Source organism: Meriones unguiculatus, chromosome 17, assembly GCF_030254825.1.
Source record: "Meriones unguiculatus strain TT.TT164.6M chromosome 17, Bangor_MerUng_6.1, whole genome shotgun sequence".
NCBI lineage: Eukaryota > Metazoa > Chordata > Mammalia > Rodentia > Muridae > Meriones > Meriones unguiculatus.
Window position 1 is genome coordinate 95838061 of NC_083364.1, and position 250881 is coordinate 96088941.

Genomic DNA, 250881 nt, shown 5'->3' on the forward strand with positions numbered 1-250881 from the left:
GCTAAAATTAACGTTTCGTGGGGCATGCCAGAGAGTTCTTATGTTGCCGGTGGACATTTTCCATGCTCTTGTGACAGACAAGTAGCCACGGGTGTCCCCATAGGGACGGGGGAAAGAATTGAGTTTCTTGCTTTGTTTTTCCCAGTGCATAGAAAATCGCCACGTGGGCAGCCTGCTTGGCTTCAGTGAGAATCCCACAGTCACTCAACAAATATTTATTGGTCATCTGTGGTGTGCCTGGCTTGACGCAGCGTGCTACAGGCACAAGATGGACAAGAGCATGTGCCCCTGGCCGCCTGGTCCCTGCCAACTCTCCATAATCACATAGTATCTAAGCACTGGAAGAATTCTGAGGGAAAACAGTGGCCTACCCCAAGTCAGGAAGAGCTTAAGTCCTCAGCTCTCTTCCTTCCCTGGTAGGAGCCAGGTCCTGTTAGATACGGTGAGTAGGAAAAATCAGTCTCTGGACTAGGGGCTCACGGGGGATCAGAGAAGACACGGGCGGCTGCAGCTCCCTTTCTTTACCCTGGGTGTGACTCTCATTCCGTGGAACAGTAAGGCAGAGTTGTAAGAGGACCACGGGGACGAGGAGAACAGTCCCGTCCAGAGTGGCTGCACAGAGTCCAGCTCCCAGCGCTGGAGGCTGGAATGTGAGGGAGCCCCAGGGTCAGATTTCAGGACCTCTATGACAAGGCCCTCCTACCAGAGTTCAGAGCTGCCTTCTGAGCCGCCTTCAGAGCAGCTTTCTGGGCAGGAGGTGCTCTTAATCGCTGACCACTTCCCAGCAGCTCCAGAAGGTCCTAGTTTGGGCCCCTCGCAGCCATGTTGGACACTTCACAACTGCCTGTAACTCCACCTCCTTGGAATGGGAGGCCCTCCTTCTAAGTGTGTGTGTGTGTGTGTGTGTGTGTGTGTGTGCACAGATTTAAAAAGAAAAAGGAGCTCCATCTACAGACCAGCTGAGGGGTCATAGATGAGGCAGCTAGACCAGCCCGAAGCACGGGTGAGCTTCACCGTCCGAGAAAGCGCACACATTTCCTTGTGCAGCTAGTCTTTCTCCAGACGCTCATCTGAGCCTGGGGTTCAGTGTGTGCCTGGTTACTGTCTTATGATGTGAGGGTGAAGCCTGCCCCCACGTCTTCCACCCGCTACACCAGCTCGCCTGGCCGCAGCTTCTTTACAGGCTAAAGCGTCCTACCTTCTCACCAGGTGAGCAATGCATGCTCACACATGTACACATGCATGCACACATGTACATGTGCGCACACTCGACTTCATGTACCTACACATATGTTATGTGACAGGAACTGATGTCTACTCGCACCAGATAGGGAACCGATGACAGGCCAAGGGAAGGAAACTGTCAAATCCACTTTGGTGAACCAGGGAGCTTTCTTGGGTTCCTTCCGGGAGCAGGAGCTACTCAAGGCAGCTGCATCATCAAAGCTCACCCCAGGAGGGATGACGGATCCCAGAAGATGGGACCTTGGAGAACACTGAACAACCTGCCCCAGCCTAAGAGGCCTCTCAGCTGGTCTGAGCCTCCCCAAGCAGCTCGGTTTGTTGGAGAGTGTCTCCCATTGACTCTTACTGCTTACATAGGCTTAGGGAGGGAGGGGCCTAGTGAATCTTGCCGGTTTCAGGGACTTCCTGAAGCTTCTGAGTTGTTTATTTCTGACTTTTAAGGGGCTTCCAAGGAGCTTACACCCATGGAAACTCCTTACACACACATGCACAGGTGCACATATATAAGCACACATACATAGACACAGAGAGTACATAAACACAGACTGTTTACTGATGGTCCCTACCAGCAGAAACCACAAAGGCAGAGGCAATGTGGCTTCCATCTCAATCCTTGAACATGCACATCCACACCTACTTCCATCCGGGAGTGCTAGCTGCAGAGGAGTCTGGGAAACACTCGTATATAGGGGAGGACATTCACCATGTCACGTGGTTGGAGACTCTTAAAGTCTTTGTATTAGCTGCATATCTTGTTCACTGAACATACATAAATAGCAACAGCTGCCTGCCCTCACCTATTTAGGATAGTTTGTTTTCAGAGCTGAGCTGTATAGAGATCCTAGTGTTAGTTTTCTACTGATAACACTGATGGTTATTTAAAATGATGCCAGTAAAAACAACTACAGTTTGCTAAATACTTCCTTCTCCTGGGAAGTGTCCTTTGTCATTCATTTTATCTATCTATCTATCTATCTATCTATCCATCATGTAAACAGTGCTTTGCCTGCATGTACATCTGCACACCAGCAGAGGGCACCAGATCTCACCATAGATGGTTGTGAGCCATCATGTGGTTGCTGGGAATTGAACTCAGGAACTCTGGAAGAGCAGCCAGTCCTCCTAACCTCTGAGCCCTTCACTTATTTTTAAACATGCCTATGTAAATTAGACTGCTCTCCATCCCATCCGGTGGTCCTCTTGCCTCAGGCCACCTGGGGACAGGGACCACAGGTGTATGCTTTATAAATCATTTTAAAATGAAAAGTCAAGCTGGGCATGGTGGTGGCACCCCATTACTCCCAGATTACTCAAGAGGCAGAGGCAGGCAGAATTCTTTGAGTTTGAGGCCAGCCTGGTCTACAAAGCAAGTCCAGGATAACCAAGGCTACACAGAGAAACCCTGTCTCAAAAAAACAAACAAAGAAAGAAATGAAATGAAAACTCAGCCTCCTTCAGAGATAGCTGTTAGCACCACTGTGCAGATACCGGGTTTGAGAGAAGTCAGTCTTGTACCCTCAACAAAAACAATGCCGCAAAACAGTTTTGTTTTGTTGTCCATTGTACATGCTTGGCCCAAGTCACATAAACAGGGCTGGTGGCTTCGATGCTGAGAGCCTCACCCAGGTGCCCAGGATACGGTCTGCATAAGCGGGCCAGATCCTAGGTCAAAGTCCTAGGAGACGAGGACTGCCCAGCGTGTCTGGAGCTCACTTCGTCGTGACGTGCCTGGCTTGGGTCCAGGCTCTCTGCTGCACAGTTCCTGCCTGAGTCACACTGTGAGTGACCGCCCGAGCATTTCTCAATCTGCTTTCCTTTTGCTGTAGGCTTCTTCTAAGCAAGTGTCTCTCTGGGCTGCACGTGAAAATGAGCAATGTGCCTAAAACGGGCAACCCTCAGCCTGCTTCCGCCTCCTTCACACGCTACATGAGTCACCAAACAGAAGACTAAAACCACCTGGCAAGCCAGAAGTCATGCAGTCTGGTAGCCCTGTACAGAGCACCGGTTTAATATATTTTTAAGGTTTTATTTAATTATATGGGGATGTGCACATGAGTGCAGTGCTTGAAGTGTCCAGAGGAGGGCATCAGATCCCCTGCAGCTGGAATTACAAGCTGTTGTAAGCAGCTCAATGCCTGTGCTGGGAACCAAACTCAGGTCCTCAGCAAGAGCAGCTCTTTACTGATGGGCTGCCTCCAGCTCCTCAATGGTTTGCCTTTTTTTTTGTTTTTATATTGATAATGGGAACCGTTTTTTTGTTTTTTATTTTTTTTTTCAGCAAATGCAACTGCTTCATCTGGATTATTTAATAAATTAATTGCTCTATCATAAGCTAGTTCTCATATAAATATTAGTCACTAGCATACTGTTACTCTCCACCAGTGCCTAAAGCAAGGAGACCCTCACCCTAAGTGTATTGACTGCTGCAGGCTATTTGCAGGCTTCAAAGCCTGCCCTATAGCAGGTGGGGTGGCCTACACCTATAATCCTAGCACTAGGGAGGCAGAGGCGGGCAGGTCTCTGAGTTTGAGGCCAGCCTGGTCTACAGAGTGAGTTCCAGGACATCTGGGTCTATGCAGTGAAACGTTGTCTTGAAAAACAAAGAAAACTAACAAAATCCTCCTATTATTAATGATACTCTTTTTTGAAATCATACCTACCTCTTGGACCTTTTGAAGAATGGAACTTGGCAGAAGAGATGAGTCAGCAGGTAAAGGTACTTGCTGGTTGGGACCCAGCATGAACTCCATAAGTGGAAACAGAGGATCAGGTGTTCAAGGGTTTGAAGCATGTTGAGGTACGTGAGGTCCTGTCTCAAAAAAAAGAGAAAGGAGTGAGAGGCTTCCAAGACCAGCCATGCTACATATTAAACAAAATAAGTAAAGCCTAGCGAAGATCTTTTGCCTTCCCTACAGGCCGTTCTTCCATCCATGACCCTGTATCAGATGGTCCTGGCATGGGCGCAGGAAGGCTGGGAGGCAGCATTACCCAACCAGACCGTGCTTTTATTTCTTCCACATGGCTCCAAAACATGTCTGAACACAGCATGCTATAATTTTTCTGGTGATTTCTATGAATCATGTTTTAATTATGAATAATGTTTTCAGAGACACTCCTGCAAGATTTTTACCCAAGGTTCCCTTGACAACTCTCCCATAAAACATCTCAAGAGAAGCAGCTTCCATGACCCACGCAGAAAAGCAACTTCAGAGATTCCTAAAAGACCCATCCATCACCCCCCCACACCTGTCTCTTGCTTTCCACATTCAAAGGAGACCCGAGAGTGAGAGCTGCAAGCAGACTGGCCAAATGCAGCTCATTGCTGCAAGGATTCTTCTACAGATATAAACTTCCTAACTTGATTTGGAAGCATTGTTCTTTCCTTGTGGCTGGGAGTTGTGTAAATGGTTTCTTTTGTCACCTGGGAAGGGACGGGGTGATTTTGTTTGCTTGCTTGTTTTGAGCTTCGGACAATCAGCGCTGCTCACAGCAGGCTGCCTCCTTGCCCCTTAGCTCCGTCCAAGCCGCTCAGAAATGAGAAGGCTTATGTGAGATTTCTACTTAGAGTCTGAACTTTCCGAAAGCCAGAACTGATGGATCTCCAACTTCAAGTAAGGTCCAGATGCACTGTCGGCAGCTCAATTGCAGAGTCCGTGTTTAGCCTGTAGGAGGCCCTGGGTTCTCTCTCCAGCAGGGCAGAAAACAAGCAAATGAAAGTCTGGAGAGTCCTTAAAGACCAAAGGGTAGGGTTAGTCCTGGAACTCCCGAACTTTCTGCAAGCGTATCTCTCCGGAGGTCGACTGCCCTTCATTTGTCAGAACGGGCTCCTAAAAAATAAACTCAAATGAAAGGCAGGGTAAACAGGATATAAAAAGTCAGTCAGCTGTCAGCGGGCACCAGGCGCTGCCTAACCGGGGCAGGGCGTCCTTCCGGTCAAGGCCCTTAAGTGGACAGCAATAAGCACTTGGGAAATTATTTCTATGTGGGTAACAATGGCAAGTCCCCAGCAAAACAAGAATAACAGCAGGTCCGCGCTGCACGGCGGCTTGGATTGTGTTAAAGGTGTGTGAGCCTGTTTCTTGGTTCAGGCACTGTGCCGAGCTGCCCTACTCGCTCTGGACACAGGACCTCCCGCCCTGAAGCCTGCAGGGATTTACTGAGAAGCTGGGGTTCTCAATAACCACTTCTCCACCCGCTATCCTGGTCCCTGCACCCAGGACCCGACAAATGGAAAGTCTCCAAAAATAAACGACTGAAATTGTAACTGGCTTCCACTCACTTCCGTTCCACTGTGCACGCTTGCACCTGACCTCCTGTCCCTTAAAGGACAGTGACCCGCAGCTTGGGTGAAGGGCCCTAGGGTCCCGCCTGGTTCCAGCATTTTGGGAGAGAATTCCGTACCCGAAAACGAGTCCCTGTGCACTTCTGCGGCGTGCAAGAAGCGCCACGCGGACAGTGAACACCGTTTTGCTTCTGTCCTCAAGGGGAAAAACGCTTCGGAGTTCGGGCCCCAACATCTCCATAAACTGAAAGTCGTTTGTCAGCTAATGTATGCTTCCTCCGGGCAGACTAGTCATGAATTGAGAACAAGCGTTAATCTTTTCCTTCCTTCTGTCTTTCCCCTCCTCTCTTTCAGTGTGTGTGTGTGTGTGTCCGTCTGTCTGTCCTTCTCTCTGTCCAGTTCATTTTACAGGAAAGCCTGCTCGACTCTGTGAGGTGGTTTCCAGGGTGTTCGCCCTCTCTCCCTCCCTCTCCATTTTAAAATTTTGTTCCTTAATCGGGGGCCACTCCGGAGCCTAACCCTAAACGGTAGCTCCTTCAGCTAGGGCGAGAACTCCAGAACGGGGGACACGGACGAGGGCCTCGCAGACAAACCCGCGGCTTGCGATGGCCGCCAGCCGGGTCCCCGGCCCCGGCCTCGCGCGCGCCCGCTCCGCCGAGCCGAGCCTCCGCCGTCCCGGGCCACTGTTCCCGCAAGGAAAGAACTGGGAGCAGGCCGAGGGACCCGAGCTGGGAGAGGACGTCGAAGGAGCTCAGGCAGCTCCCTTGGGGCGGAGCCCACGCCCAGGCTGCTCCGGAGAGGCCGACCCCTGGGCGCAGCAGCCGTGGCCGCGTCCCAGGTTTGCACCTGAAAAGGGCCAGACACACCCACGCATCTCGAGAAAATGCTCCCCACCAACCCGAAGGTGGGAGTCCCGGAGCTGAGCCACTTCCACGGAAATCCTGGCGCGGGGCGCGGGTCCGAACCCCACCCTCTGTCTCCAGCCACCCCGAGGACCCGGCATGACCTCGGGGTGCTCGGGAGCCTGGTGGCCTCAGCCCCCAGCCGGCCGCCCCGCATCTGCGCCCAGCTTTCGTTAGTCAGCGGCGGGTGCGGACGTCCGGCCTCGGGTCCTGAGCGCACCCCTCCTCGAACGAAGGCTGAGCGCGTCCTAGACAGGCACCTCCGTTTACCTGGCCTTGAAAAGAAAGAAAACAAGTTGAAAATTCGAACCAGAGAGGGAGAAGGCGCCGGGGCTTAGGTGGCCAAGGCCGCCCCGGCCGTCTACCCGCCTTCCCTAACTTCCTCTCCCGAACTTTGAACGAATCCGTAGATTAGAATAGGGAGGAGATTCCTCCCTGGCGGCTTGCATGAAGACACGGCACGTTAACTAAACGAAACGAGTTACTGCCTATAAAACCCCGTGTCGCCCGGCCCTGCAACTGTGGTCAGCCCTGCTTAGGCCTCGGCTGTCACTGAGGGCTGGGGTGGGGACGTCAGCCCTGGCCTCCGAAATTTCCCGTCCAGAAGGATTTCTCTCAGGTGGGTAGGCTTTGTTCTGGTTCTTTAAAGGGTTTTTTTAGGTGGAGGTTTTCTGAAGGGCTGTTTCAGCGACGTCATCAGTGAACTAATCGGTTTTCAGATTTCAAGGCGGTGTGTAATTGATGTAGCCACTGAGGAATTTCGGTACACAGCCGGCTAAGCCTCCTCCTGCTTAGGGGTTTTCAGTCGTGATCTCGGCCTCCCTGAAAGCCGAGCAGCGTCTGTGGAGGAAGGCAGGGCTTTGCCGGTAGCAGGTGGGCCGCCTGCCCCCACCAGGGGAGGGGCTGCTTCCGCTAAGCCGCTCCAAGAGCCCGGTGGGAGAAGCCCAGCGGGCGGTGGCAGGTCCGCCGGGTCGGCCCCCCTTCCCTTCCTTCCCCGGAGGAGCCTGGCTTGAATCTGGGCAGCTTCGTGGGCCTGCAGCCTGGGCCCCAGAGTGACCACGGCGGCCAGGAGGTCACTGCAGGCATGTCCCTCGGGGGAGGTCACTCCCACAGGTCCCTTTGGGGGGTGCGGTGGAAGTCCTCGGCCGCTGGGTCCTCTCAGAGACCAGGGAGGATACAAAGGCAGATTTAGGAGACCGAGGGAACGAGGGAAAGAACTTTACGCTTCATCTCCAAACAAGAGAGAAAGGAGCCCTTTCTGTCCAGCCCCGTGGTCCTCTCTCAGGAACTCTTGATAGTCCCCCTAAATGCACAGGCTGGAGCAACTGTGGCCCTCTGCAGTCACCGACCTGGGTGAGTCCAAGGAGAATTGCTCTTCTCAGAACCCTGCCCTCCCTCCCCCAGTACAGGACCCGGGGCTTAGGGAAACCCCTTCCTCCAGGAGAGGCTCACAGCAAGAAGAGCTGGTGTGTGGCTGCCCCTAGGGTCTACCTCAGCCTCTGCACACCTGACCCTGGACCCAGCGTAAGAAGATGTCCCGTTACTGTGACCAGTCAGTTGCCTAGAGAGAGCTAAAGCCAACACTTTCTGCCAAGGAGTAACTTCCAAAGAGAGAAGGGGGGGAGGAGGGAGAGAGGGAAGGAGGAAGAGAGGGAGAAAGGGAGAGAGGGAGGGAGGGAAGGAGAGAGGAAGGGAGGAAGGGAAGGAGGGAGGAAGAGAGGGAAGGAGGGAGGGAGGGAGGGAGGGAGACTTTATACAATTGGGGAGGAACATTTTACTGTCTTGGCCAGGATAAATCACTCTGAAATTTCTCTGGCCGCCTGTAATTATTTTTAAACAGTTGTTTGTTAATACTGTAATTGTCTTGGAATCACAGTGACCCCAAGGGGAGTCGGCATAACTCAGCGGTGGAAAGAAGGGCAGGAAGACTTCCTGCTGGAGACAGCCCCAGTTGTGAGGACTGCTGGGTTAGCACACTCCACTGACTGCCAGCGTCCACCGTGGCTTAGAACGCAGAGTTCCCAGTCTCCAAGGCTGCAGGATTTTCTGTTTCCTCCGCCAGCTCAGAAGCTTGAAGTTCTTACATTTCACTTACAGGCTCTCCTGCCTCACACACCTTCGTGGTACCGATCTCTGAATCTAACTTTTGGATCAGCTTTCCCGGAACCCATCCTGGGAGGAACAACTCTGCCAGAAAGTTGGTTTCTGCTGGGGATGGGCCTCAGGTAGGCCCCGGTGAGCAGCCCAGCAAAAACATCTGAAGTGGAAAATTCAAACAGATGTGGGCCGGCCTGGCCCCACCCCTTTCTTCTTGGGGCCCAAATTTTATCCAGATTAGTCTTCCTAATGGAAAATTTCTGAGGGGTGGGCTGGTGGCCCATGTCGTGACCCAGCAGATGGAGAGCGTGGGCCCCTTCCTCACGCCATTCTCTGCTCCTTCCGGCCGGGGGGCACCTGAGATCCCGGGGCTCTGCTGCCCCTCCCCCAGGGACGGGGCAGTACCGACACCCCACAGCTCAGCTCCAGCTCCAGTCTGTGGGCCCGTTCTCCAGGAGTCCAGTCAGGAGTCCAGTCCGGGAGACGAGGAGTAGCTGTATTAAAACTATGATCAGCTCCAACTCAAACTTGTCCAGGCCTGGAGAGGCGGCTCGTGAGTGAAGGACCTGAGTTTGGATCCCCAGAGCCCAGGGGAAAACTGTCGGTCTGCCGAGAGGGGACAAGCCCGGGCCAGGGCCCAGTCGCCAAGGGCCCGAGGTCCAGTAAGGAGTCCAGGTTCCGCGCAGAGCCCCTACCACAAAAATAAAGTGGCAAATGATTCAGTCCTGACTCAACTTCTGGCTTCCTTATGTTCCCCGCACATACCCATAACACACACACACACACACACACTCACTCCACCTCCCTTCCATCTCAAACGGAGTTTTTAACCTAATACTGTCCCCCGCACTGCACAGCGGATGTCTGAGGGTCCTGCCCAGGCTCCCAGGCTCTAGCTTCCTCTTCCTCACAGGCACGGACCAGCCTCTAGCGCTGAGATCCCGCCCGCAGAGGGGGCTTTTGACGGTGCGCTGGGGCCCTCGGGCCGCAGCCCTGAGCGCGCGGTGAAACGCTGTTTGGGGAAGGAAGGAGCCTGTTTGGGGCCCCCACGCCCACGTCAACCGCGTTGGTCACCTCTCAAAAGCCAAAAGTGTCCTGCAGATGTGAAAATCCAGTCGCAAGAGTTGAGGCGCGCTTTCCCCGTCAAAGCCGGGAAAGTCGCTCGGGAAGCTTCGGTTCCTGCTCCTTCCCCGGCTTCTCCCGCCTCCGCTTAGCCGAGGTTCTGCGATCTGCGCAGCCCCTTTCAGCCGGCGGGGCCGCCCGTAGCTGAGGGTCGGGAATCCTCGGGGCGGGGGGAGCGTTAAACCCTCCGGAGGAGGCCCTCTGGGGAGGCCGGCGCGGCGGCGTGGGGGCGCAGCCTCCTCCCGGCCAGGCGCCCCACCGGGCTCCCGCCGGGCTGCAGGGTTGGGCCCTGGGTGCCCGCGCCCTGGGTGCCCTGCGCATCGCCCCAGCCCTGCGCCTGCAGCCTACTGCCGGCCCCGGAAAGGCGCGTCCGGCTCCGAACCCTCCCACGCGCAGCGCGGGGTCGTCTGCGCTCCGGCCTGCGGCCACCTCGCAGCACCCGCCGCACTGCTGTCTGGTTCTGTGTCTTCCGTCCAGCAGCCGAGGGCCTGGGTTCCCGCGCCCCGGGAAGCCCACGGCGACCCACACCGCCCTGAAGGCCTTGGAACTTGGGGTTTCCAAAGGGTCCAGGAAAGGCCAGGGCACCCGCTTCGCCTCGGCGCTGGGGAGGCCCAGCTCCGCGGCACGGGCCAGGCCGGGCTGCACGGGGCGGAGCTGGCGGCCCGCGGCTCCGCTCGCACGGCCGCGAGGACGGGCAGTGGCCGGGGAGAGAACGACCCCACACCGGGCCCCCAAGGTCACACCCCACCGCCGCCGGGAGGGCCTTGGGGACCGCGGCCGCGCCAGGGGCCGCCCGAGGCCTCCCCGCGTGTGCCCGGGGTTCTGAAGGGACCGAGGGTTGGCGCGAACACCCGCCGCACCCACCCCGGCCTCCCAACAAGGAGCACCCCGCAGGGGGCTTAGCCTGGGCTGGCCCGGCGGGGGAGCGTGGACTCCGCGTCCCTCCGCTCCGACCGTCTTCAGCTCCGTCCCTGAGAGTCGCGTCTGCGGCCCGGGGACCCTGGCTCTGCTGCGGTCGCCCTGTCCCCGCCGGCGCCCCCGGAGAGGCCTGGCCCCTGTGCTCAGCTGCCCCGCGTGCCCTCCGACCCACCCAGGCGCCCACGGCCTCTCGCACCTTCCCCGAAGGCGCCAATCTCCCCTTTCACCCTGGTGTTCCGAGAAGAAAAAAAGAAGCGACCTCGGTGCTCGAGTGTGTGTGGGTGCGCGGCGGGAAAGTTGTGTTTTCGCTCAGGGGACCCTGTTCACGGTCGCGCGGCCCTGCAGCCCTAGCCGGTTGCGTGTGACACAGCTCTGGGGATTGCCTCCCCCGCGCGCCCCGGGCACTGGGCCAGCGGTCCACGCCGCGGGAGCTGTCCCGAGCCGCCCCCACCGCCCCTCCTGGGTCCCAGGCCCTGGCACTCAGCCCCCCGGAGCGGGCGGCGCGGCGCTCCCCGGGCACTCACCCCGACTCCCCTCCGGGCCCGGGAGCGCGCGGGTCTCGGGTGGGACGGTCCCGGGAGGCCGCGCGGAGGCGCGCCGGCGACCCCGGGGCCGCGGCGGGGTCGGAGGCGACGCTGCCCGCCCCCCGCGCCCCTCCCCCGCCGCCCTCCCTCCCTCCTCCCCGCCCCCCGCGGCCCCGCGCGCCCCGGCGCTCCGCCCGGAGGCGGGTCCGCCATAAACAAACGCGGCCCGGCCGCACGTGGACCGCGGAGCGGCGGCGCCAGGCCCGGCTGGAGCTCCGCACCCCGGACCCCGGCACCCCGGCCGCGCGGGGAGCGCAGGCCAGCGCCCACCAGCTCCGCCGCCGCCGCCGCCGCGCTCGGCTCGCGCCCATGGCTGCGCGGCCGCCCGTGCCGCCCTCGCCCTCCGGGGGCCCCCGCGGCAGCCGCTGCCCGCCCTCCCTCGGGGCCTGAGCGGCCGCCGCCCGCCCGCCCGGCGCGTCCCCAGCCAGGCCGCGCGCGGAGCCCGGAGGCAGCAGGCGCAGGGCCGCGCGGCAGCCCAGCCCGGCCTCGGCGGACACCGGGCTCCGCGCCCGCCCCGCCGCGCCCCGGCCGCTCGGGCTCCCGGCCGGGCCCGCACCTGCCCGGCGCCCCGTCCCGTCCCGGCTGCCGCGGCCCGAGCGGGGCTCCGCGGGCCTGCAGCGGCGCGGCGAGCTCTAATATGCCCAGAGCCGAGGCGCGATGAAGGAGAAGTCCAAAAATGCGGCCAAAACCCGGAGGGAGAAGGAAAATGGCGAGTTCTACGAGCTGGCCAAGCTGCTCCCGCTGCCGTCGGCCATCACCTCGCAGCTGGACAAAGCGTCCATCATCCGCCTCACCACCAGCTACCTGAAGATGCGCGCCGTCTTCCCGGAAGGTGAGGCTGCAGGCGGCCGTGCGGGGCGCGGGGGCCCGGCCGCGGGGAGGAGGCTCCGGGGCGCGCGGGCCGGGGCGGCCGCTGCAGCCGCGTCTCCCGGAGGCCGCGCCGGGGCTGCGGCCGGGCCCGAGCTCGGGGAGAGGGTCGCGGCCGCCACGGGCCGGGCTGGCCGGCCACCTCTAGGTCCCAGACAGAGCCGGGAGAACCGAGAGCCGCTGTCTCCTCCTCTCAGCTTCCTCGCCTCCTTTCCTTCCTTCCGACCCAGTTCCTGCTGCTCGCTCTTTCTTCCTCCTCTCTTCTCGCTCTCTTGGCCCACTATAATTTCATTTCCCCCTCTTCCCTCGTTCTCCCTACTTCTTTCTCGCCCATACTTTGTTTTGTTTGTTTGTTTCCCTCTCTCCTTTTCTGCTGGCGGAGAACTCGCTGCTCTGCCTTCCACAAGCGGCTGGTGCGCCGCGGGCCAGCGCTGCGGACCAGCGTCTGTGGGCAGCTGGCCTTCGGACTCGCGTCTCTCCTGCATCTCTTTTCCAACCCGCCTCCCTTTCCTCTGGGAAACGGCGATGTGGACAGGAGGAAAGAAGTCAAAAGTGGTGGGCGGGCCTGAGTGCAACATTTTAGGATTTAAAGTGGGTTCAGCCAGCAGTTGTCCCTGGGCCGCAGCCTTCCTTGGGTTTGCAGGAAACAGCGGCCTGCTGGGCGTCCGGACGCTCTCCGCGCCGCCGAGGGTGGCCGGTCGGCTGGTCGGGCGCCGCAGAGAATCGAGTCCCCCGGTCTGCGGCGGTCGGAGGGGCTCTGACCCTGTCAGGAAGCACAGGCGCCCAGGCCCGCTGTCTCCAGGCTTTAGGGCTGGTAGCGCAGAGCAGGCCTCTTGGAGGGCCAGCGCTAAGGAAGGAGGACAGGGGCTGGGAGGGTCGTTGCTCCGGTGGCGAGCAGGTGTCCCTGGGCCACAGGGCTCCTCGCCAGTGCTGTTCACCGCCGGGCGCTGCACCCGGAATCAGCAAGCCCCCTTGGCAGCTGCCACCCGCGAGCCTGTTTTCGCTTTGTCTGAGGCTTAGCTGAATTTTCCTCCACCACACTGGGGGAGCTCGGCTTCAGTTCTTCGCAGCCGAGGCGCCCCGGGGGAAAGCCCCGGCGGAGCGGGAGCCGTGGCCGGAGCCGCAGGCTGGGCTCTGCGCGGAGAGCTCGGCTCCGGCGCCTGCTGTGCTCGGGCGCCTGCTGTGCTCCGGCGCCTGCTGTGCGGAAGCCTCCCCGGCTCGGCCCAAGGAACCCCGGGAATTCTCCCCGTGTTCAGAAAGCTTGGTGCGGTCGCTCCCAGCAGTAAAGGGAAGTTTCGGTGCAAAGGAAAAAAAAACAGAGCTGGGTTTTATAAAGCCAGCTTTTTCTTCGTCTCCTTCCCGCCGGGAAGAGTGCTGCTAGCTGGTGCCCTTAGATCCGCTTGCTACAAAGCAAGCGGCGTGTGGATCAGGCTTCCGCCTCGCGCGGCCATACCGGGTTTTAAAAAACAGAAATTATCAAAAGAGTAAGTGACATATTGTCAATGAATTCAAACAGAGCGGAGAGTAGCTGGCGGGGGGGGGGGGGGGGCTGGGGGCAAAGACAGTGTGTGTGCACTCTGCGGCAGCCGTTTTAACCAGCCCCGGGGCTGGGGGCAGAAGAGGGCACTGGGCCGCGTCCCGGTCCCTGCAGAGTCTGTAGGTGCTGTCCCTCAGGAGCTGCCCAATTTAAGGGCCGCCTCTGCCTCACAGAAGGCAACTCTGCCGGTTCTGACTCCCTGAAGGGCCCTTTAGCTCGCGAAGGTTTGGAACTGGCGCTGAAATTGCGGGGGCAGCCCTAGGTAAGGGGCAGTGCCCTAACTCTGCCTCCCCTTTCCCCACAATCCGGTGTAGGAAGGCAGGCAGAGAAGGGCGGCCTAGGGCTTGCCCACCCACCCACTCGCCCTGAGCAGTGACACCTGTTCTCACAGCCCTCAGCTCAGGACTGGTGGAGCTGAGAGCACGTACCTCTGCAAAATAGCTTAAGCCCTCCTCCAGAGGCAGTGCTCCCTGGGGTGGATTTAATCTGTTTTGGGGGAACCGGAGTAGGCTGAGGACTGCTACACTGAAGCCACGCTCTCAGGAGGCCTGGTGGCCTGGCAGTCCTGGATGCGAGCAGGATCTTTAGATCAATTCTCCCAGACAAACCAAAAATACTCTGAGCAAGAACCCCTCTGCCAAATTCAATTTTGCTCTGAGTCGGAGTGCCCAGTGGATAGAGGGGAATCTGGAAGGCCGGCTTGGGACTTTGAGAGGCCTCAGATCAGCGTCTGATCCCCCTGCTTTAATAAAGTTCCTGGGGTGCTGCCTCCGGCCCACACACTGTTTTTCTTGCTGCTTTTTAACTGTAATTTTGTTGCCGTTATGAACCCAGGAGTTGAGAACGGCTGCCTAAGAGGAACCCTTCCTAGCTGGGAAAGTGAGGCGGAATAGGGGCAGGCCAGAGGTCCAGCTTACACTGCGGCTTCGAGGCAGGCCAGGCGACACAGGGTGCCTGTGCTCCAACAGCGCAAAGACCACGAGAAAGAGAAAGTGGAAGGGTGGGGGAGAAGCGTCTGTCTTTGCTGAGGTTTCAAGGCTGCGCTGTCTCCCCGTCCATTGAGAACTCGGCAGCTCACAGCATGGTTGTGGATGCAAGGGAGGGAAAGCACAGAGGCACCTTGCAACAAAAATGGAAAAAACCATGTCATCGCTGTGCCCAGAAACACTTGGATGGCAAGGAGTGGGGGGCATCTCATGTCTGAAGACCTTCCAGTGTCTACCTCTGTTTTCTTTCCAATACTAAATGATAGGAAAGGCAGACGGACGGTGGGGGGACCCCCGGCAAGGCTGGCTTTGGAACAAGCGCTGGAAAGACGGAAGAGAGGCCCATTTTAGCGGTGATGGGGGTACTGGTAAACAGGGCTGTGGTGTAGCAGCCTGAGCTGTGCTGGGGGATGAGGCCCAGCCTCTGGGGGCTGACCCGCAGGGGGTGGCTAGTGTCCACCTGGCAGCCCGGAGCCACACCTGCTGCAGACCCACCAATCCTCTGTAAAAGAACCCCACTTGGGCTTCCCGAGAGCGGGTGAGGGTGCCTCCTCTGGGCCCAGGACACCATCCCTGGCAGGAGAGACTGCCCAAGCCACTCTTCTCTCCTGCCTCTTTTTCCTGCGGGAAGGGGAAAAGGCAGAGGTGCCTTATCCCAGTGTACTTAAGAGAAAACAACACACACACACACACACACACACACACACACACGAGAGAGAGAGAGAGAGAGAGAGAGAGAGAGAGAGAGAGAGAGAGAGAGAGAGAGAGAGAAGAGGGTGCTCAGGGTCTGAATTCTTTGGGGTTTAAACTCAGCTGCGCAACACCCCTCAGCTCTCATCAGACACCCAGCAGGGCCCGGACTGACTTAGGTCAGGCTTCTTCAGATCAAAATGATGTGATTTCAGAGCGTGGATGAGGGTCCTCTAGCCCTGTGCTTATATGGAGTTATGGAATAGACACCTGGAGGCCCTTTGCTCTAGAAAAAGCGAGTACTTTTTTAAAAAAATACTAACATTTTAAGAATAAAGTAGGTGGCTCTCCTCCTTCTCCTCCTCCTCCTCCTCTCCCTCTTCTTCTTTTTCTTTTGACCCCTTACAAGCTTCTCCCTATCTGTACCGTTGAAGCCTGAGGAGTACTGCAGATTAAGAAGCTATGAGTGGGAACACAGCTTCACCCGTGGGCGATGGGCTCTGCCAGTCACTTTCTCCTGTGTGCCCCGAAGGGGTGTACCCACACTTAATAGGACTAAGTATTTCTTCAGCCTTGAAGGCTGCTGTCTCAGGGGACTCATGCCCTGGCGTCAGAGTGTGCACTCTAGCCCGTGGTGGGATGCCCAAAGCTTGAAGCCAACGCTTTCCTTCTTGGGGCATCCCTACCCTCTGCCCACCGCTCAGCCCATTTCTTGGCCCGCTGATTTGAAATGGGGATGGGTGAGTTTTTCCGGACCTGGGAGAGAGCAGAAGGACTCTAAGGTGGGGGCACTGGAGAGGCCCAGCTTGTAACAGTTTACTGGGATGGGATCTCTTCTCCAAAGAGCCCTGTTAGAGAGACTAGCTGTGGTCTCCTGGGGAAGCAAGCCCAGGGCCGAACCTCAAGTCCAGCCTGTACACTCCTGAGGAGGCGGCAGCCCTAGGAGCCCCGAGCCCCACCCAGGAGATGTTCAGGCCCCTTATAGACGCTGTGGAGGTGGTGGATTTAGATTGCCCCTGTGGCAGAGCTGTGTGCCCTCCGATGAAGAAAACCCTGCTGCTGGCTCCTCACTCCCCACCATTTTTACTGTCAGAATTGGCAATCTTACAGCCTCAGTGGGCAGAACTGGCTTGAAGCTGCCTTCTCCAGGAACACGCTCTCTTCCCCACTCTACAAGAGTCCTATTTGGGGGAGGGGAGGCGGGAGACTCAGAAGAGGGGACAAGGAACTATTGGGTGTAGTGACTGCCTAAGAGCAGGACTCACAGTGGTGCTCCCGACCCTGGCTCTCCCTAACTTAGTCCCAGGACTAAGGTGGTTTAGAGTTGAGAAGGTTAGAAGTCTTGGGATTGACTGAAGATCAAGATTTAGGGGACAGAGGGGGTTGGAAAGCAGATCGCCAATGTACAGAGGAAACTCCCTAACTGGGTTTTACACTCTCTCCTTTTTGGAAGGCTGGGGGCCTACAGTCCCCTCCACAGAAGGAGGGAGTGTTAACTCCAATAAACTTTCACTAGACCCCTGAGAAGGGTCTCCATGTCACCACCTTTTAGATGCAGTATTGAGAGATGAGAGAGGGGGTGGTGTGGACCGCCAGTGTTTTCTCCAGAGCCCAGGACCCTCCTCGCCTTCCTGGCCAGAAGAATAGTGCTTGCTGGTTCCGTGGTGTGGAAACTAGCGTCCTAGAGTGCAAGCCAGCAGCCAGCCTCCCCGTGAGAAACTCACTCCCCTCCCGTTCTAAATCTGTTTTGTGGCCCAGTGTGTGTGGTCTGTGGTTGTACCTGCAGTGTCCTACGAGCCTGGCTGAGACCCCATAGTTGCTCATGAGTTGTTTGTTGATCAATTAACCAAAGGCGGAGGGAGACAGGAGGGACCGTATTTAGCTTCTTGATGTCGCTGATCTGCTGGCAAGCAGTACAGAGCCAAGTTCTGACCCCGGGCTGTCGGAGCAGTCTTGGGAAATGGGGATATGGGCTTGGCGCCCTCCTCAGTGGTCTCAGCCTTCTATCTGGGGACTTCCAGCGTGTTCCGTAGAGGGCAGGTATTGGGGAGCCCAATTTCAAGACTGGGGCCCCCTTCCTAGGGAGAAGCAGGTTTAGGGTCCAGTGAGATGGACCACCACTAACTATGAACTCAGGGGTAGCCCAGCCTAGCCTTCAACTTCTCCCTCAACTTTTCAAATAAATGCACAAGCCCCTTGGTGGGTCTAGATGAGGGCCACTTTTCTCCTGTCTCAGTTTTCAGGAGTGTATGTATCCCCTTCCGTACCAAGGCTCTTCTTTTTATGACAAACCTCACTTTATTCTGTCTCTGAGTTCAGCCCAAAGCATACTTTTACGGGCTGAGTGAAAAGACCTCTCCCACTGCGGCTCCTAATGGAACAGCTGGCAGAGCCACTGCTCTGGGATGAGGTGGCTGGCGTGGGGTGGTGAGTGAAGGGATTGTCCCCCGAAGCCCGGCCACCCCCTGCCAGATCCAAAGAGGTGCCTTTTTCAAGAAGTTACAGTATAGCAATGTACGGAAACATCCAGGTACTTGAACTATACTGAAAATAGTCCTATGTGCCCAGGGCTCCGAGGCTGTGGAGACAAGGCCCTGGAGGGTCTTCTACGAAGCCCGACAGAGATCATTTCCAAATGGGAAGGGTCCCAGAAGACTCTGGGAAGCCAGAAACATTGAAGCTAAGAAGAGGAGAAGGAGGAGGATGAAGAGGAGGAGGAGGAGGGGGAGGAGGAATAGGAGGAGGAGGAGGAAGAGGAAGGCAGCTTTGCACTAGAGGGTCAAGGACTGGGCCAGAGCACTGTCCTAAGGCAGGAAGGACGGAGGGGAGAGCAGGGGCTAGCTGTCCATTTTCAGAAACTAGGTTTCCAGGATTCTTACTATATTCCTTCTTTTCGGTGAACGTTGGGAGCTTTACACCTCGGTTCTTTCCATGGCTGTTGCAGTGGGTTTAAAGGCCTGAGGCACCAGCTTACCTCCCCACAAACATCTAGCCTGAAGCAAATGGAGGGGGGGGGCTTCTGTGGGATGCTTAGAGAATCAGAACCACCCTTGCTCATAGGCGAAGGCCTCGAGGGCCCGGGATGAGTTGGGCTTCCCTGGCACTGGGGTCATGTGTCTCTCCGGTAAGACCCGGGTGGGAGTAGAGAGTACCCACCCTCTGTTCCAGATTCCAGAGGTTTCCTGGAAGCCTGTCCTGGACCTCAGGGGAGGTTTTCTATTCCCTAGGTTGGAGGCCCAGCGGCCACGCGCTGGCAGTGACACTTAGGAAACTGTTCATATGGAGGGGTTTTGCAGCCACACATTTGCTAAGCTGGCCAGGGTGCCTGCCCAGAGTGTCCTTATCAAGCGGCCCCTGACCTGTGACCCCACGCGTAAGGCACACAGTGGAGATTTGGCCTAGCCTGCAGTTCCACAAAGGACGCTGCTGGGTCCACACTCAACCAGGCAGAGCCGCCAGCCCAGCGCTCCGGGTTTGGGGCGAGGGCTCTGGTCCTCTGCCAGGGTCACAGCAGCCAGCCCTGGGTTAGGGAGACTGGCTCTCCTTCCCCAGGTGCACTCTGGGGTGGAAGGGGTTTTGAGGAATCCGGGTAGGTGGAGGAGATGGGGAGGGCTCCTGACTGTGTGACGAGCGCCCTGGAAAGCCAGAGAGGTGAGCCTGGGGCTCCGTGCTCCAGGAGAAGCGTCAAGGGTCAGCGTACTCCTGATCTTGGCTGCTGCGCGCTGGGAAGAGGGCGGCAGCGCAGGTCCTGGGGGAGTATTGCGGGTCAAGTCGATACCCTGTTCGGCCCCCGGGACGGCCGGTTTCAAAGCAGATTAGATTACTTTGTGGCATTTCGAATAAAACGGCAATTTCAGAGCCACAGGCACGTGAGCGACCCTCGGGAGCTGTGGCCTCGGCAGCCTTGGGCAGCGATGTGGGGACCCCAGTTCGGGTCACCCGCTGGCTTTGAGTTTTTGTTTTATGTCTGCGTGTGTGTGTGTGTGTGTGTGTGTGTGTGTGTGTTTCTTTCTTTTTCTTTTTTTCTTTTTTGAGACACGGTTTCTCTGTAGCCCTGGTTGTCTGAACTCACTCTTAGACCATCCTGGTCTCGAACTCAGAGACCCTCCTGCCCCTGCTTCCCGCCCCCTGTGCTAGGATTAAAGGGGTGCTACACCTTTGGCTGTGGGGTTTGGGTTTTTAGGACCCGGGTCAGGGGTGAGCGAGGACGCCGGCGGCGGGGTGCGCAGGCTGCGGGGCTGCGCGTGCCTGGAGCGCTGCGGTTAATGTTTGCCCTGTTCCCCGCCCCAGGTCTAGGAGACGCCTGGGGACAGCCGAGCCGAGCGGGGCCGCTGGACAGCGTGGCCAAAGAGCTGGGATCCCATCTGCTGCAGGTAGAGCTGGGGGAAGGGAGGGTCGCGGCCGCCGGGGTCCTGCGGGGAGGGGCCCCCGCGGCGTGGGCCGCCCTGCGCCCCGGGCCGCGCCCAGCCCCCCGCAGGCTACTGTGAGTCGGGGTCACAGAGGGACCCCCGAGGTCTGCGGCTGTCACCGGCAACCGCCCTGACGCCACCTCTGCGGCCTCCCAGGCTGCCCCGCTGTCCCGACCTCGCTGGGCCCGTGGCTGTGGCCGCGCGGCCTCGGAGGCCACTCCCGCAGCGGCGGGGCCGGGGTCAGCGCCGTCTCCCTCCCCTCCCAGAACCCCCACTCGTCGTCGTTCGTCCCCGAAGAAAGCCCGCTGGCGGCCAGTGTGCACTTCCTGCCTCTATTTGGGGTTTTCTTAAAGTAAAAAAAAAAAAAAAAAAAAAAAAAAAATCGGCGCAAACCCTGGGTGTCCGTCGCCTACGAGCTGCGCGCCCCGGGCCGGAGGAAAACGGGGGGCGGCGGGGTCGGGAGCCGCCGCCAGGCCCTGGCGAGGAGCTCGCGGAGGTGGCGGCCTCAGCCCGCGCCCGCCGGGGTCGCTGGGAGCGACCTGTCTGTGTTTCCAACCTCGGAACTGTGGCGTTCCTGCCGGGCACCGCTGACAGCCGAGGGGCGAAGGTGCGGAAAGCCACCGCCCCCAGCCGGCTTCGCGGGTAATTCCCGCGTCCGTGACCTCCACACGGTTGTCGGTGTTGTTTGTTTGTATGTTTTTAAAGCTCCTGCTGGCAACTTTCATTCTTTAATCGCAACTTTTAAACCTCCTCTCATTTCCTTAGATGCAGTGGGAGATCACTTTTCATTTCTTAAATGAATTTGGAGTCCAGCATTCAGATCAAAATGTTAGAATTGGATTTTTAGTTTTCATATCCAGACTGTCGCCGATTCCTTTAGAAAAAAACTACCTCGCTGAGTTAAAACTAGACGGATGTTTTTAAAGTGATTCTACCCGTAGCAGAAAGAAGGTAACGCCAGGCTCGGCGGCAGAGAATTTGGGTAGCAAACCATGAGACGCAGCGGCAGGTTAAAGATGGCTTCGGATCTCCACTCTTTTCATCATCCCCAACCCTTTAAAGGAGTGGGGTTTTTGTTTTTTTTAAAGAAACCCAACAGTAATCTGGTTTCAATTACATGCTGTAAAAATAGAATTTGTAGCCAGAAATTGGTTTGGGATATTTTATGGTGCACCATTGTGAGTTGTACGGGGCTCCTACCAACTTTACTGCCCCCTTTTCGGTTCCTGATCTTAAAATATGAATGAGTAAATACAGTACAGTTTCTTTTTTGAAAAAGTCTTCAGTCTTCTTGTCCTTGACGGGGCAGTTGCTACTCTCTTGTCTGAATCCCTTTTTACACTCTCACGTTATTTCTGGAAGGTTAGCCAACTCGGACAGAAATCAGATTTTCATTGGAGCCGTTTTCATTTCTCAGAAGTCGATACTTTTTTCTCCTTGACTTTGGCAAAGGTCATTTGATCTCTCAGTCTAAATGCTTGATTCTGTAGACACAGTCTGGTAGAATAATTGAACATTTTGTTTTATTTTCTAGGGAATGGCAGTAGTAGGAATTTATTACTCAAACGGTACTTAGGGGTAACCAGAAAACTGTGGCGAATAAAGTGCCGGTCCTAGCGGTGTAGGCGACTGCCAATTCTCACGTTAAGTAGCCTGTGGGGCGGTACAGACTCCCCCAAGAACCATACAACTCCGGATTCAGATTCGTTCTAAGTGCTAAAATAAGCCCAAACAATAAATCCGGGATGGCCAGGCGAGCGGGTCGGGACTTCTCAAGTGTTTTGCCGGCTCTGTGATCTGGGTGAAGCATTGTTTTAAAGGGCTCTGAAAGCACTTGGGAGCCGGGCTTGGGAGGCAGCGCTTGCTACCCGCAGTCCTGTGCAGCCCTGGGCTGTTAGTGCCTGTATGGAGACAAAGCAGGCAAAGCAAACACTCTCCCCCCACAAAGCAACAACCCAGCCCTCCTCACTTTAGTCAAATCCTCCAGCCCAGAGCTGGGTTCCCTGCTGCTGTCTAACCGCTGTCTCTCCCCTGCGCTTTCTCTTACAGACTCTGGATGGATTTGTGTTTGTGGTGGCCTCTGATGGCAAAATCATGTACATATCTGAGACCGCGTCTGTTCATTTAGGCTTGTCGCAGGTAGGTACTGCCCAAGTCCATGGATGCCAACAGTCCCAACACCTCTGCCCAACCCGTGTCAGGTCTATTTGAGGATGTATGAGCATCATTCAGAATTTTTTTTTTTTTTTTTTGAGATTAATGTCGGTATATTTCACTGTGGTCAGCCCTGTTCTGGGATTTTGTCAGATTCCTTTGTCATGTGAGGTGGCACAGAAAAGAGCTTTCCCAGGGGAGACCGTCCTGTCTGTGCTCATGGTTTGCATGTACACTGGGGAGGCTGAGAGGGTGGGGGTACTTTCAGGGGTTGGTCCCTTGGAATTCAGGGTTATTTTCCTGAGGGTTTTTTTTCCAGTTCAGTGGTTGTTTCAGTAAGCATTTTATATTCTGTGATAGAAAGTCATAAAATTCAGCTCACCACTGTTTGCAAGGTCCTGCTTTCTTTAGAGCTTTTCCAGGGTACAATTCCTTAGAAGAAGAGGTAGGCTCAGCTTGTCTGTCCCCAGAGAGTTGGCAGAGGCTACAGGCGCACGCTGGCAGGGAGAGGCTGGGGTGCCACTGCTGTCCTCGTCACTCATGGCTGCCGGTGTCACATTTTAAACCGCTGTTCATTCTCTGCTCGGTTTTCTGTGTGTATGTAGCGTGTCCTCCCCTCCACCCTCCACGGTCTCTCCTCTCCCGCACACCTGCCAACATCTTCGCCACATTCCTGTCTTTCTTGTTTTGTTTCTGTGACCCACTGAGTTTTCGGTGAGTGCTGGCTTGAAGCTACTCCCCGGAGCCTGGTGGACTCACCAGTGAGCAGCAGTGAGGGCCTGGGCCTCCAAGCCCCACCCACGCCGGACCCCAGCCTGACTGTGCATGGCAGACTCTGCTCTGGGGCCTTCTGCAGCAGCTGCGGGCGCTCAGGACCACAGCGCCGGGTCTTCCAGAAGATGGGTTTGCCGCTCTTCTTCTGCCTCTTACTCCCTTTCCACTCCCCCTTCCTCAGTGCTCCAGAGCTCAGAGGCGGTGGTGGAGGCGTCCTGTTTCGGGCTGCAAGTCAGTGTTGCTTGTCCGAGCAGCCGTGAGTCTGCACAGCCACCACCTCCCAGTGCAAGAGCAGCTTCTCCGAGAAGGCTGAGAGGAGCATTTCTCTGTGGTATAAACACGAACTTTTTGGAAGGAAGGTCACAGTTTTTATATGTTTCTCTATGTTATGAGCTGTCAGCGTAACCGAAGGTCACAGTTTTTATATGTTTCTCTATGTTATGAGCTGTCAGCGTAACCGAGGGTCACAGTTTTTATATGTTTCTCTATGTTATGAGCTGTCAGCGTAACCGAGCGTGGAAGGCGCTAGAATTCGAGGTGAATACGGAGAACAGGCTTCCAGAGATGGCGTCCGGGCACTCTGAACTGGGGGCTTTTTCCTGTAATTAAGCCAAAATGAAGCTTTCTCGTTGAAAGGCAAAATCACCAAATTTGGAAACCCATTTGTGGTGTAGTATTTTTGTTTTTCCTCCAGGCAACACATTTGAAAACATTTGTCACCAGTATGTAACCTCCTCTTGTGCCTTCCCTTCTCCTGCCCAGGTGGGTTCCTGCCTGTGTTGCTCAAGCAGAGAAGTGAATTGCACATTACAGTTGGTTGGAGGCTTCTTTTCCTTCAACCACCCCTCCTCCTTACCTCCCTCCCTTTCTTCCTCCCTCCTCCTTTTTTCCTGTCTGCCTCCTCCTCTCTTCTTCCTAAAAAAAAAAAAAGGAAAAAAAAAAAAAAGACCAGCTCTTCTGAATATAGTTTAATAAGGCTTAACTCTTGTGCCTACTTGTCTCTTAGGATTGATACACTTTTAAGACTGAAAATACTATTGGCAACATGACATTTACTAGTCCATAGGGCTGGGACAGAGCTCGGAGGTAGAGTGCTGACTGCACCAAGACCCCAGCTGGGTTCAATCCCCAAAACAGGAAAGAAGAGGGAGGGAGGGAGGGAGGGAGGCTGTGTCTGTGCTCCTTGTGGTTATTTCTCTGTGAATTTCTAGATCAGCCCCTTTAGCTGTAGGCGGACTAGTTTATTCTCTTGACCTGATCTGTGGTCAAATGACCTTGGTCAGATTATTTCTCATCATTTGTAAAATCGCCGATAGTCCAACAACTACGCCATAAACATGACAAAACATTCCACGCCCTTTTACACTGACCGGTCCGCAACCTTTCAGTCATGAAATCACGATTATTGAATATGAAACTTAGATCTGAGCTCCCTAGTGGTCAAAACAAAAAGGGGGATCAGTTATAGAGCTGTCCTTGCCTGTTTGGACAAGAGCTTCATGTGCTGGAACCATCATTTAAATACTAAGTATGGCCCTTGACCCTCCCGGGGAACAGACTGAAGAGCCTCTTGTAATTTACCAGCAGCTTCATCTGAGCTCCAGTGTAGAGCCCTTTGGAGGGTACCTGCTCAGACGGGCAGGTTATTTGGAATGTGTTGGCACAGCCTAGGCCCCGGGGGAATCCTAGCCAGCAGCCAGCTCCTCACGGTCGTTTTTCTCTTTTCATGTGGGAATAGGATGGATTGACTATGGAGACTAATTAAGAATGAGCAAAGCTTGGGCAAGGTGGCCAGTGCTTGTCCTGCTCCTGATTAACTCTGCAGAAGGAAAACTAGGCAACCTCACGAGTTGTGTCTCACATTTCCTTTTGATCAGGCCCAGAAATAAAACTTGGTAGCATCACTTTTGAAAGGGGAGAGGGACCGTGTGCTACTATGTTGCAAGAAGGCTGAGGGTGATTCCTTCTGATTCTGCGTCCCCTGAAGAAAGCACAGTTTAGGCAGAGGGAAGCCAAGCCATTGTGTACACCTGCTTTCTTCCCGGCCTAAGTGAGGCTATGAGCCCGAGTCAGCAGCTCTCATCGCTGCTGCTGCTGCTGCTGCTGCTGCTGCTGCTGCTGCTGCTGCTCCTTGACCCTGAGCCCCTTGTGTCTGGGCATCCCTGGTAAGATGTTTAAATAAACAACAACAAATCTTACCGCAAACGCACCTCCTCCTCATGACTAATGCCACGGAGGGAAAGCCAGGCAGATCTGCAGTGTTTGTTTTCTTCTTTTTTTATTGTCTTCTTTACTTAAACAGTAGAGAGAAGGATTTAATGAGATATCAAGCCAACTGCTCTGTTTTGCACCTTTAATCCCAGCACTGAGTCAGAGGCAGGCAAGTCTCTGAGTTCTAGGCCAGCCTGGTCCAGGACAGCCAGGGCTACACAGAGAAACCCTGTCTCAAAAAACCCCAAAACCTACCACTAACAACAACAGAACAGGTTTTGTACCCTTGAGGTTATCTCTGTAATTAGCAAATGTGAGGCCAAGATGACAAACATTCATGCTGTGAAATTTATTTGAAGATGGTTCTTAGACAGGATCACTGGAGATGAAAGTGTTGGAGAAGGGGTAGAGTTCCACAGTTGGTGCGTGGCATGAGGCTGGGCTTTGCTCCCCGGGACAGAAAATAACCTCAAGTAACGCTGGGAAGACCTTTTGGAGTAAGCCTGGTGCTTTCTGCCGAACCACGGCCGCCCTTTCTGGCTTCTGGCTGCCTGGTGCCCTGCTCGGTTCACAGGACCCCCAGGTTACACTCAGCAAGAGCAGGCCCCGGGGGGCACACGCCGCTCTTAACCGATGCTGTGCCAACACTCACAGGAAGGGATTGCTCCATCAGAATCATCTATTTGAGGTGGAACAATCCCATCTTCACTTAAGGGCCATTATTACATTTTAAAAATAAATGCTGGAATAAGAAATCTATTTCTCAGGGCAGAATTTTGCTTTTTGATTAGTAAACTCCTGTCAAACTCTGGTTTAAAAACAACAGAACAAATTACGGGGTGTGAGTTGTGTCCCCAGCCCAGCTCCACAAGTGGGGAAACAGAGTCTCTTTAGTTCCCAAAAGTCAAGTCAGTGTTAGTGCTCAGACATAGAACATATGGATGTGCTTAATGTATCTGCATGGATATTTGGGGAGAACTCTTTATCCATAACATTTGCTAAAGAAATCTCCCCCTTCTTCCTTCATTTTGTTAATATAATCGTCTTACTCGTATTTGATGAAGGGAAAATAGAATTGTATACACGTTTTAAGTATCCATATGTTTAAATCTAATGAAGTTATGTTATACAATTCTAGGTAACTAATACTCATGTTCAAAGACATGCAAACATATCTGAAATGGCTATTTATGGTACACATAAAGAAAAATGCAATACATGAGAAGGATGCCAGAAACTGGCCAATAAAAATAGCAGCCGTGCCACTCAGTGGCAGGAGACAGAAGCCTTTCGCTTTGGGGACAGAGGGCAGCGTCTTGTGTTTGTTTACATAACATGAACCCTGAAGCCCCAACCATCTTCATTTCAAATACGTCATCTGCTGTACTCTGTACGCCAGGCAGAAACGTGCACATTTCCCAGGGGCCAGTGACTCTGCCTTTCCACACAGAATCTGTCCCTTTAGTGTCAAATTTATCATCTCAGCTTTCTGAGCAGGATGAAACCATTCGGGAAAGCATTAAAAAGCTCTTAGCGGGAACGCTGTTGATTTTGTACTCAGCAGGGTTTTGCAGACTCTAAAACGGCGTGTTGGAGTTCTGTTTTAATAAGACGTGAGACCCAGGGAGTGTCGTGGAGACAAACACTTATCTGTCTTTTGGGGGCTGAGGTGGCATAGCTGCATTTCTCTCTGCATTTAAAAGCATGAATACATATATAAATACAGGAAACACAACATCAACCATAATTTTGAGTCAGCACGGTTATGTATTACTCCGTATTTTTTCTTTGAAGACATTTCCATTGTTTGAAGGTTATCTGGCTTCCTAGACAATCCCATTTGTTTTATGATGGACCCTAGAGCTCAAAAAGAAGAAAGAGAGAGAGAGAGAGAGAGAGAGAGAGAGAGGAAGGAAGAAAGGAAGGAAGGAAGGAAGCAAGCAAGCAAGCAAGCAAGCAAGCAAGCCAAGTTCTTCATCCTAGACCTTGGCTTGCCTGTCCTCCCACCTGTCACACAGGAGCTTTGAAACCAGCAGGAGCAGTTTAACTAAAAGGCCAGTCGTTCTGTGCCACAGAGACGAACTCCCTGAAGATGGTTCTGTGCCACAGAGACGAACTCCCTGAAGATGTCTGTCACAGAGGCCTCACTTGAGTCTGACTTTTTCCGACGGAACCTCAACCGAGGCAAAAGGCTCACCTCCTTCAAAAAAAAGCGAGTGGGGGGAGGGGGGACTGGACAGCAGGAAATCCGCTCGCCTCGGCGTGTTTGTTTTAAATAAAGCAGAGAACCTAGGGGTGGGAGTGGACATGGGGGCTGCTGGAGGGAGGGAAGGAAGGAAAAACAGAAGGAGCCAATTTTTCAGCTGTTGGCTGGGACTTTGCCATTGCCCTGCAATGAATCCCCCCCGCCAGAGGCCTTCAGAGAAAGATGATGTTCCCACCTCAAACAGCTGGCTTCAAGGTGGCTGGTTTTACAGACCTTTTAGGGATTAACAAGAATGTTGTGCAAGAAAAATGATTCCTTCTTATTTTTTTATTATCATTATTTTTATAAAATCATCTGGCCAGGAAGGTGGTTCAGGAGTGAGGGTGCTTGCCACCAAAGCTGGTGGCCTCACTCTTCAGTCAAGTTCAATTTCTAGAACCCATACAGTGGAAGGAGAGAGCCAGACCCAACAGGTTGCCCTCTGACCTCCACATGTGTATGCCTCTCCCCAATGCACGCACACACACATGACACATACGAACACACAACTGCACAGCTAGCCATTAATCCAAAAGAATGTAAACACGTTTTGGAAGTTGTGCGCTGTCTGCACACAGGCAGCTGATCGCTAGGGCTGGTTGTGGAGCCTCGGGTTTGGAATATGGGTTAGGTAGATGGCAGGAGCTGTTCTGTGCTTGGGTCCCCCATTGCCCTTTGTAGAATACTGGAAGGAAAGACTCCACACACGATGGAGAAAATAGGATGGTGGATGCTGCCTGGGGGCAAGACTTAGACTGTCATCTGTGTCAAGAGGAGAAGTAGCTCTCTGGTCTTGACAGACCGGGAGAGCTGGCTAAGCAGGGCGGGGAAGCAGGGCCTGGAAGCAGGGCCTGCCTCTCCTCTGCTTTGTGGCCTCGGCAAAAGCTGGGGCGGAGGCTAATGGGAAGCTGCGGGTGCGGGGAAGCAGCTCCCTAAGCTGCTCCTGAGGTGGCTCAGTCAGGGCCCCCCTGGACAGGTGATCCTGTGACCCACAGCAGCCAGCGCCAGCTGTGTGCTCAGGAGTGTCTGAGGTGAGGGATGGCAGCACCACGTGGCCTGTCTTGGCCTCTTGATCCACCCACTGCTGGGCAGGGCTGAGAAGTTCTGCCATCTGAGGGCACCTTGCATGTGTGCTTTGAGCTTCTCCCCACACTGGCTGGGCTTTGAGGCTCGCTGGCTCTGACAGAATCAATTCCACCACTCCTGGGCCACCTAGGAACACTAGGTGTGCTGCCTCTGTGTGCTGCTTGGTATCCCTTAACTCTTGATTGTATTTCTAAGAGCCACCAGCAGTGCCCAGGAAGCTGTGCCAGGGCCCTGTCCAGCAAGGATGCTGCCAAGGCTCTGCTGGGGAGCTCCCTGTGGGGCGTGTGTGGGAGCTGGTGATGTCTGAATGCTGAGATAGTAACCTCAGGAAGTAACTGCTGCTTCCTGTGGCCAAGGCCCCACCCCCTCATGTCACAGGTCATGGAGAGGGACCCAGCCACACCCTGGGTGGGTCCGAAGCGTAAGCACAGTCAGTTTGGACTGGGAAGGTCAGAGACACATTCCTGGCAAAACCAGGAAGCTCTGGCAATGCCTGGGGCATGGTTCAGTGCTGACACAGAAGGGGCCTTTGTCTGAGTGCCATGGCAGGCTTGCTCTGTGGTTCTCAGCTGGCCAGCCTCTGAGTGGACATGGCTCTCCTGGCGGTGGGAAGGCTCTCGGCAGCTGGTCTCCAGCTGGCCATTCCCCGTACACAGCACGCAAGTGACTGACCTGAAGGCCAGAGCCCCAGCTTGAGAATTTTGAGATGTTCCCTGTCTGGAGGGCACAGCCCAGGCCTCTGTCCATGGGCGCCACCTCCACCCTACAGCTTGTCCTCCGTCCTGTGTGTCTCTTCTGCCTGGGACCCTCTGGAAGCTCAAGCCCATTGCTCTTGGCTTTTTCAGGGGGTGGGGCGGGGGCACAGTTCAGAGCTCTTTGCATCTGGCCAAGGTGCGAGCTTCAAGAAGGGGCCAGAGTCCTGTCCCTGCCCCCGTGAGCCATAGCACCCTGACCTGTCCTTGCCCCTTGCGCCCGCGCTGGAGAGACGGACGGACGTGCGTCTGACCCTCCCCTCCCCTGCAGGTGGAGCTCACGGGGAACAGCATCTACGAGTACATTCACCCTTCGGACCACGACGAGATGACAGCGGTCCTCACGGCCCAGCCTCCACTCCGCCATCACCTGCTGCAGGGTCTGTCCTCCGGCACAGGGAGCCGGCGTGGGCCACGGCCACTCTCTTCCCCTACCCTCAGGGTTTGCTTCCCACACTCGCAGCATCGGAGCAGTGTGTGTGTCACACGCTCAGGCCTCGTGCTGCTTGCTCGCAGTGGCATGGAGCTTTGGGCACGCCGGCCGAGGGCTCTTCCCCACTTGCGGTGACAGTTATGCCTTCCCTATCATGTGCTGTAAGCTGCTCAGCCTCGGGTCACAGGCTGCTGCTTCAGAAGCCCAGGGCAGCCCGTCCTGAGGCTAGACCTGCTGCTTCTGAGGATGGAACCTGGGACTGGAGAATTCGAGATAGCAGGGGAAATTATGTCTGTGTAATTTCGGCGCAATTTAGCAATTCACTTGCATGTGACTGGAGACTTTCTTTTTTCAAACGATTCATTTATTACTTACAGAGCATTCCGCCTTCATGTGTGCCTGCACACCAGATCTCACTGCAGACGGTTGGGAGCCACCATGGGGGTGCTGGGAAGTGAACTCAGGACCTTTAGGAAGAACAGTGTTCTTAACCTCTGAGCTTTCTCTCCAGCCCAGAGGCTTTCAACCAGGATGGAGTCATTTGAAGCCTGGCTTTGCTGTCGCTGACATTACAGACATTTAAAACCATCTATGTGGTGGATACTTGGAAACTTTCTGAGTGATGAGGCCCACGACTGAATCTTAATTTAACAGAGTAGATAGATAGCTATATTCATATTGCCATGCTTAAATATTTTGGCATTCTTTACCCACGTAGCTGGTTTCTTTCATAATCTGTTTTATGCATTTGGAAGTATTCTGAGCAGGGACTTTAGGTTGTGTGCCATGGCACAGATTGGCACAGAAGCCCTGGGCATCACACATACGCCTCCTTAAGTTACAATCACGATGAGTGCTAGGAAGACACACGGCGAATTGGGGGGCCATGCCTTTCAACTCCCCCCGGCAGCCCTGTGAGAGATGCCCCATGACTAATGTAGCACCTGGGGCTACAGTTCCCTGCTTGGCCAAACTTTCCCTCTGTGAGGGCTGAAAAGGGAGGGGATAAACCATCTGCTGATGGTTCAGCAGGGAAGGGCTGAGTCGGAAGGGGGAGCCCTGCATGGATGGACTTGGGAAAGGGTGTTGGAAATCACCACCTTACCGAGCTATGGTGTCCCAGCGCCCGCCATGTAGCCGGCAAGATGTGAACATGTCTGGCCCCCCTGCCAGGGACAGGCGCTCTGTGACTGGCATTGGGTATCTGCTGCCTTGAAGGAAGTTAGATGTTTCCGGGCCTTTCCAGCAGCTCCCCTGGCTCCCAGTCCCTCTCTGGCATGCAAGAAGGAAGGTCCAGTTCTTTCAGGCTGACCCCACTGGTTTCCAAGGTTCTTGCTATGGCCATGCTTTTCTTTAAGTTTTGGAAACTGTACAAGATGGACAAGGTCTCTTGCCCTGCCCACTCAGACTTTGGTTGTTGGCAGAGCTCTTGCAGGGTCTGTCTGGCCTTGGTGAGGGGGCAACTGGCTGCTGTGTCTGCCCTGGGGGTTTGCTGGTGCAAGGTGGGAGGCCGGGGGAAAGCAGTCGGGACAATTCCTGTCTCATGGTGCCTCTGCTTTCAGAGTACGAGATAGAGAGGTCTTTCTTTCTTCGAATGAAGTGCGTCTTGGCAAAAAGAAATGCAGGCCTGACATGCAGTGGATACAAGGTACGCTGGGCTCCTGGTGGGAATGGCCGGGCCTTCACTGGGTAGCTTATATTCTGCTTCAAGTGGGAACACTCCAGGCAGGAGAGAGGGTGGGGGAGTCCACGTCACCTCTGCCAGGACAGAAGTCTTGAGCAAGGCTCAGGGTGGATCACGAGTCCAAAGACCTGGCGCTTTAGACAGAGGTTCCAGGCTGGCTGGATTTCCTCACGTGAGACCGGGATTGTGGCAGCTTAGCATGGACTTTTGTCCCTGCATCCCTGTTCCACTCTGCAAGCCACAGGCCAGCATCGATGGGCTCTCCCTGGGCTTGCTGAGCGTGCGTCCCCATTCCTGGGCAGGGTTCCAGAGCAGCCTGGAGCAGCTGCCTCACAGAGATGCTGCTCTTACCTCTGGAGTGTTCACGTGAATCCGGTCCCTATGATGGCATTTCACAGTGATCACCGAGGCCCTCCCAGGTGCCAGGCGGTGCCCTGTCTGTGCCACCTCATCCGGTTGGCCATCCTGGCCCTCTGAAGGGAGTAACGCTGGCCTTGGGGGGCAAAGGGAGAAGGGACAGCATGCCGAGCTGAGCGGCACAGCTGCGGCTTCTTAGCCCAGCCTGTGGTTGAACTTCTGTGCTAGATATGGCCACTTGCTGAGGGTAGTTCCAGTGTCTAGGTGTGTATCAGCACGTGACTAGTTGGCGATACTGCACCTCAGTGTTAGAGACAGTAGTTTCCAGGTGGGAGGGCAGGTTGGGGACCACCAGGCAAGACCCTTCACTGGCTTCCTCACCCTCTCCCAGGAGCCCCCTGTGCTGGGGCATGGTGCCATGAGCTGCGCAGCTGGGCGGTCACCCTTTGTGCTTGCCGCTTGGAAAAGGAGGGCCGTGGTTTTGGGGTGCTATGAGGTCTTTTGGAATGCCCCTCTCAGCCCAGCGTCTTCAGCTGCCTGCTTTTTCAGCCAGTGAGCCTTTCCTTTGACCTTGGCCTTAATCCCACGCATCACTTTTCTATTTTGAAGTTACTTTTTGCACAGCTGGGATTAAACCTAGAGCCTCAAACACGCCAGGCAAACACTCTAAGACCAAGCTCTCCCAGTGCTCGGGAGGCAGAAGCAGAAGGATAAGGTCAAGGTCATACTCCATTAGGTTGTGAGTTTAAGCTAGCCCAGGCTGCAGAACCTGGTACAGGTGTGTGTGGGTGGGAGGGGAGGGGGACAGAGCTAAGGGCTCAGGTGGCCACTGGCATAACAGTCACGGTTCTTGCAGGGGTGTCAGAATGGCAAACATACTGACCCATGGGCGGAAGGTGGTTCTGGTGCCTCCAAGTGCCTCACATGCCCCGGGAACTAGGCGTCTCTCCGGTTTTGTTCTCGAACTGTCACCTGGAGAGACTGCACAGGACTGGCGGTCCAAACTCAGTACCGTTATCAAAACCTGAATTGTGAACAAATTAAAAGTTAACACATTGGCCTGGAGAGGTGGCTCGGCTGAACGAGTCCTTGCCCTCCAAGGATAGACATCTGAGTTTGGACCCCCAGCACTGGCCAAAAATAATTGAAATAAATAAAAATTATAATTTCCTGGAGTGATAAGAGTGTATTGGGTGATAGAAACGTCAGGTTTATCCCGTGAAGCTGGAAAGCATTTGCAGGAGGCAGCTGGTCCCCTAGCTTTATTTGCTGTGCTCTCGAGCTTACGTCCATCTTGTGTCACTGAGCCTGAGTCTGTGGCTTCCCTCCTACTACCTGGCCAGGTGAGAAGCCATTGTTTCTGACAGTGTTTCCTAAGAGAGACACAGACCTTCCTCCCGAGCAGGGAATCGGGCTTTTATCGGCGTGCTGATTTTATAGTTCCACAATAACTGGACTGAGGAATGCTCTCGCATTTGAATAAAAACAACCAAGCCGAGCGCAGCGGTGCCACTGAGCGTGCGCCCTCCTTCCCAGGTTATCCACTGCAGCGGCTACCTGAAGATCAGGCAGTATGTGCTGGACATGGCCCTGTACGACTCCTGCTACCAGATAGTGGGGCTGGTGGCCGTGGGCCAGTCGCTGCCACCCAGCGCCGTCACGGAGATCAAGCTGCACAGTAACATGTTCATGTTCAGGGCGAGCCTGGACCTGAAGCTCATATTCCTGGACTCCAGGTGAGCGCCCCTCACCGCCACCACATGGTGCCCAGTGGTGGGAACCCACCCTCACGAGTGAGGGAAACTACAAGAAGAAAGACCTGCCACAGGTGTGGGTCAGCGAGGGGGGTAGCCGTGAAGGGAAGGAGCTCACAGCGGAATCACGATGCAAGGGCTTTTAGTTACCTAACATCCCAGTCATCTTACAAGTTTGTGATGAGAATACATGCTATGGTGTAAGAGGACCCTTCCTTCCTTCCTCCCTCCCTCCCTCCCTTCCTTCTTCCTTCCTCCCTCCCTTCCTTTCTTCTTTCCTTCCTTCCTCCACTTCTCCTCTCTCTTTCTTTTGAGACGGGTTTCATGTAGCCCAGGCTGGCCTCAAATTCACTATTTACCTGAGGATGACCTTGATCCCGCTGCCTCTTCCTCCGTTGCGCTAGGATGGCGGGCACCTACCTACCGTCACATCTTGTTCTCTGTTTGTCTTTTCTGAAAGCCCATAACTTGGGTTCTCCCTCATCTTTGCTCCACACTGGCAGGACTTGAAACAAAAGATCTTCCAGTCTGAACCTTGGGTGAAGTTCCTACCTCTGTGATGGCCACAGAAGTCAGTGGTGGGGAGGCTTGACTCCAGCTTGTGGGTACCTTGTCGGTGTCTAGGCTGGGGGAGGGAGGGTGAAGGCACAGAGACACGGCTTTTGCTTCAGGAGGCCTTGCTGGAACAGCCTCTGACCTTACCCAGAGTGCGTCAGGTCTCCAGTTAGATGTTTTTATCTATTTTATTGCCCTGGCTGTCCTGTAGACCAGGCTAGCCTCGAACTCACAGAGGTCTGCCTGCCTCTGCCTTCCCAAGCGCCGGGACTAACAGCATGCACTATCACACCTGGCCTTGGAAATTTACTATTTGATAGCTGGTAGCTATGTTTCATGGGACACCTGAAGTGTTTTGATACTGGCGTGCCACACATTCTGGAATGATCTGGTCTCCACGGATGTTGAGGCCTCAGCTGTTGGCTTCTCCCACTGCCTTTTAGGAAAAGCTCTGTCAGCCATGTTTACCCCTTGATACTTGAAGAGGAAAGTAGACAACAGGTGTGGGGCAGTGGGAAACTCAAGCCTCATATATCTGCAAGGTCGTGCTGCTGCTTGGCTTGGGGGTCCCTTGGCTGCACAGGCCAAGGTCCTTTAGGAACCCTAGGATCCAAGCAATCCTCCTGCCTCACGGAGAAGCTGTCACTACAGGCCTGTGCCACTATGCTGGGCTAATGATTGTTTTCTGTTCAATTTTTTCAATAGCAAAGACTCACCCTTAATTCTACAACTTGTGAGGCTGAGGCAGGAGAATTACTATAAGTTCCAGGCTAACCTGAGGCAGATTCAAAGCCAGCTTGGGCTACAGAGTGAGGATGTCTCAAAGCCAAAGAAAACAAACAGCTTGTAAAGAAAGGAAAAATAAAGCATTAAAATATCCATAGAATTGATCATTTTACCCACTTAGTGATTCTTACTGGGAAGAGATAAAGCCGTCTGGCCCAGGACGGGATGTGAGCTGTGAAGTTAGTCAGGATTGATTCTCCTGTTCCTCAAAGACGTTCAAAGGGCCGAGAAGTGAGAGATGCCATCACAGAAGGTACAGCGTCTCTCTAAAATCCCAAGCAAAAAGTAAATGGAATCCATTGGCTAGCACCTTCCGGGATGGCTGAATGCTGGTCAGTTCTGTGTTTCCTGCAGAGGTAGAGACTGCAGGTTGTGGGCATGAGCTGTGTCAGATCTGGGGGTGGGAGCACTTCTGGAAGCAGGCCGGATGAGGGCTGTCGGGGTCATGACTGAATAGTACAGAGGAAAGAACTGGTTTCTTCCCCCCTTCGCCTCTGTCTTAGAGTTACTATGGCTGTGACAAGTCAGGGTGACTGAAAGCAAGCTGGGGGGGAAAGGATGTATTACATTTCCACAGCACTGTGCATCACTGAAGGAAGTCAGGACAGGAACGCCAACGGGGCAGGAGCTGATGCGGAGGCCATGGAGGGTGCTGCTCATTGCCTTGTTTCACTTGGCATGCTCATCCTGCTTCCTTATAGACCCCAGCACCAGCAGCCCAGGGACAGCAGCACCCACAATGGCCAGGGCCCTCTTCTACCAACCACTAATTGAGAAAATGCCTCCAGCCGGATCTCATGGAGGCATTTTCTCCGCTGAGGCTCCCTCCTCTCTGATGTCTCTAGCTTGTGTCAAGTTGACACAAAACCAGCCAGCTTGTATTTCTCAGCCACTTCCAGAGAAACCCCCAAGAGACCCACTGAATTCTCTGAAAGAACAGAGAAAAGGCCACATCTCTAGAGGAGCGACTGGACGTCTTTCCCAGTTGCTCAGCTCACGGCACCGTGAAATGTGGAAGGTCTTTTCAGGGAAGGGTGGAGGCTTCATGGAAGCCGGGCTGCTGTCATGAAGAAGACCCTTAGTGGGGCCGGGACCCTTCACAGTCACTTGCAGTTCTGTGCTGGGCTGGAGCCAGCCCTGTGAGGACAGCAAGAGCCAGGTTAATGCTGTTCCGGCACCCAAGCCCCAGGGGCTTCAGCGGGGAGGGTGTTGTCCTGAGCTCCCCCGAGCCACAGGAGCGAGGGTGGTGGGCTTTGGGGAGCAGCTGCTGGCTGCCCACACAGCACAATCCCAGCACATTTGGGTCTTCGAGGGCTTTGTGATATCTACTTTGAAACTGCAGCTGGTACTTCAGCCAAGGCTGGGTGAGGCCAGAGATGTCTGGGCTGTGGCACGTCCCTCTGACAGGGCTACAGACGCTGGAGGTTTGAACATACCTGGGAGGTTTGGGCATCCTGCCAAGACTTTCCCTACCCTTTAATTTTTAAAGTTGGTGAATAGTTTAAGGAGAACTTGGTGCATGAGTTTCTGATTTTTCAACACATTTGAACCCTTGCTGTATTAGCTCAGTGGCCCAGAAGCCTGCAGAGATGTGTGGGCTGTCTTTACCATCCTTCCTCAGTCAGACCCTATTGGGTTTGCAGTCCTAGGGGACCTCTGGACAAGTCTGTAGAGCAATGAACGACCAGAGCAGGAGCCAGAGGCAGCCCCAGACACTCTCCTGGAGCCCTGTTCCCTCCCACTGCAGAGGAACACCATTGGAACACATGTGCCAAACGGAAGAGCCATTCCAAGGAAGTCAGAGGCCCTGAGAGATGTGTGATCCGGGCCTGAGGAGATTACAGAATGAAAGCAGGGTCACGTTTCTGTTTCTGTCTGTGGCTAGCATTTCCCAGCTGGCAAGCAGGGCCGTCAGTGCCAGCCTCCTTCATCAGCCCCAACCCCTCCACCATCTCCAGCCTGACTCCTCCCCGCTGCCAGGTGGCCCTGGGGATCCTTTCTTCTGCTCTTTCATCTGTCCTTAAATATCTGTCACTGACATGCTTAGGCCACCTACCTCTTTTAAGGACACGGTTCCCAGCTTGGCTGGCCCAGTCTACAAAGCTTGCCACACAGCACTTCCCTCATGGAAAGGCAGCCCACAGCGGTACCTACGAGGGCTTAGCTGCCGACAGCCACTTCTCTTCACTGCGCTGAGGTGGGAAATTAATACGTCTGGGGCTCGTTGAGGGTAGAGGGGTCATGTCGCAGGCACACTGGGGAGGCCGTTCACCCCTCAGGAGAAGTGATCCCCATCTTCCAGCCAGAACTTTTTCAGCCCTCGCCCTGTTTTCTGGAGGGGCCTAGGGCTAATCCTTCGCGGAGACCAGGCTTAAACAGTTACCCTGTAATCCTTGTTAGTAGGAACCACCCGACTCTCAGATCCTGAGACGACGCCCTGGGTAACAGTGCCCAGCGTAGAACAGCCATTTAAGCAGCAAAGCCAAGAAGAGGAAGCCGCGTCAGACCCCACCAACAGACAGGCGCACAAACAAACGCACTCTCAACACGAAAGAGAGCGGTACTCAGTGGCAGGAAGGGGTGTCTGGGCACACACCACCGATGGCAGTGACCTTCAACATGTGGCTCGCACGTGGCATCGTTCCAATTTAGGATGTACAAGTTCAGGGAGGCAGGAAGCCGACGGGAGGCCTGGGCCAGAACTCAAGGCCCGGTGATGTTAGGGGAAGGAAGACTGAGATGTGATGCTTTGAAGGTGAGGAGGGATGAGGGAGTGTGGGAAGGTGATCATCTTACAGTGTGATCACCTTTTAACTGCCAAAGCATGCGCACAGGAAGGTAAGATAGTAACTACTATGGGATGGGTAGATTGTTAGGCTTGAACAAACAAAGGATCGGGGGAGAAGCTCAGAAGGCAGTGTCTGTGTAAGCAGGTCCTGGAGCCACGCACAAAAGCCCCTCCTGGCTGTGCGGCCTACCACCCCAGCACTGGAGGGCAGGAATGGAGGATTGCCTGCATTAACCCACACATAGAATGAAACAGAACCCGGGGACAGTCTCCCCAGGCCCCCAGGGCTCTTCCCCACCACACAGCTTGTTTCCGTGTGTGTGTCAAAGCTCTCCCACAGACAGGCAGGGTTCGAGAACAGCTCCACCGCTGAGCCAGCTCAGACCCACTTGCAGAAACAGTTCCAGAACACTCTTGCTCACAGTTCTACATCCTGCCCCAAGCTGGAGTTCAGAGGCTTTCTTCCTGCAGAAAAGATCTTTCTAAAATCAACAGCCCCCACCCCTGGGCCTCTTTGCACTTGATTAGTTGGCAAAGCAAACACCGGTGTAAAGGAAATTGCCCAAGTGCCACTTGACTCACGGAACCGTGGTCCTTCCACAGGGTGACGGAGCTTACGGGCTACGAGCCACAGGACCTGATCGAAAAGACACTATACCATCACGTGCACGGCTGTGACACCTTTCACCTCCGCTATGCGCACCATCTGCGTGAGTACAGACCACTGGGCCAGGGGCAGCTAGCCAGGGCGGAGGCGGCAGGGACAGGCAGGAGGCAGCAGGGACAGGCAGGAGGCAGCAGGCATATGTGTGAATCAGGAGGTCCCGCGTGGCTTCCTTTGCCTCTTGCTAGCACTGGCCCCTGCTGCCTGTTCCCTGCCATGCACAGGCATGGTATCAGGGACAATGCCAGCTTCCGGTGGCCTGGATTCTAGACTGTGGCCTGGCTCACCTACAGGAGCTGGGCTCCAACCATGAATGCCAGCAGCATTGGTACAGCAGCAGCCCAGAGCCCTCACTGTGCGTGGCCAGTCCTGGGACACTCAGCGGGAGGCAGGGGGCTGGCAGGCTGGGGGCTTCCAGCTGGGGCCTGGCTTATATCCCCGGGTTCTGCGCCTGTTTTGTTCTGGATCAGCTGAGGGGTGTTAGAGGACGTTTGCTGATGTCCCTGGAGGTGGCTGGAAGATCCAGCGGCTGCTGTGAAGATATTGGCTGTGCAGTGTGACAAGGGGTTGGTGACTAGGATGTTATTTGGGCTTCTCTCCACCCCTCACGTCTTTATGGAGATCTGCCATGACCAGATCCCTTGCCCCTTGAAGAGTTAAGGACAGTGTGTGTGTGTGCATGCGTGTGCGCCTGTGTTCTGTGCACATGGCTGTGCACAGAGGTGAAAGCCAGAGGTCTCATGGGAATTTTCCTGTCTCCAGATGTTGCCAGGCGTGAGGGAACTCTGCCGGGATCATTGTCGGCAGACAGAGCAGACTCAGGCCCTGGGGTCCGTCTCCATTGGGATGGTCCAAGGCATCTTGATTTTTGTGGCTATTGTTTAGACAGGGTTTCTCTGTGTAGCCCTGGCTGTCCTGGAACTCACTCTGCAGACCAGGCTGGCCTCAGCTTGGATCTGCCAGCCTCTGCCTCCCTGCTGGGATTAAAAGCGTGTGCCTCCCAGCAAGGCATCGTATCTATAGAGAAAGTTTGTGACCAGTTTGGGATACAATAGACCTTGTCTCCAAAGGAAAGTGTAGGGACCCCACTGGCTGCTGCTCTCAGTCCTGGGGTGCTCTGGGAGCCAGGGGAAACCCCGGCCTCAGATCTAACAAGGTAAAAGGGGAAAGGGTGTCCACCATTTCTCCGGCAGTTCCTGTAGTTCCCGCTGAGAACTGCCAGCGAGGATGCTAATCCCCTGACTCATCCCACGTCTGGTCAGGGTGGGCTCTGCCTGTGCAGGGTCTGCAGGAGGAGAGCAGGTGCCAGCAGCTGGACGTGGCTGCCGGCCAGCACGGAGCACTGTCTCAGTCCTCCTCAGGCTCCTCCTCAGCTGCCTCCCACTCTCTCTTACACAGAAGTAATGCTTCTCCCGGGGGCCTGTCACCTTCCCTGTCTGAGGTCCACGTTGGCTCGCAGGGCATCCTCACAGCCATCCTCATAGCCATGCCCCCACTTCTGCCCAAGGCTGCTGGCTCTCCTCTCATGGAAGGGAGGGCCCTTCTACTCATGACGTGTAGATCCTGTGGGGACAAATTGACCTTTCCAGGGTGGCATGACAAGCCACAACTGGCCAGGCAGCCCCAAGAAGAGGCTGCGTTTCTCCACAGTTGTGAGGCTTGACGTCCAGGATGTCGGCGCTGGTTCCTGCTGAGGCCTCTCTCCTTGGCCTCTTCCCCTGTTCTCACGGGCTCTGCCCTCTGCCTGTCTGTTCCCAGGGTCCCGTTCTCTTACAAACACTCTGGTCATAATAGGGCAGGACTGACCCTGTGACCTTCTGTCACCGTATTTACCTGTATTAGGCTCTGTCTCCAGAGAGTCATGTTCTATGGTAGGAGGTTCAGCTCATGAAGTGTGGACAACACAGTCAGCCTGCAGAATAGACATTCTTTGATAGTCTGCGATCCCACTTCAGCTGTGGGTGCAGGCCCTTCTTGTAACTTGGTAGGAAAGGTGACGTAAGGATGTCACTTCCCATGACATCACAGGATGGGAAAGGAAATGAAGCAAAGGAAGCACTACAGATACACACACCCTACAGCCTTGTCCATGCTCAGCACCCTGGATCCCACAGGCCAAGGAAATCAGCTGAGAAGCCAGAACTAAGCAGAAGATAGGTGAAATGGTGGTCCTGCAGCAGGGCTGGTTGAGAGGATGGCTGTCACACAGCAGGGTCAGAAGATGACTGTTACAGTAGCAGGGTCAGAGGATGACTGTCACACAGCAGGGTCAGAGGATGGCTGTCACACAGCAGGGTCAGAGGATGGCTGTCACACAGCATTAGGAAAGATGGCTGTGACTTCTGGGTGAGGTGCCTGTTACATGGCTGATAGAAAACACTTTTCCATGTTAAACCAAGCAGCCGATGGTTCACCCTTTGTTAGGACTTTCGACGATGAGGAAACCCAGTCAGATAAGGACGTGTGTGGAGCCCATCTACTGCCACAGTTCCTCACAGGAATGGTGAAGCCTTGGTGACTGTGCTTGTCCTTCAAATGAGGAAACTGAGGCACAGGCTGGTTAGGAGTAGATCACAGTTTGAGTGGGTGTGTGCCCACAGGAGGGTTTTTAAAGTTAGGATTACACTCTCTCATTTCTGAGCTTCTTTCCATTGCACCAAGTGCATTCTCCAGTGTCACAAACCCCTGTCAATCATTTCTGTGTCAGCACAGAGCCCTCCCCAAGAACACACAGGAAGCCCTTGAAGTCGCCACAAGATTGCACCGAACCTTCCCACACACCAGTCTGTTCACGTCATCCCAGACCCCGGCCCTCCAGGCCCCCGACCGCCTGCCAGCAAGCTCTCTGAGTTGTCCCCCCTCGTCCTGGGACAGTTCCCCCAGATCAGCTCTGTCGCTGCTGCCCTTTCCCTCAAACGCGTCACACAGCACATGCTCAACCTCTAAGGTCTCGGCGGCTCGGCCACAGTGCAGCTCACTGTGGTGTGACCTCAGAGCACTGCCACACTCCCTGCCTGCCTGCCCTGCCCTCTGGACCCCGAAGCCACCGTGGGCTTTGGCTCTGTGGATGTGCCTGTCGTGGGCGCCGCACACAGACAGACACACGGCATTCGCTTCGTCCTGACCCGCCTTGAGTCAACGAGCCGAACGTTCACTCCCTCTTCCCTTTTGTGTTTAGTCTTTGTTATTACTGTTTGTGCATCTCCTCGGATCACACTGCCTCTAGGTCTAGATGCTTTTATTAATCATGGTGGAGTCTGTGTGTGTGTGTCTGTATCATCTGTGTGTGTGTTGTATGTCTGTGTGTGTAAGTCTGTGTCTGCTTGTGTGTGTGTGTCTGTTTGAGACATGGTCTCACATTGTAGTTAGTCTGGTATTTATTCTGTAGTCCACACTAGCTTCACCCCTGTGCGATCCTCTCATGTATGTAACTACCACACCTGGCTGGGTAAAATGCAGCCGGTTCACGGCACATGTCTTACTTAGGAAGCAAATATTTCAGAACAAGTCACAGACATTGCAGAGATGTTAGTGCCTCCAACAATCTTTTGACCGTCGATCTGCACAATTTCCCGGATGCATCACAATGTCTTGAAGCAGTTTTTACTGCGGCTGACACAGATCTGTGAGCAGCAGAGAGAGCCTGGGGCGTGCTGGGCAGACTGGGGTCTCAGTCCTCAGTGTGAGGACTGAGTTTGTGTGGCTTCTCGGTGTGTGTGTGTGTGTGTGTGTGTGTGCGTCCTTTCATACCAGCTAGCCCCAGAACAGCCTCAGCCTCGGCTTCTCCCCCATCTCTGCTGGGTGGTTCTCAGGTTGGCCCAGGCCAGCCTTGAGGCGCAGGAGTGTTCTAGAGCCGGGGGTGCGTGTGCTCAGCCTTCTGCTCGCCTGGCATGTCCAGACTTTCCTCCGTGTGCCCGCTTGAGAGCTGCAGGTGGTGGTTTACAGGCTCAGAGAGGCTTGGGGGCTGCCCAGCTGCCCAGTGCTTGCACCCATGTGTGGAAGGTGGGCTCAGGGGCTCAGTTTTCAGGAGCAGCGGGCTTTCTGACATGAGCAACACAGGAAATTAACAGCCTGAGGAAAACAGGTAATTGGGAAGAAAATATAAACGGCCCTCGAGTAGGGAGTGGGCTCCCTGTGAACACACACACACACACACATACACACACGCACACATGTGCGTGCGCGCGCCCTGACAGATGGCAAGTGTCAGCACCGATCTTCTGTTCAAACAGCCAAGTCCCCTGCCTGTTTAGGGTTTGGGGGTTAAAACCCCCAAATTGGGCCACTTGGGATCCTAAAGAGCTGATGGGATTTTACTATCCATTGCTGGGGACATCATGGGCGTTTTTCTCCCATGAAAGCAGTGATGGTTAGTTAAACCAGGGCTCTTAACGAGGGCAACTAGGGCAGCTGCCCTAGGGACTCTGCCAAGTTGTAGGTGACATTCCTGTGTGTGCGCGTGTGTGCGCGTGTGCACGGTGAAAGCCTACCCAAGTTCTCAAAGGTGGGGGCAGGGCCTCGGGAGACTCCCCGGATTCACGTCACCCTGTGCTTGCAGTGCTCGTGAAGGGCCAGGTCACCACCAAGTACTACCGGCTGCTGTCCAAGCTGGGCGGCTGGGTGTGGGTGCAGAGCTACGCCACCGTGGTTAACAACAGCCGCTCCTCCCGGCCGCACTGCATCGTGAGTGTCAATTATGTCCTCACGTAAGTCAGCGCCTTTGTTTCTCCTTCTCTCCCCCGCCCCTCCCCGGCCCTCCTCAGCTCCCGGACCTGGCTCCCTCCTCATTTGACTGGAATAAACTAGTCAGTTGGGGTTCCCAAACGTTAACCTGTGCCAGGGGGTGGCGACAACGGTGACAAAGGAGCCCCAGGGTGTAGCCTAGACCCTCGTGCAGATCCCGGGAGAGGGATGCTGTTCAAGGAGGGTGGGCTCATGTTTGGGGTCAGCCACACGCATCTGCCCCTCACATCACCTCCCATGTCTCTGTCTTCCCATGTTCGGCCCCAGCGACGGGGAGTATTCGGTCCTGAAAAACCCCGTGCTTGTGCTGAAAGAAAAACTGTTTTGAGCCAGAGCCTTGTCCTTGGCCAGGCGGGCCTCGACCTCATGGTCCCCCACTGGCCCCCACACTCTGGCCTTACAGGAGTGGCCTCCAAAGGCCTCTGATTTGCAAGTGTACAAGTCCAAAGGGCTAGCACGCGCCTCAGGAGGATGATTCTGCAAGAGTGTGTAGAGAGAATGCCTGTGGCCCTCAGTGCACCAGCAGGCTTAGCGGCAGCCGTGGGGTCCGGCTGAGGGAAGGCCACAGTGCCAACTTGGTTCTGCAGGCTAGACAGGAGGCCTGTGAAAGTGGGTGTGGTGAGGAGCTGCCCCCCCAGCTCACCCCCCAGCTCACCCCCAGGCTCACACCCCCCAGGATCACCCCCCCAGGATCACCCCCCCAGGATCACCCCCCCAGGCTCAACCCCCCAGGCTCATACCCCCAGGCTTACCCCCCAGGCTCACCCCCCAGGCTCACACCCCCAGGCTCACACCCCAGGCTCACCCCCCAGGCTCACACCCCAGGGTCATCCCCCCTTACACCCCAGGCTCACCCCCCAGGCTCACCCCCCCAGGCTTAACCCCCCCAGGATACCCCCCAGGCTCACCTCCCCCAGGCTCACCCCCCAGGCTCACCCCCAGGCTCACACCCCCAGGCTTAACCCCCCAGGACCCCCCCAGGCTCCCCCTCAGGTTCCCCCCCAGGCTCACCCCCCCAGGCTCACCCCCCAGGCTCACCCCCCAGGCTCAATCCCCCCGTTAGCCCCCCAGCTCACCCCCCAGGCTCACACCCCCCAGGCTCACACCCCAGGGTCACCCCCCTTACACCCCAGGCTCACCCCCCCAGGCTCCTCCCCAGGCTCACACCCCCAGGCCCACCCCCCTTAGGCTCCCCCCCAGGCTCACCACCAGTATCACCCCCCAGGATCACCTCCCAGGCTCACACCCCAGGCTCACCACCCAGGGTCACCCTCCAGGCTCACCCCCCAGCTCACCCCCAGGCTCACCCCCCAGGCTCATCCCCAGGCTCACCACCCAGGGTCACCCTCCAGGCTCACCCCCAGGCTCACCCCCCAGGCTCTAGGGCAGATCCACAGGGCCTCAGGGTCCCTGCGCTACTGCTCTTGCCTGTGCCTTGTCCACGTGTCCATGCTGTGGCGTGGTCAGGAGAGCCTCTGGGAATTGCTGACCAGGTTTGGGAAGGCATATCCGTTCCCTCCATTCTGAACCCTGGGTCAGCACCCTGGAGCCGCCGGTGGCCCGTGTCAGGACCTGGGGCCCTGGCAGCCAGCCCCGGGGTGCAGCGCAGGCTCCTCCACGCACGGCCTCGGGCTTGACTCACCTGCTCGTGCCTTCCAGAGATGTGGAATACAAGGAGCTCCAGCTGTCTGTGGACCAGGTGTCCACCTGTAAGTCTCAGGACTCCTGGAGAACCCCCGTGTCTACCTCACACGAGACCAGAAAGCCAGCAAAACCCAAAAGCGCGAAGATGAAGACAAAGCTCAGAATAAACCCATACCCCACACAGGTAACTCTCGCGAGCACTCACATGCACGGGCGGAGCGGGGTCTCCCTAAGGGCTCAGGGCGCCGGCCGTGAACTGTAAACATCTGTTCAGTGGCAAGAAAAATCCCACAAACATCTGTAGGATGATAGGTGTGCATGACCAGGTTTGGCTTTGGGCACCACCAAATGGAAACGGCCCCTCTACAGTGAGCTCTGGGGAGTGGCATATGTCCACAGCTTCCGGTGTGTGCTCAGCTTGGAGTGTAAGCTCTTTCCACTCAGGACCTCTCAGTGACACGGGGTCAGGCAGCCCAGCCTGGCGCAGGGAGCAGGTCCTGCCGTGCGGGGCGAGAAGCGGCCTCCCCGCGCGGTGGCCTCTCACTTGTCCCCCTTGCCGTGCAGCAGTTCGGCTCGTTCCAGATGGACAGACTGGAGTGTGGCCAGGTGGGGACCTGGAGAGGCAGCCCCCCCCCCAAGTGCGGGCCCCCCAGAGCAGCACCTGCACGCAGATGGCGGCGACCTCTTGTATGGGCCTCCCTACGGCCTCCCGTTCTCCTACCACTATGGACACTTCCCTTTGGACCCCCCCCGTCTTCAGCAGCAAGAAGCCAGGACTGCCCACCAAGTTCGGGCAGCCGCAAGGACCCCCGTGTGAGGTGGCACGCTTTTTCCTGAGCACGCTGCCAGCCAGCAGCGAGTGCCAGTGGCATTACGCCAACCCCCTTGTGCCCAGCAGCTCATCGCCAGCGAAAAACCTTCCCGAGCCTCTTGTGAGTGCCGGCCGGCATGGACATGTGCCAAACTATGAAGGTGGGTTCTATTTGCATGAGGGGGAGGGGAGGGGTTTAGCATCGCAGGGGTGGATGGAAAGAATCCTCGAACTTAGGGCAAATTGGCCTTTTCTGCTTCTGAGCAGGATTACCATGCCTCCTGCTGCCAGTCACGGCTTCACGGGAGCAGGACTGGGTTTCACATCTCAGGAACACAGGAGATGGCATAAAGAGGAGAGGGAAGCCGGGTGCCCAGACCCCAATTAACCCCTGGCCTTATTTATGCCCACACAGGGAGACAAAAGTGATCTCCAAACCCACTGCCATGTTGGCCAGCTCTCCAGCTGCATCGTCTTCTCACTGTACCCCAGAGTGAGTGAGAGAGACAGTAGTTCTGTCCCGGACCAGTTTCAAACCACAGGAAACAAGAGCAGAAGGTCCTGGCCTTGGGGCAGAGACAGTGAACAGGGAGCAGTTAGCATTGTTCTTCAAGCCTCGGCCTTTCTCTCTGTGAGATGGGCCCACAGCCTACTGAGCGCACTCCAGGCGCCTGGCACACATTGCTCCCACTCAGGCCTTTTAACTCGTGTTAGCTAGTGAATGGCGATGGACAGGTGAATGCCATGACAGGGCGATGACAGGGCACACCTAAGACTTCCACTTGTCACTAGCCAGTCATGGGCAGAGGAGGACAGTGAGGCCTGGGGGCTAGCTGTAAGCCAGTGCCGCCCAGACCAGTGACTCCTCAGAGCCCCAGCAAGCTAGGCAGATGGTGCAAGGACCCCTAAAGCGAGGGTAGAGCCACAGCAGGGTGCTCTGCCGGAGGAAAGCTGCCCTTGGCATTAAGCAGGTCCCGGAAGCATGCCCCGCACTCCTGTCTCTCTCCTTCTCTTATTTGCTTGCACCCTCACCTGTCTCTCCAGCTTGGCTCTGACTCCACATGTGACCACTCCACATTTCACGGCCAGGTCTGAGCAGAGGGACAATTACGGGGGAAACCGGGCCTCTGTGGACGCCAGGGGTACATGGTTTTCAAAAGCGCGATTTGGAAGAGAGCACACCAGCCCCTCATGCGCCCCGCCTCGGGCCCAGCCTTCCCCGGCAGCCTTGGGATGGCTGGGTCCCCAGCAGCCATCTGTGCAAGGCTGCCTCACAACTAGGAGAGTGTGAAGGGCCTTGTCAGCATCGGGGACAGAGGACTTCTCGGTATCTGAACACTGGCTAATGGCAGAACACAGAGTTGGACTTTCATTGCCTTCTTAAAGCGGGAGTGTTGGCAGCCATTTGCCTGTCACGTCTGATCAGGAAGGGGGTGGGGAGGCCCGAAGGTGCTAATTTGAGGCAATTTGCGACCAACTTCCTAGTCTTGGGTATTAAGAAAACAAGGGCGTCCTGGGAAAGCTCGGGGCACTTACTGAATGGGCATGGTTAATACTTTCAACTATGGACCTACTAAACAGCCCTGGGCCATCACACAGAGAGAGAGGGAGAGAGAGAGAGAGAGAGAGAGAGAGAGAGAGAGAGAGAGACAGAGAGGGAGAGAGAGGGAGAGAGGGAGAGAGACAGAGACAGAGAGAGAGGGAGAGAGAGAGAGAGAGAGAGAGAGAGACAGAGACAGAGACAGAGACAGAGAGGGAGAGAGGGAGACACGGAGGCACTGAGAAGAGGACCCTGCTTAGCGGCTACTCCCCTGCTGTCCAACAAGGGGTCCACTTGCCCCGCGTGGCTTTGGAGCAGCTTTTAATACCCATGACGCGCTGGAGCGTTTGGCTCTGTTACATCGACCTGTTGCTCACGGTGACTCCCACGGGTCCAGCGCGTTCCCAGCAGCGTCTGGGGTGCGCAGGGGTGGCTCGGATGGAGGGGGCCGGAGAGCGAGTGTGGCTGTGTGTGATGCGGCCCCCCCGGGGCGCCGTGCACGAGGGGGAAGGGCCTCGTGGCTCCGCACGGCGGAGGGCGCGTGTGCGGTCTCCCCGGGCACCCCTCTAACCTGTCGCTTGTGCCCCGCAGCGCCCAGGTTCGGCGACGACCCGGCCGCGCCCAGCTTCCCGAGCTGCGGCCACTACCGTGAAGAGCCCGCGCCGGGCCCCGCCAGGGCGCGCCAGGCGCCCCGGGACGCAGCCCGGCCGCCGCTGCCCCGGGGGCCCCCCGAGTGCTGCGCGCCCCCCGCGCCCGAGCCGCCCGCGCCCGCGCAGCTGCCGCTGGTGCTGCTCAACTACCACCGCGTGCTGGCGCGCCGCGGGCCGCTCGGGGCCCCCGCGCACCCCGACGCCGGCCCGCCGCGCCCCCGACAGCCCGGCCCCGGGGCCCCGGCGCCCGGCGCGCCCCGGCCGCGCTACCTGGGCGCCTCGGTCATTATCACCAACGGCAGGTGACCCGCTCGGCAGGGCGCCGCAGCGAAGCCATAGGCCAGGTCTTCTCTGGTTCCTTTTCTTTTTTTAAGACTCCCCCCGCCCCCCGCTCCCCAGCAAGGTCCCGCCGACGGGGGGGGCGAACTGTATATGCACGATATAAATTAATTTATACAGAGACAACTATTTTAATACAGCTCCGCAGCCGACTGTTTTACCTCCCGCCGCGCAGAGGGATGGGGAGAGGGACCGCCCATCCTCACCACGTCTGGAGGCCAGCCTGGCCCCAAGCTCCGCGGCTTCCAGGAATCCTGGTGTCCTCACCATGAGGTCAACCAAGCTGAGGCCCAACAGTGGGAACTCAAGGCATAGGATGCCACTTTAAGCCCCCCACCCCCACCCGCGCCTTGGCCCGCTGTTCCAGAGGGCGGGGACGGCGTGGAAGTCCCTTCTGCGTCCTTTTGGACTCTTCAGTAAGCTAAATGTTACCCTCGTAAAGTCCCGCGAACAGACAGCAGTTTCTGCCGCCTTTGAACCCACTCATGCACCTCCTTTTAAAATATAATCCTTTTAAAAACGTAAAAACCAACATAAAACCAACGTAAAAAGGCTAAGGAGGCGAACGCGCATGCCTACTGTGTGCGTGGGCCTGGGGTGCTTCAGAAGCATGTGGGCCAGCTCGCTTTCCCAGCCCTTAGGAACTCTTGCTGACACCCGCAAGCTGCACCTTCAAAATATGCAGAGTAGGCATTAAATGCGAAAAAAGAGAGAGAGAGAGAGAGAGAGAGAGAGAGAGAGAGAGAGAGAGAGATCTATACAGCAGGCACATTAGGAGGAAGACCTGTCCAGCGTGATGCCCGGGCCATGCCCCTCCGGCCCGCACAGCTCTGCCGTCCTACGCTCCTGTTCGGCAGGGACTACTAACGCCAAACTGCACGTGCAATACGGAAGCCTGCCGGGACCGCGCCTTGTGGAGGAAAAACATGCCGAAGGGATATAACGACCAGGGCGTGTGTGTAAGCGTTTTCTACATAGGGAGAGCTTCGTGCAGAACATGTCGTGTGACAGGTGAACGGAGACCCTTTTTATAAACGCACCAGCAGTGTTTAAAAATAAACTTCCATTACTTTTGTTTCACATTTATGATTCATTGACGGGTGTATGCATTTTTCTTTGGGGTCAATATTTAGGGCTGGGGATGAGCCTCGGTGGCCCAGCACTTGCAGGACAGGCATAAGATGCTGGTTTGAACCCACATGTGGACAGAAAAAAAAAATCACTATTCAAAAATTTTATCATGGCTCTGACCTGGACATCTGCCTTGACAAACATCTGCTTTGATTGCCACCTTTCAATTTCTATACATAGCAGAATACATGCACATACATGTTTTATGTGGGCCTGGCAGTGGTGGACCACACTTTTAATCCCAGCACTTGGGAGGCAGAGGCAGGAAGATCTCTCTGAGTTCCTCGGACAGCCAAGACTGTATACAGAGAAATCCTGTCTCAAAACACACACACGCACAAACCTAAACTCTTTACTTTGGGAACTCTCCCCACCTGTACGGAAAGTTCCACTTTTTTTTAAATTAATCCTTCTAGAATTAGTGGCATCGGGCACTCACGGTGTGAGCGTGGACGAGCCTCCCGAGTCACTCAGGGAGGGGCCCGCTTCTTCTCCACAGGAGTCCATGTGGAGGGTGCTCACACCCCTCGCCTGCGCCCAGCATGCCTCACTAGACGACCCGTGTCTGCAGGCAGCGACAAGCTAAGGTGCCATCTTTGGTGCTCACAAGTGCCACAATTAAGCCACGGTTCGTGGAAGGTCCACGTTTGATTTGTGGGTGTTAGCACCAACATTTTTTCAGTAAAGCACCATTTAGGCGCTTTTATGTCTATGTCAACCTGTACCCATGGAGGAGCAGGTCAGCAGGGAAGCTTACAGTGAGAGAGATGACCCAGGGACAGATTTCCAGATGACAATGTAAACAAGGAGTCTGTGTGTTCCTAAAAACTAAAATGCACATCAGTAAACATGTCCTTATTTGAGCAAACAGCACCAGTTGTCACAGCCTAAAACGGGAAGGTTGGTTCCTGGCAGAGCTGAATGGGCTTCCAGAGGTTACGGGTGCAGACAAAGTTGCCAAGCAGTTACCATGGCAACCCAACACTGTCATCCTCAAGATCGGTTATCAACTCTGTGAAGCTCTGACAGGGAAGAAGCGTTCTAATAATGCTGCCCCTCTTTCACAAAGGAAAAGCAATCAGAGTGGGCCCTACCTAAGGCCACCATGTTGACAAAAATGCCAGATCAAATGGGCTGGAGGCCTAAGTCCAGGACAAGCCTCAGGCGGCACCCCGTGCCCAGGGGCAGGAACTCCTTTATGCTCTGGGAAAGCCCTTCCATTCGCTCTGCAGAAACAGGAGGGGTGGGCGGGCCTGTTTCCCCATCCTGCCTCTCATCCTTCACAAGTCTAGTAGGCCAGACCTTCCTCCCCTGTACCATAAAGGTGTGTGTGCATGTGGTGTGGGTGCACGTGAGCTGTGTGTTTGTCTAACAGCCTACACATGTAAAATCTATCCATGTTTTAATCTATTAGAACCGCAGGTAGTGAGGGTAGAGTGTGGGAGTCGCTACAGATGAAGCAGGAGGAGAAAGACTTCTGGCTTGAAAAGTCTAGAGACTGGCAGCGTGTGCTCACCTACGAAGGAAGCCGGAGGCCACCCACCGTGTAAGCTCACTGACAGCGCAAGCCTCAAGCTGATCCAAACCCTGGCAGGGTATATGATGTTAAAATCTCAGGGGAAAAATATCTTTAATCAAGGTCGAGCAGTTTTCACAGAAGAGAAACCCTATAAGAACAAGGCTTGAGGTGTCCACTTTAAATCTCCCTCTCGGTTCAGTTAAAAGATTTGATTGGCTGGGCATGGTGGCACATGCTTTTAATCCCAGCGCTTGGGAGGCAAGACAGGTGGATCCCCCAGTTCGAGGCCAGCCTGGTCTATAGAGTGAGTCCAGGACAGCCAAGGCTACACAGAGACACCCTGCCTTGAAAAACAAACCAAAACCAAACTGTTTGTCCTTTGGGCCTGTGTGACCATTTCTTCTTTGTACCAGTAAGATTTCCTTTCTGGCTAAAAACTCAAAATACATAAAAACTCAGAAAACACCAGATTCCTGAATTCTTACACATGATCCTTCTGATAAAAGTATCAAACTATTAAATAAAATAGTGTGATCAAGAGGTCCTGATTACAGTGTAATGTAATGATGTAATAAATAATAAAACAAGAATGAGCCTAGGTCACAGTGAAAATCCTAGTTGTTTATTTTGGTAGACTTGCTTTATAGGCATTGGTTTAAAGTAATTCTTTTCAGAGAGGATTCTTTGAAAACCTAAAAAATAAGAAATAGCAAAGGTTTACATTTTTGTTTACTTCAAAGATGCATAGTGATGAGCCAGGAATGAGGGTGGACCACTTCCGGCTGGGAGGGAAGGAAGCAGGGCCCGGAAGTCCCCCTCTCGCACCCAGCAAGTGCCAGGTGAGCTGGGCCAGGGCACTCCCACACTGCTGGGAGGAGGGCGACCCCAGAGTCCCTCACCGGGTGTGACACTGCTCTCACCACAGGTCACGTCACTGCACACACTGGCAGTCACAGGGCACGGCCTGCAGTTCCTCACTGTCATGGCTCCCTCCTCGCTTCAGCTGAGCAAAACACCGCGCACCTTCCAGCACCCGGGGAGATGACCTGCCTGAGGCACACGCAGCGTCAGCGTCGCAGCGTCCGTAAGGCTCACGCAGCTCCTGGAGACCTCGGTGCTGAGCGTGTAAACAGCCCTGCGCACGGCAGGCACAGTGGTGGCCACGCAGCCTCCAGGGCAGAATGCTCTCCACAGCGTGGAGTCTCGAGTCTTTGGTTTGTGTGAGGCAAAGCCAGCTCATAGGGGACGCAGCTTCTGCTTTGAGGCCATCTCGTCTCTTTCAGGACAACGGGGCGTCATGTCTGTGTAGGCGAGAACACGCTGACAATCGCCATGCCGGACCAGACCATCTCCTGTCTGCTCGACGCGAGCACACTTCATTAGTTGTAACTTACAGAAAGGAAATGAAATGATAACATTTTTTTCCCGAAGTTGAACTTTCCAGAATAGGCCTTCAGCTTAAAATAAAACATAGCATGTTTTTCATTAAATAATCCCCCACAGAAATGTGAAATGGAATGGGGGCCGCCCTGAGAGACGGCCAGCCTCATGTTACAAAGTCTAGGAATGAGGTGCGCAACATCAGCCTGGAGCTCTTCGCTCCTGCTGACATCTTACAGACTCCTCTCAAGGGGCAGTCTTTTTGCAATTTTGGGGTGGTGTAGAGTTTTATTTAAACTTGCATGAATTAAAAAAATCTGAATATATATATATATATATATATATATTTTTTTTTTTTTTTTTGAGAAAAAAACTTTTCGGTCAGGATTTCTCTGTCGCCTTGGCTGTCCTGGACTCTGTAGACCAGGCTGGCCTTGAACTTACAGAGATCCACCTGCCTCTGCCTCCCTGAGTGCTGGGATTAAAGGCCTGTACCAACACAAACAGCTGAGAAAAAACTTTAATTGGAAGTCTTACAAAAAGTTTTAAGTTCTCTTACAGTTACACTCTCTCAAGCACACATCAGGTCGGGATAATTCACCGTGTTATTTTCGTCTGTGCTCGGCTGAGGACAGAGAGGGTTTTACACTGAAAACCTCAGGCTCCCGGAGCCGGCCTGACGACTTACAACCGGGATAAAGATGGCCTCGCTATGAAGACCGGGTCTTGTACACAACTCAGTGTTCGGTTCCGCCGTTTCCTTTCCCCTCGCTCGGGAATGCGAGGGAGGAACCGGCTCTTTAAGGCTGGGAGCCGTGGGTAGGAGCCACCTGCTCTGCAGAGACGGGAGGTAGGTGCGGAAGCCGGGGCACATCTGGAAACTCTAGTTCCTACAGGAGACTCTTAGCACAGCAGATTTTGAACATCTTTTAAAGCCACACACGCATGTATGTGCACAAGTGTAAACACACACACACACACACACACACACACACACACAATCAGATATGCACACAGGTCTCCAAATTGATGGCATTTAGTGTCAATACCTCCTTCTCTCATGACAACATGAGGAAATCGGGGCAGAGAATCGTGACCTAGTGCAGAGCTACACCCCCGGCCCTGCTCCAGGCTCTCGGGAATGCTCCACTTCTCACTTCTTTGGCTCCGAGAATCCCCGTCGTGTGGGCACGAGAGCGAGCTGTCTCCACGCCTGGGCAGCATCTGCCTCAGAGGAGGGTGCCGTCGCGGCCTGAGAGTCTACCGCCTGACTCGTGTGCTGGGGAGGAAGTGCCCGCTGCGCCGGCCGGGAAGAAACTGCCTTCGTCTGCGAGGTCACGCGACGGGCCGGCGAGCTCGTCTCCCGGGCCCCCAGTGCGGTGACAGCAAACACCACAGCGGAGAAACTTCCCGAAGCCCGCCTGACTAAGAAGACAACCCCAGAAACAAAACCGAAACCAGAGTCCAGACGCCACTGTGCTTCCGGGAGAACGGCTCCGGAGACGCGCCAGGCGGACCTCTAACTCAGCACTTGCTGTTTGCACGCCTCATCCGGGGCATTCGGTGTTTGCACAGTGTAGGGCCGAGGCCTTCACTCTTGGGAAACCACATCTCACGGTTAAATGCAACCCTCTGAAAACCCTTGTTTTCCCCAGTGAAAATAAATCCAAACTCCACAAAACCATAGGTATGAAAACAAAACAACAAAACCCAAACCTGGGGAGGGGGGCGGGGACCAATACCCTGATAGGATAACAAATGGCACTGGCCCACGACGCTGCATTCGCCTCCCAGGCCCCGGGCAGGAGAGGCGGCGGCCATGCAAGCCTGGGTCCCAGAAGCAGCTCCCCTCCTGCAGTGGCAGATCCGGCTGCTTGGGGACTCGCTGCTGGCTACTGCCGCTTGGGCAGGATGAGGTTTCTAAGCATGTCGAAGGAGTTGCCGTCCGGATGCACTGTCACAACCCCGCCGTCCTCCTGCAGCACCTGCAGGAACCCGGAGTCATCCAGCCCCACGATGGACACCCTCGGCCCCTCCTCGCCGCCCAGGCGGACTTGCTGGCCGCTGAAAACAAAGCACAGGAGCGCGGGGTCACTGGAGGGGAGAGAAGGCGGGGACTATTCATTACACGGACTAGGGTCCTGGGGACAGGCTGACCTCTGACCCTCTCTGTCGCTGTGAAATGTCTTAATACCCCAGCAGAGGTGGACGGGGACGCCTGTGTACCAAATCACACCCGTGTGGACCCCACTGCTTGTGGCTGAGCCCCTCACCTGGGGTGTGCAAAGAGGCGGGAAAGCGGGAGGGGCTATCGGGGAAACAAAGGGGAGGAGGGGGCAGTGGGGCCAACGCGTGTGAAAGGCATAACAAAAGTCCACCATTTTTCAAATCGACCTATACTAACTAAAATAAAGAGAGGAAAACGAGGACCAGGGACAGGCAGGGTGGCGCAGCACACGGGCCACTTGCCCCACAAGCCTGGTGACACGGGGTCATCCCTGGAAACCCCGTGAAGATGGAAGGGGAGCCCTGGCTCCACCAAGCCCTCCCACCTTAAGTTCAAAGACACTGACGCTTTGGAAGGGTCGAGGCTCGTCTCCCATGCTTGATGCAGGAGGAGGCCGGGGCTCTGGTGAGCGTGAGGGCTGGCCTGGGCCCCAGAATGCAGATTTACAGGCCGGGCGTGGCTGCGGCTGCCACTGCTGCACGAGGCCCCCACTGTGAGGTCTCGAGGGCTCTGCCTGGAGGCCTGACTGCTCTTCAGGATTCACACTAAGCTGACCTCAGATGCTCTGTCTGTTCTTCCCTTCTGTGCCCGCGGGGCCGACTTGTTCAAGCCTGCACTGGCTGGGCTTTTCTGCCGCAGAGTTAAACCGTGACTCCGACCTGTGCTCGGGCTAACGCAGGACCTCTACGGCAAAGGCAGCTGTGGACACTGACCTGTGCACCCAGTACTTATAGTAGAGCGGAAGAACGCCGTCGGGCCCGTGGGCCTGAAACCTGTCGATCAGGCTCTCCAGCACAGTTACGGCCCTGGCTATGAGACAGTCCACCTGTAAGGGCCTCAGGCCTACTCCGTGCTGCCTGTTGTATTCTGCGATGAGGTCGTTGATGCATATGGTAGGGTTACTGTTGGTCACGTTAAATCCACAGCCTGCACAAAGCCAGACAAACAATTAAAAAACCAGCTTGACATTATCAGCGTTCTCAACCTTCGGAGCACTGCGACCTTCACTGTGGTCCCTCGGGCTGTGCTGACCCCAACCAAAGATTATCATTGTTGCTACTTCACAACTATAACCTTGTCACTGTTCTGAATCATAGGGTCAATAGCTGATGGGAGAGATATCGGACACGCGACCCCAAAGGGCTCAGGCCCACGGGTTGAGAACTGCTCCAGCTAACAGAGCAGATTTTCCCAGCACTCACAGGAAGTGTGAAGGAGAGTAATGACGCCATCGCCACCAACCTGCAGGATGTCTCTCTAGGAGCTAAAACACTCTGCTGCTAACCCTGAAACCTGTCTGTCAGGACTTGCCAGCTGCCAAAAGCTCCGAGGAGGCGGCTCCCGCACACATTCTGCCTCGGCCCCAACCCCGCACATCGTCAGCTTCCTGAGGCAACCCCCGGCCTCAGCTCCAGCGGACGCTGCTCACACGGTGCATCTAGCACACTCGCTCGCTTACGGCCAGGGTGTGGGCGAAGCCCTGCCCGTCGGCAGCAGAACTGTTCTTTGGCCAGCACTGTAGACCTACAGTCACGTGCTTCTGTCTGTGGCTGATGTCTGAGAGACACGGGAGCTCGACTGGGAATTAGGGGAGATTGGGGGGTAGATGCCAGGGTCCTAGGAATTTCTGGAACAGCCGTGGCGCCCCCTTCTCCCTGGACATGCTGGGGGAAGCATCGTGAAGGGTGAAAGGGTTAACACTTTCTCAGGGCTGGGAGTGCAAGGCCAGCAGCAGACGATCTTAGACACGTCTGTGACGCGAAAAACACCCCAACAAGAGAGCAGAGCCTAGCACTTTGCAACCGGGATGGGTTTTTCCATGTCAATTAACACAATCACACAAGTCCCACAAAAAGGCTCACCAACGTTGCCCAGACAGTCCACTCTCCTTCTAGGTGATTCTACATTGTGTCTAAAGGACAGTCAAGCTCAGCACCGCAGACATTAACTTACTGCTTATTATAAAATGGTAAAATATTTGCTTCCACCATTTCAAGTTCCATGAGCGGCACAGCCATGAAAGACACCTGTGAGGAGTCACACCAATGGGGCAGTTTCCACGGCCCCAACGGGAGCTGTTGAGCCCTGAAGTGTCCGCCTCTCAGCTGGTCCTCACTGCATCCATGTCACACTCTAAAGCCGTCCCTCTCATAGCCACACTTCCAGATATTTGCATGCACAAGACAGTCAAATGTTTGTTGTTTTACTAATATTAGAAAGGCTGGAACAAGAGTGTGAAAACTTACCGATAAGGATATAAAATGTGTCCCCCATAAGTGTTGAATTAACCAGCACTCCACCAATCTTCATGAGGTCGCTGTAATAAATGTCATTGGGCCACTTCACTCGCAAGTTGATATCCTAGAAGAAAATCTGCATGTTAACTGAGCAACCGACCACAGGGCGTCGAAGATGGGACATGAAGATGAACTAACGGGACTTGGTCCTCTCCAGCGTTAGACTCCCATCCTTCTGTAGGCTGCAATACAGCATCCTTTAAACTTTATTCTATGTGTGTGGGTGTTTGGCCTGCATGTGTGTCTGTGTGCTATGTGCAGGCCTGGTGCCCTAAAGGCCAGAAGAGGGTGTCGGACGCTCTGGGCCGGGGTACGCCGAGTTGTGAATCTATGTACGAATGTGTAGCCATGTGTCCTCTGCAAATCAAACCCGAGCCCCTCCAAGAGCAGCCACTGCTCCTCATTCAGGTACGACCCCAGGCAGCACAGTATCAACACCTGCTGCAGCCTCCGACAGGACACACCGGCACACCTCAGCACACCCTTCCTCCACCATCTCTCATTATTAAAACACCTTTTGCACAACTATCCCTGTGGCTCGAGGAGCAGGATTACAGATATGAGGCCTGCCTGGGTGACAAAATGAGTTCAAGGCCAGCCTGGGCAAGTTTGAGAGACTCTTTCTCAAAATAAAGGCTGAAAAAGTGGGCTGGTGACATTAGCTCAGAGGTAGGGCACTCGCCTGGTGAGGATGGAGGCTCAGTCTCCTGTACCATCAACCAACCAACAAATGCCCCAAACAAAACAACAAAAAGAACGAAAGAAGTGACCTCTGCAGAGGTCTTGTAAATCGAGTTCACTAGCATCTCAGTATCACAATGCTGCATCAGGAGAGAGTGTGGGGAGCAGAGAACAGTACCTCAGGACTCTTTTCCCTTTAGAAGCCACTGCATGACAGACTAACTGGCCCTGAACTGGCCAGAGTCCCGGAGGCAGGTGTAACACAGGGAGAACACTATGGAGCAGCAGGGAGGCCCAGCAGGGGGATAGTGGATTTGCCTGTGGCTAGGGATGCTCCATCACAAAGGGTCTACAGCCTGCCAGGCCCTTCCAGTGCGCTGGCCTCAGTGGCTGGACAAGGGTGGGTGCTTTCCTGACTGAGGCCACCAGACCTCCTCCTCAGCCCTGGAAACAGACTGGACTTATCTGGCAGCCAGGTGGGCCCCGTGGACAGAGGACGCCCTCATGGTGGGCTGAGGCTGGAAGGAGGAAAGTAGCTGCTGGTCTCCAGGGCTGTGGGACTCATTTCCCTCGCTGAGCCCTCCCGGCACAGCCTCTCCCTGAGCTGGGCGCGTCTCTCCTATTTAGATTTCCTGGCTCAGAGCCGACACCTCTTGACAATGGCAGCGTGGGGACTCAGGCCCATGGCTTTTCAGCCGCTAGCCTGGGTGCCTAATGCTATGTGGCCTACTATCGCCACCAAAGACCTCCTCTCCCTCAGGATCCTCACTGCTCTTCAGAAGTTCCAGCACAGTGTGGGGCTCAGCATGGAGCAGCAGAGAGGGCTCAAGTGCTGCTGGGACCCCAGCGCTCACAAGGACACTTCACACTTTTCTGACTAGAGCTGGGATCCTCAAGGTTGAGTACTGCAACCAGGTGACACAGGGCAGCCTGACATCTGGAGGGTGAGGTGGGGGCGCTGCTCTCTGTGTTCTCATGCTCAGGCCACTGCAATACCAAGATGTCACCATGGCCAAGGCTAGTCTCCCAAACCCGCAAGATGGACTGCTGCTCTCTGCCCTTCTCCCAGTGCTTGTTCTCTGTCTTCTTGGGCGGGCCCACCCTCCTCCCAGCTGTGCTCTTGTGCTCACCCTCCTCCCACCCGTGATGGACTCTCCTCCCCCTGAAACAGTTAGCCAGAATAAACTCTTTCTTCTAAAGGTTGCTGTGGCCAAGTGTTTTATCTCCGAAACAGAAACGTAACCAGGAAAGAAGATGGTACCAGGAGTGGGGGCAGGGATAAGGATGCCAAGAACACCCGTCCTTGAAGAGAGGAAAGATAATGCCATGAACTCCATCAACCACAGACAAAGAACAGCTCTGGTAAGTAGAAATGAGAGCAAGGGTGTTAGGACCAATGAAATGATGATGCACATAGCAGATTTTATGTGAAAGAGGTTTATTGGATGGAGAGAAAGAGAAGGAAAGAGCAAGACATGATGGGGAAGACATGACAGGGGGAAGGGGGCGGTGCGCCGACAGAGAAAGAGGAGAGGGCAAGAGGGTAAAAGGGCAAGAGCTGAGAGAGACAAAGTGGCGGGTTGATCCTTTTAAGGAGAAACTTAACCATGCCCACCAGGTGTGGCTACCTGGTGGGCGACACATGATGACATCATAGGTTGCTAGGCAACCCAGAAGCAGGCTGCTTAAATACTAAAAAAGGGGAGGTGGAAAGAAGTTACATAGGTCCATGAAACAGCCTCATTTCAAACTGAAAACGCAGACAGCTTCCATCCAGTCCAACAGTGTAATACAGTGCTTTCATTAAGAGAGAAGAAAAGCTTGTTCCTACTAGGATGCTAAGAAGCTGGCAAACAGCCAGGAGCGGATTGTGAGACGTGCTCTGTGGAAGGAACCACTCCAACCAGCACTGTGTGTCAGGCAAGCGCTCTGCCTGAGCTCTGGCCCCGGCCACAGCTACCCACTCTAGTGGTACCACACTTGCACTCTGGTGACAGCTTTGTGAAGGGCCGATTATGCAAACACACGCTGCAAATGGAGAGGCTGAGCTGGAGGCTCCACGGGAAGGGGGCAGGCAATGAGGCCACACGTACCTCGTACCCTGGGATGGACCGTACGGCTTCCACGACGGCCAGGGACATCAAGTGCTGGACAAATGGAATCCTCTGACCCAGTTCTGACTTCGAGGGGACACAGGCCAGCAGAGTGGAAAGGGCGCACCCCACGGGGCTCAGCCAGGCATTGGGGCCCCTTCCTGGAAGGCAGAACCAGTGAGGGAACACAGCTTCCAACGCGGACACTCCCAGACAGCAGTGTCTCAGGGCCACACCCCGACAGCCATCCCGCTTGACTCTGTTTGACACTCAGGGATTAACTCAAGAAAAGAAAGGTGCTTTGGGGCTGCGAGGAGGACGCCTGTTGGTAAAGCGCTTGTCACGTGAGTGTGAGGGTCTGAGCTCGGCCTCCAGAGCTCAGGTAAAAACATGGGTGGAGGGTGTGTGGGTGTGTGCTTACAACCCTAGTGCCGCGGCGGTGGAGGAGAGCAGGTTCCTGGGGTTCTCTGGCTGGAGCAGCCTCGCTGAATCTGCAAGCTCCAAATAGAGAGACACTGTCTCAAAAAGACTAAGATGGACAGCTCCCAAGGAGCAGCCCTTAAGGTTGACCCTGGTTCCCACAGGTCCACACTCGCACTACGCCTGTGCAAATGCCTGCACGCTCATGCGCACCCCACCACCATGAAGCTGCTGCTGAAACAGTGAGCCTCTCTTCCGTGCTTGCACAACTAATGTCTTACAGTGTCCGGGCGCCGTGCCGCCTAGGTCACGTGGGTGAAAACAGCACAGGACTGGACAAGCACACGGATCCTGGAAGCTGCTTTGAAAGGAGGTCCTTCCTGCAGTTCTGGCTGTGCAGCCCGAGGCCCCCGAGGCCCAGAGCCGTCCTTCCGGAGCAGCAGTGTACAGGCCTCACGCTCCTCAGTGTGGGATTGAGCTTTGTGCGTGTTCGGCAACACGCAGGCCTGAGCTACAGGCTGAATGCTTACGTTGGCGCAATCCCTGCGGGCTTCGAGGATGGCTCAAGGATGGTATGTAACATGTTTACAAAACAAGCCTGAAAACCTGAGTTCGAATCTGCGTGTGTGTGTGTGTGTGTGTGTGTGTGTGCGTGCGCATATTTAACATAGCACATCCCTAGCTTTTATGCAGTTTATTTTTCTTCTGTGTCTTATGCTCAAAGAAGTGGCAAGCAGCGGGCTCCTATCTCTCTGCCTGGGGCAGGGGTTTGGGGGTGACCTGGCACTGCCTGGCAAGCCCACGGCCCACATTCCTGTAATGCCTCCTCCGTGCCTCCTGCAGGCACTGGCAGGGTCTCTGCCCTTGCTGGTTCCACCACGGCTCTGGGAGGGTGCTGGCTCTCCATCTACCATCAGTGAAAACCCAGACCTGCCCTTCACTCCTGAGCAGGCGCTGCCTGGGCCAGCTTCATGGGGGCCGGTGGGCGGGAGGCCTCTGGACGTGATGCTTAGCACAGACTCCAGCAGACCCTCACTGAGGACTTCCAGGAGCACAAATGTCTCAGAACTTTGTTTCCATCACAACCCACAGGATGTGTGGGGAGGTACGCTGCCAGGTGTGACAGCCATCAAATGCAAACACTTCGTAATTAACAAACTACGGACTGGGAGAAGGCTTGTGCTCTGCCAAATCAGCCCGGCCTTCTCCTTTCCCTACCCCATTTCACACACACACACACACACACACACACACACACACACACACACACTAACTTGAGTCATCTCAGGGCTCAGCACATCCCGAGCTCTCCGGCCAGGAGACTGAGGGATTTTCGGAAAGAAAACTAATGGCAATGATAACAAAAGATGACTGACCTTTGCCCTGGGTCTGCCGAACTGCAATGGCGATTAAACCCATTTCCTGCGGCATCTCAAACATCAACCTGCAAATGGTGGGAAAAACTGGTCAGTTAGAACGGACACGTAGAGAGGGGCCAACAGCTTAGGCAGAAGAGGGACGAGCGTGCGCACACACACGGTGGCCAGGAAGGGCCACTGATGTGCAGGGCTGTAAAGAAGGAGGGGCCGCTGCTTCCCTTCCCAGCGGAGGGTGAAGGGCGGCTGAGCCAGGACACAGTTCTTCCAGGGACTTTACCAGGTTGTTTCTTTCCCTACACTGCGTCTACCTTCAAGGCACAGACACAATTTCTGACATTTGTTTCTACTTACACTGAGTTTCTGCTCAAACATGCACACGTTTCTGATTACCCAGAAAACCAATATGCTGGCAGTAAAGCATTTAAGAGATTCCCCATCCCCTGAGAACTAATTATGCTTTAACTGCAGTAAATAAATCAACACCTTTTGAGAATTCTCGAGAACCCTGGATCTGTTTGCATTTCAGTTCTACTTTTAAAACAGTTTCATTGAGAAAGAATACAAACTTCTCCTGGGGAGTTAAGTAGCAAAGCATACTTCTGTGTACCTCTAGCTAGCTGATTTTAGGGTCAAGAAAGAGAGGAAGAGGAGAAAGTGCGCACGTAGAACAAAGCCCCTCACTCCAGTCTCTCCTACAGGCTGTGTTCTCCGCCTTCATTCCCAGAGTAAGACGCTCTCTTCTACCTGACATTTTCCTCTACCTTCCCACGATTGCTGGTCTGGCTCCAAGCAGATGGAATTCAGGCGAGGAAGTGTTAATGGCCAAAGCCAAGCCTTCTCCTCTGTCAGTGCAGTGGGACAGTGTCTTTCAATTTGATCAATCAATCTATCTATCTATCTATCTATCTATCTATCCACCCATCCATCAATATCCACCAATCATTATCTATCATTATCTACCTACCTATTATCTATCATCTATTTATGTATCTATGTGTGTACTTTTGTATGTATGTATCTATGAATATCTATCTATCTATCTATCTATCTATCTATCTATCTATCTATCTACCTACCTATCTAGCTATCTAGCTATCTAGCTATCTGTGGGAGAGAAGGGGTTGAGCAGGGCAGAGGGCAAGCTGGTATTCTGTACTAATAAGAAAGTATGGGTCAGTGTGAAGTGTTCCTCAACATTCTTGCAAGAAGACAGAAGCTCTTAAAGCAAGCCTGTGCCCCAAGCGCTCTCCACCCTCTCCTGCAGGCTACAGGAACCCCAAGAGAAAAAAACTGAGTAAAAGCCTCCCGCAGCCCAGCCCACGGTGTGCAGCCCTGCTTAGGGGAGGCGGCCTGCGGACTCTTTGTAAGGGCTGCTGGGCTGTGTTGTGCAGGAGTGGCTGTGCAACAGCGGGTCAACCTCGTAGCTGCTGGGGCAGGACAGGCGCAGGGGGAACCAAGCGGTGCCAACGCATGTGAAACACCTTCTCACAGTATTTCTCTTGGACACTATGAACAACCCACTGAGGTAGAGTATGCCTACCTACCCCTGAGCACCCAGCAAACAATCCTAAGAAGGATTCTTTGTCCCTTGGCACAGTTAATATTGTCTTTTAGGGATTTCTGATTCCTAGCAGTCCCAGCAACTAGGGAGAGTGAGGGGCAAAGAGGAGGCTGTGACTTCGTGCTCTGTGAGCAGACAGCAGACGCTCCCTGGATGGCGGGCGATCCAGAACACTCTTTAACATGTGGACAGTAGGCGTTCAAATGCTAGGCACAGCCAGTGCTGGGAAGGGCGGGGCCGGGGCTGCAGGAATGAGCGGTTCAGAAACCAAACCCAGACTTCCAGAACAAAAAGAAGTGATTAAGGGGACATACGTACTAAACTGCTAGCGGTTTGGCAGCACGTAACAGGCCGCATTAATGAGCAGAGTGAGTCTGTGCAGCCGAGGCCAAGAGGAGATTCAGCGACGGAGACAACGGAGGAAGGAGCTAATGCCTGTTTGAGACAACTGGAGGCCGCCAGATTTATTTGTGCCATCTGAGATAACTCTGGGGCCAGGCTGCACGGCTCCCGGTTGACAAAGAAGCATTTATGAACTTGGTCAGTGCTGCACTTCTGGAAATGAAGCAGCTTTAAGTAAAGAAAGCCACCATGGACCCATGCCATCCTCCCTCGATGTCCCGGAAGAAAGAAAAGCGTGTGTGTGTGGCGTGGGGGTTGCCTAATCTTCACCTACTGGCTGGCAACGCTATGGAGCGAGAGCCTTGCGCTGTGTGCACACTGTTGTACCACAGGGATACTGACGAAAGCCCTGTCAGTGCCGAGCCGAAGCTTCCGGAGCCCCGTGAGGATCACTGTGCAATCCAGATGATCTAACCCCACACTGAGAGCCCGGTCACATCACACAGCGCTCTGAGAGAGGCCCAGACTTCCCCGAGGGCAGCAGATAAAGTTTTGACAATCAGACAAATCCAGAAGACGGGCCGGGGGAACCAGTGAAAAAAAGTCAGTGAGCAAGAATTTAAACTGAGATCCCAACCCGCCCCTGCGGAGCTCTGGAGCACACGCACTTGCCAGTTAGAGAGGCCACAATTCGGAAAGACCTAACAGTTACAAGTCACAGTATTAGAAGCCAAAAGAACAATTGGTAGTCATTAAAATGACAGCAAGGACACACAGAACCACGGCAGACAGGCCGGCCTCCAAAGCCACTTTGAACAACAGGACTTAAAGGTAGCACACGAATTTATTCAACCTATGAAAACTCAAAGGAAAAGGAGGCAGAGTTAATGAGCACAGTAGGATGACTTTTGTCAATTCTTTTAAAAGCTCTCCCTTAATATATTAGTCAGCTTTTAACTGAAAAATTATTTAAATGAAAAACAAATGTTTTTGTGGAAAATGTGCTATTTTTATATTAAGTAAATTATTTTCAGTTAATTCAAAACTATTTTTTTCCCAAAACTATTTCTTTTTTTGTTTTTCAGTTTTTTGAAACAGGGTTTCTCTGTGTAGCCTTGGCTGTTCTGGACTCACACTGTAGCCCAGGCTGCCCTCAAACTCACAGCGATCCCCCTGCCTCTGCCTCTTAAGAGTACTGGGATTACAGGTATGTGCCACTGCGCCTGGCTAAAAACTATTTCTTAGAATTAAGATGAAAAGGTCTGCTTTGAAAGTAAAGATGAGCCAGGCATGGTGACCCACACATTTAATCCTAGCACTTGGGAGGCAGAGGCAGGGGGATTTCTGAGTTCAAGACCAGCCTGCTCTACAGAGCCAGTTCCAGGACAGCCAGGGCTACACAGAAAAACCCTGCCTCAAAAAAAAAAAAAAAAAAAAAAAAAAGATAAACGAATAAACAAACAAACATACACACAGTGAAATCCTTTCTCAAGGTCTTCATGCTGTCACAGTGTGCAAGGGTCCAGGGACACCCACACAGTGGCAGGCAGTCCCTCACACCCAAGGGCGGAGCTTTCCTGTTTCCATCTGTTTGTTTTTACATCTTCTGATTCACTAACTATGTTCTATATTCTAGAACTGAATCCTAAGGAGTACTTATTGAGGAAAAATAATTGAGTCATAACTATTTTCTTTTGTTTCCGTTTGTACTTTGTATTGAGATATAACCTACATCCAATGAAGGACAAATCTTTTTTTATTTTTTTTACTATATAAATTGGGCATTTACTCTTTAAGGCTCTCTTAAAAAGACAAAACATACAAAATTAAAAAAATCTTACTACTGGTGCAATGCGGGGCACAGAGAAAGATCACAGATGGCTGCCCATCCTGCAGGGACAAGCACATGAGAGGGAGTTGGGTGTCTGCTCGCAGTCCTGCTCCTCTTCAGCCTGCAGCATACAGCAAACAGCGCCGCCTCTAGAGTCCCTTCACTTGTCCTTTTATCCTCCTCCAGTGCGGCCCGCCTGCCTGATCAGGTTTAACTGCCGTCTTTGTTCCTTTTACATTTTGAAAGTTGCTTGCCAGAGTTGCTCTTGCCTTAGCTATTTTTATTCTGTGATAACACGCCATGACCAAAGCCACTCAGGGCCTCGGAGGCTGCGGCGGCCAGGCTGGCTGAGGGAAGGAAGCGCCAGCTCGCAGGCTGGTCTGCCCCGCCCGCTGCTCACCCTTCCTAAACTGGAGAGCAAGTGTTCAGATGCATGAGCCTTCGGGGGCCGTTCCCCCTCCCTCCCACCGCCCGTCCTGTCCAGCCGGTCTGCCCTCCATCTCGCAGGAGCAAGCTGTCTCCGTCTCCATCTCCATCAGAGAAAGCTGCCACCTGAACGTTCATCCACCGATGTTCTCTCTGTCTCCCCTTTCTCTCCCTCCCTCCCTCCCGGGCCTCCTTCATGTGGGCTGGCACACGCGGCACATTCCCAGGCTCTCCCCACTCCTGACCGCTGCCGTGTGGGTGCAGCGCCCAGGACGGGCTCGTCGCTACCATGTCCGCACCCCTGACCACGGCTGGAGCCACACCTACAGAGTGGAGTGTTCCACGCGGGATGCTGCCAGAGGGCGCGCGCTTCTGCGACTCTGAGAGGCATGGACAGATGCCCTGCCCTACGCTTGCATGCACGTCTCACTTCTGCTCGTCTCTGCCCATTGAAGGAGTTCTTACATGTTTGGGAAATTATCTGTGCTATCTATTGCAAATGATTTCCTCTAGTTAGTTATCTTCCGATATGGCTTATATACAATCTTCTACCATGAAAATGTTTTACTTTTATTTTCTCGTGTCAAATACATCAACTTCCCCTTTTTATTTTTATTTTTTGCCTTTGTCTTGTTTCATGACTAGAAAATCTTTTACTATCCCCAAGTCATAGAGGAAATCACTTGCTCCTTGTGTTTGAACATACTCATTTTTAAGCTTTAGATCCCTGGTCCATTTAGAGCTCCTTTCTATGTAGGATAAAAGGTTTGGCACAGGTCTAGTTTTATATTTTTCCAGTTCTTGCCGGTTTGACTCAGAACCCTTTGTCAGGAAATCTTTCACTGACAGACACCCTATCCTTTGCCATGGAGGTCTGAGACCCATCCTTCATCTTGTAGTACGTGTCTAATGGACCTGTCTGCTTCTGAAGGGTGTCCTTTTCTGTTGGCATCTAGCCCCGTTCCTAACCTCCCAGCATGAAGACAGTGTTGATATCACACTGTTTTAGTTATCAAGCATGTTTCAGGGTCTAGAAAGCCCAGTCCTCCTCATTGGCTTTTTTTGGGCACTATTTCTCCAGGCACAATATCCCCACATATTGAGGAGTTTTGTTTATTTGTTTGCTTTGTATAAATACACCTTCTAAACTACTTTGAGGATTGAAATGTTTGTGAAGCCGAGTTGCCTTTGTGAGCAAAGAGTTTTACACTGTTCAAAAGCATCTCTTTAGGCATTCCTATCATGCTCTTCGCTGCTGCACATACATGTCATGTATTATTTTACTGTTATTCTGTACATTAAAATCTATTGATTTCTATAGGCTAATTTTATCTTGCCACCTGACTGAATTCCTTCACTGCTTAAGTTAGAGAATTATCACTTTTCTAAGATTTCATATACAATCTATAATTCCATTGGCAGACACGGTTTTCCTTATTTTTCAACTGTCTTTTGTAAGCTTTAGGTTCTATGACCTCAACATGGCGGCTTTCCAATAGTTAGCAGCCCAGCAACACTGTGACTCCCTAAGATCTCAAGAACAGAGGAACTACTCAAGGAAGGCATAGCTCTCGCTCTGAAGAAAGAATGGGTTCTTCCGGTCATCAGAGCATCCTACGGGGCTCTGGGCAGAGTCCAGTCCTCTGCAACTGTCCCGGAAGGTCACTATCATTTTACAGCTGAGAGAGTGGAGGCTTGGGGGTCTGGGGAATCACAGAGCAAGGGCTGGCTCAGTTCACTACAGAAAACCTACAGTTCTGTTTTGGGGTCCAGGCTGGCCTTGGATTTTAGATCCTCATGCCTCAGCCTCTCAAGTCTCTTTCTTTTGTTTCAAAAGAAAGGCGTATGTACAGGAATGTTAATTCAGAACATGGCTGCTCTGGCAAGAGAGCACATCCAAAGACCTTCTAGGTCTGTGTGATCCAACTGGAATATAAACACACCTTTAATCCAGGAGACAGAGGCAAGAGATCTGAGTTCAAGGCCAGCCTGGTATAGAACAAGTGTCAGGTAAAGAAAAGCTTAGGTCCAGGTGTGGTGGTACAGGTCTTTTAAGTTAGTTTGTAAAAGAAAGCACCCATGTTTGAAAGTGGTGTCTAATTGAGAGGCAGAAACAGTGATGAATCAAAGAAGATATGCCTAACTGTCACGAGAGAAGAAAGGGAAGCTACTTAAGAGGCAACGAAGAGAGAGAAGGTGGGGGGAGAAAAGGAGGAAGTTTTATTGGAAGAGTTTTACAGGAGAGGCTGAATGAGAAAACAAGCTAGACACAGGTGAAGCCAGAACAAGCCAGAACAGCTAAGCTGGGCCAGCCCAGAGCGCAGCAAGAACAGGTAAGGGTGTGCTTGCTCAGCAGTGAGTCTGAAGCTGAAGACGTTCCAGGCCTAGGTGAGCAGTAAGGCAGTAAGCCTCTAGGACAACAACTGACCCGGGCGAATAGGAGTCACTTTACAGATGTGAAGGCAGGAACACCATTAGTCAATTCAAATGCAGCTGTGTAAGCAACAGCCTTGGGGACTTGTGAGTTTTTCTGCAAAGGTCTGCGTATTTATTCCTAAACTTGAGAAAGGATTGCTCTTAAACAACTGAAATAAAACCTTACATTTTCAAAAATTAAATCCCACCAACTTTGTGGTGAGGTATTTTTGTTTTGTTTTGTTTTTCTTTTTGTCCAATGTATCTGGGAAATTATTTTTCCTGCTTTCTATGAATTCTGGTTTTGTTTTGTTCTTTTTTTTTTTTTCTTTTTTTTCCTTTCCCTTCCTCCTCTATCCCCCGCCCCCTCTATCTTTAAAGACTGGGTGTCATGTGTAGCCCAGGATGACCTCAAACTCTCTGGGTAGCTGAGGATGACCTTGAACTTGGGACCCTCCTGAGTTTGGGACTGCAGGCATGTGCTGCTATACTTGAGTAATGTCACTGTGGGTCAAACCCAGGACTTCATGCGTGCTAGGCAACACTATCAGCGGAGCCAGCCCCAGGAAACAAATTCTTTTCTATTTTTTTTTGGTGGTGCTGGGGTTTGAATCTGTGGCCTTGGGTATAAGAGGCAAGGCCTCTCCCATGGAAGCTCTGTTCCAAGCATGCCACTTTTTCCTCACCAAATTTACATAAAATAATAAAATAATGAGTTTCCTTAGTTACAGAGCCAAGGAGCTTCTGAAGCACCTGGGTGGTCAATGCAAGTCTCATGGAATGAGTTTCTTCTCCAAAGGGAAGCCCCGCCCTCCCTCCCAGGCCCCCATCCAGCCCTTTTCCACTCAGATCCATCTCTGCCTCAGAGTAATCATCCGGAAGGATTTCTTACCCTGCCGGTTGGCCTCAGGAGCCAGAGCATCTGCTGCCGCCATTGCCCTGGGCGTCACCTTTCCTCCTTCCTCTCCGGCTCCCCCTGCCAGGGGCAAGCAGCAGAGAGAGAGCCGGGGAAGCTTAGCACCAGCTCAGCGCCTAGTGCCACAGGACAAGGGGCCTTTCTTCAATGCAGGGCTTTGCTCCATGACATGCTGGGTTGGCGGCCCCAGGAACCAAACCTGGTTCTGAATCCAGCGCTGGAACAGATACTCATTCAAATGGTTATTTTCCATCCCCTCTGGGCCAATTCCACTTTCTACCCATCTCTCCAACCCTACGAGGCTGACTTCCGCTGGGTTCCATGTTGGTGGGACGGCCCGCCCCATTCCCTCACTGAGCAGGCCTGGCCCTGAGAACAGCTCAGCTGCTGGTCCGCAGCGCTTTCCCCAGGCCAGCGCTACGGCCTCTGCACATCACACCTTGAGCGCCTCATCTGCCTAGCTGGTTCTGTGTGTCCCTCTGGGCTGCTAAGGCTTCCAGGATGGTGCCAAGCCCAGGAACTTCACAGAGATGCTCCTGCCGCCCACTCCCATTCTTAAAAATGTTTTGTGTATGCGTGCATAGGTGTGGAAGGAGGAGGCCAGCGGGGAGAGCTGGTTTCCTCCATCCATCCCACGGCTGCCAGGCACTGAACCCAGTCATCAGGCTTGGTGGCAAGCACCCTTTTTGCGCTAAGTGGCAGTGTCACCCCAGGGCTACTTTCTCCCAGATGTTAGCTTTAGGCCTCAGCAATCTTAGCAGCTCCCAAAAACTGGAAGGTACCAGCAAATCCCCCTTTGTCCCTTCAGACCCGGGTGTCACCACATCTTTCTGGGGCTGTCTCTAAAGATATCTCCAGCCTGGCTCATTCCCATCACCCAGCCTTTTTGTCTGCAAGGCTTTCTTCAGGTGAACTAGGTCCTGAGTCTGCCTGTGGCCCTGACTATTGGAGTCAGGGCCAGGAGAGGCCACACAGCTGCGGCTTCTGGAAACAGCTCCCGACTCTGCTCTTCAGCCATCTTTTCCTGCCCTTTAAACATAAAGTTGTCCATTTTTGAGACCTACTTGTCCATTTTTGAGACCTAACTGCCTTTTTATTCTGTCTGACATCTTAGAGTCAACCTTGCATCTGTGTTTGTTAATGCTTTCCTATCTAAAATCTCTCTCTCTCTCTCTCTCTCTCTCTCTCTCTCTCTCTCTCTCTCTCCCCCTAAATTTAAAAAACACAGTACCATACTGCTAAAGGTGTCAGGGAACATGCTCAAATAAGGAAGGGCTCCCAAGACGGTCCTGCCAACAAAATGCCAGTAAAATCTGAAACCTGGGTTCAGACACACTGGGAATGGTCCAAAACTTAAGACCTAAAGAGCGTCCCTCTTCCAGTAAATCAGCTTCCCTGTGAACGCCATCAAAACCTGAGCTCTAACGAGAGAGGAAATATCAGAGGAAGGGTAGAGGAAAGGCTTGGACCGGCAGAAAACTTAATTTAAAAACTATTATGAGAAGATTAATTTCCCCTCCCCCAAAGAAATATATAAACCCTCCCAAACATTCTGTTTCATTTTCCCTTTCCCGTATCCTAACTCATGAAACAATGACGTGTGTGTGTGTGTGTGTGTGTGTGTGTGTGTGTGTACAAATACAGGTACCAGCCTGTGTACCAGCCAAAGATTGGTTCCAAGTGTCTTCCTCACTCACTTATCAGCTAGGCTGGCTTGCTGGGCTCCACTCCTGAGTGCCGGGGTTCCAGACATGTGCAGCCACATCTGGCTTTTGTACCTAAGTGCTGAGATCTGAACTCAGGTTCCGCAAGGTTACACGGCCAACACTGCACACACTGAGACATCGCCAGCCCCAAGGGTACTTAAAACAAAAATAATACATACGAGATTGTCATTGATCTTCTTTCCTGAAACGCCATGCTATGTGAAATAATGAAACCAGAAGCTCAGGAGGTGACACCGGAGGGGTGATGGATGACATAAAGCCACCCAGGCTGTTTGAAGAGGGACCGGGAAGTGTCAGAGTCTCGGGGTGGGCAAGGCTCTCGAGTGAGGACCAGAGCATGCTGTGTAGTGTGCCCTCTGCAGAGCGGGCAGGACACGAGAGACAGATGTGTGGCCTTGGCCTCTCTAGCAGGAGCACGCCATGTTGCTGAGCTGGCCTCACCTCGAGCTGGAGAAGCTTCCCCAGAGTATGCCGGCCGTGGGCTCCTTGTTTATCGCCAGCAGGAGGCGGGCTGAGGGACAGGTGATCCTCACAGTGTCTGGCACGGCCCGCAAGCCTGGCGAAGACTTCCTCCCACGCCCAATCCCAGCAGAGTGTGTAACACACTGAGGTCCCTCGGCTGCTCTTGCCTCACGCTCTCTTCTCATCGACGTGACAGGAGGCTCCTGGTGGCTCCTCTCATGGAGAAGAAGGCATTCCCTCACACTCAGGCCCCGTTTCATTTCTCCAGGCCTCTGCCTGGTGTTCTCTCACACTCACAGGCCTCTGCCTGCCTTTCTGATCCAGATCGAGGTTCTGCAGAGGCCCGGCATGCCCATCTCCTTAGGAGAGAGGTGCTGGGGTTACATGTGTCAGCAGCCACGTTGAAATAGCCCCAACAGTGGAGGATTCCCGAGGAAACACTGTCTGTGAGACATGTTTTCTACAGACACTCTTACTCAGACACTGTCCTGGGGACGAGCTCTCGGGGTAACACTCTCCTGTGGGTAACTTTACTTCCCCTGCTCTTCCTCGCCTCGTGTGCTCAGGGTTGAATGCTACATTCCATCCACAGCAGCTCGCTCACCCATCTCTCTGAGGGTGGTGTGCCGCCACCCTCCCCTCAGCAGAGGCACCCCTAGAGATGACCCTGCTGGCAGCCGCCATTGTCAGAGGCTTGGTGAGGCTCCCTGAGGAAACATTCATTTTGCAGAGGGGGGGGGGGTGTGCCCACCTCGCACATGTGCCGTGCTTCCTGGACACAGGCAGAAGCACAACTAACCCTCACGGGACAGAGACCTTTCATCAAGGGAAGGCCTTATGGGCTCTGCACCAAATGACCCTCACAAAGCAGGAGACCACTGACCCACGAGTTCGGTGCACTTCCCACAAAACAGAACTGCCCAGCGCATCTCAGAAGGCCTTTTACGATGAGCATTAAAATGCAAAGAGGAAGACTAAAGCTCCGGCCTGAGGTCTGTGGGGAGAGCCAGCGGGCTGGCAGGAGGCCGTGCACAGCTTTACAGTTGGACATTGTTATAGAAAAGAGTGTGTTATTAGACGGGTCCTGAAGTTATAAAAGCTCAAAGGAACATCAAGTGAAGCTGAATAACAGCTTTGGTAAGGATGAATAACTTGTATTTCCTACCGGCTTTGGGGGCGGGGGCCCGGCCCAGTGCTCTAACTTGTAATAGTTGGATTTGGTTGTTTTTGTGGGACGCTCTGGCCGGGGTGGGGACCACAGAGCTGGACCAGGGACAGTCTAGGAGGCCAGAGGGAAGCCCCACCCACCCCAGCAGCTGAGCACCTTGAACATCCTAAGAAAGGCAACGAAAAGCTCCGTCTCGGGAGCTCCGAGGCAGGAGGCACAGCGAGAGCCCACCTGCCGAGCAGGGGTGACCCCAGGCTGCCAAGCACAGGAGGTTCTGGCAACGTGGTCCTCTGTCTCCTTACACAGCCCACTCACTGCATCCAGGCCACAGAGACCGTTAACTCAGGAAGCCAGGCACTGTCCAGGTAGCCCAGGCTGGCCTCAAACTCACTTTGTAGCCAGCCAAGGATGACCCTGAACTGCTGATCCTCCTGACTCCACCACATGCACTGGGATTAAGGTGTTTTCAGCACTTCGTGTGGCGTGGCGACGGGAACGGAACCTGGGGTCACTCTGCATGCCAGGCAAGCCCTCCACCAGCTGAGCCCTAGCCCCTTGGCTGCCTCATGCCTTTGCCCACCTACACAGAGGGCTGCAGAGGGCGGCGAACAGGTTCCATCCTGCTCTGCCAAAACCCTGGCAGCAAGGAACCCTTCCCTGTACCCCCCATTAAAGCAGGGATGCATTTTGGTCAGCCCACCGAGAGTGTTCAGACAGGAGGGGATGGGGAACTTTGGGATACTCCTCACTGCAGAACATCATGGCGTCAGCAGACCTTGCATGGGCCTCTCTGAGTCTGTGTGCCCGTCTACCCATGTGAAACATGTGACTCTAGATTCTTCTCTAAGGAGGGAAGCCCGGTGTTGAATGATGTGCTTTGTAAACAGAACTCAATAATAAAGGAGGTGTGGACTCATCAAAGACCTTCTGGGACAGGAACCATAAACAAACAACAACAAAGCAACAACAAACAGGCGTGCCCCAATAGAAGGCACCTCATGTAATGCCTGACACGCTCTAAAGGACATTACAAAATTCATTACCAAGAAGCAGGAGACCCAGAGGGAACGCCATCTCTAAGCCTCAAGCCGCACGTGCCATGGGCACCGGGCCCCTCTCCCTGAGCACACGGGCGGCATGGCGGCGTCACAGCACATCTAGAATTGCCAGCACCCCCTAACTGGGGACCTGCAGAGAGGCAGCTCTTAACGTTTGAGGCAGCCTAGTAGACTGCCAAATTCCTGCTGGGTCAGCCAAGAGGTAGGAACCAAAAATAAAAAAGTAAAAAACCACGAAGGGTTTGTTTTTTAAAGGCAATACCTCAACCACAGAAAGGCTCTTTTGTGTGCCTTTCCCGTGTGGGAGCCAGAGCGGAGAACAGGGCTCACCCTCCCGGGAGGAAGGCGCTTGGCCTCACCTGCGACTTTTCTTCTACCGTGCAGGTTTTTCTCACCCCATTAAATGTAACCCACCCTAGGTGGCTTTTTACCGTGTGAGAGAAATAGAGAGTGACGGAGAAAACGGCCAGCACGAGAGGATGCTGGGCAGCCCTCGTGAGCCACACAAGCAGGGGCCATGTAGAGCATGGCTGCTCCCTGGGCTCTGCTGGACAGACACAGGGCTGCTCCTGCCGTTTCCGAAGCCCGGGGGTCACCCTCTGCCCCAAAAAGGAAGGAGGAAACAGATAAAAAAAAAAAAAGAGCCAAAGGCAGTGGGAATAGGGTGTCTCCTTCCCAGCTGGAAGCAAAGGCTAGCTGGGGAGGGGGGCTGCAGGCTGCCACTGTGGTGCCCACCAGTGAGGCAGCAGTGTGCCGTGAGGCCCTGCTGGGTGGCAAGGGTGAGCTCACGCATGCTCAGGGCTCCGAGGTGGGGTCTGCTCCTGGCCGTCTGCAGAGGAGCAACAGCTCAGGGCGCGGGGTCACCTGTGAGCCGCACATGCCGGCAGCTCGGCGTGCTCACTGCCCACAGTGCACAGTAGCCCCTGAGCGATGAAGCCAGGTCGGGAACCGCATGCTTCCGGCCCAGGGGCTGGGGCAGGGCAGGACTTGGGGGAAAGGCCGGAGCACAGAGAGCCGGCTGCTTCTGCACTGGGCACACTGGCGGGCCTCCGTGGGGAGCAGGGATGTGGAAAATGCTGCCCCAGTCTCTCTAACGGGAAGAGTCCTTACCAGGAGGGTGCTGTGAGCTTTGCTGAGCATGGCTGCCATGGCTGAGGTGCTCCAGTTTGTGCTCAGGAGGACCAGCGTGGCACAGCCATGCCCTCTGGCCTTTCTGGAGCAGCCGTTCCCAGGGGGCCACCTCTGATTCCCTGGAGCACAGAGGAGAACTGGAAGGACACGGTCAGGTGCCCCCCAGGCTCCGGGTGGTCACAGTGAAGGAACACTCTGCTCTCCCTGAGGGCTGTTATTCCCAGGTGTGCAGCCGGGGGAGAGCACAGGCCCACAGGCTGATCGGGGAAAGCCACAGCACACTCAGGGGGCCATGATGAACATGGGATGGGGGGGGACGGGGTAGCTGTGAATGGCCAGGAAGGCCACACAGACCTTTCCAGAGGGCAGAAGAAAGTGGAAGCAAGTGCCTGAAGAGGTGTGAGAGAGGCCCTGGGCATGCTTTAGAGAAACACACTGGCCACAGGGGTTTATGCCATCTTCAGAGGCCACAGGGCATGGCCAGGTGTGCTGAGGGGCAGAGCCAGGGTTTTAAAGAGCATCATAAGGACTTTGGGTTTTATGAAGAGTTTAGTAAGACATGAAACTGAGCCGGGTATGCTGGTACCTGGATTCTTTGCATGTGGGAGGCTACGGCTGGAGGTTTCAAGTCCGAGGCCAGTCTGGGCAGGAGAGTGCAAGCTTTAAGTCATGGTCTAATGATTTCACATGGTGGACATATGGAAGCAGCCCGAGTGTGATGGGCTGTGGGCAGCCTTGGAAACCCCCACGATGGCCCAAAGGGAAGGGAGAGGTCTGGCAAGGACCCAGGAGTCCACACAGAATGTCCATCCACTGTGGCTGCCCAAGAGCCAGGGACAGGCTGGCACGCACTCTCTCAATTTTCCACGTGCTCCATGCTCAGGGTGGCCCCTCCGGCATGGCTGCTCCATGGAGTTGAACTGGGCTCTACCATGTAGCTGGAACCCCAGGGCACAGGGAGACAGGGCGGTCTTCCCGTGAGGCTACTCTTGCCCTCGGCTTCTCTTCAGAAAAGAAGCCTGCTGATCACACCCTTGGACTCGTAAGCGGCAAACAGAGACCAGGCTTGAAAGAGCCTCCTTCCTGGACACCCAGCCCTGGTACTCAGGGACAGAGGGCAGAAAGAGAGGGAACACAGAGCCCCTTTCAATGTCTCTAGATGGGAATAAAAGCACAGGTATCCTCCAAAATACTGGAGATGTTTGACACAAGTGACTTGCTGTTGTTTGAACATGTCTTCCCAAAGCTCGTGTGTTAGAGGCTTGTGTTGATGGACTTAGAAGTGAGGACAAGAAGTAATGAGATGAGAGAAGGCTGGCCCATGATGGCTTTAGAAGCTGGAGGAGATTCAAGCAGTGTACTTCCTGGGTCGTGCTCTGTGACACCCTCTTCCACGTGCAGCAAGGAGGCCTTGCAGAATGAAGCTCATGCTCCCAGACTCCCAGACTCCAGGACTATATACAAGCAGGCTTCTGGTCTCCAAAACCTGCTCAGTCATAGGCAATTTATCACAGCAACAGAAAATGCCTGAGACACGGTTTCTGCGCTATACTCTTTGCCTAGAACAGTCTGTGGACTTCATAAATATTTGATGAATAATGTATATTTCTAACTGAAATCAGAGATTTTAGAGCCACACTTAATTCACAGCTCAACAAACTTGCTAAAGGATTATCCTTCGGGAGACAAATGTCTGCAGGTCCCTTTCACAGACCCAGACAGCCTGCCCCAGGTGTGAGCGATCACCAGCTAGGCGAGCCACGTCCCCCTCTGGAAGTGTCACCGCTGGTGCTCTTCCCACTCATTCCTTTCCACAGGATAATGTCCCGTGCAGAGCAAATGCCCAATAAATCTAAATAAGTGTCGAACAAATGAGTGAGTAAATATCCATTAAATATTAACTGGACAGTTAATTTAGCTCACTCCCTGGGAAAAAAAAAAGGGAAACAGTAAAACTAGAAAAATATCTTTTTAATTTAAAAGGTTAATTGAGAACAAGGTTAGACAAATATTTTGGTGGCTTAAGCAGACCAAGCCCCAGTCTGTGGCCCTGAAAACCGTCGTTCTGTGCCATGAAGCAGAGAAGGCGGGAAGCTGTGGGGCACACTTCAGGATCTAAGACTAGACAGTACCTGGGGTGGCGGTGGGTGGCACCCGGAACCAATAAACACAGATGTGGAAATCCTGAGTGAAACGTCAAATGAACCCAACAGTACAGCTTCTGGCTACACACTGTAAGTGAGCGGCTTCTCCCGGAAATGCAAGGGCGGTTTACCAGCAAAGCACAGCAATGAGCTGCCACACATGCGTGCTCATCCAGGGAGACCACGTGATCCTCTGGCCTCGCAGGGTGCATCTTCGGTGGCTCCAGGTCCAGTACACAGTAAAAAGTTAGTAGAAAGAGGTTGGGGAGTTAACCATGTGACCTGGGAAGAGCAAAGGTTTTCTTCTGCTGCTGTCTTTTTTTTTTTTAATACTAAACCATGATTTTCATTTACAGCTTACGTGTTTTATCTTGTCAGAAATATCTTCTTCTATGCTTTTAGCCCTGCATTTCCGTTTATGGTTCATCTAAAATTAATTTTTGACATAGCATCAAGAAAATCTGCCCCCCATACAGCTATTTAGTTGTTAGAGCACCTACTGAAACAGCTCTCTTCCCCACCCAGGAATACTGGCCCCTCCTCAAAATCCAGTTGGTGTGTAGCTGTGAATCTATCTGTGCACATGCTACCCTGTTCCATACCTCCATCCTCATGACAACTGTACTATCTGACCCACAAGGTCAAGGCAATTTTCAAGATGTCTCTTGGATATGAGAAGATTAGCTGTGTGCTGAAGTACAGTTTATATATCCAGTTAGCAAATCCACACAAGAGCTTGCAGTCAGTGACGAGACACCAACGACATGAGCTTAGACATGATACTTAAGTGACTAAGTGATGGGGGAGGGTGGGGTGGGACACAGGCCCTGAGAGAGATGAGGAGGGGGCTTCCGGAACTGTGTACCCGAGTGACCATGGATGGATTTGGTCTGTGTGATGGTTTAGTATTGTCAATTTGACAGGGACCAGAGTCACCTGGGAAGCAGGCATATCTGTCAGGAATTATCTAGACTGGGTTAGCCTGTGAGGGATTATCTTGACTAGGAGAGAGGGCCTGGGCTGGGGCCTGGACCATGGAGAAAAGAGGAAGTGAGAGAGTACCCATCTAGGCCTCAAGCTCTGCTGCTGAGTTCCTTGCCAAGGTGGACTAAATCTTTACACCCTGAGACAAAGAAATGCTTCCTGCCTTAAGTTGCATAACAAAGTAACTAGCACACTCAGCCTCTGTTAACAAAGTAACCAGGTAACACTTGTAATTCCAACCTGGTAGGCAGAGGCAAGACAATAACAGGTTCAAGATCACCTCAGACTAGATAGTGAGTGCTGGCCACCAAAGCACAGGGCGGTTAGGTTAGTACCCAGAATCCACAAAATGAAGCTGGGTATGCAGCCGTGTTTGCAATCTCAGCATTGGGGGAATGAAGACATCTCTAGGGCTCGCTAGCCTAGCCTACTGCACAAGTTCCAGGACAGTGAGACCCTGTCTCTCTCTCTCTCTCTCTCTCTCTCTCTCTCTCTCTCTCTCTCTCTCTCCAGAGCTGAGGACCGAACCCAGGGCCTTCTAGCAAGCGCTCTACCACTGAGCTAAATCTCCAACTCCAAGACCTGGTCTCAACCAACTATGTAGATGGGGCTGGAAAAAACCCCAAGGTCAGCTTCTGGCCACCATATCACACAGATGACAGACAGAAGGTGCAGCCCCTAGTGGGCTCTCTGATCTGCGAACAGTACAGCTCTGTCTAGCTGGGATCCACCATATTTCCAAAGGCCATAGGCCGCCTCTGAGCAGAGTCCCACATTGAGCCTGGAGGCTCAGGAAGTCCATCCTGCTTTCTAAGCCTCAGTCTCACACTTGGGACTGCCGTCACATAGGGCTGTTTATGAGTAACTAATACATAAAAATGAAAAGGAGACCCAGGACTCCCAGGCTGCCCCCTCCCCTCGGCTGGAGGGGTACGCATGAGTCACCTTCACTGCTTTTTCATGAGCCGCCCTAGATGTGGGATGGGTGAGCACGGCAGGCATCGGTCAGCTGGTTCTGCCGCTCTGCTGTCGGCGTCAAAGAGGACTGCAAGGCCTGGAGGATGGCTGCTCCCCGCTGACTGAGGCAGTGCAGGAGAAGTAGCCCATGTGGAAATGGGCACACTTACAGGACACGCTTGGCAGGCCACAGCTACACTGTAAATACTCAGTGCTCAAGGACCCTCTGAGGGAGACAGGCACTTGTACACCAGGCAGACCCTCTGATCCAATCTGGACTGGGGGCTCCCCTTCCGCTGCCAACACTCTCAGTGGGGATGCAGGCCCGGTCCATCTGACCAGGCAGGGCTGCATTAAGCCCTGCTCTGCCGAAGGAACAAGGCAGTGCAAGGAAGCCGAGAGGTGGCGGAGTTCAGACCTGGCTCCCGACGGCCTGACCCTGGGATGCCGCAGCCTGTCCCCGGGAACTTTTGCTTCCTCACACACGGGAGCTCCTGACTGCATGGCCCCATGCTGCCCTCACCCTAAACACGTCAAAGTACAACCCCTCAGGACCCCCAGCCTGGGCTGTCCCGTGCTGACTGGAACTCCTTCCCCCTGCAGCTTGAATCCTCCGCACATTTTATCTGGTTTGGTGGAGGAGTCCTGAGGTGACAGCACAGACTCGCCATCACGCCATGGCTGCTGTGACGGTGGCAGCGTTTGCTCTGGCGGTAGCTCAGAACCTACGAGCTGTGGCATCAGACGCCGCGCTGTGCAGGAAGCTGTGTTGGTCTGGGCACATTTACAGAAGAAAGCGAAGGACAGACTGGAAAAGGGTCGGTGAGCCACGGGAGATAGCTGGCCTAAGCCTGGACACAGTCTACAGAGCTGGCTGCTGGGTGGACAGAGATGCAGGAGTGGCGCCTGTCCACAGTCGATGCCCACCGCCTCCTGCTCCGCCTCAAGCAGCCACGCTTCCACGCTGAGGGTGGAGGGGATCTACGTAACATTAAGAGCAATGGTCTCCTCTTCTCAACCTGGAGTCCAGAAATGCTGGCCCAGGACAACCTTGTGTCCAGCGGTTTCCTGCCAAGGTTCGAGGCACGCTGAGGCTCCCGTGTGTGGCTGAAGCCTTTGGCTTTCTCTAGCAGAGCTCCTGGCTCCAGCAGTTTTGGCTGCAGATCTACCCTGAGACTGATTTATTCCTCAGTTCCTTTTTCTCTACATGAATCACATCCATGTTGCCAAAGCCAGAGTGGGGGGGGGGGGGGGAAACTGTAGATTTAAAAAAACTACAAGTTCAAGAAAAATAGTCTTTGATATAGAAACGAATCTGTGATGGAATACGCATTTCGGAAAATGGTCAGGATCAGCTAACAAAATGGACAACCTGGCCTCCACTTCCCCACCGTGAGTCAGGCCTGTGCACACACACGCCACCCATGCACTCGCAGGCCACGGCCTCACCGGAGAGCTCTGCTGCAGACGAACCCCAGCTGTGGACACCCAGCGCAGCGCTGCCTTACACCAAGACACAGTGCACACTCGCCCTCAGCCAGGTAAACAAAGGACGAGCTCAAACTTCAGCACCTTGGGAATGCTGATCTGCCCTGTGCCCGGGCACGCTACGCTCACCCGCCTGCCCTCAGGTGTGCCTGAGGCTCCACGGCCTGCCCAGAAGCTGCGCTAGCTTTCCTTGCAGCCATGCAACACTCAAACCTGGTGCTGTCACTGTCACCCACTCCACCCTCAGCCTCCACCCCACCCCCACTTCACCCTTAGCCCCCACCTCACCCCCACTCCACCCTCAGCCTCCACCCCACCCTCACTCCACCTTTGGCCCCCACCCCACCCCCACCCCCAGGGTGCTCGGTGGCCGACAAATACACAGGGGACCGCTCCCAATCTTGCTTCCTGGGTTTTTGATCAGGATGGGATTTTTGGCTACTTTTGCAAACACAGGCTGGGGTCAGGGCCAACTCTGGCTTCATTTACACGGAGATGAGCAGCCAGGTCTGCTGTGTGTGCAAGGCCGTCTCTGAGTTACTGGCCCACACCACCTACCTGCTGGTCCCAGCCCTCTTCGCCAATCCGGGACCCCCCGGAGCTGGCTGTCTCTCCCGTCTCCTCCCACGCCCACCTTGTCCAAGAGCCCCCCAGGACATCAGAGGTTCAGGGAGAGGCCCTATCCCAACACTTGAGAAAGGAGAAGATGCCAGCCTCTGGCTTCCTCACAATGCACATAGGCATGTACACCCATAGGCACACACAGGTGCACATATATGCATGTACCACACACGCCCACAGGCACACACAGGTGCAGACACACCCACACACAGACACAAGCATGCGCACACACACCCACATCCACGCTCACAAGAGCATCATCAGGCTGAGGCCTGCCTCCTGGGCGTCCTCCTCCTCCCAGGCTGCCGGCTCTGCTGGGTATGTGGGGAGGCGTGGGGAGGCGCAGGCCGGCAGGACGCGACCTCTCCGGCTGGCGGCGGGTTAAGCAGCCTGATTGAACACGGCTGCTAATTACAGGCCGCTCTTGCCTGGCAGGACCACCGGGTGCCTCGTGCACTTGTTCATGACCGCCGCACCCTCTCAGAAATTAACTCCTGATGAGTGCGGACAGGGGCCCAGCTGGCCCTCGTGGCCGCCCCGGCGGGTAAATGGGAAGTAATCAGGGCGGCCGAGGGAAAGGGGCGCCTGTGACCTCCCGCTGCCGCCGGGTTCACTCTCCCCGGGCCTTAACCCTCGGCACCGGGGCGGGCGAGCGGCCTGAGCACAGCCCTCCCATGTGAAGCCCACCTTGAGAGGCAGCTGCTCAGGGAAACAGAAGCGACTTGTGCAAAATACATTTCTCACCAGCAAAACATTTTCAGAGGGGCCGTCCCCGCACAACAGCACCAGCTCCGAACGGTCCTCAGGCGCTTTGATGCCCCACAATGCTGACCCTGATGCCAGTCGGGGTTCCTGTTACAGAGGGAGCCGCCCTGAGAACCGGGCCTGTGCACTTGCTGCCCTTGCAAACCCAGACGGGAAGGGCAGGCAGGCTACTGGCTGTGGCCAGGGCCTGCCCATCGCCTGCCGAAGCGCCCTCCAGGCCAGGCTGGAGAGAGCCCTCCAGCTGACTTCCAGAGCCCTCCACAGGCTGTTCAGGGTGAGGCCTTTTCCCTGCGTGAGCTCTCTGGGATGAGGACAGAGTCTATGAGCAGAGGGAGGGGAGAGGGACGCAAGTGGCAGCACGTGAAACAGATGGAACAAGGAAGGTGCCACATTCCCATTCACAACCCAGCGATGGCAAAGAAGGCCACACTTGAGCCTTAGCTACTTGTTAGGATGAGTCACAAGGTCCAACCTCAGCCAAGGTTTACAGAATCGAACCAAGGTGGAAGGCTGAGGCCCAGGACTGTCACCGCCCCTGACCACAGCGGACTCCTCAGATGGAGCAGGGCCTGTCCTCCGTACTAAGCTCAGCCAGGCCACGCGGCAGGCCATGCAGCAGCAGCACTTTCGCTCTCAGCTGCCCAGAGCTGACCCCTCTAACATGCCAACTGTTGGTGGAACATCCCTTCGTGTCTGGCGTCTACACGCTGCCATGGCTGCTGCCGGCTTCTGCAGAGGAAACCACGCATTCAGAGATGCACCCTTACCACAAAGAGCATTTGCTGGCCATGCCTGATGGCAAATTCTCAGCATGCCCAGTTCGAGGACAGTGAGCCATGCCAGTCAGGGTCTGGCATCACGTCACTGGGGCACACAGGTGGGTCCTCACGGTCCTGCTGGCACACAGCTGCACCCAACCAGGCAGCAAGCGGCCACTCAAGCAGGCAATCCCAGTCACCACACAGACTCCAGCTGGCTGGGTGTGATGCACAGGGAGGCAGAGGAAGGTGCGTCTCTGTGCTCAAGGCCAGCCTGGTCTATCTGCTCCAGCTCCCACTACACAGTGAGACCCTGCCTGTCCCAAAACTAGGTAAGTAAATAAGTTAAAGACCACTAGAACAAAAATAAACTTGGTGATGGTACAGAAATGAGAATATAGAAAAACTCAGTGCCACCCCATCTCTTCTGGTTTTTCTGAAGAACGGAGGAAAGTAAAGCAAGAATTACCCTCCGAAAGATATTTGGTGAAACTGGCTTAACACCGACAGATGCCACTGCCTGAGTTTGCTGCTGTTTTCACTGCAGCGCGTGAGCACCTCAGCCCGCTGATAACTGTTCTTCGGAGCACCTGGCTCAGCCGGGCTCCAGCTCAGCAGGAAAAGCGTGTGCTGTGCGGAGCCGACAGTCCCTGTCTGGTCCCTGGGGCTGTGGGAGCCGGGAACCAACCCAACACGTGACCTCCGACCTCCACATACACACTGTGTCACAGTGCCCCCCACATGTACCTCACAAACACAATATAATAACTGAGTGTGAAAAGACGGGCTGGGGTAGCATGCAGCATGGGGTGTGCGTGCACCGGCGTGGGCACTTAGGTGCACAGTGAGCATGCATGTGTGTGCACACGTGTGTGCATGGAACTCTCCACCTCATCTGCCAGAGGCAGGACCCGGCCTGTCCATCTAGCCAGCTCGCTCTGGGGATCCCCCGTCTCCCTTGGAAATCTCAGGACAGCTTCCACACTCACTTTGCTCGCATTCATGTGGTGACGGAGGCCCGACCGCCGGCCTCACGGTTGACCTCACACACTTCCCCCACTCAGCTATCTCTGCACACCTCCCCAAACCTGATTTAAAATGGATATTTGGATCATTCATCATGTCGTTACAGCCTAATTTGTAAAAACTAGTTCCTTTTACTTGTTTTAAAAAATTAAAATTGTGTCCCTCTGTTCCTCATTTCCTGCTTCTTAAAAATTACTGGAATATTCATTTCAGTTTCTCTATTGGCTTCTTAGTCATGTTTCCTTACATGTGTAGGTTATTGCACCAGGGACAGTATATGCAGTAACTTTTTACAACCGGCCACAGTCAATACTGAACCACTTCCTGTCCGACGAGGAAACCTGAGAACCTCGGGGCTGTACCGACCACTCAGACTCCAGTCGTTACGTGCATCGTGTCTACAGATGTTATTCGCCTCATGGGGCAGCGAATGATCCTTGCTCTAAATAGTTATGTGGTTAATCAAAAAGTTAAATAAGGGAAAAGCACATAAAGCAGTATTTTGTACCGACCCAAATCATTAATTTCCAGTTTTCTTCATCATCCTGCCAGGATGCGCGTTCTCTGTGTTGTCACCTCCTTCCCTTACAGAGGTCCTTCAGCTAACATCACAGCAATGGTCTCCTGGTGAGGAACTCTCAATTTTCCTTGACCCAAAAATGCCCTAAGTTTCCCTTCATTCGGGAAGGACGCATCTCCTTCAATTCAGAGTCTAAACTGTCTTCGTTCAGCATCTTATAAGGACTGTCTCGTTCAGCATCTTATAAAGACTGTTCCGTTCTGCTTTGTCCCCTTGGTTCCTGACGAGAAGTCGGAAACGAATTTGACGTTACAGTTCTCCTGCATAGCCTTTCTCTGTCCTTGGGGTCTGCTGCTGCCCTTGGGTTAACAGTCTGAAGACCCCTCCTGAATTTCAAATGCTACTCTTCCTGCTTGGTGTTCTCTGGGCATCTGGTATCTGCAAGTTTCTCCTTCTCATCCATTTCTTTAAAAATTGCTATTAATTCTTTCAATTATTTCTTCTGCTCTACTTGCTTTGTCTTGCTTCACTTCCTCTCGACTATAACCACTGAGTGATTTCTTTTTTAATGTGAGACAATAGCAGGGGTTGGGTCACAAGGCTGGCTCCACTCCAGCACTCCCTGCCTTCCTACAAGGAAACGACACGCAGGTAATGCCACTGTGTTCCCAGCCCCGGAACCGCGCTCTGCTCCGGACTTAACTCTCCTCTTCTTTCCCATCTCTCCTTACTGTGGGCACAGGGGTTAGCAGCGGCAGGACCATCCACTGTGGGTCACTTTAGGGGTGGGCTCAACCACGCCTCTTTTTCCAAGATGTCCTTTGCTCAGCTTTCTTTCCTAAACACTGGGCATGTCAACCCATGGAAAATCTGGGGTTTGCTGCTTTTCTTCATGCATGTTGCTTATCTTGCCCTGACTGGCAAGTCCCTGGGCTGAGCTGGATCTGCAATTCTGTGTCTTGCAGGAAACCACTCCAGACACAGTTCAAATCCTTCTGAAGTTCTTGGAGGCTATTCCATGTAGGGATGGCTCGAAAGGCACAGCCTGATGGGGACAGATTTTGGGGTTGCCCTCTCTGGCTTTCTGTTTCTAGATGGCCGTCAAGGTAGCAGCTGGGGACCAAACCTCAACCACACAGGCCCAGGAGGGCATTTCAGACTCAGAGCTGTCTGCGGGGCTGCTGACAGGAGAGGGCAGCCTTTACACCTAACGGGAGAGGCCACAGCCCCTGCTGTCCAGCGACAAGCTGGCAGCTCACATGCTAACAAGGCAAAGGTGAGTGACACGGTGTCTCCTTACGTATGGTGACCCGAGCCAGGTCACACGCTTAGTCATAACTGCTAGAGCACAGGAAATCCAGGAGCTACAGGAACAAAATGTCACCACACAGACACAGTCAAACACCTCCTAGAACACTCTTGAAGGCTATTAACTAGGCCTCTTCACACGGCCCGTGTGATTTTTTTGAGGTGGATTAAAGAAACATACGTGAGCATAACGCGTGAATGGCTACATCTTGGTTGGAAGAGCACAATCATACAAGACGCTTCACACAGTGGAAGAATGAAGACAGAGGGGCCCCATGAGCTCAGGTTTATGTGAGCAACACGCCTACTCGGGGCAGAGCTGTCACTGGTAAGAGAGGCATGGTAGAGCCAGCAGGAGTAATGTTTCCTCAAGGCAGGTCAAAGGTTAATTACGCTGAATGTGTATATATGACATACATTCATTATACCAGGCCTTCAGCTTTCCAGAGTGTTTAAAGTATCATTTAGGGATCTGAGGGGGAAATCTAGTCTACTCTTTGGGTAAGGGCATGGCCTAAAACAAGGGGTTAAATTCAAGATCGAGGGGTTTTTGTGGGCCACCCGTATTAACAGAGGTGACAAGCTGATCTCCTCAAAGTGACTGCCAGTTAATGCCGACCCTGCCCAGGCCAGTGACCTGAGAGCCCTAGTCTATGAGCTGCCCCCAGGAGAGGGGTTGGTTGAGATCCCTGGATAAAAGTGGGCCTCCAACATTATTAACCCTTCCTGGGGTCCCCACGCTGGCCTGCAACATTCCAGGTTCCAGAGGAAGCACTGGGGACTTCAAGGGCCTGGCTAGTGTCTCCAGCCAGACAAGAAAGCAAGCCATTACAGGCCGGGAGGATCAACAGGGCGAGAGGCAGCACTGTGGGGACACGGTACTGCTCAGGGGAGCCCCGTGGACAGACGTCCTCCTCCCGCCTCAGGAGGGCAGGCACACAGCTACTGTCTGTCCTAAAAGACACGGGGATTCCCTCCTCACGCTCCCTCCGTTTCTTAGTGCTTCGAAGAGAACCACACAGCGCACTGGCTTATATCACCCCCTGGTCTTTCTGACTCCCGTGTGCACTGACTGGGCTCGAAGGGCCACATCCGAATGGCACCGTTACAGGCTGCCAAGGTGCTGGCAGCTGAGAGCTTAGCAAAGCTGCATGGGATCAGATTCTGCTCCATAAAGCTGTACAGGCTTGGCAGTTGTCAATCGATCAGAACTGAGTCTGGGGATGTCCACTGTCACTCCCATCATATCCCAGCAGTCTCAAGCTAATGCAAGGTCCCTTTAAATTATATGTCCCTGATGCAGTCAATACAATCTGAAAGATGAATATTCATTTTATAAAATCCTTTTCATTCGAAGATGTATTAGATAAAGCAATTAATTAACAAAGGGCAAAATATTTACACAACATGAAATAAATCCAGAAGATGGGCAAACCAAGATGGGCAAATATTTCATGTAGCATATCCTAATACGGGAACGACAAACAAATTTTAAGGAAGGTTTAGGCCTGGAGCTGTAGCTCAGTGGAGTGTGTGCTAGCCCTGGGAGGAGGCCGTGGACTCACTCTTTAGCACCACATATGTCAGGCATGGTGTTCAGACAGGAAGGTCAGAAGTTCAAGGTCATGTGAGCACACAGAGAATTAGAGGCCAAGCTAGGATGTGTGAGATCCTATCAGGAGGGAGGAAGGACAGATAAATGGGGGAGGAGGATAGGTCGGCTGAAAAGCTGTCACATATTCTCCAGCTTCCAATGGAGAGACGGGCTCTCTTGGGCCCCTCGGTTTCCATGGAAAATGATCCAGGTTTCCTGAGCCCACCGTGATGGACAAGACTGTGGGCCTCAATCAGTGGAGTGTTTGCTAGCCCTGGGAGGAGGCTGTGGGGTCAGTCTTTAGCACCACATATGCCAGGCATGATGGTTCCAGCCTCCGGCCCATGGCTCTACCCACCTCCCAAGGTGACGGCCAGGCCCCAGGATCATCCACTTCTACCCACATTCCAGGAGTCCAAAGGGCACTAGCAACACTCAGCCAACACCAGGGACAACCAGATGGCTAAAGACCAGCATAAGCACATAATCAACAAGAGCCAGGGCACTACTGCATCACCAGAGCCCTGCCACAGCCAGCCCTGGACATCCTAACACAGCGGAAACACAAGAAAATACCTCAGAGCTATCCTTATGAAGATGACAGAGGCCCATAGAGAGGGAAGGAGTAGATCCCTAGAAGAAATACAGAAAAACACAATCAAACAGCTGAAGGAAATGAATAAAACTGTTCAAAACCTAAAAATGGAAAAAGAAACAATAAAGGAAATACAATCTGAGGCTATCCTGGGATTGAAAAGCTAGAGAACAGAACTACAGACACAGGCCTCACCAACAGAATACAGGACACGAAGGAGAGAACCCCAGGTATAGAAGATATGATTGAAGACATTGATACATCTGTCACAGAAAATGTTAAATCTAAAAAGTTCCTGACACAAAAGATATGAGAAACCAGGGACATTGCAAAAAGACCAAACCTAAGAAAAACAGGAATATTCTTCTTAGAAAGAGAAGATTCCCAGCTCCAAGGACAAGAAAATATTTTTAACAAAATCATAGATGAAAACCTCCCCAACATAAAGAAAGAAAGGCCTATAAACACACAAGAAGCTTACAGAACACCAAATAGATTAGGCCAGAAAAGAAATTCCTCCCACCACCTAACAGTCAAAACACTAAATATACAGAACAAAGAAAGAATATTAAAAGCTGCAAGGTAAAAGGCCAGGTAACACAGAAAGGCAGGCCCCTATCAGAATTATACCTGACTTCCCAACAGAGACTCTAAAAGTCAGAAGAGCCTGGGCAAATGTCTTGCAGACCCTAAGAGACCGCAGATGTCAGCCCAAATTACTATGCCCAGCAAAACTTTCAATCACCATAGATGGAGAAAACAAGATATTCCATGACAAAACCAAGTTTAAACAATATGTATGCACAAATTCAGCCCTACAGAAGATACGAAAAAGAAAACTCCAACCCAATGAAGTCAACTACACCCAAGAAAACACAGAAAATAAATAACTCCACTGCAGCAAAACCAAAAGAAGATAAGTATGCACGCACGCATACATACACACACACACATAACCACCACCAACATCAAAATGACAAGAACTAACAATGATGGGTCATTAATATCTCTCAACATCAATGGTCTCAATTCCCCATTAAAAAGACACAGGCTAACAGAATGGATGAGAAAACAGGATCCAACATTTTGCTGCATACAAGAAACACACCTCAGCAACAAAGACAAATACTACCTCAGAGTACAGGTCTGGAAAAAGGTTTTCCAAGTAATTGGACCCAAAAAGCAAGCTGGAGTAGCCATTCTAATATCTAATAAAATAGACTTTCACTCAAAATTAGTCAAAAGAGATGAGGAAAGACACTTCATTCTAATCAAGGGGAAAATTCCACCAAGATGACATCTAAATTCTGAACATATATGCCCCAAATGCAAGGGCACCTACATTTAGAATTAGAAACATTACTAAAGCTTAAATCATACATTAATAGTGGGAGGCTTCAACACCCCACTCTCACCAATGAACATATCATCCAGACAGAAACTAAATAGAGGGATAATGAAACTATATCATGAATCAAATGGATCTAACAAATATCTACAGAACTTTTCACCCAAACACAAAAAAATACACCTTCTTCTCAGCACCTCATGGACCCTTCTCAAAAATTGACTATGCTCGAGTTGGTCACAAAGCAAGCCTCAACTGATACAAGAAAAAAATTAAATGACCCCTTGTATCTTATCAGACCACCATGGATTAAAGGTGGACTTGAACAACAACAGAAAACCTACAAACTCATGGAAACTGAACAACTCTCTACTCAATGACCACTGGATCAAGGAAGAAATACAGAAAGAAATTAAAGGCTTCCTAAAATTCATGAAAATGAAGGTACAACATATCCAAACTTATGGGACACAGTGAAAGCAGTGCTAAGAGGAAAGTTCATAGCACTAAGTGCCTTCATAAAGAAATTAGAGAGATCTCATACTAGCAATTTAAGAGATCTCCTGAAAGCTTTAGAAAAAAAAAAAAAAAGAAGAAGAAGAAGAAAAAGACAAAGAAGAAGCATCAGCAAGCACATCCAAGAGGAGTAGATGGCAGAAAATAATCAAACTCGTTGCTGAAATCGATAAATTAGAAACAAAAAGAATAATACAAAGAATCAACAACATCAAGAGTTGGTCCTGTGAGAAAATCAACAAGATAGACAACCCTTAGCCAAACTAACTCAAAGGCAAAGAGATAATATCCAAATCAACAAAATCAGAAATGAAAAGGGAGACATAACAACAGACTACGAAGAAATCCAAAGAATCATTAGATCTTATTTCAAGAGTCTTTACTCCACAAAATTGGAAAATCTAAATGAAATGGACAATTTTCTTGATAAATTCCACTTACAAAAGTTAAATCAAGATCAGGTTAACAATTTAAATAGTCCTACAACCCCTAAGGAAAAAGAAGCAGTCATTAAAAGTCTCCCAACCAAAAGAAAAAAGCCCAGGGCCAGGTGGTTTTAGGGCAGATCTACCAGACCTTCAAAGAAGAGCTAATACCAATACTCCTCAAACTGTTCCACAAAATAGAAACAGAAGGAACATTACCAAACTCATTCTATGAGGCCACAGTCGCCTCAGTCACCTTGATAACTAAACCTCACAAAGACCTAATAAAGAAAGAAAACTTCAGACCAATCTCCTTATGAACATCGATGCAAAAATACTCAATAAAATACTTGCAAACCAAATACAAGAACACATCAAAGATATCATCCAATATAGTCAAGCAGGCTTCATCCCAGGCATGCAGGGGTGGTTCAATATACGGAAAGCCATCAATGTAATTCACCATATAAACAAACTGAGAGAGAGAGAAAAAAAAAGATACAAGATCATCTCATTAGATGCTGAAAAAGCCTTTGACAAAGTCTAACACTTGTTCATGTTTAAAGTAGTGGAGAGATCAGAGATACAAGGCACATACCTAAACATAGTAAAGGCAATATACAGCAAGCCTACAGCCAAGATCAAACTCAATGGAGGGAAACTTAAATCAATCCCACTGAAATCAGGGACAAGGGAAGGCTGCCCACTCTCTCCACATCTCTTCAACATAGTACTTGAAGTCCTAGCTAGAGTAATAAGATAACTAAGGGAAATCAAGGGGATACAAATCAGAAACGAAGAAGTCAAAGTGTCACTATTTGCACATGATATGATAGTATACATGAGTGACCCCAAAAATTCTACCGGAGAACTCCTTCAACTGATAAACACCTTTAGCACAGTGGCTGGATACAAAATTAATTTTTAAAAAAAATCAGTAGCCCTCCTATAGATAAATGATAAACAAGCTGAAAAAAGAAATTGGGGAAACAACACTCTTCATAATATCCAATTATAATGCAAAGTGCCTTGGAGTAACTCTAAGCAAGCATATGATGTGTATGACAAGAACTTCAAGTCTCTGAAGAAAGAAACTGCAGATATTAGAAGACAGAAAAATGTTCCATGCTCATGGGTCAGTAGTAGGATTGACATAGTAAGAATGGCCATCTTACCAAAGGCAATCTACAGACCCATTGCAATTTCCATCAAAATACCAACACAATTCTCTATAGACCTTGGGGAAAAAAAAAATTCAACTTCATATGGAAAAACCAAAATACCCCAAATAGCTAAAACAATCCTGTACAATAAAAGAACGTCTGGAGATATCACCATCCCCAGTTTCAAACTGTATTACAGAGCAATAGTAATAAAAACTGCATGGTATTAGCATAAAAACAGACAGGTTAATCAATGGAATCAACTGACTTTTGACAAAGAAGCTAAAACCATACAACAGAAAAAAAGACAGCATCTTCAACAAATGATGATGATCTAACTGGATATCCACATGTAGAAGAAAGCAAACAGATCCATATTTATCACCTTGAACAAAACTCAAGTCCAAGTGGATCAAGACTGCAACATAAAGCCAGATACATTAAATCTAGTAAGAGAAAGTGGGGAAGAGCCTTGAACTGATTGGCACAAGAAACAACTTCCTGAACAAAACACCAGCAACTCAGGCACTAAGATGAACAATTAATAAATGAACCTCATGAAACTGAAAAGCAAAGGCAAAGGACACTGTCAACAGGACAAAATGGCAGCCTACCGAATGGAAAAAGATCTTCACCAACCCTACATCCTACAGAGGGCTAATATCTAAAATATATATATAAAACCCTCAGGAACCTAAACAGCAACAAGCCAAATAATCCAATTAAAAAATGGAGTACAGAGCTCAAAAGAATTCTCAACAGAGGAATCTCTAAATATCAAGAAGCACTTAACGAAATGCTCAACAGCCTTAGTCATCAGAAAAATGCAAGTTAAAACAACACTGAGATCCCATCTTACTCAAGTCAGAATGGTTAAGTTAAAAAACTCAAGTCTAGCACATGCTGGTGAGGATGTGGAGAAAGAGAAACACTCCTCCATTTCTGGGGGATTGCAAACTTGTACAACCATTGTGGAAATCAATCTGGCGGTTCCTCAGAAAATTGGGAATAGCTCTACTTCAAGATCCAGCTATACCACTCCTGGTCATATACTTTTTTTTAAAAGAGGTTTCATCATACCATAAGGACACTTACTCAACTATATTCATAGCAGCTTTATTCATAATATCTAGAAACTGGAAATAACCCGGATGTCCCTAACCCAAATAACAGATAAAGAAAATGTGGTATATTTACATAATTGAATATTACTCAGCTATTAAAAACAAGGACATCATGAAATTTGCAGGCAAATGGCTGGAACTAGAAAAGATCATCCTTAGTGAGGTGACCCAGAAACAGAAAGACACACAAGGAATGTACTCATTTGTAACTGGATATTAGCCTTATAGTACAGGATAACCATGCTATAATCCATAGACCCAAAGAAACTAAATAAGAAGGAGGGCCATAGGGAGGACGCTTGACTCTCACTCAGAAGGGGAAATAGAATAGGCATTGGATGCGGAGGGGCGGATGTGGGTGGGGAAGGATTGGGGAGGGGAGCAGAAGTGGGGATTAGGAGTAGGGAAGGGGAGAGGGCGGGTGAGAGAATGGAAAATCAGTGGTGGGGCCATCTCTGAGACTGGGGAGAGAGGAGAACCCAGCTAGTCTATGTGGCCACCCCAACCGAGGCTCCTAGCAGTGGTGGACATGGAGCCTGAAGTGGCCACCTCCTGGAGCCTGGCAGGACTCTCAGTGGAGGGCGAGACACCAGCCCACCCACAAAACCTTCAACCCACAACCGGCCCTGCTTAGAAGATGTGCAGGGACAAAGATGGAGCAAAGACTGAGGGAACGGCCACCAAGACGGACCCTCATCGAGACCCACCTCTTGGGAAAGAGCCAATCCCTGACACTACCCATGTTGTCTGCTGTGCTTGCCAACAGGAGCCTGGCACAACTGCTTTGAGAGGCTTCACCAGCAGCTGGTGGAAACAGGTGCAGACACCCACAGACATCAGGCAGTTGGGGGAACAATGGAGGGAGCTGGAGGGGGCAAGGACTCCACAAGAAGGCCTACAGAGGAAACTAACTGGGCCCATGGGGGCCCACAGCGACTGAACCACCAACCAAAGAGCCTGCGTGGACTGGTCCTCGGCCCTCCACAGCTGCAGCAGTGGTGCAGCGTGGGGTCCCCCGACGCTTGGAGCAGGGGCTGTCTCTGCCTCTGGGGCCTGCCTGCGGATTCCTTTCCCCTAGCTGGGCTACCGTGTCTGGCCTCAGTGGGACAGGTGGGTCTTCAGAGACTTTTGTGCCAGGGAGGGACCTCCCCCTTCTCTGAGGAGGAAAGGGGAGGATGGGGGAGAGCACGGGGAACTGGGAAGAAAGGAGGAAGGCTTGGATCAGGATGTAAAGTGAATAAATAACTAAAAAAAAATATTTTTTTAATTTCACATCTAACTTTTTATTCCTCTCAAAAAGAAAAAAGTTGGATAGACATAAGTCTTGAGTGTCATGCTACACATATGTAAGTTGTAAATATGTAATGTGCATGGATAACTCTGTGATTATAAATGTCACTTTGGCAGATTACAAATTTAGTCGGCGTTCTTCAGGACAAGACACCTCACCGCACTAAGCAATGCAAACGCACTGCCGAAACCGCCAGGGCTCAGAGTCTTGTTTCCATCTCTTCACCCACATCACTTCCTGGATAATCTCTCTCCTGCCTGAGGCCCAGCGACTAAGTTCTTTATGCGCCACAGGTGAGCGTGCCAACAGCAAGGGTACAGGCTGAGCTACTCAGCGCCCTGAAACAACTGGAGCAGCACTGCCCCCCCCCCAGGGGACACGATGGAAGCAGACTAGGAAAACGGTCCACTGCCATTTACAGTTAAAGCTTGGGGGGTTTGCAAAGAGCAAGTCACACGCGCTTCTCTCAAATGATGCAGCACCCGGTGCCAACGCAGTTATGAGTTGGAAAATGTGTAATGAATAAAGCAGCCCATAATTCCTCTCGGAATATGTATGTACAACTTATTAAGTGACATAAAAAGCAAAAAGTCATGGCACATGCTGGAACCTCAGCTCCAAGACTCGGCGCTTTGGGGCATTTGAGTCACACCCCAGCATCTGGAAGTACCTAACAATACGAAATATTAGGTCGGGCACTGCTGGAGAAAGCGCCGCAAGCCCTCAGCCTAATGAGGTGAGTGGGCCAGCACTTCAGGTGCCTCCCTGAGTAAGAAAGCTGGATGGTTAAGTCTAACCTCCAGCACACAGAAATGAAAGCACTTGTGTGAGGGTATGTTTCTCTTCCAAAACCTTCCAAGTGCCAGCTCTCCCACCTCAAGCCACCTGGTGGAAAAACATGTCCCCGTGCTCATCGGATTTTCCCCAGAGCAGGGCCCAGTTCACTTGGTGGTCTTTAAAGGTTTGGCAGGAATAAGGAGGCGTTTCCTGCGGCGTCTCCGGCCCCCACCTTCTCCTAACACACATACCATGGAAGCCAGGACTTCAGTGCCATCCTCCTCTGAGACCAAACCTCATCCCTTCCAAGACTTGCCAGGCCAGGGAGCACGGCGCCTGATGACTCTTCAGAGACCCCCTTGCATGACTCGTAATCTACAGCTGAAGTTTATTTTCTTCCAGCTGTGTTGTCAGGTTACACAGACAAAAAGACAGAGGGCCCTGGCAGACACTCTAGGATTCCTTTACCCCCAAGGCGACATGCTGAGGGCTGCCGGGAGGCGAGGGCCCCTGAGGAGGGAGCCAGTGGAAGGTCTTTCAGTGGGGGTGTCCTTGATGGGGACACTGGGACTCTTCCTGCTCTCCGTGAAGGCGCAGCTTCCTCCACACACTCCTGCCTCACCCCAGACTCAGTGGGGCCAAGAGGCCATGAACTAGAGCAGCGGTTTTCAACCTTCCTAACCCTGTGACCCTTTAACACACTTCCTCGTGTTGTGGTGACCCCCAACCATAAAGTTTGTTGCCACTTCATAACTGTGATTTTGCTACAGTTATCAACCACATGTAAATAGCTGATATGCAATATCTGATGTGTGATCCTTGTGAAAATGTTGAGTCCCGGGGGGGGGGGGATGTCACAACCCACAGGTTGAGAACCACTGAACTGGAACTTACAAAATCGTGAGTAAAAATAAACCTTTCCCCTTTAAAAGTTGATCACTTTAGGCATTTTGTTACAGTGATGGAAGCGAACATAAACAGGAGTTTCCGTTCGGTGGTAATGCAGAGGGAACGTGGCCCACGGGCAGCTAGTCACAAGTCTCAACAACCAAGCCTCCCGATGCCAAGCTGCAACGTCCCTATGCTAGGCACACTACACACATTTCCTTTCTTCCCTCAATGGATTACGTGTCTGTCTGTCTGTCTGTACTGCCTCAGCACCTGTGTGTAGCAAGACGGCAGCTTTGAGGTTATTTCCCATTCCCACATCATCTTTGCTGGGCCAGGGTCTGTCTTCTTATTTCTGAGGTATCATGTAGACCTGGCTAGGGACCTGAGAGCTCCCAGCTCAGCTCCCATCTTGGGCTGCACTTACGATAAAGATTTGTCAAATTCAACAAGATGCCTGGTGTTTTATCTGGAAAACCAATACTCACAGCAGAAGAAAAATGAACACCTTGACCTCCTTCTAGTAATCAGGCTAGGAAGAGAAAAGGCAGCAACTGGGAAGAAAGCCGGGTGAGGGAGGGGGTGTGAGGAGAAAAGAAAAGTGTCCTCATTTTAGATCGCCACACGCTGCTTCTCAGCCCTGGCCATCACTCAGGCAGGGATCCGGTTAGTTTAAGACGTGGATGCTGAGTGGCAGGGCCAGGAGCTGGGCTTCTTCCTGCCTGAGCCCTTCCCGGGTGAGATGGACACTGCTGGCCCAGACACACCGCCTTCTGAAGCCGGGCTAGGCCAGGGGACAAAGGAGGCGATGGCTGCGGAGGAGGGGGATACGCAGCCGGCAAAGAACCTTATGTCCCCCTCCCCGTTTTAAATTTAAATTTTCTCTCCTTGTGGAGAGAAAATACAAAATAATCAAATTTGGGTTCAAACACAGGACAGAGGCTCAATTTGGAGGCAAAGGGGACAGACAGGACCTAGGCCACTCCAAGGCTCTGGAGCAGGCATGAGCAGTGGGCGTGTTCACAGCCTTAATCGCGGCTGGGCGACAAGGTTTCCGTGTGGGGAAGATTCCGAGCCTACAAGTCACGCTGACAGCACAGCTGGCGGGGCCATCTGCAATCTCACGCTGGAACGGAAGGCTGGGGGCCCCATTCTTCTTTCAGCGAAGGTGGCTAAGAAAACAACTCCCTGTCCGCACTCCTCACCCCCACGCGCCCACCTGCTTCTGACAGTGGTCAAGTTGAGGGCTGCACAGAAGGCCCTGCGGTGACGAGCACTCCCCCGCTGTCTCAGAGGACCAGGGTCTGGTTCCCAGCACTCACATGGCAGCTCACAAATGTCTGGAACTCCAACCCCAATGTGCACACTGCCCCTGCCCTCTTCTGGCCTTTTTGGGTCACCAGGCACACAACACACGTGGTGCAGAGACACACGCTCAGGGAAAATGCTCACACGCGTAAGAAACAAACTTTCTTTTGAAAGAAAGGCAGTTACATACAAACACTCCATCTCTTCGGAGTTCCCTCCCAGCTTCCACCGAGAGAAACCACCACTCGGACACGGGTTCGGAGTGGGAGCAGGCAGGTACGCAGGAGGTGGGTGCACAAATGCTTCCCTGTTGCTGAGACTAGCAGCACATGCGAACACCAGCGGGAAGGCCTCCACCTGTGTGGATGACCCACAAACACGTGGCACGCACCTGCAGGCCCCCTCCCTCAGGCCCACTGCAACCACAAGGCTGGCTATCTGAAACTCTTGTTGGAGAAAGCAGAGATGGGCAGCACCAGCTGGACACACCAGCTTTCTCCGGTTAGTCCTAAGGGCACACGTAAATTCACCTTAGAAACACCCCATTTCCCACCAATTAGAACAGCCCGGAAACAACCTCCACAGCTAATTCCAGAAAACTATCATTCTATCCAAATTAAAGACTACTCCCCCACCCCCCAGACACTTTCCCAGAGGAAAAGGAAGGCCCAAAAGCCACAATTAAGCTGTGCACACCGATGGCCACACCCACAAAGAAACTCAGCTACAACTGTTCTCCGCATCCCTTTCCTTTGGACTCTGCCTCAGACGGAGGAGCTGCCCTGTACAGGGGAGCAGCGGCAGTTCCTGCTCACCCCAGCCCAGAGCTGCTGGGGCCAGCCCTCCCTGAGCTCCCATACAGCCGTGAGAGCCACTGGCAGCGACCGGCCCTGCAACTGTGCCCAGGAGCCTTGAAGGAATGCCTAATGAGGACACCTCTTCGTCCACAGAGGTTCACTGACTGGCTGCTGGAATGTCTGACCTCCAGAAGGATTTAACTTATTTTCCTTTGGTATTTATTTGTTTGAGGAAAGAGCTCATCATCCAGGCTGGCTCTGATTCCCTTTAGAGTGAAGGATGACGCTGAACTTCTGATTTACCCACCTCTACCTCCCTGAGTTAGGCACCTGCAACACCGTGGTTTGTGAAGTGCCAGGGACCAAGCACAGGGAACTATGCTTGTCAGGCAAGCACTCTGCCGACTAAGCTATAACCCTGCACACCCCCGCATGCCCCAGCACCCCACCCCCAAGACTGCCAGTAGCAAAACCTCAGGTCCAGTTGGCAGCCCTCCCTCCCAGTGATCCTGCAGGCGGCTTTGCTGGGCTGCAGGGCACCATGGCCACCTGCTGACTTCCCTGGCAGTAGGCATTCGGTAAAGCTGAAACTACATTAAGCGAGGGGACAGAGGGGCTAACAGGACCTTTGCACAGCATCTTCAGAGTGGGAGAAGCCTTTCCTAGCCGGGGCACTGGCACACACACCAGAGGTGGATTAAAACACGGGTGCTTTTCTTTTTACTCAAATTTGGGATTGCTTTGGATTTGCTTTTTTTACCACTTGTATCTTTATTCAGTCTGGACTTAACTGGTTTCTCCGCCTCTCCCTGTAACACTGAGACTTTTCACCAAGCGACCCTGCCTCCTTTAATTTGATTTTCTGAAGACTTTCATCTTCTGAATCGCTGCTTATCTGATGGACCAATGGTGATCAGGGCCCCGACAATTGTTTGACTATGGCTCAAGATTTAAATTTCTTTCTCAAAGGAGAATTTAAATCTCTTAATTCTCCAACACTCACCTACCCTCCACCCACTGGGCACTTCCCTCCCTCGCTGGCCTCCCCTCCCCATGCATGGGGCCTTCTTGCCTTTGACATCACGCAATTCTCTGAATAAAAGAGGTTGGAGTTTTGTTACCAGCGAAACGAACTCTATGTCAGAGACATCCAACTTGTGTGGATTTGGCATAAGCTTCTTTCAAGAATGGCTACTCCGTTAGTGGCATGTTTATGCTTAAAAAAGAAGATTCTGTGTTCTATTGTGTCCAAAGCTTTCAAAGTACGATTGTTCAATTTGCAAACTGCAATTGGTTAACCAAGCTGAACTTAATTAGCCCGTCGGGCCTAGAGCCCACATCAAACCGCACTGTTTGATGTTCTGTGGCCCTCCAAGCCGCCTACAGCTGGCTGAGGGTCACAATGGGAAGGCAGCTGGGCTTAGGGCTGGGAACTGAAATGAGCCGTTCTGAGTGCAGCTTTCCCCGAGTTTTCTGGGGCTGAGCGGCTCTGACCTTCTCCAAATCAATCCTTTTCGGATTAACATGTAAAGCAGTGCCGAATTAATTTCAGAAAGGGAATATGAGATGAGCCCGGGACCATACAAAACATCTAACTCCTAAATACACTAATGCCATTCAATGAGAAGCTGCCACTAAGGGGAGGGGGGGGAGGGAGGGGCAGCCGAAGGATCTGAAGGTTGGGGCAATCTATCAGACTAGTTAGCAAGCTGCCTGCTTCTGTGGCATGCCTAATGCATTCCTCTAGAAGTTAATCCTATTTCTAAGGACCCTCCTGCGAGGCGCACACAGGCCATGATGAATGAGAACTAAAATGCATTAAAATTCTCAACAACTTCACCAAAAGGCACACTATTAGAGTCTGAGTGTCTTGGGTAAGACGGTTCATTAAAAGCTTGGGTCTTAAGGAACACGCTTTTGTCCCCACACACGGGACAGAGGGGCCCGGGTGTCACTTGTGATACCTGCAGTCAAAATATTTCTACGTCAGGTTGTCCGAGTAATCACATAAGATGCTCTGTGAGGCCGGGAGGGAGGCCTTTTGCACAGGCTGGCTTAAACGAGGCTACCCTGCCCGCGCCTGGAGGGTGTGCGTGTCCACGGCTTTAGCCACACAATGGTCATTACACCCACTTTAAAAACTCAGAGATGAAAGAGCACTTCATTTCGCTTGAAGAACTAGCAGTGTCAGACACTCCTCTTTTTCCCTCATTGTTATTTTGCTTGTAGTCAATTAAGAGATAATTTGGCCATTTATCAAGATGTGGTCTGAGCTGAGCAGTCACAGGCGCTCACAGCAGCTGTTTCCGCCACCTAGAGCACAGTGGCGTGGTGGCCTGAGGGGTGTGGACCCTGCAGCTACAGCATGGCGGAAGGCTCACAGCCCAGACACGCCCAGCACACACGCCACCTCACAAGAATGAAATGCTTGGGACACGGCAACACCTGAGGGGAGAGAAGTCAGAAGGGCTCTCGGCCGTGGGTGCTGGGTACTACGTGAGCAGAGGGCTCCTTGGGTGCAGAGGCAGGAGGGGCACAGGCTCACGGATGGAGGCTCAGGCCAGGTCACGATGTTCCCATGAATCATGGTTCACCTGTGCGCATGGGGTCCACAAGGCACCTGACTCCTGAGCACTGCACTTCCTGAAGTGACACCCTGCTCATCCTCAGGTTCACATCGGCCTCTACTCCTTCTTTGTGGTCTAGTCAAAGCCACCACAGCCTGTCAGTCCAAACTCTGGAGCCTGTGAGCGTAATCATAATGACCAGGACAGCTTCACACGTGGTCACTCCTGACAGAGCATCCATTTTGCACACGTTACCCTTCCTCCTCACACTCCTTCAGGTGGGTGGGCAGGGCGGTTAGAGGCCACACAGCTAAGGCTCGACAGAAAGAATCCACCGGAGGCCTTTCAGTCTACAGGGTGTTCCCATAAAGAAACCGAGGGAGAAAACAGATGAGGCTATGTACCCTGAAGGCTGCAGGGTCTTTCGTGCCCAAAGGAGAGACACTTGTTAACGTCAGGCGGCAGGGTTGTGGGAGTAAATGAGCCAGCCAGCCTGCGGGCCAGCCTGGCATCCTTGTGGAGCAGCGGAAGGAAACAGGCATGTTGGGGAGTCCCTGAAAGCTAGGCTTTGCAGCTGATGCCCAGCACCTGACAGCGACTTCCCTTCAGCAGGGGTGAAGCATGGGCGGAGCAGAGCATAGAAAAGCAGAGGCCTGGAGGATGAGGCTTGGGAAGCAGGCAAGAAGGACCAGGCCTGGATCTGCAGCACGATCATCCCTGGACTAGGGTCCCCTCCGCTCCCACCCCCACCACATCCTCAGGCCTTAGGAAAGGGCAATCAAGGGGGACTACAGAAAGAGAACTCGGGGTGGGCTATTTCTGCGCCTGCTCCTCTGTCACTTAGCAGCTCGGACAGGCCAAAGCTAGACCAGCTGTGGGCATAAGGGTCTCACAGGCTAGCCCTGGAGAACAGAACAGGAAGGTCTCTGGCAGCTGGACTCCATCCCAACAACAGCGGCACCTGGACAGATGCACACAACTGCACAGGACCCTCCTGTCCAGAAAACACAGCACAACACAATGTCAAGAGTCACGAGGCATGATCAACCAGCACACAGCACTTCCATGGATCAATGCTGATTGCCCTGCCCCCGGCTTACCTGCCCTCCATCATGGCCTAGGGTCAGCTCCTGGACGCTTTCCCTTTAGGAGACCCTGGGTGAGGGAACTAAGGTGCAGAAGAGCCAGATGTCTGTTCTGTGGGTGCCCACCCCATGGGGGGGATGCACACAAGGGCCTGGTCCCCAGTCACAGGGGACTCAAAGGCAGAACACTGAAGCTGGGGAGGAGGAGAGAGCACAGACGGGGGAAGAGCAGGCGTCCGACTACTGCATGACACTTCTGCTTATCCCTGGCTGAGGATAGAAACTGGAGGGGGGCGGGGAGCAGCCCACCTGCGTTTTGGGGACTCATCTCACAGCACCCTCTTCACAGCATTGGGCAGGGAGCCTGTGAGGGGCATGCAAGCTTTGTTTCTCCTCTGCAGACCTGCTTCATCCATTCCCATGCTCCTCCCTTCTACCTGCTCTCTGCAGGATGAGAACAAGGAATGAGAAAGGAGAGAGAGCAACTGTATCTTGGCGAGCTACTGCTAAGAAGCCCTGGGGAGAGAGGGCTTGGACTGCTAGTGTTCACTGCTGGTGACTCTCTACCGCCCTCTTCCCCTCCCCCTCACTCATTCACACAAGCTGAGTCAGTGTGTGTGTGTGTGTGTGTGTGTGTGTGTGTGTGTAAGCTGTTGCTCCAGCAGAGGATGTGGGTTTGCTTTCCAGTGCCACATGGTGGCTCACAACCATCTATAACTACAGTCTCTGTGCACACCATGGTACATTCACGGTGCACAGAAATACACGTAGGCAGAACACTCATACATATAAAACAAAATTAACCTAAAACAAACAAACAAAAGTAACCCTGAGAACATCTGCCCTTTGCTACGTCTGGAACCGATCCCCCCGTCTCATGTGTGGCCTTTGCTCTCTGTTAGAGACTTTAAAACAAGGTTTGCCAAACTTCCCAGACGACTTGCAATGTCTTATATGACGTATAAACATCCACTTAAACAAAGCAAACAAAGCCCCCCCCCCATGAGTACCTGACAGACCTTGGGTGTGCTGCTGAGTTTGAGTACAAGCCTCAGTATTTGCTCAAAAGTCGGTACATTTGAGGGTACAAAGTTTAGGCCATGGGGAAACAGACAGGAGAAGATCAAGTGCATTGATTTCAAGGGAGAATTGTCAGCAAAAAGAAAGGGAAGAAAGAGGAGGGGAAGAGAGAGGACAGGGAGGAAGGGAAGCCAGGAAAAGAGGAGGAGGAAGGCGGGAAGAAGAGCCCAGGGCCCCTCAGGTGCATGTGAGCACAGAGAGGAGCCCTCCACTCCCTACATCCTGAGCACCTCCGGGTCTAGGTGACGGGGCTGCATGGGTGAGCAGGCCTCACACAGCAGAGCAGGGCAATCTGAAGGGGATGCTTGCTCGGTAAACAACCTCTTTATTTCACAAAACATTTCACAGACACCACTGTTAACAGACTACAGCCGAGTACTCTCTTGAGATGTGCCTCATAAACGATCAGCGCCACGCTCAAGAACATGTAAATACAGAGGGGCAGAGGCAGCTGTGTTCCACAGATGCAGGCATGGGCTGAGGCAGACGTGGCATATGGACGCAGGCAGGGGTGCCGAGGCAGAAAGTTCTGGATTAACACTTCCTAGATGGTGAGCGGCACGCCAGCCTGAGCAGCACGATGAGTGCGGCACTGTTGCTCCGCTGGGGTGTGAGCTCCCCTCACCCACCGTATCGACGTGTACACGCCCCCCTCACTAGTCGACAGCACCCTTGATGCCCGTTCAGAACGCCCTTACTTACTTACTAACGTCCTGCAAACATGCAAACACTGACACGGCCAGCTTGAACATTCCAGAGAAGCCACACCGGGTTCCTGTAGGTGAGGTGGCTGATGGTGTTACAGGCATGTATGTACGGGAAAAATGCACAGGTGGTGGCTTTACTACAGTCCCTAGTTGGAGATCTTCTGGGGTGTGCACACATAAAAAGATGCGCTCGCTTTCCCTAACCATGAGAGAAATGCAAACCAAATATTTCGCTGCTGTCCTTCCTGGAAATAAGGCACCCAAACAGCCGCTCACACAGCTGCCCACGTGGTTTTTAAAAAAGAAAAGACAAATGAGGGAACTGCCGAGGCTTCACTGTGGACCAGGTTACTAAAGAACAAGAACACCAGGACACGGAGGCCCGAGATCTGGCTAACCTGCTTGCTGTGAGGTTGCTCCTGACCAGCCTGCGTGAATCTCTGTCAGATACTGCCTGAAACTGCTCGTAGGCTTTCAGTGAAGGAGACATCCACTCTCTGCCTCCTGTTCCAGGCCTGGCGGAGACACCGCCACGACAGGAAAAGCTTCTCTGATGCTTACACAGCGGTCCTTCCCTGTCTGTTAGGCTCCTGTGTCAGGTTTTCCTAATCATCTCCCTACTTTCCGTTACACTATGGTAGTGACTTTTTTCTTTTTCTAAGGATGCTGAAGATCTATGCTACATATCAATTTTAACTTTTGAGAGACAGATAAATCAATGTTAAAATAAGCTCACTAAAATTCCAGAATAAAAACAGTTTACTAAAATGTAACTGGGAAAAGTATATTAGCAATCGAGCCTGTCTCCAAGGAGGAGAGGCAGGAGCTGCCACCTGGATGGAGGACGGAGCCTTCACGGAGGCCACGGTGACGCCAGTACGATAAAGATGGAGACCGAAGCAAAAAGGAGGAAGTCGCTGAGCATGAGATGAAAGGAGGGAGGCAGCATCTGTGAGGCACAGGAAGTCATAGATCTCTGGCGTGAAAGGCCCTCAAAACACGTCCAGGCCTGGACGTGGTCCATGGTTGTCTCCGGGACACTAACGCTGTACGTGCGGGTTGCAGAGGCACAAGGATGCAACGGGCACTTTCTGGAGACAAGCTCTGAAGCAGAGGGGATTAACTGACGGGGAAGGACCTGACAGCCCGCCGAGGTGGAGAGACCAGACTGGAGCCGCCCACGATATGCCCACGGAGCCCGTTTGTCCTCTTCCCTTCAGATGGTCACCTTGTGCTGACCCCAAAAACAGACCAGGGGGACTGGTACCCCAAAGCCCCCTGCCCTCCTGGAGGGGTGCTTTTCTGTCTTTCAGAGATGGCATCCCCAGTCTCCAGTGCATTCCTGTGAGCTTTGAAGACACGCTCCTGCTGCTCTGTTTAAGCTGTTTTATGTCTAGTTCCCAGCATGGCGGAAGAGCTAGAGCTCCCCAGGGCCTGGCCACGTGCTTCCTGGGTGCTATGAGCAGGCACAGACACCGTGGGGACCTGTCTCAGGATCTCAGCTACAAGGGATGCTCTTGAGGTCAGCAGCTCCTCGCTCAGCAGTGGCCTCCTCAGAGGCTGTGACCCAGGAGTTCTTCCGAAGCCAGCACAGAGCCAGCGCCTCGTGGCTGTCACTGACCTCCTGTTCTGCTGTGACCGTCCCAGCTAGTGGAGTCGCAAAGGGTCTGCCTGAGCTGACCTCCAGCGCACAACTTAATGTTCTTCCACAAGCATTTTCTAGAGTGGCTGTATCAACACATGATTTGTGTCCTGAATCATTCATTCAGCACACGGGAAATATACAGCAGCATTGCTCCCATTTTACCAGCGAGAAAGCTTGCCTGTACTCGGTGAATCTGCTAGCAACAGAAGAGGGCTTGCCACGCTGCCTCCAAGGGGGAAATGGAGACAGTGGGACTCCAGGATTGGACTAAAGAGAACAGGAATGGCCTGAGCACAGACAAAGAGAAGAAAGGACAACAGGAAGGGGATGTAGGACACAAGGATGCTAATGACAGACAAGTGTGAAGGAGGTCACACCAGGAGGGCAGGGCCCAGGGGACCTGTAGGGCACTAGCGAGTGAGGGAGGATGCTGAGGATGGGAAGGCTGGAGCCTTGACAGCCATGGGAGCTTATAGTGAGTCTGTCTGGAGAGGAACAACTCCACGCGTACACCCGCTGGTGAGTCGGGGTGAGTGAGAGCTGGCACAGCAGAAGCCGCCCTCCTGAGCGGCTCCTGGTGACGTGCCCTCTGCTCCTTTCCAGCTCTCACCTCTTTTCAAACCTCAAGGTCTGAGCATCTCCCGCCTCAATCCATGTTCTGAGAGCTAGAGAAAAGGACACTTGCTTTTCAAGGGGGTGAGGGCAAGGGGCAGAAGGAACTAAGAGGACGCAGGGAACAGCTACCTCAGGTGCAATCTTGAGAACAGGACTGAGTCTCTGTCCTAACCCATAGCCATATCTCTGATGCTCAAAACTTGCACACAGAAGCTTGAGCAGTGAAAGACCAACTGGGCAAATGGGAGAATTCTTCACTTCCTGCCAGGATCAACACCCTGTAAATGGAAAAGTGCTGGCAACACCCTGCTTTCCCCTCCCTTCTTCCTTTTTGTCCTAAAGGTTAACAGCAGATTCAGCAGTTTTTCCTCACTGTAATAGATAACATAATGCCATATTTTCACTAACAGCAAAAACAATTCACATTAGAAGAGGCCCTTCTATCCATGGGGTTAATTTTTTAAGTGGATAAGCAATTAAAGATGTCAAGTAGATTAAAATTGATCCCTTGCATAAAAGTTGTGATCGATAAAAAAGAGCATCTGTAAATTTGATTGCATAAATCCTTTTACTTAAGCCAACCATACGCATAATCTCTAGGATCACGCTTTCATCTCCTGGAGCAAAAAAAGATAAAATGAAGGTCACAGGCTTCAGAAAGTGGCAGAATGTCTGTTCAGAGACTCGAAACCACTCTTAGGCAACAAGAGTGCCCCACTCAGCTTACGCTGCTGATGGAGGGAAACCGTGTGATTAAAGCAGAAAACCAAAGCGACCCAAAGCTCCGTTTCCACACACGAAGCACAGGGGAAGTGCTCTGAGAAGGCAGCTGGCTTCACTTACGTGGTGCCAGGTTGCCCTGACTGGTTTTCACGGCCTGGAAACTTTACCTACTGTCCTTCTCTTCTCGTCGCCTCCTCCACGTCCCTCCTCTGTCCCCTCCCTCAGCGACAGCACCTGCTGCTCCCAGCTCCCGGAAGCTCCAGATGGTACACTGCACGTGTTGGTTTTATTACTAGGCTCATCTCTCTGCTCAGTCCTGAGAGGCCCACACCTAGGCTCAGCTTTTGCTCTACTTTGCCACCAGTGTCACACTGCTCAGGTGTAATTGCTAACTGTCAGTGGCCGACGTTATTAACTACACTGATATTTGTTGTACATTATACTATAGACACAGGACACAACAGAGCCGCTACAGCTTTGACTAACCACCGTAGTGGAAGGAAAAGAAACTCCCCTTCAGCTCCCTGAGGGGCATGTCCCTGTGCCTAAATGGCTCTTAGGCTCCTATAAGGCTGTGCAGGAGAGCCCAGCCAGGCAGGCCGCTGATGCCAGGCACACACCCTCATCTGAAGGCCTGGCGAGCACGTGGCCACAGTCCTTCTGGCGTTTATAGTTCTATAAAAAGGCTAGGGGATGGGTGACATGCCGATGAAGTGATGGGGACGGGAAGGAAGCATAACTCCAAAACTGAGTTCACTCGGCTCCTTGGCCTGAATCCTAGCTGGGAGGGTATCACACCTGAGAAACTGGATAGAGTGCCCACGGCTGTGAGCTGCCTCTGACACGTGTCAGTCAGTGGATCAAGTGAGGTGAAATGAGACAAGAAAGCCCACCATGGCTTCAGCTCCTCGCCAGCAAGCCGGCAAGGATTCCCGTGGCCACACGAGACCAGCACACAGCAGTTCGACACACCTCACAGACGACACTTGTCACTACGGTGGTGTGTACGCCGCCCCTACTTTATACACAGGAAAATAAGGTGTGGGGAGGTTATGCAGCTAGCCACACGGCAGCCTCAGCTCTGAGGAGAAGGCTGGCCTTGGTCACTGTCCCCTTTAAGACGTGATTGTCAAGTTACTTTCTTTCATTTAACACATGAGCATTGCACCAGCCTAAGAGCTCCTGAAATGTGCCCTCAATGCTAGGTGACGGATCCCTGCGGCACCGTGACCCTAATGAGGCTGAGAGGGAGCCTCACACTCACAGCCTCTCTGGCACCCCACTTCCAGGTCCACTATGGTAAGAACCAATTGAAGTTCAAGGTGATGCAGACCGTCTGGGCAGGGAAAGCATGGTGGCGGGGCTGGTGACTGACGTGTATCCACAGCAAGGGGCAGTGTGCAAACAGGAAGTGGGACTGCGCTTCGGACCCCAGGCAGGACCTCTGTGGCCCAGTGCCTCCAGAGTTCCCTCTCTACGGGTTTCCCAACCTTCCCAAACAGTGCCACCAGCTTTTCACCAAGTCCAACAAGGAGCCAACAGGAAGAACATCACAGTCACCCACAGGATTCCAGAAGACGCCCACAAGTGCCTGCACACTGACAGAGAACGTGGAACAGTCAGCACTCAGGGGCCAGGCTTGTGTCAGTCCTCTCAGTGGCCGTCCTCTGGGGTGGACAGACCAGGGTCTTCCACCTCACCGCAACCCCTCCTGGCACAGTAGGGACCCGCCTCTGAGAACGGAAGCCAAAGGGAACCCCGGGGTGTCTGACCCCAGTTACCCGTAAGCGGTTCTGGCCGTCCTACATGTGATGACCGAGTTTAAGGGACCAGCCGGCTTTCTGGGACTGAAAACGATTCCTCAGGCAATCATAGCCATCACCTTTTGGGTTAAAAATCTGATTAAATCTAAATAACGACTACTTTAAGAGCAGTAAAGTGAAAGGCACAGCAGATGTGGGTGCTCAGTGTGAGGTCACAGTCTCTCCAGACCGCAGCCAACACAGTAATTTTATCACTCTGCCCCTCTCTGGCCCGTAAATGCAGACCTAATTGCCAGCCCACACCCAGCCTGGTGCGGAGTCCTGGGGACCTGGTCTCCCCCGACCCCCACAAGGCCTTGCTGCCCCTGGCAGGCCACACCCAGATGAACTGGGCATCTCTCCCAGTCCAGGGCAGGGATCAGGTGTCTCGGGGATAGGTGCTCGCACACGCCCTGGTTCAGCTGTCCTGGACAGGCGTGCCGGGGAGGGAACTAAGGAGCCACTTGAAGATGCCATGCTCTGTGAGCGACAATCAGCACCAGGACAATTTTAGACATGAAAACTTCTCTCAGGCACGGCAGAGTGGTGCCTGCGTGGCCTTCAGCCACAGCCATAGGGAGCTGATTCTCATTTTCAAAATTCATCTCGAGGTCCCCTGACGCACGGTGACCGTCTCCTGTCCCTCCACGTCTGTTCACGCCAACTGTTCAACAGAGGCATGTGAACCTGCCCATGGCCATCCATGTGTCTGAATGCTCATCCATGGTTTGCCTGAAAGGGTCTCCAGGAAAACGCTGAGTGGACGCCCACCCCCTACCCCTCCCCTGGCTCCACCCCCATCCCGACATAAGACAGGAGCCCTGAAGATGTCAGCCCCTCACCCTGAGCCAGCACAGCACCCTCACACTGCCCACAGGTATGGGAAAACCCGCGTGTGATTTTTTTTTAAGGCAGCAGGTGTTGAGGCAGGATCTGAGCTTCTCTCTCATGGAGCTGGAACTAGACCAGAAAACGTGAGCTGAATGCCAATGAGCACATGAGCAGGACGGTGGGGCCCTCGTGTGCCGCCTGACCTGCCCGTCACAGAAGGCTGTTTATAAAGCGGGGCATCTGAAGCCCTAGAGCCGCCTGCACTCATCTTTATAACAGGCTCCTTTAAGAGACCACAACAAAGAGGCGACCCCAAATCCCCCAAGTACACAACACTCTCACCTCCAGACATTCAAAACCACAACACAAAAAGTTACATCTCGACCACTGCACCCAAGAACAGCCAATGAAATGAAATAACAACCTGCTTAGGTCAGGAGTCCGTGCCCAACCCTTCAATGTCAAGCTCGCAAAAATATCAGCAGGGACATGACACTGCACCCCCGCCAGGAAGGCTGGACAATACGAGAGAAGGCAGCAGCTCCAGCCCAGAGATGAGTGTGATTTTACAGGTTAGGAGAGCATGGTTCGGGAGACTGTAGGATGGCTCAGTCACGAACGCAGTGTCACCTTAAACAGTGGAAGCCGCTCTCACTTGGTGAGCCAGGGGCAGTGCAGTTCTTACCCACCCAGAAGTGACAGCAGTGGGGAAGGGGCAGGGAGGCACGTGCGCGCGCGCACACACACACACACACACACACACACACACACACACACACAAGCACATACAGGTCCCCTGAGCAGAGAGACCTGTGGCATTGAGAACAGCCTCCCAAGCAACTGCTGCCTCCAGATCTTTGGTTCTCTTTCCTGACAACAGGGATCGGGCTGCTTTTAAAGACCTTTCAGGAGTACTTTTCGGTCATTTTGTTCCAGTCTTGGTGAACCTTGGGAGGAGCCTGACTTTGAAGAACTGAAGCAAGAGAAGCCCTCTCCTCAACCCAGGGCTAAGAGCTGCCTCCACCCTGCAGAAGGAACCTGACTCCTCCCACCACTTGCTGCCTAGCAATGGGAGCTGCCTTTCCCTGTCACAGACACACAGACTCGGTGTCCACACCCCAACATGCAGACCTGTGAATGCCTAGTGTTACAGGGTGCTACAGCTAACAAAAGCAGACGGCTCACATGGCCTGAGTCTGACACACAGCAGTAGGCATCGCTCTCAGAAGGGAGAGAGGGAAAGACTGTGTACAGGTGAGCAGAGAGGCAGCTGCTAGAGGAATGCCTAGAGCAGGAGATGCCGAAGGAGCAGACACTAGGAAGCTCAGCCTGACCCACCTGAGCCTTGCCTGTGGCCCCCAGAATGCTGTGGGAGTGACTGTGGTGACTGGGTCGGGCAGCCCAAAGAGCACCAGATGCACGGAGCAATCTGTCATCTCCAGGCAGCAAGCATCACTCCTGCACGGCCAGTGACCATGCTCCGTGCCAGCACAGCTACTGAGTCACTGGGGTCTGGGACTACGCCGAATGGGGCTCGGCAGGGTGACGCTGCTTCTTAGAGGTGCTCCAGGACACGCTGAGTCAGCAGCCATGGCACAAGCTTCCAGAGATACGTCTGGGAATCTTCACGTTCCCCTGACACACAGCGGGGGGAGAAAACCACTTTCCTTTCTGCGTACAGACACAGACACTTCGGCTTCACTACGGGGCATGAACCCTAAAGATGGGACACACAGGCAGCAGCCGGGAAATGGGATGGCAGCAGGTGCCCTGAGAGAGGGCCGGATGCACTCAAAATACAGGCCACTAAGAGGGTACCAGCCCACGTGTGCACTCATGTCTGCAGACAGACGGACACCTCGAAGCCGCTGTATTTCCCACCCCAGTGGAACACAAGAGAACTGCACAGTGCGGCCTGTTATTTCAAAGGACAAGTTCCAAAGTAACCTGCCGATCTGGAAGCCCTTTCCAGCAGGCGGGAGGCAGACACACACAAACTCACCTTCTCAGCAAGACTCCACCGCCACAGCAAAGGCTAAGGATGTCTTCACTAGCTACCCAAGAGAAGATTCACTACGAAAACTCTCCGCTCTTCCCTTCTAAGCACTCACACGTGTACAGAAATCATGGGGCCTAGATGATAAGCCTCCCTGTCCAGTTCTGAATGTGCGATGTCCCCACAGGCTCCTCAGTGTGAGCATCGGGTCCCATGACGGCTGTGTCCCACAGACTACAATCCAAAGCAAGTGCTCTCTCCTTTAAGATGGATTTGGTCAGATATTTGGTCACAACGACCAGGAAAGTAAAGAATACGGTATCTCATGTCTTAAAATTAACATTTATTCTCCACATGCCATCATGATAAAGACAGCAATGATTTTAAGGCAATCTTCTTAGGTTATGAAAAGGACAACTGGCTAAGCTAAAATAGCTTTTAGGCTAAATCTGTAATCTTCATTAGAAAAATTATTAGGAATTTGACTTTTTTTTTTTTACAAAGGAATAGAGAAATGATACAAAAACAGTAGGTGGGTGAATTTGATAGAACCAAATTACATGCCACTTTCCAATTTCAAATAACATTTTAAGATGACAGGGCCTCACTAAGATGACAGGCTCTTAGCTGTCCTGGAACTCTCTGTAGACCAGGCTGGCCTCAGACTCAAAGTGATCTACCTGCCTCTGCCTCCTGAGTGCTGGGATTAAAGGCCTGTGCCACCACGGCATTAAAGCGCTGAAAACGTTAAAGTAAACATGGTGTGTAAATCTTGTCAGTGCCCCTCTGGCATTGGTTATGAAGCATCAATGCCAGCTGCTGGCGCTTCCTCTGCTGCTACCACACAGACCTGCTGAGACAGCGAAGCTCCCCCAGGAGACACAGCCTGTGAAATCTACAGTGTACCACACGGGGAACGAACATTAATGCAAACAATGGTGGACTTACTAATGATGCATCAACAGAGGCTCAGGCTATAAAAAGCCACAGCAGTGAAAATTATTTGTAACAGAGGAACAGGGATGGGGCGTGCGAGGGAAAGGGAAGGAGCCATGCAAGCCCCACACTTCTGTAGCTACGGCTCCCCTCGGAAGCTGGGCGCTGGTTAAGGGCACACACACTGTCCCTGCAGAAGACCAGAGTTCGGCTGCCAGCACCCACGTGGGTGCTCACAGTTCTCCAGTTCCAGGGACTCCGATGCCTCCTTCCTCCTGAAGGAACCTGCAGGGCAACAAGCCATCCACACAGAGAGACACAGATTAAAAATTTAAAAATAAGTCTAAAAAGACTCCTCTAAGAAAGGAACCCTATTAACTAAGAAATAAATCATCCTTCCACCTTTTCAAAGATTTCAATATTTCCGTGGTTTGCAGAGGACACTACACAGCAGGAAAAAACAAAAGCCCACTCCCAAGGCCTTGCCTCTGTGCATGCAGACATTTTTCACCGTGGCTGGAGACTCCAGGCACCACTTCAGAAATACACAAGGAGAATACCTTTTCTTTTTCTTTTTGCACTGGGCTGGCAGGCTGTTCTGCCTAAGAAAACATAATGCAAGATGTATTCAAATAAAAGCAAGAATGAGGGTGGACTTTAATCCCACAGAGAGAAACCCAATCGATTGGGCCCCTGAGGAGAGATGCAGTCGCTAGGTGCTCCCTAATTACGGCTGCTCTGGTGGGCAACGCGCTGGCGGAGCAGATGTGGGAGACCATTAAAGCCAGGCTCCAACATCTGTTTACAATTTCAAGGCAATTGTAAATACAGCAGAGAAGGTCAATTGGGCCAATTAAGGCCGATGTGCAAACCCACCACTGTGGATTTCTTCCCAAGCTTAGATAGGCTTGACTCTGCTTGTACCACATGCGAAAAAGAAAAAAAAAATTAACACAGGAAATGATCTTAATAACAACTTTTGTCCATCTCATCGACGACATTTTTTTTTAAACACAGGATGTTTTAAAACTTCGAGTTCACAGCCATAGGTGTGTACCCTGGGCTTTGGGAAGCCTCCCATCCAGGGGGCTTACGTGAGGCAGGGAGGCAAGGAAGGAGGACAGACACTTCTGTTTATACAGAATCAGAAAAGCCAGCGCCACGACACAACTCCACCGTGCTCTCAGCCATCCCTTGGAACATCCCGGCTTCTCTCTCGGTGTCTGCGAGATAAAACGAGAACAACCTTCCAGAACGTTGTAAGCCAGCGTCACAAAGTCCCAGGCTGAAACAACACGTTCCTGGTAGAATGAGACCTGGACAGAGGGCTGGTGGGACACAAGGTGTCCGCTACAGGACAAGGTCACTTGGTAAAGTGGCAGTTGAACTTGCCAGTGAGTAGGGGTGTCTGTGAAGGGCAAGGAATGGGCACGGCAGCTCCCCTTCCCACTGAGGTCAGAGTGACGGCCACTCAGGTATATCTGCATTGTTTTTGGTAGCCCAGACCTCTAAATTCCTCTCTTTGTGGACGAGAGGAAAGGGCAGTTGTGGTTGAATGGCTGCAAAGCCTGTTTGCTTGTCTGCAAAAAATGGGAGGGCTGCCACCCTCTAGAGCTCTGAAACAAGTACAAGAAGGCACTCAGTAAATCCTGGTTTCTCAGGGCTGAAATACATTAGGCGCTTAATAAAGGTGGGGTTCCTCGTCCTCTTCTGAGGCCTTTAGCCCTTCAACAAGACACCGGCGCAGGCTCTGTGAGCCCCATCATGGTGGCTGATCCCCAGGGGGTCTGCTTCTGCCTTCTTTTGGGGAGTCTGTCCAGGCTCCGCTGATGTCACTGCTATTTACTATTACCTGCTTTGATTTTGGTTAAGCAAAAAAATGAGCTGATGAAAGCATGAGGTTGATCCTGAAAGAGGAAGTATCTGGGCAGCAGAATGGAAAGGCACAGGGCTAAGGGTCACACAAATGCTGAGGTCAACACAGCACCCAGAGTCTACAATGAGAAAGTTTTTTTTTTTTCTTATGTCTTCTTTTTTCTCTTCAACCTTGAGGCTGAGCCCCTCAGGTCTGAGCTCAAATAAAGAGTGCCCCATCTAAACAACTGCTAAATCTAAGAGCAAACAGCTCAGCTCCGTGTGGTTCTGCAGCAACACTCCTGTCAATAAACCTGAGTGCAGCTTGACTGGCCCAACAGCGCCAGGCTCGGCACCATCCATCCAGCCTTCCCAGCACGCAGGGAGATTCGCAAGGGGCAGTTCTGAGAACAAACCTTGCAAGGTTTGTATCCTGAACAGAGACGAAAAAAAAAATCTAACTAACTCACTGCATATTCCAGCCATTCAGCTTCAACTAATTTTACAAACAGTGGTGTCTGGAACACTACCACTGCCACGATATGAAATGGCAAAAAAATGGCAAAAAAGAAGAGGTCTCCTGCCTCCCCACCCCCAACCACCAAAGGAGAAAGCCCTGGTAAGCTTTCATCTTATTTAAATGCACGTCTAAACCTTTTTAATTATAAAAATTGGGTAAGCTGTATGTATTATTTTTGGATGTGTTTTACGATCTATAGAGCTATGTAATAGATCAAATGACTGTATCGCTATTGGACACAGATGGTGTTTTTCTGTATTCTAAACCCTGAACCAACAGTACCCACACATACCCGTCTCTGTTCCTCCGGTTAAATTCCTAAGACCTGAGGTGTTGGCTCAACAAAGAATCAAAGCATTTGATACGCAGGTATGCCTAGGAAGACAAATTAAATCTGTACCCACAAGCACAGGAGCTTCCTCAGCCTGGTACTTCTGCCCAAACAATGTGTGTGGTTCAGGCATGGGCTCATCTGTGTCGGGGTACGCGGAGGCCAAAGGTTGACCTTGCGGTATCCTTTTCTATTGCTCTCTTTTGTTATGCTTTTCTTTTCCCAGACAGGGTCTCTCACTGAAGCCTGTGCTTGCGCTTTATTCTGAGCAGGCTGCTGGGTCACCTGTGCGCCCCCACCTGTGACTGCTGGGGTTGCAGACGGCCAGCTTCTCATGTGGGTGTCTGAGTTCTACCTCAGGTCCTTGAGCTTATGTAGTGAGAAGTCACCTACCAAGACATCCCTCCAACCCCCAAATAACTTTCTAATCTCCAATAACTTAGCATGCAAAAATGTCATTTCCGTTTTTATTAAAAATGACGTTTAGATCTTTCCCACATTTGTACTGGTCACCTGACGTCTTTGAGAAACTGACGGCTCAATTCCTTGACCAATTGTGAAATGGTTTAGTATAACAAAAATATTAACCCTTTGATGACAGCGTTCCACATGCTTCTCTTCGACTAGTTGATGGAATGCTGGTGCATGAGCCGAAACCCGGCCCATCAGCCTCTTCAGCCAGGCTTCCCTTATATCTTCAGGCTTTAAAGAGCTTTCCTTTCTGTGAGTAAACGGTCTTACACACCGTGCCAACAATAGTATTATCCTGACTTGGTTTCTTATGGATGTAGCTTGTTATTGTTTGGGAATTTTCTGCATATAGATATAACGTGTTTTCATCAAACCCAACCTGCTCCCTCCCCTCCTTCTCCTCTCTGCCCTCCTCCCTCCACTTTTCCTCCCAACTTCACTTATGGCACTCATTTTAATTGCAGTGATCGGGAGGGCAAAACAGAGTTGAGGAAAGAAAACAGAAACCCCAAAGGAGAAAGAAAGAGGTGAGAAGGCTTCTAAAAATAACATTTGGCAGACACAGGCTAAATGCAAGTCTAATTTGCTTCTTAGTTAATGAAGGAGAAAATGGAGATGCTGAAGAAAAGGTCCATTCTAGAAGTGCAATAACAAAATCCCACTGAAGACAATAACAACATTCTTGTTATACATGGAAATCTAATCCTAAAATAATAAGGGATCTATTGATACAACAGCCCTGGAATAAATTCCGCTTAAGTGATGTTATTCTAACAATGACCCAGAAAGTGGTGAACTGCAGTCATCTGTTACCTGTCCCAGGTGTGTTTGGGGGTAAAACCCACTTAGAGAAGCCCAGGCATCCAGAACATGCATATGGAGAAGAGTGTTCAGTGTGCAATGAGCCAACCATATGTGCTACAAGATTCTCGTGTATGTTTATAAAGGCACACACATATGCATACACACACAGGCTCTGCTCTGTCGAAAGGTTTTAAAAAATGACCAAACTTGGTATACGTTCTCTGGCCATTAAGTGTAATCATAATGTCATTAGGTTCCAAGGGATGAATGGCCACTGCTGTGCCAACCCACGTTCCTCTCAACTGAAGGAAAAGAGCCTCATGAGTGTCTGGCTGGAAGAAGGCTGGGGCGGGTGAGCCCTATTCAGTGTGGAAAACGTGTCTGGGACAGTCTAGAAATTCTTCTGAGGGATGGGGTGGCCTGGGCAGAACCCAGTGTCCAGCATCACCGTTCTCCTGCCCTCCTTGTGCTTTCGCCACAGGGGCTCTCATGCTACCTGGAGCCCACCGTGCAGCTGGGCCTCCCAGAGACCCACCCGCCCTCACACCGCCATGCCGGCTTGTGTGTGGGTTCTGAGAGCAAACTCACAACCTTGCGATCACAGAGCAAAACACTGAAGCATCACTCAACCCTTCCCCACATATGTGACATATCACTTCTGCCTGTTACCCAAGGTAACTTCCGCTTTGGACAACCATGGATATCCACCTGCACACTCCTGTAAGTTTCTGACACACTTGAAGCTCCTGGAAGCTCACTCAGCGACAGTGCCTTCAGCACACACATCTGTTAAAAGCTCCTTGCTCCGGGTGCCTAGGCCTCGCATTTGAATTTAACCCTTTTGTTATTTTTTCTTTGTGCCTGGATGAGCACGGTGCAGAGCTCGGGGGTGAAAGCAGGTGAGGTGGAAACACTAGGAAGCCGTGCGCAGCAGAGGTGGCTTCCTGGAGCTGCTGGGACAGGGCTTCTCCATCCCATCAACGTGTCCTAGGCGGCCTGGGCTGACCTTAAGGTCACTGTCCATGTCCACACCTCCAAGTCCTCGGTGAGTGAGGGGGCAGGATGGCGGGTTCTGGGGAGCAGCTTCCCTCATGGGCTCAGTCAGCTCTTACTGTGGGGGCTCCCTTTGCAGGCCGGGTAGGTGCTCAGAGGTACATACCCCCATCCTGCTTTGGGAGGTAGAGAAACCTCTAACCACATTTCCATCCTCCCCAAAGCCGTCAGGACTTAACTTTCCTGTTTTATAACTACACTAGGTGACTGTAGAGCTATCTCCTGTGACACAGGCCGCTCTTCAGTCCACACAGGAACACAGCATGGTCCACACAGAGAGGGGCACACTAGCCTTAGACACCCCCTGCTCCCCCCAAGCTCCCTTCCTCACCACAGAGCCAAGGCTGGGTTCGCCACCGCAGCCCCCTGGGACAGTCTAGAAATTCTTCTGAGGGATGGGGTGGCCTGGGCAGAACCCACAGGGTTCGCCCCGCAGCCCCCCGCTGGGAGATCCCCACAGGGTTCGCCCCGCAGCCCCGCGCTGTTCCACTTCCTAGCACAGTTTGTTGTAGCTGAGGGGCAAGCCCACAGCGGTGAGAACTTCATCCTTCTCTTCAGCTCTCCGCAGCCTGCACACAGAGCAGCCGATTGCCAGGGCCACTACCACAGCCACAGCCTGGGTCCTGGGGCCTAGGGTCAGCCATTTGTCCCCTGTGGGAAGTGAGACAGCGGGGCAGGAGCCTGCCTTGTCAGACAGCTTCCCACATCACGCCTGCACGGTGCCCACATCACGCCTGCACAGTGCTCGGCAGAACTTCCCCCAAGGGTCCTGGTATTTCTTTGGGGAGGAGGCTCCCCTCTAAGCCCGTTTCCTAATCCATCCCCGCAAGGCCTCAGGTATAACAATCTCCCCTGTACAGACACCAAAGCTGCCTGAAGAACGGCACAGGCGAGTCCTCTGCACACTCACCGCTGCATGTCACCACACACCAGCTTCTCTCTCCACCTCAATTCAAGTTCAGACTCTGATAAAAACAATCTTTTTAATGAGACACCATAAGCTCAGGTTCCTCCTAAGTGTAGATGTGTGTGTGTGTGTGTGTGTGTGTGTGTGTGTGTGTGTGTGTGTACAAGTGCACGCCTGTATGCAGGTACATGTGCACATGGATGCATGCCAAACAACACAGCCTGCTGTTTGTCAGGTGTAGTCTCCTTTGTTTTGCTTCTGAGACAGGGCTCTCGCTGACCTGGAACCACGCAGCTAAGCAGGCTGAACCCCGAGGATGCGCCTATCTTACCTCATTGCCGGGGGGCAAGGGAGGAGGTTAAGGGCACCCTACCACGCCCAGCCTTTTCACACGGATTCTGGGGACTGAAGCAGATGCTGGGGCAATCTCTTCACGAACTGAACCATCTCCACAGCCTGCACTACAGACACACACTGATGAGAGCAGTGGCTCTAGAAAATGGTGCTGTGGTCCACACTGCTGGGAGACATGTCATAGAGCTGTGTGCAGTGGGGCAGACGGAGCACAGACAGCTTTAGTCCAACATCCAGAACCTTCCATGACTGAGCCATTCAAGGCTCGACTTCAAGAGAAGTGGAGAGGACTGTAACACAGGCACCTCACTCCCCCCAGGGGACACACTCCACCAGCTCACCCGCCTAAGACTGAGAGATGGAGCAGGAACTCACCGTGGGTCCATGAGCACCAACAGGCTTGTCTGAGAGGTAAATGTGCGCTCTGACAGCCTAGTGGCTGGCTGGTGTGCCATGCTCTGCCAGTGAGGGTACATGGTGGATCTCCTCCTCCTCTTCTTCCTCTTCCCCTTGTTTTTCTTGTTCCTCTTGTTCTTGCTCTTCCTGTTGTTCTTCTTGTTGTTCTTATTCTTCTTCTTGTTGTTCTTGTCTTGTTGTTCTTGTTCTTGTTGTTCTTGTTCTTCTTGTCTTGTTCTTGTTGTTCTCGTCTTGTTCTTCTTGTTGTTCTTGTCTTGTTCTTCTTGTCTTGTTGTTCTTCTTGTTTTTCTGGTCTTGTTCTTCTTGTTCTTGTTGTTCTTGTCTTGTTGTTCTTGTTCTTGTTCTTTTTCTTGTTGTTCTTGTCTTGTTCTTGTTGTTCTTGTCTTGTTGTTCTTGTTCTTGTCTTGTTGTTCTTGTTCTTGTCTTGTTCTTCTTGTTGTTCTTGTCTTGTTCTTGTTGTTCTTTTTCTTGTTGTTCTTGTCTTGTTCTTGTTGTTCTTGTGTCTTGTTCTTCTTGTTGTTCTTGTTCTTCTTGCTGTTCTTTTTCTTCTTCTTGTTCTTGCTCTTCTTGATCTCACTGTTCTTTTTCTTCCTCCTTCTCCTTTTCTTTCTTGGTTTTTGAGACAGGGTTTCTCTGTGTAGCCTTGATTGCTGGGATTACAGGTGTGTACCACTAATGCCAAGCTCAAGAGTGGATACTTTCTAAACATTAGATCAACCCAATCCCAACATCCACTGCTTTTTATGAAACATATTTAAAGCACAGATTTAAAAAAAAAAAACAAATTAAGAAGTATATTGTATTGATGATGGTGCTTTAAAAGGAAAGATTTCAACTTAGCTATTTTCAAGTGTCTTATATTGAGCCACGTGACTTTGCCAAGTCAAAGTAAAGTTTTAAGATTCCTTCAGGGATTGACAAAGTGACCAACTGTAATGACTACACACAAATCAGGTGGCTTCCAGCATTTCATCAAAAAGTGAAGGAGGTCCTGACTAGTTTATAGCTGACAAGCTGGCAAAAATAATTAGCAATGGGAGAAGAAAGTAAATTTTGACATTTTACTTGTAAACATTTCAAAAGAGTGATTGGAGCTGCTTTAAAGAAAATCAATTCCTTCCATTCTGATGGCCCAGACACATGTTTTCATTGCAAAGGAACAGAGGATGACCAATAAGAGTCTTTTCAAGATGAAAACAGATCACATTAATATAATCTATGGAGGAGTAGAATGAAACTCCAACTTCAAAGAGACAGAAACACCAGTGTGAAGTTACACCTATTAAAAAGAGCTTCTGGAAACCGTCAGCAGCTGACAGGCTTAGCTACAACAGCTACTTCAGAAAGATGCAACTGTCCCTGGATGTCAGTGTTTATCATACGCGAGTTGCATTCTTTAGAAATACTTAAACTTTTGATAAAATTGCTAAGTGTTGGCTTAAGCCCATATAAGGAAATGTAGAATATTCAGAACTATCTGGGGTACACAAAGACAAAGCTGAGGAACCTCTGTGGTCACAGCACCTCATTTCTCTCCTGAAACCAATGTCCACTGGCTCCTCTGGGAGGAGGACCTGTGCTGAGAGGCTTCCCAGGGGAGAAGGCAGCTGACACCACACACAGACGTGCCCAAGGCCAGCTCTGGCCACCGGACAGCAGCTCCTCAGCAGCCGCCTAAAGGAACCACCAGCTCTGTCATGTCTGATCAATACTGTGAGCAGCCAGTGTGAGAAACCAGAGTCTGAGCCACAGGAATCACAAGGCAGACTTAGTCCCGCCCTCAGAGCTGATCCGTGGGGTGGTCCTGCCCCATGGGCTGTGCAGAATTCCCCGCTTGGCTTGTCTGCTTGTTAGTTTGCTGGTAAGAATTTGTTCATAGGGGCCAAGGGCTCCCACTGTCTTGCCTCATCCATGAAACCAAACTTTAATTCTATTGAACATTCACAGAAGACGGAGCCCACAGCTGTGCAATCAGAAAATGTGTTTTCATTTCTGAATGGGAACAAAACTTTTGCACAGTTTTACTAAATGTTTCAAAGAGGTCACCACTGCGTACATCAGGGCAAGATGGGCAGCGTCCACACAAGCACAGGGTCAGATTCTTACCACATGAAATGGTGTCGTCTAAGCTGCCTGAGCACCAGACTTCACATAGAGACACGAGGGCCTAAGTATCAAAGCTCACCTCCACGAGTGGCCAGAAATGAGTCCATGTGTATTAGTCTATTTTAATAAAGTATCTTATTTCTTTTGAGGTTTAAACATTACACTGATTTTTAAAACAATATGGCCAGGTGATGGTTGGCGCACGTCTGTGATCCCAGCACTGGGGAGGCAGAGGCAGGCAGATCTCTGAGTTCAAGGCCAGCCCGGTCTACAAAGCAAGTTCAGAACAACCAAGGCTACACAGAGAAATCCTGTCTCAAAAAAACAATTAACTAGCTGGTTAATTAATTAATAATGGAACAATGTATATCAATGGGCCATACAGCCTGCAAATGTAACTGTAGGATACTAAAGACTGTGGTGTAAAACCTTTGGTATGAAAAGAGCCATGGCACACCATGATACACACAGGGCACACCTACACGCACATGGATGAACCTACAAAGGTTTTCCACTGCAGGCTGAATGTGCGGCATGGAAGCAAAGCGCCTGCTTCCAGGCGCGATACCCTGGTTTTCCTCTCCAGCATCACGGGCACACACACTTGCACGCATACCTGATGACACAGAAGACTGGCACTAGGCGCTGAAGGTTATGTAACTCTAGCTGTCTCCAGTGCCCAGGACAGCAGCAGTGAGTGCCAGGGGGGGTCACATGCATGGGAGTGACCCTGTGGTTACAGGGCTTCCTGGGGAGCACAAGGGATGGCTGTGGTGAGAACACACCAGCTGCTGAACTGACCGCATGTGTCCTTTAAGTACCCAAGTGTCGGGGGGGGGTGTGAACTGCACCTCCAAGAGGCTGTTTTGAAGTCTACTGGGCCTAACGTGATTGAGAGCCAGAGGAAGATGTGGGCACGCCGGTGGGGACACTGGGCAGGACAGCAAGGCCAAGTTCTGGAAGGACACACACTGGCAACAAACACAGAGGACACTTTGCAAACAGACTGTCTCAGATTTCAAATGCGACCCGGAAGGCTGCAGCACACTGCCTGGGGAGCCCCTGCAGACGGGGGAGGCACACCCAACCGGCCTCTCCAGAAGCGAGAGCCGTGGCCCACGGAGCAGTGGGAACAGCAGGAAGGGAAAACCACAAGTGCCCCACACCCCCAACAGCGCCCAACACCAATAATCACCTAGTTAAGGGAAACCACATCTAGGGACGGCGTTCTCTCACCTCCACTTACGAGGCCAGTGCGCGACGTAGGGACAGGGTCCCAAGTCAGAAATACAGGCAGAAAACACAGACTGTTAAAAACCTCAAATGTGCACACACCCCAGACACGGACGGTCACATATTCACCGACCATATGCATGTGCATTTGCACATACACACACACACACACACACACACACACACACACACACACACACAATGAATGGTGCTCCCTGACACACGTGCTGGAGCCGCTCCCCAGGTGCTGTCCACCTTGTTTGTTGAGACGTCTCACACTGACCTGGAACTCACTGTTAGCCTTGGATGGATACCATCAGGACACGGGGGCCTTCGGTCTCTACCCACCCTGCATTACAAAGATGTCGCCACACTTGACTCACTAGGGCTTGAGCCCGAATTCTCATGCTTGCACAGGAAGTACTCCATCCCCTGAGCCGTCACCACAGCCCACGGCAGGGACGGCCAACAGCCAGGGAGATGGTGTGGATGAGGCGGGAGCCATGTTGCTCACGGGGCACAGAGCAGGGCTGGTCCTGAGCCCTGACCTACAACAGTTCCTCGCAAACTCACGCAGTCACACCATGGACATTCACAGGCCAACTCAGGGGCAAGTCAGGCTTAGATGGACAGCACACGTGCACACATGCACCCACACACAGGACACACCCAGCAGGAGGCCACACCTTCCATGAGGCCACAGTAAGCCCGCAGGCTGGCCACAGAACCGAATCTGAAGGAATGGCACGGTGAGAAGTGGGCAGAGCCCAGCGCCGGGCCCCATCCCATGGGCCAGGTCCACGCCCTACACACGTTAACCCTAAATCCAGAAACACACTGAGGTGCGTATGAACCGAGAAGTGACATCTTTACTTTAATCCTGAAGGAGGAAACCAGGAAGGCAGAGGCAATAAAGAGGCAAGGCGCCCCTGCTCCCCGGAACTCACCTGCGGTGGACACCACGTAACGCGTGTCCGCTTGAGACCGCGCACACCTGCAGGGTGGCAGGCGCTCCCAGAGTGAAGCTGCACAGAGGCGGCCCGGCCGGACGGTAATTCCTAAGCAGCAGGGCCGCTCACCCACTCGAGCTACTTAGAAATTATCACTCAATCAATTTCCATCCACCTGGGTGTATTTTCACAGAGAGCTTCAATAAAATGAGTGTGAAAACAAGTTCAATGCATTCTATTGGTTTTCCCCATTTTTCACCTCTCCCAATGCTGGAGATGTTGACAGAAAAATTACTTCCTTCTCTCTCCGAAGGCACTTAGGGCATGCTGGCCAGGCTCTGTGCTCCAGCTGGAGCACTCTGCGACGAGGGGAGGAACGCAGACCCACCCGAGGTGTACACACGCGTCTCCACCGCCCAGATGGAGACGCACAGAGGAGGCATGAGCCCACATCTCCCATCTCACCTGCCCTTCCTCCACCCACACGGCTTCACTGTGCCTCGACACGTACCTGAAAAACCTCAGCGACTGCCAGCCGCTCCAGCAGGAATGCGTTTTATACACTCTATTTTTTGCTGTTGCTGTTTTCCCTAACAGGATTTCCTGTTACTCGTGCCAGCCTCAAACTCGCTGTTAGCCCGGCACAGACCTAATTCCTGACGCCCGGCCTCCACAGTCCAGGTTCTGTGATCATGCCACGCACTGCCATCCCCAGCTGTCATTTTAATTTCAAAGCACATCCCCTGGTGGGGGTGTGGGGGAGTGTGCTCTGCAAACAGGAGGACCTGATTCCTACTCTCCAGCGTCCACGTGAGAAGACATGTATGTGTCTGGGACCCCAGCACTTCAGGGTGCACACAGGTGGGTGCTCAGAGGCCCTGGCTCAGCTGGAACGGACAGACCATGCCAAAGAGGAATGCAGTGTCTCCAGGCAACAAGGCTGACAGGGATGGAGAGAGGAAGACTCCCTCTGTCCTGCTGACTTCCCCATCACATGCATGGGCACACTTGCACGCGCACACAGACACACACAGACACACACAGACACACACACACACACACACACACACACACACACAATCTCCCTTTTACATAATTCCTCATGCAAACTGCTAAATTTCTATCAACGGCTTTTTTAAAATGACAGGTTTATTGCGGTGTGGACGGATGATGAGTCTGTCCTCCTGCAGTCTGGGGGTCAGCAGCCCCAGCCTACCGGCCAAGCTGCAAAGCCCTCAACACTCTGCGGCCCACAGAGGAGGCTCCAGCCCTGCGGCCTCCCCTCTGTCCCACCTGGTACCCTTGGTGCACTTCATTTTTTGTTGTGTAAAATTTTTTAGGTTTATTTATTTGTATGTGTATGAGTGTTTTGTCTGCATGTGTATCTGTGCACACAGGTGCCTGGTGCCCTCAGAGGTCGCAAGAGGGCATCTGAGCCCCTGGAACTGGAGCTGCGGGTGGCTGAGAGGGCGTGTGGGGGCTGGGAGCTGAGCACACCCTCTTCGAGGGCGACAGCTGCTCTGTGCTGCCGAGCCGTCTCTCCAGCTCACTCCCAACTGACCTGCGCTGGCATCTCTTCCATGTTCTGCTCTGTCCCATGTTCCACACAAGGGGCCCCACACAACATGGTCCTTCTTACCTCAAGCTTCTCTCACCTAGTGAGCTATCTATAAGGTTTGCCCACCGCAGCCCGCGGCAGTGCTTCCCTCCCTTTCATGGCTGGCACTCCGTGGTATGGGCTGACTCTGCGGGCTGACTGTGCGGTATGTATCGCTCATCTGTGGGCGGGAGTGGCCTTCGCTCGGGACTGCTGTAAATAGTGACACTGTATTTGAACATGTACAGAGTTTCGTGTGGCTGCCCCTCAAACTGCTGGATTATATGGTTCGCTCTCTGCCTCATTAGCAGAGGCATAGCCAGGTTGTTTGCCAGAGAGACAGCACCATTTCCCATTCTGACTAACAGTGTGTAAGGGGTTAATGTCCCACCTCCTTGTCAGCACTTACTGTTGTCTTTTTTTATCCCAGTCCATATGGGGCCACCTTCCTGCTTCAACGCCTGAAGTGCTGGAATTGGGCAGCTTCTCTGTCTCTCTACAGCCATTTCAGTGAGTGTGAGCTATGAATTTAACTTCTGGCTGAAGAGGTTGAACAGAAAAGATCTGCTGTTTCCCCTTACAAAATCTTCCAACATACCTGACTTAGTATTTTCCCAAACTTCAGACTGCAGCCTGGCAGTTTGTCTCGGCTCAGCTTCTGCCTCCCGCCCGCTGACCGAGATGTGCCTGCCATTCCCAGTGCCAGCCTCTGGGGTCTAGCAAGCTGCACCGAGGCCATCGCCCAGCTTCTGTGCTTGGAAAGCTGTGATCACCTGGGCTTTCTGGTTTGGGGTTTTGGCGTTTTGGCTGTTTTGGGTTTTGTTGTTGTTAGTAAAACAAAACGCCTAGGCTGAGTTGTGGGTTTTGTTGCTGCTGCTGTTGACTTTTAAAGAGCTGTGTGGTTCTCAATTCTGAAGGCCAAGGACATGCTGCTGGCTTCTACTCTGCTCTGGTGAGGGCCTCAAGGGGAATGGAACAATGTGTGCGCCCCATACCCAAGATCACAGGCAGACAAACCAGCCTTCAGAGGAGCCAGCCACAACCTCCTGCTCACGCCTGTAAACACCCCACAGCCCAGGCCTGGACTGCTGGAAAGGGGCGGAAGAGATGCTGAAGGATCTCTATGAATCACACTGCAGAGACCTGACCACGGCGCGGTCTCCTTCCCCGCTGACTGCACTCACGGCCCCTCTGGGGGCTCTGATTCGCTTTTCATTTGCTGTTGGGTTTTTCTCCTTTATTTTTAAGCAGAGGGGTCATCATCCCAACTGTGGTTTTTCCAAACAAATAGTAAAATGCGATAGAAAATTCTGAACATTCCACCAGCAGTGACCCTTAGTATTCTGATATGGTCTAATAACTCAAAATTATTCCCCATCATCCGCACTTCGTATGACATCAGCTACCACACAAGTTTTTAATACACAGTAAGCAGGTGGCCTGGCAATCCCTTCATGCCTCACATCTGGTATTGTACTCCATGTAAGGTGCTGAGTCCGACTTTTTAATAAAAACATGGTCTGAGCTTGTAAAAAGTTCAAGTAAAAATATACCTTTAAAACTGCTGTGTTTAATTTCAGTCATGAAAGTCTAAAATTATTGTAAAATAATACTCAGCCTTTTCATAGTTCCATTCAGCGAAGCTTCAGACTGCTCTCCTTTCGGAAGAGGCGGAACCTCGAGGCTGCCGGCTTCCTGAGTCCCGCGCACTGTCCTGCTCTGGGAGGCTGGAGTCACATGAACTCTGTGACCTTGCGATCTGGGTGAAATGAGTTCGGTTGGGAGTGTGAAATACTACTTCTCAACAGTGGGCAGGGGAGGAATACCGAATACTACATGGATAACAGGATTGAAGGAATTTTTTTCAAAAATGAAATTTAGACCTAGAATGAGGACATATGCAGCAGAAAAAAACATTTTAATACATGCATGTGATTACCAACCTTTTTTTAGATATATTCTTACTATTTGTGTGTGTGTGTGTGTGTGTGTATGACTATATGCCCACTTGTGTATGTGATGCCCACCGAGGCCAAGACAGGGCACCAGATCCCTTGGAGCAGTTGTGAGCTGCCCAGTGTGGGTGCCAGGATCTGAACCCCGGTCCTGCTTCTCATAACTGAGCAACAGGTGTGTCAGCAGCTGAGCCATCTCTCCAGCCGCTCATGATTATACAGCTGCTGTGAAACAGAGAAGCCTGCTGGGTTGTGCCACCTCAAGGATGCTGCTGTGAAAGTGTGGCTGCAAGATGGCGAGGATGAGGCAAGGGCCACACTCCTCCCGGCTGTGCGCAGCTCCAGTTCAGGCGTAGCTGCGGGGCTCTCTGCTGAGGTCCCTCTTAGACAGCGCTCTCTGCTGAGGTCCCTCTTAGATAGCGCTCTCTCCTGAGGTCCCTCTAACTCAGACAGCGCTCTCTCGTGAGGTCACTCTAACTTAGACAGCGCTCTCTGCTGAGGTCCCTCTAACTCGGACAGCTTTCCTCGACTAAGCAGATGCACGGTGAAAACACCCGGATCGCATTCCTTCCTTCCTTCATAAACTGCTCATAGCAATCTGGCTGCAAGGCCACTGCTTCAATATCAAAATGTAACCTTCATTTCCTTCAAATAATTCTGTTTCATCTTATCATCTTCAAGTACAGACTGGAAATTGATACTAAATAAGAGCTAAGTGGAAATAAATTAGTAGTGGAAGCCAGCTATAAAACAAGTAGTTTTAAAAAAAGCTTTCTGCTCTAATGAATCTATTCAATAATAACGATTTCCCCAAAGGACTTTGTGGTAGTGCTCATGTTTTCATTCTTAAAGAGCTGGGGAAGAGATGGCTGACCTGCCTATTGTCATCATTAAAACACAAACTCAGCCACAGACCTTTGCAGGGTAAAGAATCCTCCCCTTTGCCAGGGCTGGAGCACAACCTGGAACACTTCCCAGGGCGGGAGCAGTGTGAAGGCACACCCCAATGGCCCAGGCCCTACAGGAGAAGAGCACCACACCCTTGCCTAAGGAGGGAAGCCCACAGGCCTCTCAGCACTGGCTCTACCAGCAAAACCATGGGAACTCCTTAGAAAAGACACGGTTTGCGGTGATTAAAAAGACAAGCCGTGTGGACACCCAGAATGTGGCTGCATCTCCAGAAGCCAGAGATTACCTGCAGACAGTGTAGCAGAGGAGGCAGTGGTCCACTCAAACCTGTGCCCCTTCACCCCCTCAGGTACCAGAATGCCACGAGGAGCCAGGCTGGCCCAGCCCTGACACCACCAGTGAAGTGTGCCACCGGCGAAAGAACACCCAGCCACTTTTTGCAGTCTTGTCCGACTGCTGGCTGGAACTGTGATGGCCAGCAGCGCCACTCTCAGCCTGGGCCCCAGACGGAATACCACGGCCAAGAGGGCGGGATTAACATTCCACTGTCCTCTTCCCGCTCTCCCTGGGGTGCTGGCGACTGCACACGAGCCTGTCACACATATGAGGTAAGTGGGTGCCCTGCCCCAGGGACATTCCCAGCTCCGGCACTTCAAAGACAAACTGTTAGCTGACCGTGGTGACACGCACCCTGGACACCAGCTACTTCTGAGGCTGAGGCTGAGGCAGAGGGAGAGAAAGGGCTGAGGCCAGCTGGGCACCTTAGCAAGACCCTGTCAGAAACATTTTTTTAAAGAGCTAAGAGTCTAGCTTAGTGGTAGAGAACCTTCCTGGCGCACGAAAGGCCATGGGCTCAATCCCTAGTATGAAAACTAACTAAATGACCAAATCTACAAACTGTTGTTGGGTGTGGTAACTTAGTCTTTTATCCTAATCTAGGAACATACAGGACCAAAAAGTTTATATGCAGTAGACGGAAAAGTTTTCAGACAGACACATCTCCCGGGAGTGACTATGCAGATAAGAACAGTGACCAGGAAGGGCAGAGACAATTTCAACACCATACTTTTTAGTTTTAGGAAAACAAAATACATTCCTGTATAGCTCTGGTGTCCTGGAACTCCTGCTGTAAAACAGGATGGGCCTCGAGCTCACAGAGATCCACCTGCCTCAGCCTCCCAAGTGCTAAGATTAAAGGCGTGGCCACCATGGCCAGTAACATAGAGATCTCAATGATTTACGTACTAATTCCACAGCCTCTAAAGGCTTCACTAAGATTCTATTTTGACTCTGCCATAAAGTTCAGGCAATTCCCAAAGTGTAAAGAAAACAATGCCCCAAATACAGCTGCTGTGGGAAAGACCTCCTGCCTGTCACTCACACTTCAGAAAGAATGCAAAATAATTGGCTAGCACAACAAAGAGCTTTGTCCCTGCTGGGCTACCATAGGAGCCTGGCAGTGCACCCCCACTTCTGGGTTTCCAGACGCCATGGCAGTGCCGACACTGCAGTCAAGGAGGGCCCTGAGCTGGAACAGGTCAAGGGGTAGGGGATCAGGTGAGTTGGCTTCACCCCAAGAATGGGGCCACACGGCCAAACTCTCCCAGCTTTGCCATCTTCCAACCGAGCAAGACACTGAGTGGGCGGGGTCTCGGCTCAGAGAGCCAGTGGCACAATCGTAACTGGTCTTTTCAACTCATTAAAAGAAAGATGCTTACTTTTAGGTGAACATTCTTTCAGCTGTGCTGTTGACAGAAAGATTCTTGGGCCCGAAAGGTAGCTCAGTGGGTCAAACACCGGAACCCAGGCAAAGCTAGAAGGAGAGCACCAGCCTGCAGAGTTGTCCTAGCACCTCCATACTGTGTGCCTTACCCCACGCCCCACCCCACACCCCACTCACCCCAGCCTGCCCCCCACACTCCCCACCCCACCCCCCCACCCCACTCACCCCAGCCTGCTCCCCATACCCCCCACCCCACCCCACACCCCACTCACACCAGCCTGCCCCCCACTCCCCACCCCACCCCACATCCCACTCACCCTGCCCTACCCCCTGTACCCCCACACACCTCACCCCACCCCCACACCCCCACATACAATAATAATAATTTTAAAAAGAGACTTTCACTTTCAGATCTAAGTTCAGCCCTAAGGTGACCCTGACAGCCTGCACCTTGCATCAAAATGTCTTTGGATTTCAAAAAGTCTGGCAAACACAAGACCCACCGTCACTAGACTGGCCTGGAGGACCTGCCTTGAAAGAGTCTTTCGGGCCCAACACGTTGCTCCGTTAACCCTGCCGTCCTTAATGCTATGTCTGTAACAAGCTGGTTAAAACCAGACTCTTGGACTTTCAGTCCCACCTGAGGGTCCCACCCAAGCGCTGACCTTAAAAATCAGGAGACGAGGCCTTCTACCTAGAATTCCTTTTCTCTGCAATGTGGGTGGAGCTTTTCCAGAAAAGCCTAGGCTGCTGCTGTTGGACTCTTGAGGCAGTAGAACGGGAAAGGAACTGTGAAAATCTGTACCCTGGGGCCCTAGCCACGGCACCGCCAGGCTACAGAGAGTCTGAAGAGTTTTTTTATCACGACTTTAACGCCACACCACGGCGTGTTTTCACTTAAGAGCCTTCAGAAACTGATACCGAAGGACCAACGCAGGAGGCCAGGCAGCCTGGCTTCTGGCCACAGCGCTGCTGGTGGGAGCAGCCTGCTGCCCTGAGAGGGAGCTCTTCGAGGGAGGGCCAGCACTCAGGCCTCCTGCCGCCACAGCAAGTCCCGGGGAGGAAGGCAGGGCCATATCTGGCACAGAGAAAGAACTCATCCACAGGCCAGGCGAATGCTGTCACCTCCTGGCTGCCATTGCTGACCTACCCATGATTCTTCACTCGTGTGTGTGTGTGTGTGTGTGTGTGTGTGTGTGTGTGTGTGCATGCATGTGTGATACATATTCATGTGTGTGAGAGTGTATAACATGAGCAGGCACATTTGGATGTCCGGTGTTTTCCCCAACGGTTCCCCATTGTGTTGTGTCCTGTTGTTTTCATTGTTTGTTTCTTTTGGTTTTTTTTTTTTTTTTTTTTTGGTTTTAATTTTTGCCTGGAGCTCACAGATCCATCTAGCCAGGCTGAGCAGCGAGCTCCAGGGATCCTCCAGTCTCCGCCTCCCCAGGTTACAAGCAAGCTGGGGATCTGAACTCAGACTCTCCAGCTTGCCTAGCGCACCTTAGCTGCTGCGCCATCTCCCCACTGCACCATCTCCCCAGCCTCCTCACACCTTAAATGCATCATCCTGGCTACCAGCTAATTGGTGGTTTAAAAACACGTGTAAACAGAAAAGCTGGCTTTCTCTGTCTGCCCTTCTGTTCTCAGCCTGACTTCACTCACGCTGGAGATGAGATTTTCTAAGGCCTAAGGAAACCCTTTCACAAGGGTCAGGAGGAAGATCACCTCAAGGACCAGCTCCCACTGCTGGGAATCGCCCAGAGGACATAGCGTGCCTGGCCTCTGGGCAACAGTTGGAGGCTCAAGGTCAGGAAGGCCTCGGAAAAGCAAGGGGGGAGGAAGAGAGACTTGGCACAGACCCTTGCTTGGATTTGCACCCCACTTTCCTCCAGAGACTCTTTTGAGGGATTATGGAATAAAATGACATCAGAATATACATTAATGAGAATATTTCCAATAATGAGAACACTGCTAATTGTATCTTTTCTTTTTTAACATGAGGTAGAATATTTTACGGCAACCCCGGGACCAGCCAGGTGCCCAGCGGGAAGCCTCGTATTCTGCACACACTTGTAAAGGCCATGACAGGACGCTGCATGATATGAGGTGTGAGAAATGAAAACTTTATGTGCACACAAATTCAGATTTTTAAAATATTTTCACTAGGGGCACAAATAAAGAGAAATTAGACCCCCGGGTTTTCAGAGAGCGAGAATACAGACTGAAGGTTTTGTTTTAAATTGAGTACTTAGGGCACCTAAGACCTAAGGAAGTCACAGGAGCAACACCTCAGCCTGACCTCTGTTTCTCATAGAACTTACACTGTTTTCTCCACGGAAGGAGAGAAGGTTGAACAAGAGACGGACAGACAGACAGAGCCACACACGTACAGGTAACCAACCACACAGCTCTCTTCACGAAGCAGCCTTTACAAACACAACGAGGGTGACCAAATCGGTTTACTTAAACTTATTTTACAGTTTTAATCTATTTTAAACACACCATCACTGCTACTTTTTTAAAAAGTCCATGATGGTTTGCTCATTATAAAAATATTTACACACCACAAGAAGGCTGAATTTGGGCATGAACAGCTTGTGCCGCCAACCTAGAGTCTAGCAGATATTCTACGTTTGCTTTGGTGCACATCAAACCATCTCCCCACCCACCTATCCATCTTCTTGCCTCCGCATTTCAACATCACCACATACAGCCCTGCCAGGCCAGCGTTTGAGATTTTCACGTGCAGTTGGCTGGCTGGGGCGTCCCCAGCCTGCTGGATGTGGTCAGATGGGCACACCGGTTTAGCAGAGCCTCTCGGAGACCTCGGCAGGTGGCCACTTCCCTGCTGGCAGCCCCCTTGCTCTGCTCCACAGCCGGCCAGCCCTGAGGCCTCAGCCTGTGCAGATGTGACACAGTGTATGCTCTCTGTGTGCTCCGCCTCAGGTTTGTGGTTCACACAGACCAGCAGCCTGAACCTGCACCGCTGAGCACGAGGTTTTCTTTTCATGCTATGTACTAATCTGTGTGTGTGTGCATGTGTGTAACGTACAGGTGTGTGCATGCTGCTGCATGTATGCGGACACTATCCAGCCACCTCGGGATCAGTTCTCGCCTTCTACGGTGTGAACTCACGTTGGTAGCAAGCACCTTAAGCCATGGAGTGCTCTCAACGGCACAAATGTCCTTCTCGTAGCTCCCCTGTAAGCATGTGATTCAGCTCACCCACTCCGAGAGCGTCCAAAGAAGCCCAAAGCACGCACACGCCTGGTGCTCACAGAACTCAGAAAAGGCGCCTGATGGCTGGCATTACAGATGGTTGAGAGTCAAGACGAGGGTCCTGGACCCAACCCTGAGCCTTCGCTCCAGCCCCTTCCACTTGGTTCTTAACTGCAACTTTGCCTTGGGTTTTTCACGGCTCCTCTAGGGACTGCAGAGCCCACTCCTGACTCCACCTCTTAGCACGGGCCCTGGGTCGGGCAGCAAGGGTCGGTTTGTCCTGTGGCTGGCCAGGAAGGCCGGGGCTGCCGTAGGTACTTCTACATGCTGACCATCCACCACGGCAGCAGAAGCTCTGTTTGGGCAGATGTCCAGTGAATTGGGTAGAAAGGGGCTTTCTAAATTCCTCAGATATTCACACAGATAGCCTTCTGGATTATTACTTTCTTCACTGCTATGACAAAGGCAAAAATCACAAAAGCAACTAACAGAAGGATTTCTTTTGGCGAGAGTCTGGGGGCCATCGCAGAGGTGGGGGCAGCGTGACAGCAGGGGTGTGAAGCAGCTGGCACTGTCGGTAGTCGGCAGGCACAGAGCGACAGGTCTACTCTGTCCACCTCAGGGTCCATCCCTAGTGGTCCACCCCTTCCAACCGGCCCCAGGCCTCCCGGGTGTTCTCAGAACACTGCCAGCTCTGGGCACACGTTCACACGTGGCCTCCTGCATGACGCCCCACTGCCTTCTTTCCCTCTGACGTGCAAGCGGCCTCCGCACTCTCGGGAACCGGCTCTCAGGCATCCTTCCAGGGCACCTGCACATGTCCGGGTCTTGACCTGAAACGATGTCTTCACAGCAGCAGCAGCCTCTGTTGTGCCCACAGGCCTGGACTGACGGCTGTTTTCTCTGAGCCCCTTACAGACACGGCTCTGCCTCCGTCAACAGTCTCTGGACTCTGCCGTTCCTGAGGAGGCCACACCGTTCGCCTGAACACAACACGCTGGTCTCCTCAGACTGACTGACACACTTCCCTTGTGATTCGGGGCTTTGGTAGTGAGTATGGTGGGCCTAGGTGCTTTTCACCGTATTAACCTTGCTTCGGTTTGCTGAACTTCGTGAACTTGTACATTTATCTTTTGTCAAACTGGGGGAACATCTGGCTGTTACTTCTTCAAATATTTTCTTCTCTTGTCCTTCTGGATTACACATGCATTAGACATTTTCGTGCTGCCCCCTAAGCCTCTGGCACTCTGCTTATTTTTTAAAACCTGATCATTACTACAGTTTTGTTTTCAAGTTCACGAAACATCCGACCTCGTGACTTTTATCTAATTACATTCACTGTGGCTGACCTTTGAAGGGTTGCTGTGAATGAGACAGAAGAGAAAGGAAGGCAGCTTGACCCTCTCAGGAAGTTGCATTAACTCAAAATGTCCTACCCCAGCTGCCACTCAAGGAAACCAAGACAGTGTGGCGAGTCAGGGACTGGCACCTGCTGACAAGCCCTGGTGAGGCTGCCATCACCCTGACGCAGGTCTTAGGAACAGCCCGGCAACATTGGTACCCACATTCACGGAAAATGGCACGAAGGAACAAGCAGCCTGTCCCACTAGTATGATGGAGAGGCTTAGAAAATGTACTGGCTGGGACAACAGGGTCCACAGTGGCCACCAACGTGTCCCAGGCTAATAGACTTCACGGCCACTCGGCACAGAGGTAAGGCTTTTTCTTTCAGGAGCACGGTGTCGTGGGCAGATTTCCACTGTGGAACAGGATGGGTCTATGAAGATCCAGTCAGATAGATGGAGCCAGCATGAGCTCAGTAACTGTTAGCTGAACCATGGCAAGAGAGTCTTGCTGTGGCTATGGGCACACCGAGGGTACACCTGACTGCAGTGGGGGCTGGCCGCTGAGCCCTCAGAGAGCATGGGGTCACCACGAGATCCCACGCCATGCTGGCGAGGACTGTCCACATCTGTGCTCTGGGTACGGGGCGCACACGGCAGATGCTGTTGTGACAACCTGAAGGCCTTGGTTCCACTGAGGCCCCTGCAGATATCAGCAGCGGGCAGGCACTGGGAAGGGAAGGGGAGCCAAACAAAAGGGCCGGGCCAGTACTCTATGGAGCTTCTGGACAAGTTCTGGTTCTCGCCTGAAACTCATACTCTCCACAGACATCACAGAATGCCAAAAGTACAACACATCTAGGTTTGTGTTTTGCTTGAAAAGACAAAGCCCCACTGATTAGTTTCAAAAGTAGGAAGGGCACTGAAAATGAGGAGAAAGGATCCCAGAGGAAAATTCCAGGGAGGGGAGAAGGCAGAGGCCGCCTCCTCCTCACACTCTGCACCCCATCCCAAGCACAAGCAGCCTCTCTGAGATACCAGGCTGAGCCTGGATGCTATGCACTGACCAGCCAAACAGGCCCTGAAGGAACTCCAAGGTCTGAAGTGTCAGTGAGACCTCACCTCAGAGGGCACTCCCCTCTGCTGACCCTCCCTTCCTTCAGCCCTCTGCTCCTCTCAAGTGCTGAGGGGTGGCTCCTGGGGCTGCTGAGTTTATGTACCTGCTGGTTATTCATTCAGACAAGGTTTCAGGCTGCTCTCAGAATCCACTCCACAGGGGAGGACGACCTTGGCCCCTAATCACCCTGCCTCCACCTCCCCAGCACTGGGGCGCTGGGGCTACGGCTATGCAATACCACACCTACTGCCCAGCCCCATCCCCTCCTCCCCCACAGTCTGGCTGTTTGGCTTGGAAGTGACCCAAGGACACAGTTCCCTCTTGAATGTCACTTGACTCCAAGGGGAAGCATTTAAATGCTCACCTGAACAATTGCTCCCACTCCCACCCATGACAGTGGCTACTCAGCATGACAGGGACACGGAACCCACCCACATTCACTGGGCTCCAGAGGGAAATTCTTGTCACTCATCACTGCTACAACTCTGGGGGACTTCAATGATGCCTCGTGTCTGTCATGAGTGAGGCACATGCATGCGGCTTTCCCGTGGTGTGGAACAGCAAGGCAGAGCGTGTTCCATTTTGACTGGACAGCAGCTTCAGGAGGGGTAAATGACTTAAAGAGAGAACGTGCAATCCCTGTTGCTGTAGGTTCTTTTTTGAGCAGGGCATGGAATAGACAGAAGTGGGTCGGCCAGCAAGTGAGTGTTCCAGCTGGTCTAGCCTCCACACTCAAACTAAGCTGAGAAAGTCCGGGGCCATTTATATGTAGGCTCCTGTATGCTGCCTCGCTTGAGGAGCCTGTTTCTTTACAATTAAGCTCCTCACAGTGGGGTGGGGCTGTCCCTGACTCCTGCCTGCCTCTGCAGGACCCCTTTCCTCCTGCTGGCTTCCTCGCCCACCTTTGAAAGCGTGTGTGCCTGGTCTTACTGTGTTATGCCATGGCTGGTGGATGTCTCTGGAGGGCCTGCTCTTTTCTGAGGGGAGGTGGGGGTGAGGGGCATCTGGAGGAGAGGGGAAAGGGGGAGGAGGGAAGAAGCTGTGGTCAGGGTGTGATATTTGAGAGAAGAACATGAAAAAAGAACTACAATTTTAGACTGCTTTTCTTAAAGCGCCACATATGCAAGACAGCATCATCACCGGGCAAACCAGGAAGCCCACCCAGAGAGGCTCTGTGAGCCGGTTCGAGTCCCGGCTGTGGAAAGCCCGTGAGGGCAGCCAGAGCCCTCCTTCCCAGGCCGGCACCATGGCCGCCGCAGAGCAGCTGCTGTTAGGTAAGGCTCCACACATACATTCTCCAGCTTCCAAGTGAGAGAGCTCCATGGCCCACAACAGAGAGAAGCAGGACTAGACCTCTCCAAGCTCCTCCTCTCCTCCAGCTCCCCGTGCCCTTCCCACACCCCAGGAAAACCCCCTCTGCCAGCCAATGACCTCACCATTCTCCTCACTAATCTGAATACTCTTCTGGGAGAGCCAAACAAACAAACAAAAAAAAAAAAAAAAAAGAAAGAAAATGATGAATGACTTCTTGTACAATGCATTAAAAATGCAGCTTGGGCTCTCGAGTGACTGAACACCCTCAGAACAGAAACAGACCCCGTCCCCAAGGTGTGCCTGCCCTCTGTAAAGACTTTACCGGGGCAGGTGACAGCCACTCAGCTCTCACCTCCAAAGCAGGAAAGCATTTCATTTGAAAGAAAAACAAAGGTTCTAAATAAGCCACAAAGCAAAGTCAGGAGAGAGGCGGAAGTGAAGAAAGGCGGCTTAATAACACGAGGGAAAGTATCTGCTTGATTACCCAACACAAGAGCCTGGTTATTTTTTCTTTACACATTTACAGGGTTTGAACACAACATGTTTGTAAACCCAGAGCTGAGCCTGTCTCCACACCACATGTGCGCAGGTGAGTGGCCATGCCTTTGTGAACACTCCATTCTAAACCTATGTAAAAATGTGTCAAGCTAGGACTAGTACTAACCCATAAACCAACTTGTGGAAAGTTTTTCTCATTGCATGTGTCTTGCTGCATCAGACCAAGTTGCAGCCTCCAACAGACGGTAAACACAGGCTCTCTGGGCAAGATGAACAGTGATTCTCTACCTAGGACCTGCAGTAGTAAGATTTCATTGTGGTCAAAAACCATGGTAAACACGAAAGAAAAACTCAAAACATATGTACAGATTTTTAAGTCTTGCTTTTTTTTCAGTTTCCAAATGAGTGGCTGTGTGTACTATCCAAGACAGAGAACACTCATCTTAGCTGCACTGCTCACCAGCCTCCACCTTCACACAGAGACCCTGCAAAGGCCTGTGTGCAGCTGCCTACCCCCTTGCACTTCCTGGTGGGCTCCGATCATCTGACCCTTTCACCGTGGAAAGCCATGAGATCTGGCCCAGGCCCAGTAGCCAAAGATGCACCCCAGCATCCCTGGCTGACCTGCTGGGCCATGGCCAGACGTCTGGTAAGCACACTCTGGTCACCCAGGTCAGGCCATGGACATGAGGCAGGGCACTAATTCCTCTGCACCCTACAGACTCCAGTGAGAACATTGCTAGCCACCTGCAGGCTCCAGGTCACCTCTACACTGCAGTCAGCTCCTTGCTTCTTCTCTGAGGTGAACCTGAGCTACCAGAATGAGATTTTAAAGACATCCTTGAGGTTATCCTTAGTGATTACTTCTCTCTCATTCTTTTTTACTTCCTTCTTTCTTTCCTTCATTATGAGAAAGGGTCTCACATAGCCCAGGCCAGCCTTAAACTCACTATGTAACTGTGATCTTGAACTACCTCCACCTTCAAAGTGCCATGGTTACAGGTATGTAAGACCACATAAGATTTATACAGTTCTGGCAATTAAGCACAAGGATCTCACCCCACCAACTGTACCTATAAACAGCTGGAGCTCAGGAAAGACTAGCTGAGTGGCTGAACTTTAAATAAAGCCAAGCAGATGATTACCAAGTGCACAGTGCACAGAAGGAAACAGTGTAACGTTACCTATTTGCTCGGGCCTACTGGTTTACCAAGCATCTCTTCAACTGTGTCTGGAAACAAGAAAGCAACACAAAATATGGCAATAAAAGGTCTCTGAACACACAACAAACCAAGATTAACTCAAATCCAGACACCTAAAGAGCCCAAGGCATTTCTGCCAGCACTCACGTTGTTGCATCCTGCAATGTCACTGCGGCCACGGTTACGAACAAACACATGCACTTTCGCAATGTGTGTGCCATCATGCCACACAGCTCCAATAACTGCTGCCTGAGACGTGGCTTGGATTTGACACGAGCGTATGCTATGAATTGCAGTGGTTCATACAGAATTCTTTACTCTTATAGAAACAAAATGGCTTCATTATGAAAAACGAGACTTTCTATATTTGCCTGCGATCCTCATGTCTCAGCAAATATCAAACTAGTGTATTCTGAGTATACTACATTAACCTCTTTATTATGCATGTGTGCAGTAAGTGTGTGGGCACACACATGCAACGGCGTTTGTGCAGAAGTCAGAGGACAACTTGAGGTGTCAGTTCTGTCCTAGGATGTGGGCTGCAGGGGTGGAATTCAGTCCTCAGGCTTGGAGGCAACTGTTTCCACCCATGAGCCATCTTGGCAGGCCTGAAATCACTCTATCTTTTGATTGTGTTAGTGTCTGGTTTTTAACTTTTGAGTTGAGCTGCATTTTAAAACATTGTTCTATAAATTTTGACTTGGAATTAGTAAAGAATTTCCAGCACTCTCTGAACTGGCCCTCAACATACTCTGTCTCTTTGTATTTAAGCAAAACAGTGTCCTTGGCATTGGTAGTTATAAAATCAAAGTATCAATCAACTGTGAAAGAGGCTCTATGTCCTACAGTATCAAATATTCAGCCAAAATCTGTCTTTATGTAAAAATAAACAAGTCGGGAATCTCATTAGTGGGCAAATTTTCTTTTGTAGTAAATAAATGGTAAAAATATGCATGTACTAAAGAACTACACAGTTTTGGCACATGCTTCACAGAGACTTCCTGAAGATCTCAGACTCCCTCAAAAGGCTCAGGCTGCCACCACTGAGAGTATTCAAAGACCTTGCTGTGGTCTGCAAGGTTCCAACAGGACCTCTGGCCTAGTCCGTGCCATGGCTGAGCAGCCCCTCCCCTACAGAGTCAGGTGTGCCGTGTTCCTGGTCACACTCCCCTCTGCTCTGTGGTGCAGTGGAGGCCAGGATGCCTCAGGTTAAAGGGCACAATGGACAGAGTGCCTGTGCCTTCCCCACACTAGCTCAGCCCCACCGGGACGGTGTGAGAAGTGGAGCTTGGGGGAGGACGAGGTCGCAGAGGCAGAGCCTTCAGGATGGGGTTACTGCCCTATAGAAGGGGCCCTGAATGGCGCTCTCACCCATTCCCACCATCTGAGCAACCTAAACTAGAAGGCAGCTACATGGAACTCAAAGTGGGGTCCTCACCAGGACCTGACCCCAAGGGTACCCCGGTCTCTCACTTACAGCCTCCAGGAGGGGAGGGGCAATGCCCTGGCCTCATCAACCTAGCGCAGACACACTTTGTTACAGCAATGCAAAATGACTAAGATACCAAAATACTGAGAGAAACCTAGAAGGTCCATTCCAGTGAGCCACCATCTAAACAGGACACACTGTGACCATCACTGAACTGTCACCGTCACAGTAATAAATGGGACCTGCCTCTCAAGAACTTGAGGACCTGATGATCCCACCCTCACGTAATCCCGGGCTGGGGAGGTGGAGACACGCAGGCTCCTGCAGCTCGTGGATCAGCTAAAGCTCCAGGCCAGGTGAGAGACCCTGACTAAAACTAATGGTGGAGAGCAACTGAGGAAAACACTGTCAGTCTTCGGCCTCACATGTACACACTCATACACTCACGTGAACACATGAACATAACACAAACATACAAACACAACAATAGCAACCCTTCTAGAACACTAAAAACTCTTGTGAAAACATCTTTGAAAGAAAAGCAGGCCCCTAAAGTAATTCCACTTGAATAGGCTGGCATGGGAAGAGTTAACTTATTCAGGTGTGGAATTGGATCAACCAAATAAAATTCCTGGAGAGCTTGCCAGAATAACCCTTCAGTCGTGACCGCTGCAGAAGTCAAATGCTGGAATTATATCCTAAACTTTAATTTAGATGTAAACATTCAAATAAGGGGAAACTCTCCAATCATTTTCATTTTTAAAGCACTAAATTGGTCCATTTTTTAAAAAAATCTCACATTAATTATTCCAAAGCAATCAACTTCTTAAAACCCTTTTATTTCACAATTACACTAATATCCCATTAATTTGGGACACTTACCAACAAGTTTGTTTTCTCCTATTACCTGTGTGCACATTAGGAGTATTCGGATAACACAATACAGGCATTAATATGTAAAGCACCAACAAAAGCCATCTGGAAAGCTAATGAATAATCAAGGGATTTCGAATTAAACTACAGGATTTTCCCTTAGAATCTCTAGGACAACACTGTCAAGTCCAATCTATCCGCTCGGCCTCCAGAATCAATTTTTCAAACTCTCTGACAGCGCTAATGGTTCCCACCTGTGCCTCCCGCCTGACTCTGGACTGGCACGCTACCAGCCAGGGTGGGAATGGAGACAAAGCCCCCTATTAGGATCCGGCTGTTTCTCCACTGTGAGGTCACTCAGCCATTAAATTAGTTCCAGCCCAATTTCTGTCTTCTCAGGCTTGGCGGAGAGGGGAGGGAGCAGAGAGCAGCAAGCTCTAGTGCACTTTCAGAGGGGAGAAGATGGAAGAGAGGGAGGTTCGGGACTGGCTAGAGAGGCTGGGCTCCCCCCGAACTCTGAAGATCAGAATACCGCTTCCAAAATGACTGAGGCCATTCTCACTAATGTGATCCCTAGCACCCAAAGAAAATCATAAAATATTTGGAAACAGGGTCTCACTATGTAGCCCAGGTTGACCTCGAACACATGTAGCTTAGGCTGACTTTGCATTCACAGCATCCCTCCCACATCAACCTCCCTGGTGCTGGGATCACAGACTCATATATGAGTTCTGGTACACGACATCCAACAGTGGCTTTTCAAGGCTCTCACAGGACTGTGTCTTTCCTTTCCGTCTGCCAGTGGAATCAACCGTCTCCCAAGCACCCCTTCCTCAACACGACCACAGAACCACCCCTCTGAAGCACTGTGGGCACTGAGAGACAGCGGGAGTGCTGGCGCCGACCTGACACGCCGCGAGGGCAGCTTCCGATCCGTGGTCTCGCAGCTAGAAGGCATGCTGCCAAGTCTGGAGCCAGCTGGAGACACTGCCATGGTCCCGAGCGAGATGACCAGCCAAGACCGCCAGCCCTACAACAGCACACCAAGGCTCGCGCTGCCTCCCCTGCGCCCTCCTCCAGGCCACGAGGGGCAGCACACCCTGCCAGCACAGCGCACTCTGGGGTCCCGAAACAGTAGTGTCACCTTGTGCGCACAGTGCCCAGCTATCCCAGACAGTGCTGTAGGCAGCGTGCCCCCAAAATGCAGGATTTAAATAGGGGTGATTAAACGTTACATGGGAAAAGCAAAATTATTCAACACAAAAACCAGCCAAGGCCTGCTGAGTCTACCCAGCACGCACAAGCGCAGTCACTCTGTGCTCCTCTGGCTCACCCCATGAAGCCTCACGAGTCATTCCAGTATCTGACAGAGACTTGGCGTAAGTCGACCAAGAAAGACGCTATGACTCAAAGAAAAGACAATTCCAGAACCAACAATGACTCATGACTTGGTCATCCCGGGGCCGGGGTGCTGCGGCCTCAGGCCGTCCTCACGAGCAGCCCCTCATCTCACCAGTAAACACAATGCACAGGCTCCCTAATCGTCCTATCAGGGCCAGCACATGGGGTGCCTGTGCAGGGACGGGTTCTCATGCCTATCCACACCCAGCCTGCACCTCACTTGCAGACGGCTCCCCAGCTCAGCTGCACCATGTGGCCACCGGAGGTTCCCTGGGCGGACGCAGCCTGGAGTCCACACCTCAGGACTACCCAGCAGCGGAGCTAACCGAACACGGGAGCAGCGCAGAATGAACAGCACAAAGCTCTGGACTCCCACGGGGCCAATAGCCAGACCACGGCTCCAGACTCCTCCCCCATACAGCAGAGTGGGGTAACAGTCATGGCCAGCAAGATACGCCAGAGAAAACAACTGTGCCAAAGGAGAAAGGACGAGAGTGCCACGGAACTGGATGGCACGGCTGCGTGTGGTGACTGGGGAGCGCCTCAGTGATCAGACGGTTACTGCTTGTCTTTGGAAGGAGCTGTCACAGGGCTGTGACCTCCAGACACACCCCGTGTCACACCCAGGGACCACATGAGAGCTTCCAGCATCTCCTGCTGCAGCATGCAGTTGATGAGGTTTGCAGTGAAACCCAAAAGAGTGCCCAAGCAAGTGTCAGACGAGAAACCCCCAGATCTCCCTAGATTTACAACAACAGAAGAAGGATGGCTTTAAAGACAGTAAGAAAGCAACAAAAACAAAAGCTGATATTTCCTACGGAGTCCTGGGCTGCAGAGATAGCTCTGCAGAGATAGCCCAGTCCTGGGCTGCTCCTCCAGAGGACCTGAGTTCAATTCCCAGCACCCACACGGTGGCTCCCAACCTTCTGTAATGGGATCTGATGCCCTCTTCTGGCATGCATGAAGACAAGCACTCATGTGTGGACATTCCTGGCAAAGTGCCATTAGGGCTCTTGGCCTAGGGCAACTTCCAAGGCTGTGACTATGGAAGTGGTTGGGTAGAAAGTATGTCACCTGCCTTTGGAGAGTCTGCCCATAGACAAACATCCATTGGCCGGCTCAGAGATGGCATGGAGGAACCTGATTGGTCGCCCAAAGCCATTCAACCTGCTGTCTGCAGCTGCTTGCCCTCGGCTTGATTTCACCGCCCCACCGTGCTCACCCTGCCTGAACCCCCGGCCTCACCCTCAGGCTGGACCCTCGGGAGGGTCCACTCCTCGGGAGGAGGAGCAACACTCTTCCGTACCTACATAAAATCCGTGACTAAAGAAACCTTAAAAGGAGAAGAACTGTCTCCACATGTGGACACTGGGGCTACGACATATCCACAGCACAGGTCTTGGCCACCTTTCTGAACATATGGAAACAGTGCCATGAAGGCGTCTCATCGCCCCACGTTTACCGCCCCAGCCTGGATGATGACCAGCCTTCACCTGGACCCCTCCTGGGGAAGTGGCTCAGCTGGTGAGGAGTATGCCACACGAACAGAAGGACGTGAGTTTGGCTCTCCAACACCCTGAAGCCGGTGCAGCACTGCAGGCCTGTGATGCAGAGCTGGGGGTGGCGGAGGACACATGGGTCCTTGAGGTTTGCTGACTAGCTCATCCAGTCAAACCCAAGGTCAATGACAGCCCCTACCTCAAAGACTAAGGTTAGGAGGGGCTGAGGAGGGACTGACCTCTGGCCTACACACACACACACACACACACACACACACACACGTAAATGAACATGTGAAGACTGCATTCGTTTCCTAGCTTTGTTTTTTTTGTTTTCTGTGTGTAGGTCATGAGACTAGGCCATGAGGTAGGAACATGGAGCCAAGTATGGACTTCTAGAGTCTTCCGGGATTGTGACCCAACCTGCTTTCTCCATCTTGTCACCTAGCGTGTTCTGCACCACCATACAGTGCTATGTGACTGTCCAAGAGATGATGGATGGAACTGCTGGATCCAAGGACACACAGCAGGGAAGTGTGTGGAAGGGAAGCGTCCGATCCGCTAGATCCGCACCTCTCAGGTCCCTGCGTGAGGTGCATGGACGGATCTGTGGTGACTGGATGAGATGCCTCCCACAGGCTCAAGCCTTGAACGCTTGGTCCCCAGTTGGTGGCTGTCAGGAAAGGCCCACGAACTGAGGCCTTGCTAGAAGAAGCCATCACTGCTGGCAGGCTGAGAGTTTCCCAGTTACACTCCGCTTCTGGCTTTCCACCTGAGGCGTGCCAGCCACCAGGCAGCCTGCTGCCATGCTTCCCCGTGATATCTCCTGTCCCTCTGGAACCGTGAGCCCAGATAAACCCTTCCTTCTGTAAAGCTGCCTTGGTGCACTCCCTCAGCCACAGAGAAGTGTCCACGCCACAGCCACTGGCTGCATTCCGGAAGCACAACCATCTGTGGCTTGCCTGCTGTCACCTGGTCCCTTTGTGGTTATTCCGGGACCTCTTAGCGTGCCCCTTCCTAGAGCAGTGACAGCCCTGGCCTTCTTTTCCAGAGGCTGCTTTTGCACCTTTCCCTGGGAGTGTGGGAGGTGCCAACAAAGACAGTGGCGAAGGACAGCTGCCCGTTCAGTACCTGAGCTGCTGAGGAACCAACAACAGAGCCACTTCCCTGCCTGTGCTCAGCACAGACGGACATGGAGAGAGAAAGCTGTCTCACTGCCCAAGGAGAACAGAAATGCTTTTCTCCTGGAGGAAAATAAAGCTGAAAAAAATAAGTGCTTCTAGCAACATAAAGTAGCTCATTAAACAAAGCCCCTAGTTAACACAGCTCAGGTTATGGCCCATTCAGCAGTGACTGCTGCTCTACCTGTCCTCAGTCACGCCCTACACACTCCGTACAGGGTACCTGCCCCTTTGCCAACTGTGTGAGAGTCAGGGGCACACCAGCTACTTAATTATTTTGTACCAACATACAATCAATTAACTGCATACCAGACAGTCCTAAAACAAAAGCACACTGAATTACACGTCTATCTAAAAACCCATGCGGGCAAACCCTAGAACGGTACACCCGTTCTTTCTGGAACTTTTCAGTTTGGGTCCACACCCAGGCACGCTGCTCCTCCCAGTCTCTATTCCACCCAACGTCTTAAGTTAAAGTCGTATTAATTAGCACAAATAATTTGTGGCATTTAGAAAAAATCCCTTTCATCTACTTCCCATGTTTTAACTTCAAACAGAGGCCGTGGGATAGAAATATAAATGAAAGCTTACAGTAAGAGTAAGTGTGTGAGTGCCAGTGTTTGTGTATGTGCCAGTCTGTGTGTGTACAAGTATGACTGCCAGTGTGTGTATGTGTGTGTGTGAGTGCCAGTGTGTGTGCCAGTGTGTGTCACTGAGTGAAGGTGTTTTTGCTGGGGAAGGGGACTCTGCAGAGTCCACAGGAAGTGCTGTGAATGCCAGATGGCAGGAGGGTCACGAAAGGCCATCTCATTTCAAACATGCAAATGAGATTAGAGCGACTGGCTAGGGATGGGCAGAGCACCTTACAAAACACGGATTCCACCTTATTTCTAGTTAGCCCAGTTATGCGCCCCTCTGATTTACTCTTTCAGCAGAACACCCCAGATTAAATGTTTAACACTGATTACCACAACACAAAGAAGAATGGTCACCCGACCACTGACACCTGTTACACTATTTTTTTATAATGTCCTTCAAGGGCGTTTTGAAGAGGATGATTAAAGGAAGCATAACACCAGCCACTAAAGCCAACTGTGAAATACGGACCCTGACCAAGCGCTCCTTCTAATTCTTCCTTTATGGCTCAATCGGCTGGACACACTCGCACTCACACACTCACACACACACACACACACTACAGAGGATGGGGCCAGTCATATCTTGAGCACAGTCACATCTCGGCACATCTGTCTCCTCCCCTGGCACAGGGTACAGAAAACAGACAACAGGTGTGGACACCCTGGCCAGGCTGAGCACCCGGCTGGAACTCACCCACCCAGGAGACTCATGGTCGTGGGCGTCACTTCTGCAAACAGAACTACTTTTCCGAGCCGTGTGGTCCGCAGATTTCGGCGATAGGTCTCCAGGTTGAAATGCTCTGATGAGAAGCCTTCGGGGTTGGTTAGCACAGGTATGGAAGACGGGGTGATTTCCATGTCAGACGTGTAAGAGGAAACAAATCGTAGGGACAGTTTGCTGGATTTTATGATTCCTTCAGGATCCACGTGCTGCCCAAGCCACTGCATGACGGGATCCTGGATTTCCTACGCCATCAAAAAGGGGAAAGGATTATGATCTGAGGGTTAGTCCCCAATCGCAGCTGTTTCCTAACATTCACACAGAGGAGCCAGATTAGATGTGCATTTCCCACATCTAAACCGACACAATGTAACAAACGGACTGAGCACGATGGTTTGAATTCTGTCTCCCAGAGCTCATACTGTAGAAACCTAACCCACAGATCCATGCATTAGTGGTATTTTGGGATGAGACTTTTGAGACACTGAGTGAAGGGGCTCTGCTCTCTCAAATGGGTTAAGCCATCCGTGGATTACCAGGTCACTGAGTGAGTGAGCTATCACAGACGTAGTGAGGTGTGCAATAAACGCCAAGGCCTTTCGTGACCCTCCTGCCATCTGGCATTCTCAGCACTCCCTGTGGACTCTGCAGAGTCCCCTTCCCCAGCAAAAACACCTTCACTCAGTGACACACACTGGCACACACACTGGCACTCACACACACACATACACACACTGGCAGTCATACTTGTACACACACACACAGACTGGCACATACACAAACACTGGCACTCACACACACATACACACACTGGCAGTCACACTTGTACACACACACACACACAGATTGGCACATACACACATATTGGCACTCACACATACATACACATTGGCAGTTACATTTGTGCACACACACACAAAGACTGGCACATACACATTGGCACTCACACACACATACACACACTGGCAGTCACACTCACACTGGCACACACACACATACTCACCTCTAATTTTGCAGCCTCTGAACTGGGAGGTATTAATTTCTTTTATAAATTACCCAGTCTTGGTTCTCAGTGATGGTAACAACAGTTTAAGAATTATAAACAAGGAAACAAGGACAGTTTGGTTTAGTTTAGTTTAGTTTCTGACCAATCTTAACCTGGCACATCCCAGTGTCCCCTCCCACTCTGCAGCCCTATTTGTCTAGTACTGTGTGCTTTCTACATAGCAGCAGGAAAAAAATCAGCCTTACATCTTTATGCTTTTGCCTGACACGGGAGTTTATTATCGTGCCGGAAACAAACCCCCACCGAAGTGTCAGGGCTCAGAGTGCCCTCACACAAGTGCCTGGTCCTGGAGGACACAGTGCCCTAGTGGAAAGGTGGAAAATGACACCGGCAAAGGGGAAGCCGACCTCCCCACAGAAAGGCACCCAGGCTGCCTTCTATGTCCTAACTGTGAAAGCAGAAGAGACACTGTTAGCCCAGACCTGAGAGACAGAGCTTCCTTCAGAAGAGGCCACACAGAACAAATCCGGGTGCTTTATGATTGTTTATGTGTACAAGCTTGTCTGCATGTATGTCTGTGTGCCACGTGTTTTCGGTGCCCAGGGAGGCAGGAAGAGGGCATTGGATCCTCTGGAACTGTAGTTGTGAACCACCGTGTGGGTGCTGGGAACCAAAACCAGGTCCTCTACCAGAACAGCGAGTCCTCAGGCACGGAGTCATCTCTCCAGCGCCAGAGCCACAGTTCTGGGATGTCCTCGTGCAAGTGGCAGAACTTTCAAAGTAAAGTAAAATGAAGGGTCTCCGTTCTCCATTAACAGTGGGAGAACGCCTTCCCCTGAGTCACAAGCCCAGCAAGCAGGGTGTTACACAGAGAAGATGGCTGCGGGAAGGAATAAACAAGAGAAAGAGCCTGTTGGAGGCTGGCCACTGGAAGTCAAAGGTGAGAGGTAGGAGATCCACAGAACAGGAAACATTAGGAAAGACATGGGAAGGAGGGAGAATCGAGGGAGGGACAGAGGGAGGAAAGCTTTACAGTGGGATCTGTTCAGTCAGGCTCAGCTGTCTACTCGGTGTCAGAGTTCTACGATGCTCCCACAATGAAGACATCAACACGCTTCCCAGAACACACTCCCCCCTCCGTGAACAAAGCTCGGCTGCAATGATGTCACTTATGTAGGAGGGAGTCCAGAAGAGCAGATGCTCCAAGGAGGGAAGCATGGAGCCAGCAGGAAGGAGAAAGGGCCTGGAAGAACAGAGGCTGAGGGGGTGAGGGACAGAGAGACAGGTGAGGGCCCCCAGGGCAGCAGGGAGCCCCTAAGAGCTGTCAGGATGAGGACAAGCCAGGAGAGGGTGCTGCCCTGTCCTCTGGACTGAGCTGACTGACAGGAAGGAAACCAATGGAGACAGAAGTGTGGTCACACGCCTGAACCCACATGACAGCCCATATGGTGGGAACACACGCTCAGTGGGGGCTACATGATCTGCTCACTGGTCATATTTGGGATGTTCTCACAACACAGAGATCAGGATCAACAAGGTGGCTTGGTGGGAAAAGACTTGCTTCCCAGACAAGTCTGACAACCTGAGCGTAATTAAGTCCTAGAATCCACATGAAGGCAGAAAATAAAACCTACTCCACAAAGTTGTTCTCTGACCTCCACACACATGCTGTGCCCACACCACCACCACTATGTACACACACACAATAATAACGAATAAACCAAATGGGAAGTGGGAAAATTCCTGGTGTAGACCCTCTGAAGGACAGCTCTTACCCACAGACATGCAGACATCTGGTATGGGAGAGGAGCCTTGGGTCAGCATGGGTGTGCAAAACTCAGGTGGTTACTGGAAACATAGCAGGGTCAAGTGAGCAGGGAGGGGCTCAGGGGAGAGGCTAACATGGATCCAAATTTGGGACCATCACACAGATGACCGCTGAAAGCCAGAGGAAGAAGGAGGTAATGAAGAGGAGGAAGAAGGAGGTAATGAAGAGGAGGAAGAAGGAGGTAATAAAGAGGAGGAAGAAGGAGGTAATGAGGAGGAAGAAGGAGATGATGAAGAGGAGGAAGGAGGTGATGAAGAGGAGGAAGAAGGAAGTGATGAAGAGGAGGAAGAAGGAGGTGATGAAGAGGAGGAAGAAGGAGGTAAGAAAGAGGAGGAAGAAGGAGGTAATGAAGAGGAGGAAGAAGAAGGAGGTAATGAAGAGGAGGAAGAAGGAGGTAATGAAGAGGAGGAGGAAGAGGGAGGTAATGAAGAGGAGGAAGGGGTTTAATAAAGAGGAGGAAGAAGGGGTAATGAAGAGGAAGAAGAGGAGGGTAATGAAGGGGAAAAGGAAGAGGGTAATGAAGAGGGAGAAGAGGGTAATGAAGAGGAGGAAGGGGTAATGAAGAGGAGGAAGGGGTGATGAAGAGGAGGAGGAAGGGGTGATGAAGAGGAGAGTGTGTTAACAGGAGAGGATGTGAATGAGTGGGATTCACTCTCTGGAGTCCGCTAACAAGAACTGCACACCAAGGTGCTTTAAGTGAGAAAATGGGTCATCGCTGTGGAGGCCTCAGATCAAATGAAGGCATCAGCAGAAGCAGGCTCCCTTTGAAGGCTTGCTGTGTCTTGACCGTGGCCCCAACGATGTGTGGGGAACATGATCCTGGGTGAGATCATATGGAGAGGTGAGACCTTCCGGTGAGTCAGTCGAGGCTTTGGGGGCTCTGCGCAAACCTCCCCTCAACCATCAACCATCAACCCAGAACAGGAAGATGTGTGTTTGCAAGAAGTGTAAACATCACCACCTGTTTGGTGCAAACCTTACTCTCAAGAAAGCTTTCCCCCCCCAGAAATTAACTTAAAATATATAGAGAAACCCGAAATACTTAAAATGGTCAAAGGGGTCAAAGGCAGTAAGGAGTCAGAAGACTATACAAGCTGTTTCAAGGCTTCCGATAGGCTGCAGCAGTGCAGGCCGATCACCACTGCAGACACGCGCGTGCGAAAGCATCTTTTTTTACCAAGTACCAAAAACACAATTCAATCAATAAATAGGGCAATGCCTTTCTGATCCCAAGATATAAAATCTCTCAGGTGGGACAAGACATACATGAGCTCTAAGAGGAAAATCTGTCACACTAGACTTGAAAAGGCGGCAACCAAGAAGAGACTGTGCCAGAGCTCTCCAGGAATGAACACGAAGGGCTGAGGATGGGCTCGGGGTAGAGCGCGGTCCTGCTTGATCCTCAGCAATGAAGGGAGGAAATGGAAGGAAGATGAGAATTTTAGCAAAAAAAGGGCAAACAAACCAGGGAAACCATTACCCACGCATTAGCAGACAAAGAGTTTTTATCTAGTATATATTTCTAAACTCTTAAAATTTGCAAGAAAATAACTTAAAACATGGACAAAAATTCTGAATGAACATTGTCCACAGAAAACAAGAGACAACCAATAAGCTTACGAAAAAATGCTTGGCATCATTCTCTGCGGGGGAAATGCAAATTCTTTAAACTTAATGTATGACTCTATGTGCTCACAATGTTTTTTTGTTTTTTTTTTTGGAAGTAGCATGTAGATGCATATTTTTTTTACTTAAACAAATTTTATATTTTCAATAAAATATGTTTACTTTTGCCATGGATGTTTTCTAGCTCTACTGAGGTATAACTGGCAGGTAAAAGCTGTTCATAAAAAAAAAGATAGAAATGTAATTTAAAAAATATATATATTTACCTAATTGAAATAGATTAAAATTTAGATTAAGAGTTGAATCAATTGACAATAAATATTATTGATTTAGCTCAAAAAAAAAAAAAAAAAAAAAAAGAACCACAAGGAGACACACCTCACATCCACTCAAAGGCTGCAAGTTTAAATGCAGACACTGCCATGTGCTGGCAAAAATGTAAAGCAAACAGAACTGTCTGAGAATAAGAAAGGCCCAGCTGGTTTAGGAAAACATTTCAGCTGGTCACGGTATAGTGCCTGGCTGGCCCAGAATGCTCTGTGCAGCCCAGGCTAGCCTTGAGCTTAGAGCGAGCTGCTCGCCTCTGCTTCCCGGGTATGTGGACTGAAGGCACGAGGTACTATGTCCAGCCCTAGCAGTTTCTTATAAAGGAATGCTTACCATACAGCTGAAATTCAGCTCTTAAACACTGACCTGAGGAAGCACATGTCCACACCATCCACACGGAGACCTTCACATGAGGGTCCATGACTGCTGCACTCAACAGCCAGAATGTCCAAGAGTAGATGGATAAATGAATGACAATGATATATCAGAACACTGGAGCATGACTCAGCAATTTAAAATGATGACCTACTCATGCATAAACATGTAATGACACTCAAACCTACCGCCATCAAAGAGATGAGAGTCTAGGAGTTGGTGAAGAGTCTACCTTGAAAGGATGAGAGCCTGAGTCCAACTCCCAGAAGCCTCCTTGAGGAAGCTCGGTGTGGTGGCGCCACTCACACACACACACACACACACACACACACACTTGGAATCCCCAGGCTGGGCCCCGAGGAGGGAAAGGGACTCCCGGGGCTTGCCGGCCAGCTGGCCTCAACTATTTGGTAACCTCCAGGGGAGTAGGAGAATCTGCCTCAAAAAGAGGAAAGAAAGGGAGGAGTCGGTAGGCCACAGCAGTGACCTCTGGATGAACACCGGAACACACCCAAACATGCACACACAACGTAAGACCAGTATGTACAACACAATCCCATTTAGACAACATTTCAGAAAGGATTGGGCTCACAACCTCTGATGAGAGAGGGCAGAAGGGCTACCTGTGGTGGGCACAGGGCCGGGAACACAGGACCCACAGAGACAGGAACAGGAAATGTCTTGACTGGAAAGTGCCTGGCACATTGTGCTTTCACCAAATATACACCACAGCAGGTGCGCTTACTTGAGTACATATCACGCCTAAGAAGCAAATGGCAGCCAGCTGGAGCCATACAGACACTTGCACCCAGAAGACGCTCCGTTCATCAGCGTTCAGAAGACCATCGCAGACAAGCTCATTTGCAGGGGTGTGGACGCACAGACAGCGCTCTGCTCAACACGCTGACTTGAGAGTGCAGCTGGGACCAGGGCCCTGACGCCTGGCACTCCAGAGCCGCCGCCACCTTCATCGAACACATCAACCTTGGATTAAAAGTATCTATTACAGTCTGCATTTGTGTCCTGGAGTTCCATTTCCCAATCTGTAAAGTTTGGGGTTTGTTTTTTTGTTTTTTAATCTCAGACACATTTGGCTCATGATAAATAATTAGATTAGTCCTGCTTCAGTCATAACACTGTCGCTGCTAAGCAACCAGGAGCGGGAAAATCAGAAAATGAATCATCAAAGACTAGGCGCACAAGCCCTTTTTATGGGTGTCTGGTTCTTAAGTACTCAAGGGAACAGGAACAAATGTTTGTCTATTCTCATGGAATGTGTATGAGACAACCCAATTCTTCTTCTTCATTTTGCTCTGCTCAATAAAAAAAAAAAATTAAAATGTTTAAGATTTGGGTCAGTTTCACTGACCTGTGAGCCCAGCCCCAATAAGAACGTACTGAGCACCTTCATAGTGCTGTCATGTGACACCTGTAAGAGGTGAGCCTGTCCTGGAGGTCCTAATCTAAGGAGGCAGTAGAAGCTCTAAGGATGTCCACTGGCTAGGCCAGTGTGGTCGGTGCCCTCTCCTGGGAGAGCAACTCTTCATTACAGCCTCCCTAAAATGGGGTGTTCTGAAGACACGAAGGATGGAGCCCTGGGGCACAGCTGATCTCTGGGACCAGGCAGAGACCCTGGTCAGAGAGATGCTCCTTAATTCCCACACACCATCAGCCTGTCTGCTCTAACATCTCTCCCACTCAGGATGCTCAGGAGCCCTCTCCTCTCAACAGGAATGGGAGGGCAGCCCCGGGTGACTGTCAGTGTTTGATATGGGATGGCAGAGATGCACAGAAGGACAGAGCCAAGAGGCCACGTGGTAAGCGCTGTTCAAGTCAGGTGAGGAAATGAAGCCCAGCAGATTCTTCCTGTGGAACCCCTGCTACCCTCTACAGTTCTTTCTCTCCCTCTCTCTCTCCATCTCTGTCTGTCTCTCTCTCTCTCAAGATGGGATCTTACTCTACAGCCCTGGCTGCCCCAGAACTTACATGCAGACCAGGCTGGACTTGAACTCACAGAGATCCACCTGCCTCTGCACCCCAAGTGCTGGAATTAAACGCACACATCACTATACCCAGCTGCTCTACAGTTCTTGAAAAGAAAATTACCTTTTATCTCTCACTCTGGGACCATGCACAGAAACTTCACTCTTGCCAGGAGTGGCAGCTCCCAACTTTCATCCCAGCAGTGGGGAGGCGGAAGCAGGTGGATGTCTGTGAGTTTGGAGGCGGTCACTGATACAGAGGGAGAGCCTGTCTCCAAAGCACTCCTGGAGAATTCCGAGCAGCACAGCAAACTTCACTCTTCAGCTTATTATGGCCACCCCTTCCCACACAAACGGACTTAAGGTGGCAGGACCTTCCTGTCCAGCCATGTAGGACACACAGGCAAACCGATGTTCCTGAGGTCATCACTGCCCAGAGAGGAGAGATCCCCGCAGACAGCATGGTGGGGTAGAACACTGGCCACACTGCCTCTGAAAGCAGCCTGAGAAGCTGTTTTTGTAAGAGACTTCCACTTAGCAGGATGTGGTGATGCCAGTCTTTAATCCTGGCACTGGGAGGCAGAGGCAGGTGAGTCTCTGTGAGTTTGAAGCCAGCCTGGTCTTCATACTGAGTTCTAGGACAGCCAGGACTGTATAGAGACCCATGGGAGGGAGGGAGAGAGGAAGAGAGAGACAGAGAGACAGAGAGACAGAGACAGTGATACACACACACACACACACACACACACAGAGAGAGAGAGAGAGAGAGAGAGAGAGAGAGAGAGCCTCAGTCAGGTAAACCTGGATTCCTGGCTTTGACACTGAAGAATTAGGGAGGTTGAAGTTTGTTGAAAATCAGTTGTATCTGTGTGCATGTGATACAGATGTATATTATGTGAGTGCATGTGTGTGCACGTGTGTCTTTGTGCACATGCTTGCCATAGCAGACACGTGAAGACAACATCTTTTCCTTCTACGTCACTTGAAATGGAATCTCTGTCTGACATGTGCAAAGCCAGCTGGCCCTGCGGATTCCCAGGGGCTCCTGTCAGCTCACAGCAGGAAGACTGGAACTAGATTACATGAATTCTGAAATCTAAGCCCAGGCCCTCAACTTGCACAGCAAACCTTTTACACACTGGGCTATCTCCCTAGCCTAAGAGACCCGTTTGCCACATAAGAAAAGGTGTTAACAGAAAGACGTTTGAGGGAAAAGTGAGGCACACCCAAGGACAGTCACACGTCCTCATGTGCACAGCAGCCATGGAACGAACCAGGGAATTTCCCAAGTAATCTGGAGATCACGGGGAGCGGGGTCACTAGCAGGGCTGTGACAAGGAAAAGCTAGAGAGCCTGGCCTCAAGAAGTTAGAAGTCTCCGCTGTAAATAAGGCTGCCGTCCTGTCTGTGTACGCAGATGTTAGATAGGACGACTATCCCCCATGACATCTACTGACCCTGCTGGGAGGGCCAGGGCGCCTCAGTGTGTGTGGAAGCCAGAGGAAACCTTTCCAGTCAGTGCTCTCCTTCAGTGCCCGGGTGGTGGGAGGAGGGGCAGACGATCAAGTCTGGTAGCCACGCTTACCCATTGCGCCACCTTGTCATCCAGCACTGTTGGCGTTCTCCCCAGCAAATGCTGGTTCTCACCCAATGGGGACTTCGGTTAGACTCCGGAGGGGATGGGGTCTTCTCCATCCCCATACCCCCATAACTGCCCATCTGCCTATCCTGCTTCACAACCACACAGCTAGCGAGGGGCAGAGCTGGAATTCGATGCCATGAAACCGAATTCCTGCTGTGATTCCTCTCCCAGTCTCCAACAGGAGCCCCGCCTTACCCCAACCCAAGCAACACAGATTGTGTGTTGACTGCAGTGGGCTGCTCACAGCACCGCACGGGAGACACAATGTTGGCAGGTGCAAGCACGAGGCTGCAATAACAGGTGTGTGGCTTGGGGCTGGGAAGCAGGTGGGAGGACAGTGGGTCGGTGCGAGGAGCGTGGGTTCACCATCTCCCTGCTGCATCGACTCTGGGAAACCTTCGGAAGGACATTTTCACATACAGCAGAGACTGTCTCACGTGGCTGAGTTACTGCTGACATCACAGTGGTCCGGTATTGGCAGGAGGTGACACGTTCAGAAGGGTCCAATAACGATCTCTTCACAGAACCGCAGGCAGAGTTCAAAGAATTAAAGGGGTGGGGGAGGCTGCAGAGGTACAGGGCCTCCAGGACGGAGGAGAGGGGAGAGGCCCTCCGCAAGGCTACGCTGGGGGAGCACACCTGCTGGGGAGCACACCTGCTCTGGGGGCACACCTCTGCAGTGGGAGCACACCTGCAGTGGGAGCACACCTCTGCAGTGGAGCACATCTGCTCTGGGGCACACCTCTGCAGTGGGAGCACACCTGCAGTGGGAGCACACCTGCTGGGGAACACACCTGCTGGGGAGCACACCTGCTGGGGAGCACACCTGCAGTGGGAGCACACCTCTGCAGTGGAGCACACCTGCTGGGGAACACACCTGCTGGGGAACACACCTGCTGGGGAGCACACCTGCTGTGGGAGCACACCTGCTGGGGAGCACACCTGCTGGGGAGCACACCTGCTGTGGGAGCTGGCTGGGGAGGACAGGCAAATGGCTCCTTCTCACACCCCAGGCCTGGGCACGCTCTGACTTCTGTCCCTGCCACATGATGCCCTGGCCCTTGGCTCCACTGTTGGGTAGGCCAAACTCAAACGGGAAGTCTGCAGCTCTTAAAGAGCTACGTGTCAGTTACTTTTCTGTGGTGTTACAATACAGTGAGATCAAAGACAAGGCAGCTTACGGAAGGAAGGGTTTGTCTGAGCTGATGGTTCCTCAGAGCAGTAAGTGCAGTGACCAGAGCAGGAACTGAGTGCTTACACCTTCAACTGCCAGCATGGGGGGGAGGGGGGAGAGAAAGAGGGAGGGGAGAGGGAAGGAGTGAGAGAGAGGGAAAAGGAGGGGGAAGGGAGAGGGAAAGAGGGAAGGAGGGAGAGGGAGAGGGGGAGGGGAGAGACGGGAGAGAGGGAGAGGGGGAGAGAAGGAGGGAGGGAGGGAGGGAAGGAGAGAAGAAGGGAGAGAGACAGGGAGAGAGGAGGAAGAGAGAGGGAAGAAGGGAGGAAGGGAGGGAGAGAGAGAGGGAGGGAGGAAGGGAGGGAGGGGAAGGAAGAGAGAGGGAGAGAGGACTCTCAAAGTCCACACTCCTGACAACACTCACCTCCCAAACCATCAACTATGGACCCATGTCCTGAAGCATGAGGCCAGGGAACACACCCCATTTAAGCCACCACAGTCGGATCTACACATCAGCTGTGACCTGAGTCTGAGGGTCACACTTGTCGCACCAGAGCCTGTACACAGTAGGCACTCAACATGTGTCCCTTAAACTGTCTTCCTTTTATTATGTAAAGCGATAGCCTGGCTCAGCTGCAGTAAAAGGCCCTAGATTTACTACTTTTTTGTTACACTCCAACTAGCGAAGACCACAGAGGGCTTGAGGGGAACAGTAACAGGAGAAATGAGTAAGTCATTTCTAACGAGGCTGGTTTTATGGGCCTCACACCTCCTCCAGGCCAAGCGGGCTCATTTTCGAAGCACAGGGCCCGGGGAGGGCCACTCCAAGACAAAGGGAGGCTTTCGGCAGGCATCGCCTGTGCCCGGACAGCCAGAGGGGCGAACTTCTGCTCACAGGCCTCCTGGGCTTGGGTCGGCATCCGCGGGGCTCTCCAAGGCCTTCATTAACCATGCCTTCTGGGAAACACCCTCCATGTGTCAGGATCCAACACAGACCGGCTTCTGAGAGTGTGCGAGCTGAGGAGACCTTGCCGGGCACCAGTGGAAAGCTGCTCAGCTTCCCCAGACGGGGACTCACCTGGCCTCCTCGCACACCAGTGACCACGAACACTTCCTGCTATGGTCTGGCTGTATCCCCAAAGCTCCTGGGGCACAGCCCTGATTCCCTAATGTAGCAGTGTTGGGAGGTGGTTGGGTCACCAGGAATGGGGGAACCCAAGTGTGGAAATTAGGCCCCCTTCTCCGGGGCCTTAGAGTCCCCGACAGCCACATTCCACCTCCTCCACTGACGCCTGCTGCGTGTCACGGATGGACAGTGGCACGACCCCCCCGGCTCACATGCTGGCACATTAGCCCCCGACGGAGGTGCTTTATGACGGAGGAGGCAGGCTTTTAGGACCTTGACCTCGATGGCAGACACAGACCGCTGAGGCAGGCCTTTCCACTCAGACCCACCGCTCGGCCCTGGTCCAGCCACGCTAGGCAGGGGCTTAAGCACACACGCACTCCCACAGCCTGAGCTGCTCCGGCACGCTGCACGAAAATCCCCCAAATCTGCAAATCCAAATAAACCCCTTTCCTTAAGTTCCTTCTGTCAGGTGCTCTGTCCAGCAATGAAAGCTGGGACCCACGCCTTAGGTCTCTGTCCACCGCATCCTCTGCACCTCTCGAGTTAGGACAGACTCTGCTTCCACCACCGTCCACGTACCCGTCTGCCACCCGCCTCACGGACGCCTCTGGAGTGTCGTCCATGGGGCAGGGGACACTGGACATGGGTTAGATGAACTGACCCCAAACCGACCAACTGTGAAGTCGTGTGGAGCACAGCTCATGCTAGGCCTCGGGGCCCTCGTTTTCAGCAGGTGGTTGTTGCTGTTATCTGTGGGTGCTGCCCACCTGTTTGGCTGACCGCACAAGCATCTTCAAAAGTAAAAATTGGGACTTGGAGGAAGGCGCCATCAGCTTGCCGTGGAAGAATAAGGACCTGAGTTTAAGCCCAGGGGGCTGAACAGAAAGCTGATATGGCAAACCAGGCCCTCAATCCAGGCCGAGTAGTTCCGAGGCAGAGGCAAGCGTGAACCTGAAGCTCTAGCTGGTGAGATCCTGTCTCACAAAGATAGAAACTGAGGAAAACAGTCCTGGCCTCCAGTGCACACGCATGCACACAAACACACGCCTACATGCCTGCACACATGCCCTTTTGGCCTATTTTTCCAAAACAGAAAGCACCGGTTCTAGACACCGTCTCTAAGGCCACTTCTGCCGCTAGCCGGTGCTTTCCTTCCACTTTTAATGCTGAAACTGCCAAAGACATGACCCTCTCTAAAAAGAAGAAAATCAAAGCAGCTGAAGGTAGAGGCCCACATCTACAATCCGGGCACCCGGAAGGTTGAGGCAGGAGGGCCACTGCTGGTGAGGCCAGCCTGACAGACTGAGAGCATGGCTGGGAAAACAAACAACAAATAAAAAACCTTCCCATTCCCCAAAGGAAAACACAACAAAGCCCGCACCCAGGCACCCTGTTTCAGCTGATCTGAAGGTGGCCCTCAGCACACACCCTTGCTGTCTGCTTGAGGCCAGGGCTGTCGAGACTAGGCCAGAGCAAAAAGCATGTGAGACTGCGGGGCTCCGCCAGCCTGGAGCCAGCCCTCTGGAGCCTGGATCTGGTGGAGCCTGGGTCTGCCGCAGCCCAAAGACAGGCAGGACGCCCGCGCCCCAGAGCGTTGGAGAATCTACCAGCTGAGGGACCGGGTATTAATAACAGCTTACTGGCTGGAGTGAAATGCATACAAGTCTTAATCTTGGGACTTGAATCCTGTCCAGGTTCCACGTAATCGCTGGCTGACGGGACCGAGGCTCAGCATGCTTGGTGACCGCAGGCCTTTTGGTGGGACCTGAGTTTTGAAACCAGGACTGGTTCCAGCCTCTGGGGAGGTGAGCTCTCAGCCTCTGCTTTCAGACAGCAGCCCCTGGTGGCCGTTGAGGTGCTGGCTCTCCCTCGGCCACCTCCCCTTCCACAGGCGGCCATTTCAGGTGACGGCTGGGGGTGACCAGGGAAGCAGGGAGAACCCACACAAGTGCTCACCGCCCTGCTTAAAACAGTCAAAGGCCTTTCTTCCCAAAGGAGCCGATGTGCATGAGGCTACCATGCATGCATGTAAATAAACAGAATTGAGTTGTGCATGTTTAAAGTGTTGGTGTGTACGTGTGTAGGTGCCCGCCTACATGGGCCTGTGGAAGCTGGGGCTCAACATCTTCCCTGTGGTTGGAAACGGGGTCTCCTGGGTGAGCCTGCAGTAGAGGCAGCAGTTACCAACCCTCCTCACGCTGCGGCCCTTCAACACGGCTCCTCATGCTGCGGTGCCCCGACCACAAAGTGACTTTCATTGCTACTCTAACTGTAATCTTGCTGCGCTTATGAACACTGTGAAACATCTGTGTTTTCTGATGGTCTTAGACAACCCCTGTGAAAGGGTCACTTGACCCCCCCAAAAGGGGTCACAACCCCCAGTTTGGGAGCCACTGATTAAGCTGTTAGATAGACTGGCCAGAGGCCTGCATGGGTCCTCCTGCCTCGGCACCCCAGCCCTGTCTGGCTGTCTACCCGGGTGCAGGGTATCCAGACTCATGCAAAAAGCACACACTTAGCCACAGACCCCAGCCCAAGGAGCTGTATGTACGGGGCTGAACTGGGGGGCAGGGGGCAGGGAAGATTTTTTTTTTTCCACCTCTCTCCAGAGTACCAAACAGTCTGCTAGCATCTGTATTCGGAATTTGGGGAAACTTCACTGCCACTGGCTCATCTCTAGCACCTTAGTCACAACATCCTGAGATACCAACAGAAGACTGAGAGGCCCAGGCCAACAGCACACAAGGCAGGGGCCTAAGAAGCAGAAGCCGTTGCTTCTCCTCTGCCCGGTCCACTCTTTCCGAAGCCTCAGCAGATCAATCTGGAAACAATCTGCTGGGCAGCTGCTCTCATCAACAAACTGTTTATTGTAAGAGAGTGGCTGGGTCAAAGGCCAAACACCAGCCTGAAACTGAAAGCATACCGGGTAAAACTCAATCCCATCCTCGACCAGGAAACAGGGACCTTGGCCAGGGAAACCCAGGCGAGAAGCTCACACCAGAGAGGACACACACGTGTGTGCCCCTGTTGTCACAGCTAGGCACGCTGCTGCCATGAGAAGGGCCTGGGACACATTGCCTCTCCATGGCTACCCCTCGGACAGCCACTTTTAAGTGTGTCTAAACAGAAGCTGGAGGCAGACGCCTGGAAAGAAGCGCCACGGATCTCACCGAGGCCTCACAGCCACGGTTACACACCACGCTGCTGCCTTTTTAGAAATGTACACTGAAATACTCACGAGGAGAGCAGATAATAAGGGATCTGGTGTGAAGTCACCCTCAGAGGGCGTGGGTGTGAACAAACACAGGAGGACAGCCGTGAAGGAGCACCATGTGCACAGAGCTCACCACATTCTGCATTCAGGTCTGTGCGTCCTAAGTTCTATGAAACTTTCACAGAGTTTCTTCTGCTTCTGTGCGCGGCTCGGCAGTTACTCAGAAAGTACTGCCCTATCACAACAAATACGGGAGCCCCTCGAGTACAGATGGCACGTGCCACGGGCTGCCAGGCGCCCGCAGGACAACCTCTGAGCACTGCACAAGGCCGAGCCGTGCCAGCGCTGGAAGGGCAGGAGGCAGCTCACATCTTCTCAACGAGCCCACCCAGCCAGAAGCAGAGGCACAGTCAGAACCGGCAGACCTGGAAGCACGGCTCAGAGGCAGGGCACAGTCAGAACCGGCAGACCTGGAAGCACGGCTCAGAGGCAGGGCACAGTCAGAACCTGGAAGCACGGCTCAGAGGCAGGGCACAGTCAGAACCTGGAAGCACGGCTCAGAGGCAGGGCACAGTCAGAACCTGGAAGCACGGCTCAGAGGCAGGGCACAGTCAGAACCGGCAGACCTGGAAGCACGGCTCAGAGGCAGGGCACAGTCAGGACCTGGAAGCACGGCTCAGAGGCAGGGCACAGTCAGGACCTGGAAGCACGGCTCAGAGGCAGGGCACAGTCAGGACCTGGAAGCACGGCTCAGAGGCAGAGCACAGTCAGAACCGGCAGACCTGGAAGCACGGCTCAGAGGCAGGGCACAGTGACACCAGCACAAGTTGAGGCTCTAGGGTCGGCTGCTGGCAAGAGACACAGACACAGACATACGGACAGACAGACACCCATGCACCCACGCTCGCTCGCTCACTCACTCACACACACACACACACACACACACACACACACAATTATTTTATGGCAAACAAGACCTTGTATCAGGCCTCCCTAGGGCTTTACTGCACCATAGAACAAGGGACATGCAGTAAGAAAACCAAATATCCTGAGTAACAGGAACCATGTTTTTAAAACAGACAGCACACACTTGGAAAATATAATGCTGTTTGTAAATCTGAGACTAATAGAGAGCACACTGATAATTCCTATACTATGTACTATAGCTAAATGATATAGTACTTTAACTATATATAAATTATATACTAGGTTAACTATATATATATTAAATTAACCATACACTATAGTTAAATTAATTTGAGAAAATGCTTGACATTAAAAAGTGAAATATTCTTTCACTGTTTAAATTAGCTCTGGGCTGCTTTCTACTTGGGATTTGTCCCCATATAAAAATGAAAGTGGCCATAATAATAGAATCTTAGGAAAGAATACATTCATGGGAGTTGCTTCAGAAGGTCAGGAGCTTAGGGGGGGTTGTTTGCTTGGGGGGTGTTTTAATGGTGTTTAAGTCTGGGTTTTACTCGGTAGCAGGATGCCTGCCTAGCAAGCATAATGCTAAGTTGAACTCACCCTAGCAACACAGGGACACATGTAAATTCATTTGCACATGTGTGCTTTGTCAATTCTAACATAAACATCTCAGGCAGAAAGGGCTCGGGGCCATCTCGGCCTCTAACCCCTCCTGACAGAGAGGGAAGACCTCGGGGTTTTGGCAGCCGTCTTTCACAAAGGCATTACCCATGAAAAACTCAGGGTAGACACTCTGCAGTGCTATGCCTGCTCCAACAACACGGAAGGAAGACGTTCCAAAGAGAAGAACCTTCAAAAGACTTTTGACCTTTAAATATTTTATATTTAAACAGGAAAAAAAAAATACATGAATCAGCTAGTATATCAAGGTTGCCAAGGGAGCACGCTAGTGAACTCATCCCGGCAGTTTAGGGCAAATGAGATTAAATGTGCCACACGCCTTCCCCAAAAATTAACCAGCATTTTAAAAATATGAAACCAGTGTTTGGTGCTTCTTTTAAAGTTGCATTTGCTTATTTGTAGAAATTAAAACAGGAAGAGGTAGCTGATTGAAACACCGCATCATGGACACGTGTACAGCCACACACCACAGGGAAGCTGTAAACAGGCAGAGTTTTCATGATTTCACTTATTAGTCAGGGTTTTTAATTTTTAAACAGCTGAAGGGGGGATCAGTGAGGCCATCATTTCATCTTTGCTAAACGTCATCCCGAGACTTAGAAAGCAAATCTGCAAGTTATAATTTTTACTATTATAGCTTCTAAGGTTAATCTTCTAAACTTTCATCTGAGTTTCATTTGCATTTGGGAGGTAGGCTTATTTCATATTTTCTAAGTCCAGAATGCAAAGAAGCCTCAGAGTTTGCAATGCTGACTCACGGCAGATGTAGCAGGACGTAACTTCCACACCCATCTAGAATTTAAACATCCTATGCTAAAGCAAGCCTCTTCATCTTCCCCGTATCTCTCCACACTCTCTTGTGACAGACGCCCACAAGAGAGACTGACACACACACAAGACCCCTCACACTGTGCATCTCCAGGTCTCACGAGATGTGTGGCTTCCGTCTGTAGTGGAGATTCTCATCATCCTCAGGCCAAGCTTCCCAGACACAGGCCCTCCCTCAGCAACCTCACGTTCACTACAGCTTTAGCTTCCCAGAGACAGGCCCCCCTCAGCAATCCTACGTTGACTGCCATTTTAGCTGAAGGAGACATACATTTAAATGGAGAAACATACGTCCATGTGGCTAACATTAAAAAAATTAAACACTACTAACACAGCAATTAAAACAAATCTTCTAAAGGCTAAGCTGTTTTCACTTATTAAAGCCACGTTCCTCAGGTGATAAAATCGGGCTTAAACCCAGGGCCGTCCCACGCGGTGCAGTGCAAGGGTGATCCGTAAGAACTGGCACGGCAATCTTTACCCGAGTATTTGCCCTGTTCCTCCACTTCACTGCTGCGTTAAAACTGTAGACATCCACGGCAAACAGCACGATGCTCTGTGTGTGTGAGCTCTGGGACAGAAGTCCCAACACTCCCTCTCTGAGCACATTACCAACCCAAGCGCTGAAAACTTCTGCACCCCCGGCAGAAGCCTGGAAACACTTCCAAACACCGGGCACCAGTACCCACCGGGACAGCACCCACCGGGCCCCACACCCACCGGGCCAGCACCCACCGGGCCAGCACCCACCGGGCCCGCCAGCCGGGGTCAGGGCAGGATGTGCTGCACACTCTCATCTGCAGTGCAGGGCCTGGTGGACAGACGGACAACCTGACCTTGGGGGCCTTCCCTGCTTTCTGGAGGATGCCAGAGAAAGGCCCCGGGGGAGCGAGTCAACCTCGGCACCCGACGTCTGCTCTAACGAGGGCAGCTGAGCCTTGGCACCACCTGGGTGCAGCTCCAAGGCTGGCCGCCCTGTTCTGAGACTCCATGTTTGTCCAAGATACCCAGCACCACTCTCAGAGCACCGCCCCAAATTATTAGCACGAACAGAAAGAACACGCGATGCCCACTCTAAGGCACACAGCAGCCACTGGCTCACGGCCCTGCTGCACTGGGCCCTGCAGGGCCAGGCCGGGAGAAGCGGGCTTGGAGGCCTCCCAGCTGCCACGGTGCCCCCCCGGCCGCCTCGATCCAGGTCTCGCCTCTGCACCTGACCACGGGGCCCTCTGGTGGTGCCCACTACTAACCCAGCTCCAGCGGGGGCCGACTCCCGGGGATGTAGTTGTTGGACCCGAGAGACAAAGATCTGCTATTAAGAATGCTCCAAGATTTACTAGAGACGGAGGCGGCTTCCCGGGAGGTAGCAGCGTAATCCACCCCGCTCACACATGGCAGCGATTAGGGAGCTGGTGGAGGAGACAGAAAGCATTTGCTCTTGGAGGATTTTTTATTCCAAATGAGCCTGCTTCCCATCCACAGATCTCTGGCTGCATACACGGCGGATATAAATAGTGTAAGGAGACACGGCCGCCCTGCCGGCACAGTGCAGCCCTGAGCGAGCGGCTGCAGCGCAGCGTGGAGGCCCCGCCACCCACTCCAGATCCACAGCAAAAATACACAGCTCGGAGGAAAACCAAAATCGTACCAAGGCTGGGAGCCGTGTGTCCATCTCCTGAAAGCATTTTTCCCCTGCCTTGATGTCTGTGCTGGAGTGTGGACCCGCAGGCAGCTTTGGAACATGCATAAAAGAGCAAGATTCACACACAAAGACAGGTCACCCGGGACTCAAAGGCTCCTCACAAAAATAACCTGTACAGAGGAGGCCAAGAACAACAGTCCTCGCCTGTGCATTTCGGCGTCAAAGGGACTCGCGTCACCTTCACACGGCATTATATTCGGTAACAGGAAGTCAGTCAAAATGAACAACAAAAAAATTTCCAGTTCTGGTGTGGGGAGAAAGAAGAAAGGAGAGAAAGAGGTATATGAAAGACCCTTGAAAACATCCGTGGCTATAAAAGCTTTTAAACGTTGGCTTTCATCTGCCAGCTGCTCTCAGCTGTGTGCTCTGTAGGGGCCCACACAGACCTTGGCGGACACGTCACAAGCCGCTCAGTGCACCTGGGCCCCGGACCTTCTTTCTCTCCAGTTGGGATCTCCAAGAAAAAGTATTTCTTTACCTGCATTTTTGGGTAATGCTAGAAGTTTGTCTCCTATTCAAGATTCAGAACGAGGCCTAAAGGCAAGAGGAGGGAAGGATTCCATGTCAAAACTATGTTCAAAAAAATAAATGGCAGGCGGAGATTTTTTTTGTTCTTAAATAGAGAATTAGAATTTAAAAAGCAACAACACTAGGCACTGCAGGCTCCAAAACCAGTTCGCAGTCTGGGAAGAAAGCACAGTGTGGCCAGGCTTGCTGTACCAGCGGGGTGCAGTGCTGGGCCAGAGTCTGCGCTGGGACCTGAAGACAGCAGCATCGTGGAGCCGGGTAGGTGCTGGGCCAGCTGTGGTGCCGAGAGCCAAGTCGAGAGAGCGAGCCTGTCCCCGACAACGTGGAGAAAAGACTGGACAGCAGCGACACACAGGTCACGATCAGCCGCTGCTTCCCCCTCACCCATGTCAGCACACCCACACAGGCACATACCCCCTCACACAATCTTCTTGTTAAGTATTAAGAGGACAGACCCTGAGTTTCAGGCTGAGGACACCATTCGGTAGGACAATGAAGCCCTGGGTTTGAGTCCCACCTAAGTAAGTAGAATGAAAGCACAGGCTCCTACCAGAGCCTGTCTGTCTGGTAAGGCCAGACAGACACACACACACACACACACACACACACACACACCTCATCCTGCCTTTTGGGGGATCCAGAGCAGATCAGAAAGCATGTAAGAGGACTCAACCGTCAAGCCAGCCCTAAGATAAGGACTTCCCATTTCTCTCTCAGCAGCATTCAGATGTTTGCAGGATGGAACAGGCAGTGAGGACCACAGACGCCTCGGTCCACGCTCCCTCAGAAAGCAAGACCAGAGAAGAAATTCCACAAGACGGCTACGTAGCAAAACCCCACACCGAACACCACAAACATGAGCAACAGAAAATGGATTTACAAGAAGGGATTCCCTGGGCAGAAAGGCTTATTTATACATCTACAAATATTAAAAACTATTTCCCGACAACAGCTAATCACCGATAGCCAGATTTTGAGGAAAGAAATACATTTCTGTATGTAATTTTAGGTTGAATTAAAATGAACTATCATGACCCATGTTTTATCTTTAAGCATGTGCTATTCCTGCCAAACTCCCACAGCACCAATGTTACACACACACATGCGTGCACACACAGGGTACACACACACACACACACACACACACACACACGTGACTCTGCCCAGTTACTCTATCAACAAACTCAGCTGTCACTTCTCATTACGGTTACATCTTGATCCCAAGGGCAAGTAACTGGACGCCCTCCGAGGACTCCTGCCAGGACTCCAGCCAGAGTCTCCCAGGTCCCTCCACGTCCTTCCCTCCCAGCCCAGTGACTACCTACACGGTCCCAAGATGCTTCAGGAAAAAAAGAAAAGAAAAAACACAAACAAACAAACAAACAAAAAAATGAAAAACAGAACTGTGTGTGTGCCAGGCTGGGCAGATCTGCCAACACCCTGGCACCTCCCCGGGGGGCACCACCCTCTGGCCACCCAGGGAACCTCACTGTGACAGGCAGACGACAGCACGGGGTGGAGGGGGGCTGGCTCAGAATCCTGGCTGGCCCTAGTCATTTCCACAGGAGGCCCCAGAGACTTGAGTGTGCCCTCTTCCTGGTCACACCCTTCCTTGGACAGGGATTAAGAGGAAATGGAAACAAGACAACTTTTCACTGGAAAGGAAACCCGCTTCTTTGATGAAATCATCCTTCTACAGAAAAGGCGCAGAACCACAACACACCCCGCAGGAGCTCGGCATTCCTGCCACCTCCCCGCCTGCCCTCCGCCAGATGCGGGGCACCAACACAGGAGGCCGCCGTAACGCAGCCTGCAGCAAGCACCAGCACACCAGCCTGGCCCCGCTCGGCCCCGTTTTGGGCACAGTGTATGAGCCGATTGTGGAGAAATAGTCCAGAGGGTTCCGGTCACCCCAGCAGGAGCAGGGCACCAGTTCTGACTGGGCCCAGCAACGCCTTCCACCCACACCTCAGCCCACAGCTGTGCCACGCTCCACTGGCAAGGCTGCACCCTCTAAACCAGCGGCTCTCAACCCTCCTCGCGCCACGGCCCTGTAACACAGCTCCCGTGCTGCGCCGACCCGACCATAAAGTCATGTCGTTGCTACTTCCCAACTCCAATTCTGTGGTGAAGAATCATAAAGTACATATCCAATATGAGGACATATGATATGCGACCCTGTGAAAGGGCTGTTCAGCGTGGTAACAAATGCCTGGGACCCCAGCAGAGGCAGAGGCAGGCGGATCTCTGTGAGTTCGAGGCCAGCCTGGTCTACAGAGTGAGTCCGGGACAGCCAGGGCTACACAAAGAAACCCTGTCTTAAAGAACTAAAAAAAAAAGTTGTTCAGCTTCAAAGGGGTCTCGACCCATAGGTTGAAGCCTGATGTCAGACTTTAACCAAGTGTCAGTGTCTATGGAAGATCCCAAACACTCCGGCTGGAAGCACAGCAGCAGGGTGCTCCCAAGGCCCAACTACACGCACCAGTTTAACCCTTTAGCTATTACTAAGACATGGTTTGGCTCATTGTAAAAGTAACAGACATTCAGATAGGCAACCAGGAAAAGTAAAGCAAACATCAAGGCGTCATTAAAACTACCTGATTGTGTATGTGGACATGCGCACATATGTATGCGTGTGTGTAAGTGTATGTGTGTATACGTGCGTGTGTGCACGCGTGTCCCTGTCCAAGTATGTCGATGCACCCCAACTCTTGCCGCCATTTCCGCGGATCTGGGCGAGTGGCTGCAGGGTAGGCAGGGCTGGTGTTCTCAGCACACCGGCCTCACTGAGGCCTGCACCCCGCCCCCCGGGGAGGGCTGTTGAGCGTGAAGAGCCTGCTCAGCGAGGAAGGCCAGCCAGGCCCGGAGCCTGACACCCCATCACACTCCCAGAACCCTGTGGTGGTTTGGGGGCAAGGCCCACATCACGGGGCTCGGTTCTCGGCGCATGCCCCTCAGGAACACCGGGTCCACAGTTCTTTCTGTGTCTCTTCCCTTCTGGTGACAGAGCCCTGGGGGCGGGGGAGTCATAAATCTTCCGCGCTTCTTGCCGTCAGGAGCAGCGTCAGGCCCCACACTGGGTAAACACAGCTGCCGCGCAGTCGAGGCATTTAGATAATTTCTCTATTTATTTTGTTCTTTCACGTCCTGTCCTGGAGCAGGACTTACTACTGAACAAATGTTGAATGAACGGATGAATTTTATGAACTGTGGCGCTGAAATAATTTCTGCAGACCCAAAAGAAAGTGCCACCGATGTAACAGAAAACATCAAAAAATCAGACTGTGGCAGTGATGCAGAGAGAATAACTTAAATTTCTGAACCATTTGCCAGTTAGGGGGTCCTGAGGCACGGGCAGCCCAGCCCAGCAGTGACACCGTGTGGCCAAAGTGTGGACTCTCACAGCAGTGTTCTTTCCACAAAGCAGCGAGGGGAAGTCTGCACAAACTGCTCGCCTCCGGGGCAGGCAGGTCCAACAGAACGGCAGACAGACGACAAGAGCCTCCTCCTGCGCCTCTCGTCCAAGAAGTCAATGCGCCCTGTGCAGAGACGCAGGAAGGAGAACAAAACAGCCAAGCCCACCTCGGCCTCGCCGGTTTGTGTGGCCAGTTGCACAGGGACTAGAAAAGGCCTCAGCCTCCGACTCAGGCCAGGGCAAGAGGAAGCTGCTGGCCGCCCCCAAAAGCATCTCCTCCTGTCGCCATTTTCAAACCTGCTCTTACTACAACTGTCTGGAGAACTTCCTGCTCCCAGAAAACGCGGCACTTGGTCAACACTAGAAAAGAAAACCCTCACCTGTGACCTCAACCTCTGTAGCATGTTCAGGGCACTCCAGAGCGTCTGAGGAACATCAAGCAATGGAGACACACCACACCCAGGCACACGCGTTCACGCCCCTGCACTCTCAACATTCAGAACTTGGCCAGAATCAAGTAACCAGGGGCAGAGGCAGGCCTCAGAGCCCACGTCGGGAAGCCTGAGTGTGTCAGGGAGACGAGCCCGGGACCCAGAGTGTGCAGGGGCAGTTTCTGAATACCGTTCTTTCCACGGCTATATGTAACCAGGTCCTCAGTCCTCAGTGTGGGAGTCTTACACACTGCACAGACAAACAGTGGCTTTCACCTTTTGCAGGAACGTCATCCCTATGATTTCTGAGTGGGTAATTAATATTTCTCTAGTCAATTACTCAATAGGAAAACACATACCAGTAGGAAAATACCCCCATTGCCATGGCTGCTATGGGATATTTTAAAGAGCTGAGTTCACTGTGTGTGTGAGCAAGTGAGTACACACGTGTGTGTGTGCGCACGGGCAGAGGCCAGAGGCTGACTGAGAGCCTCCTCATTTGTTCCCCACTTTATTTACTGAGGCAGGGTGTCTTGCTGAGCCCAGAGCCGGACAACCTGGGGGCCCAGCTGTCAGCCTGCCCGGGGAGGCCCGTCTCCGCCCCTCCACAGGCTACAACCACAGGCAGGCTCTCTGTGTGGGTGCGGCCGGGGCCACCCCGGTCCTAGCGCTTGTGTGCGGCACTCTCTCCAGGAACTGAAAGACCAAAATAGCAATCTCTCCTCCATGTTCCTCCAACACAAAACCTCAAACAGCAAAGGGTTCCTGACAATCGTTTACGGAAAATAACCCGAGGCCGCCTGTCCTCTTCATTTCTCTGCCAAAGTCAAAGGCCTACGACCCGCAAGCAGGCCAAGGGCAACTCTCGATGCTCAGGACGTCAGGAGCACCTGGAGACATTCCACAGGGACAAGCCCAAAGCTCTAAGGACTGCCTGGACTTGGCATTTTATACGTCATAACATAAAACAGTGATAAGTGGGCTGGAGAGATGGCTCAGTGGTTAAAAACACTAGCTGTTCGTCCAGGGGACCCAGGTTCAATACCCAGTACCCACAACTGTCTATAATGCCAGCTCCAAGGGACTCAACACCCTCACACAGATACACATACAGGCAAAACACTAATGCACATATAATAATAATAATAATAAACAATGATAAGTAACTTGGGAGTTTGAATTCCTCAGACGAAGGCACAAACAGAAGTTATATGGCTACTGCCCAGTCACGTGCATCAGAAACAGTGTGACCTGCAGGGCTGGGCCTGGTGGCTCACTCTGTAATCCCAGCACTCCAGATGCCTCTGAGGCAGGGGGTCACTGTAGGCTTAAGGGTGGCCTCTGTCACATAGTATGTTCCAGGCCAGGATGGGCTAGTGAGAACTTGTGTCAGAAAACAGCTGGTTAGTAATGAAAATGAAACAAAAGAATGCTTTTAAAAAGAAAAGATCACCCTGAGTTGGTGTTAATTTTTTTTTTAATAAATTGACTTGGTACCTGGTGCTTGTTCAGCACATCTGTTTTTTAACCATTCAACCTCTCAGCAGCCTCATCGCATTATTGTGGAAGCCACACAGCGTTCTGACACACTTCCCACGTCTCCCCCAGCCATCACACGGTCATCTGGGATCTGTGTCTGTCTCTCTGAGCCAGGACGGCACAGGCACGCAAGGCAAAGCCCTGGCCTTGCTTGCCCAGAGACAGCGGCCGGCCTGACAGCCAGCATCGCCCTTGCACAACACAGGTGTGAAGGCTGCTTCTCTCTTTCCAGGTGGGGCAGGTGGGCTGTGCGTGGCGTCCCCGGACCGCCGTGGCTCTGCTATGTGTTAAAAGCACTAACCCCACCGGCTGGCCCTTACTGGCTGACAAGAGAAAGGGTTCCACAAGATCATCTGTCACAGGGCCGAGACGCTGACAGCATGTCACTGTGAAGGGATTAGTAAGAACACACCTGGAGAATCTGGCAGCCTGCCCAACGCCAGGTCCCCCCCAGCCTGCCCAACGCCAGGTCCCCCCCCCCAGCCTGCCCAACGCCAGGTCCCCCCAGCCTGCCCAACGCCAGGTCCCCCCCCAGCCTGCCCAACGCCAGGCCCCCCCCCAGCCTGCCCAACGCCAGGCCCCCCCCCAGCCTGCCCAACGCCAGGCCCCCCCCCCAGCCTGCCCAACGCCAGGCCCCCCCCAGCCTGCCCAACGCCAGGCCCCCCCCAGCCTGCCCAACGCCAGGTCCCCCCCCAGCCTGCCCAACGCCAGGTCCCCCCCCCCAGCCTGCCCAACGCCAGGTCCCCCCAGCCTGCCCAACGCCAGGTCCCCCCCAGCCTGCCCAACGCCAGGTCCCCCCCAGCCTGCCCAACGCCAGGTCCCCCCCAGCCTGCCCAACGCCAGGTCCCCCCCCCCCAGCCTGCCCAACGCCAGGTCCCCCCCAGCCTGCCCAACGCCAGGTCCCCCCAGCCTGCCCAACGCCAGGTCCCCCCAGCCTGCCCAACGCCAGGTCCCCCCAGCCTGCCCAACGCCAGGTCCCCCCCAGCCTGCCCAACGCCAGGTCCCCCCCAGCCTGCCCAAAGCCAGGTCCCCCCCCCCAGCCTGCCCAAAGCCAGGTCTCCCCCCCCAGCCTGCCCAAAGCCAGGTCCCCCCCCCAGCCTGCCCAAAGCCAGGTCTCCCCCCCCAGCCTGCCCAAAGCCAGGTCTCCCCCCCCAGCCTGCCCAAAGCCAGGTCCCCCCCCCAGCCTGCCCAAAGCCAGGTCCCCCCCAGACAGCAGCAAACGCTAGTGGACTCCCAAACACACTTCCAGCATTTCCATTTTCCTCTCCTATGGGAATGACAAACATGAAAGCCAAAGCCTACTTGGCACAAGAGAGCAGACATCAGCACAAACAGAAGTTGTGATTTTCCCACCCAAAGTTGCTGAGAAAAACACAGATCAAAATAACTGGTTTTCATCCCAACTGCTTACAGACCCTGAAACAGGGACCCTTCAGCACGCACAGGGGGCTGTTTCCTGCTCCCCTCCCTCCCGCACCGGAAGCCATATGCAGAGCAGCACAGCCTAAGCACACACTCTTCAGAAGAAACACCTAATACATTGCAAATGTGAATAGTTGCTCTACTGTCCTCTGTACTGTCAGTGATGGGAAAACCAGTCTGTGCATGTTCAGCAGAGACATGATTGCTTTTAGCTGTGTGTGTGTGTGTGTGATGTATGTACGTGTGCGTGTGTGACATTATGCATGTATGTGTCTGTGCATGTTCAGGCAAGAAGGGAGAGCATGTGCTGCAGCACATGTCAGGACAACCTTGGCAGCCAATCTTCGCTCTCCTTCTCCCTTATTAAGAGACAGGGCCTCTTCCTCTAGCACCAGGCAGGCCAGGCTGGTGGCCTGGAGCGTCCAGGATCCTCCCGTGTCTGCCTCCCATCAGGAGCACACTACTGCAGCCCGCTTCACACTCTTCTCCGGGCCTCACACCTGCTCTTCGCCAACTGCCATCTCCTGGCCCAGCACTGGGTCTTTATTTTGTCAGGCGTCTAATCTACACTCGGTTGCATCCTCAGACACAGAACCACACACATGGAGATGCAGCCATGCACTTCTGGCACAGACAGAGCTGCACGTCCCTATAAAAACCACAAACTTCAGACTTTACACCCCTAACTCCACAGTCACAGTCACCTCTACTTCACACACACACACACACACACACACACACGAATAAAACATTAAAGATACTGGCACTCCATTAACATGGTTTCCAGCCCTAAAGTGAAAAGAGCAATCACGCTGACAGTGGTGGTGACGGGAACACTCGGGCCAGGGCTTGGGGCAGACGCACCCGGCTGAGCCCACCCACCTCAGTGGCCAGCAGCAAGCGCAGCGGTGTTAGGGCCGGGACCTGCCGTGCATCGCAGCCCAGGCCGAGGGTGGTCAGGATGTCTCTAAGGACGTCGTGTCTTCTCTCGTTGCTGGATTTGAGCACATCGAAGTCTTCTCGGGTGTGCACCACAGCAGCACTGGGTGGGAGCTCCAGATGCACCTGGGGACAGGCAGAGCAGTGAGCAGCGGGCCCCAGGGAGAGGTCTCTAGGCCAGGCCTGACGAGAACCTGAACTCACTTCCCTTCTTATCAATGTCCCACCAACTGTGAACTTGACCATCCGGAAAAATCACGTCAAAAGACACAAAGGTAAATAAATGCCATAAAAGAAAAAAAGAAACAAACAAACAAACAAAAAAATGAACTTAGAACGGGCCACCTAAAATAATGGCTTCCCGGCTCAGAGACATGGTGGGACCCTGGATGCCACCGGACTTTCCCGGTCGTGACTTTCACCATCGACCAAGCACAGGCCCCTGGGAAAGCCACTCAGCCTGGACAAGAGCTGGGCAGGCATGCTGCCCTGCGTCCTGCTCCTCTGTAATCCTGACACGCCTCAGACCATCCGCTGGCTGCTGATGACGGGCCTAGCTCCATGGGCTGGCCCCACTAAGCAGAAGTCTTCTCAGCTGGACTGAAAGGCAGAGGAAAATGTCCCTGGCAACAGACGTAGAGGGGTGGCTGGCACACACTGAGACCAGGGATGCTGCTAAATGCCTACAGTTTACGTGACCGCACCTCACCGTGAAGACTGATCTAGCCCAACGCGTCAAAAACAGAAAAGCTCTGCTGTGAAGCGCCTTCCCTGAGCTAAGCCGGCAAAGGAAACTTTCTCAATTTCATTTTTCGGCTGCATTTAGGCAACTTCATGCCCAAATCCATTTGCTAATCAAATGCCAGCAGTAATTCTGCTCCTCTCTTTCTTGTCACTGTGAAGGCGAAGGCAGGCGAGCAGGGTGTCCCGCCTGGCGGGCACTTGTATCCTGCCTAGAGGTGCTTCCCTTCTCTTACTGGGTTACATCATTACTAGATTTCCTACAAAGATGAAGGCTATGAACTGAATGGAGACAGGAAACCAGGCAGCCTGCAGTCTTCTATCAGCCGGTTTCAGCAGGGCGGTGTGGTGGCGGAGGCTGGAGGACGCGGTGACCCTGCCACACAGGAGCCTGGAAGTCACTTAGAACCAGAGATGACAGTCTAACCCTCCGACTCTGATTTGTGAACCTGTATCATATTGCCTTTTTTTTCTTCCTAGGGCAACATACTGCAGTATCACATTTTATGATAGCATTGGGGTCAATTTAAACGGTGCAGCAGGCAGCTGGGTCATGGAACTTGGAGAAGTGGGTTGCAACGTGCCGAATCAATTTCCTAGTACAAGTCTGTGCACAGAAGTGGAAAAAAAAATTCTTCAAAACTGAAATATGGCTCCAGGAAGCGGGGTTTTCAAGAGAATTTTTTGAGAATGCATGGTTGCTATGGTGACCACATTTGCAGAGGGAAAGATAAGAGGAACGTTTATTGGGGCCTCTGAAACCACCCATGTGGTCCGCAGCCTCACAGGAAGCCGCTGGCTCTGCGTGTGAACATCTGTCCTGGTGTCCAGACTTCTGCATTCTGAGAATCTCTGCCTGGCCATCAACTTAACAAACACGGGGCTTTAGCACAAAGAAACAAGAGGGGGAAAGAGCTGGGGCTAAGAGCTGGCTGTGTAAGCAGGCAGGCCCGAGTTCCCAGAGCCTGTGGAGGGCGGCCTCAGCGCACATCCAATGCCTGTGCTGCCACAGAGGGAGGTGACACAGAGTGTCCCGGTGGCCGCTGCCCAGGGAGCCAGGGATGTGCAGCAGTGAACCAGAGACTGTCCTCAAGGTAGGAAGCAAGGGCGTGCCCACAGCTGGCCTCTGGCCCCACACAGGAACCACGGTACATGCATCCCGCAGAGACGGACAGAGATCTGGGATGTCCGTACGGGTTATTTGCGTGCTGTGTGTGTGCGTGTGCATGCTGTGCCTGCAGAGACCAGAAGACAAGGCTGATCCCCTGGAAATGCAGTCTCAGACACCGTGAGCCGCTACGCAGGCGCTGGGAATCAAACCCAGGACCTCCAGAAGAGCAGCCAGTGCTCTTAACTGCTGAGCCAGCACTTCAGACCTACGCACTTAGGTGTAAACATAACACATCGGCAAAGAAGAAGAGACGCTGTGAAGATCTGTCCAACACCAAATACGCGCACGACCAAGAGTGTCACTGAACGTGGCAGGTGCTGCTTTGAAATCATTACCCTCTGCCTTTGAACAAGGGCTGGATGACGTTTCCAGGGCGTGCTTTGAGGCAAGAAAATAAGTTAACATGTTTTAGGGAGATTAAAACAAGAAAGGCTTTTCTGCCTGATCCTTGGTCAAGCTAAAGGGTTAGCGAACCTTGCCACCTCCTGCCTCGGCTCATCAATCACATGCAATTTGACTATCGAGGTATTCACAAAAGCCCTCAACTTAGCCTTCACAAGGCGCCAGCAGATGCGAAGCCCAGAGCGCAACTAAGAACTAGCCATTCCTGTCAAGGCCACGGACCGTCTCTGCTGCCATCCCTCAGTGCTGCCCACCGTGGTGTTCCAGGCGGGGCCTCTCCCCAGCCAGGAACTGACCGAGCACGGGCCACTGCTGTGCAGCAAGCCCCAGGGACTACAGCGGGCTCCCCCCACCCCAGGGACTACAGTGGGCTCCCCCCACCCCCCGCCAGCACCACCACGAGCTCCCCCCACCCCCGCCAGCACCACCACGAGCTCCCCCCACCCCCGCCAGCACCACCACGAGCTCCCCACCCCCACCCCAGCACAGGGGTTGCAGACACAGACCACCACACGCTCCACACACCCCAGCACCACATGCTCCACACACCCCAGCACCACATGCTCCACACACCCCAGCACCGGGGTTGCAGACACACACCACCACGCCTGCTCTTCTCACACCGGTTGTGGGGAATCCCACTCGCACGGCCAGCACTTTACCACTGGGCTACTGCTCCAGCCGCTCTTGGGACTCCCTCACGAGCACACCCAAATACACCCAAAAAGCATGGTACCAGCACCACGGCCAGTACCTGACAGAGAATGGCTTCCCCTCCTCGGGTTCCAAAAGGCACGTGCACGATGGCCTTGTCCTTGTCCTCGTTCTCCAGGTGGCCCTGGACCCGGCCCGGGCTCAAGCCTTCCTCATAAACATGGCCGCTGCTCAGGACACTGAGCCGAACCTCATTCCCATCGGCCTTTGAGAAAACCAAGTTCTGGGCTGTGCTCTGCAGCGTGTCCCTACTTGTCACCCGAAAGCCACCGACCGTGAAGGAGGAAGACAGGCCCAACACCTTCCCCCCCTGAGAAAGGTAGGCCAGGAACCTCTGCTGTACGTCTTTGGGGACAGGTTCCCGGCTGGCAACGACCAGCAGCAGGCAGTTGTCGGGCCAGGGGTCCCTGAGAGCGCTGTCCTCCCGCAGGTGGTAGAGGGTGTAGCTGTCAGTGTCCACGCAGTCCTCCAGGACGGCGCGAACCTGCTGCAGCCGGCCCAGGGCCTCCTCGGACCCGGAGCCCACATAGAGCAGGATGTTGGGCGCCTTTCCGGAGACGTTGCCCCTCCGCCCCTTCCGCTCAGGGCCCGGCTCCTCCGCAGCAGCCTCCGAGCCACCGCCTCGGCCCTCGGGAAGCTCCGGAGTGCCCTCCGCGGAGGCACACCTCACGGACTCGATGGTGCTGCTCTCCAGTTCCAAGCACTCGTGGCAGCTGGAGAGGTGCAGCTGGTGTCGCTCGGCGCAGCCCGGTCCTGGGTCCCCATCGGAGGCAGGCTCTCTCCCCGAGCCACAGCCTGTCTTCAGCGGGGAAGAGCCTTCTCCGGTGGCCTTCCAGTCACCTTGGCCAGCCTGCTCCATGATACCCCCGAGGGAAGGTGCTGGGTTCAGGGGCGAAGCTTGCACTTGCTCGCCGGAGGCCTTGCTGAGTTCCCTCAGAGCAGGGTCCTGTAAGTGAACTGCTGGAGCACAGTGGGAAAGGTCATTAGTCAACACTGGCTCGGCCACCCAACAGAGCAAAGTGCACCCCCTCCACCTCAGTCCCCGAGTGTACTAACTGTATCCACCGCGGTGAGAGCACACCTGCGGGCTGACACTGAAGGTGCCTTTTACCTAAGACCCGGCAAAGTCACCCCCGCCCGCCGATTACTCTCCGAGACAGCCCTGGGAACTTTCCTAGAGTTACTTACAGACGATCTTCTGGGCTACCAGTCCGTTCTCCATCTGCAGTCTGTCCTCCATGAATGCCAGCCCGAGCTTGCTGAAGTCATCCACGCTCGCTTTAGCCATTAACTGGAAGGGATCACCAGGCCGGCAAGCTAACGGCAAACAGCAGTCCGACCATTTTACAACCTGAGAGAGAGAGCAGGTGAGGGAGAAAGAGAAGCTGAAACCTTCCCAATACTTAACCCTGGGATCCTCTAGTTACAGTCACAGACGGTATGTAGCAGGTCACAGGTCAGAGGTCACAGGTACAGGCACAGACGGTATCCAGCAGGTGACTAGACATTGCCTTTGGTCAGGAGCAAGGTGCTTGGGCTGAGATGTTCTCATTCTGACCTAACAAGAGTGACTGGTTACAAAGCACTAACCAGAGCTCTGTGGTTCAGTGTCCCTGGACTTGCGCCTGCTGGGGATGCACGCCTCTCACGCCAGCAGCAACAAGACTAAGCCTGAGGACCTCAAGTTCAAAGCCAACAGAAGCCACGTAGTGAGACCCTTGCTCAAAAGTCAAAACAGAGGACAGGAGAGTCGGCTCCAAGGTTAGCCTCACTGATGCTTCTCCAAAGGACCTAGTTAGTGCCCGCACCCTCGTGGCAGCTCACACAGCTCCAGTTCCAGGGACTCTAACGCCCTCTGCTGACCTCCGTGGGCACCACACCCATGCACAGACAACATGCAAGCAAAACTCCCACACACTTAAAATTAAGTTTAAAAAACAATAGCAGGATAAGAATAAATATAACTCACCAGTAAATAAAGGAAAGCAATGCTTCAGGGCTCTAAAGGTGAAAGGCGCCATCTCCAGACACGGGCTACCCTAACTGCCCTTTTGTGACAGGCACAGGACAGAAGTGTCCGGAGCGCCCCGCTAGTGTAAAGGAAACCTGCCCACCGGCTATCTCCACGGGCAGGGGGGCCGGCTGCAAAGCTCCCCGGGAGGCACACCAGACCCTCTGCTGCCCCAGGGATGCACTCCAGGAAACCAAGCTGCCAAACACAGATCCAGACTCCGGCGCAGACAGTTCCCAATCCTACCACCAGAGGGCGACGGGCACACGAGCAGAAGAAAAGGCTTTTAAGCCTCGCGGCTTTGTACCAAAGGCACAATCTCCCAGGAGTCCGGGGGAGCAGGGAGCTGAGCAGGAAGCGGGGCTGCAGCATCAGACTCAAGCTCCACTCACGGCTGCTCCCTGGCTCTTGGCGCCGCTCATCACCCTATCTGTATAGGAGGAAAACTGAGCGCAATGCCATGCTGTGTGCCACGGGAGCTGGACAGATGCTCAGTATCCGTGAGCACTTCCTGCTGCTTCTGCCCACCCAGCTCCCTCTTCCGGTCTGATACACACATACTTCCCTAAGTAATGACAACCAACCTTTCATAATAAAAAGCAAAGTAGAGCTTAGGCTAAAGTCCTCGATCAGTGCGCGTGATAGTCTGTGAGATGCTGCCTCTCCTGCCCTTGAGGTCTCAAGGGCGCACTGCCCCAGAGCTCACAACTCGACGCTATAGAATCCTCAATTCCAATCTTAAAGTTCAGGGGACCAGATTCTAGAACAAATTAAATTTCCTGCTGGAAACCCACGAATACACTGCGGGAATAACCAGAAATCCAAACATGAAAGAAAGGGGATGGCTCCTTCCCTCACACCATCGCCCCACCTGGCTCAGGACCTCAACTGGAGAGGTGGGAGTGGAAGCCCTCAGCAGAAAACCGAGCCACCTGCCGGGACCCAGCATCCGGGTCTCGGATGCGACCCTCAAGTACAGGCGAAATAAGAAAAAGACACACTGGAGAGCACCAGGATTTCTTGTACGTCAAAGGACAACACGGGAAGACTGGGGGAGATACCTGCCAGTCTCACAACAATCTCCTCAATTCAACAGCGAGAAAGTAAGCAATGTGCTCTTAAGGTGGAGAGAGTGGAATCTGGATACATTATTTCTCAAAAAAATGTATCAAATGGCCAATAAACAAAGTGAACACAAACAGAGCACAATGAAGCTTCACCTCTCCACACTGGGCTGGCTAGCATCAGGATACTGGCAGGCTAGCAAGTGCTGAGGCTGACAGGAAATTATAACTCCAGGCCAGCGAGAGGGCTCAGCGGGTAAAGGCACTTCCCACCAGGCCTGACAACCGGAGTTCAAACCCCAGCACAAGGCGGAAGACAGAACCAACAGCTGCAGGTCATTCTCTCACTTCTGTCTGTGCTCCACAGCACACCAGTCCACCCACCCACAGCACACCAGTCCACACACACACACACACACCAGTCCACACACACACACCAGTCCACACACACACAGAACACCAGTCCACACACACACACACACACCAGTCCACACACACACACACACAGCACACCAGTCCACACACACACACCAGTCCACACACACACACCAGTCCACACACACACACACAGAACACCAGTCCACACACACACACCAGTCCACACACACACACACACACACACACCAGTCCACACACACACATAGAGAACACCAGTCCACACACACACACACACACACACCAGTCCACACACACAGCACACCAGTCCACACACACACACACACACCAGTCCACACACACAGAACACCAGTCCACACACACACACCAGTCCACACACACACACAGCACACCAGTCCACACACACACACACACACACACACACACACCAGTCCACACACACAGAACACCAGTCCACACATACACACCAGTCCACACACACACACAGCACACCAGTCCACACACACACACACACCAGTCCACACACACAGAACACCAGTCCACACACACACACACCAGTCCACACACACACAGCACACCAGTCCACACACACACACACCAGTCCACACACACAGAACACCAGTCCACACACACACAGAAAACCAGTCCACACACACAGAACACCAGTCCACACACACACACACACCAGTCCACACACACACACAGCACACCAGTCCACACACACACACACACCAGTCCACACACACACACACAGCACGCCAGTCCACACACACACACACACACACCAGTCCACACACACAGCACACCAGTCCACACACACACACACACACCAGTCCACACACACAGAACACCAGTCCACACACACACACCAGTCCACACACACACACACACACACACCAGTCCACACACACACATAGAGAACACCAGTCCACACACACACACACACCAGTCCACACACACACACAGCACACCAGTCCACACACACACACACCAGTCCACACACACAGCACACCAGTCCACACACACACACACCAGTCCACACACACACACACAGCACGCCAGTCCACACACACACACACACCAGTCCACACACACAGCACACCAGTCCACACACACAGAACACCAGTCCACACACACACACCAGTCCACACACACACACAGCACACCAGTCCACACACACACAGCACACCAGTCCACACACACACACACACACACACACACCAGTCCACACACACAGAACACCAGTCCACACACACACACCAGTCCACACACACACACAGCACACCAGTCCACACACACACACCAGTCCACACACACAGAACACCAGTCCACACACACACACACACACACACACACCAGTCCACACACACACACCAGTCCACACACACACAGAACACCAGTCCACACACACACACCAGTCCACACACACAGAACACCAGTCCACACACACACAGAACACCAGTACACACACACACCAGTCCACACACACACACACCAGTCCACACACACACACAGCAGTCCACACACACACACACACACACACACACAGCACACCAGTCCACACACACACACAGAACACCAGTCCACACACACACACACACACCAGTCCACACACACACACACACACAGCACACCAGTCCACACACACAGAACACCACACACACACCAGTCCACACACACACACACAGAACACCAGTCCACACACACAGCACACCAGTCCACACACACAGCACACCAGTCCACACACACAGAACACCAGTCCACACACACAGCACACCAGTCCACACACACAGCACACCAGTCCACACACACACACACACACACACACCAGTCCACACACACACACACACCAGTCCACACACACAGAACACCAGTCCACACACACAGAACACCAGTCCACACACACAGAACACCAGTCCACACACACACAGAACACCAGTCCACACACACAGAACACCAGTCCACACACACAGAACACCAGTCCACACACACAGAACACCAGTCCACACACACACAGAACACCAGTCCACACACACAGAACACCAGTCCACACACACAGAACACCAGTCCACACACACACAGAACACCAGTCCACACACACAGCACACCAGTCCACACACACACACCAGTCCACACACACACACACAGAACACCAGTTCACACACACAGAGAGTAAGTGGAATAAAGTAAAACTTTTAAAAAGAAAGTGGAATTTGAACACAATTCAGGCAGAGATACAAAAGAGCTCAGCATCTTTAGGAAGAATGCGAGGGTCGCAAAGCGAGCGAGCTCTTCCACTTGAGCATGCACTGAAGAGAACTGAAGTGCCAGGAGCATGCACGCACAGGGACCATAAGTGCCCCCAGCACCCTATGCTGTTTCCAAACCAAAAATAATCCAACCACCCTGGAACAGGTGACCCATACACATCCATGAAGAAGCTAGGAAGTAGCCGCTAAAGTTTGTGAAGTGTGACTACAGCACGGTCATGGGCGGAACATCAACAGCAGAAAACGTGCTGTCTCCGGCAGGGCTATTGCTGTGACAATAAGACCAAGGTGGGGAGGGAGGGTTGATTCAGCTTACTCTCCACGCCGCTGAAGGCAGTCAGGACAGGGACCTGGAGGCAGGAGCCGATGAGAGGCTCAGCCCGCTCTCTCACAGAAGCCAGGGCCACCTGCGCAGGGTGGGGCCACACACAATGGGCCGGGCCCCTTCACACCCATCGCTGATTAAGAAAATGCCCCGCAGGCCGCAGGTTCCCTCCTCTCCAAGCCTGTGTCAAGCTGCCATAAAAAACATCCATGAGCCTATGCGGGTAGCGTATCTGAAACAGGCAAACCCACAGTCGGAAGGCAGGTGAGAGTCAGTGAGGGGCGCAGACAGGGACCGCTGGTGAGAGGAGTCCTTTCTGGGGTGAGGAGGCTTCCTGTCAGCAGGGCTGATAACTGTAAAATGCTGTGAAGGTATCAGGGCCATTTAACTGAGCTGCAGTACGTCCTAGGACGTGTGAACTCCCCGGCAACTTTTAAAAGATCTATTTATGTGTGTGCGTGTGTCTATGTGTGTAGATGTGTATGTACACACGCAATGCACACTGCTGCCCTCAGAAAGCGGAAGAGGACGTCAGGTCTCCCTGGAGCTGAAGCTGCAGGCGGTTGTGAGCTGCCCTCCGTGGGGCTGTGACTCCGCCCTGAGTCCTGTGGAAGGGCATCTAGCCGTCTCTCGGGGGCTGGCGGCATCAAGCCGCTGCTGCGCTGCACACGGCCTGGCGCTCGGCCAGCAAGCTGCTCGCGCTGACCTGCACCTGCGCTGCGGTAAAAGGCCCAGTGACCACATTCTCCCAGGACTCAGAGGGAGGAGATGCCGGAGGACACAGGGAAGGGAGGGCGAGGACAGCAAAGGGCCACAGGACAACACACACAGCCCCGCCAAGGCTCTCAGCCCTGCGGGGGATCCCTCTGCCTGGAACAGGCCTGTGGGCCAGGGAGGACACTCCCCCCCCCTCGGCAGTGCAGGGGCCCCCATCAAAGGAAAGCCATGCTTCACAGGGGTGGGAGGCGCCTTCCAGACAATTAAAGCAAACAAAGGGGTAGCAAAAAGGGGGAAAGGGGACAGAGAAGAAAGGGGAAGCCACACAGAAGGCTGACTCCAAAGATCAAAGCTGAGGAAGCCAAGACAGGCCTGGAGCTTCCCCTCAAGCCACATGCAGAGTCTATCCAATCACCTCAGCTCTGGTGTCATGATTTATGGCAGCATACAAGAATTATCCACAAAACTCAGATTAAAACTCCAGTCCAAGAAGCAGAGTGAGACACCAGGTTCACATCTCATGTGAGGCCCCTGCAAGCAGCTGGGGAACAGAAACTGCAACAAGCTGGCCGGGCGCCCACATAAGTACTATGCTGTCTGTAGTATGCTATATGCCTGCCTCCTGGTCATCTGAAACGCACTGCCAGGCTGCTACAAGTTCTAATAAGCAGAACCTGGCTGTGGATGCAAGAATCCAGCAGAAATGGAAGTCTGAGGCCAGCCTGCTGGGCTGTGAGGCGAGAGTCTGCCTCAAAACATAAAAGCAGGGCGTACACCTGCAAGTCCAGCCCTGAGGAAGCTCATGCAGGAGGATTGCCCATAATGCAAGGCCAGCCCGGCTATACAACAAGATCATGTCTCAAAAGCATGAACAGAGAGTGAAACCAAGGTTCTAGTACCTGATTACAGGGGGAGGGGAGGTAAACAGAGCATGGGGGGGAGAGTCTGTGGCCCAGGGCTTGCTCTCCACTGCTGCCATCCCGGCTTAGGACCTGGGTTAGACACAGGTACAGACAGGAACGGTCCCCCATGCTCTTTCCTGCACACTTGGTCCTTAGCTGCTGGCACTACTTTGAGGGGATGTGGGAATTTAAGAAGGTAGGACCAAATTGTAGGTCACTAGGGGTAGGCCCTTAGGTGCTGCTGCACCTTGTCTGGGGACTCCCGCCCCACCCCGTCCCTGCCCCTCTCCTCTGGTGCACAGCCTCTGACACACACTCCTGCCAGAGCCCAGGGCAGAGCCTCAGTCCCCAGGTGAAGGACACGTGGCCTTTTGGACTGGACTGCAGTGGTTCTCAGCCTGTGGGTTGAGACCCCTTCGGGTGACACACTCACATATCCTGCAGAGCAGATGGTTACGCCATGATTCTTAACAGTAGCCAAATCACAGTCGGAAAGTAGCAAGGAAATAATTTGTGGGGCTGGAGAGATGGCTCAGCAGCTCAGCAGCTAAGAGCACTGGCTGCTCTTTCAGAGGTCCTGAGTTCAATTCCCAGCACCCACGTGGTGGCTCACAACCATCTGTAACTGTAGGCTCATGGGATTAGATGGCCTCTTCGGATTCTCTGAAAAAAGAACGAAGTTATGGTCGGGGTCACCAGAACGTGAGGGACTGTGTTAAAGGGTCTGCACTGCAGCATTAGGAGTGAGGACCACTGCAGCAGGACATGGCTGAAACTGCCAACCACAACCATTCATTCTGTCAACAGGAAGGAGCAGAGCATGCTCACCACTTAAACTCCATATATTTCATCTTCTGAAGAAGTTTTAGTGTGTATGGGTGCTTTGCCTGCTAGCATGTCTGTGTACATGTGCATGCCTGGTGCCCTCAGAGAGCAGAGGAGGGCATCAGACCCCCTGGACTAAAGCTAAGAAGGTGGTCGTGCTGAGACTCAAGCCTGGGTCCTCTGGAAGAATAGCCAGCAGTCTTCACGCGCTGGGCCACCTCTCCAGCCCCTAACACCTCTTGTGTGATAAGGAATCATAAGCCTGTAAGACATGCTAAGGACAGACAGAACGAGACCTGTGTGCTGACGTGGGGAGAAGGTAGAAGAGTGTTCCGCAGGACAACCAAGAACAAAGGTCACTCTTCCTGGTCACCTCTGGAACCCCTCGGCTCATCCACTGAGGAGGGCTTCCCCACCCTGAATGCAAGGGCCTCCGTCCCATGGGCTAGGAGCCCACACTGGGCATTTATCACTCCGCTCCCTGAGCTGAGTTGGCAGCGGGCAGCTTCCGTGCGCCCTCCCCATCACCCTTCCCTGCCATGTCCTCGTGCACCCCACATCTAGACGTGAAGCTGTGTCATCCTCAAGTCGACCGCCCTCTAACGCCTTATGAGGGTCCACAGAAACACAGACAGGTAACAACACAGCTTCTCAGCAGATGGCTGCTCAGCATAGCTAGGGCCGGCACGGATGCCACAGCAGCACAACGGGGCGAGAGCACGCTGGCTTCCGGAACCTTCCGTCCGCTGAGCCACGGTGACCGGTCCTGTCCTCACGGGTGGCAGGGAAGGCCGACGCCGCACAGGGAGGGCCTGCACAGCTTACGCTCCACACTGCCGTCCTTCCACCCGTGGGTATCTGATCCGTGGGCTGCTTGACCCCACACCTCTCTTTGTCTCACTGGTCACTAACTGATTTGAATGTCTTGATCTGCTAGACCGCTTTGTGACCACCAAGAGCAGAGGCAGGTGGACCTCCGTGAGTTCAGGCCAGTCTGGTCTACTAGGCAGTGCCTTAGAAAGTTAATGAGGTGATGGCTATGGCAGGATGCTAATGCACCCCCAAATCTAGTGTTCCTTCTCCCCCAGAGCCGAGACACTGAGGCCACTGCGTGTCTGAACTCTGGGCGGCAACAGCCCAGGCAGCTGTGGATCCCGCTTTTCTCTCCTCCCCTATCCTGAGGGCCACAATGTGGGTAAATTCTGCAGTAGCATGGCAGAGCACAGCACGAGCCAGAGGCCGCATCTCACCATCACCCAGCATGGAAGAGAAACAAAACAAAAAAAAACCGGACACTGGCTGCCACAGCACCTCCCCAACAGGGAAGTTCACTTTCAGCCTGGCCGAGCCACTAAGCTGACGTCTCACAGTCCAGCACAGTCCGCACAGTCCAGCAGCCTTGTTGGTAGACGCCAAGGATGGAGCTCTATGGTAGAGCAGCTGCTGAGGGACACCAGCTCCTGTGTCCAACACCCAGCTCCAGAACCAAAACAGTACAATAGTTACATCTTCGTGTTTCAAAAGGATCTGTGAGCACTTGATACTTTGCTGTAATGTTTTAAAATTCTGACTTTTAGTTTTAAGTTGAAATCTTACCAAGTGTATATTCATAATCCTAGGCTGCACAAGGTTTGACTTTCCATATGTGTGTAATAATGTATAAGAGAGATGCTAGTGTTCAGAATCCTGGTACTTGTTCATTTAGGAAATGTATACCTAAAGGACATTGGGGAGGGACTGGGGAGGTGGACACTGGATGAGGTGACCGCTGAGTAAGCCAGCTCTGGGGCCTGCCTGCCAACCCACACCCATCCCAGCTAGGCCCAGCACAGACATAGGACAGGACGAGGAGCCCCCAGGTTCCAGGCTGGGGAAGAGTCAAACTAACACCACCCCAAGAACAATGTCTGGCCCTCACGGGCAGGCTGCCACCAAAGCTTAAGCAAGAGTGTCCCAGTGGGGTGTGCTCCAGGACCAGAGCTCTGGCCATCAAGGGGAAAACCAAGAAAGGGCCACAACACAAGACAAGACAAGACAAGACAGAAGGATGGCTTCCCAGTTTAGAAACAAGACTCAAGAAGGACACCGAGGGCTGGGGAGATGGTGCAGTTAAGAGCACTGACTGCTCTTCCAGAGGACCCAGGTTCAATTTCCAGCACCCATATGGCAGCTCACAACTGTCTGTAACTCTACAATCTGACACCCTCACACAAGCATACATGCAGGCAAAACACAAATGCACACACGCACACACACACACACACAAATATATATATATTATATATATATAAAATGAAATGAGGAACCATGAAAATGACACAAAGCAAAGCTACAGGAGAGCTATATCAATCAAACTTGTAACTCAGTAGAAGTGAAAAGGAGGTGAAATGGTGTGATTTGCAATATTCTCTCTCTCTCCCTCTCCCTTTCTCTTCTCTCTCCTTTTTAAAATACTCTAAACAACCAATCTTGGGCCTGTGATTGAGTTTGAAGCATTTTCAGCACACTCCAGACAAGATATTTAAGAAGAAGGTAGTTATGTAAGCCAGGCATTTGGGGAGCCAGGAAAGATCACAGGATCGGACCAGACCAACGGGGACAGAACACAGGACACTGCTGCCCAAATACATTGCAAGGTGGTTCAGCAGGTGAAGGTGCTCGCTGAGACCCCAACAGCCTGAGGTGGACCACAGGCCCACCGCGGTAGAAGAGAACTGACTCCTGGCCACCGAAACCCATGTGCTAACTTCCACCCGCGCATATCTATACACAATCAAGAAATATGTGAAAAAGGGAAAAAAGAGGGACGGGGGAAATGGCTCAAGTGGTAAAGTACTTGCCTTGTTTGCATGAGGACCTGAGTGTAACCAGGAGCAAGTTAAAAACCATGCCTATGGGGCCAGGGGCCAGCCTGGAGCAAGAGGAGCGAGGTCAAGGTGTGGCCAAACCCCAAAATTCCCATCTTGAGACCGGCAAGAGTAGGACGGTTCCCGCTTGTTCTGGGCCTGCACACAGCCTTCCCTACCTCCACCACCCTGAGGTGGTCATGTGGCTTGGGGGTTAGGTTAAACTTCCTGTCTCCTTATAAGGGCAAGCCCCTAGAATTCTTCCTGCAAATGAAGCATTCCCAGCACCTTGCTCCTAGCCCACGGTGTACACTCACCCTGAAAGCCTCCACCCACTCCGTAAAGGTTTAAACTGCCTTTGCTCACCCCCAATTAAACTCTCACTGAAGTCTGCTTCCCCAGAAGTCTGGTTCTTGCTCACCTCCAGAGGTCTCTAACAGCCCTGGGCAGTTTCTACACCCTCCTCCCCCTCAAGCCACGCCTTTCTGGGTGGGGAAGCAGGGCCAGGAAACACTTGGGAAAGGTAGGCACTGGCAGACTGGTAAGCCTCAGCTCCCTGTACCAGACCCTGTCTCGAAAACAAGGTGAACAGAAACTGAAGATTGTCCCTGGTCTCCAGCTTCACCCACACATACAAACACAAATACACGTACATGCACAAGAAAAGAAACAGATGAAAGTAATTTTACTAGTATATTTCACACAACCCAGCATATCCCCAAAGAAAGCGAGCCACCCAAAAATTCAGAAAAGATCATTCATTAAAAACCAAATAGCCCCGGGTGTGGTGGTGCACGCCTTTAATCCCGGGCTCAGGAGGCAGAAGCAGGTGGATCTCTGTGAGTTCAAGGCCAGCCTGGTCTATTCACCAGAAAAACCCAGTCTTAAACAAAACAAACATACACATAAATAAAATAAAACAGAAAACCAAACAAACCACTTGGGTTTGGAGTGAGACGAGGAACTCACTGTTTCTGAGGATGATGGCTTCTGGAAACTGCCATCTTGTGCCCAAATGCTCTCGGTCACAAACGCTATATGTTCTGCCTCAAGTATGAAGGGAGAGACAAGACACAGGGCCCATTTGTTCAAGTCATCAATAGACTGCAAAGAAGGAAAAAAGATAAAGAGGAGTCAAGGTCATTTCGGACCACAGTTGACACTTATCTCAGCACGACTGACACACCTCCCCTTGCTTCTTCCGGTAAGTTATCTGAGGCTCTTCTGCACCAATCCCCCAGCCTTCGCTTCATGTCTAACTGTGGCGTCTAAACAGCCAGATAAGCCCTGGTCTGGCTCACCAGAATCTCAAAATCTCTGGATTTTTATGCCCATGAAAGCAATTCTGACCACTATTCCGTAACTGGCATGAGCTTTCCAATCACACCCACAAGCATGGTTAAGGGTAAAGCACACACCCAGAGGTGGGGGCTGCCTCAGGAAAGGGCCTTTCCCACAGAAGCAATACCAGACATGTCTCAAGGGAAATGTGCCCCCAGTCAGGAAGTCCTCTATCCTCAGATTTCTGGGAGCACTGTGATTTTATTTTTAAAATTTTAGTCTAACAAAAGCAAGGAACAGCCAGAACAGAAAAAGTCGGAGCTTTTAAGAGGGGCTTAGAGACGAGAGTGGTTAGCTAATCAGATGTGACTGGCCCTTTTTACACATCCATGGGTTCAAACAAAAAATAACTGTCTATATAAATAAACTCACTTTTGTTCTTGTCACTGACCCCTAAACCACACTGTACACTGACCATTTCCATAGCTTTTGCCCTGCACCGGGTATTGAAGCAATCCAGAGATAACTCAAATATGGCAGGACCCACATGGGACTGGACCGTCCCTGGCTGTTTGTCTCATGTTTTAGACGAGCATCAACTGTGAAGATCTATTTCCTCTACTTTCAGATTTCTGGGAGGAGGACTGTGACTTGACTTTTTTAAGTTTTAGTCTATCACGGGATACCCAGAGCAGCAAAAGCTGGGCTCTAAGGCTGCAAGGAGACAGCTCAGCATCTCGGGCCTGCATAGGCAGTGATGTATGAGCACAGCTCAGGGCTGGGACAATGCTCCCGGTGCAGAGCAGGGGTGCAGCAAGGGGCGGTAGAAACAAAGCCATCCTCTGGGGTTCTGAAGCAGGTATAAGCCACGTAACCAGGTTAGCAGGCCAAGAGGTTATAGAAAAGTTCAAAGGTGTCTAGGGAATTTTCTTTGGCAAATTTTCTTCTCTGAGATAAACGCCAAAGGTTTTGTTTTAAATAATCGGCTTAGAAAGCGCCACAGTGGGAAAGTGCACCCTCACTCTTGTTCCATTTTGGGATCTCCCTGCCTGTCCTGAGAGGGCCGCGTCTGCGCGAGCTGCACCGCCCTGGTCCAGGTGGTCCTGTCAAGCAGTGGTCTTCCTTAGGTTTAGTTTTGTGTGCACAGTTGTCTTGCCTCCGCGTGTACGTGCGCCACCTTCAATCCTGGAGCTAGAGTTACAGAGGGTTATGAGCCACTGTGTGGGGACTGGGAACTAGCCGGACGTGGGCGCTCTGGAAGAGCAACTAGTGTTCTTCACCGTTGAGCCATCTTCAATCCCTACACTTTTTCCTTAGTGTTGTCTTTGTGAACTGCCTGGGAGCGCAATTCCACGCCCAGTCCTAAGCAGCTTGACCAAAAGCAGTCTCCCTGAAGTAAGCTTACGATTCGCATACGGGTGTTACGGTTTGACATCTATGAAAAAACGCATTTTAGTGCTAAAAGTGAGGCAGCTTTCCAGGAGGCGGCGGAGGGGGCAGGAGAGCGTCGAAAAGCCAAGCACGGTGTGGTGCTGAGGAGAGCAAGTGCGGTCGGAAGTACAGGTGGGAGTGCGCCCGGAGCCGGCTCCCTCGCCCGCAGCCGGCCTGGGCGCGCGGCCGCGGCGCCTTCCCGGAGCCGGCGGCGGCCATCGCCCTGCGCACGGGGCCAGCCGCGGAAACGCCGGGCCGAGCGGGGCCTCCGGGGCCGCCGCGGCAGAGGCGAGGGAGGGAGCGGCCCGGCGCGCGGCGGGCGGCCCCGCTCCAGCCCCGCCCGGCTGCGCCCGCCTCGCGCCCCCGCCCCCGCCCACCTGGCTCTCGCCGACGCAGAAGACGCGGCCGCCGCGGCTCAGGCACACGCGCGCGCCCCGGGGCTGCGCAGCCGCACGGCAGAAGGTGAAAGAGCAGCGCGAGGCGCGCAGCCGCCGCACCGTGGACAGCACCCGCGCGGCCGGCCGGCGCCCCCAGCGCGCCCACAGGTACAGGTAGCACAGCGTGATGAGCATGGCCGGCGCCCGCGCCGGGCCAGGCCCCGCCCCGGCCGGAAGCGAGCCTTCGGGAGGGCGCGGAGTGCGCGTGCGCGCGGGAGGAGGGCGAGGGCGGGCGTGCTGGGAAGGGAGGGATGCAGGGGAAGGATGTGCTCGGGGTGGGAGGATGCAGGCCGGGTAGGAGCTGGGGGCGCCAGGACCGCGGAGAGGTGACTCCGGTAAAGAGGGCCTACGGGGATGGCAAGGCCGGCTGGGACCGAAGGCGACACGGAAGAGAGGTCACTGCCTGGTGTCAGGAGGCGGGCTGTTCCAAGAAGGGTGGGAGGGAGAGCCAGGAGGTTGGAGGTGTGCTCTAGAGGAGAGACCTGGGCTGCACAATTAGAGAGAACTGGGTAGGTAAGAGGCCGTGCTGCTGGCACAGAGGGGCAGCAGGGTCATAGAGGAACAAGCACAGGGCCCTGGGGGTGGGTTAGTGATGGAGGGGAAAGTAGGCACTCCGGAAACAGGAGAGCTTGGTTAGGGTTTGGGGGCCGGGGACCGGGAGATAACGTGATGGACTCAGAGTCCAGCCTCCCTTGAGGTGGGAATTCAGGAAGGCACTGGGCCTAAGTTTATTTCAACAGCCAATATTTGCTAACAACACATTGCACATCAGAGAGGGAACAGCTTCTGTCCCGTCCAGCTAGAAAATAGGTGAGGCCATTTTCTTAGATCATGCTAAGCCTTCAAAAGTACTACTCGGTAAATTACATGAGTTCATACGGCGCACCAGAGAGACAAAGGGGATGTTCCCACTACATGCCCAGTTTACCAGCTTAACGGTGCACATCTCAAGCCCAGCAGAAGCAGGGACCATCAGTTAGGATTAAGCGTGGCCCTGTCCCTGGGGGAGCGCGGTTCTCCAGCAGTTACAGCACAGCAGCGCTCTTCCCAGGGGCCTCTCATCCGTACAACTCTGAACAAACAATTTCCAGCTGCCTGCCGCCCTGACTGTAAGCAGGTAGCATAAGGCGTTAAGAACAATCAGGTGTGCCACTCCCAAAGCTTGCCTGATCCAAGGATAGAGTTGCAAAGCATGCCGACCATGAATCTGCCTGTTTAAAGTGCCCACTCAGGCTGCAGTGGTGCACGCCTCAAATCCCAGCACTCGGCACAGAGGCTCGACAGCCACTGTGCTCAAGACCACGCCGGTCTACAATGTGAGCTCTAGGACAGCTGGCTGGGCTCATGGACCAGGTACACACCACTAGGGATGAAGGAACTAAGGGTGGCAAGGGTGGCTCCATCTTGTTTCTTAGACTCTCTTACCTTGGAGTGACCTGACCCCCACCTTTGGGTTCTGAGAAGGGCCACATAGCCCTGTACTCTGCAGGTTGTGAATGCCACAGGATGTGCTAATGGGTCCTCACTCCACCCAGCAGGCTGGTGTCCAGATGTCTTAGACATCTGTCGGTTTGGCCAGGTGGCTTGGAACAATTAGCCTAAAGGTCATCTTGATTGCTGTAACCCCACCCAAAACTTTCCCTTCCCTGTGACTCAAGGCTTGGAATTCCCGGCTTGCTGTTTTTCCCTTTAAAAACTCTGCCCCCCTGAGACTCGGGGCCTCACTTTCTAACCTGCTTGTCAGGAGAGGTTGGCAGCCAGAGCTTGAACTTGAATAAACATCCTCACGTGATTTGCAACGGACTAGACTCCTAGTGGTCTTTTGGGGTCTCTCAGATCGGGCACAAGAAGAACAAGGAGACAGACTGTAGACTGTAACAAATCCAGTCTGAACTGCGCCCCCCCGCCCGCAGTGGAAGTGGGTTCCTGCATGGCACTAGCTAACACCAAATAGTTTGTATAGTTTTCTGTCATCCTGACACAAGCTGGTCCCTGGAGAGGAGGGAGCCTCGACTGAGAAAATGCCTTCATAAGACTGGGCTGTTGACAAGCCTGTAGGGCAGGGGTCCTCAACCTTCCTGAAGCTGCAATCCTTTAATGCAGTTCCTCATGTTGTGGTGACCACCAAACATAAAATTGATTTTGTGGCTTCTCCATAACTGTAGTTTTGCTGCTATTAAAACTGTAATGGAAATAACTGTGTTCTCTCGGATGGTCTAAGGTGACCCCTGTGAAAGTGTTAGCTCCCCAGGAGGTTCCTGACCCACAGGATAAAAATCCCTGCCTTAGGGCATTTCTTAATTAGTGATGGATGTGGGGGGGCCCATGTTGGAGTGATGGATGTGGGAGGGCCCAGCCCATTGTTAGTGGGGACAACCCTGGGCTGGTATCCTGGGTTCTCTAAGAAAGTAAACTGAGCAAGCCATGGGGAGCTAGCCAGTAAGCAGTCCCCTCCATGGCCTGTGTCAGCTCCTGCCTCCAGGCTCCTCAGTGTGAGTTCCTGTTCTACCTTCTTCAGTGGTGGGCTATGATGTGGCAGTGTGAGCCTAATAAACCTTTCCTCCCCAGCTTGCTGTTGGCTGTGGTGTTCCATCACAGCAATAGTGACCCTCACTAGGACAGTGACCCTCAATAGGACAGTGTTCTAGTTTGCTTTCCGGTGCTGTTATAAAACACGGGTAAAAGCAGCTTGGGGAGGAAAGGGTTTGTCCTAACCTAAAGGTCCATCTTCAGTGGACGCCAAGGCAGGACACTGCAACAAACCACACTTACTGGCCGTGGCTTACCCAGCTGCTTTCTTACACAGTGCAGGTGTGCCCAGAGCTGCACAGCCCCAGTGCCAGGCTTCCACGGAGCTCCATCTCCATCCTCATTTACTCTTACTCTTAAATGTGTATACGGAAGGAAAAGATGAGCTGTCAGAAAATGCTTTTCTGATCCCCAAGTATAAAAGCATTAAGTTACCAAGAACACTGGGTCACCCAGACAGCCCAGCCTGATGACTAGGCTGCCAAGCCTGGGCTCAGTCCCTGGTCATGTGTGAGGAGAAAATCAATTTTCACAATTGTCCTCTGACCTCCACACATATGCCACTGGGTGTGTGTGTTCATACACACACGCGCACACACCATACTGAAAAACTACCAAGAACACTTTTATAAAGGAAAAAATGACTTCCTCGGGCTGGAGAGACAGCTCTGCAGATAAGAGCAGTGGTTACTATTCCAGAGAGCCTGAGTTCAGTTCCTAGCACCCAGGCTGCAGCTCACAGCTGTCTGTAATGGCCTCCTGGGAAACCAGGTACATACCTGGTGCTCAGACATATACATAAGCAAAACACTCATACACAAAATATTAAAAAAAAAAAAAAACACTTTAGGAAAACAAATGTAAGCAAGCCCGTCCATTTACTTAGAGGCACTACTAAAAAGGGGCACACTTGGCACGAGAGGAAGCAGCTAAAGCAGCTAATTGAAAAAGGGTTCAGACCTGGAGTAAAGGAGGAGTGCCAGATCTGGAGACACAGGTGGGCAAGGAGAGGCTGGATGACCTCTGCAAAGCCAGATGGCCCACCAGCCTGATGATGAGAACTGGCCTAAACCACCCGGCCAGCAGCGATGCCTCTGCAACCCTATCGTGTCACTTCTGCCCCACTGTACACATTCTACAGCCCGTGGCTTCTGGACCACAGCAGGACGAGGTGGTGCGACCGCTGAGAGCACAGCCCACACCTTTACCGAGAACGCACAGTGCCTGTCTCTACCACCACAGGGCTGGGCATAGAAAAGGGGCGGGCTTTCCTTAGGTCCAGAACCCAGGTCACATGATGGAAACCAGACCCCACCAGTCTCTCTTGCAGAAGATGGAACCGCAGTAAAGGGAGGAGGAAAGCACCTTGAAGCCTAAGACCCCTGTGGCTAAAATTCCCCGGAATCAAAGGGCAGAGGTTCTGGGACGTGATAGAGAGAGGCTGACCCTGACCCTGACCCCTAACCCTAACCCTAAAAATAACCCTAAAACTAACCCCAGGTTAACATGCCCCAAAACCCCATCCCTAACTGCAACACCCCTAACCCTAGCTCTAACCCCAACACTCCTAGCCCTAACTCCAACACCCCTAGCCCTAGCCCTAACCCCTAACACTAATCCCAACCCTAACCCCTAACCCTAACCCAGGTAGGGGAGAGGACAGGCCAGCCTCTGTGCTTTCTGAAGAGGCTCCCAGATCGTCAAACATTGGGAATCCTGTCTCTAGTCCAGTGTTTATGGGCAAATTGCACATAGGCCCCCATTCAGATACTGAAGTTCTAATCACTAGAACTGCAAATGGAGCCACATTTAGAGGAGAAGCCTTGAAAGAGGTGACTAAGGTAGATGAAGGCCCACGAGTGGCCCCTAGGCCCTGGAGTGTGCCTAGCGTTCTCACAAAGGATACGGAGATGTCATCTTCAAGGAGAGAAGCCTCGAGCAAATTCAACCCTCCATCTTAGGCATCTAGCTCCCAAACTGCACAGTACTTTGTGACCGCAGCCCTGGCAGATGAGCACCCCTGAGCCATCAGGCCTGGGAAAGCTTCTGCCTCCACTTCCAGCCCGATGTTCACGATGCTCCCCAAGGGCCTGTGCCCACTGCTGGCCTCAGCCACCAGCACAACCCACTGCTGTGATGCTGTCCTCCCCAGGCTTCAGTGACCCTGCCACTTCCACGCATCCACGCTTGTGGAGTTGGTTGGCCCTTCAAAGGCAACGTGAATAAAACCCAATGCATTTTTCTCCCACAAGTGACATCCTGATTCTTCTTTCGACAGCATCTTCTCTGTTAGGCTATCAACCAGCATCTGGTCACCCAAGAGCCCCGACTTCCTCCTGCCTCCAGAGCCTCCGTGCTTCTGCACAGGAGAGCGGCCACATCTTTCTATTCCAGCCCCAGTACAATCTGGAAGTGAGCAAAATGGCCTCCCTGGCAGCTCCCAATGCTGGGTCCCCAGCACCGGCTCCACTTGACTTTCTGGAGACACAGCTCTGATCCCAAGGACCCCTTCCTGAGCGCCTGCACTGCTAGCCCTCGGGGAATTCCGTCATCCATGACCATACTCTACACGAGCCTAGCCTGGTCTCCCATTCACTCGCTCACCACTCCAGCCGCCCCTGCTGCCCAGCAGGCAGCGAGCCAGTGAGCTGTGCCTAGCTTGATGTTTGTCCCCAGGGGTCACGTACTGGGGCAGCGGTTCTCAACCCGTGGGTCATGACTCCTTTGGAGGCTGAATGAGCCTTTCACAGGTATCACCTCAGACCATCAAAAAGCACAGGTGGCAACCCTGTGATTCACAACAGAAGCAAAATTACAGTGATGAAGCAGCAATGAAAAGAACTTTATGGGTAGGGTCACCACAGCATGAGAGCTGCATTAAAGGGTCAAAGGGGTAGGAGGGCTAGGAACCTCTGTGCTGGAGGCTAGCCTCCCCCATTCTGCACAGTAGGAAGCAGTGGAACCTTCAAGATGCGCATGTCCAACCTCCTTACATGGTGGCGGACATTTTCATCCACAAGCAACACTTGAGAAACGGACAGGATGTTTCCGGTAAGCTTATGCTTTTGTGTTGGACCGAATTCATGGCTGTCCTAGGCTGCCCTCAGGCCGCCGTTGAACCTACCTGACTGGAGGAAGGTGGGTAGGTCACGGGGGATTGCTAGCCTCAGAAGGGATTCACTGGAATTCCCACAGGTCAGTTCTCAGAATATGATATTACAAAGCAACAGGTGTGCTTGCTTCCACACGTGGTATTTCCTGTTTCCCAGGGAGCACTGCCAGAGGCCAGACTGAAGGGCTTACCCAGACAAGGCCTTCAGACTCAATAAACCTTCTTTGTTTTAAGATTTATTTATTTTATGTATATGAGTGCTCTATTTGCATGTACACCTGCACGCCAGAAGAGGGCACCAGATCACATTATAAATGGTTGGGAGCCACCATGTGGTGATCAGCAATTGAACTCAGGACCTCTGGAAATGCAGGAAGAGCTCTTAACCAGCCCCTCAATAAGCCTTCTTTATTCATTACCCAGCATCCAGTATGTGTTTTAACAACAGAAAACAGGCATAGTGACTCAAGCCACATGGGAGATCTGAGATAGGAGGGTCATTTCTACCCAAAGGGTTAAGAGCAGCCTGGAAATATACAGAGACCTGTCCATCAAAAAAAATTAAACGAAATAACAGAAAACAAACTGATAGGCTCTGCCAAATGGCTATTGTGGTCACCTTCTTGCAGAGGAGAAAAGTAGAATTGAGCATAACTGAGGGACATGCCCAGGTCCCCAAAACCAAATGAGGAAGCGAAGGTTTGGCTTCACGGCTTCCCAGCTCCCCGGGCAAGTGCCGAAGGACGCAGTACCACAGAGAGGAATCGGAAGCCAAGACCCATGCAGTGGCTGTGGGTCAATGTACTCACCACACAGACCTGAAGATCTGATTCACTCCCTGCACCAGGGTAAAGGGCTACACCGTAAGCCATTCTGTGTCCTCCACACACCCACTGCTGGCGCTCACACAGCTGCACACAAGTACACACGCATTATCATCCTCAAAGATTCATGAGGCAACCTTGCAGGAGGTGCCAGGCTTGTTGCTGTAAGCCCTGAGGACAACCTTTTGTATCCAGATCGGAGGAGCTGGGACTGTCCCTAACCTGGACACACCCAAGAGCTGTGGGTGGGGATCATGAAGGCCACCTGGGGAAACACCCGGCTCTGAAGGGGAAGTGCAGGCTGTGAGGAGGAGGCTGGGCTTCCTGTACAGCAGCTGAAGGTCAGTAATTCCTTACCAGCTGTGGGCACCTCAGGGAGCAGGAAACCAGAGCTAAACGTTAAAAAGCTCAGCAGCCAGGAGTGGTGCTTATAACCCTACTGTTTGGGAGACACGAGAGGGTCACTGTAAGTTTGGGGCCAGACTTGGCTACATCATAAGATCCCAGGTGGCCCAGCATAGAGTAAGACCCTGTCTGGGAAAAAAAAAAAAAAAAAAGTTTAATTTCCTAATGAAAAGCTCAACACCAGGCACAGTGGTGTGCGTCAGTTGTCCCCACACCCAGGAGGTAGAGAAAGAGCCCAGGCTACACAGGGAGCTCCGGGCCAGCCTGAAACATACTGAGAAATTTACAAAAAAAAAAAAGATAACGCTGGTGTGACAGCTTAGCAGGTGTGGCGGTTTGAATGAGGATGGCCCCTAGAGACTCATATTTGAATACTTAGTCCTAAGGGACTAGAACTGTTTGGGAAGGATTAGGAGGTGTGGGAGGAGGGGTGTCACTGGGAGTCAGCTTTGAGTTTTCAGAAGACAGATTTGTTCTCTCTCTCTCTCTCTTTCTACTCTCTCCCCCTCTCGCTCTCACTCTCTCTCCTTTTCTTTCTCCTCTCTCTCCCCTTCTCATTCTCTCTCTCTCTCTCTCCCCCTCCAGACAGGATGGAAGGCCCTCAGCTAGCACTCCAGGGCTATGCGTGTCTGCCCCTGCCATTACGAGACTGAGCTGATCCTCTAAAGCTGTAAGCAGGCCCTTCATTAATTCTTTCTTTATAAGAGTTGCCTTGGGGTTGGGTGCAGGCTAGAGAGATGAAAGATTGCTCAGTGGTTAAGAGCACTGGCTGCTCTTCCAAAGGACCCAGGTTCAATTCCCAGCACCCATGTGGCAGCTCACAACTGTCTGTAACTCCAGTTCCAGGTCATCCAACACCCTCACACTGACATATCCACCAATGCACAGATACACACACACACACACACACACACACACATTGCCTTAGTCATGGTTTTCTTCAGCAACAGGCCAGTGACTAACATAGAGATAAAGGAGCTTGCTAAGCAAACCTAGCAACTGAAGTTCAACCCCAGGAACCCAGGTGAAAATGGAAGGAGAGAACCAAGTCTATAAAGTCGTCCTCTGACCTTCGAGATCAGTGGCACATATGTGCACAGACACACTGATGATGGCTATGGTGATGATGACGGTGGTGGTGATGATGATGATGGGGGTGATAAATTTTAAGTAAAGATTTGAAATGCAATGTGGAATCCTCGGTTGGATCCCAGACCATAAAAAGACACTAGTGGGAAAATTGTTGAAGTCTAGAGCTTGCAGTTGAGTTCATATGCTGCACTCACACTGTGGAGTTAGGACTGATCAACCCATGACTGGGTAAGATGTCAACATTGGTGGGAGCTGAGGAAAGATGAGAAGGAACGCCCAGTACTGTTTTTGCAAGTCTTTTGTAAGTCTGGCATGATTTCAGAATAAATATTAGAGAGTGACTTTCTCCTTAGTTTCATTAGCACTCCTTTTCCTATTCCTAAATAACTATGTAGCCATGAGCAAGTTACTTCATCTTGCTGAGTCCCAGTTTCTCACCTATTAGAAAAACAAAAAGGAGAGCCAGGCATGCTGGCAAATAAATACAGCTCGGTTACTAAGGAGGCCAAGTGGGAGGATCAGGCCTTGGAGTCCAGCCTGGGAAACAGAGAAAAGCTCTCATCCTGAGCCAGCCAAGCCTTTAAGAAGTAAACTGCTCACTGTGCCTCCCTCAGAACTCACGTACGAGGGGTGAATGAACTCTAAGAAGTTACCCTGACCTCTACAAGTACTTCCATGGGACCCATACGCGCACACACCTTTACAGCCGTCACACACGGCAGGAGAGGAGGCTCGGTGGTGAGGACAGCACCCTGCTCTCACAGAGGACCCAGACTCCAAGCTCAGCACCCACGTGGTGGCTCACAACCATCCACATCACCAGTTCAAGGAATCAACGTCCTCTGGCCCTTGCAGGCACTGGATGCACATAGCATGTGCACACACACACACACACACATACTCGGAAAAACACTCTTACACATAAAATAAAAAATATTGCTTTTGAAAAAGACACCCCCTTCAACCTCATTTCTTTAACAGGAGGTACAGACTAGAGAATTTCCAGTTGCCCCCCCTGTACCCCAACTCTGATCCCAGCACAGCTGCGCCGTGCCTCAGCGTAGGCATCTCCACGTCCCTGCCTGCACCGCAGACCCCCGACAGTTTCTGGAACTAAAACTTCATTGATTTTCAGTGAGGCACAATTGCGATCTCTTTTTACCTACTCAGCTCAAAGCAAAGTGCTCAAAAAACTTTCTGCACTGCAAGTGGATCCGCCTTCACCCAGCAGCCGGGAGCGGACCTTCACAGCCAGGACGCAGGGAAGTCAGCCGCTGCAGAAGGGAGCCGGTCCGCACAACCAGAGCGGGGCTTCAGCACAGCTCCCGGCTGAGCCACTTCCTCGGCCCGCGGTCCCAGCCTGCCAAGGTCAGAGCCACACACGCGCACGCACACCCGCGGGTGCGGGATGAAAAAGGGTGAGCCCCACTCCGACCCACCAGCAGGGGCGAGGTGTCCCCACGCTCATGAACAAGCAACCCTGGGGCAGAGACCGCACTCCTGAGCTGGATCGAGCTGGCTTTCCGCAGCGCGTTTCCCACTACATTTTGGCCCTGTTAAGAGGACAGTATCCAGACGGGTCGAGCCAAGCCAAAGGGCCCCGCTGGGAAGAAATTATTCCTGCCTATAAATAACTCCTCCCAGGGGGACAAACAGAAACAGCAAAGCCAGGACTCAGCCGAGCTGGCAAGCCGGCTCGCTCGGGACCTGCGTGGGGAGCGTGGCCCCGGCGGGAGCACCGTGGGCATGCAGCACCTACCCGGACCCGGCGCCCACAGTCCTGGGGGCTCCGGCCGCGCTGCCCGCAGCTCCAGGAACAGGCAGCGAGCAGCGGGCACGGCAGTGGGCACGGCAGCGGGCGGAGCGTCCTCACCAACCACAACGCAGGTGGTGGCCTCGTGAGCAGGCCCAGACAGTGGGAAAGGGCCAGGTCCCTGCACCCAGCCAGGCTCGGGCGGTGCCAGGGCTGGCTACCGCTGGCCGCACTCATGAGACTTGAGCACCGCCAGGGTCCACAAACAGGGTCGCTCCTCGGCAGCTCGGCCCGCCCTGCTGTGCGGCAAGGAGCCCCTCCTTGGGCTGCTGGCCTCGGCGGTCAAAGCGCCGCCTCCTCGGCCCCAGCACCCTCATGCAGTGGACTGCTTGTACGCCTGCGCCTGCCTGCCTTGGGACCCTCTGGGTGGACCCTCGGGCTGGTTGCCCAGCGCCTAATAAACTGGAAAGTTGTGCCGACCGGCGAGCCGAGAATGCAGAGCTGTCCTCTGGAGGCTGGCGGGCTCTGCGCCTCCTCCCAGCGGAGGGAAGGAGGGCCCCTGCTGACACACTCCTCCAGCTGTCCCTTCTCACCCGAAGGGTGGGGAGGCCTGGCAGGGTCTGGATTCTGACCTCAGAACCCTTATTCAGTCATTGTCAGTTTCGATAAGCCCCGCCCCTTTACATTTTCAATATCGGGCGCTGCTGCAGCCACAACTACTCCCACCAACTACTCCTGCGCGGAGCCTAAGGTCACAAGCACCCTAGGAGAGCTGATCACCGCCCACTCCCCCACACGCGCCCCTAGGAAAGCTGCTACCGCTCACTCCCCCACAGGCGCGCACACACACCTCTTTATATTATTTTAGACAGGGTCTTACTAGGTTGAACATTCACTGATCCTCCTGCCTCAGCCTCCCCATTAGCTATAGTTGCAGATCTGTGCAGACAGGCCCGGGTACAACTGGAGAATTCTTTATTCTATGTATCACACAGACTGGCACCTAAAATTAACTAAAACACCCTCCCTGGTAAGGAAATAAGTGAGAAGGAAGCATGTGACCTCTGACGCTCCAGGAAAGTCTCGGTGCGGCAGGCCCTGAGCGTGCTCCTGGTGCCACGGACAGGCAGGGAGGTCAGAACCAGCGTCCTCAAAACCCACAGTTGTCCATGGCTGCAAACGTCCCGCATCCAGGGCTTCTGCGGCTTGTTCAACCCTGCTCAGCACTCGCCCTGATCGCTCTCCATCCGTGCCTGCTCACACAACCCTGAAGAGGACAGTCCTGGCAACTAAGCAGGGGCAACTAACATCTCATTCAAGCCACTGAAGTAAGTTTCCTAAGCGTGTGTGTGTGTGTGCACCCGAGGCGCATCTTCCCAGCCCCAGAAGGGAAGGTATAGGTTAACAAACCCCAGTGCCGGGTTGGGATACCTCCCTTTGAGTTGTTTGCCAGAGGTGTTCCAGAAACTCCCCCCCCCCCCAAATAAAGCAAGCGGCTGAGGATGCTCTTGGTTGCCCTTCGGAACTTGACTTCAGGCCCTACGGCTGAAAACACAGAGCAGCTGCCGGACATGGAAGAATCAAGTTAGTGCTGGCCATTTTTCTCCCTGCTAGCTAGCTTTCCTAGGGGAAATGCATTAACGATCAGACCTGGCCTCGAACCCTGTGATCTGTAAACGTGAGCGGCAGGGAAAGATGCCCACGCGTGAACTAGTGCCTCAGACGTTACAGAGAGAGCTTCCCACCTTCTGACTGGACGCAAGCCCAGCCCTGCCACAAATGAGACATCTATATACTGTGTGTCACACAGAGAGCACACACGGGCACACTCAGAAACATGAAGTGTAATCACACACAGGACCTGAGAAGGAATATTACTAGTTAAGATTGGAATAAAACACCTGTTAGCCAGGCGCAGTGGCCCACGCCTGTGATCCCAGCACTCTGGGAGGCAGAGGCAGGCGGATCTTTGTGAGTTGAGACCAGCCTGGTCTACAAAGTGAATCCAGGACAGCCAGGGCTACACAGAGAAACATTGTCTCAAAAAAAGACAACAAACAAACAACCTGTGAGGAGCTGGGAAAATGGCTCAGCAGGTAAGGGCACGGGCTGTTTTTTCTGAGGACCCAGGTTCAGTTCCCAGCACCTACGTGGTGCCTCACAACCACGTAAATGCAGGTCCAGGGGTCCAACACCCTCTCCAGGCACACGTGGGGCACACAGAGATGTGTGCGGGCAAAACACCAAAACACATAAAAGTAATCTTTGAGAAGCGAGCAAGAAGCTGTGACTGCAGCAGCTATCCACAGAAATCTGGATTACCTGACAGCGGCCACCTATACCAGTGACACGGCTTTTCACTTTGTTATTCAGTACATGTGACATTGGGGAAAGACCAGTGTGCGCACGCCTCTGTCCTGAGCACTCACAGACAACCCCAAACTCTTCCCACACTGCCAGCAGGGATTTGTTTTCAACTCAGGATTTTAAGGTCCTTCCCCGCCCCACTCCCGCCCCCAGCCCCCGTTCAGATTTTAGGTTTCTTCTGATTTTCATAGCTGCTCTAGAGACTGATAAATCTAAATCTCCGTGCACAAAGCTTCACACTGTGATCTTTGGGAAAAATCTCCTGGAGGCAATGGCACCAGCTAGTTAGAAACACCTCATTGTCCAAACCCTGACTGCAGTCAGCGCAGGCCTAGGATAATGGCAGGGGCATTACTAACCTCAAGAGTCTGGTGTATGTCACGGGGGTGGGGGTGGGGTGGGGCTTCCCAGGAACACAGGCTCCTCTGCACCACGCAGGCAGCATGGCTGGGCTCTGGGCTCTGGGCTCCTCCAGGATTCAGCCAGCCTGCAGCTCAGTCACAGACCACCTTCTCCTCACAGGCCACCACATTCACATTGTACTCGGTACTCAGAATCTGAGCATTCACCCTAGAAGTGCTGACAGAGGGAGCGATAATATTTTTAAGGGGTGATTATCTAAACTGGGAATTTGCAAATGTTCAACACAGGGAACACATTCTGCAAACGTTGCTGTGGCCATTCAGAGGCTTGAAGAATCGTGCAGAATGTTTTCCTTCCAGAATGATCTGAGACTGAGCTGCAGAAATCATGACCCTTCACCCGTAAGCATTCAGGGAGTATTTCCTAAGAACATCTTTCTTACCCAGTCATGCTGCACTAACCGAATTCAGATTTAACTTGCCCCACAGCCAATGGCTGCCAGCTCTAAGATTTCCCCAAGCCTTTCAGGTTGCCCCAAAGTCACGCTGCTTCTCCCTTGGGCCGCAGAGGGAGCTGAGCCTTACTGGGGTGCCGTGTATAGATCAGGAAGGCTCTAGTTTCATGAATGGGTTTCGGCAGGTCTCAGGGGAGTCGGCAGGTTCTCCTGGAGGTGGTATTCCCATCTAGTGACCTATCTCCCCCATATGATGGCAGCTCTGCTTACACATGACATCAGCTCAGCCCTCGCTGGTCATGCTGACAGAGGTCAGAGTGTAGGCGTAGCCACGTATCCAGCAACCTCCTCTTCCCTAGTCTTCATAAAAACTGTCTGTGGGGTGGGACTCTGAAACCATAGAGTTCTTTTCTCCTCAGTAATCCTTTTCACCCACAGCATCACACCTGGGGTTTATCTGTCTGAACTCATGACTCGTGGGCTGTTTCTACAGCATTTCCTTGTATACATTTGTTTACTATAAATCAGAAATGTCCTGTCTACCATGCTCATCTGTTTGTTTTTTAAGTTTCATTTGGTTTTTGCCCTCACCCATGAGTGATGGACCTTTTCTTTTTCCATTTTAGTGTGTGCGTGTGTGTGTGTGTGTGCGCGCGCACGCACATGCACATGAGTGCACACTCGTGACTGCACTCGGGCTCACAGGCACTGGAAGCTAATCTTCCAGCATCTTCCACCTTACTCACTGAGGCAGGGTCTCCCAATCGAACCCAGAGCTCAATGATATGGCTGGTCTTCCCAGCCAGCCGGCATTGATGCCCTGTCCTCGCCCTCTGGGGCTGCAGTGGGCAGATGGCTTCACCACTTCACCAGGCCTTTCCACAGGCTCTGGGCTCCGAACTCCAGTTCTTCCCCTGCATGGCAAACGCTTGCCCACCAAACCATCCCCGGCCTCAAGTCTTTTAGACCCAGTGTTATTATTCAGTATCACCACCACTCATTCTCAGGGGGTGGCAGGCTTGACTAATGAAAGCTCATGCCCTTCTGGCCTCCCTCCATCATTGCTTTGGCCGCCTCTCTGCTTTCTGGCAGGAGCCATTCCTGGCTCATCTCTCACTCTCCCTGAAGGAAGCATTTCTCCAAGGACCTCTGACTCCTTTTCATGGACAATGACATGTAGAAACAAAGATACTAACCCAGGGAATGCCCTTTGCTATGGGTGGCCCTGTTCCCAGGCTCTTGGAAATAGTTGCTTAAGAATAAATCAAAATGAGAAGCCTTTCATTCCAATCCACGGGGTCCCCTTTTCTCCTAGTGAGGACCCTGGTTGCCAACACTCATTCATTCAACTTAATGATTTACTTAAACCTGTAACAAAAAGAAAAAAAATTCTTAGAAAATTGCTAAGAATTACATTGGACCAAGTTCAAGACTCCTTTGTAGCTTTGGTGCCTAATTTACATATAGAGGGGTGTGTACAGAAGTTCTTGAAAAGTTACGTGTTAAAGATTCTTTGGCTTGACTGATGAGAACTTCAAGATTGTCCAGAGTTGGAAGGACACAGTTGGAAGAACAAGAGCATCTTGGGCTTTTTCAGCCCCTTAACAACCTTTTACATATGCCTCCGCCGACCATCCTAGCATCCTTCTGGTCATAGGTGGACCTATGGAGTGTGTCACTGGCTTGCAGCAACCCAAAGGCTAAACTGCCCATGCCCTTCTGCCTGAAGCCTGGAGCAGAGAGCTCTCCGCTGTGTGTGAGCTGCCTGTCTGAGGTCCCTGCCACGCATCCCTCGGCGTGCAGTTTGTGTGAGGCCATGATATGCTGCCCTGGTGGAGGAGGATACATCTCCAGATGGCCTATCAGCTCTCACGCCCTTCAGGTGAGAGCTGTCCTTGGCAGCAACGGCAGACTACGGCTGGCCCACTTCCACCCTCTCAGGCAGACCCCGCTGGTTTAGTCGATGATGCCTTGTCTGCCAAGCAGGCTGCTCACTAGACAGTTTGCTTTGTTTCCTTCGTTAGGGCAAAGCATCTGTCGGAACTTCTGCTGGCAGATGGCCTCCGGCCTCCTCTCACATCTGTCTTTGCTTGCCCGTCTCCTCCTGGTCAGTGCAGCCTTGCACTATAGAAATTCCATGACTGCCTGACACTGAAGATAAGGGTCTCTGTCCCCTCCACATTTGTTCCCCACCTGTGTAATTCTCTTACATTCGTATCACACCGAGCATCACTCAACATGCCCAACATCTGTGATACCTTTGCTTCATGTCTAGATGATTCCCTGAGGCACAACTCCCTGACTGTAGCCACTTTACTTCCACAGCGAAGCAGATAAGCATGATGTACAAAGCTGCCTGACACATCTAGTTCCAGGAGATCTGACACCCTCTTCTGGCCACTACAGAAACTACACACGTATAGTGTAATTACAGGCAGGCAAACACTCATACATGAAAATAAAATCTTCTAAAAAAGAAATGCACAATTACCTGGACACAAGTGGCACATGCCTTTAGTAGAGGCAGAGGCAGGTGGATCTATTTAATTTAAATTCAAGGTCAGTCCTGTCTAAATATTAAATTAAGTTCCAGATCCTCAAGGCTAAATAGAGAGACGTAGGGCATGCGCCCTTGCACTTCCTCAAAGGAGGAGGAGGAAGAGAAGGAAGGAAGGAAGGAAGGAAGGAAGGAAGGAAGGAAGGAAGGAAGGGGAAAATGCAAACCTTTATTTTCAAATGATGTTTCTTACAAGCAAGGGCCTATGTAACTACTTCTACTTTATTTCTGATTTGTGTTTTTTTAGTGTCTCAGGTCTCACAGAGGTTGGCCTCTGCCTTAGTTAGGTTTCTATTGTGATAAAACATTGTTAACTGTGGTAGTTTAGATGAAAGTGGCCCCACAGGCTCATATATTTGAATACTTTGTCCCCTTTGGGGACAAATTATTTGGGGAGGATTAGGAGTTCTAGCCTTGTGTCACAGAAAGAGGGCTTTGAGGTTTTACAAATATGGAGGGGCTGTCCAGGTCCACGGGTCAGCACACCCAGGATGGCTTGCCCAGGAGGAACAGCCCTGAGGAGCTCATGCTGTGAGGAAGCTCTGCTTGTTGCCCTGTGGTCAGCACATCCCTCATGGAGATGAGCTGTATGGGAAGTCTGTTTCCGCCCCCTCCCCAGGCAGCATCACTGGCACTCACAGTAAATGCTTGATCTCGTTCAGGCCTTGTGGCTGGAGCACACTGTGATTCAGTCACCACCCTTGGGAAGAACCTGTGGAAATAGATTGTTAGCAATGGCCTCTACCCTTAGAAAGGATTTGGAAAAATACATTGTTTAGCAAGGTTAGGTAAAGATGCTTTTGCTAGAGGCTCTGGTGCAAAAAATCTTAAGGAACAATTTGAAGAAAAAGTAGACCGCCAGGCAGTGTTGGCTCAAGTCTTAAATCCCAGGCAGAGGCAGGTGGATCTGTGTTCCAGGCCAGCCTGGTCTACAAAGTGAATCCAAGACAACCAGGGAAACCCTGTCTTAAAAAAAATTTTAAAAAGAAAAAGAACACTCTTAATAGAAATCCAGGGGCTTTCTGAGGTTTCTGCACAAAGACAATGGCCCCACATAGCACTGGCTGATCTGATGCTCTTAACCTGGGCCACATGATGATTAATTTCCTTACACTTGATTTAAAGTAGAGATGGCTGACTGTTTTTTATATAAAAATTTAGGTTTGTGGTTCTTTTAAGATTTTTATAAGATTACTTTTTAAGATAATTGGTTCTGTCTTTGTATCCACAAACTACAGCCTGCCAGTAAAGAGAAAGAGCTGGCTGAGATTCCCTGGCTTGCTCATACCCTGTTCATCTGTCACAAGTTACTCCGCTACAAATGTATGTGGGTTCTTGGGAAAAACTTGTATTTCATATTTGTTTTTACCCATAATAAGGAAACATTTGATCATGTGAGGGTATTGGAGAACTGTTTTCCTTGCTTGTACTCACTGTAATCTACTTAAAGAAAATAGAATGTAACCACACTGTCCTTTTTGTACTCCTTGAAAGATCTTGCTGGGATATAAAAGCTGTGGGGAAAAAGAATACAGGTTGTTGCAACTTGCTCTTCAGAGTTTGTTTCATTCACCAAGATGTGTGTGTAAGGCTGGGTTGGAACCTGTTTCTGTCCACCCAATGTGTGAATGTGTGTGTGTGTGTATATGTATAAAGTAAGAGAAACTTGAAAGAAGCCTGTAAGAGAAGCTAAATGAAGAAAAGCTTGTTGGAACCTACCTGCCAGAGTGAGTCTGTCTTATGTCGTGTGTGTGTGTGTGTGTGTGTGTGTGTGTGCGCGCGCGCACACATGTGCACATGTGTGTATTTGCCTGTGTGGTCGTTTTTCTCCTTCTTTCTTTTTTACCACTGCCAGTGGCAAGCCCAGGCTAGAGCCAACAGCTCTAGCCCACACTGACCATTCTAGGAGTAAGTTCATGTCAAGTAGCTACCAGCACTGGCCGACACCAAGAACAATTAGGTTCTGGCCCCTCCATTTGCCACTTTCAGTGGAAACCACAGTAGGTAACTATCAATTCCAGCCCAGAAAATTACCCTCAGAGAAAGTCTGCTGCCAGCCGTCAGATCTACTCTCTGCCTCAGTTTCCCCTGTTGATGGCCAAGCTGGTCTTCCATAATTTCCCAGTGCACACTCACTCTCTCTTTGTGCCTCATCTAGTGGATCAAGAGTGAGCTCTCAGCTGCCATCGTGGACTCCGACCCCCAAACACTGTGAACCAAATCGCTTCCTTTCCCAAGTTGCCTCGGTCATGGTTTTATCACAGCAGGAGAATAGTAACTAAGGCAATGACCACATCAGCTTGGGGAGCAGAGGCTTCATTTCAGCTTACAAATCTCAGGTCACACTCTATCACTGAAGCAAAGTCAGAACAGGAACTCAAGGCAGGAAGCTGGAGCCGGAACTGAAGCGGAAGCTAGGGAGGAATGCTGCTTGCTTGCTTGCTCTCCATGGACTGCACAGCCAGCTTCCTATACAGTTCAGGACCACCTGCCCAGAAGTAGCAACACCCACAGTGACATGGGCCCTCTCACATCAGTCAATCAAGACAAATCCTCACAGACTTGCCTACAGGCAATCTTATGGAGGCATTTTCTCAATTAAGATCTTCTATTCCCAGATATGTCTAAGTTTGTGTCAAGTGGATGTGAAGGAACATAGCTACTCTGGTGAGGGATCACATCCCAAAAACCTAGGTCTGTGTGATCTGGCCAGAATATAGGCATGTCCTTTTTATTTACCTTTATTACCTCTGGCTGGAATTCAGACATGCCTTTAGTACACACCTTTAATCCCAAACAATGCTGTCTAATTGAGGGACAGACAAAGTGGTGAATCAAAGAAAGATCTGACTGAATGAGTCAGAGATATGCCATGCCCAACTCTCACAAGGGAAGACGGGAAAGACAAGCTACTTCAGAGCAGCCCAGAGAGAATACAGTCCAGGAACACAGAGGTCAGTGCAGGCAGTTCACCTAAGGCTGTGGAGGTCAGAGGTAGTTTGGCCAAACAGAGCAATTCAGTGAGAAGCTGAGAAAGGCCAATTTGAATCAGTCAGCTTAGAGAGGAGTTTTGAGCCAGAAGAGCTGAGTTGAACCAGCCAGCCAGACTGCAGAAAGAACTGGAAAGGGTGAGTTCATTCAGCAGTGAGTCTCAAAGGCTTAAAACATTCTAGGCCTAGGTGAGCAGAGGAAGGAGACTGGAAGCTGAAGCCTTCAAGGTCTGGGGGCTTGCAGAAGATTAGACTGTACAAAGGCTAGAAGCTTCCAGGCCTAGGCCTAGGGATATTTACATAGAAATACTTTGTGCTCAGTCCAAACCATGTATCAGTATAGCTTGGATACAGCTCTCACCTCATCTCATTTGAGGAAACAAACAACGGCATTTACAAGTGGACAAAACCCAATGAGCACAGCCTCCAGATTATTAGCCAGGGCTGGCCCTGAGCTCCAGGCCTCTTGCTTCCACCTCCCAAACGCTAGGATTGTAGGCATGTTCATTTTTTCTGTGATTAAATCTGCTCAGGTGTCTAAATTTAAAGCCCTAATTATAACACATCATTTAGAAAAAAACAAAGTAGCTAATATTTACAATCACCAGCCTTTGGAGCAGAAGCTGATCATGGCATGCTGCAGAAACAAAGAAGAGTTCTAACTCCCCTGGCCAGCATTTTCAAATGGCCAACAGATACCAGGATTCTTAGACAGTATTTACCCAAGTAATCGGCTATTTTAAAAAGAAAATGGATCTGGAGAGATGGCTCAGAGGGTAAGAACGCTGGCTGCTCTTCCAGAGGGTTCAAGTCCTAGCACCCACATGGCAGCCGACAACTCAGTTCCGGAGTATCAGACATCCACTTCTGGAACACAGGCACCAGGCACATGAGTGGTGCACAGACATATATTCAAGGAAAATGCCCAAATCACCTGTACACATGGAAAACAAACAAACAAACAAATGCAATGAGGGAGAATTTTCTTAACCTCAGGACTGGGGCTGAGGAAGTGGCTCGCAGGGCCAACACCCCGGTTCAATTCCCTAGCACCCACATAAAAAGCTGACCATGGCCACATTTGCACCCATAACCTCAACACTGGGAGGTGGGGCAGAGCAGAGAAAGGAGGATGGCTGAAACTTTCTGGCTGCCAGCCTAGCTCCAGATCACTAACAGACCCTGTCTCAAGGAAAAAAAGCGGGGAGAGATAAAGCAGGACACCAGATGCCCTCCTCTGGGTTCCTCAGAAAAACAGGCAGTGCTCTCTCTCTCTTCCTCTCTTCTTCTCCCTCCCTCTTTCACTCTCTCTCTCTCTCTCTCTCTCTCTCTCTCTCACACACACACACACACACACACACACACACACACACACACACAGCATACCCACACACCCAGACCCACCCCTGCCCTCAGGGTGTGCAAACACCGCTTGCCAGCAGGTGGATTTGAAGGGATGAAGCTTAGCTGGGCAGATGGGTTACATAAGACTTTGGCTGACAGTGAGTGTGGGGAGCAACAGCCTTCTCTGAGTCCATTTTCAGTGACAAAGCTCTCTTTTATTGGGGGCAATAAGGGCTTTATAACCTTGGGAAAGTGAGTGAGGTTTTTGTGGTGAGTGTCTTTTCTTGGTTGGGGCTGGCTGGGAATGCTTCATTTGCATGGAGAGGAATTCCAGTTGCTAGCTGGACTTCCTTATAAAGAATCAAAGCTTTAACCTGAAACCTGCCACCAGGCGACTTGAGCACCCCCAGAGTGGCAGAGGTGTGTGGCAAGGCTACAAGCACGGGGGGCGTGCAGGCCTGCAACTACAGGCCTGGAACCGGGAGGGAGTGGTCCTTACTCCTGCTGCTCTCAAGATGAGATTTTCTGGGTTTGGACATGTCTCAACCTCACTCTTGCTCCAAGCTTGCTTCCCCCAGTTGCACAGCTCCCCTGCCGCACACGAATACACACACATACACCACACACAAACATTCAGAATTGCTTAGAGTCTTTCACAGTGAGCTTCTGGGAAACAAAGACCTAGATGAGTAAGAGTTAAAACCAGGTGATTTTGTCTATTGGAGAAAACATCTTCCACACTGAAGACAGAAAGGACCCTGACAGATAGATTGCCGTTTCTGTCTCACTTCCCTCACACATTCTGAGGACATGTCCGCACAGACTTCGGGAAAGCTGGTGATCCTTGCCGAACGAGAGAACTCAACCCCCTGGCACATTTCTAGCAACCCTGATGATTCCATAAATACGGCTTATTCAAGAACCCCAGGTTACTGGACCGAGACTAACCTTTCACTATCTTTTTTTTTTTTTTCAGTATAATTATTTTTTTCTTTTTAGGGGAGGGGTATTGGGGGCTGAACCTAGTTCCGACTCACGCTAGACAAGCCCTCCCCCACGAAGGTACTGCCCTGCCCCAGTATAATTTGGCTAAAGACAAATCTCAGGTTTTAGAATGGCAAAGACTTATTTGAAATCTTTCCGTCATTCTTTCATTAAAAACAATTCTTGAAATTTTTACTGGTTTCCCCTTCTCGTAGAAAATGAATAATTATATATGGCGTTCTTACAAATCTACTTTCTTCCATTTGCTGGTGGGATCTAGAAATCACGCTATGTCACGTGACGTCTCTGCACACCCGAACGGTGCTGCATTGCGGATTCATACAGCCACCTACTGGCGTGTGGGCACTGACGCCGTCCGCAGAGCTTTGCCCCTGCCGCGGTGGTTCCTAAAGCGTAAAATCACGAAGCGGCAAGAGCGTCCAGGACAAACGCATACGAAGTGCGGTGCTCGCCAGAATTCCCTTTACGGGAAGAACTCCGCCTTTCCTCCGCTGTCTGAGCGCAGACTGGAGGAGCCCCGCGGGCGGTGAGCGCTGTGCTGCGGCTCCCGGGCGAGGCACCGAGCATCCCCGGCAAGAGCCAGGCATTACGTCATCGGTCCCTCCTTACTCGGACTTCCCGTCACCCTCGGTCAAGACGCATCTACACACAGTCGGCCCTACCCTCCACCCGAGCCGTTCGCTGGAACGGTCTGATCACTGACGGTTGGCCCTCACATTTCCTAGGGATTCCTTCGCCTACGCACTTGCTTGGCGGGAGGCCATGCCCAGCCAGTTCCGGCCTCGCGGCTCCAGGCCTGCGCACTGGCGACTGAGCAAGGTCCCCGGATGCAGCCCTACCGGAAGCCCCGCCTCTGGAGCGGAAAAAAGAGTCGCACTGCGGTGGGCGGTGGCGCCGGCCCACGCTGCAGTGCCGGGGCGACATCCCCACCGGACCCTCCGGCCGGTGGACCTCCTCAGCCCGTCGGCGAATGGCGACACCCGCCAGGGCGCCGCCTCGCTCACCTCGCTGCCCGGGGCCCGGCCGCCCGCTCCGCACAGTGGTCGCGCTGAGTCCCCGCCGCGCCCCCTGGCGGCCGCCGCGGGAGTGCGCACTGCGCAAAGCTGCCTGTGCCGCGGGGACGCGCAGCCGGGCTGCGGCGCGCGGGAGTGCGCACTGCGCAAAGCTGCCTGTGCCGCGGGGACGCGCAGCCGGGCTGCGGCGCCCCGCACCGGGATCCGCCCCTGCAGTCCGGATCCGTAGCTCCCCATCCCCTGCAAAGCCAGGCTTGCCTTCGCGCTGCACAGCGTGCCAGACACGTTTGCCTCCGGGTACCACCCGGCGGCGTCTTTTTCCAGCACCAGAAGACAGTTGCGCAGTTTTCCCACCCAGCATCTAGCAATTCAGTTCCTAAGCCAGCTGGTGCAGTTGGAAAAGCCCGCCCCACTTAAGATGGCAGCCCCGAGTCGGAGTCAAAGCTACCCTCATTTCTGCGCATCCTGTCGGAATTGGGAGATACCCACGTGAGAAACCAGGCTTAAGTAGGCCCCTAGAACAGCGCTTCCCAAACTGTTTCCACTCCTGAAGATAGCACCTCTTTCGCCTAGGAAATTTTCACATAACCCAGATGTAGAGAGGTATTTACTCACCACAAACTGCAAGATAATTCTTTGGCTACTTGGAACTTTATCATTTACTAAAGATGAAAGCCAAGTGCTTGGTGTTGCAGAAAGGGTAAATGCTGACTATTTGATACTGTAGAAATGCAGTATTGTGCTAGTACATGAGAAAAGTTCCTTTCCGCTTTCACTTGTAGCCCACCACGCCGTGGGGGCGAGATGGGAGGCAGGAACTGATGAAGAGGCGGATGGGTGGGGCGGGGCGGTGTTTTCTGCCTTGCTCTGCTAGCTGGCTTATATAACCCGGGATCACTTGTCCAAGTGTAGGACAGCCACATTGGCTGAGCCCTGCTACATCAGTCATTAGTCAAGAGAATACTGCCAAGGGCTTGTCTACTAGCCAATCTTTTGTCCGTTCATTTCTTTGTTACTTATGTTTTGAGATAGGGTCTTTCTTCCCAGCTCTGGCTGGCCTGGAACTCCCTATGTGGACAGACTTGACTTGAATGTACAGAGATTCTGCCTCTGCCTCAGTGCGGGACTGAGGCCTCTAGACCTCTCTGGTTTTCCTGGTTCACCCTGTAAGGGACTGGCATGAACACACGGCCCACTGTTGCTAAACAGTACCAGAGACCCAGAGCAACAGCACGTTCCCACCTTGGACGGAGCCCTCCAGAACCCTGAGCCATGCCAACCTTTTCTCTCTCTTAGTTGCTTCAGCACTCAATTGCAACGCAAGGTAATACCAACAGCCAGATCCTGTGGCCCTTTCCATTTGGAGGACCCTGTAGGTGTCACTCATCACCCATGAGATCCCAGAGAAAAGGCAGACTGAAGTGTGCTCCCACATCATCCTAGGAGGCAGCGTACGCCTCTGGCCCTCTCCAGCCAGTGCTCCTCACGGGCCTGAGCCATCTGAGGCTATTAGGGGGAAGAGGGGCCCTGGCAGTGGATCAGCTAGGTTCCTGTCCCAAAAGGTTACATGGGTGCAGAGGGAGGAGTGCTGGGTCTCCAGGATGAAGATGTTGTAGGGCAACTTCCAAAATTCCAACACTCAGCAGCATCACGGGGCACAGAGCACAAATCCTCACTGAAACCCTGAAGTACCTTGCCAGGGGAAAAGGACAGCAGCTGCAGGCTTGGAGAGCGTACCTTCCAGCACAGGCCAGCCCCCTCCCATCCTTTTCCACCTCCTCTTTTCCACCCTCCCTGGCTAGGCCACTGGTCAGTGTCCAACAATCAGAAACCGTCAACGTCTCACTTCCTACAGGGTCCAGTCCCAACCCCTGACCCAGCTGGCTTGGAGGTAATGCTGAAGGAGCTGACAAGCTATTTCTAAACTGGGAATGTGTTTCTGAGTTAAGGTGGCCTTAGAATCCAAAAGCAGAGAACTCTGAAGCTGCTTTTGTTAGGAGCTGAACTGTTACAGCCACGTCCCAGTGGCTCATACCTGAGACCCAAGCACTGAGGAAGCTGAGACAGGATTGCCAGGAGTTTTGAGAACCTGTCTCAAAAAGCAACCAAATTAACAAAAGTTAACAAAAGCCCGTAACTTCCAGTTCCGAGGCCTAGGACCTTCAGGTGTGGTATGGCCAGGCGTCTGACTGGTGTTTTCAGGTTTGGTTTCTTGGTTCTCTAGGGTTAGTAACACTGGATTTAGAAACTGAATCCGAGGCCTTGCACTGCCAGTGAGTGTTCTGCCGCTCACCTGCGTTCCCAGCCTCACCAGATGTGTCAGGTCGAAAAGCAGCACTGGAAAACCGTCTAAGGCAGGCTGTCATGCAGATCAGAGCCACGAGAGGCTCAGGAGGGGAAGGCTGTGGCTCTACCCAGGTGTAGAATGATGAGACTGGAGAATGGGTGCTCAGAAAAGAGCAGCTGAACCTCCAGGCTGGGTGAGATAGGGAATCCTGCTGACTGGTGGATTTCACCTTCTCTGCGAGCTCTGGGCGGACACCGCACTGCTCGGGACTGCCTGAAGCTGAGCTATTTCTGCTGCTTATCTTTGGCATTTATATTGGCATATACACTGAATTAAGCACATTTTAGTTTCCCAGGGGACACGCTGTTTGATTTTTTCCCATGTCTATGATTTAGCTTTTTAGAAACACTTTCCAAAGTTACAAAATGTAATATTAAAAGTTCTGATCAACGAAAATATTTTCTTCCTTGTTATGGCTTGGGTGTGTCCCCCAAAATTCACATGCTGGAAACTCCCCAGTTCACTTGTTCCTGACGTCTGAAGGTGGAGCATTTGCAAGATAGGTGGGCAGCAAGATGGTGGCTGGTGGCAGAACTACCTACCGAGTGAGCTGGCAGCTTGCTGTTTGTGGCTACATGACACACTCCTCCTTACCATGAAGCCAAGAGCCTGCGCCAAATGCTGCCGCCACAGCTTGGACTTCCTAGTCTCCACAACCATTACCTGGGTTTGGGCATTTTCTTATAGCAGCATACAATCTTATACATGGTCCTTTATAGGGTACCTATTCAAGCCCCCATCGATAATAGCAATATACCAAGGCATAGTGGTACCCGTCTGCAGTCCCAGCTGATAGAATGAATATCTATTCATATAAACGTTCATATTTTTGTGTATATACAGAGAGAATTGGGGTGGTTTGCGGCTCGTCCGGCCAGTCCAACAATGGCAGTGTCTCCATGGGAAGGCCGAAGTTTTTCCGTCCTCGGGCTAGATGTGGCAGCTGGCCTTCGGTCTACAGTGGAATCCTGAGGAAGTAGGGTCTCACACCAGTGAGAGGATGTCTCAGCAGCAGGGTAGGTAAGCATGCCAGCCGGCGGGGTGCTGTGGTGCACACCTGTACTCCCAGCACTGAGGGAGGCAGAGGCAGGCGGATCTCTGTGAGTTCAAGGCCAGCCTGGACTACAAATTGAGTCCAGGACAGCCAAGAATACACAGAGAAACCCTGTCTCAGATAGGCAGATGACTCGGTGGTTGAGAGAGCTCACGAGTGTCCACAGGACGGAGTTCAGATTCTATCACTCACATGGCATGGCTCACAGACACCAGTAACTCCAGCTCCAAAGTATTTCACGTTTTCTCTTGGTCTCCGGACAACTCACACACATGCACATAGTCTCACACAGACACATATACAGGACACACACACATAAATAAAACAAGAGTAATTTTAAAATGCAGATTCATTAAATAGGGTCAGTGCTTGAACAGTTGCCTGGCAGGCATGAGGCCGTGGTTCACTTGCACTGCAAAAATAAATGGAAAAGAATGTTTCAGTGGCGCCTTTAAAGACCCACTGCTCCTTGGAGCACAGTGACTCCATCCATTTGTTCCCCATTGGCAGCGTGCCCTAGCGCCAGCAAGAGCAGATTTCTCTATCTGCTCAGATTTCTCCTCTGCACAGCGTGGTGCAGGGTAAGGAAACAATGCCTGTTCTTCCCTGCTGCCCTGGCAAATGAGTGTGGCCATGTGATCAGGTCTCCACTAGGACATTAGCAAATGTGATGCATGCAGCCTTGTGGGCCTTATCCTGAAAGACAACTAGACAACGTGTTATAGACCGAATGTGTGTCCTCCCCTCCCCTAGCCCCAAGTTCGTTAAAGCCTGATTCTCAGGGTGGTCAGAGGAGGCTTCCGCTTTCTGGGAGGCGATTAGTTCCTGGCAGTGAAGCCTGAGGTGGCGAATTTGATGGCTAACTCTACAGAAGCTAGAGGCATGTAGCAGACATTCCTTTTCAGGCACCCACGAGGGAATTCCAATACTGGGCTAATTAAGGTGAGAAGACCTCCCTCAGACAAAGATTGATTGCACCATTCATTCCCTGACTTGAATCCAAGGCTAAATAAAAACAGGAAAAGCTGCTCACAGCATTCACTTCTCTCTGCCCAGGCTGTGGTACCATGTGACCTCACTTTGCTCTCCTGTGCCTTGATGGACTGAACTCTTTCTTGTAAGTCAAAATAAAAGCCCCTCCCTTAGGTTGTTTTCATTGGGGATTTGATCACAGAAACAAGAAAAGTGACTAGTATGGCCCCTCACAGAAGAAGCCCCGGGGTGGCTGACCTTTCTCCATCACTGGGAGAGCTAACATCTGTGAACAGGTTCTCAGCAGACATGGAATCCAGCAGTGTGGAATGCCCAGCCTCCATGATTAAGAGAATCCGTTTCTATCGACCAAAGACCACTGAGTCTACACTGCTGAATCAGAGCGAGCATAGACTCCCCTACACACACACACACACACACACACACACACACACACACACGCCCTGAACTGCTTGCTGGAATACGGACATGGGGAAATACCACCTTGTGTCACAAGGCCCGTAGTTGTGCCTGTAGGCCTGCATCGCCCTGTTGAGCTGAGCTGACGTGCTAGCTCTGGACCCCGGAGAGATGTCAGTCTGGTGGGTTACTGTGTTTGTCACCTAAGGGCAGTCAAGTTCACCCACACACAACACACAGAAATTGTTTTCTTGCTTGCTTTCTTCCTCCCTTCTTGTTTTTCCTCTCTCTGTCTTTCTCTCTCTCTCTTCTTGGTTTTTTTGAGACAGGGCTTCTCTGTGTAGCCTGGCTGTCCTAGAACTCCTGCTATAGACCAGGCTGGTCTCAAACTCAGAGATGCGCTTGCCTCTGCCTCCTGGGACTAAAGGCGTGCGCCACCTGGGCCCTGTTGTTTCTTTTTGTCACTGTTCTGGTCCAGGCCAGCCTGGGATTGTTGTTAGCTGAGGGTGGCATTACTTGCCGTCTTCCTGCCTTCAGCTCCTGAGCGCTTCAGGCATAGGTGTGTGCCACCAAGACTGGCCTGATTTGCTTTGCTTTCAAAGGCTAGAACATTCATGCACGTTTCTAGGACGCATCAGAGGAAGCAGTTGTTCTCCCCCCCCTCCGTGTTCTCCACGCCGATGCAGCTGTTGTCTGCATACTCGGGGGATTGGTTCCAGGACCATTGTAGACTCCAAATCTTATGTAAAGTGATAAAATGCTGAGCTAGGTGCTAGCTTTGTGGTCGAAAGAGGACACACTATGAGCTGGGGACCAAGCCGTCTAATCGCGGGCCTGTAAGGTACTTTAGATTCAAATCATCACAGGGATCTTTTGAATCTTCACTTCTGAAGCTGTCCACAGCAAGTGCACTGCGATGCTTTTCTCTTGTTGACTTGTCTTTTGTTGTAGGTATATTGGCTGCGACCTTCATGAGGGAGGGAGAGTTAGCACATCTTTCTGCACCAAAGCAGGACCGTGCCAAAGGCAGACGAAATGGAGATTACGTGAAGAGCGACCAGTAGAACAACACTCAGCATCAACAAGGAGGAAAACTGGACCATCAAGACAGCTCAGGAAAAAGGTGCTTGCTGCTGTCTGCCTGCGTTCAATGTCCAGGATCCACAGAGCAGAAGGAGCGAATCCTGTCCTACAAGTTGTCCTACGGCATGAACACTGCATCTCACCCCTCAACCAACCAACAAATACATAAATGTGAAAAAAATTGAAGGAATTGTGACCCATGTTGCAATATGGGTGGACTCTGAGAATGCTAAATGATTCCTGCCAGTCACAAATGGACAAAGGCCATGTGGCTCCACACACATGAGCAACCATCTTAAGCCTAAACCAACCTGACTTAGAGACGCAGAAAGGATGGTGGGTGCCAGAGTCTGGGTGGGCAGGCACAGCAGCTGGTCACATGGTCAAGAGCAGACAGGAACTAGGGTGGGGCTACAGGACGGACCACAAAGCTTGGCCTCCAGTGACCCCCGTCCTCCCACCCGGCTCTGCCTCCTAAGGCTCTCCAACCTTCCAAACAGCACCATTGAGGGTCAGTGCTCGACCTTAATGCCGGGGGGGGGGGGGGTCCTCAAAGTACCGCAGAAGGTTCTGTTTAAGAAGGCCAACAGAGGGCTGGAGAGATGACTCAGCACAGGACTCCTCCAGAGGTTCTGAGTTCAATCCCCAGCAACTACATGGTGGTTTAAAACCCTCCATAATGAGATCTGCTGCCCTCTTCTGGTGTGCAGGTGTACATGCAGATAAAGCACTCATACATAAAATAAATAAATAAAATTTAAGAAAAGAATTTCAGTATAACAAGAGGAAATCTCCGGGGGGAGCCATAGGGAGGCAGCAGGAGGCTGTCAGCACCCTCAAAAGGTTCAGGATGGGAAATTTTAAATTATGTAACTTAAAAAAACAATGCCACACACAAAATTTAAACCTAAAACATCTCTTATGTCGATGGAACAAATACACTCTAGTTGTTGAATTTCGGAAAATCCCGAGGGCTGGACAAGATGGCTCCAAGATAAAGGCGCTGGCCAGGAAGCCCGCCAACCGACGTTCACCCCCCGGACCCATCAAGGAAGGACATGGCTGACTCTGAAAAGCTGCCGCCTCGCCTCCCCACACAAGGGAGTGCACACGCACACTGCCGTGCAAGCCCTCCCCACAGCTGTGTAAATAGGTCAATTTTATTTTAAATCCTGAACGCAGGGTGTCATTCTTAGGTAGAGTAATAGCACGCGTGTATGAGGCCTTGAGTTTGATTCTCAGCAGTGAAAGAAAAACAATAACATAATGAGTAATAATGGCATCTGAGAGCTTCTAAAACAGCTTCCAGAGCTGTGGAAGGCTCTGAAGGACAGATAACAGGAAGCAAGGCCAAGGCAAACAGAAGGAACGGAAATTATCGCTTCCTTGCTGGTCCTCCGCACTGTTTATGTAAAAACACTCCACCCTCTTAGATGTTTTGGCTTTGGTTTCCTCCTGGAGGAAACCTCTGATGGACATCTTCTCTGTGTCTCTAAGAACTCATGAGTCAGTATGTGAGCGAGATTTCTTAATTAAAGACGAGAGAGCTCGAAATACGAGCTCCACTTATTTCCGACCTCACATTCTGAGGCGGAACTGACACCCTTGAAATTGGGTAGGTTTTCCTAGATTATATGCCATGTGCCCAGCGAACTTTCTGTCTCTTCTGCCAAGTGACGTTCTCTTGTGTAGAGATCTCCCTGGACTCAGAGTTTGGGAAGTTATTACACTCAGATACAAAGGCCTTTGCGTTCTCCATGATTTGGTTGTGGATTTCTTTTGCTGTAATTTGTTTGTCTATTTTGTAGGACTAAAGATCCAATCAAGAGGTCAGCCTAGGGCCTCTTGAATGCTAGGCATCCTCTGGTGCACACAGAGGCTGAACTTGACGAGTTCCTCTTTCCTGGAGAGTGAGTCAGCTGCAGAACCCACGTGGACATTTGGTCCTCATCTGTTAAGGTGTCGGGTCTAGCCTTCACCTTCTCAAAGTTTCATTTATTCAGCATATATCAAGGTAGCTGGGGACCTGCGGACACTTATTCTATACCTTGAACTGTAAGCAAATATTGTTACTCAAACTGCTCATGCCTTGACCACAAAGATCTTACATTTCTCTTAGCAGAAGTAAAACAACGGAAAGAGCGAAGAGAGCTTGCCATGTGTGCTGCAGAGCGCAAGTGCTGAGCTGCGACCTTTTGCCATTATTTTTGGTGCTGTTCAATCCTGGGTTTCTAACCAGTGATTTTCCAGAGCTTATTTAATCTCTCTAAATGCCACTTTCTTCCACTTTAAAAAAATTTCCTGTGCAATGGTGTTTTGCCTGCATGCATGTCTGTGTGAGGGTGTGAATTACATATAGTTGTGAGATGCCATGTGCTGGAAATTGAACCTGGGTCTAACCACTGAACCATCTCTTCAGCCAAACTCAACTGTATGGGCGCAGGTATTCCCCAGGGGCAGGCATGGGCCCACAGAAGCAGAAGAGGTGGCAGAGCTCCTGGAGAGCCTGCCAAGATGTGAATACTTAAATCCCACAGTCTGCAAGCTGAGTCACAGGCCCCTGAGCCATCACTGGGCCCCTGACAGGAGATTCTGAATCTGCAGACTGAGGACAACACCTGATTTGCAGGCCCAGGGTGGGGGACGGGAGCCTGAAGGTTCCCAGCAGAGACAGCCTCACAGTTGGATGATGATGGGAGGTTCTGGAGATGAAGTGGGTGATGGAGGCCAGTGTGTGTGGAAAAGATGCTGCCACCAAAGAGTTTGTCCCCAGGTTCCATATGGGGGACAGAGGTCCCAATCTCCACATGCCCTGCCCATACACATAAATACATAAGTAAATAAATAAATAACTGTGAAAACAAATTAATCCTGTCAGAAGCCCTTTCTAGCCTTTATCTAAGGCCTGGAGCGATCGATGGCTCAGCCAGTAAGAACACTTGCTGCTCTTGCACAGGACCTGGTTCATTCCCAGCCACCAGCGAGGTGGTTAGCAACCACCTGTAACTTCGGATAGCACCACAGACAATGTACACAGGCAACACACACACAAAATAAAACGAGTAAATCTAAGAAAATGTTTTATCTGTTTTCGAAGTATCCAGAACTTGGTAGAAGCTCCCAGAGAATTGGATACAGGAGTGTGGAAGAGAAAATGAAAGACCTGTGAAAATTAGTTAGTTTCTTTTCGACAAGGTTCCTCTGTGTAGCCTTAGGCTGTAAGACTCTGTGGACCAGGATGGCCCCAGTATCACAGCGATCCTTTCCACTTGCCTCTGCCTCCAAGTGCTAGGATTAAAGGCATGTGCCACCACCACCCGGCTTCATATGAATGTATTTTTATTAGCTGTACCATGTTCCCTCATCCTTTTTTCTCCATTAATTTACATCCTGGTGGATGCCCTCTCCACTCCTCCAGCCTCCCCACACACACCCATTCTCCCCTCTCCTCAGAGAAGGAATGCCCCCACTCAATATTCGCTATTGGCTGTCATTCTCTTCTCACTCTCAGAAGAAGCCTTTGGTGCTGCACTGCAGTAGAACTTCTGAGCTCACTGTACCCGCGTCAAACTTCCTTAAAGGGCACCCACGAGCAGACAAAAACCAACGGACACCCGCTGTGCTCTGTACCTTCTTTTGCCCACCCCTCCCCCAACAGACTAAAATCACCAAGGGCTTTTAATTGTGCGTATCAGGTTGTAATTTCTCACACTTTTCTGTCTGCCTTTAAATGCGGTTAAATATTTCCCAACTCTTAAATAATCCGTAGGGGGAGTTTTGTTCCCCGAACATCTTTGGTTTTTAAAAACAGTCACTCAATTTAAACGATGCGGCTCAAGCCGCGGCCCTCCCACGCACTGGGGAACAGGTTAGTGGGAAAAGGGGTGCCCAGGGGTCCCGGCTGGTGACCCCACCCCCGTCTTCAGGCGCCCCCGCCTGCTCTCGTCGCACCCTGCTGTCACCCACTCGTGGGGCTGTCCCGGACGGACCCTCGGTTTGCCCCACACCCACGTCTCGCGGGGGACTCTGGGGGGGCGGGGTTGGAGGGCCGGACGCTCGCGGATCAGAACCTGAGGGCAGCGGGGACGCCCCATCTGTCCTGTCCTGCGCTTCCCGCTCCGCCTGCGGCCCCCGGGCTTTCCTCTGTCCCTTCTCTGGACACTCAGTGCTCTCGCCGTCCGGTGGGCCTCCTCCGTGAGCAGCTCTAGGCTGCGCTCCACCCTCGCTTTCCTCCGCAGCGTCCCGCGTCCCTGCCCTGGCCCTCTCCCCTGCCCTCCCCCTTCCCTCCCGTTCTTCCCCTCTTCCTCCCCCCCCCCCTGCTCGTCCCCTCCCTCTGCCCCATCCCCTGCCCTCTCCTTCCTTCTCCCCCTCTCCCTCTCCCCTCCCTTCCCCTGCCCTCTCCCCTCCCTCCCCTCTCCCTTCCTCTTTTTCTTCCCTCCCCTCCCCTCTCTTCTCCCCTCTCCCTTCCCTTGCCCTCTTCCCTCCCCTCTCCCTTCCCTTGCCCTCTTCCCTCCCCTCTCCCTTCCCCTCCCCTCTCCCTTCCCCTCTACTCGCCCTTCCCCTCCCCTCTCCCTTTCCCTCCCTTCCCCTCTCCCTTCCCCTTCCCTCCCCTCCCTCCCCTCTCCCTTTCCCTTTCCCTTCCCTCCCCTCCTCTCCCCTTTCCCTTCCCCTGCCCTCCCCCCTCCCCTCCCTGGCTCCCGGCTCCCCGCCCCGCCCCCGTGTTTAAACCTGGCGGGAGCGAGCCGGCGGGCGAGGGTGCTGGGCTAGCAGGACCCGGCGCCGTCGGGCTGCGGGACCCGCGTGCGCCGCACGATGAGACCCGAAGCGGCCGGAGCCCGGGAGGCGCGGGGACGTCTCCGCCGCTGTCCTGGGGATGACGATCCAGGGCGGCCACTGCTGCCGCGCGGCCCGGAGAGGTGAGGCTGCGGCCCGGGGAGGTGAGGCTGCGGCCCGGGGAGGTGAGGCTGCGGCCCGGGGAGGTGAGGCTGCGGCGGCCCGGGGAGGTGAGGCTGTGGTGACCCGGGGAGGTGAGGCTGTGGTGACCCGGGGAGGTGAGGCTGCGGCCCGGGGAGGTGAGGCTGCTGCCCGGGGAGGTGAGGCTGCGGCCCGGGGAGGTGAGGCTGCGGTGGCCCGGGGCGGACCCCGCACACTCGCGCGGGCGTCTGGGAGACGTGGCCCCCTCGGGAGTCCTGAGTCTGAGGTCGGTCCAGCCCGGGCAAAGCTGCAGAAGGCCCAAACGGCGCGTCACCCCGGCCGTCCCCTTCCCCTGCTGGCCTCCAGCCCAGGCCCCGCGGGTGAGAAGGCGGAGGGAGCCGGCCGGGGTAGGGGCGGGCAGGCGTCGCGGAAGAGACGCCGCTGGGCACGGACGGCTGAAGGAGGCTTCGCACGGGCGGTGCGGACACCCCCGGCTGGAGAGGTCGCCTCGATGACCCGGCAGCGCCGCGTGCGGGCTCACCTCCCAGCGCGTGCTCGGCAGCGGGCCCGGGGCTGCCGGGGAGGCGCTGTGCGCGGGACCCCGAGGGGCGCCGCGTTCAGCCGCTCCCGCTCGTCTCCAGTTCCGTCCCAGCCCCGTGGAGACCGTGGGTGCCGCCCCCTGGAGACGCCGCGCTGACCAGATCTGGAAGTCCGGTAAGCCAGGTGTGGATGCGGGCAACGGCCAGGCCAGAAAGCGGCACCATGGCTGGAATAGTTAAAAAGCAAACAAAAACCGGACAGGTCTGCCGCTGCTAGGTCTCCGAAGCCCGGCTGCCAGGCAGGGGCTGAGGGAGCAGAGGCGCCAAAGGGCCCATTGGGCTCCTGGTGGCTTCTCCAGGACACAGCTGTCCTGGTAATTACGTAGGGGAACCGCAGGTGTGGAAGGAAGGTGCAAAACCCAGCGCCTTAGAGAAAAGCCGTCTGTGCGCCACCGTGCAAAGAAGGCAGACCCCCACCTCAGCGCCCAGAAGGCGCAGTTAAGAGCCCCAGCCGTTGTCTGGCCCCTTAGAAGCCATTACGGCCGGCCGTGTCCCCAAGAACCCCTGGAGGAGCCTCTGCTGTCTGTGCAAACACACTCAAGCAGGGGCTTTGCCGGCAGGGGCAGTTGCCGCCACTGCTCCTTCATCTTGGCATTGTCAGTTAATTGCCTTTAACTTATTAAGGTGATGATTGGCTTGCATCTGTTATACTCTCAAAACTAAACTGACTTTTAAACCAGTGGAGGTAGCCCAGAAAGGACCACACATTTTGTTTATACCACACCTGTGGGATATAGCTTAATGAACAGACGTGTGATATGGTAAGAAAAGTCAAGTCTGGTATTTTCCCTCTATTCTTTTGCATTCAGACTCAAGTTCTTAAAAGTAAGATTTTAAAGGAGAAACTCAACAAATGACTCACTTAAAGTTTTCCTTTAAGTGAAGCAAACTTCGGTCTCTCAGCTGGGCTTGAGACTAGAAATACTGCACGGTGCAGGGCCTGAGGCCAGTGGCTTCGCTTCTGTTGTGACGAGAATGCCTCCTGTGGGGATGTTCAAGCACAGCTCCTTTCTACTTGACTGCACTTTGCACAAAGCAGCTAAGCCCTGGATCTGGTGGGTGCCGGCAGCCTGACGCTCTGTGAGGTTATGGAGCTGGCTGCCTTCCCACACCCCCGTCAGGGCTGGAGCTTGGGGTCCACCCCTGGGTCTGTCTTTGTCACGAGGCTCTGGCTTTACCAGGGAGCTAATTCCCAGCTCTAGCCAGAATGCTGTCGTAGCCTCTGGCTCCCTGCCTCAGTCGGTCTGAGCAGCAGGATGGTGCCCTGGGCTTGGGCTGCAGGGCTTCTAGCTGATGACACCCACTCTTGGCAAAACCAGAAACTCCTCAGTCCTAGTCTCCATGCAGCTGAAGAAGGATTGGTCCTGAGGATGGAGCAGGGACCGGTATGTCTGATGACAAGCAGATGTTTCTTGGCCTCGGTACACATCTGTCCTGTGCACTGTCCACACTGCCAGGGACCTGTCCTGCCATGCAGGCTCCCGGCACAGCCATACAGTCAGAGGTACGTGGCTGGAGCCTGTTCTCCGGAGCTTAGTGCAGTGCACACGCCTTAAACAGTTCTTAGCTGCTTTACCTTCCTAGTCCCACTTAATTACCAAAGTGTGAGTGTCTCAGAATTTCCGTCCGTGAGAGCCAACCTTTTACTAAGATCCTTTGAAAGCCAGGTGTGGTGGCTCATCATCCCAGCGCCTGGGAAGCTCTCTGAAAACGGGAGGCCAGCCTGGGTCAGCCTGTGCTACGTGGTGAGAGAGCCTGTCTTTAAAAGTCAAAAAGGAAAAAAAAAAAAAAAAAAAAACCATGGCATAAGAAGCTAAGAGTGCAGTATGTTCGTGGGTTAGGGTTCTACAGTTCACGAACAGGTGTCGCACACCGCGGTCTAGTCAGGCCCAGGCACTCTGAGGACGCACCTTGCTCTGGTGGGAACTGTACTGCCCGTTGCCATTGCCCGCAGCATGCATGCTGCCCACCAGAGGTCACCTGCAACAGGACACAACTGCTGGAGTGTGAGAGCCTGCCTAGGGGCCGCTTATATTACATCCAGCTCAAGCCGGAAGTTATTTCCCATCGCTCTGAAGAGTCCGAACAGTGTGAAGGATTGTGCTCCCAAGACCCTCACGGACGAAGTGTAGCTCTTCAGGTGGATCATGGAGGAACACCACCGAAGCTCTGCACTATCTGCAGGGGCAGCCTGCAGACGGTTTACTCACAGATGCACACACACACACACACACACACACACACACACATATGAACACAGTCGCCAAGGTCTCCTACAGGTGGAATAGCACCGGGAGCAGCTGGATCATAGCCTTCTGAGTCCTTGTTGGCAGCTTTGTCCTGTCCCTCATCCAGCTCACACTAAACTGTATGGAATCCCAAAGAACCCACTCTGTGAAGCTATCAGAGAATGCAACTCCTGCTCCTTAGCCCTCTGGACGTCCTGACTCTGCTTCAGGCCAAATCCACTCAGGTTCAGAGCCCAGAGTCTGGGTAGGGCCGGCTGAGTCTGGACCTTGACTTCCTGCTTCCTGACAGGCTCTGCATGTGCATGCGGCCACAGGGTGCTGGTGCTGCTGAGACGCTGTGGTAGTCCCTTCTCTCTCCCACCCATCACATCCACCTTAGCACCTATTACCTAGACCCGTGCCCAGCAACCCTTACTTCAGGGTAGTTGGTGTGCAGCTCCCCGAGGTCACCAACATTCTCAAGATGCAGACTCTGGAGACTAAGCTACTGAACCCGTCTTAAAGTTGCTCCCCAGGATTTCTGTAGGGCCCTGAAATCAGCCTCTATTTGCAGTCCTCCAGACCAAGCCCAGTGTCAGCAGTGAGTGCTGGCAAAGCTCTAGGCCCTGGGTCATCACATTGGGCTCCCTTTCTGTGTCCTCTGTTTTCCTGCTCTCCTTCAGAGAGAGGAAGGAGGTGGGCGCTTCTGTACCAGAAAGTCCCGGGATTCTACAGTCACGAGGCTGTGGAAAATGCACACATATGCCAATAACACGGCATAAAGCACGAGATGACAAGACGTGAAAGAAGGGGTCCATGTCTTTACATCTTCTTCATCATCATCGTTAATTCTCATCGCCATCTGCTCATAGTGCTGGGCTTCATAATGACATTTTTTCAAATATGAAATGTGTATTCCTTTCCTGTGTCCTCTTTTCCCTAGAATCTCCCCTCCTAGTCTCCTTCCTTCCCCTTCCTGCCCTTCTGCTTCTGTGTCTCATATATATCTGTATGCATCTATATTTACCTACAAACACATACACAAAAATGTTTACATGTTTATATAAAACTTAGGGCCAGGGAGTTGGGGAGATGGCTCTGTGGGAAAAGTGGTTGCTGTGCAATCCTGAGGACCAGAATTTAATCCCGAGGCCCCACGCACAAAGCTGGTCTGACAGTGCATCAGGACTGGGACAAGAGTCTTGGAGGCTTCTAGCAAGCCAGCCTAACTAAGTAGTCAAAACCCCACTTCAGTGAGAAACCGGGCCTCAAGATCCTTATCGGAGAGGGACAGGAAACATTCAAGACCTCTGGCTCCAAACACAGGCATGGCCAAGCACGCTTACACACTTACACACGCACACACACACACACACACACATGCACCACACCACACGGGAAGATTTACGGCCTGAGCCCTGCCAGAGCTGGACACTGTGGACACCTGTGGAGAAAGTGCAGCCTTAGAGACACGGTGAAGCATTTGAGCCCTCCCAGAGCTGGACACTGGGGACACCTGTGGAGGAAGTGCAGCCTTAGAGACACGGGGAAGCCTTTGAGCCTCAAGGCTGGCACTCCAGCAGCTGTGGTGGGGTGCAGCGTCGGGACGGTCCCTTCGGGGGCTCCTTGACCACATCTGTGTGTCCACACGCTTGTCTTTACAGTGTGAGCCTTGGGGGACCCAGCAGGCAGTGGGATCAACGGGAGCCTTTGGGTTCCAGCACCCTGTCAGGTAAAGAGTGTGTGATATCTAGACTACTTTCTTTCTTTTCTTTTTTTTTTTTTTTTTTGGTTTGCGGCGCGATTTCCAGAGGGTTTTTCTGTGTAGCCCTGGCTGTCCTGGAACTCTCTTTATAGATGAGGCTGGGCTCAAACTCACAGAGCTCCACCTGCTCTGTCTCCCTGGGTGCTGGGATTGAACATGTCACTGCCATGCCCCGCTCACATTAGCATTTTCAACAAAGTGGAGAATTAAATATATTTTCTAGTATTATTTTGTTTCCTTACCAAGGAATTTCAAGGTATTTTGTTACATATCTGGACTCTTCTCGTGATTTCACGCGAGTGGTGAGGAGGGTTGCGTGTGCTCTGTCTACTGCAGGGCTCTACCTTACAGCCACCTCAGCCTGTGCTGTGGGGACTGACCCAGCAGCTCGGGATTTGACAGCACACACCTCGCCCCCCCCCACCCCGCCCAGGAACACCAGGCGCTTTCCCTCAGTTGTGTCAGTCAAAAGTGTCTCCAGATGTTGCCTCAGGCGCCTGGAGAGCGCTGGTCAGCTGGGCCCTTAGGAAGCTAAGCATCACCACACACAGCTGGTAGCCAGTGTAGTCTAGTGCCACACACACACCCACACACACACACACACACACACACACACAGCCGGTAGCCGGTGTGTTCTCGCCCTGTCCCCTCTCCAGGAAGGAGGACACTAAGTAAGATCAGCAGCAATCAACTGACAACCCTACTTCCTCACAAGACCACAAGAAAATGAATTAACAAGTTTCCAATTATTAGTTTATTAATGAACATTAATTAATAATTAGTAAAATATTAAAAGATAATTGGGGGGCTATTTTTACATACCTTCCATTTTAACCAGAATCCCCAATTTTATAAAACTTGAAACTTGGGGGTTCCAACTTTTGTGTATTTAAACTTTTTCCTTCTTTTTTTTCTTTCCCTTATCTCCTCTCCTTTCCTCCTTCCTTCCTTCTTCTCAATGCCTTTCGCCCTCTCCCTTCTTCCCCTTTCTCTTTCTCAGCCTGCTTCCTCTCTCAGTCCCCTTCTCTCTTCCCGGATTCTTCCCTCCCCACCTCTCCCTCTTTCTTCCCTCTCTCCTTCGAACTCTTTCTGTCTCTCCCCAAGTCCATCCCTTCCTTGTGGTGAGACCTCCGCCCCTTCTCTTCAGGTCTAGGACAGTCAGTTACTCCTTCAGGCCAGGGTCCTCCGAAGCTCAGCAGCTACATTCCTACCCTCGGTGGTGTACCCGTGGACGAGAACGAGCATCCACCTTCCAGGAGGGCTCAGGTGTCCACCCATCGGATGAGAGCCGCTCTCTTAGGACTAGAGCCCAGAGTCCCCCAGCAGGAGCCCTTGTTCTGGTAGCTGACAAAGCACTGTGAACCTGGGAGGCAGAAGTGAGGCAGGAATGAGGGGCCCTTGAGGGCTCCTGGTGGGAGCTTGGGTCCTTTTTTTTTTTTTTTTTTTTTTTTTTTTAGGTTGATTAATGGTTGATTTGTTTCTTTAATATTAGATTGTACTTACCCATTTCAAAGCGTCAAGAATACCTGCAGAGTTCTGGAGAAAAAGTGCTGGCCAGCTTCCCAGTGCAAGCCACCATTCATTTCTACAATGACGAGTCTGAGTCAGAGTCTGAGGAGGAGCAAGAGGAGACAGCACCTGGCCCAACCATCCTCAGTGCCAGGAGGCAGGAGGCCCAGGAGGAAAGGGCAGAGTAGGGCTGGCCAGCCTCCGGGAGGAAGGGTGACGGGGTAGGGGCCGGCTCTGCAGTGGCTCTCCAGCAGAAAGGGGGTCTCTCCACATAGGAAGCCCAGAGGCTGAGACTGTGTTCAGGCCAGGAGCTTTTAAATCTTTATTTTCCTGGTGTGAGTGAGTGAGTGTGTGTGTGTGTCTGACTGTCTTTCTGTGTGTCTGTGTGTGTGTCTGACTGTCTTTCTGTGTGTGTGTCTGTGTCTGTGTGTGTGTCTGTGTCTGTGTGTTTGTGTGTGTGTGTGTCTGACTGTCTATCTGTCTGTGTGTTCGTGTGCACACACACGTACTCAAGCTTACCTTTGAGGAAGGGTGTCCAACAAGAGCTGTATGTCCACACATGGTGTTCTCGGGAGGAAGGCCTCCAGAGTTCGCTGGCCACCCCTCTTTCCCAGAGTCCCAATATCTAGCCATTCTTGCCTTCATACAAATAATTTACATATTAACTCCCATTTGAAGAGTTCATTTGGTTGCTCAGTAGCTGTCTGAAATATATTTTACTTGTGAAAAAAAAAAACAGTTAAAACACTGAATAATTTTCACAGAAATAAGAAGAAAGAGGTTTTCTTTTTAGGGGATAAAATGTGTGCTTGTGAGAACTGAATTAGAGCTGTATTTATAAGTACGTATGTCATAAAGGGTTGATTTTTCTTACTTGATGACCTGTATGGTCTTATGTTATTTACATGGAGTGGCACTATTTTTAATTAAGTTATCTTATGTAAAATTATTTTGAATTTCATCAAAATGACTATGCTCTTAAAGGCTCTCCCCTGATTATCTTACCTGAATCAGTCTTCCTGTATACACCACACTGTGAATTTTTACTGGAATAAATATTTTATAAGAATGTTTGATAATCATCTTTTTGTTTAAAGTGTTTTTAGAGTGAATTAGTTCCTGTCCTAAAGGTTTTGAAGTTTTTTTGAATTTAACTGTTAAAATATATTTTCACAAATGCAAGAAGAGGTCAGCAGGACCTCTGTGGGTACAGACACTCGCTACCTAGCCAACCTGAGCGTGATGCCAGACCTCACCTGGTGGAGGGAGCGACATTGCCTTCCGGTTGTCCTCTACCTGGAGACACACCCCCGCCATGTACACAGGGTGAAGGAAGGAAAAAGAAAACAAGAATAGCCCTGATGCCCCAGTCTGCTACTGAGGAGGCCGAGGGAGGAGGACACACGCTCACAGCCTGCGCTGGCTGCACGGAGGGTTTGAGGCAGGCTGGGTACTTAGTGCGACTGTCTCAAAGAGAAAAGAAAATCGAGAAGAGCTAGGGATATAGCTCAGTGGTGCATGCTGACCAGCATGTGGGCCCTGGGCTCAATTAATAGGAACACACATACACACACACACACACACACACACACACACACACACGGGTGGGTGGGAGGCAGAAAGAGAGCATCAAAAAAGAAAACAAAATAGTAGCCTACGCCCTCACTGCCCAAATAACACATTGATATTTAAAGGACTAAACATCAAATATTTTGAGACAGGATCTTTCTATAGCTCTCTGGTCCGGAAGTGCCCATGTAGACCAGGCTGACCTCAGGCAGACGCGCCTCACCTGCCTCTTCCTTGGCGTGGTGGAATTAAGTCTTGCCCTGTCCCAGGCCTGGCTGGCTTTGTTGTTGTTTCCTAGCTGGGTTTTCATTGTTTTTAATTGTTCCATCCTTTAAAAACAAACAACAACAAAAACTTCCCCATTTCCTTTCTCGCTCCCCACTATCCTTTCCCTCTGTGTCTCTCTCTGTGTCTGTATCTGTCTGTCTGTCTGTCTCTCTCTCTCTCTCTCTCTCTGTGCTGCTTCAAAACCAGGGCCTCAGCCAGGTGCAGTGGTGCACTCCTGTAATGCCAGCACTCGGGAGGCAGAGGCAGATGGATTTCTGTGAGTTCAAGGCCAGCCTGGTCTACAAATCAAGTCCATGACAGCATGGCTGCACAGAGAAACCCTGTCTGGAACAAAACAAACCCAGGGCCTCAGGCATACCAGACAAGAGTTTCAGGGTAAAACTTGCCTTAAAGTAATTTTTAAATACATTTTCCCCACGTTCTGTGGGTTCTGGGCCCTGGCTTCTCTGGTAACTATGGTTAGACTGATTAAGTGAAGCCCTAACTTGAAAGCTCTCTGCTTTTTGTTTCTTTTTCTTAATTCTATTTGTGTATGCATGTATGCACATGTATATTCATGAGTGTGTATCTATGTGCAAATGCATATTTGTGTGTGTGAGTATGCATGTGTGTATTCATGAGTGTGAGTGCAGGTCCATTTGTGCACAGTTGTAAAGGGAGAGGAGAATCTTGGTTGTCTGTCCTCACCGTCTACCTGTTCGCAGCTCCTGTTCACTGCTGTGAGCCGAGCAGAGGAGCTTGGGGCTCTGACTCCCTCCAGTCCTGCTGCAGGGACTGGCCTTACAGGTCACTGCATTTGACTCTGATGGGTTCTGGGATCTGAACTGCATCCCCTAGCCTTGTGCTTGTCATCCCCCTCCCCACGTTCCACACACCAAAAACTATCCCATCACTCAGCGTGCATAAATTACATACCAGGATGCAGGGTGCAATCATTATCACAAGCTCTAATCCGACCCCACCCCCCTTTACCCACCACTCTCTCTTCCCAACTTTCTATATTTAGGTGCACTTAAATTTATGTATGTACACATACACACACATGGATGTGGAGGTCAGAGGAGCTTGCAAAAGTCATTCTCTCCTTCTACCGTCTACCGTATGAGTCCTGGAAACCAAACTGGAGCTGTGAGGTTTGGTGGCAAGCATCTTCACTGGCTCGCCCATCCTGCAGCCCATGAGAAAGGGCATCTGTCTATACCTGGATTATTGCACGTCTCACCATCTTGCTGCCAACAACAGGATTTCATTCTCCTTTATGACTAAATATTATCCCATGGTGCCAATACACTATTCTTTTTAAAATTTTTAACAGTTCATAGATTTTACATGTATGGGTGATTTGTTTGCATATGTGTTTGTGTACATGAGCACTAGGTGCCTGCTGACATTAGAAGAGGGGGTTGGAGGCCTGGCACTGGAGTTACAGGTGCACTGATTAATGTCCAGGTGGGTGCTGGGAGTCGAACCTGGGTCCTCCTCTGGAATACCCTCGGGTGCTTGTTCCTCCACTGCAGGGTGGGACACAGCATCAGCCGAGTCTCGAGGAGGCTGCGCCCATCAGAGCAGAGCAGGGAGGCAGGACGGGGCTGGGCAGAAGCAGGAGGCTTGTCCCCAGACTAAGCTCCGTTAGACAGGCCCTGTGTCCTGATGCTTCCTCAGCCCCTCATCTCACCAAGACACAGCTGCCTGGGGAGCTGGCACCCAGCCTGCTTGAACTCACGCCTGTGGGAAGCAGTTCAGATTCAGTCATAACATAGTCCACAGGAATGCTGGGACACTGTGGGACACGTGGGCAAAATCATCTTTCCTACCAAAGGGTTAAATTCAACAAAACTCCATTAGAAATATGTACATATAAAGAAGCCTTGTAGGCTTAGATTTTTCAGAAACCAGAACCTTCCACTTCAAAGCCTTTTGGAGGCCACCATGTTGGCACATGCCTTTAATCCCAGCACTCTGGAAGCAAAAGTTAAGTGGGTCACTGTTGAGTTTGAGGCCAACCTCGTCTACGCAGCAGGTTCCAGCCCAGGCAAGGCTACACAGTGAGACTGTCTCAAAAAAGAAGAAAAGATAATAACAGGCTGCTTGACAGAAATTCAGATTCCTTCTGGCCTAATCTGAGCCTGCAAGCCTCAGGTGCACAGAGAGGCCACGGAGGCCACTAGCTGGTGCAGGCTCCTCCTCTGCCTGACTGTCCTCTGGGCCGTCACTGGGGCAGTGGCTTAGCAAGGCTCCCTCACCCAACCCTGGGCCTCAGCCACTGCCCTGACTCGCCCCTGCAGTCCCCACACTGATTGTAGACTCGTTCGCGTGTTTCACTCTTCCACCTGGCCCGCTCAGTCAAGCTCACGGAGCCTTTCTACTTGTTTCAGTAATCCGTTTACTTTTGTCACCTAGACATGGCCAGTCCAGGCAAGGGCAAACCTGCCCTGCTCAGAAGCCCTGACCGAGGCTGCTTCCTGTGGGAGCCAGTGGCCATGACTCCTCTGTAAAACCGCTGACGAGGGGTCAGTGCATGTGCACGTGCTGGCGATGACGGGGAGGAAAGGGAAGGGCAGTTAAATGATGAAGATGATGTCGCTGCCTCTGAGGGGGACTAACGACGACAGAAAACACACTTCAGCATTCTGTCGCCTCACACCTGGTCAGTTGACACGCTGCTTTTGTTTCTGTGTTTCACAAAGATGCTGAGCGGCGCCGCAGAAGCCGGATGGAAGCCATAGCACGGCCGGGCTGTGCTCACCACAGGCCACAGCGTTATTTCCTTGCTCCAAATGCTATTTTAAATTGACAGACTGTCTCAAGTGTCTGTGGGGCACGAAGTGAGGCTGTAACTGTGGACACCATGCAGAAAAACTAAATCAAACCAACAAACACGTCCATCAACTCAGATGACTGTAACTTTTGTGGCAAGAACACTTTAACTTGTCTACTTTAGAAGATTTAGTACAATGTATTTGTATAGCTATTTTTTTATTTTAATTTGTGTATGGGTGTTTTGCTTATGTATAAGTCTGTGCCTCATGTGTGTCTGGTGCCTTCAGAGGCTGGAAGAAGGCATCGGATCCTCCAGGTTAGATGATCGTGGCTGCCCTGTGGTGCTGGGAATGGAATCTAAGTCCTCGGGAAGAGCAGGTGGCACTGCTAACCACTGAGCCATTTCTCCTGCCCTACAGTGCACCTCTAGTCTCTGGAGCCATCACACTGTGTCTTTTAAAGCCCTTGCTCCTCCCAGCGGAGTCTCATCTCCCTGCTTCCCTACCTCTGTTGTCCCAAACCAACACTGTCTCGTCTATCTCCATGAATTTGCTTGTTTTAGATTCTGCGGACAGGTAGCGATGTACCGACCTGCAGCATTTCAATTTCAGTAGCGTTTCTGTTTGGTTGGTTTTGGTTTTGGTTTTTTTAAGAGTTTCTCTTGGTTTCTCTTTGGTTTTTTTAAAGAGTTTCTCTGCGTAGCCCTGGCTGTCCTGGAACTCACTGTGTAGACCAGGCTGGCCTCGAACTCACAGAGATCTGCCTGCCTCTGCCTCCCAGAGAGCTGGGATCACAGGTGTGTACCACCACACCTGGCTAACTCCATTTGTATTATTTAAAGCGACAGAATTTCTTTCCTTTTGAGGCTGAGTCTATGGGAACCCCAGCCTGAACATGTCCATCTCATCATTATTTCCAATGGGGATAAATTTATCATAATTTTTTTGTGTGTCTGTGAGATGTTTGGGGCAATGTATCAAGTCATGCATATGAAGATCAAAGAACACTTTCTTTTTGAGAGGGTTTCTCTGTATAGCCCTGGCTGTCTTGGACTTGCTTTGTAGACCAGGCTGGCCTTGAACTTACAGAGATCCACCTCCCCCTGCCTCCTGGAGTGCTGGGATCACAGGCATGTGCTACGAGCCTGGCTTAAAAAACAATTTTCAGGAGTTGGTTCTCTCCTTCCACCATGGGTACCAGGGCTCATGTAGATGGCCAAGTTTGCACGGCCATCTACACGCCCTTTGACCCACTGAGCCACCCCGACTGCCCGCCGGTCTCAGATTTTAAAGGCTAATACTCTGCTGTCCACACGCACACCTCAGCTCGCTGGTGCCATCTGCGGAGGGACACGTCACGTGATCCTGTGCTTGGCTGCTGTGGAGTGTGCTGGTGCGGCACAGAAATGCAGCTGTCTCTACTGCATGCCGACTTCAGGTCTCCTGTTCAAGCATGCATAGAGGACTGCACCTGTGCTTGACAGACATCGCAAGGTTGCAGGGAGTCTGGAGCCACAGACTTTGATGATGAGAATGCAAGGTGGCACAGCCATCTTGGGAGATCGTTTGGCAGTTTGGGTTTTTTAAAAAGCCAACTATAAGTTATCATACAATTTTACTAGCGATTTTACTCCTGGCATCTCCCCAAGAGAAATGAAGATGTGTGCAGAGCAATGTCTATTTCCGTGAATTTCCTTAACAGCTCTCTTCACAACAGTTCCAACTGAAACGGTTCAAATATACATCAACTGGTAAATGGATGGTACAGTGTGGCGTAGACTTCCAAACACCTTTCTTTCTTGGTTTTGTTTTCCACAGTTTTGGTCGTCTAACTCATGGTCCAAAAATATTAAATTAAAAATTCCAGAAACGCTGGGCCTGGTGGCACACGCCTGTGATCCCAGCCCTCTGGGAGGCAGAGGCAGGTGGATCTCTGTGAGTTGGAGGCCAGCCTGGTCTACAGTGAGTCCAGGAGAGCCAACGCTACATAGAGAAACCCTGTCTTGGGCGGGGGGGATCTCCATCTCATAATTAAAACTCATTCTGTCCTACTGTGATGTAAACTGTCCCTTTGTCCACTGTATCTCCCACACACACGCACACACACACTTCCATTTACACTATCGGCACCTTCCTCACTCAGTAACCATCTGGGGCTTCAGACTGGCTGCTGAGGTACAGCAGTGTTTGTACACAGGACAAGGACGGACTACTGAACACGTATACAGTGAGATCTCATACTGAAAAGAGAGAGGTCGTGGTTCACAGTAAAGCAGATCTTGAACGCATTCTGGAAGAGCCCATGAGGACTGCACAGTGACTCTTCTCACTACACATGTTTTCCTGAGAAAGGGAGGGAGACAGGGTGGGGGATTTGTGGGGCTACAGTAGGGCTAGAGAGGGGTCATGTGGTACTGTTGGGGGTATGCTGAGCTGAAAACAGGCAGAGGGACACTTCGGAAGGGTGGACACGTCCTAAAGCTGGACTGTGGCCACCACTGCAGTCACCCAAGTATTTGTGTATCTATAAACCGGCAGATATGTAATATCTAAAGACAGTCTAGAAGACTTCAGCAACCAGACTCCTCCAGTTAGGCATTTAGACACTGAACCACTGAACTATTACAGATAGAATCTTTTCCTTTCTTTCTTTCTTTCTTTCTTTCTTTCTTTCTTTCTTTCTTTCTTTCTTTCTTTCTTTCTTTCTTCCATTCTTCCTTCCTTTCTTTCCCATCATGACAGAATTTGCATGTTTAAAAGCAACCCAAGGGGAAAAGTTCTAAATAAAGCATCTGTCCCTCACCTGGTGCTCCCTAGTCTTTGACTCTGGGGTTTATTCATCAAGGTGTTGTCTTTTGAAGACTTGCAGTGACCTCGGAGCCATCCATCACAGAAGGATAAAAAGGTCCCAGGTGCACTTTAAGGATAATGAGTTCAATTCCAAAATAAAACATGAAGAGAAGAGCAATTTCCCAGCTTTAGGTCATTTTGAGGGTAGGTCTTTGTGTTCTGTGTTCAAAGAACAAGTCTTAAGTTACTTCAGATCCTGAAAATGTCACGGCAGGGCCAGCCGATATCCAAATTTGAGTTAGGCACAGCCACATGGGGCTTCGCCTATCACCCGTGCAAAGTGACAGCAGTCCCCACTGTGGCTCGGGCTCCCCTGGATGTGCCGTAAACCCGAAAATTCAGTCACTTCCAAAATGACTCTCTTAGAGTACACTTTTTCACCAACAAAGATAGATGTGGAAAAGTGAGGTCCTCAGAGCTGCCTGATCACTCTCAAATGAGACACACCTTCCAGGACTATGGAGCTGCCTCTCTGTCTCTTCAGCACAGATAACTACTTTTCTGATTTCCATGTGCTCATGTTGCCCAGTCCTTAGTTACGTGTGACTATTGGTCATGATGTTTGCTCATTTGCACCTGGATTCTTGCACGAGGCGTGTGTCTGTGACTTACCTGTTGCTCTGTGGTAGTGTACTTCCGGAGCATCTCAGTGTGTTCCCACTCTTTGTCGGTGGATGTGAGCCTTGCTGGGGTTGGAGTGTCGTGAGCAATGAGACTATGATGCATTTGATGTCTGCTGTGCACGCATGTGGAAACGTTTGCCAGCTGTCCGACTGCCAGTCGTGATTAGCCTTGGTAGCAACTGTCCTGTTGGCTAACATCCCCAAGGCCGTCTGAAGAGGTTTCACTGTAAACAAAAGGAAATGCAGAAATGTCCTAACATAAACAGACGTGACCCAAGCAAACGCTGTCACAGGCAGGACAATTGAGTGTTAGTCATGGAAGTGCTGGACTGTGGTGTGCCACAGACGTGGCTGCTTCAGAAGATGCCCGCTTCTGTGGGGTCCTAGCAGGGTGCACCCCAGGGCTTCCCAGCATGCCCTGTGGCTTCCACAGTGGAGTCTGATGAGCATGGCTGGGGCTCAAACACAGAAATGTGTTCCATTGCCCCCCCCAGAACTCTAGAAATCTGTTTAATCAATCATTTACACAAGTGTTTGTGTGTGTGTGTGTGTGTGTGTATGTGTGTACATGACACATGTGGAGAGCACACATTAATCTTAGGTGGTCCACAGGAGTTCCCTACCTTGGAGTTTTTGCGACTGTGGCTTTAAGACTCTCTGCTATTATTACTTCACAATTTCATACATGTCTAAAATGGGTTTTTGGTTTTTGAGCTGTCTGTCTGTGGAAGCTGGAGCTCACTCACTAACTAGACTGTCTGGTCAGTGAGCCCCAGATGCTCACCCGTCTCTGCTTCCTCAGTGCTGGGACTACACACGCACACACACACACACAAGCTCCTCCACACACAAGCGCCTCCACATGCACATGCCCCCACGTGCACGCCCCCGAGTGCACATGCCTCCACTCCACCTGTTCCCAGCTCCCACACAGAGTCTTACACCCACGGATGGTTTCCTCTCCAAGGCATGACTCCTTCTTCCGTCCTCCATGGAGGCCAGACACACACATGTTGCAAAAACATGCATGTGGCCTGTTGGTGACAAAGCTTTTCCTGAGAGACACAGCACACTCTGCTACTCACCCCAGAGAGCGCCCACAGCAGGCCAAAGATTGGCCGACACAGCAGGCCAGCTTGGGGAGCCATGGGGGTTCCTCACAGGAACACTGAGGGGCCACACACAGGAGCAGAAGTGACTGGAAGCCTGCTGCTCACCAAAGCCCAGCATGGGCGCCCCTCACAGGGCCGGGCACCTGGGCTCCTTGCACACCCCGCTGCAGCCCGCTGAGAGTGTCCTTGCCCAGCCGCTCTGGGCCGGAGCTCTTCCAGGCCGGCTCCTCTCGGGGTGGGGGGGGGGCTGTGTGCTCAGCCATTGCATAGGTCTCAGCACGCCTGTGATCCTTCCACCTCGTTATCGGTGCCGGCATCCAGGGCTGGGAGTCTGGCTCTGTCCACACGCTTTCTATAGGATGTTTTCAGGGTGCAGGTTGCTCGGACATGGGGTCAGCCCCAGCAGGCAAACTCTGCAAGGATCTTCCTCCCGTCTTTCCTCTGAGGCCACCAGACAAGGCACAGACACTAACTAAACAAGGGTCCTTTTGACTTGCTGCCTACCCTCGGGGCTCATTCTGAGACCGCCAAGATCTTCACACCCTGACAGGCCTGGTCTCGGAGACACTTGTACTTTTTTCCAGCCCTCCCACCCCCCATCCCCTTGGTCTGACTCTGTCGGCAGCTCCTTGCCTTCTCCAGGTCTCCAGGGCATTCTGGAGCAGAAGCAGCGGCCTTTCGAAGCTGTTCATTCACCACAAGTGCTGACCATGCTATCTTTTTTTTTTTTTTTCTGCTGTGCCCCCGTGTTCACACGAAGCACCATGGCTCCAGTTTTTAGCATGGAATGGGTGGGGGGGCTCTGCCCAGGGAAGAAAACACGCATGGCTGTCACAGGGCCTCTGGGCCTGACTCCCAGCATGCACGTCGGGTGGCTCACACTGTCTGCGGACCCTGCTGCAGGGACTGGAACCTGTGGCCTCCTCAGGCACTGTGCTCACACGTGTGTATCCACACACAGGAGTCTCCCACACACATAATTAAAAGTTAAAAATAGACGGTAAAGAGAGAATATGCCAGACGTTTCTTTTCTCTTTAATTCAGTTTTAAAGTTGTCGTAACTTGTGACATTTTACTTGCTAGATAAACTTTTTCAATTTGGTTATATTTGTGTGTGTGTGTGTGTGTGTGTGTGTGTGTGTGTGTGTGTGTGTGTGTAAGAGAGAGAGAGAGAGAGCGCACTGTTGCACGTATGACCCAGCATGTGTCTGTGTCAGAGGACAGCTCCTGGGAGTCAGTTCTAGCCTCAGGCCTTTCGAGGCAAGGCTGCCCTGTCTCTGCCTGCCAGCTCTCTGCAGGAGCGAGGACTGAAGATGTGTGTCGTTACATCTGGCTTTTTGTGTGGGTTCCAGGGATTGAACCCGAGTCATCAGGTTTGTGAGGCTAGTGTCTTTACCCTTTGCCATCTCCACAGCTCCATTCATTCATTCATTCATTCATTCATTCATTCATTCATTTTTAGGCAATTACACTCTATAACTTATCTCAAATATACAGTTTAATGATTGTATATTCACAGATGTGCGCAACCATTACCAGAAACAATTATAGACCTTCTCTTCCTAAACAAGCACCTTATCTTTTAGTGATCAGCCCCCTATTGCCCCATTCTGGCCATAGCTGTATGCCTGCTCTTCATCTTTATAGACTCTGTGTGTGTATGTGTGTGTGTGTGATCTAGTATGTAAAGGTCAGAGGTCAACATTGGGTATCTTCCTCTATCTCTCTCCACCTTAGTTTTTGAGGCAGGGTCTTTCACTGAACAGGAGCCTTGACAATCCAGGCAAGCACTGGCTGGTGAACCACATGGGTTTTCCTGTCTCCGCCTCCTCAGTGAGATAACAAGTTAGCCGCCATGTCTACCCAGCCTTCTGCGGGTGCTGGTTACAGAGCCTAGGTGTTCTTGCACAGCCAGCTCCTTATCCACTGAACTGTCTTCCTAACCCTACTCTTGACCCATTCGTATGAATGGAACCAGATACCACGCAGATCTTGGTGAATGGGATTCTCATGCACAACATTTTGAAGATTCACCCAAGGTGTAGCACACATCGGTGCTTCAGTCCAGGGTCTGGCTGGGTAACGGGCCGGTGCAGTGCCTGCTGGTGGGTGTTTGAACTATTTCTCTAGGTAACTAAAAGTTGGCTGGAGTTTTGCAATCCTGTTGTTTTTAAACACGAGCCTACCCCATCCAAGAGTAGCCAACATTTAGCGCGAGGATTATCAGTGGGATCTCTGGGTGTGCCTCTTCACTAGACTTTGCCAGAGAACAGCGTCCAGCTTGCACACTGGCCAGAGCCCCCACATCACCCTTCTCATCAGCAAACCCTGAGACGAGCAAGTGGCTTTTTAAACTGACAAAACATCTGTCCTTCTCTTTATTTCTGCTCTCTTGCCAACTCTTACCAAAGCTGACCCTGGCCACCAGCACACTTATTTCTCTGCACACTGGGAGCCATATAGCTCTTCCTCAGAGCTGTTTTGTTTGTTGGACCGTTCAGTATGATATGACCTTGCCAAGCATGTCACTGGAAGAGCCGAATCAGTAGCCTTTACCCCATACACTGACCAAACTGTTTGAAATGGGACACGGAGACAGCACTCAGGACTGTGGCAACCTGCTTTCCGTTTCAGCACCGGAGTAGCTGGGATAACTTATAAGAAGGAAAGGTTTGTCTTGCTTACAGTTTCAAAGGTTTCATTTACTTATTTATTTGTTGTGTATGCTTCATATGCATTCTTGTGTGTGCAGGCCAATTGTCAACCTCTAGTGTTTTCTTCCTTCTCACTCTCTTCCTTGAGTTTTTGAGTCAGGGTCTCGTCACCAGGAGTGCGCCAGCCAGGCTAGCCTGGCCAGCCAGCGGCCCCTGTGGCCCTCTTTCCTCTGTCTCTGCAGCACAGGGATTTTGAGGGTACACTTTCCCTCAAAATCTTTCCCTTTGTTTTCAATGTGCGTTCTGGAGCTTGGACACAACTCCATGTGTTTGCATGTCTACTTTACCAGCAGCCGACATGAATGGAGGAGCTACTATTTTCCCATCGCGGACCTGGTTGAGGCTACATATTGGCAGAGAAAACAGAGTGGTCAACCTTGGATGCTTTCCTCAACCTCTACATACCTTGTTTTTGGAACAGTCTCCCAGTCGGTGTTGGGGCTCACTGATTCAGCCAGGCTGATTCAGCTGGCTGGGAGCCCGCAGAATCTTTGCCTCCCCTACTAGCATTATAAGCACACAGCTTGGCTTTCTTACATGGCTCCTCACGCTTGTGAGCCATGTGCTGTGAGGACGCAGACCCATCCTTTCAGAGGTTAGAGCCCATGGTTGCCTGGCCTCCTTGCCTCTGGGCTGGGATGAGGCAGGACATCTGCCGGAGAGAACGTGCTGGAACAAGGTGTTTGCCTCACGGCGTCTGGGAATCAAGGGGAAGGAAGAAAGAAGAGGAGCAGAACATACTATCCCCTCGAAGGGTGGGTGCCCAGTGAGCTCCGTCCTCCCATGAGCCCTGCGTCCTCCCACGAGCCCTGCTTCCTGGGGTTCCGCCACCTGCTCCCAGCACCGTGTGCTGAGGGTCAGGCCTTCCAGAGCCAGTAAACACTCCAGAGCCCAGCGCGGGCTCTCATCTGTTCTAATCTTCCTTCCTTTTTAAAGACAAGATTTATTTGTGCCAGTGAAGCTGGTCTGGAACTTGCTGCAGAGCTCAGGCTGGTTTCAAAGCACAAACCTCCAGCCTGGCCTTCTCTGCGCTAGAAGTACAGGCGTGTTTTTCCTTACCAACCCTTGACCTGGTGCCTATTCAGAGCACACTCATCAAGCTCCAGGTTCAAATGGGATCTATTTAATAGAAGAAGGAAGCAGGGTTCCATATTAGTGGGAAAAAAAAAGTGCCTTTGTTTCCTGAGAGTGGCTGGGAAGGTTCAGCTTGCAGTGGAACACTGGCAGCTTGTACAAAAGCTTTGTCCAGACCTGAGCCGAAGAAACCCTGTTCTGCTCCCATCTGTCCCGCCTCAGGCACTATTGGCAGCACGATAGTGGGAGCTATCCCTTAGCTCATAAGGAAGGCCAAGCTGGGGACAGGGCTGGGCCTGTCATGTGACCATGGGGGGTGCTGTCTGGGCTGGGGAATCTGCTGGAGGGAGTAAACGTGGAAGTGGAGTCAGCATTAGCAGTTCCACCTCTGATGACCAGTGCCTTCCTGTCCTGGGGTGTGCTGAAGGTCCTTGTGCCCTTCTGATTACAACAGTGACACAGTCGTGTGCTACTTTCTGAGTCCTCACCGGGCACCAGGCATAGGCTTGTGCATTTTAGTCATCTCACACCCGCATCACCCTTGGATGCCACGGACATCCCAGAAACTGACCTTCCAACACGGCTCTCTGAACGGTGACAGGAGACAGGCTGGGAGCCGGTGTCTGAGACGCTGGGCTGTTGGTACAGGAGAGGCAGCGCGGACAGATGCTAACACAGGAGCAGGGACCCGACATCTACACGCTAAGCCTGGGAGAGACTGCCGAAAATGGGCGTCACTGGTGAAAAGGCATTTTCCCAAAGATAGATCTGTGTCACCACGCCTTACGCACCGCCGCTTTGAACATGGTCCAAGAATGGAGCTGTACAAGGGGAACTTTGGGAACTGTGAGAAAACTAAGAAAACGAGAGTCTTGTGACCTCAGTTTCTTCAAAAACACCAACTGTTCGTGAACTGTGCTTTTGTGCCCCTCCCAGGTGTGAGGGGTGGGAGTCAGTTTGGACTAGTCCTTACAGCCGGCTAGCATTAGAGTTTATATGCCTCGGCAGAAACACACTCATTTGCCACGTGTTTCCTGTCCTTGTGACTGCACATTTTACTCAGGTGACTCTTCTTAACCCTCAGAGTATAAGCTGTCTGATGCTCTGAATAAAGTCGGCTATTGAATAAAACCTGCAGCCCAGTGCACGGCACCCTGGCACACGTCACCCTGGCACATGGCACCGGGCACGAGGGAGGATGAGGGCAGGACCACGCCCAGTCAGGTGATGATGCTCTGAGCACCTCGAGGACCCTGAAGGGATATACGTGGAGGGGGTCTACCTTATGCTGGCTGGACAGTGAGGGGAGAGGTCATTAGGAGAGGAGCTCAGGCATTGGGGTGCAAGGAGGAGCCTCAAGAGCAGCAGCGTCCTCTCAGGGGTGTAGGTCAGTGGTTGAGTGTTTCTCATGGCCAAGGCCCTGGGTTTGATGCACCAGAGAAAGAAAAGATGACAAAACATCATTGAGACCAATGCAATGGGGGTGCGATGAGACCCTGCTTCCTTCCAGCCCCTCTAGAAGCAAGACCAGCTCCGCCCCCACCTCAGGAGACTCAGTGCAAGAGGGAGAACCACAGTACAGCACCTCAGCCGGAGCCCACGCCCACCAGGCAGTCAGGAGTGCCTTCCTTAGGGAAGTTTGCCCACGTGCAACTCTTTCAAAGGGACCTTTTGTTTCCAGGACACCGAACAATGGAAACATGTCAGTTTTCAAGGGATTTTCTTAAAGCTGCTAACAGTGCGGCTAGGTGGGAAACGCCAAGGATGGAAAAGGAACTTGTTTTTTCTGGGAATTAAGAGGCCATAGAAAGGGGGCCTTAGCTGGCCTTCCAGCGGCTGGCGTCCACGGCTGTGAACTAAGAGGAAACGAATGCAGAACTATGCGTCTCCATGGTTACCCTACCTCTCGGAAGGCCCAGGGAATCGGGACAGCTGAGGACGGGAGCTCTCTGATTTCTCTCTGGAGGGGCCTTTAACAGGACACGGCAGACTTTTCACTGTGCAGGTGTCCGTAATTGGTCACCGCCTTTCTGCCTGGCCAGGGCCACCACCCGCAGACTTCACGCTGCAGGAAGCGGGAGTCCTTTACACCGGAAGACAGACCGAGTCTGGACCATTCGCATAGTCCCTTCTCGTAGTCACAGGATTTCTCTGTGTAAAGAGTTTTTAACCGAGTTTGAGTTTGTCCTGTCTGCAAGGCTGTCTGTCGCCCAGAGTGCCAGAAGCAGCTCTCTCGAGTTTTCTTGTTGAGAAGACTTGAAGGCCTCCAGCCGTACAAACCTGACTTGTAACTCCCAAGGAGCTACTGTGATTCCGAAAATCATCATGGAAGACTCACTCTCGCTTTCTTGAACAATTAAAGCACAAAACGTGAATTAAGTAGATAAGCAAATACATTGGCAATACTTGGTTTTACTTCAGGAATATAAAACAGAGGCTACGTGTTTGCAGGCATAGCGTTACGTCGGGCCACACGCCTGCAGTCTCAGCACTGGGTGTGTTGACGCAGGATCGGCAGGGCAAGGTTTGCGAGTGAGGCTGTCTCAGAAAAAAACAAAAGGTGGATCGCTGAGTTAGAGGCCAGCCTGGTCTATAGAGTGAGTTCCAGGACAGCCAGGGCTACACAGGGAGACCCTGTCTTGAAAAACAACCAACAACAAAAATCAAAATAAAAGATGTTAAACTATAGTTGGGGCTGCCTTCCCAGGAATTTGGCAACTGGTAGCAGGAATATTTGAAAATGTCTATTGATTACCTATCTAAAATTCTCTCCTGAGCATATAATCAAATATAAGGACAGGGATTTTAAGTTGAAAATACTTTGTGACATTTATAGAACTCTCAGCTTAGACATGATAACAAGGACTTTAGGAGAAAGGCACAGGGTGTCATATGGAAAGCAGGGTTAACACTGGTTAATGGTCTCAGTGCAGTGTCACAGGAAGTTATAGCCATATGCCATCCCAACTTGTCAGCTACACAGACAGACAGGTCTATTAAAAAGAGGTTTTGCGGGGTGATTTTAGTATTTGTTATTTTCTATAGTTTATAAAATATCTATGTGATACTTCAAAACTAAGTGATATCAACAAATGACTACGGAATTGCTTTAAAACTCAGTCATATTATTCCATGTTCATTATTTATATACAAACTTAAAATCCTGTAATTATAAAATAATCTTTGCCCAAATCTCACAGACTTTTAATCAAGTTTCTTTTTTTTTTCTTTTTCTTTTCTTTCTTTTTTTTTTTTTTTTTTTGCCTAGTTAATCTGTCCACAGAACATCTTGATGGACTTAGCTGTTATCTTTCAATCACCACAGTTATTTGGCTCATGCCATTGTCATGATTTACCCAACGGGAAAGTCTGATTTCCTCCATTGCAGTGACTACCACTAAACCCTATGGTGACAAAGAGGCCCTGATAAGGAAGGGCTGAGGAGGTGAAAATGAGGGCAAGTTTGGGAATTTCACTTCAAGGAAGCCACTCTCTTTGAAGGGTTGGATATTTGATCTGATTCCTTTACTTCAGAGCTTTAATCCTCACACAGGTGCCCTGGGGAGAGGGGGAATTCAGTCTGGAAGCAGGGCTCTGTTGGATTTGTTTGGGGGGTATGGACGCAGCCGCTGACAGCAATGACGGTTTTCTAAGTGCCTGAGTGGGTGGAAGCAGAATGTCACGCTGCTCTTCAGCAGGGATGGGCAGAACTTGCTTATTTCTCTGCGTTCATTCACACGATTGTTTGAGTGGGGAAAGAATCCAAAATGAAACATGAAGAAGTCACCTTCCAAACTGGTCAGGTGCCTGTGCCTCATGTGTGCTCCTGCCCAATGTCCAGGATGGCTTAGGGAAGTTATTTCTTTCGTAAAATAAAGTTCAGAAGGGCGAAGATATCAGCCAAGACCACACATTCGCTAACACTGGTGGAGGGCTTTCCCCAGGTCCTGACACACACACTGTGTTTTGGCCAGCAAGGGTAGGGTTCTTCTTAAGGTTAAGTAAAGGTCATCACTGTTGGCCATGCTGACTCGGCAGTGATGGAAAAGCCTATCTCAGAGTGGTTGCCTGGAAATTTCACTTACGAGACAAATGGTCGGGGCAGTCTGTCTCTCGGGTCATCTCGTACTTTTTTCACCCTTGTACTAGGTCAGAAGCAAGCGAAACGCCTGCTGATAGGATCTGTGCTGGGCTGACAGACCTTTAATCTGGGGGCCGGAGTGGCCGGGGGCCATTCTTTCCCATCGCCTTTTGTCCTGTGGCAGTTTATCTTTCACACACAGCAAACTTAATCCTCAGGCGAGGCGTCCTCTCTAAGGTAACCATCAGACCAGTTTCACAAACTTCAGTAACTTCAGGGGGAAATTGCTGAAGTCAACAAAATGTGAAGGGAGGTGGGAGCGCTGCAGTAATTCTAGGCCATCACGGCTCCCTCAGGGTACTAAGTGTAAATATCCAGGTCCTTATGCTTTCACTCCTCAAAACTTACCTCTCATCACAAGTGACTTAAACCAGAACCGCTGGAGTTCTTGGGAGTCTGATGGGAACTGAACCAAGGGCCTTAGGAGAGAGACCCATCCAAGCAGCCGTGATGGAGGAGTATGGAATGGGGAACAGCAAGAGCCAGGTTCACTCTGTGGGTGTAGCACCACACCAGCCTGCTTCTCCCAATGATTTTGGACAGGGCATGTGTTTCTCTTCTCAGACTCTCTACTGAGCAAGGAGTAAAAAAGCAGCTGAGGTGTCAAGTGTCAGAGATGAGGGAAGCAAGTAATGTCTGTCTGTCCCTGTACCCCTTATTTAGAGCCAGGTTCAGCAGCCCAACACTCTGGGTGGAAGGAATGACAAATGAGCTTTGCTTCCGTCCACTTGGTCTACTCCTTCATGGTTTTACCAGTGTCCCCTGCAAGTGGGGTGGGGACTTGGAAATAAGGCGACAGGTGCGACAGCGTCCTTGGCCTAGTGCGACTGGATACAACAAATGTGAGATGACATCTGTGAGAAATGTCCTCCCAAAGGCAAGGATATGATCACAGGATGGGGCTCAGTCTGAGAAACAGGAAAGGCTCTCCTGGGGGAATCAGGTCTGCAGGAAGGAAGGGTGAACGGAAGGCGGTGGGAAGGTGCTAGGCAGAGACAGCTGGCTCGGCCCTGGAAGACGGAGCAGGGCGTCTCAGTCACAGGAGGCCGGAGCATCGGCCCTCCGTAAGAAATCCTGATGCTAGCACTGGCAGCCTGAGAAATACTCGGACAGCCACATGCGTGTGCTTAAACACAGCATGTGGCTGACACAAAAGTGGGGTACTAAATTAGGCAGAACCCCTGTTCCCTCTTCTCTCCCATTTCTTTTCCTCACTTGTTTTCTCCCTGTTGCCTCCCTTTCTTCTCTTCGCCTTCTCCTGTGTCTCCTGTCCAGCACCCTTGAGCTACAGCAGTGGGCGCTTCCAGGAGTCAGGTAGTCCGTGTTATGGTTCTGCTGTCTAGGGCCCACCATCTGCAACACTCTGGCTTTATTCTTAGGCTAGAGGGAATGAATTACTGTCTTTAATTTATTTACTTTGAGACAGTGTCTCACTACGTAGCCCTGGCTAGCCTGGAACTTCTTATGTGAGCTGGGTTGGCTAATTTTATTTTTTAATTTTTGCACTGAGGATTAAACCCAGGGCCTTGTGATTACTGGGTCAGCACTGTACCACTGAGGTATATCTCCAGATTTTAAAAAGAAGAATTGTAGATTGAACTTTAGCATGCATTTTATTAGAGTTAAGCAGTCCTCAAAGACATCAGACCTTAATTGCTGGTGTTTATAGATGCTGCTGTCAGAGTGCCTTTGCCCGTCACTGCGATAAAACGCTCTGACAGAAGCAGCTTGAAGAAGCAAGGTTCATTTTCGTCACAGTTCAGTGTGGCTTGGAGCTTGGAGCAGCTGTCTCATTGCAGAGAGCAAAGAATGCTCGTTGCTGCTCACTCTGCTCATGCTCTCCACCTGAGTCCAGATCCTAGCCAGGAAACGGTCCCCCCACAGTGGGCAAGCCTTTTTATCTCAGGTAATGCGATCGCGGGTAACCACTGAGGTGCGCCCCCTCTCCCAGATGATTCTAGATTCTATTGGCGTGACAGTTAACACCAACCACCAAAGTTGCCACACCAGGAAAAAGGGCCTTTAAGGATGTGGTTAAGATTAGCATGAGGAACTTGTTTGACACATGCTGCAAAAGAGAGAGCAAGGAGGCCGCTGAGTCCCCACAGCTGAGAGACGCAGACTCCAGGAGGGATGAGTGGCCCCCTCAGGCCTCTATGGCCTCAGCCTTAACAACCTTGGTCTTCACAGAACAGTTCTCCAGAATTCTTGGCCCCCAGAACGCGAGAGAAGAAATTCCTGCTGCTGTATGCAAACTGCTAACTGACTGGTTAGTCTCCTCAGCTGCTGCCACAGGGAGCTGACGAGGATGAGGTTCCGGGGCCAGGGCAGCAGGGGTCCCCACGAGGACAAACATGGGTCAGGAGCCACCCAAGGGAAGATGAGTTTTCAGCATCTTATGTGTTTTTTGTTGCAAGATGAATGTTGTTTTACAGAACTGGAGGCACATGAGGGCTGAGAAACCTACCCAAAGTCACGCTGGTGGGAAGCAGGGCGTGGGAGAGCCAGGCTGGCACACTGTTTTCGCGTTGCTGCTTGGAATTTAGCCGTTTCAGTGCAGAGATCTTTGCCAGTTGAGCAAACACGCTGTGCCGTGTTACTCTTCAAACTTCCACACCAAAAGCTTGTCCTCTCTCAGCGTAAGTGTGACACGTGGTTACTGAGCCACTGCCTGACATTTTGCTCAGCTTTTGTTGCTATAGACTGACCAAAGAAAACATATACTCTCTTTGCATACCTGGAGTCACAGCCCCAGGGCAGAGGTTTCTTCAGCAGGGAGCAACATTTGTGCAAGCTGGCATGCCTACTCAGACATGAGGGTGGCATGTCTGGGGGGAGCGAGGATGGGGCAGCTCAGGAAACCTCTCATGCAGATGAAAGGAGAGTGGATGCCTGGAGCCCATCCCCACCCAGGCTTTTGGTTCTCAAGACCCCACTCACGTCCAACATGGTTCTCTAGCCCATCTCCTGTCTGCAGTGTGCTTGTGAAAAGTGAACTCCAAGACCTTCCAGGCTCCCTAGACCTGGCAACCAGCATCTGAAGGTCTCCTACATAGCTCTTGACCACTTGAAAATTGAGAAAAGAATTCTTTAAAAAAAATGTATTTATACGTATGAGTGTTTTATTTGCATGTGTGCCTGTATAACAGAAGAGGGCATCAGATCCCAGTATAGATGGTTGTAAACCACCATGTGAGTGCTGGGAATTGAACTCAGGACTTCTGGAAGAACAGCCAGTGCTCTTAACCTCTGAGCCATCTCTCCAGCCCCCAAAACAGGAGTTCTATGGCCTTCCTTGTGTCTGGAACCATGAGGAGAAACGTTTTAGTTTGGCTTCATTTGCACTGTGATTTGAAAAATCAAAAGAACAGTGGCTGGAGTCACAGAGAAGCAAATTCTGCCTTATCCACACAGGTGACAGCCTTTGGACTGCCTTTTTTTTTGTTCTGCCGCTGAGTGGCTTCTTTTCCTTATGACACCCTCTAGTCCAAGGAGGCATCTGACATTCACCATTAAATCCACATGCCAGTGAGCAGAAAGGAGAGGGCTGGGAAGGGACACACTCACATCTGTTTTGCTTTGAGACAAGGTCACTCTGCAGTCCAGGCTGCACCAGATCTCACTCTGTAGCCCACAAAGCCTTGAACCTACCACAACCTCAGCTGGGCTGCAGGCACAAGCTGAGGCATCCAAGCACTTCACAGAACTCCTGTGTGCTACTCCCCTTCCCTCCGCACGCCCAGAAGGAACTGAGGCCGCACCGCCCTGCTGCAGGGACGGTGCCTCTGGCATAGGCTGTGGAATACCAAGTTTAAAAGAGGAGTTCTTTCTAAGGCAGGTGGAGAGAAGCAGCACGGAGATGCCAGAGGCCTCTAGACCCCAGCAGCAATCCCGGATCCTGAGGCTGGGTGAGCAACAGAAGCTGAGAGTGAGCGTGCCCAGCTGGAGACTTGGCCACCTAGGGGCAATGAGCACTAAGCCTTGTGTGGTCAGAGAAAAGCAAAGTGGACAAATGGGCCCTATTGGTATGGAAAAGGGACAGTGGCAGTGACAATGAACTGAAAATGTGCATTGTCTGATTGTCTCAGATCAAATGAGCACACACCACCCAGGATAGGGAGAAGTCCCACAAGAAATGATTCTGAAATCTCTGCCACAAAGGACAGTGGGGAATCAAACCATAGCCAGATTTGGAAAAAAATGGGACACTGTGACACTTCACCTACTCCACCTCTGAGGACCAGGGTCCACCTAGTAAAGTCCTGAGCTGACATGGGTGAATTGCCTAGACCCTTTGGAAGCTCAGTCTTGTGACAAATCTAGCACCTGACACATATACTCTTGCCCTGTGATCACACCCGCAGGAGTTTGTTCAACAGTCTCAGCACTCCAATCTCTGTAGTCTGATTGCTCAGTTGGGGACGAGCAGGAGACCACCCATGCCATGTCTGTCATCTCCCGTGGCTGCCTCAGTGACTGAAGCACATTTACCCTTCTGGGGACACTTTGAGCCACCCCTGCCTGTCTCCATGCCACACTGTGCCCCAGGAAGAGCTTACCCAGCGGGTGATGGCACAGTTGCTGCAGCTTACTGAGCATGCCGTGGTGGCCCACACCCCAGGGCTGTCAGCCAGGCTTCACATCTAGAATGAAGACTTCAGTGTGAACTTTGTGCAGCACTTGGAACCCCAGCTGCCGCAGTCCTGAGGTGGACACTGTGGCTTCATCACTGACAGCTGTCAACGTCTTTCACATGATGGCGAATGACTGAATCTTTTTAAGGATGTGCCAACTCACAGTAACACTGACAGAACAGCTACAAGAGTTGGCACAGCTACAACGTCATGGGGAGCAGGAGGGCCTCCCAGGACAGCTGTAACAGCTGATGTGGGCTGACTCACGGCTGCGTGTGGTGGCAGGCCCACGTGAACAAGACTTTTGCCAACTTTGGCCAACTGTGACATGGTTATCTGAATGAGGCTTTGGCTGTTGCCATCCAGCCCTGACCAGAAGTCTCCTTAGAAAGCCAAGTTTGTAGATATTACAGAAATAATCCGACAGGTACTGAGGGATTGGATGGTGAGTCCCTGTTACCATGTGTGTGTACGGAGAGTGTTCTGCACACACACTTGCTCCAGAACTGTTTCTGCGAGCACTGCATCCCGCCTCTCCTGGCCCCTGACTATGTTCCTATCACAGTGTTGGTGCTCAGAAGCTTGTGTGTTAATGAAGCGTTGAGGACCTTGGTCACCGAGGACATGGACACATCTGCTGGTGCCATCCGTAGGCACCAGTCAGACTTGATGGCTGTCTCACAGGCCGATTCTTAAAAACACAGCAAAACAAGCTGTTGTCACGTCAAGCCATTGAAAGTCCGCTACCTCACAGCTGCGCAGTCTTACATTTTAATTTCATTCCTCCTAAGGCTTTTAACCATTGCAGGGGTTTTGTTAACATTTGTAATGTGTTTACAGTTGACATTTCTTTGGCCTTTTTGGTGTGTGACAGAGAGTCTCACTGAACCCAGGCTGACCTCAGACTCACTATGTAGCTGAGCATGATCTTGCCTCCACCTCCCCAGAGTGGGATTAGGTACATGTTCTACCGTATCTGGCTTCCAAACGCTTCTCTTGCATTCTGACATGCAGCAGCCCCAGGAATGATGTGCAATCTTTACAGATAAAAACCATCTCAGCTGAAGGTCCATCCTAGCACAGTATGTAGGCGGTTTATTGGAAAGCGACAGCAGGGAGGGTAGGTAGCAGCAGGAAGACAAGCCAGCACAGGCCTAGTGATTCAGCATGGGTGCCATGGCAACGGTGACTCAGCCCGCAGACCTTCAGAGAAGCTGCTGGGATGTGGCTCAGAACTGTCTCCTGAGGGGTGAAGGGGAGGGGGTGTTTATCCACTGCTGTCTGCCTATTTTGGGCTTTAAGTAATTCGGTAGGGGTTAACCCCTTCCTTGTAGGGTGACCTACAAATGGCTCCTGTGTGGATCTGATTAAGGGTTGCACAGAACTGTTTGAGGCACCAGTCCTTAGGGTACGAGGTGAAACAGCATGAAGTGGCCAGGAGAGGGGCTGCATTAAAGCATTTGCTCAAACAGGCGCAATGGCAATGTACGCGGATACCTTAGGCTCTACTCCAGTCCCACCCTCCTCCATGTTAGCAGCTCTCAGGTCTATGATCTGGAGACTACATCACAACGGGGTCTGTGAGATCAATCCTGTTTCAAAATAACAGTAAGACAGTGCTAATCCATGTTCCTTCTCCGTGCAGCGAAGCTTCCTGACGCATTAATGTACAGACCGACTGAAGAAGCAGCTATGACACACATTCCTCCATAATGCAAAGTTCTAAGATGACTCTATTTGGGCCACAAATTCTGTGCTGGAAAATAAAGGTTTTTTTTGGTAAGAGTAATTTGCCTTAAATTTCATTGTTCTTGACTAGGCTTACTATTTTATCAATATTTTGGGTTAAACCGTATGAAAGAAAGAGGGTTTTTTTGTGTGTGTATGGATGTGTGTGGTGCATGTAAGTTTGTCCATATATGTGCACACGAGTGTGTGTGGGTGTGCTTGAGGCCACACACTTATGTGGTAAGAAGGGGATGGCTGGCAAAGTTAACTTCATAACCAAAGAGATTGGCTTCCTTCTTGGTGTGTGTGTGAGTACGCACACACTGATGTGTGTGAAAGTCAGAGCACAGCTGGAGGGGGCTAGTTCTCTCTCCATTGTGTGGACTACAGGGATCGCACCCAGGTTGTCAGGTTTGTTGGAAATTACCCTAACCCACTGAACCACCTCACAAAATATCTGAAAGGCCCTGAGACTATCTAAGGTGGAGAGAAGCCTCACTAAGTTAATTGTAACCCTCAGAAGAAATACAGTCCATAAAGGGAAAACCTCTGGCCCCAGACAACCCCTCATGAGGTGGAAAGAAGCTGCCTCTGAGGGGTGGAATAAAAAGCTGGCTTTGGGGGCTGGAGAGATAGCTCACAGGTTAAGATCACTGCTTGCTCTTCC

The 250881-nt window shown here is 52.3% G+C and overlaps 3 protein-coding genes and 1 long non-coding RNA gene across 16 annotated transcripts; 3 read left to right on the plus strand and 1 right to left on the minus strand.

The window, feature by feature from the left end:
- The first annotated feature begins 11733 nt into the window (after window positions 1-11733).
- Sim2 (SIM bHLH transcription factor 2) lies at window positions 11734-47718 on the plus strand. The gene is given in 13 exon segments (XM_060370776.1): window positions 11734-11982; window positions 19521-19603; window positions 21689-21778; window positions 29133-29241; window positions 30857-30942; window positions 32872-33071; window positions 37822-37928; window positions 42441-42588; window positions 44285-44453; window positions 44834-44901; window positions 44903-45014; window positions 45016-45241; window positions 47212-47718. Coding segments are annotated over 13 exon segments (1938 nt in total). The 5' UTR covers window positions 11734-11807; the 3' UTR covers window positions 47577-47718.
- Window positions 47719-50859: 3141 nt separating this feature from the next.
- On the minus strand, window positions 50860-209931 carry Hlcs (holocarboxylase synthetase). Of its 7 annotated transcripts, none has more exons than XM_060370777.1 (11): window positions 209823-209923; window positions 185844-185978; window positions 174707-174869; window positions 173559-174475; window positions 170434-170616; window positions 143750-144021; window positions 60734-60801; window positions 58938-59098; window positions 56113-56227; window positions 54580-54793; window positions 50860-53703 (listed from the first exon to the last, which is right to left on the minus strand). In XM_060370777.1, the coding sequence occupies exons 3-11, from the start codon at window positions 174804-174806 to the stop codon at window positions 53532-53534; spliced, it is 2202 nt and encodes a 733-aa protein (XP_060226760.1). In that variant the 5' UTR covers window positions 174807-174869; window positions 185844-185978; window positions 209823-209923; the 3' UTR covers window positions 50860-53531. The 7 variants fall into 7 exon arrangements, with proteins under 7 accessions (XP_060226760.1, XP_021512841.1, XP_021512838.1 ...); XM_021657166.2 differs by having other exon boundaries at window positions 173559-174478; XM_021657163.2 differs by lacking the exon at window positions 209823-209923 and adding an exon at window positions 197745-198246 and having other exon boundaries at window positions 173559-174478.
- Window positions 209932-210045: 114 nt separating this feature from the next.
- LOC132648613 (uncharacterized) lies at window positions 210046-218395 on the plus strand. Of its 2 annotated transcripts, XR_009587054.1 has the most exons (4): window positions 210046-211155; window positions 213022-213194; window positions 214289-214349; window positions 215576-218395. It is a non-coding gene; the product is annotated as an uncharacterized LOC132648613 (long non-coding RNA). The 2 variants fall into 2 exon arrangements; XR_009587055.1 differs by lacking the exon at window positions 214289-214349.
- A 1909-nt stretch (window positions 218396-220304) lies between these two features.
- On the plus strand, window positions 220305-227791 carry Ripply3 (ripply transcriptional repressor 3). 6 transcript variants are annotated; one of them, XM_060370781.1, is made up of 5 exons: window positions 220305-220623; window positions 221263-221335; window positions 225113-225180; window positions 226214-226553; window positions 226706-226827. In XM_060370781.1, exons 1-5 carry the CDS (start codon window positions 220520-220522, stop codon window positions 226805-226807), a joined length of 687 nt encoding a protein of 228 aa, XP_060226764.1. In that variant the 5' UTR covers window positions 220305-220519; the 3' UTR covers window positions 226808-226827. The 6 variants fall into 6 exon arrangements, with proteins under 6 accessions (XP_060226764.1, XP_060226766.1, XP_060226767.1 ...); XM_060370783.1 differs by having other exon boundaries at window positions 220307-220623; window positions 226214-226589; window positions 226706-226829; XM_021657157.2 differs by lacking the exon at window positions 226214-226553 and having other exon boundaries at window positions 220359-220623; window positions 226706-227791.
- The last annotated feature ends 23090 nt before the right edge of the window (window positions 227792-250881 follow it).

Coding starts and splice junctions, on each gene's coding strand:
- Hlcs (XM_021657163.2), bottom strand. CDS start 197,975: ATGAGTGCGGCCAGCGGTAGCCAGCCCTGGCACCGCCCGAGCCTGGCT. Junction 174,870..185,843: donor AGCCATCATCCTCAGAAACA/GTGAGTTCCTCG, acceptor TCTCTCTCTCAG/GTTGTAAAATGGTCGGACTG. Junction 53,704..54,579: donor TATAAGTACTGGGTGCACAG/GTCAGTGTCCAC, acceptor CTTTGTTTTCAG/CGGCCAGCAAGTCCGCCTGG.
- Ripply3 (XM_060370781.1), top strand. CDS start 220,520: ATGAGACCCGAAGCGGCCGGAGCCCGGGAGGCGCGGGGACGTCTCCGC. Junction 221,336..225,112: donor TGACCAGATCTGGAAGTCCG/GTAAGCCAGGTG, acceptor TTGTCTTTACAG/TGTGAGCCTTGGGGGACCCA. Junction 225,181..226,213: donor GGGTTCCAGCACCCTGTCAG/GTAAAGAGTGTG, acceptor TCTCTTTCTCAG/CCTGCTTCCTCTCTCAGTCC.